This window comes from Mustelus asterias, chromosome 21 (genome assembly GCF_964213995.1).
Source record: "Mustelus asterias chromosome 21, sMusAst1.hap1.1, whole genome shotgun sequence".
In the NCBI taxonomy this organism is placed as follows: domain Eukaryota; kingdom Metazoa; phylum Chordata; class Chondrichthyes; order Carcharhiniformes; family Triakidae; genus Mustelus; species Mustelus asterias.
Window position 1 is genome coordinate 16125643 of NC_135821.1, and position 269924 is coordinate 16395566.

A 269924-nucleotide genomic window follows, 5' to 3' on the forward strand; every position below is an offset into this window, starting at 1 on the left:
AAAATGGATGAATGAGATGAAAAGAAAAAATGAAATAAAATGAATGGCAGTGGGGTGAAGGTGGAGGGGATAGTTCACGCTCTGAAGTTGTAGTAATTCATGCTACCGTTGCCGCAGTACCAGTAGTGATGATGTGGAGATGCCGGCGTTGGACTGGGGTAAACACAGCAAGAAATCTCACAACACCAGGTTAAAGTCCAACAGGTTTATTTGGTAGCAAACGCCACTAGCTTTCAGAGCGCTGCCCCTTCGTCAGATGAGTGAGAGAAAGCAGCGCTCCGAAAGTTAGTGGCGTTTGCTACCAAATAAACCTGTTGGACTTTAACCTGGTGTTCTGAGACTTCCTACTGTGTGTACCAGTAGTCATGATGTGGAGATGCCGGCGTTGGACTGGGGTAAACACAGTAAGAGTTTTAACAACACCAGGTTAAAGTCCAACAGGTACCAGTAGTGACCAGAGAGGGAGCACATACTGCAGTACTGATAGTGTCCAGAGAGGGAGCACCTACTGCAGTACCGATAGTGCAGTAAGAAGTCTCACAACACCAGGTTAAAGTCCAACAGGTTTATTTGGTAGCAAATACCATAAGCTTTCGGAGCAATGCTCCTTCGTCAGATGGAGTGGATATCTGTTCTCAAACAGGGCACAGACACAGAAATCAAATTACAGAATACTGTACCGATAGTGTCCAGAGAGGGAGCACCTACTGCAGTACCGATAGTGTCCAGAGAGGGAGCACCTACTGCAGTACCGATAGTGTCCAGAGAGGGAGCATCTACTGCAGTACCGAAGGACGGTCACCTCAGCACCTCACTGTACCGCAAGCCCACGGATAACCTCACGATGCTCCACTTCTCCAGCTTCCACCCTAACCACGTTAAAGAAGCCATCCCCTACGGACAAGCCCTCCGTATACACAGGATCTGCTCGGATGAGGAGGATCGCAACAGACACCTCCAGACGCTGAAAGATGCCCTCATAAGAACAGGATATGGCGCTAGACTCATCGATCGACAGTTCTGACACGCCACAGCGAAAAACCGCACCGACCTCCTCAGAAGACAAACACGGGACACAGTGGACAGAGTACCCTTCGTTGTCCAGTACTTCCCCGGAGCGGAGAAGCTACGGCATCTCCTCCGGAGCCTTCAACATGTCATTGATGAAGACGAACATCTCGCCAAGGCCATCCCCACACCCCCACTTCTTGCCTTCAAACAACCGCACAACCTCAAACAGACCATTGTCCGCAGCAAACTACCCAGCCTTCAGGAGAACAGTGACCATGACACCACACAACCCTGCCACAGCAACCTCTGCAAGACATGCCGGATCATCGACACAGATGCCATCATCTCACGTGAGAACACCATCCACCAGGTACACGGTACATACTCTTGCAATTCGGCCAACGTTGTCTACCTGATACACTGCAAGAAAGGATGTCCCGAGGCATGGTACATTGGGGAAACCATGCAGACGCTGCGACAACGGATGAATGAACACCGCTCGACAATCACCAGGCAAGACTGTTCTCTTCCTGTTGGGGAGCACTTCAGCGGTCACGGGCATTCGGCCTCTGATATTCGGGTAAGCGTTCTCCAAGGCGGCCTTCGCGACACACGACAGCGCAGAGTCGCTGAGCAGAAACTGATAGCCAAGTTCCGCACACACGAGGACGGCCTCAACCGGGATATTGGGTTCATGTCACACTATTTGTAACTCCCACAGTTGCGTGGACCTGCAGAGTTTCACTGGCTGTCTTGTCTGGAGACAATACACATCTTTTTAGCCTGTCTTGATGCTCTCTCCACTCACATTGTTTCGTTTCTTAAAGACTTGATTAGTTGTAAGTATTCGCATTCCAACCATTATTCATGTAAATTGAGTCTGTGTCTTTATAAGCTCTGTTTGTGAACAGAATTCCCACTCACCTGAAGAAGGGGCTTAGAGCTCCGAAAGCTTGTGTGGCTTTTGCTACCAAATAAACCTGTTGGACTTTAACCTGGTGTTGTTAAACTTCGTACCGATAGTGTCCAGAGAGGGAGCACCTACTGCAGTACCGGTAGTGTCCAGAGAGGGAGCACCTACTGCAGTACCGATAGTGTCCAGAGAGGGAGCACCTACTGCAGTAAAAAAATCGGAGAGACCAAGCGTAGACTGGGTGATCGCTTTGTTGAGCACCTTCGGTCTGTGTGCAATCAGGACCCTGATCTTCCCATTGTTTGCCATTTTAACCCACGATTCTGCTCCCATGCCCACATATCTGTCCTTGGCTTGCTGCAATGTAAGGAGACCAACGACACCAGGTTAAAGTCCAATAGGTTTATTTGGTAGCAAACGCCACTAGCTTTCGGAGCGGTGCTCCTTCGTCAGCTGAGTGGGAGATCTGCTCTCAAACAGCAAACAGGGCATATAAAGACACAAACTCAATTTACAGAATAATGAATAATAATTGGAATGCAAGTCTTTACAGCGAATCAAGTCTTAGAAACCCTACAGTGCAGAAGGAGGCCATTCGGCCCATCGAGTCTGCACCGACCACAATCCCACCCAGGCCCTACCCCCACATATTTTACTCGCTAATCCCTTTAACCTACGCATCCCAGGACTCTAAGGGGCAATTTTTAACCTGGCCAATCAACCTAACCCGCACATCTTTGGACTGTGGGAGGAAACCGGAGCACCCGGAGAAAACCCACGTAGACACGAGGAGAATGTGCAAACTCCACACAGACAGTGACCCGAGCCGGGAATCGAACCTGGGAACCTCAGTCTTAAAGGTACAGACAATGTGAGTGGAGAGAGCATTAAGCACAGGTTAAAGAGATGTGTATTGTCTCCAGACAGGACAGCCAGTGAGATTTTGCAAGTCCAGGCAAGTTGTGGAGGTTACAGATAGTGTGACATGAACCCAAGATCCCGGTTGAGGCCATCCTCATGTGTGTGGAACCTGGCTATCAGTCTCTGCTCAGCGACTCTGCACTGTCATGTGTCGTGATAGCTGTCCTGTCTTTAACCTGTGCTTAATGCTCTCTCCACTCACATTGTCTGTACCATTAAGACTTGATTAGCTGTAAAGACTCGCATTCCAATCATTATTCATTATTCTGTAAATTGAGTTTGTGTCTTTATATGCCCTGTTTGGGAACAGAACTCCCACTCACCTGACGAAGGAGCAGCGCTCCGAAAGCTAGTGGCGTTTGCTACCAAATAAACCTGTTGGACTTTAACCTGGTGTTGTGAGACTCCTTACTGTGTTTACCCCAGTCCAACGCCGGCATCTCCACATCATTGCTGCAATATTCCAGTGAAGCTCAACACAAACTGGAGGAACAGCATCTCATCTTCCGACACTTTACAACCTTCCGGTTTCAACATCGAATTCAACAACTTCAGATGATTAGCTCTACCCCATCTCCACCCCTTTGTTTTCATTTTATTTAATTTTTTACTGTTCTCTACCTTTTATTTCTTTATTGTCTTTCTTCATTTTTCTTCCCCCTACTTTATGCCCTCTTTCCTTACCTTTTCTCCCCTTTTTCCCCTTTCCCCCTTTTTTTCAATTTTTCCTCTCTCCCACCCATCTCTCCCCTCCCCCCACATCTTCATCTGTCACAGTTTACCCTCTGATTTCAGCTTCTCTGCCGTTTGGCCATTCACACCTTCTATTCTCTCGATGGGCTGCCATTAGCAGCTTTTCCCCTTGTTCTTGTGGCTATGACTCATCTTCCATTCCCTCACCCTGCAGTATAAATATCTCCCACTTTCTCTGCCTTTTAACTTTGACAAAGGGTCACCTGGACTCGAAACATCTGCTCTTTTCTCTCCTTTCAGATGCTGCCAGACCTGCTGAGATTTTCCAGCATTTTCTCTTTTGTTTCACCTACTGCAGTACCGGTAGTGACCAGAGAGGGAGACCCTACTGCAGTACCGGCGCTGGGCGCAGAGGGCGCTGTGGCTGCAATACCCGCATTGAGCGCAGAGGGCGCTGTCAATGCAATACCGGCATTAAATGCAAGGGGGCAGTGTTGTTGCAGTACCGGCACTGAGCGCAGGGAGCGCTGTGGGTGCACTACCGGCACTGAGCGCAGGGTGCGGTGTTACTGCAATACCGGCACTGATCACAGGGGATGCTGTGGGTGCAGTACCGGCACTGAGCGCAGGGAGCGGTGTCGCTGCAATACCGGCACTGAGCGCAGGGGGCGCTGTGGGTGCAGTACCGGCACTGAGCGCAGGGGGCGGTGTCGCTGCAATACCGGCACTGGGCGCAGGGGGCGCTGTGGGGGCAGTACCACGGGGCGGCCGGAGGGGGACGGTGCAGAGGGACAGGAAGTGGCGCCGGGACCGGAAGTGTCTGGACCGGAAGTGGCGGACAGAGCCGCTCCCATGGCGACCCGGGCGCTGCAGGAATGGGCCCGGCTCCGGGCGGCCGGGTACCCGGGGGTGGAGGTGAAGAACATGAGCTCCAGCTTCAGGGACGGACTGGCTTTCTGCGCCATCATCCACCGGCACCGACCCGACCTGATGTGAGTGTCCCAGAGACAGAGAGAGGGAGGGAGAGAGAGAGAGAGAGCGGGGAGGGGGAGAGAGAGCGGGGAGAGAGAGAGAGTGAGAGCGGGGAGGGGGAGAGAGAGCGGGGGGAGAGAGAGAGTGAGAGCGGGGAGGGGGAGAGAGAGCGGGGAGAGAGAGAGAGAGAGTGAGAGCGGGGAGGGGGAGTGAGAGCGGGGAGGGGGAGAGAGGGGGGAGGGGGAGAGAGAGTGAGAGCGGGGAGGGGGAGTGAGAGCGGGGAGGGGGAGTGAGAGCGGGGAGGGGGAGTGAGAGCGGGGAGGGGGAGTGAGAGCGGGGAGGGGGAGTGAGAGCGGGGAGGGGGAGTGAGAGCGGGGAGGGGAGTGAGAGCGGGGAGGGGGAGTGAGAGCGGGGAGGGGGAGTGAGAGCGGGGAGGGGGAGTGAGAGCGGGGGGAGGGAGAGAGGGGAGGGGGGGGAGGGGGGGAGAGAGAGGGAGGGGGGGAGAGAGAGAGAGCGGGGAGGGGAGAGAGAGAGAGAGCGGGGAGGGGGAGAGAGAGAGAGAGCGGGGAGGGGGAGAGAGAGAGAGCGCGGGGAGGGGGAGAGAGAGAGAGAGCGGGGAGGGGGAGAGAGAGAGAGAGCGGGGAGGGGGAGAGAGAGAGAGAGCGGGGAGGGGGAGAGAGAGAGAGAGCGGGGAGGGGGAGAGAGAGAGAGCGGGGAGGGGGAGAGAGAGAGAGAGCGGGGAGGGGGAGAGAGAGAGAGAGGCGGGGAGGGGGAGAGAGAGAGAGAGCGGGGAGGGGGAGAGAGAGAGAGAGCGGGGAGGGGGAGAGAGAGAGCGGGGAGGGGAGAGAGAGAGAGAGCGGGGAGGGGGAGAGAGAGAGAGAGCGGGGAGGGAGAGAGAGAGAGAGCGGGGAGGGAGAGAGAGAGAGCGGGGAGGGGGAGAGAGAGAGAGAGCGGGGAGGGGGAGAGAGAGAGAGAGCGGGGAGGGGGAGAGAGAGAGAGAGCGGGGAGGGGGAGAGAGAGAGAGAGCGGGGAGGGGGGAGAGAGAGAGAGAGCGGGGGAGGGGAGAGAGAGAGAGAGCGGGGAGGGGGAGAGAGAGAGAGAGCGGGGAGGGGGAGAGAGAGAGAGAGCGGGGAGGGGGAGAGAGAGAGAGAGCGGGGAGGGGGAAGAGAGAGAGAGAGCGGGGAGGGGGAGAGAGAGAGAGAGCGGGGAGGGGGAGAGAGAGAGAGAGCGGGGAGGGGGAGAGAGAGAGAGAGCGGGGAGGGGGAGAGAGAGAGAGAGCGGGAGGGGGAGAGAGAGAGAGAGCGGGGAGGGGGAGAGAGAGAGAGAGCGGGGAGGGGGAGAGAGAGAGAGAGCGGGGAGGGGGAGAGAGAGAGAGAGCGGGGAGGGGGAGAGAGAGAGAGAGCGGGGAGGGGGAGAGAGAGAGAGAGCGGGGAGGGGGAGAGAGAGAGAGAGCGGGGAGGGGGAGAGAGAGAGAGAGCGGGGAGGGGAGAGAGAGAGAGAGCGGGGAGGGGGAGAGAGAGAGAGAGCGGGGAGGGGGAGAGAGAGAGAGAGCGGGGAGGGGGAGAGAGAGAGAGAGAAGGGAGAGAGAGTGAGAGCGGGGAAGAGAGGAGTGAGAGCGGGGAGGGAGGGAGAATGAGAGCGGGGAGGGAGGGAGAGTGAGAGCAGGGAGGGAGAGAGAGAGAGAGCGGGGAGGGAGAGAGAGAGAGAGAGAGAGCGGGGAGAGAGAGAGAGCGAGGAGAGAGAGAGTGAGAGCGGGGAGGGAGGGAGAATGAGAGCGGGGAGGGAGGGAGAGTGAGAGCAGGGAGGGAGAGAGAGAGAGCGGGGAGGGAGAGAGAGAGAGAGAGAGAGCGGGGAGGGAGAGAGAGAGAGAGAGAGCGGGGAGGGAGAGAGAGAGAGAGAGAGAGAGAGAGCGGGGAGGGAGAGAGAGAGAGCGGGGAGGGAGAGAGAGAGAGCGGGGAGGGAGAGAGAGAGCGGGGAGGGGGAGGGAGAGAGAGAGCGGGGAGGGGGAGAGAGAGAGAGAGCGGGGAGGGGGAGAGAGAGAGAGAGCGGGGAGGGGGAGAGAGAGAGCGAGAAGGGAGAGAGAGTGAGAGCGGGGAGAGAGAGAGAGTGAGAGCGGGGAGGGAGGGAGAATGAGAGCGGGGAGGGAGGGAGAGTGAGAGCAGGGAGGGAGAGAGAGAGAGCGGGGAGGGAGAGAGAGAGAGAGAGAGAGCGGGGAGAGAGAGAGAGCGAGGAGAGAGAGAGTGAGAGCGGGGAGGGAGGGAGAATGAGAGCGGGGAGGGAGGGAGAGTGAGAGCAGGGAGGGAGAGAGAGAGAGAGAGAGCGGGGAGGGAGAGAGAGAGAGAGAGAGAGCGGGGAGGGAGAGAGAGAGAGAGAGAGCGGGGAGGGAGAGAGAGAGAGAGAGAGAGAGCGGGGAGGGAGAGAGAGAGAGCGGGGAGGGAGAGAGAGAGCGGGGAGGGAGAGAGAGCGGGGAGGGAGAGAGAGAGCGGGGAGGGAGTGAGAGAGCGGGGAGGGAGTGAGAGAGCGGGGAGGGAGTGAGAGAGCGGGGAGGGAGTGAGAGAGCGGGGAGGGAGAGAGAGAGCGGGGAGGGAGAGAGAGAGCGGGGAGGGAGAGAGAGAGCGGGGAGGGAGAGAGAGAGCGGGGAGGGAGAGAGAGAGCGGGGAGGGAGAGAGAGAGCGGGGAGGGAGAGAGAGCGGGGAGGGAGAGAGAGAGCGGGGAGGGAGAGAGAGAGCGGGGAGGGAGAGAGAGAGCGGGGAGGGAGAGAGAGAGCGGGGAGGGAGAGAGAGAGCGGGGAGGGAGAGAGAGAGCGGGGAGGGAGAGAGCGAGAGCGAGCGGGGAGGGAGAGAGCGAGAGCGAGCGGGGAGGGAGAGAGCGAGAGCGAGCGGGGAGGGAGAGAGCGGGGAGGGAGAGAGCGAGAGAGAGCGGGGAGGGAGAGAGCGAGAGAGAGCGGGGAGGGAGAGAGCGGGGAGGGAGAGAGCGAGAGAGAGCGGGGAGGGAGAGAGCGAGAGAGAGCGGGGAGGGAGAGAGCGAGAGAGAGCGGGGAGGGAGAGAGCGAGAGAGAGCGGGGAGGGAGAGAGCGAGAGAGAGCGGGGAGGGAGAGAGCGAGAGAGAGCGGGGAGGGAGAGAGCGAGAGAGAGCGAGAGAGAGCGGGGAGGGAGAGCGAGAGAGAGCGGGGAGGGAGAGAGCGAGAGAGAGCGGGGAGGGAGAGAGAGCGGGGAGGGAGAGAGCGAGAGAGAGCGGGGAGGGAGAGAGCGAGAGAGAGCGGGGAGGGAGAGAGCGAGAGAGAGCGGGGAGGGAGAGAGCGAGAGAGAGCGGGGAGGGAGAGAGCGAGAGAGAGCGGGGAGGGAGAGAGCGAGAGAGAGCGGGGAGGGAGAGAGCGAGAGAGAGCGGGGAGGGAGAGAGCGAGAGAGAGCGGGGAGGGAGAGAGAGGGAGAGAGCGAGAGAGAGCGGGGAGGGAGAGAGCGAGAGAGAGCGGGAGGGAGAGAGCGAGAGAGAGCGGGGAGGGAGAGCGAGAGAGCGGGGAGGGAGAGAGCGAGAGAGAGCGGGGAGGGAGAGAGCGAGAGAGAGCGGGGAGGGAGAGAGCGAGAGAGAGCGGGGAGGGAGAGAGCGAGAGAGAGCGGGGAGGGAGAGAGCGAGAGAGAGCGGGGAGGGAGAGAGCGAGAGAGAGCGGGGAGGGAGAGAGCGAGAGAGAGCGGGGAGGGAGAGAGCGGGGAGGGAGAGAGCGAGAGAGCGCGGGGAGGGAGAGAGAGAGCGGAGAGGGAGAGAGCGGGGAGGGAGAGGGAGAGAGCGGGGAGGGAGAGAGAGAGAAAGCGGGGAGGGAGAGAGAGAGAGAGGCGGGGAGGGAGAGAGAGAGAGCGGGGAGGGAGAGAGAGAGTGCGGGGAGGGAGAGAGAGAGAGAGCGGGGAGGGAGAGAGAGAGAGAGCGGGGAGGGAGAGAGAGAGAGAGCGGGGAGGGAGAGAGAGAGAGAGCGGGGAGGGAGAGAGAGAGAGAGCGGGGAGGGAGAGAGAGAGAGAGCGGGGAGGGAGAGAGAGAGCGGGGAGGGAGAGAGAGAGAGAGCGGGGAGGGAGAGAGAGAGAGAGCGGGGAGGGAGAGAGAGAGAGAGCGGGGAGGGAGAGAGAGAGAGAGCGGGGAGGGAGAGAGAGAGAGAGCGGGGAGGGAGAGAGAGAGAGAGCGGGGAGGCAGAGAGAGAGAGCGGGGAGGCAGAGAGAGAGAGCGGGGGAGGGAGAGAGAGAGAGAGCGGGGAGGGAGAGAGAGAGTGCGGGGAGGGAGAGAGCGAGAGAGAGCGGGGAGGGAGAGAGCGAGAGAGAGCGGGGAGGGAGAGAGAGCGCGGGGAGGGAGAGGGAGAGAGAGCGGGGAGGGAGAGGGAGAGAGAGCGGGGAGGGAGAGAGAGAGAGAGAGCGGGGAGGCAGAGAGAGAGAGAGAGCGGGGAGGGAGAGAGAGAGAGAGCGGGGAGGGAGAGAGAGAGTGCGGGGAGGGAGAGAGCGAGAGAGAGCGGGGAGGGAGAGAGCGAGAGAGAGCGGGGAGGGAGAGAGAGCGCGGGGAGGGAGAGAGAGAGCGGGGAGGGAGAGGAGAGAGAGCGGGGAGGGAGAGAGAGAGAGCGGGGAGAGAGAGAGAGAGCGGGGAGGGAGAGAGAGAGAGTGCGGGGAGGGAGAGAGAGAGAGAGCGGGGAGGGAGAGAGAGAGAGCGGGGAGGGAGAGAGAGAGAGCGGGGAGGGAGAGAGAGAGAGCGGGGAGGCAGAGAGAGAGAGAGCGGGGAGGGAGAGAGAGAGCGGGGAGGGAGAGAGAGAGAGAGCGGGGAGGGGAGAGAGAGAGAGAGCGGGGGGGAGAGAGAGAGAGAGCGGGGAGGGAGAGAGAGAGTGCGGGGAGGGAGAGAGAGAGAGAGCGGGGAGGGAGAGAGAGAGAGAGCGGGGAGGGAGAGAGAGAGAGCGGGGAGGCAGAGAGAGAGAGCGGGGAGGGAGAGAGAGAGAGAGCGGGGAGGGAGAGAGAGAGAGAGCGGGGAGGGAGAGAGAGAGAGCGGGGAGGGAGAGAGAGAGAGAGCGGGGAGGGAGAGAGAGAGCGGGGAGGGAGAGAGAGCGGGGAGGGAGAGAGAGCGGGGAGGGAGAGAGAGCGGGGAGGCAGAGAGAGAGAGAGCGGGGAGGGAGAGAGAGAGAGAGCGGGGAGGGAGAGAGAGAGAGAGAGAGCGGGGAGGGAGAGAGAGAGAGAGAGCGGGGAGGGAGAGAGAGCGGGGAGGGTGAGAGAGCGGGGAGGGAGAGAGAGAGCGGGGAGGGAGAGAGAGAGAGCGGGGAGGGAGAGAGAGAGAGAGCGGGGAGGGAGAGAGAGAGAGCGGGGAGGGAGAGAGAGAGAGAGCGGGGAGGGAGAGAGAGAGAGAGAGCGGGGAGGGAGAGAGAGAGAGCGGGGAGAGAGAGAGAGCGGGGAGGGAGAGAGAGAGAGAGCGGGGAGGGAGAGAGAGAGAGAGACGGGGAGGGAGAGAGAGAGAGAGAGCGGGGAGGGAGAGAGAGAGAGAGAGCGGGGAGGGAGAGAGAGAGAGAGAGAGCGGGGAGGGAGAGAGAGAGAGCGGGGAGGGAGAGAGAGAGCGGGGAGGGAGAGAGAGAGAGAGAGAGCGGGGAGGGAGAGAGAGAGAGCGGGGAGGGAGAGAGAGAGAGAGAGCGGGGAGGGAGAGAGAGAGAGAGCGGGGAGGGGGAGAGAGAGAGAGCGGGGAGGGAGAGAGAGAGCGGGGAGGGAGAGAGCGAGAGAGAGCGGGGAGGGAGGGAAAGAGAGAGAGAGAGCGGGGAGGGAGGGAGAGAGAGAGAGAGAGCAATGAGGGAGGGAGAGAGAGAGAGAGAGCAATGAGGGAGAGAGATAGAGAGCGGGGGGGGAGAGAGCGGGGAGGGAGAGCGAGCGGGGAGGGAGAGAGAGAGAGAGCAGGTTGGGGGGGAGTGAGAGAGCGGGGAGGGAGCGGAGTGGGAGGGAGCGAGGGAGCGGAGTGGGAGAGAGCGGGGAGGGAGAGAGCCAGAGAGAGCGAGAGAGAGCGGGGAGGGAGTGAGCGGTGAGGGAGAGAGCGAGAGAGAGCGGGGAGGGAGAGAGCGAGCGAGAGCGGGGAGGGAGAGAGCCAGAGAGAGCGGGGAGGGAGAGAGCCAGAGAGAGCGGGGAGGGAGAGAGCCAGAGAGAGCGGGGAGGGAGAGAGCCAGAGAGAGCCAGAGAGAGCGGGGAGGGAGAGAGCGAGAGAGAGCGGGGAGGGAGGGAACCAGAGAGAGCGGGGAGGGAGAGAGCCAGAGAGAGCGGGGAGGGGAGAGAGCCAGAGAGAGCGGGGAGGGAGAGAGCCAGAGAGAGCGGGGAGGGAGAGAGCCAGAGAGAGCGGGGAGGGAGAGAGCCAGAGAGAGCGGGGAGGGAGAGAGCCAGAGAGAGCGGGGAGGGAGAGAGCCAGAGAGAGCGGGGAGGGAGAGAGCCAGAGAGAGCGGGGAGGGAGAGAGCCAGAGAGAGCGGGGAGGGAGAGAGCCAGAGAGAGCGGGGAGGGAGAGAGCCAGAGAGAGCGGGGAGGGAGAGAGCCAGAGAGAGCGGGGAGGGAGAGAGCCAGAGAGAGCGGGGAGGGAGAGAGCCAGAGAGAGCGGGGAGGGGGAGAGCCAGAGAGAGCGGGGAGGGGGAGAGCCAGAGAGAGCGGGGAGGGTGAGAGAGAGAGAGAGAGAGCGGGGAGGGTGAGAGAGAGAGAGAGAGCGGGGAGGGAGAGAGAGAGAGCGGGGAGGGAACGAGAGAGAGCGGGGAGGGAGAGAGAGAGAGCGGGGAGGGAGAGAGAGAGGGAGAGCTGGGAGGGTGAGAGGGAGAGAGCGGGGAGGGAGAGAGCGGGGAGGGAGGGAGAGAGCGAGAGACAGCGGGGAGGGAGAGAGAGAGTGCGGGGAGGGTGAGAGCGAGAGAGAGAGAGAGAGCGGGGAGGGTGAGAGCGAGAGAGAGAGAGCGGGGAGGGTGAGAGAGGGAGAGCTTGGAGGGTGAGAGAGAGAGAGCGGGGAGGGAGAGAGCGCGGAGGGAGAGAGCGAGAGACTGCGGGGAGGGAGAGAGCGAGAGACTGCGGGGAGGGAGAGAGTGCGGGAAGGGAGGGAGAGAGAGAGAGCGGGAAGGGAGGGAGAGAGAGAGAGAGCGGGAAGGGAGGGAGAGAGAGAGAGAGCGGGGAGGGAGGGAGAGAGAGCGGGGAGGGAGGGAGAGAGAGAGGGGAGGGAGGGAGAGAGAGAGAGCGGGGAGGGAGAGAGAGAGAGAGCGGGGAGAGAGAGAGAGAGAGAGAGCGGGGAGGGAGAGAGAGAGAGAGCGGGGAGGGAGAGAGAGAGAGCGGGGAGGGAGAGAGAGAGCGGGGAGGGAGAGAGCGAGAGAGAGCGGGGAGGGAGAGAGCGAGAGAGAGCGGGGAGGGAGAGAGCGAGAGAGAGCGGGGAGGGAGAGAGCGAGAGAGAGCGGGGAGGGAGAGAGCGAGAGAGAGCGGGGAGGGAGAGAGCGAGAGAGAGCGGGGAGGGAGAGAGCGAGAGAGAGCGGGGAGGGAGAGAGCGAGAGAGAGCGGGGAGGGAGAGAGCGAGAGAGAGCGGGGAGGGAGAGAGCGAGAGAGAGCGGGGAGGGAGAGAGCGAGAGAGAGCGGGGAGGGAGAGAGCGAGAGAGAGCGGGGAGGGGGAGAGCGAGAGAGAGCGGGGAGGGGGAGAGCGAGAGAGAGCGGGGAGGGAGAGAGCGGGGAGGGAGAGAGCGAGAGAGAGCGGGGAGGGCGAGAGCGAGAGAGAGCGGGGAGGGAGAGAGCGAGAGAGAGCGGGGAGGGAGAGAGCAGGGAGGGGGGGAGGGAGAGCGGGGAGGGAGGGAGCGGAGTGGGAAGGAGCGAGAGAGCGGGGAGGGAGAGAGCGGTGAGGGAGAGAGCGGGGAGGGAGAGAGCGGGGAGGGAGAGAGCGAGAGCGCGGGGAGGGAGAAAGCGAGAGCGCGGGGAGGGAGAGAGAGAGAGAGCGGGGAGGGAGAGGGAGAGAGAGCGGGGAGGGATGGAGAGAGCGGGGAGGGAGAGAGAGAGAGCGGGGAGGGAGAGAGCGGGGAGGGAGAGAGCCAGAGAGAGCGGGGAGGGAGAGAGCGGGGAGGGAGAGAGCGAGAGAGAGCGGGGAGGGAGAGAGCCAGAGAGAGCGGGGAGGGAGAGAGCGAGAGAGAGCGGGGAGGGAGAGAGCCAGAGAGAGCGGGGAGGGAGAGAGCCAGAGAGAGCGGGGAGGGAGAGAGCCGGAGAGAGCGGGGAGGGAGAGAGCCAGAGAGAGCGGGGAGGGAGAGAGCCAGAGAGAGCGGGGAGGGAGAGAGCCAGAGAGAGCGGGGAGGGAGAGAGCCAGAGAGAGCGGGGAGGGAGAGAGCCGGAGAGAGCGAGAGCGCGGGGAGGGTGAGAGCGAGAGAGAGAGCGGGGATGGAGAGAGAGAGAGAGCGGGGATGGAGAGAGAGAGAGAGAGAGCGGGGAGGGTGAGAGAGGGAGAGCTGGGAGGGTGAGAGAGAGAGAGCGGGGAGGGAGAGAGCGAGAGAGAGCGGGGAGGGAGAGAGCGAGAGAGAGCGGGTAGGGAGAGAACGAGAGAGAGCGGGGAGGGAGAGAGCGAGAGAGAGCGGGGAGGGAGAGAGCGAGAGAGAGCGGGGAGGGAGAGAGCGAGAGAGAGCGGGAAGGGAGAGAGCGAGAGAGAGCGGGGAGGGAGAGAGCGAGAGAGAGCGGGGAGGGCGAGAGCGAGAGAGAGCGGGGAGGGAGAGAGCAGGGAGGGGGGGAGGGAGAGCAGGGAGGGAGCGGAGTGGGAAGGAGCGAGAGAGCGGGGAGGGAGAGAGCGAGAGAGAGCGGGGAGGGAGAGAGCGGGGAGGGAGAGAGCGGGGAGGGAGAGAGCGGGGAGGGAGGGAGAGAGCGAGAGAGCGGGGGAGGGAGAGAGAGAGAGAGAGCGGCGAGGGAGAGAGCCAGAGAGAGCGGGGAGGGAGAGAGCCAGAGAGAGCGGGGAGGGAGAGAGCGAGAGAGAGCGGGGAGGGAGAGAGCCAGAGAGAGCGGGGAGGGAGAGAGCCAGAGAGAGCGGGGAGGGAGAGAGCGGGGAGGGAGAGAGCGGGAGGGAGAGAGCCGGAGAGAGCGGGGAGGGAGGGAGCCAGAGAGAGCGGGGAGGGAGAGAGCCAGAGAGAGCGGGGAGGGAGAGAGCCAGAGAGAGCGGGGAGGGAGAGAGCCAGAGAGAGCGGGGAGGGAGAGAGCCAGAGAGAGCGGGGAGGGAGAGAGCCGGAGAGAGCGAGAGCGCGGGGAGGGTGAGAGCGAGAGAGAGAGCGGGGATGGAGAGAGAGAGAGAGAGAGCGCGGGATGGAGAGAGAGAGAGAGAGAGCGGGGAGGGTGAGAGAGGGAGAGCTGGGAGGGTGAGAGAGAGAGAGCGGGGAGGGAGAGAGCGAGAGACAGCGGGGAGGGAGAGCGCGAGAGACAGCGGGGAGGGAGAGCGCGAGAGAGAGCGGGGAGGGAGAGAGAGCGGGCAGGGTGAGAGGGGGAGAGCTGGGAGGGAGAGAGCGAGAGGGAGCGGGGAGGGAGAGAGCGAGACAGAGCGGGGAGGGAGAGAGCGAGAGAGAGCGGGGAGGGAAAGAGCGGGGAGGGATAGAGTGAGAGAGAGCGGGGAGGGAGAGAGCGGGAGAGAGCGGGGTGGGAGAGCCAGAGAGAGCGGGGAGGGAGAGTGCCAGAGAGAGCGGGGAGGGAGAGTGCCAGAGAGAGCGGGGAGGGAGAGAGCGAGAGAGACCGGGGAAGGAGGGAGAGAGAGAGAGAGAGAGCGGTGAGGGAGAGAGAGCGGTGAGGGAGAGAGAGCGGTGAGGGAGAGAGAGCGGTGAGGGAGAGAGAGCGGGCAGGGAGAGAGAGCGGGCAGGGAGAGAGAGAGCGGGGAGGGAGAGAGGGAGCGGGGAGGGAGAGAGAGAGAGGGAGCGGGGACGGAGAGAGAGAGAGAGAGCGGGGCGGGAGAGAGAGAGCGGGGTGGGAGAGAGAGAGAGAGCGGGGAGGGAGGGAGAGAGAGGGGAGGGTGAGAGAGAGCGGGGAGGGAGGGTGAGAGAGAGCGGGGAGGGAGGGTGAGAGAGAGCGGGGAGGAAGGGTGAGAGAGAGCGGGGAGGGAGGGTGAGAGAGAGCGGGGAGGGAGGGTGAGAGAGAGCGGGGAGGGAGGGTGAGAGAGAGCGGGGAGGGTGAGAGAGAGCGGGGAGGGAGAGAGAGAGCGGGGAGGGAGAGAGAGAGCGGGGAGGGAGAGAGAGAGCGGGGAGGGAGAGAGAGAGAGCGGGGAGAGTGCGAGAGAGAGCGGGGAGGGAGAGAGAGAGCGCCAGAGAGAGAGCGGGGAGGGAGAGAGAGAGAGAGCGGGGAGGGAGAGTGCGAGAGAGAGCGGAGAGGGAGAGTGCGAGAGAGAGCGGGGAGGGAGAGTGCGAGAGAGAGCGGGGAGAGAGAGAGCGGGGAGGGAGAGAGCGAGAGAGAGCGGGGAGGGAGAGAGCGAGAGAGAGCGGTGAGGGAGAGAGCGAGAGAGAGCGGTGAGGGAGAGAGCGAGAGAGAGCGGTGAGGGAGAGAGCGAGAGAGCGGGGAGGGAGAGAGCGAGAGCGCGGGGAGGGAGAGAGAGAGTGAGAGAGCGGGGAGGGAGAGAGAGAGAGCGGAGAGGGAGAGAGAGAGCGGGGAGGGAGAGAGCGGGGCGGGAGAGAGCCAGAGAGAGCGGGGAGGGAGAGAGCCAGAGAGAGCGGGGAGGGAGAGAGCCAGAGAGAGCGGGGAGGGAGAGAGCCAGAGAGAGCGGGGAGGGAGAGAGCCAGGGAGAGCGGGGAGGGAGAGAGCCAGAGAGAGCGGGGAGGGAGAGAGCCAGAGAGAGCGGGGAGGGAGAGAGCGAGAGAGAGCGGGGAGGGAGAGAGCGAGAGAGAGCGGGGAGGGAGAGAGCGAGAGAGAGCGGGGAGGGAGAGAGCGAGAGAGAGCGGGTAGGGTGAGAACGAGAGAGAGCGGGGAGGGAGAGAGCGAGAGAGAGCGGGGAGGGAGAGAGCGGGGAGGGAGAGAGCGAGAGAGAGCGGGGAGGGAGAGAGCGAGAGAGAGCGGGAAGGGAGAGAGCGAGAGAGAGCGGGGAGGGAGAGAGCGAGAGAGAGCGGGGAGGGCGAGAGCGAGAGAGAGCGGGGAGGGAGAGAGCGGGGAGGGAGGGAGCGGAGTGGGAAGGAGCGAGAGAGCGGGGAGGGAGAGAGCGAGAGAGAGCGGTGAGGGAGAGAGCGGGGAGGGAGAGAGCGAGAGCGGGGAGGGAGAGAGCGAGAGCGCGGGGAGGGAGAGAGAGCGAGAGCGGGGAGAGAGAGAGAGAGAGCGGAGAGGGAGAGAGAGCGGGAGGGAGGGAGAGGGAGAGAGAGCGGGAGGGAGGGAGAGGGAGAGAGAGCGGGGAGGGAGGGAGAGAGCGAGAGAGCGGGGAGGGAGAGAGAGAGAGAGAGCGGGGAGGGAGAGAGCCAGAGAGAGCGGGGAGGGAGAGAGCCAGAGAGAGTGGGGAGGGAGAGAGCGAGAGAGAGCGGGGAGGGAGAGAGCCAGAGAGAGCGGGGAGGGAGAGAGCGAGAGAGAGCGGGGAGGGAGAGAGCCAGAGAGAGCGGGGAGGGAGAGAGCCGGAGAGAGCGGGGAGGGAGGGAGCCAGAGAGAGCGGGGAGGGAGAGAGCCAGAGAGAGCGGGGAGGGAGAGAGCCAGAGAGAGCGGGGAGGGAGAGAGCCAGAGAGAGCGGGGAGGGAGAGAGCCAGAGAGAGCGGGGAGGGAGAGAGCCGGAGAGAGCGAGAGCGCGGGGAGGGTGAGAGCGAGAGAGAGAGCGGGGATGGAGAGAGAGAGAGAGAGCGGGGAGGGTGAGATAGAGAGAGCGGGGAGGGTGAGAGAGGGAGAGCTGGGAGGGTGAGAGAGAGAGAGCGGGGAGGGAGAGAGCGAGAGACAGCGGGGAGGGAGAGCGCGAGAGACAGCGGGGAGGGAGAGCGCGAGAGAGAGCGGGCAGGGTGAGAGGGGGAGAGCTGGGAGGGAGAGAGCGAGAGGGAGCGGGGAGGGAGAGAGCGAGACAGAGCGGGGAGGGAGAGAGCGAGAGAGCGGGGAGGGAGAGAGCGAGAGAGAGCGGGGAGGGATAGAGTGAGAGAGAGCGGGGAGGGAGACTAGCGGGAGAGAGCGGGGTGGGAGAGCCAGAGAGAGCGGGGAGGGAGAGAGCGGGGAGGGAGAGTGCCAGAGAGAGCGGGGAGGGAGAGAGCGAGAGAGACCGGGGAAGGAGGGAGAGAGAGAGAGAGAGCGGTGAGGGAGAGAGAGCGGTGAGGGAGAGAGAGCGGTGAGGGAGAGAGAGCGGGCAGGGAGAGAGAGCGGGCAGGGAGAGAGAGAGAGAGTGGGGAGGGAGAGAGAGAGAGAGAGTGGGGAGGGAGAGAGAGAGAGGGAGCGGGGAGGGAGAGAGAGAGGGAGCGGGGAGGGAGAGAGAGAGGGAGCGGGGAGGGAGAGAGAGAGGGAGCGGGGACGGAGAGAGAGAGAGAGAGCGGGAGGGAGAGAGAGAGAGAGCGGGGAGGGAGGGAGAGAGAGGGGAGGGTGAGAGAGAGCGGGGAGGGAGGGTGAGAGAGAGCGGGGAGGGAGGGTGAGAGAGAGCGGGGAGGGAGGGTGAGAGAGAGCGGGGAGGGAGGGTGAGAGAGAGCGGGGAGGGAGGGAGAGAGAGAGCGGGGAGGGAGAGAGAGAGCGGGGAGGGAGAGAGAGAGCGGGGAGGGAGAGAGAGAGCGGGAAGGGAGAGAGAGAGCGCCAGAGAGAGAGCGGGGAGGGAGAGAGAGAGAGCGGGGAGGGAGAGAGAGAGAGGGGGGAGGGAGAGAGAGAGAGAGAGAGAGCGGAGAGGGAGAGTGCGAGAGAGAGCGGGGAGGGAGAGAGAGAGCGCCAGAGAGAGAGCGGGGAGGGAGAGAGAGAGAGCGGGGAGGGAGAGAGAGAGAGAGCGGGGAGGGAGAGTGCGAGAGAGAGCGGGGAGGGAGAGTGCGAGAGAGAGCGGGGAGGGAGAGTGCGAGAGAGAGCGGGGAGGGAGAGTGCGAGAGAGAGCGGGGAGGGAGAGTGCGAGAGAGAGCGGGGAGGGAGAGTGCGAGAGAGAGCGGGGAGGGAGAGTGCGAGAGAGCGGGGAGGGAGAGAGCGAGAGAGAGCGGGGAGGGAGAGAGCGAGAGAGAGCGGGGAGGGAGAGAGAGAGAGCGGGGAGGGAGAGAGCGAGAGAGAGCGGGGAGGGAGAGAGCGAGAGAGAGCGGGGAGGGAGAGAGCGAGAGAGAGCGGGGAGGGAGAGAGCGAGAGAGAGCGGTGAGGGAGAGAGCGAGAGAGAGCGGGGTGGGAGAGAGCGAGAGGGAGCGGGGAGGGATAGAGCGAGAGGGAGCGGGGCGGGTGCGAGCGAGAGAGAGCGGGAAGGGAGGGAGAGAGAGAGAGCGGGGAGAGAGAGAGAGCGGGGAGAGAGAGAGAGCGGGGAGGGAGAGAGAGCGGGGAGGGAGAGAGAGCGGGGAGGGAGAGAGAGAGCGGGGAGGGAGAGAGAGAGCGGGGAGGGAGAGAGAGAGCGGGGAGGGAGAGAGAGAGCGGGGAGGGAGAGAGAGCGGGGAGGGAGAGAGAGCGGGGAGGGAGAGAGAGCGGGGAGGGAGAGAGAGCGGGGAGGGAGAGAGAGCGGGGAGGGAGAGAGAGCGGGGAGGGAGAGAGAGCGGGGAGGGAGAGAGAGCGGAGGGAGAGAGCGAGAGACAGCGGGGAGGGAGAGAGCGATAGAGAGCGGGGAGGGAGAGAGTGCGGAGGGAGAGAGCGAGAGACAGCGGGGAGGGAGAGCGCGAGAGAGAGCGGGGAGGGCGAGAGCGAGAGAGAAGGGGGAGGGAGAGAGAGAGAGAGCGGGGAGGGAGAGAGAGAGAGCGGGGAGGGAGAGAGCGAGAGAGAGCGGGGAGGGAGAGAGCGAGAGAGAGCGGGGAGGGAGAGAGCGAGAGAGAGCAGGGAGGGGGGGAGGGAGAGCGGGTAGGGAGGGAGCAGAGTGGGAGGGAGCGAGAGAGCGGGGAGGGAGAGAGCCAGAGAGAGCGGGGAGGGAGAGAGCCAGAGAGAGCGGGGACGGAGAGAGCGGGAGAGAGCGAGAGAGAGCGGTGAGGGAGAGAGCGAGAGAGAGCGGTGAGGGAGAGAGCGAGAGAGCGGGGAGGGAGAGAGCGAGAGCGCGGGGAGGGAGAGAGCGAGAGAGAGAGCGGGGAGGGAGAGAGAGAGAGAGAGAGCGGAGAGGGAGAGAGAGAGCGGGGCGGGAGAGAGCCAGAGAGAGCGGGGCGGGAGAGAGCCAGCGAGAGCGGGGAGGGAGAGAGCCAGAGAGAGCGGGGTGGGAGAGAGCCAGAGAGAGCGGGGAGGGAGGGAGCCAGAGAGAGCGGGGAGGGAGAGAGTCAGAGAGAGCGGGGAGGGAGAGAGCCAGAGAGAGCGGGGAGGGAGAGAGCCAGAGAGAGCGGGGAGGGAGAGAGCGGGGAGGGAGAGTGCCAGAGAGAGCGGGGAGGGAGAGAGCCAGAGAGAGCGGGGAGGGAGAGAGCCAGAGAGAGCGGGGAGGGAGAGAGCCAGAGAGAGCGGGGAGGGAGAGAGCCAGAGAGAGCGGGGAGGGAGAGAGCCAGAGAGAGCGGGGAGGGAGAGAGCCAGAGAGAGCGGGGAGGGAGAGAGCCAGAGAGAGCGGGGAGGGAGAGAGCCAGAGAGAGCGGGGAGGGAGAGAGCCAGAGAGAGGGGGGAGGGAGAGAGCCAGAGAGAGCGGGGAGGGAGAGAGCCAGAGAGAGCGGGGAGGGAGAGAGCCAGAGAGAGCGGGGAGGGAGAGAGCCAGAGAGAGCGGGGAGGGAGAGAGCCAGAGAGAGCGGGGAGGGAGAGAGCCAGAGAGAGCGGGGAGGGAGAGAGCCAGAGAGAGCGGGGAGGGAGAGAGCCAGAGAGAGCGGGGAGGGAGAGAGCCAGAGAGAGCGGGGAGGGAGAGAGCCAGAGAGAGCGGGGAGGGAGAGAGCCAGAGAGAGCGGGGAGGGAGAGAGCCAGAGAGAGCGGGGAGGGAGAGAGCCAGAGAGAGCGGGGAGGGAGAGAGCCAGAGAGAGCGGGGAGGGAGAGAGCCAGAGAGAGCGGGGAGGGAGAGAGCCAGAGAGAGCGGGGAGGGAGAGAGCCAGAGAGAGCGGGGAGGGAGAGAGCCAGAGAGAGCGGGGAGGGAGAGAGCCAGAGAGAGCCGGGAGGGAGAGAGCCAGAGAGAGCGGGGAGGGAGAGAGCCAGAGAGAGCGGGGAGGGAGAGAGCCAGAGAGAGCGGGGAGGGAGAGAGCCAGAGAGAGCGAGGAGGGAGAGAGCCAGAGAGAGCGGGGAGGGAGAGAGCCAGAGAGAGCGGGGAGGGAGAGAGCCAGAGAGAGCGGGGAGGGAGAGAGCCAGAGAGAGCGGGGAGGGAGAGAGCCAGAGAGAGCGGGGAGGGAGAGAGCCAGAGAGAGCGGGGAGGGGGAGAGCCAGAGAGAGCGGGGAGGGGGAGAGCCAGAGAGAGCGGGGAGGGAGAGAGCCAGAGAGAGCGGGGAGGGAGAGAGCCAGAGAGAGCGAGGAGGGAGAGAGCCAGAGAGAGCGGGGAGGGAGAGAGCCAGAGAGAGCGGGGAGGGGGAGAGCCAGAGAGAGCGGGGAGGGGGAGAGCCAGAGAGAGCGGGGAGGGGGAGAGCCAGAGAGAGCGGGGAGGGGGAGAGCGGGGAGGGAGAGAGCGAGGGAGAGAGCGAGAGAGAGCGGGGAGGGAGAGAGCGAGAGAGAGCGGGGAGGGATAGAGCGAGAGAGCGGGGAGGGAGAGTGCCAGAGAGAGCGGGGAGGGAGAGTGCCAGAGAGAGCGGGGAGGGAGAGTGCCAGAGAGAGCGGGGAGGGAGGGAGAGAGAGAGCAGGGAAGGAGGGAGCGAGAGAGAGAGAGCGGGGAGGGAGAGACCGAGAGAGAGCGGGGAGGGAGAGAGCGAGAGAGAGCGGGGAGGGAGAGAGCGAGAGAGAGCGGGGAGGGAGAGAGCGAGAGAGAGCGGGGAGGGAGAGAGCAAGAGAGAGCGGGGAGGGAGAGAGCGAGAGAGAGCGGGGAGAGAGAGAGCGGGGAGGGAGAGAGCGAGAGAGAGCGGGGCGGGAGAGAGAGAGCGGGGAGGGAGAGAGAGAGAGCGGGGAGGGAGGGAGAGAGAGCGGGGAGGGAGGGAGAGAGAGCGGGGAGGTTGAGGGAGAGAGCGGGGAGGTTGAGAGAGAGAGCGGGGAGGTTGAGAGAGAGAGCGGGGAGGGAGAGAGAGAGGGCGGGGAGGGAGAGGGAGAGAGCGGGGAGGGAGAGAGAGAGAGCGGGGAGGGAGAGAGAGAGAGCGGGGAGGGAGAGAGAGAGAGCGGGGAGGGAGAGAGAGAGAGCGGGGAGGGAGAGAGAGAGAGCGGGGAGGGAGAGAGAGAGAGCGGGGAGGGAGAGAGAGAGAGCGGGGAGGGAGAGAGAGAGAGCGGGGAGGGAGAGAGAGAGAGCGGGGAGGGAGAGAGAGAGAGCGGGGAGGGAGAGAGAGAGCGGGGAGGGAGAGAGAGAGAGCGGGGAGGGAGAGAGAGAGAGCGGGGAGGGAGAGAGAGAGAGCGGAGAGGGAGAGAGAGAGAGCGGGGAGGGAGAGAGAGAGAGCGGGGAGGGAGAGAGAGAGAGCGGGGAGGGAGAGAGAGAGAGCGGGGAGGGAGAGAGAGAGAGCGGGTAGGGAGAGAGAGAGAGCGGGTAGGAAGAGAGAGAGAGCGGGTAGGGAGAGAGAGAGAGCGGGTAGGGAGAGAGAGAGAGCGGGTCGGGAGAGAGAGAGCGGGTAGGGAGAGAGAGAGAGCGCGGGAGAGAGAGAGAGAGAGCGGGGAGGGAGAGAGAGAGAGCGGGGAGGGAAAGAGAGAGCGAGCGGGGAGGGGGAGAGCGAGAGAGAGCGTGGAGGGAGAGAGCGAGAGAGAGCGGTGAGGGCGAGAGCGGGAGAGAGCGAGCGAGAGCGGTGAGGGAGAGAGCGAGAGAGAGCGGGTAGGGAGAGAGAGAGAGCGGGTAGGGAGAGAGCAGGGAGGGAGAGAGCGAGGGCGAGGGAGAGCGGGGAGGGAGGGAGCGGAGTCGGAGAGAGCGAGAGAGCGGGGTGGGAGAGCCAGAGAGAGCGGGGAGGGAGAGAGAGTGAGAGAGCGGGAAGGGAGAGAGAGAGCGGGGAGGGAGGGGAGGGAGAGAGCGAGAGAGCGGGGAGGGAGAGAGCGGGGAGGGAGGGAGCGAGAGAGCGGGGAGGGAGAGAACGGGGAGTGAGAGAGCGAGAGAGCGGGGAGTGAGAGAGCGAGAGAGCAGGGAGGGAGAGAGCGGGGAAGGAGAGAGAGAGCGGGGGGGAGGGGGAGGGAGGGAGTGAGAGATAGCGGGGGGGAGAGAGCGAGAGAGAGCGGGGGGGGGAGAGAGAGAGAGAGCGGGGAGGGAGGGAGCGAGAGAGAGCGTGGGGGAGAGAGAGAGAGCGGGGAGGGAGGGAGCGAGAGATAGCGGGGAGGGAGAGAGAGCAAGGGGAAGCAGGGGAGGGAGGGAGAGAGAGCAGAATGGGAGGTGGGGAGGGAGTGTGAAGTGAGGGACCTGCGGTTCAGCTTTGACAGAGGGTCACCTGGACTTGAAACGTCAGCTCTTTTCTCTCCTCACAGGTGCTGCCAGACCTGCTGAGATTTTCCAGCGTTTTCTCTTTTGGTTTCAGATTCCAGCATCCACCGGAATTTGCTTTTATCTTTTGACGCTTTATCAAATCTGGCGTGATTGTTGATAGATGAGGGACAGTGGGAGGAAGAATTTGTCATCAGGTCTTGCTTCCCAGAACTGTCCTTGGGAAAGAATCGAGAGTGTTCTGGACCATCCAAGGCTTGGAGGCAGTTACAACATTTCAATTAGATTGTGCATCCGGAAGGAATCCTGAAAAACTGACCTTTGAAACCTGGGACAAATTCAGGCTCGTGATGGGGTGAGAGAGAGAGAGCGGGGAGGGAGGGGGAGATAGAGGGAGATGTGAGGCTCCGGGAGAATCACAGGCAGGTTAGTGTTGGGCAGGCCTGCCTCCCTCACATCTCAATTACAGCACCAGAGGGTTAACATTGAACCATTCCAATAATCTGCGATTGAAACTGTTAAAGAGAGGGAGATCAATGATTCCAATAGAGTTCCCTCAGCAGACTGGATAGAACGCTCTCTGCACACAACCAACTGTGGATCACTATAGAATCCTTATAGTGCAGAAGGAGGCCATTCGACCCATCGAATCTGCACTGACCACAATCCCACCCAGGCGCCATCCCTGTAGCCCCGCGTATTTACCCTAGCTAGTCTCCCTGGCACTCGAGGGCAATTTAGCACGGCCAATCCACCTAATCTGCTCATCTTTGAACTGTGGAAGGAAACCCACGCAGACGCGGGGAGAACGTGCAAACTCCACACAGTGACCCAAGCCGGGAATCGAACCCGGGTCCCTGGCCCTGTGAGGCAGCGATGCTAACCACTGTGCTGCCTGTACCGACGGGGGGTGGGGGTACGATAATTAGCTGTGGATGTGTCTGCTTTGCTGGTGTTTCCCTCCATTTTCTCTCGCTCTCAACCCCACCCACCCAACAGTTGCCACAACCCCTCACTCACTACCCTGACTCTCTCCCCTGCCCTCTCTTCCCAATTACAAGTTTATGTTCGGATTTGGCATTGCCAGCGTGTTGGCACTGATGCAGCGGAGCACGCTAATGGGTGGGTTAAATGGTGTGTAACCTTGCGCTGCTGTACAGCCTGCTTCACTTCAGTGCCCAGTGCCACGCTCCAGCTGCCCACTATCTCCTGGAACAATTTCAAGGACCGAGCTTCAATCAGTTAGGAGCTGTTTACAGAATTGATCTGCTCTGATTTCCAGGCATTTGTGTAAATGCTGGCTGTTTGTTTGAGCGTGTTCCCCCTGTGCTGTTCCAAACGGTTAGGCATTGTTTAAAGCTTTGCTGCAGCTTACTAAAATGGGAGCTGGACAATCCAGCCTCTAGAATACAAATCCAGCGGACAGGATGGAAATGGAGACAGTACCATGCCCTTCAGAACACTTTACCTTCCGCCTGCCTCCAGACCCTTCCCCAGGGCCAGGCCCCTCTGGCCCCACCACCCCCCAGGTCCTGTTCTTGCTCTGTAACCATCTGCAGGTATTGCTGCGTTGTCTCCCCTCAGTCAGACACACACCTGAAACTGTGTTGATTCACATTATGTGGAGATGCCGGCGTTGGACTGGGGTGAACACAGTAAGAAGTCTCACAACACCAGGTTAAAGTCCAACAGGTTTATTTGGTAGCAAATACCATAAGCTTTCGGAGCACTGCTCCTTCGTCAGATGGGTCCATCTGACGAAGGAGCAGTGCTCCGAAAGCTTATGGTATTTGCTACCAAATAAACCTGTTGGACTTTAACCTGGTGTTGTGAGACTTCTTGATTCACATTCCCAGCTCTATGTCCCAGGTGGACCCACTCCCCTGCATTATTACTCCCACCCTGTATCCTGGCCTGTGCTTGCCAGCTCTGACACCAGTGGAAAGTTGTCAGTCGTTAACCTGTGCACCTCATTAACCGAGATGGCGAACAGCAATGATTCGAACACAGCCACAGTGACGTGACACGATACAGAGTTCGAGTCTACTGTGTGTCTCTCAGTCCCTGCTGAACATGTTGGTGTGTGTGACAGTAATATGTCATGGAGCTGCATAACTCTTCATCTGTGATAGCGTGGTTACCTCATATTGCAATGTCCCCGTCTGGTCCCCCCTACTTCCCTCGGCGTCTGCCCCCCCCACCCCCGCCCACCCCAAACCTCCGTTGGCGTCTGGTCCACACCCCTGCCCCCTCCTCTTAGCACCCCCTCCCTTTCTCTCTCCTCCTCCCCTTACCTCCTTCACGCCTCCTCCCATCTGACTCCTTCACTTCCCATTCTCTCCTCCTCTCTGTCTCTATCTGAGCTCGCACTTTATCTTGCCCTTTCGTTAGAGAGAAGAAGGTTAAGAGGTGACTTAATAGAGGCATACAAGATGATCAGAGGAGTAGATAGGGTGGACAGCGAGAGCCTTTTTCCTCGGATGGTGATGGCTAGCACGAGGGGACATAGCTTTAAATTGAGGGGTGATAGATATAGGGTGGATGTCAGAGGTAGGTTCTTCACTCAGAGAGTAGTAAGGGCGTGGAATGCCCTGCCTGCAGCAGCAGTGGACTCGCCAACATTAAGGGCATTTAAAGGGTCATTGGATAAACATATAGATGATATTGGAATAGTGTAGGTTAGAGGGGCTTTAGATTGGTTTCACAGGTCGGCGCAACATCGAGGGCCGAAGGGCCTGTACTGCGCTGTAATGTTCTATGTTTTTGTTTTTATTGCCGGGTATTTTGTGTCTGACATTCTTGTCTCTTTTTCAGAGACTTCGATTCACTCTCCAAAGAAAATGTCTACGAGAACAATCGCCTTGTGAGTGTTACATTATTAATATAACCGAGCTTCCTGTTGACTTTATTCCAACCAAGCGTTTCCTGGTCTGGCCCTTGCTTTACATCGGAGCTGTCAGAAATAGTCACTTGCCCACACACTCTCATTTCTCTGTCCCCCGCCGCAAAGGAGATGGAACAATAAAGCAATTGGGTTTGTGGTTTAGCAGTTGTTTGAGTACAGAATGAATTGTTCTGTGTGCAGAATGTGCAGGAACAGAGTGTGTGATAAGGCCTGTGTGCGATGCGGTACGACTGAGAATTTGGTGTCAGTGTGAATTCAGTGCAGAGGGGGGACAACCTTCAGCCTCCAGATGCTGGTGCATGTTCAAGGGTCAAGGTGAGTAACTGGTGAGTTTTACCTTTATCTCTCTAAAAGGGCTTGTAGTTTAAATCGGTGCTGGGATATATAAACATTCCATTAACTTTACAGGTTAAGTGGTTAAACTACTTGATAAAACTGCAGAGAACAAGTTAAGTGACATTTCTAAACTATAAAATTAATAAAGTTTTAAAGTTTATTTATTAACGTCACAAGTAGGCTTACATTAACACTGCAATGAAGTTACTGTGAAAATCCCCTAGTCGCCACACTCCGGCACCTGTTCGGGGGGACACTGAGGGAGAATTTAGCACGGCCAATGCACCTAACCAGCACGTCTTTCGGAGTGTGGGAGGAAACCGGAGCACCCAGAAGAAAGCCACGCTGACACGGGGAGAACGTGCAGACTCCGCACAGACAGTGACCCAAGTCGGGAATGGAACCCGGGTCCCTGGCACTGCGAGGCAGCAGTGCTAATCGGTTAAATACAATGAAGATGGCAGGGCAGATGGTGTGTTGCAGCTCTCGCATGTGGGAGTTGGTGGACACCAGTGCAACCACATCTGCAAAGTTGGCTCTGAGTTGATGAGCTGCAGACTGAGCTTCAGGCACCGTGATGCATCAGCGAGGGGGAAACATTACCTGGACACTTTGTTCCAGGAGATTCCTCACACTGATTAGGCTGGATACTGGTGAATCATAGGGCTGTAGAGAGGGCTTTAAACTAAATGGAGGGAGGGAAAGGTTCACGTGAGTGGAGATTTGGAAAGTTAAAGAGAAAGGACATGGTGATAGTGCAGAGTAGCAATGTGGATAATGGTAACCAGAGTGTGACAGGAAGGGCAAGATGTCGTCAGCAGATAAGTTCAGAGTAGGCAAGGACAGTAAAAGTACAGAATTAAAGGCTCTTCATTTGAATGCTCCCAGCATTAATAACACGGTAGATGAGTTGATAGCATAAATAGAAATAATTGAGTATGATATAACCGTTACAGAGACATGGTTGCAGAGTGACTGTGGCTAAGACCCAAATATTCAATTCTTTTTGTCATTTCAGAAGGGCAGGAAAAGGAGGTGAGGGAGCTCAGTTAATGAAGGATGGGTTCAGTACAGAAGTGAGAAATGATCTTGGTTCAGAGGTTCAAAATGCAGCATTTAAGCACATACACTCCAAACTCACAGCTTACCATCCTGACTCCCTCTACGTCTGGGTTAGTATCATAAAATTATGGAAGGGTTGCCGCACAAAAGGGCTATTCAGCTATGCCAGTTCTCCAGGGAAAAACATCAGTGTGTTTCAGGAGGGGGCTCAAGACGTATCGGGAGCGGGCCCCCCTGGGAGTCTCTCTGCCTTGCATTGTGACACAGTCATTTTTTTTTCCCTCTTCAGTTGCTTATCCAATTACCTTTTGAAAGCCATGATTGAATCTGTTTCCACCACACTCTCAGACAGTACATTCCAGATCCTAACCACTCGCTGTGTGAATCTGTCTCCACCACACTCTCAGACAGTACATTCCAGATCCTAACCACTCACTGTGTGAATCTGTCTCCACCACTCTCAGACAGTACATTCCAGATCCTAACCACTCGCTGTGTGAATCTGTCTCCACCACACTCTCAGACAGTGCATTCCAGATCCTAACCACTCACTGTGTGAATCTGTCTCCACTACACTCTCAGACAGTGCATTCCAGATCCTAACCACTCGCTGTGTGAATTTGTCTCCACCACACTCTCAGACAGTGCGTTCCAAATCCTAATCATTCGCTGTGTGAATCTGTCTCCACCACACTCTCAGACAGTACATTCCAGATCCTAACCATCCACTGCATAATAAAGTTTTATCCTAATGTCTCGTTTGGTTATTTGCCATTCACCTTGAAACAGTGTCCTCTGTCTCTCAACCCCCTCCACCATGGGGCTAGTTTCTCCCTATCTCCTGTCTAGACTCCTCATGGATTGAATATCTCTATCAAATCTGCTCTCGGCCTTCTCTAAGGAGAACAGCCCCAGCTTCTCCAGTCTATCCACGTAACTGAAGTCTCTCATTCCTGGAAACGTTCTCTTAAATCTTTCAGATTCTTCCTAAGGTGCAGAGCCCCGAATGGAGCACGATACTTCCGTTGAGACTGAGCCAGTGTTTTCTAAAGATTCATCAGAGCTTCCTTGTTTTTGTACTCTGTGGCTCCATTTATAAAACCCGGAATCCCATATATCCTTGTAATCACTTTGTCAACCCTCCGACACTCTCAACCATTTATGTACATATACCTTTTACTGTATATTGCTTTTCCGTAACGGGTGACACAGTGGTTAGCACTGCTGTCCCACAGCACCAGGGACCCGGGTTCGATTCCTGGCTTGGGTCACTGTCTGTGTGGAGTTTGCACGTTCTCCCCGTGTCTGCGTGGGTTTCCTCCGGGTGCTCCGGTTTCCTCCCACAGTCCAAAATATGTGCTGGTTAGATGCATTCTAAATTCTCCCTCAATGTAGCCAAATAGGCGCCGGAGTGTGGCAACTAGGGGATTTTCACAGTAACTTCATTGCAGTGTTAATGTAAGCCTACTTGCGTCTAATAAATAAATATTCACGTTACTTCACACTTCTTTGCATCAAATTTCATCTCCCACATATCCACTGGCTCCACCAGCCTGCCTGTACCCTCTTTAAGTCTTATCATTATCCTCCTTGCAGTTCACACTGCTGTCAAATTTTGAAATATGCCTTGTCTACCCACGTCTAGGTCATTAATATATCAAGGAAAACTGAACCTGGTACGGTCTCCTGGAGAACCTCACTGTATACCTCCCACTTGAAACAACTATTCTCTACTGCTGTTTCCTGTCACTCAGCCAACTTTATATCCATGCTGTTTTTCTCCCTTCATTTCATGAACTCTGTTACCTCAGAAAACCCAAGCAAGTTCAACACGACTTGCCTTTAACAGCTCCATATTGGCTTTCTCTAATTAAAAGTCACATGGGAAAGTGTGGATTAATGTTATCCAGGCTTATAGTTTCTATCAGCTTTCCCGCTACTGAGGTTAAACTGACTCGCCTGCAGTTGCCAGATTTAGTATCTCAGCCATGCCCCTGCTTCCATGAACATATCCCCCTAGTTGGTCCGACCCCCATCTCTTCACACCTTTCTTACTATCTATATGCCGAGAGGAGACTTTCGGATTCCCTGTCATGTTAGCTCCTCTCATGCTCCTTCTTTGCCTCTTTTATTTCCGTTTTCCTTTGGCGAAGGCACAGTGGCACACTGCTGCCTCACAGTGCCAAGGACCCAGGTTCGATTCCTGGCTTGGGTCACTGTGCGTAGTCTGCACCTTCTCCCCGTGTCTGCGTGGGTTTCCTCCGGGTGCTCCGGTTTCCTTCCACAGTCTGAAAGACGTGCTGATTAGGGTGCATTGGCCGTGCTAAATTCTCCCTCAGTGTACCCGAACAGGCGCTGGAGTGTGGCGACTAGGGGATTTTCACAGTAACTTCATCGCAGTGTTAATGTAAGCCTACTTGTGACATTAATAAATAAACTTTAAATTTAATATTTCAGTATTCAGCCCGGTCCTCACTTGTATTATTAATCTGACATCTTACACATCCTTTTTCTATTGCAGGATAGTCCATTATTCCATCTTAACCTCGCCTCCTAGTCTTTGGCTCCAGTTTACCTGTGTCAGATTTGTTCTCTCCTCCCTGAAATTGCCCCCTCCCCTCCAATTAAGTATTTACACCCTAAATCGCGTGCGCTCAACATTGTTATCCTGTGATCACTGTCCCCTAAATGTTACCCTGCTGACACGACTCACCTCATTTCCCACAACTCTTTATAGTTACTCTTTCCTACAGTGCTGCCTGTCCCTCCCAGTCTTCTACTGGATTTGATGGATTCAGCGCTTGGGTGGCCCAGTTTGAGTGAGGAGGGGTGGTGGGGGGGGGGGGGGCGGGGGGGGGGGGGGGCGGGGGGCAGGATTGGCCTAGTGGTATTATCGCAAGACCATTAATCCAGAAATCCAACAGTGGACACTAACCTAGATATTAGTGAACAAAAAAAACACACCACTGTTTCTTTCACGATATAGGAAATACCCCTAATTCCCCTGGGGCGTGCCAGTACATTTAGTTCTATGACAAAAGGGGAGGCGATGGCCTCGTGGTACTATCACTGGACTATTAATCCAGAAACTCAGCTAATGTTCTGGGGACCCGGGTGCGAATCCCGCCACGGCAGATGGTGGAATTTGAATTCAATTTTAAAAATCTGGAATTAAGAATCTACTGATGACCACGAAACCATTGTCGGAAAAACCCATCTTCCTTTAGGGAAGCAAATCTGCCTTCCTTCCCTGGGTGTGGCCTACATGTGACCCCAGAGCCACAGCAATGTGGTTGACTCTCAACTGCCCTCGGGCAACTAGGGATGGGCAATAAATGCTGATGTGGAGATGCCGGCGTTGGACTGGGGTGAACACAGTAAGAGTTTTAACAACACCAGGTTAAAGTCCAACAGGTTTATTTGGTAGCAAATACCATTAGCTTTCGGAGCGCTGCTCCTTCATCAGATGGAGTGGATATCTGCTCTCAAACAGGGCATAGAGACACAAAATCAAGTTACAGAATACTGATTAGAATGCGAATCCCTACAGCCATTGTCTGTATCTTTAAGATCTGGCTGGCTTTAGGGATTCGCATTCTAATCAGTTTTCTGTAACTTGATTTTGTGTCTCTGTGCCCTGTTTGAGAGCACATTTCCACTCCATCTGACAAAGGAGCTGCGCTCCGAAAGCTAATGGTATTTGCTACCAAATAAACCTGTTGGACTTTAACCTGGTGTTAAAACTCTCACTAAATGCTGGCCAGCCAGAGATGTCCAAGTCCAATGAATTTGAAAGAAACTCACCTCACTACGGTTAAAACTACTGCACTTGTCAACTTGCGCGGGCGTTAACCTGCAACAGGTTGGCCAAGCAATACATTGACAGCGTGTTTTATACTGAGCGTGTTGAGCAACTTTGGCTAGCGTAGAGATTGGTGGTTGCGGTGTTAGTGACTGGGGAATTGAGGGATCAGATTGCTTCTGAACCCAAGTAGATTAACTGCGAAGTTAATTCAATTAATGAATTGGATTGTGTTGTGTAAGTTAATAAGGGAGCTTGATTGAATAATCAGCTGGAGTAAAGTACTCTTGTGCTGACGATAGAGCTGCGACACTGGCTGGCAGCATTTGCTGAGAGAAGGTGAGGGAGAGAGAGAGAGAGTTTGATTGAAGCACAAGTTGACACTTGTCTAGCAAGCAGGTTGGTGTGAAATGATTCTGCCCAATCCACCAAGCACAAACCATCTGAGATGCTTTCTGGGCCAAATAATCTTTTTAAATAGGCCGATGTCTTTAAATATCCCCAATAGGACATTCCAAACATTTAACATTGCAGAAACAGTGGTTCTGACAGGTTGAGAAGGGGTTATTGAGGAGTCTGACATGAGGTTCCAGAATCCATGGGGCCTTTGTGACCTGACGTCACCTTTCTGCCTCCAAGGGTTCAGAACCAGTCACAGATAAAGCTGTTTTCTGGTTGAGACGTGTATGGTTGCAATGATTTTTTGCTGAAGCGCAGTTAATTTTAGCTCTCCCTGTGTCAATCTCTGATCACTGTGCAAGGTCTTGAATTGAGAGTGTTGTTGGTCTCAGGCCTGTGTGCAACAGCCAGCTGTTTGCAGGAACTGCCGCCCTGCCTTTATTTGTAGCAGTGTGTGGTTTTACTGTGGGTTGAGGGGGTTGTGGATGAGCTCGGGGTCAGGGCATCGTTGGGGGAGCTTAGGGGCGAGAGGGTGGGGAGAGCTTAGGGGTGAGAGGGTGGGGAGAGCTTGGGGGGCGAGAGGTTGGGGAGAGCTTAGGGGCGAGAGGGTGGGGAGAGCTTGGGGGAGCTTAGGGGCGAGAGGTTGGGGGAGCTTAGGGGCGAGAGGTTGGGGAGAGCTTAGGGGCGAGAGGTTGGGGAGAGCTTAGGGGCGAGAGGTTGGGGGAGCTTAGGGGCGAGAGGTGGGGGGAGCTTAGGGGCGAGAGGTTGGGGGAGCTTAGGGGCGAGAGGTTGGGGGAGCTTAGGGGCGAGAGGTTGGGGAGAGCTTAGGGGCGAGAGGTTGGGGAGAGCTTAGGGGCGAGAGGTTGGGGAGAGCTTAGGGGCGAGAGGTTGGGGAGAGCTTAGGGGCGAGAGGTTGGGGAGAGCTTAGGGACGAGAGGTTGGGGAGAGCTTAGGGATGAGAGGTTGGGGAGAGCTTAGGGGCGAGAGGGTGGGGGAAATTTGTATGTGGCTTTGGGGGGAGCTCAGGGTGGGGGCATTGAGGGAAGTTCAGGGTGGGGGGAGAGGGAGGAGCTCGGTCGGGGTGTGGGGGAGAGTTGGGGTGGAGCTGGGATTCTGTGAACAGTCAGACACGTACTCGATTGTCTGAAATCGGGTCACGTTGACACAGCGACTGGTTGTGCAGCGAGTTTTCTTTTCCCTGAGTCTGGTTTTCCGAGGGCTGACAGGTCAGAACCGGTTCTGAATGGATTCCCACCGGCTGCCCAATGTTCACTGGCTGACTGGAGACTCACTCACTCGCTGCAGTTATTATTCAAGCTGATTAGGCGTCTGATTGGTGTGCTGTGTCTGTGTGCTGAGCTGTTCCAGGATATTGTTGTTGAAGTCAGTGTGTGTGTTTTCAGGCAGTGACTGTGCAGTGTGCTGCCCAGCCAGTCGTGCCAGTGAGCTCCAGCTTCTTACTGAACCCACCGCCCTGTGCCAGCTGTGTAACCCATGACATCAACAGTTTACTATGATCCAGATCTATTCATGAAAACAACAGGAATGCCAGTGTTGTTCACGATTCAGTTTCACAGGAGAAACGCTATCTGTTATTACCGATCTGTTTGTGTCCGTTCAGACGTACAGACCAGGGAGCTGAGGGCAGTGCTTGTCTTAAAGGGGGCTATTTAAACAATTGTTTCAGGTTTACCAGGTTGATTTCGGGGATGGCGGGACTGATGTATGAGGAGAGTTTAACTAGGTTAGGATTGTTTCTGCTGGAGTTCAGACAAATGAGGGGGATCTCGTAGAGATTTATAAAATTCTAACAGGTCTAGACAGGGTTGATGCAGGGAGGATGTTCCCGATGGTGGGGGAGTCCAGAACCAGGAGTCACAGTCTGAGGATTCGGGGTAGACCATTTAGGACGGAGGTGAGGAGACATTTCTTCACCCGGTGAGCCTGTGGAATTCATTACCACAGGAAGTAGTTGATGCCAAAACATTGAATGTATTCAAGAGGCGGCTGGATATAGCACTTGGGGCGAATGGGATCAAAGGTTATGGGGAGAAAGCAGGATTAGGCTATTGAGTTGGACAATCAGCCATGATAGTGATGAATGGCGGAGCAGGGCCGAATGGCCTCCTCCTGCTCCTATCTTCTATGTTTCATCTGCTGCAGTATCAAAGAAAATTACAGCACAGGAACAGGCCCTTCGGCCCTCCAAGCCTGCACCGACCATGCTGTCTGACTGAATGCTACTTGTCACAGCCCTCCATTCAGAAACACACCCTTCCACTGATAGCCTCTCTCTTCTATGACTACGACCGAGCCAGTTTTGTATCCACCTTGCCAGTTCACCTCTGATCCCATGCGATCCTTCTGCACCAGTCTGCCATGAGGGACCTTGTCAAAGGCCTTACTGAAGTCCATGTAGACGACATCCACTGCCCTACCCTCATCAATCATCTTCGTCACTTCCTCAAAAAACTCGATCAAGTTAGTGAGACATGACCTCCCCTTCACAAAACCATGTTGCCTCTCGCTACTACGTCCATTTATTTCCAAGTGGGAGTAGATCCTGTCTTGAAGAATCCTCTCCAATAATTTCCCTACCAGTGAGGTAAGGCTCACCGGCCTGTAATTACCTGGATTATTCTTGCTACCCTTCTTAAACAAAGGAACAACATTGGCTGTTCTCCAATCCTCTGGAGGATACAAAGATTTCTCTCAAGGCCCCAGCAATTTTCTCCCTTGCTTTTCTCAGTATTTTGGGGTATATCCCATCAGGCCCTGGGGACTTGTCTATCTCAATGTTTCTCAAGAACCCCAATACCACCACCTTTTTGATCTCATCATGACTCACTATCTACACTCCCTTTCCCAAATTCATCATCCTTCTCTTTGGTGAATACTGATGCAAAGTACTCATTTAATACCTCGCCCATTTCCTCTGGCTCCACGCATAGATTCCCTCCCCTGTCCTTGAGTGGGCCAACCCTCTCCCTGGCTACCCCCTTGCTCTTTATGTATGTGTAAAAAGCCTTGGGGTTTTCCTTAATCCTGCTGGCCAATGATTTTCGGGACCTGTTTTAGCCCTCCTTACTCCTTGCTTAAGTTTCTTTCTACTTTCCTTGTATTCCACACTTGCTTCGTGTGTTCCCAGCCTCCTGGCCTTGACAAATGCTTCCTTTTTCACTTTGACTAGGCTCACAATATCTCGCGTTATCCAAGGTTCCCAAAACTTGCCATACTTATCCTTCGTATCTTTGCTAGCGTCTGTGTGGCTGACGCTGTTAGTGTCTAAGACTCTGTGCCAGCCAGTCCTGGAACTGAGGTGATGGCCCAGTGATATTATCACTAGAACTATTAATCCAGAAGCTCAGCTAATGTTCTGGGGACCGGGGTTCGAATCCCGCAACGGCAGATGGTGGAATTTGAATTCAATAAAAATTATCTGGAATTAATCTACTGATGACCATGAAACCATTGTCGGAAAAACCCATCTGGTTGACTAATGTCCTTTAGGGAAGGAAATCTGCCGTCCTTACCCGGTCTGGCCTACATGTGACTCCAGAGCCACAGCAATGTGGTTGACTCTCAACTGCCCTCTGAACAAGGGTGACTAGGGATGGGCAATAAATGCTGTACGAAGTCTCACAACACCAGGTTAAAGTCCAACGGGTTTATTTGGTAGCACAAGCCACAAACTTTCGGAGCACTGCCCGTTCATCAGGTGAGTGGGAGTTGTGTTCACAAACAGGGCATATATAGACACACACTCAATTTGCAAGATTATGCTTACCCCAATCCAACGCCGGCATCTCCACATAAATGCTGGCCCAGCCAATGACGCCCATGTCCCACAAATGAATTTTTTTTAAAAACTGGCTTGCTTGTTTCCTGGAGGCACCATGCCTGGTCAGTGTTGGTGGCACCAGGCCAGTGCCACCCACTTACCATCCTTGTCCGTAGTCAGACGGTGTTTCCTGTCATTCTGAGGTTTGCTGTGTCTGCAGCATACTTGGAGGTTTATCGCAAACTTTATTCCTGTGTTCCACCAGTTACAATTCTGATCAATCCCCCTGACTTATGAAAAGTGTGGAATGTGTGGTTTGCACCCTGGTTCTATCAATAGGTTCCCTTCATCCAGACTGGATGGGAAACATTGCTGTTCAAAAATCTGAGCCAACTGTTTATCTTGCGCGGTTAATTTATTGGTTTCCTCGTTTTCAAATGATCCCTTATCTGATCAGAATGGAAAATCCAGAAGAAATGCCACCTTAGTCGCCTCTCTCTTCCCTTTGTTTCTAACCCCCAATCCCATTGCCTGCTGTCTTGATCCCTGTATTTGGGCATTCTCCACCCTTATTCCTGCTGCTTTTAGTGTCTGGCAGAATCTGCCAGTCCCAACACTAGCCTGTCTGTCTAACACCACACCTAATATTTCTGCTCAAGGTGCCGCCGCCTCTACATTGACCAAACCCATATTGGGTGACAGCTATGTGGAGCACCCTGATTAAGACTGCAATGCGTGACACCCAGTTTCCGACCAACGGGACAGCACAGTGGTTAGCTCTGCTGCCTCACAGGGACCTGGGTTCAATTCCCAGCTTAGGTCACTGTCCATGTAGAGTTTGCACGTTCTCCCCGTGTCTGCGTGGGTTACCTCCGGGTGCTCCGGTTTCCTCCCACAGTCTGAAAGACGTGCTGGTTAGGCGCATTGGCCATGCTAAATTCTCCCTCCGTGTACCCGGACAGGCGCTGAAGTGTGGCGACTAAGGGATTTTCACTGTAACTTCATTGCAGTGTTAATGTAAGCCTACCTATGACATTAGTAAATAAACTAAAATTGGTCATCTCGAGTTTCTGCCCCATTCCTGACCTCCCTGTCTTCATCCTCCTACGTCATTCCAGTGAAGCAGAGCATAAACCCAGGGAACAATGCCTCACCTTTTACAGTCTTCCGGGCTCAACACTGAGTTCAACAATTTCAGTCATAACATCTCCCTTGTTTTGGGGATGTGAACTGTTGGTGATGATTCCGCATTTAACCCTCCTCTAAAACCCACCATTATTTTTACTTGTTCCATTCCTTGTGCTTTGAACCATCATCCCTTTTGTCACTTAATCTCCTGCTTTCCACCCAATCGCAGACCTTCCCTTTTGTTCTTTCCACTTTCCCAGCTGGGATGGCACAGTCGGGATTAACACTGCTGCCTCACAGCGCTAGGGACCCGGGTTCTATTTCTGGTGACTGTCTGTGCGTTCTCCCCGTGTCTGCGTGGGTTTCCTCCCACAGTCCGAAAGACGTGCTGGTTAGATGCATTGGCCATGCTAAGTTCTTCCTCGGTGTACCCGAACAGGCGCCAGAGTGTGGCAACTAGGGGCTTTTCACAGTAACTTCATGTAAGCCTACTTGTGACACTAATAAATCAACTTTAAACTTTAACTCTACTTAAAACCTGCATCACCTGGAACTTTTTGCAGTTCCGATGAAAGGTTATGGATCTGAAATGTTAACAGGTTATCCCTCCACGGGCGCTGCCTGGTGTGCAGAGTGTTTCTAGTGTTTTGGATCGGCAGGCCAGGCCTGCCCGTTCTGCACAAGACCCATCAACAGGTCAGGGACATCTGCGACAGGCCACAGCTATCAGCGACAAAACGAGGAAGTGGGTGACATGGAGATGCTGTCAGCGACATGCCTCCACCTTACCGCCATGAGCTGGAGCTCACATAGCAGTCACTGTTAGCCAATCTGATGGTCTTAAAAACCGCCATAATAGAATTAGGAAAGGAGTGTTGCAGGGTGGTTTTCATATGTGATTAATTATATTTCTCGATAAAATCAGTGAGGATGCTGGAACATTGAATCAGGTAGTCACAGTTTATCATACAGAACATGCTGTAAAGCTTAGTAATAGGTGAGTACTTGAAAACTTGGCAGTTTTGAACTTGGGTTGATTGAACCGTTCTACAATTCGCCACTTGTATATTTTTCTTACTCCCTATACTTTTCTATATTATAGTTGCATGAAATACTAATTCCATTTACTTTATACATGAACGATAACTGTAGTTACCAAACTGATTCTCTTTTGGAAGAGCAAATGTTTCTAATGGGCTGAGATCTGTGTAATTCCCCGTTTCAACACCTTGTCAAAAAAAATACTTGCTGCATATAATTACTTTTCTACCAAGCAAAGCATTAATTACAAGTCTGTCTTTGATTCTGTCTCATTTGACACACACTGCCCCCCCACTGTTCTGTTTGATGCCCCCTCCATCGTTCTGTCTGACATCTGATACACACCCCCCATCATTCTGTCTGACACCCCCCCCAACTTAAAATCTCCATTCTGTGTGGGATGTGCACATTCTCCCCCGCGTCTGCGTGGGTTTCCTCGGTGCTCTGGTTTCCTCTCTCGCTCCAAAGATGCAGTAAGAAGTCTCACAACACCAGGTTAAGTTACAGCAGGTTTATTTGGTAGCACGAGCTTTCGGAGCGCCGCCCCTTCATCAGGTGATTCACCCCAGTCCAATGCCAGCATCTCCGCATCATGACTCCAATGATTAGATGGATTTGCCATGCTAAATCCGTTGGGGTTATGGTGATAGGGTGGGGTGGACAGGGGTGGGGGGCGCTGCAGGATAGGATGCTGTTCCGGGGAGTTAATGCAGACCAAGACCGGTTAGTCTTACTTCGGTGGTTGGTAAATTGATGGAAAAGGTCCTTAGGGATGGGATTTACAACCATTTAGAAAGATGCGGATTAATCCGGGATAGTCAGCACGGATTCGTGAAGGGCAAGTCGTGCCTCACAAATTTGATAGAATTTTTTGAGGAGGTAACTAAGTGTGTTGATGAAGGTAGGGCAGTTGATATCATATACATGGATTTTAGGAAGGCGTTTGATAAGGTCCCCCATGGTCGGCTTATGATGAAACTGAGGAGGTGTGGGATAGAGGGAAAGTTGGCCGATTGGATAGGTAACTGGCTGTCTGATAGAAATGATGTGGAGATGCCGGCGTTGGACTGGGGTAAACACAGTAAGAAGTTTAACAACACCAGGTTACAACAGGTTTATTTGGTAGCAAAAGCCACACAAGCTTTCGGAGCTCTAAGCCCCTTCTTTAGGTGAGTGGGAATTCTGTTCACAAACAGAGCTTATAAAGACACAGACTCAATTTACATGAATAATGGTTGGAATGCGAATACTTACAACTAATCAAGTCTTTAAGAAACAAAACAATGTGAATGGAGAGAGCATCATTGCTCTCTCCATTCACATTGTTTTGTTTCTTAAAGACTTGATTAGTTGTAAGTATTCGCATTCCAACCATTATTCATGTAAATTGAGTTTGTGTCTTTATAAGCTCTGTTTGTGAACAGAATTCCCACTCACCTAAAGAAGGGGCTTAGAGCTCCGAAAGCTTGTGTGGCTTTTGCTACCAAATAAACCTGTTGGACTTTAACCTGGTGTTGTTAAACTTCTTACTGTGTCTGATAGAAGACAGAGGGTGGTGGTGGATGGAAAATTTTCGGATTGGAGGCAGGTTGCTAGCGGAATGCCACAGGGATCAGTGCTTGGTCCTCTGCTCTTTGTGATTTTTATTAATGACTTAGAGGAGGGGGCTGAAGGGTGGATCAGTAAATTTGCTGATGACACCAAGATTGGTGGAGTAGTGGATGAGGTGGAGGGCTGTTGTAGGCTGCAAAGAGACATAGATAGGATGCAAAGCTGGGCTGAAAAATGGCAAATGGAGTTTAACCCTGATAAATGTGAGGTGATTCATTTTGGTAGGACTAATTTAAATGTGGATTACAGGGTCAAAGGTAGGGTTCTGAAGACTGTGGAGGAACAGAGAGATCTTGGGGTCCATATCCACAGATCTCTAAAGGTTGCCACTCAAGTGGATAGAGCTGTGAAGAAGGCCTATAGTGTGTTAGCTTTTATTAACAGGGGGTTGGAGCTTAAGACCCGTGGGGTTATGCTGCAACTGTACAGGACCTTGGTGAGACCACATTTGGAATATTGTGTGCAGTTCTGGTCACCACACTATAAGAAAGATGTGGAAGCGCTGGAAAGAGTGCAGAGGAGATTTACCAGGATGCTGCCTGGTTTGGAGGGTAGGTCTTATGAGGAAAGGTTGAGGGAGCTAGGGCTGTTCTCTCTGGAGCGGAGGAGGCTGAGGGGAGACTTAATAGAGGTTTATAAAATGATGAAGGGGATAGATAGAGTGAACGTTCAAAGACTATTTCCTCGGGTGGATGGAGCTATTACAAGGGGGTATAACTATAGGGTTCATGGTGGGAGATATAGGAAGGATATCAGAGGTAGGTTCTTTACGCAGAGAGTGGTTGGGGTGTGGAATGGACTGCCTGCAGTGATAGTGGAGTCAGACACTTTAGGAACATTTAAGCAGTTATTGGATAGGCACATGGAGTACATCAGGATGATAGGGAGTGGGATAGCTTGATCTTGGTTTCAGATAAAGCTCGGCATAACATCGTGGGCCGAAGGGCCTGTTCTGTGCTGTACTGTTCTATGTTCTAAGAACCTAAGATCCTGGAGTGCAGGTCCTCAGATCCCTGAAGATAGCAGGACAGGTTGAGAATGTGATTAGGAAGGCATATGGAATGCTTTCCTTTTTTAGGAGTGGAATATAAGAACAGGGAAGTTATGCTGGAGCTATTTAAATCACTAGCTTGGCCACAGTCTGAGTACTGCGTGCTGTTTTGATCATTACAAAAGAGATGTAATTTCATTGGCGAGGATACAGGGGAGATTTGCAAATGTTGTCAGCATTGGAAAACTGCAGCAATGAGGGTAGGCTGGAGTTCTCCTTGGACAGAGGAGGCTGAGGGGAGATGTACAAAATTGTGAGGGGCCTGGATAAAGTGGATGGACAGGACCTATTTAACAGCGAGATCAGTGACTCGGGGACATAGATTTAAAGTGACTGGGAGAAGGATTGGAGGAGAGCTGAGGGAAACCTTTTACACCCAGTGGGTGCTGGGGTCTGGCATCATTCATTACACCCAGGGGATGCTAGGGATCTGCCACCATTCGTTACCTGAAAGGGCAGTTGAGGCAGAAACTCTCAACTCATCTAAAAGGTAGCAGGAGATGCACCTGAAGTTTTGTCACTTCCAAGGCTATGGGCCGTGTGCTGGGATTAGGCCGGGTGTCTCGCTTTTCAGACTGCACAGGCACAATGGGGTGGAACCTTCTCCATATTTTTAAAATATTCTAAATATCTGACAATGAAGAATGTGCAGTGACGTCCAGGGAGGGGCAGTACATAGAATCATAGAATCCCTACAGTGCAGAAAGAGGCCATTCGGCCCATCAGGTCTGCACTGACAACAATCCCACCCAGGCTCTATCCCCATAACCCCATGTATTTACCCTGCTAGTCTCCCTGACACGGGGCAATTTATCACGGCCAATCAACCTAACCCTGCACATCTTTGGACTGTGGGAGGAAACCGGAGCACCCGGAGGAAACCCACGCAGAGACGGGGAGAACATGCAAACTCCAAACAGATAGTGGCCCAAGCTGGGAATCGAACCTGGCGCAATGAGGCAGCAGTGCTAACCACCGTGCCACCTCACTGTGCCGCCCCCGCGAGCACGAATTGCTCCTTAGGAGAACCATTATGGAAACAATGGGCTGAATGGCCACTATCTATGCTGTTATAATTCTAATGGAGCTGGATGCTTTCTAGATATTTTCTCAATGCGCTTCCACAGGCAAGTTCACATTGCTAACGTATACCTTAATGTAGCTACAGAGTAAATAATTCCTTTTGATGATGAGGGAAGGCAATGGCCTAGTATTATTATCGCTAGACTATTAATCCAGAAACTCAGCTAATGTTCTGGGGACCCGGGTTCGAATCCCGCCACAGCAGCTGGTGGAATTTGAATTCAATAAAAAATATCTGGAATTAAGAATCTACTGATGACCATGAAACCATTGTCGGAAAAACCCATCTGGTTCACTAATGTCCTTTCGGGAAGGAAATCTGCCATCCTTACCCGGTCTGGCCTACATGTGACTCCAGAGCCACAGCAATGCGGTTGACTCTCAATTGCCCTGGGGCAACTAGGGATGGGCAATAAATGCTGGCCAGCCAGTGACGCCCATGTCCCATGAATGACTGAAAAGCAATAATGGAAATACAAATGTGCTCCGTAGCCCCTTAATCTCTCCAGTTAATGGGTGTGCCATGTATCTCCTGAGCTACAAATTGAGTATAATCCAACAGAAACAAACGCAAAGATGGCAGATTTCACCAGATTTCATTACTTTGCTTCACTTGTCGTCCCTTCTATAAAATAATAAAATGCCCCAACATTCTGGCTTCTTGCTGCAAAGTGGAGTTTTTTTATACTTTGAACCAACCTTCCTGATGTGAAGTTTAGACAGAAGACAGAAAATGTTTGGGGCGGCATGGTGGCACAGTGGTTGGCACTGCTGCCCCTCAGCGCCATGGACCAGGGTTCGATTCCGGCCTTGGGTCGCTGTCTGTGCAGAGTCTGCACGTTCTCCCCGTGTCTGCGTGGGTTTCCTCCGGGTGCTCCGGTTTCCTCCCACAGTCCAAGGAGGTGCAGGTTAGATGGATTGGCCATGCTAAATTGCCCCTTAGGGGACTAGCTACGATAAATGCATGGGGTTATGGGGATAGGGTCTGGGTGGGATTGTGGTCAGTGCAGACTCGATGGGCCGAATGGCCTCCTACATTGTAGGATTCAATGATTCTTATCAGTTTTCCCTGGGCATATCCCACTAGCTCCGACTTGTTAGCTGGCTGATTTCCTTCCTTATAAAACAGCAAAATCGGGAAGTTAGTGTGAGCTACGCCACAAAATCCATAAGACAGGAGCAGAATTAGGCCACTCGGCCCATCAAGTCTAACCGATCACATTCCGGAACACTTAGGGTGAATTTAGCATGTCCACTCAATCTAACCCGCACATCTGCGGGACTGTGGGAGGAAACCGGAGCACCCGGAGGAAACCCACGCAGACACGGGGAGAATGTGCAGACTCCACACAGACAGTGACCCAAGCCGGGAATCGAATCCGGGTTCCTGGAGCTGTGAGGCAACAGTGCTAACCACCGTGCCGCCCAAAATTGGCCATGCTAAATTCTCCCGAACATGCGCCGGAGTGTGGCAACTAGGGGATTTTCACAGTAACTTCTTTGCAGTGTTAATGTAAGCCTACTTGTGACACTAATAAATAAACTTTAACTTTAGGTAACGTCCCAGAAGCAGCTATAAATCTGGAAGTGGAAGGGAAGGAAAATTGCAGTCAGATGGGAAGTGGTACTGGGTAAATTGTTGGAGCTACAGGTGGTAAGATCCCAAGTCCTGATGGACTTCGTCCTAGGGTATTAGAAGAACTGTCTAGTGAGATAGTTAATGTAAGCCAGCTTTTCAAAAAAGGAGATAGATTGGAAACAAGGAACTATAGACCAGTGAGCTTAACGTCGGTACTGGGGAAGTTATTAGAGTCCATTATCAAGGATTTCATAACTCGGCATTTGGAAGGCAGTGGTATAATCAGACAAAGTCGGCATGGATTCACAAAGGGGAAATCATCCTTGACAAAGCTGTTGGAATTCTTTGAGGGTGTAACGTTGACCAAGAAGAAGGGTGGATGTGGTTTATTTAGACTTTCAGAAGGCTTTCAACAAGGTCTCACTTTAACATACTATTATGTAAAGTTAAAGCACATGGGATTGCAGGTAGTGTCTTGAGATGGATAGAAAGCTGGTTAGCAGATAGGAAGCAAAGAGTTGCCATAAATGGATCTTTTTCTGATTGGTAGGCAGTGACTAGTGGGGTACCGCAGTGATCTGTGCTAGGACCCCAACTGTTCACATTATATATTAATGATTTGGAAGAAGGATCTAAATGTATTATCTGCAAATTTGCAGATGATACAAAGTTGAGTGGGAGGGTGAGCTGTGAGGAGGATGCAGAGATGCTTCATTGTGATTTGGACAGGCTGAGTGTGCGAGCATCTGCATGGCAGGTGCAGTATAATGTGGATAAATGCGAGGTTATCCACTTCGGTAGCAATAATAGGAAGGCAGATTATTATTTGAACGGGTGTTTATTGAGAGAAGTGGATATTCAGCAAGACCTTGGTGTCCTCGTGCACCAATTGCTGAAAGTAAGCGCGCAGGTACAGCAGGCAGTAAAGACGGCAAATGGTATGTTGGCCTTCATAGCGAGAGGACTTGAGGATAGGGATGTTTTATTGCAATTGTATAGGGTGTTGGTGAGGCAACACCTGGAGTATTGTGTGCAGTTTTGGTGTCCTTATCTGAGGAAGAATGTCCTTGCTATTAGAGAGAATACAGCAAAGATTTACCAGGCTGATTCCTGGGGTGGCAGGTCTGTCATATGAAGAGAGACTAAGTCGGTTAGGATTATATTCACTGGAGTTTAGAAGAATGAGAGGGGATCTCACAGAAACTTAGAAAATTCTAACAGGATTAGTCAGGGTAGATTCAGAAGGAATGTTCCCAATGGTGGGGGAGTCCAGAACTAGCGGTCATAGTTTGACGATAGGAGGTAAACATTTCAGGACTGAGGTGAGGAGAAATTTCTTCACCCAGAGGGTGGAGAATGTGTGGAATTCACTCCCACAGAAAGTAGTTGAGGCCAAAATGTTGTGTGATTGCAAGAAGAAATTAGATATAGTTCTTGGGGCTAAAGGGATATGGGGGGATCAGGATATTGAATTTGATGATTAGCTATGAATGGTGAAGCAGACTCGAATGGCCTACTCTTTCTATTGTGAAGCAGTGGTCCCCTTTTGTGATGGCCCAGTGTTAAAGCTGCACTGTTACTCAGGACTGAACTCGCCCAGAGTCCTGTGTTAAGGAGGTTCAGCAAGCAAGGGAGCTGCTAACCTGGGAAACTGTATGCAATTCCCAGTGAGGTCAGTCTGAACATGAATCTCTCAATCCACCCCAGCAGCCAACACTGCGAGTGGGCTCGCGCTTGCAAACAATTAACTCTTTCCTTCCTGCTTTCTTCACACGTCTTTTTTAAAACATATTTCTGGACAGAGTGTGTCTGAACAGTGTGTCCACTGTCCCTGAACACGATTTGATTGCTGCACTGGAGGTGGGCTCATTTCCGTAGGATGGGAATGGACTTGGCTCTGGAATCAAAAGTTGGCAGGCAAAGCTGGGAAGGAACAGTGGGCATCCTTTCAAGAAGAAGTAGTTTGGGGACAGTCCAGCTACGTTCCCACAAGAGCAAAAGATGGGCCAACCAAAGCTGAGCTTGCGATGGAGAGTAAGATGAAGCAAAAGGAAAGTGTATATGATAGATGCCAGCTTAATGCTACTGAGAACCAGGCTGAATATGGAAAGTTCAGAGAGGAAGAAGTGAGAGGCAGAGAGAACGTAGGAGAAGAAATTAGCAGTTAGCATAAAAGAGAATCCCAAAGTTTTCTACCGGCTTATAAATAATAAAAAGGGTCGTAAAAGATGGGATGGGGACAACAGCGGACCAAAAAGGCCCGCATAGCTGAGGTACAAAATGAGTACTTTGCATCTGTCTTTACCAAGGAAGGAGATGCAGCCAAGGTTATTAATGAAAGAGGAGACCGTCGCGATACTGAACATTGATAAGCTGATAATGGAAAGGTTTTTAAAGATTATTTATAACTCACAAGTAAGGCTTAGATTAACACTGCAATGAAGTTACTGTGAAATTCCCCTAATCGCCACACTCCAGGACCTGTTCGGGTCAATGCACCTAACCAGCACGTCTTTCACAGTGTGGGAAGGAACCGGAGCACCCGGAGGAAACCCTCGCAGACACAGGGAGAACGTGCAAACTCCACACAGACAGTGACCCAAGCCGGGAATCGAACCCGGGTCCCTGGCTCTGTGAGGCAGCAGTGCTAACCACTGTGCCACCCGTGCCATCCTGATTGGTTGCACTGATAAGTCACAAGAGCGGCACAGTGGTTAGCACTGCTGCCTCACAGCGCCAGGGACCCGGGATCGATTCCCGGCTTGGGTCACTGTCTGTGTGGAGTTTCCACGCTCCCCCTGAGTCTGCGTGGGTTTCCTCCGGGTGCTCCTGTTTCCTCCCACAGCTGGTTAGGTACATTGGCCGTGATAAATTCTCCCTCGGTGTACCCAAACTGATGCCGGAGTGTGGCGACTAGGGGATTTTCACAGCAACTTCATTGCAGTGTTAATGTAAGCCTACTAGTGACACTAATAAAAGATAAATAAAGAACTGATGGGACGTATCTGAGAATACAGCAGTCAATGAGAGTGGAAATTGAAACTGTGCTGGCCACAATCTTTCAATCCTCCTCTGATATGAGGAGGTGCAAGCTGACTGGAGAATTGTAAATGTTCGGACCCTTATTCAAAAGAGGGATCAGGGATAAACCCCGCAGTTACAGGCCAGTCAGTTTAACCTCAGTGGTAGGAAAATCTTTGGAAAGAATCCAGGACAGTCACTTGGACAAGCAGATTAATTTCCAGGAAAGTCAACACAGATTTGCTGAAGGGAATTCATGTGTAACTAACCAGATTTGAGTTGTTTCCATGAGGTAAAAGGGTTGATGAGGGTGTTGCAATTGTGTCTAGACTTTTATTTGATAAAGTACCACATTAATAGGCTTGTCAGCGCAGTTGGAGCCTGTGGAATAAAAGACACTGCCTGGCAGCATGGATACGAAGTTGGGTTGTGTGACAGAAGACTCGGCTGATGAACACTTGTTTTTCAGATTGTAGGAAGGTGTTTCCAGCTGTTGGCACGAAGACCACAGCTTTTCTTGACGTATGTTAATGACCTAGACTTGGGAGACAATTTCAAAATTTGCAGATGACAAAACTTGGAAATGTTGTGAAGTGTGAAGTGGATAGCGATAAACTTCAAGAGTGCACAGGCTGGTGGAGTGGGCAGCCACGTGGCTGATGAAACACAGCAAAGTGCGAAGCAACACATTTGGACAGAAAGAACAGGGAGGTTATGCAAAATGAATGATACGTTTCAGTTTAAGATTGAAGATTGTGGCCAGCACAGTCTCAATTTTCACTCACTGACTGCTGTATTCTCAGATACGTCCCATCCAGCTCTTTATTTATCTTTTATTAGTGTCACTAGTCGGCTTACATTAACACTGCAATGAAATTACTGTGAAAATCCCCTAGTCGCCACACTCTGTTCGGGTACACTGAGGGAGAATTTAGCACGGCCAATGCACCCTAACCAGCACGTCTTTGGGAGGAAACCGGAGCACCCGGAGGAAACCCACGCAGACACGGGGGAGAATGTGCAGACACCGCACAGACACAAGCTGGGAATTGAACCAGGGCCCTTGGCGCTGAGACAACAGAGCTAACCACTGTGCCACTGGTGGGCTGGCCATGCTAAATTGCCCCTTAACGTCAGGGGTATCAGTGATGTCTGTGCAGAGTAACCACTGTGTCACTGTATTAGTGATCACCGTGCCACCATGCCACCGGAAAGTGGCTGCAGGAATGGCGAGACCAGAATATATATGTGCATAGGTCACTGACAGAAAAGCTTTTCTGTGCGCTGCGTGGTGGGAATTTGGAGTGCACTTCCTGTATGTGTGGTGGAGATCAGGTGTGAGTGTGGCTTGAAAAGAGGAATTGAACTAACACCTGAAGAGGAATAATTCACTTGGCCAAAGGTAAATGGCAGGGGAATGAGATGAACCCCCAAACTGCTGCTGCAGAGATCGTGAATGGCCTGTTCCTGTACTATAACTATTCGACATACCCTGATTGGCCCCTTTCCCTTAACCGCACTAATTGCTAAATTATCTACTTTTCAGTAACTGAGTTGATTGCTAAATTGTTCTCCGTCTCTCCACTGAGTTAATTGTTAGACTGTCCCCTTCTCCTTTTACTGTGACTAAGTGTTCGATTTACACAGCCTGGCTTGTTCGTTGCAGACCTCCTTTACCTCCAGCATTCCTTTGGGCATTTCCAGGGCAAGAAAGCTTCCACCTACAGCTTGCACATATTTTGCTCATCGCAATTAGATGTCGAGGGAGGGAAAGGAGCTCTTGAGGCCACACTAATTGTACAGATAATGGGATTGTGTGTGGATAATGTGTGCATTCCATCTACGCAGGTGACTCCCATTCTCAACTAATCCACTCAAGGCGATCACAATGCAAACTAGACGTTAAGATGAAAGAATAATTTAAAACAAGACATCTTCATCTCCATGATGAAAGTTTAGTATTATAGAATAGATTCATTGAATCTCTACAGTGCAAAAGCAGGCCATCCGGCCCATCGCGTCTGCAACGACCACAATCCCACCCAGGCCCTATTTCTGTAACCCTTCATGTTTACCCTGCTAGTTCCCCTGACACTAAAGGGCAGTTTAGCATGGTCAATCAACCTATCCCACACATCTTTGGACTGTGGGAGGAAACCCACGCAGACACGGGGAGAACGTGCAAACTCCGCACAGACAGTGACCCAAGCCGGGAATCGAACCCGGGTCCCTGGCGCTGTGAGGCAGCAGTGCTAACCATTGTGCCACCGTGCCACCCCCACGGTTGCATTATAACATCATACTCACTAAAGCTCCCCTCGGGTAGATGTAAGGCACAGCTTGACCAATGTTTATCTCACGTCCTAAGACCAGTCAACTCACTGACACACAAGATGCACATTTGAAGGTTCTTCATGTCTAAAGCTTTGCAGGAAAGGAAAAGAGCATCTACTCCATCCAGGTGTGGTCTATCCCATACCTGATCACCTTCCCCCATCAAACAAAAACCTTACTTAGACACATCTAGATTTTGGAGAGGCGAGCCGCCTTGGGGCCAGTTATAAAACCATAAAATATAGGAGCAGAATTAGGCCATTCGGCCCATCGAGTCTGCTCCGCCATTCAATCATGGCGGAGCAGACTCGATGAAGGCAATCAAGCAAGCTCCAGGAGTCTGTGGTACTCATTACTCTCAGCTACCCTAAAGCTTCGCCTCTGTAACATCAAACAACCCCAGCTCTCATTGAAGTACTCCGGGCAAATCCATGCACCCTGTGCACTGCAATAATTGATTCCTGAGGGCACCAGCTCTCTATGACAGATAGTTTGAACTTCCTCAGCACCTTGTGTGTGTTTCTACACATTCCCTGACTTGCCCATTCGCTCCTTTCTCAACTAACCTGTGAACTGGGTAGTATCAGTACTTTGCATTCAAACATTTTTAACAATAGCTTCTACACACCTGTGTTACATATGTTTAAATGTTACGCAACTGTTTTAACTATTATAGACTCTGACAATGCAGAAGGAGGCTGTTCAGCCCATTATGTTAGTGCCGGCCCCCTGAAAAAGCTACCAATTCATTCCATTTCCCTGCTCTTTCTCCATTGCCCTAGGGACTATTTCAAAAAGTTTGTTTATTAGTTGAAAGTAGGCTTACATTAAACACTGCAATGAAGTTACTGTGAAAATCCCCTAGTCGCCACACTCCGGTGCCTGTTCGGGTACACCGAGGAAGAATTTAGCATGGCCGATGCACCCTAACCAACACGTCTTTCAGACTGTGGGAGGAAACCGGAGCACCCGGAGGAAACCCAGGCAGGGAACGTGCAAACTCCATGCAGACAGTGACCCAAGCCGGGAATCGAACCCGGGGTCCCTGGCACTTTGAGGCAGCAGTGCTAACCACTGTGCCACCACAATCGTGCTGCTCCAATTGGAAATCCAATTTGCTTTTGAAAATAATTCTTGAATTCCACCCCCCTTTCAAGCTGGTGCATTTCAGATCATCCTCGCTCAACCCGAATGAAAACAAATTATCCTCATCCTCCGCCACCCCCACCATTTTGTTTTGCCATTTTAAATTTGTATTCTCTGATCACTGACCTTCCTGAAGGTGGAAACAGTAGCGCTCAATCTAACCTAACAAAACCCCTCAAAATTTTGAATTCCTCTGTTAAGTGACCCCTCAACATTCTGTGCTCTTAAGAAAACCAATTCTGAGTATTCTAGTCAATCCATATGGCTGACTTGCTTCATCCTTCCTTCCCGAAATGACTTGCATTGTTAGAAGTAATACTCTCGCCATCTAATTTCTGACTTACAGTGAATCATAGAATCCCTACAGTGCAGAAGGAGACCATTCAGCCCATCGAGCCTGCACCGACAACAATCCCACCCCTATCCCTGCAACCACACGTATTCACCTTGCTAGTCCCCTTGACATTCAAGGCAATTTAGCATAGCCAATCAACCTAACCCGCACATCTTTGGAGTGTGGGAGGAAACCGGAGGACCCAGAGGAAACCCACGCAGACACGGGGAGAATGTGCAAACTCCGCACAGTGACCCAAGCTGGGAATCGAACCCGCGTTCCTCATGCTGTGACGCAGCAGTGCTGACCGCTGTTCCAGCGTGCCACCCAGCGACACTAATAAATAAACTTAACCTAAGCAGTCTACCTTTCTTCAACAAATTGGCAAAAGACCCACTGTAAAGGCATCCTATTGGATAGGCACATGGAGCACACCAGGATGATAGGGAGTGGGATAGCTTGATCTTGGTTTCAGATAAAGCTCGGCACAACATCGTGGGCCGAAGGGCCTGTTCTGTGCTGTACTGTTCTATGTTCTATGTAAAGGCCTTGACTCAGAAAAGTGTAACATAGACGTGGCTGTAATGGAAACACAACATGCTGGAAATTGCCAACAGCCTGGCAGTGTCTGTGGAAAGTGAGGCAGTTAATGTTTCAGGCCAGTGGCTTTACATCAGAACATGAAAAGATAAAGAGATCTAACAGGGGTTCTAAGCAAGTACGGAAACTGGGCGAAGGGGGAGGAGAGAACAAAAGGAGATAGGGTGGACGCCAGGAGAGATTAATGACAAAAGTGATGGTGCATGGGAGCGACAAAAGATGGATCTAGAACAGGGCTTCGCAGACTGGGGCTCACGACACGAGATTCTGGGGTCACAAGTTCCGCAGCAGCTCCCCACCCAGGGGCCAGGATAATTTTCAAGCCTCAAACTGGGGTCACGGCTGGAAAAGCTTTGGGGCGCGTTGGTCTACATGGAGAGAGCGGAATCATTACCCTCAGTTAACACTGGAAAAAATGGGGGCGGACATTACGATCTGAATTTGGTGCTGAGTTCAGAAGGCGAGCGAAGGCCTCTGTGAGGGATACGGTCGTGTTCGCCGAGCTTCTGTTGCTCTGCCTGGCACTGACAACTCATTCCCGACGCAGGTGAACATATGAATTAGGATAAGGAGTAGGCCATTTGGCCCCTCGAGCCTGCTGCACCATTTGACAACCCAGTGTTTGGAGGGTTTGTTCCCTCCAGTGAGGGGGGATATCATAGAGACTTATAAAATTCCAACAGGTCTAGACAGGGTAGACGGAGGGAGGATGTTCCCGATGGTGGGGGGAGTCCAGAACCAGGAGTCACAGTCTGAGGATTCAGGGTAGACCATTTAGGACGGAGGTGAGGAGACATTTCTTCACCCAAAGAGTGGTGAGCCTGTGGAATTCATTACCACAGGAAGTAGTTGACGCCAAAACATTGAATGTAGTCAAGAGGCGGCTAGATATTTGATTTGATTTGATTTATTATTGTCACATGTATTAGCATATAGTGAAATGTATTGTTTCTTGCACGCTATACAGACAAAACATACCGTTCATAGAGAAGGAAAGGAGAGAGTGCAGAATGTAGTGTTATAGTCATAGCTAGGGTGTAGAGAATAATCAACTTAATGCAAGGTAGGTCCATTCAAAAGTCCGACAGCAGCAGGGAAGAAGCTGTTCTTGAGTCGGTCGGTACGTGACCTCAGACTTTTGTATCTTTTCCCGAAGGAAGGAGGTGGAAGAGAGAATGTCCGGGGTGTGTGGGGTCCTTAATTATGCTGGCTGCTTTGCCGAGGCAGCGGGAAGTGTAGACAGTGTCAATGGATGGGAGGCTGGTTTGCGTGATGGATTGGGCTATAACACTTGGGGTGAATGGGATCAAAGGTTATGGGGAAAAAGCAAGATTAGGCTGTTGAGTTGGATGATCAGCCATGACCTTAATGAATGGCGGAGCAGGCTCGAAGGGCTGAATGGCCTCCTCCTGCAAATATCTTTTATGTTTAAAAAGCTTGGCATCTCTTTAATGTGTGTCTTTGTCTCCATAGGCATTTGAAGTGGCTGAACAGGAGCTGGGAATCCCGGCGCTCCTGGACCCGGAAGACATGGTCGCAATGCGTGTTCCAGACCGTCTCAGCATTCTGACATACGTATCTCAGCTCTATAACTACTTCACCAACCAGACTCACGGTACGGAGTTGGGCCAGCCGTGCAATGTCACTGGTGCCTGCTTTGGGACACTGATTCCATTTCTACTTCCCTTAATTGAAAACCCTAAATGGTACAGTTTGTTGTAGATGACAGTGAGTTCAGTCCAGAGTGAAATAATATTGACGCATATTGCAAAGAATCCTTCAAGTGCATTACACCCACTGGTTATTGCTTAAGGGCACCCACGGTGGCACAGTGGTTAGCACTGCTGCCTCACAGCGCCAGGATCGATTCCCGGCTTGGGTGAATGTGTGGCGTCTGCACTGCTGCCTCACAGCGCCAGGGACCTGGGTTCGATTCCCGGTTTGGGTCACTGTGTGGAGTTTGCACGTTCTCCCCGTGTCTGCATGGGTTTCCTCCGGGTGCTCCGGTTCCTCCTACTGTCCAAAAGACGTGCAGCTTTGAGAAAGGGTCACCTGGACTCGAAACGTCAGCTCTTTTCTCCCCTTACAGATGCTGCCAGACCTGCTGAGATTTTCCAGCATTTTCTCTTTTGTTTGCTGGTTAGGGTGCATTGGCCGTGCTAAATTTTCCCTCAGTGTACCCGAACAGGCGCTGGAGTGTGGCGACTTGGGGATTTTCACAGTAACTTCATTGCAGTGTTACTGTAAGCCTTGTGACACTAATAAATAAACTTAAAACAGACCAGTCAGGATTATCAATTGTCTATTGAAATTAAAAGGCTGATTCAGTTACACGGCTGACTTAGGATGCAATAAATCAAGTAGAGGGTCGCGATGGAATGGTTTTGGGAAATGAGAGGTTAGCAGCAATGAAACTGGAACCAAAACTGACTTGAATCACCTCGCAAGCTTTGAGCAGACACAAATAACACTTCCGTATTCTGTGAGCTCGTGCTGCTGTGAGATTGTTGTCACCCTGAACCGCGCTGGCATGTGTTCCTGCCTCCCGCTTTGTCTGCTGATGTTGGTAACACTCTTTCTGTCATCAGCTTGTCCATGAGGTTTTCCAGGCAGCTGCTGTTTCCTTTTTACAGATGTAATGCCATCAAAAGGATAGGGGAGTGAACACACGTTCGCTTGATCCAGTGGGCTAACAGTCTCAAAGTAGCAGTGACCAAGGAGTCCCCTGATTCTGCTGACAGAAAGGGGAAGCAGTTATTGTTATTCAGCATCAACTTTGGTCTCAATTTCATGGTGATCAATCTCTATTTAAAAGTAAAGTTAAAAAGTTTATTTATTAGTGTCACAAGTCGGCTTACATTAACACTGCAATGAAGTTACTGTGAAAATCCCCTAGTCGCCACACTCTGGCGCCTGTTCGGGCACATTGAGGGAGAATTTAGCACGGCCAGTGCACCCTAACCAGCACGTCTTTCAGACTGTGGGAGGGAACCAGAGAATCCGGAGGAAACCGACGCAGACACATAGAACATAGAACAGTACAGCACAGAACAGGCCCTTCGGCCCACGATGTTGTGCCGAGCTTTATCTGAAACCAAGATCAAGCTATCCCACTCCCTATCATCCTGGTGTGCTCCATGTGCCTATCCAATAACCGCTTAAATGTTCCTAAAGTGTCTGACTCCACTATCACTGCAGGCAGTCCATTCCACACCCCAACCACACTCTGCGTAAAGAACCTACCTCTGATATCCTTCCTGTATCTCCCACCATGAACCCTATAGTTATGCCCCCTTGTAATAGCTCCATCCACCCGAGGAAATAGTCTTTGAACGTTCACTCTATCTATCCCCTTCATCATTTTATAAACCTCTATTAAGTCTCCCCTCAGCCTCCTCCGCTCCAGAGAGAACACGGGGAGAACGTGCTAACGTCACACAGACAGTGACCCAAGCCGGGAATCAAACCCAGATCCCCGGCGCTATGAGGCAGCAGTGCTCACTACTGTGTCACCGTGCCGCCATTTATCAATTTCTTTGGAGAGATCAAAACAGGGGAAATGGAAGTATTTCTGAATGTTCCTTCATAAATGCTTTTCACATTCTTTCTTCATTTTGTTCGAGTCCAGATCAGAAACCCCAAGGTATATTATGAAGTTAGACTAGACCCCAACTATTGTTTGATTTTGGCATTAGTGGACGGATAAGGTGTTTCACCCCAGGTGTGATTCTATAGACAACACTAGGAAGTTTTTATCAAAACAAACTTTATTTAACAATACGGTTTAACTATAACAAATGAATTAGCTTAACTTTTATCAGTTGGAATACTTAAACATGACAGGATACAATTCTTAACCACTAACCTATCTCTATTAGTTCCAACTTAAGCAATATTCCTCATAGACCCCTAGTCCTAAAGCCTTTGGACACCCTCTGAAGAGAGAGAGAAACATCTGTCTTTTGACCACTCCAAAACAGCAGCCTCCAGTGAGGAAGGAAGACACCTCTTGCTACTTGCAGATCCAAGCAGAAACTGCCTGCTTTTCTCTGTAAGCTTAGCTCCTCCCCTTCACATAACCCTGCCTCTAATCAGCCTAATCAAATCCTACTCTGAAACCCCAGGGAAAAAAACAAAAATAAACAAAAAATGCAAAGCTCAGATTAAAACAAACACCCCATTACCTCAAAGCAATTACTCTCCTGCATTCTCAGCATGTGGGCTGCCTGGTGCAGACAAATCGGCACCGTATATGCAGAACTGACTTCTAAACATACCCTTCACAAGAAACATGACGTAAATATATTTCTCACAGGCACAGTATCGTCACCGCCTTATGAATCGACAAGACTTTAATACTGACCTTCACTGTCGATATTTCCTAATTTTCTCTGTTCTCAAAGACACCGAGTCCCGCCAGATCTGTAGGTGTTGCCTGCCTTCCAGTACTTTCACCCAAGTAGCCGGTGTGCCAAGTTCCTAGGAGCAATTCGATCACTAGTTATGTCACAGTGGCCACCACAGGAATCAATCTGCTGATGTGGGCTGTGTTTCTTTCTCAAAGCTGTCTGGCCTGTAGGTCACGCACACATAGGAATTAGGAACAGAAGTAGCCAATTTGAACCCACTCTGCCATTCAATCAGATCATGGCTGATCTCTCCCTGGTCTCAAATCCACCTCCCCACCTGTTCCCCATATCCCCTCTTCCCCTCTTTTTATTGGAAATATATCTATCTCCTTCTTGAAACCATTCAATGATTCAGACTCCACCGCGCTGTGGGGCAGCGAGTTCCACAAATTCACCACCCTCTGCGAGAAGTAGCTCCTCCTCATCTCAGTTTTAAATCTACCTCCTCTCAACCTATACCTGTGACCTCTTGCTCTAGATTGCCCCACAACGGGAAACGTTTGGTCTCCATTTACTTTATTGATCCCTTTTAGAAATCATAGAAACCCTACAGTACAGAAAGAGGCCATTCGGCCCATCGAGTCTGCACCGACCACAATCCCACCCAGGCCCTACCCCCATATCCTACCCGCTAATCCCTCTAATCGACGCATCCCAGGACACTAAAGGGGCAATTTTTAGCATGGCCAATCAACCTAACCCACGCATCTTTGGACTGTGGGAGGAAACCGGAGCACCCGGAGGAAACCCATGCAGACACGAGGAGAATGTGCAAACTCCACACAGACAGTGACCCAAGCCGGGAATCGAACCCGGGACCCTGGAGCTGTGAAGCAGCAGTGCTAACCACTGTGCTACCGTGCCGCTACAGCTGCATAAAGAAAATGAAAGGAACCACACACTTAAACTGCCTGCGCACTCCAAGAGAACTGAGGGGGTATGATGATGGACAGATGACCTTCTTGTCCGAGACTATTTGTGATCTTGCGTTGTGCGAGCCTAGGCAGTAAACACGTGCCTCTCAATTGTTCTAAATTAGCTTCCAACCCATGAGAGGAGAAGGAGACTTGTGCTTTTGATTTTCAAAGCTTGTATAGATTGCGTGCTGGTAATTCAATAAGCCCCACATACTCGGTATGCACATCTGACTGGATTAACTATCCAACCAACTTGCCGTCTTGACCTGCGTGTTGTTAATTGTTCTCTCTCTGTCCTTGAGTAGTAGTCCCCTCCCTTCAAATCTGTCATCGTGTGAAAGGTGCCTTCAGCTTTTTGAATATTTTATTGAGATTGAATGTTATTTTGTGGTGTTTGAAATTTATTTTAGTACGTAAGGCGGCACAGTAGGTTAGCACTGCTGCCTCACAGCGCCAAGGACCCGGGTTCGATCCCGGCCTTGGGTGACTGTCTGTGTGGAGTTTGCACCTGCTCCCCGTGTCTGCGTGGGTTTCCTCCCACACGCCAAGAATCATAGAATCCCTACAGTGCAGAAGGAGGCCATTTGGCCCATCGAGTCTGTACCGACCACATCCCACCCTGACCCTATACCATAATGTGGAGATGCCGGCGTTGGACTGGGGTAAACACAGTAAGAGTTTTAACAACACCAGGTTAAAGTCCAACAGGTTTATTTGGTAGCAAATGCCATTAGCTTTCGGAGCGCTAATGGCCTCTTTCTGCCCGAAAGCTAATGGCATTTGCTACCAAATAAACCTGTTGGACTTTAACCTGGTGTTGTTAAAACTCTTACCCTATTCCATAACCCCAGACATATACACTGCTAATCCCCCTGACACTAGGGTAAATTTAGCATGGCCAACCAAGCTAACCCGCACATCTTTGGACCGTGGGAGGAAACCGGAACGCCCGGAGGAAACCCACGCAGACACGGGGAGAAAGTGCAGGCTCCGCACAGACAGTCACCCAAGTCTGGAATTGGACCTGGTTCCCTGGCGTTGAGAGCCAGCAGTGCTAATCACTGTGCCACCGTGTGCGGGTTAGGTTGACTGGCCATGCTAAATTGCCCCTTAGTGTCAGGGGGATTAACAAGGTAAGTACATGGGGTTATGGGGAGAGGGCCTGGGTGGGATTGTTGTCAGTGCCTGCTCAGTGGGTCGAAAGGCCTCCTTCTGCACTGTCGGGATTCTATCCTATTCTGTAGCTTTTGGAGAGGTGTGAAAGTTTTACTAGAATGATTGTGGGGATGAGGGATTAAAGTTAGTCGATAGACTGGAGACATTGTTCACTGGTCAGTTTGGATTTTGAAGGCTCCTGGCTAACATTGCTTATTCCTCTGCAGCTGGTGTCACTCCCTCCATGAAGAGACCAGCTGAAATATCACCAGCAGAACCATCGATCAAGAAAGCAGTCACTCTGAGCAAGCAAGCCCTCTCACCAAATGTAAGTCTGTGTTAGCGATCGTCAACCACTCAGATAACCTGACTCCGGGAGCCTTATTAACTATCATTGAGGTTATCCTTGTAATCACGTTAATAATTTATATTTCTGTGGCACCTTCCATTCAAAGAAAAGTTTGAAAAAATGGATGCAGAGTCAAGGGAGAGATGCGAGCAAAAAAAAGGTGGATTTTAAGGGGGAAACATAGACATAGAAACAGAAGATAGGAGCAGGAGGAGGCAATTCAGCCCTTCGAGCCTGCTCCGCCATTCCTTACGATCACGGCTGATCGTTCAACTCAATAGCCTAATTTATAGAAACATAGGATCTTAAAGGAGGAAGAGAATGTGGAGGCAAAGAGTTCAGAGTAGAGAATTCCAAAGTTCTGGGCTTGGGTGGCTGAAGACACGATTATCTATGGTAGAGAACAACGGTGGCACAGTGGTTAGCACTGCTGCCTCACAGCGCCAGGGACCCAGGTTCAATTCCCAGCTTGGATCACCGTCTGCGCTGAGTCTGTACGTTCTCCCCGTGTCTGCGTGGGTTTCCTCCGGGTGCTCCAGTTTCCTCCCACAGTCTGAAAGACGTGCTGGTTAGGCGCATTGGCCGTGCTAAATTCTCCCTCAGTGTACCCGAGTAAGTGTGGCAACCAGGGGAATTTCACAGTAACTTTGTTGCAGTGTTAATGTCAGCCTACTTGGGACACTACTAAATAAATTCAAATTCAAATGCGGAAGGTGCCAGCCGAAGGAGCAGAGAGTCCTGAGAATGGTGGAAGTGGGCAGAGTTTGAGAACACAGAGGTAGGGAATGCTGAGGCCATGAAGGGATTTAAACTGGAGGATGAGAATTATAAATTTGAGCTGTTGGAGGATGCTGAGCCGATTATAGGTTAGGGTGAGTGGGATGAAGGGTGAGGGATAGGGTACAGCGGGAGAGCCCTGAGATTGGAGTTGTTACCACGGACCGTTGTTCTGATTAGGGCAAGACCAGTAACTTTTTTTTAACAAAAATCCCAAAACTCCAATTTACCAGAAGAATGAAGCTACAAAATCCCATAGTTTAAGCAAAAGAACTTGTACTATACAAGAGTCAAACAAAGCAAACACTTAATACAGGAAAACCTGTCATCCAGCATGCTCTGAAATGGGAGGCGCCGGTTAATCAATTATTTTTTATTCACCTGTGGGACACGGACATCGCTGGTTGGCCAGCAGTTATTGTCCTCCCTAGTCACCCTTGAACTGAGTGACTCGCTGGGCCATTGCTGTGGCTCTGGAGTCACATGTAGGCCAGACAGGGTAAGGACAGCAGATTTCCTTCCCTAAAGGACATTAGTGAACCAGATGGGTTTTTCCGACAATGGTTTCATGGTCAATACAGTAAGAAGTTTAACAACACCAGGTTAAAGTCCAACAGGTTTATTTGGTAGCAAAAGCCACACAAGCTTTCGGAGCCCCAAGCCCCTTCTTCAGGTGAGTGGGAATTCTGTTCACAAACAGGGCATAAAAAGACTCAATTTACATGAATAATGGTTGGAATGCGAATACTTACAGCTAATCAAGTCTTTAAGATATAAACAATGTGAGTGGAGAGAGCATCAAGACAGGCTAAAGAGATGTGTATTGTCTCCAGACAGTGAGACTCTGCAGATCCAGGCAAGCTGTGGGGATTACAAATAGTGTGACATGAACCCAATATCCCGGTTGAGGCCGTCCTCATGTGTGCGGAACTTGGCTGTCAGTTTCTGCTCAGCGACTCTGCGCCGTCATGTGTCATGAAGGCTTGTGTGGCTTTTGCTACCAAATAAACCTGTTGGACTTCAACCTGGTGTTGTTAAACTTCTTACTGTGTTTACCCCAGTCCAACGCCGGCATCTCCACTTCATGGTCAATGCCAGATTCTTAATTCCAGAATTTTTTATTATTGAATTCGAATTCCACCAAGTGCTGTGGGGATTCAAACCCGGGTCCCCAGTGAACTAAGGTGTGAGGTGAGTTTTCCGTTTTCGTGTAATCAGAAGGCTCCGGGGTGATTGTATGAGTATGGGGGTTTTGGAATAGGTGTTGGAGAATACAAATTGAGCGAGCGACACTGAGGGGGGGATGGTGCTACTGAACAGTGCGAGGCTGAGACTGGAGCGAGGACTGGCCGCAGATAGTAACCATTCTGTGGCTGGGTTTGACATTTCCAAACCCAGCGACAGAATTCCAGTTAATACAGTTTTCAGGTTGATGGAGTGCCGGATAACAGAAATATTGCTGTATGATCTTGGGTACTGTCCTATATTCTAAAGCCCTGAATTAACAAGCAAATTGCAGTTTTAAAAAATTCATTCACGGGAAGTGGGTGTCGTTGGCTGGGCCAGCATTTATTGCCCATGGGGCTGCTGCAGTGGTTAGCACTGCTGCCTCACAGCGCCAGGGACCCGGGTTCGATTCCCGGCCTTGGGTCACTGTCTGTGTGGAGTCTGCACATTCTCCCAGTGTCTGTGTGGGTTTCCTCCGGGTGCTCCTGTTTCCTCCCACACTCCAAAGATATGAGGGTTAGGTGGATTGGTCATGCTAAATTGCCCCTTGGTGTCAGGGGGATTAGCTAGGATAAATGCATGGGGTTATGGGGATGGGGCCTGGGTGGGATTGTGGTCGGTGCAGACTCGATGGGCCAAATGGCCTCCTTCTGCACTATAGGGATTCTATGATTGTATGATCCCTAATTGCCCTTCAACTGAGTGGTTTGCCAGGCCGCTTGAGAAGGCAGTTAAGAGTCAGCCACATTACTGTGGGTCTGGAGCCACGTGATTGAACCTGCACTTCCAGGCTGAACATTCCAGACCCCAACCACTCGCTGTGTGGAAAAGGTTTCTCTCGCATCGCATTTGCCCCTTTTGCAAATCACTTTAAATCTGTGGCCCTCTCGTTCTCGATCCTTTTACAAGGAGGAACAAGTGTCCCTATCTGCTCTCTCCAGCACCCTCACTACTGCAGAGATTACCTGTTGTGTTGTTTAGATTGGGTTATAAATGTGCAAAAAATAGCATGGAGGCTGAGATAATATTTTTTTAAGTACATTCATCTGTTGCAGGTCTCACATTAATTGTTCATGAAATTCTTGGCATGTTTCTCATCAGAATTCTTCAGCTGAGGCTATGGCTTGAACATGTGGTAGTGTTTGTCTTTAACAACCTGGGCAGTAATCTAGCATTAGGGGGTAAGAGCGCAGGGCGGGGTTTGTTGCAGGCCTGTTTTGAACTCATCTGATTTTCATTCCTCCTTCATGCATTGGGATGAAAGATGAGCTGGGTTCTACAAAAGGGAAGCAGTCTGCTCCGCTAGCTAGGTGCTCGGATGGTGGGGGAAAATGGTCAGTGAGGTCCCACTGCAATGTGGAGCGAAATGATTAGTTCAGGTGAGCTGAAGAATTGGCCTGAGGCTCAGCATACGAGTTCTCGACTCCCAAATCAAACGGCACGGTGGCACAGCGGTTAGCGCTGCTGCCTCACAACGCCAGGGATCCGGGTTCGATTCCCAGCTTGGGTCACTGTCTGTGCGGAGTCTGCACATTCTCCCCGTGTCTGTGTGGGTTTCCTCCGTGTGGTCCGGTTTCCTACGAACGATGTACATCGGCCGTGCTAAATTCTCCCTCCGTGTCCCCGAACAGGCGCCGGAGTGGGCCAACTCGGAGATTTTCACCGTAACTTCATTGCAGTGTTAATGCAAGCCTGCTTGTGACACTAATAAATAAACTTAAACTTTAAAAAACCCTCGGAAGCAATTTCACAGCTGCTTCTGTGAAACTTAACCGATAGGAATTCCCAAAATTATAAAATGCATTAAAATAAGCAAAATACTGCAGACGCTGGAATCTGAAACAAGTAAGAAGTTTAACAACACCAGGTTAAAGTCCAACAGGTTTATTTGGTAGCAAAAGCCACACAAGCTTTCGGAGCTCCAAGCCCCTTCTTCAGGTGAGTGGGAATTATGTGAATTCTTCACTCACCTGAAGAAGGGGCTTGGGGCTCCGAAAGCTTGTGTGGCTTTTGCTACTAATAAACCTGTTGGACTTTAACCTGGTGTTGTTAAACTTCTTACTGTGTTTACCCCAGTCCAACGCCGGCATCTCCACATCTGAAACAAGAACAGAGGACGCTGGAGAAACTCGGCAGGTCTGTTTCCAGTCTGTTTGACTCTCCATCAGAATTAGAGGGAAAATGTGTTGGATATTAAACTGTAGCTGAGAGAGGTTGCAACAAGATGTGGCAAACTTGAACAAAAGACAGATAGCCTGGGTTCGGGCAGAGGATGGGGGTTGTGTTGACTGCACTAAATGTATGGGATATTAACAAAAAAGGGGTTTAAGACGAAGGAGGAAGGTCACAGTCTAAAGTTGTTGAACTCAGTGTTGAGCCCTGAGGGTTGTAACGTGCCCAATCGGAAGATGAGTTGTTGCTCCTCCTGTTTGAGTTGGGCTTCACTAGAGCATTGCAGCAGGCCAAGGACGGGACATGTGGGCACGAGCACAAGGTGCTGAGTTAAAATGGCAGCGACCGGAAGGTTGAGGTCATGCTTGGAGGCTGAGCAAAGGTGTTCCACAAAGCGGTCAACCTTCTTGTTGCTGTACAGTTGATTCCCACTGTGCCACTTGCTCTGTATTATAAACAGGGTATCAACATCAGAACTGAGGGGTTATTATTATGGAATATTGATCAAGCCAGGGTTCTTTAGAAAAGAGAAGGCCAAGAGGGGTGAATGAGAGAGATATTTAATAAGATAAAAGAGCTTGAAGGGTGGATGTCAAGAGGTTATTATTTGGAAGGGAATAAATATTAGGTAGTCACCTAATCATGAAGGAGAAACTTAGTTATCCAGAGAATGATTAGAATGCCCACATGTCTGCCCTTGGCCTGCTGATGTGGAGATGCCGGCAAAAGCTTGTGGCATTTGCTACCAAATAAACCTGTTGGACTTTAACCTGGTGTTGTTAAACTTCTTACTGCTGCAGTGCCCCAGAGAAGACCAATGTAAACTGAAGGAGCAGCAACACAGCTGCCGATTAAGCACGTTACAGCCCTCGGGACACAACACTGAGTTCAATAACATTAGACCAGTATCTTTCTCCTCCACCTTCACCCCTTTTTTTTAATAAAGGGAGTGGTTGAGAAGAGTCACAGAGATGCAGCTGGATAAACACAGGAAAACACAGTAAGAGTTTTAACAACACCAGGTTAAAGTCCAAAAGGTTATTTGGTAGCAAATGCCATTAGCTTTCGGAGCACTGCTCCTTCGTCAGATCTGTATCTGCAGATATCCACTCCATCTGACGAAGGAGCAGCGCTCCGAAAGCTAATGGCATTTGCTACCGAATAAACCTGTTGGACTTTAACCTGGTGTTGCTAAAGCTCTTTCTGTGTTTACCCCAGTCCAACACCGGCATCTCCACATCATAAACACAGGAAAGGCATAGAAAAATATGTTGACAGGGCGAGATGAAGAGGGGTGGAGGGGGCTCACTTCAAGCATGTGGACCAGTTGGGCTGAATGGTCAGTTTCTGTGCTGTGCACTGATATAATTCACCTGATAAAGGGGCGGCTGTCACACTGTTTCACCCAGACTCTGAAGTGTTTAGTAGTGACGGTGTGTCATTCCTAACCTCCATGTCCTTTATCCACCAGAACGATTCTTCAGAGGAAACTGCAGAGAGGCCCTGCAGGAACACACTCAGCAGCAAATGTGCAATCTGCAGCAAGCACGTTCACTTGGTGCAGAGATACTTGGTGGATGGCAGACTTTATCATCGCAACTGCTTTAGGTAATGTGAAGGTTCCGACTCCATGCTGCTTCGCCACAGATCTCTATATTAATTTACAGAGCGCCTGACAGTAAGAGTCACTTACTTAGGCCTGTGTAATGCTTTCAAATCAAGGCCGGTTAGTGGCTTCCTGCATTGACACACCTGGTTCAGCAACCACACCAGTAATCGTAATGAAGAAAGTTAATAGGATATCAATCTCACTTGCACACTATGCGTTAGCCATATTTTGTAATTCTTTTTAATTAGTTCTGAGGATACAGTGCTACTGACACAACCACATTTTCTGCTAAGTCATAGTTACCCTATGAAGATGGATGTCTTCAACCACTGCAATCCATGTGATGATGTTTCATGATGTTTTTTCATTCATTCGTGGGACATGGGCGTCACTGGCTGGGCCAGCATTTACTGCCCATCCCTAGTTGCCCGAAGGCAGTTGAGAGTCAACCACATTGCTGTGGCTCTGGAGTCACATGTAGGCCAGACCGGGTAAGGACGACAGATTTCCTTCCCCAAAGGGCATTAGTGAACCAGATGGGTTTTTCTGACAGTGGTTTCATGGTCATCTGTCAATTCTTAATTCCAGATTTTTTAAATTGAATTTAAATTCCACCAGCTGCCGTGGCGGGATTCGAACCCGGGTCCCCAGAGCATTAGCTAAGTTTCTGGATTAATAATCTAGCAATAATATCACTAGGCCATCACCTCCCCGCATTAAGGAGGGAAATCCTTAATATCCTAGTCACCCAGCAATAATGAGAAATGGTTATATATATATGGCCAAATCAGGATGGTGTGTGACTTGGAGCTAATGGCTCTCGCCGTTGTTGCTCTTGCCTTGTCGATTGCGATGCTGTTGGTAACCTTTGTCTTGTAGATTGTACACACTGCTCTAGAGGTAGGGAGGAGAGAGATAGTAACAGGCACCAATTAAACGCTTCTGTTTAGGATGGTGTCAAGTTTCTTGAATATTGCACCAGTTCCACCCATAAGCAATAAGTGGACATTATTCAATCAGAGTCATGGCTTGAGCCTTGTGGAGAGACATGAGGTGAGCCACTCATTATGGAGGATCCTATTGCCCTACTCTTGCAGCCATGGTATTGGTATGGTTCGCTGTGTGAAGCTTCTGAACAGTGATGATCTGCTAGATGTTGATGGTATGTGGCTTGATGTTGAGGTGACTTTTTTTTAATATTCAGTCATGGGACATGGGCGTCGCTGGCTGGGCCAGCATTTATTGCCCATCCCTAGTCGCCCTTGAGAAGGTGGTGGTGAGCTGCCTTCTTGAATCGCTGCAGTCCATGTTCTGAGGGTTGACCCACAATGCCATTAGGGAGGGAATTCCAAGATTTTGACCCAGCGACTGCGAAGGAACAGCCGATGTTTTTCCAAGTCAGGATGGTGAGTGAGTTGGAGGGAAACTTGCAGGTGGTGTTGTTCCCCTGTATCTGCTGCCCTTGTCCTTCCAGATGGAAGTGGTTGTGGGTTTGGAAGGTGCTGTCGAAGGATCTTTGGTGAATTGACTGGGCTTTCTGTTCCCTCAACAGGCTATTATTTCACATAAATGTCAGCACAAGTCTGGGTATTAATTACATTTTGCTGTAGACTGGCATGGCTTGCTTCATTATCAGGGGAATTATAATTGGAGCTGAACACTAAAATTCTCAATTAACAACTCCACACCTGATCTGATGATGGAAGCAGCTGAAGGTGGCTGGACTTAAATATGTCCCTGAGGAACCCCTGCAGTGAGGTCCTGGAGCTGTGGTAACTGGCTCCGACAGCCACAGCCACCTTCCTTTAGTGTGATTCCCAGCAGTGGAGGATTTTCCCTTTAACCCCGCCTCGATGGCCTCACATCTGCTCAAACGTGAGGGATGTAGCTTCGGTCTAATAGGTCGAAACAACCTCTCTGCTCTTGGAGGGGTCCTGGAGGGAGTGAATTAAACCCAGGTCAGTCTGGCATCTGGTGTCAAACCAGGAACCTTGATCTCTAAGCAATGTGTTCTCACTAGAGTTGGTTTGACCTAATTTTGGCCACGGTTCCAAAACTTCTCAATCGCAATTAGGAATGGACAACAAACATTCGTCTTGCCAGTGATTCTCACATCCCATAGAACAAATGAAAAAAAAATTACATGAAAAACCTAAACATTCCTCTTTGATTGAAAAAATAAATCGATAAGCTTGGCAATAAAAGGAACAGGTAGCATGGCGGCCCAGTGGTTAGCACTGCTACCTCACAGCGCCAGGGACCCGGGTTCGATTCTGGCCTTGGGTCACTGTCTGTGCGGAATCTGCACGTTCTCCCCAAGTCTGTGTGGGTTTCCTCCGGGTGCTCCAGTTTCCTCCCACATTCCAAAAGATGTGCGGGTTAGGTAGATTGGCCACGCTAAATTGCCCCTTAGTGTCCAAAGATGTACAGGTTAGTTTTTTTAAAAAGTTTTTTTAAAGTTTAAAGTTTATTTTTAGTGTCACAAGAAGGGCTTACATTAACACAGCAAGGAAGTTACTGTGAAAATCCCCTAGTCGTCACATTCCAGCGCCTGTTCGGGTACACTGAGGGAGAATTTAGCATGGCCAGTGCACCCTAACCAGCACGTCTTTTGGACTATGGGAGGAAACCGGAGCACCCGGAGGGAACCCACGCAGACACGGGGAGAATGTGCAGACTCTGCGCAGACAGTGACCCAAGCTGGGAATTGAATCCGGGTCCCTGGTGCTGTGAGGCAGCAGAGCTAACCACTGTGCCACCGTGTCACCCCAGATTGGCCATGCTAAATTGCCCCTTAATTTCAGGGGTATTAGTGATTTGATCTAATTTATTATTGTCACAAGTACAGCGATACAGTGAAAAGCATTGTGTTGCGTGCTATCCAAACAAATCATACCATACAGAGCTTGCAAAGAGTCACCACACTCCGGTTCCATCCTGAAACGTGGGATGTGGTCGATTGACAATGAGATCAGTGCCACATCCCCATTCTCTCTCCACTCCGCGTTGGGTAAATACGTGGAGTTACGGGGGTGTAGGGCCTGGGTAGGATTGCTGTCGGTGCAGGCTTGATGGGCAGAATGGCCTCCTTCTATACACTGTAGGGACTGCATGATTCTATTCCATGAATTTACAGCCTCTACCAGTTTGAGAGTGGCGGTTTTAAAGAGATGTTATCTTTAGTGAGTTTAGGGTTGCGGGAGGGGCTTTCTACACTTATTTGCTTTAGAAGAATGAATTATACTTTATTCCAGACGTGTTGCGTCCTTTCTTGATCGCAGGCTGGTGGGTGATTTGCCCTGCTGGTTTAATCATACTCGTTTTCTCTCCCCGCTCAGATGTAAAGAGTGTTCCAGCACTCTGCTCCCCGGAGCCTACAAACCTGGCGCACATTTGGGCACCTTTGTCTGCACTCACCATCGAGGGCGAATGGCCAGCCAACTGCAGCGTCCTCTGTCCATTCCTTCCCCGCAGTCGCACCACGGCTCTGGCTTCTTTCCTTCACTACGCCGTTCCCTGGGACCCCCAGAAAGATCGGAAGATTCTAAAGGCAGCCCATCGTTAGAGACAGAGATCAATGAAGAGGAACGTGGCAAGCAGTCAAACGCCCAAGAGGGTCTTTCCCTCTCAGTCAAGCGGCTTTCTGCAGCCTTCTCGGTTCCCGTTGGAAACAGTCACTCCACCACTGGCACGACAGCAAGACAACCGGAGCTTCCGCACAGCTCTGACTCCGAGGATACATCAAAGCCAGTTGTGGATCCTCATCCAGCAGAGGAGACACTAAGATCAGCAGGTTCCTGTGATCCCAAAGAACAGTCGGAGCGTGGGAAGGGCGAGCAGTCATTGCCAGGGTCGCAGTCTGACCTGCAGGTTTCTCCGAGCCAGCAGCAGCAAGCAGCGCGCACGGAGATGGGCATCGCCACCGAGAATACAGCAAGCGGCAACACCTCGGGCAGTCCCGCCAGGGTCACTGGCGAAAGCCCAGACACAAACCTGACTTCGGGGAACAAAGAAATCCCCGACGAGAAGCTGAAGACTCCTCCGGTTCCTGTCCCAAGGAAGACGGTCGACTCTGCGACGACGCCACGCCCAGTACCTCGAACACGAATCAGCTTTGGTGGTGGGACCAGCGAAACATCAGCGCAGAAGCCGGAGAGCGGTGTGCTGTTAAATGGTATGTGATGCCTCTCCAGTAATTGCCAGTTTTATTGGTACGGTACCTCTAATGTAAGAAAATGTCCCAATGCATGTCAGAGTGAGCAAAAGAATGGATACCAAGCTAAAGAGTAAGCTCGTCACAGACTCGCGCCAAGCCTCGGTAAGAGAAATGGATCATAAGGAAGGTTTTAAAGGAAGAGGGGGATTTGGAAGGGTTTGAGGATGGGAATTTCTGAGTTTAGGGCCTGGTTACCAAAGGCCACGACAGCCAGCAGTGCAACAAAGAGAGAAGGTGCATTAGATGCTGCACAATTCAAGGTTGGAGTTGCAGGGCTGAAAGGAATCACATGGATGGGGCATGGCCCTGGAGAGCATTGAAGACCTTAGAAATCAGGAGGATTTGAACCTGAAAGGTCTGCACTCCATTTTCCCCTTGATTGCAGCGCTTCCCTCTTAATAAGAGCTTGTTTTGGCAGATAAGGCAAAGGAGAATCCAAAGAGCTTCTACAAATACATAAAGGGCAAAAGAGTAACAAGGGAGAGAGTAGGGCTTCTTAAGGATCAACAAGGTCATCTATGTGCAGATCCACAAGAGATGGGTGAGATCCGAAATGAATATTTCTCATCAGTATTTACTGTTGAGAAAAGCATGCCTGTTAGGGAACTTGGGGGAATAAATAGTGATGTCTTGAGGAGTACGTATTACAGAGAAGGAGGCGCTGGAAGTCTTAAAGCGCATCAAGGTAGATAAATCCCCGGGACCTGATGAAGTGTATCCCAGGACATTGTGGGAGGCCTAGGAAGGAAATTGCGGGTCCTCTTGCCGAGATATTTGAATCATCGATAGTCACGGGTGAGGTGCCTGAAGATTGGAGAGTGGCAAATGTTGTGCCTTTGTTTAAAAAAGGGCTGCAGGGAAAAGCCTGGGAACTACAGGCCAGTGAGCCTCACATCTGTGGTGGGTAAGTTGTTGGAAGGTATTTTGAGAGCCAGGATCTACAGGCATTTAGAGACGCAAGGATTGATTAGGGACAGTCAGAATGGCTTTGTGAGTGGAAAATCATGTCTCACAAATTTGATTGTGTTTTTTGAAGGGGTAACCAAGATGAGGGCAGTGCAGTTGATGCTGTCTACATGGACTTTAGCAAGGCCTTTGACAAGGTACCGCATGGCAGGTTGTTGCATAAGGTTAAATCTCACGGGATCCAGGGTGAGGTATCTAAATGGATACAAAATTGGCTTCTTGACAGGAGCCAGAGGGTGGTTGTAGAGAGTTGTTTTTCAAACTGGAGGCCTGTGACCAGTGGTGCGCCTCAGGGATCAGTGCTGGGTCCACTGTTATTTGTCATTTATATTAATGATTTGGGTGAGAATATAGGAGGCATGGTTAGTAAGTTTGCAGATGACACCAAGATTGGTGGCATAGTGGACAGTGAAGAAAGTTATTTCCAATTGCAACGGGATCTTGATCAATTGGGCCAGTGGGTTGATGAATGGCAGATGGAGTTTAGTTTAGACAAGTGCGGGGTGATGCATTTTGGTAGATTGAACCAGGGCAGGACTTACTCAGTTAATGGTAGGGCGTTGGGGAGAGTTACAGAACAAAGAGATCTAGGGGTCCATGTTCATAGCCCCTTGAAAGTGGAGTCACAGGTGGACAGAGTGGTGAAGAAGGCATTCAGCATGCTTGGTTTCATCGGTCAGAACATTGAATACAGGAGTTGGAATGTCTTGTTGAAGTTGTACAAGACATTGGTGAGGCCACACTTGGAATACTGTGTGCAATTCTGGTCACCCTATTATGGAAAGGATATTATTAAACTAGAAAGAGTGCAGAAAAGATTTACTAGGATGCTACCGGGACTTGATGGATTGAGTTATAAGGAGAGGCTGGATAGACTGGGACTTTTTTCTCTGGAGCGTATAAGGCTGAGGGGTGATCTTGTAGAGTTCTATAAAATAATGAGGGGCACAGATCAGCTAGATAGTCAATATCTTTTCCCAAAGGTAGGGGAGTTTAAAACTGGAGGGCATAGGTTTAAGGTGAGAGGGGAGAGATACAAAAGTGTCCAGAGGGGCAATTTTTTCACACACAGGGTGGTGAGTGTCTGGAACAAGCTGCCAGAGGTAGTAGTAGAGGCGGGTACAATTTTGTCTTTGAAAAAGCATTTAGATAGTTACGTGGGTACGATGGGCATAGGGGGATATGGGCCAAATGCGGGCAATTGGGATTAGCTTAGGGGTTTTAAAAAAAGTTGGGACAAGTTGGGCCGAAGGGCCTGTTTCCATGCTGTAAACTTCTATGACTCTATAATAAGTCTGTGTTGACACTTAGAAGCATAAAATGGAATTAGAGAATCCCTACAGTGCAGAAAGAGGCCCATCAAGTCTGCGCTGACAATCCCAGTAAGAAGTCTCACAACACCAGGTTAAAGTCCAACAGGTTTATTCGGTAGCAAATACCATAATGGTATTTGCTACCGAATAAACCTGTTGGACTTTAACCTGGTGTTGTGAGGCTTCTTGCTGTGTTCACCCCAGTCCAACGCCGGCATCTCCACATCCTGACAATCCCACCCAGACCCTATTCCCCGTAACCCCACGTATTTACCCTGCTAATCCCTTGACACTAATAGACAATTTAGCATAGACAATCAACCTAAGCCGTTAATCTTTGGCGTGTGGGAGGAAACTGGAGCACCCGGAGTAAACCCACGCAGACACGGGGAGAACGTGCAAACTCCGCACAGACAGTGATCCAAGCCGGGAATCGATCCCGGGTCCCTGGCGCTGAGAGGCAACAGTGCTAACCACCGTGCCGCCCTTTGTTGAATTCCTCCCAAAAGTCCAGAGATAGCGCATCTACTGCACTACTTTGATCAGCCTTCTCTTTCTGTTAACTCAAGGAATTCAAACAAGTTAGTCAGACATGATTTGCCTCTGACAGATCATTCTGGCTTTCCTTGACGAAACAATGCCTTCCCAAAATAAACTTTGTTTTGTTCCTGTTAACAACTTCCCTTCACAAAATGAGGTGGAAATGTAAGTTGCAAGCAAGACACAGAGAAATTCCAAAGAGATATAAACAGGAGTGAGTGGGCAGCTAGATGTCGGATAGAGTATGTTGTGGGGAAAATAAGGTTTATTCACTTTGGTCGTTAAGAGCAGTAGAGCAGAATATCTTTTAAAAGGCATGAATCTTGGAAATGTTGGGAAGTTTGGATGTGTTTGTACAAGGAATTCAACGTTATTGTGCAAGTGCAGTTGGGAAAGCAAATGGTATATTGGCCTTTATTACAAGGGGATTAGAGTACAGTCTTGCTGTAATAGTACAGGGCATTGATGAGATAAAGTTTATTTATTCGTGTCACAACTGCAATGAAGTTACTGTGAAAATCCCCTAGTCACCACACTCCGGCACCTGTTCGGGTACACTGAGGGAGAATTTAGCACGGCCAATGCACCCTAACCAGCACGTCTTTCGGACTGTGGGAGGAAACCAGAGCACCCGGAGGAAACCCACGCAGACACGGGGAGAACGTGCAGACTCCGCACAGACGGTGACCCAAACCGGGAATCGAACCCGGGTCCCTGGTGCTGTGAGGCAGCAGTGTTAACCCACTGTGCCACTATGTCGCCCTACCCCACCACCTTCTGTTTCCATTCCCAACCAAGTTGGGGACTAGTGCAGATAGTTATCAGCTTCAGTCGTGGAGTTCCCCTATTACTTTTGACGATCTTCCTGTAAACAGTCCTTTGCTGTCTCCCGTGTATATAACATTGTAAAATCTTGTTGATCCGGGTGCATTGTTTCAGCTTAGCCTGGTATGCAACAAGGTTACATCTAAGGAAATGTTAAAAATATTGCTTGTGGATGCATTTCCTGTCGACAAACACTCCTGTTGTCACAGCTTTTATGTGCGTGTTGAACATTGACACTGTCTATGGGAGTATTTGTCATAAGAACTTCCAGTGTTTGTTGATGCACCAACATTAAAAGATTTGCGATCTATGTTGAATGTTGTGGGGAAAACCAGGACATCCAAAAGCTATTTACAGCCAATTCAGTACTCTTGAAGGTTGGTCACTATTGTAGTGTAGGAAGCCAATGTGTACACAGCAAGATCCCACAATTAGCAATGTGATAACCAGATAATCTGCCTTTTTGTTGAACGAGAAATATTGGCCAATCACTGGGCGGCACAGTGATTAGCACTGCTGTCTCACAGCGCCAGGGACCTGGACTCAATTCCAGCCTCGGGTCACTGTCCGTGTGGAGTTTGCATGTTCTCCCCGTGTCTGCGAGGGTTTCCTCCCGGTGCTCCGGTTTCCCCTCTCAGTCCAAAGATGTGCGGGTTAGGTGGATTGGCCATGCTAAATTGCCCCTTAGTGTCAAGGGGACTAGCGAGGGTGAATGCATGGGGTGATGGGATGGGGCCTGGGTGGTCGGTGCAGACTCGAAGGGGCGAATGGCCTCCTTCTGCTCTGTAGGATTCTACGATTATATGATCATTCTTCTGTTCTCCAAATAGGTCCATGGGATATTTTATGCCTACCTGCGAGGACAGATAGGGTTTAGGTTGGACAGCTCATTCAAAGGACAGCACCTCTGACAGCGCAGCACTCACGCACGTACTGCGCTGTGAGCATAAGCCTGGGTTTTGTGCTCAGGGTCACTGGAGTCAGGATCCTCCTACTCAGAAGCAAGGGAGATGATACCAAGCCATGGTTGGAGTAAAGGCTGATAGGGATGAAGGAAATCTGAATCCCATTGTCCTTGGGTATCCCCTCCTCCCCAGGGTTGTGTGACTCTGCCTGCCCACTGCTGTCAGGTCCCAGTAACCTCCAAATCCTGCAGGTTATGATCCATCCCAAAGCTTGCACAGTGCAGCAGAACAATGGCACAGTGGTTAGCACTGCTGCCTCGCAGTGCCTGCGTTCAATTCTGGCCACTGTCTGTGTGGAGTCTGCACATTCTCCCCGTGTCTGCGTGGGTTTCCTCCCACAGTCCAAAGATGTGCAGGTTAGGTGGATTGGATATGCTAAATTGCCCCTTAGTGTCCCAGGATTAGGTTAGGTGGATTAGCTGTGGGAAATGTGTGGGGATACGGGGAGAAGGCCGGGGTAAGATATTCTGTCAGAGAGTCGGTGCAGACTCAATGGGCCAAATGGCGTCTTCTGCACTGTAGAGATTCTATGATTCTAATCTCATGACTGTCACCCCCTCCACCTACCAAACCCAGACTGCCTCCTCTATACTCGCTGGTTGTTAGACTGCATTCCCAATGCAAACACAAGAAACTACAAAAGATCGTGAATGTAGCCCAATCCATCACGCAAACCAGCCTCCCATCCATTGACTCTGTCTACACTTCCCGCTGCCTCGGCAAAGCAGCCAGCATAATTAAGGACCCTACGCACCCCAGACATTCTCTCTCCCACATTCTTCTGTCGGGAAAAAGATACAAAAGTCTGAGGTCACGTACCAACCGACTCAAGAACAGCCTCTTCCCTGCTGCTGTCAGACTTTTACAAAGAACAATACAGCACAGGAACAGGCTCTTTGGCCCTCCAAGCCTGCGCCGCTCATGTGCCCAACTAGACCATTCGTTTGTATCCCTCTATTCCCAGTCTGTTCATGTGGCTATCTAGATAAATCTTAAATGATCCCAGCGTGTCTGCCTCAATCACCTTGCTTGGCAGTGCATTCCAGGCCCCCACCACCCTCTGTGTAAAATATGTCCTCCTGACATCTGTGTTGAACCTTGCCCCCCTCACCTTGAACCTGTGACCCCTTGTGTTCGTCAACTCCAACCTGGGAAAAAGCTTCCCACTGTTCACCCTATCTATGCCCTTCATAATTTTATACACCTCTATTAGGTCGCCCCTCATCCTCCATCTTTCCAGGGAGAACAACCCCAGTTTACCCAATCTCTCCTCATAGCTAAGACCCTCCATACCAGGCAACATCCTGGTAAACCTTCTCTGTACTCTCTCCAAAGCCTCCACGTCCTTCTGGTAGTGTGGCGACCAGAACTGGACGCAGTATTCCAAATGTGGCCTAACCATCGTTCTATCCAGCTGCAACATCATATGCCAACTTTTATATTCTATGCCCCGTCCAATAAAGGCAAGCATGCCATATGCCTTCTTCACCACCCTCTCCACCTGTGCTGCCACCTTTAAGGATCTGTGGACTTGTACACCCAGGTCCCTCTGTGTGTCTATACTCCTGATGGTTCTGCCATTTATTGTATAGCTTCCCCCTTACATTAGATCTAGCGAAATGCATCACTTCGCATTTATCTGGATTAAATTCCATCTGCCATTTCTCTGCCCAATGTTCCAGCCTATCTATATCCTGCTGTATTCTCTGACAATGTTCATCACTATCCGCAACTCCAGCAATCTTCGTGTCGTCCGCAAACTTACTGATCACACCAGTTACATCTTCCTCCAAATCATTTATATATATAAAGATACAAAAGTCTGAGGTCACGTGCCAACTGACTCAAGAACAGCTTCTTCCCTGCTGCTGTCAGACTTTTGAATGGACCTACCTCGCATTAAGTTGATCTTTCTCTACACCCTAGCTATGACTGTAACACTACATTCTGCACTCTCTCCTTTCCTTCTCTATGAATGGTATGCTTTGTCTGTATAGTGCACAAGAAACAACACTTTTCACTGTATTGTCACGTGACAATAATAAATCAAATCAAATCAATGCTTCTGATTTCCAGCACGTTCCCAGATTATGAACCATCCTACTCCGATAATCCCAGATCGGTGAACCCCAGTTCCTCAGACTTTTGTTCTCGGACCACTCTACTATAGTGCTGTCAGTACCAAGTGATTCGTGGTGATTATCCCAGAGTCCGGGATGCGCCTTCCCTCCACCCACCCCCCCCCACTCCCTCTCTCACATGACTGCCGGAACCCAGGCTGGATCGGGAAACCTCTCTGAGGCACCTTATTATAAAACGTCTGACTCAGCATCAGATGTTCCAACTTAAATTAAACAAGAACCATGTGGGGCGTGACTGTTGAATGAGTCACTCCCTGAAGAATTGGAGCTGCTCTTTATAGAATCATAGAAACCCTACAGTGCAGAAGGAGGCCATTCGGCCCATCGAGTCTGCACCGACCACAATCCCACCCAGGCCCTACCCCCACATATTTACCCGCTAATCGCACTAACCTACGCATCTCGGGCAATTTTTAACCTGGCCAATCAACCTAACCCGCACATCTTTGGACTGCTGTTATAAGTTGTGATGTCCCATGCTTTGCTGAATTCTGAAGCAAACACCAGGCAAATTTGGCTGCTATGGGCTGAGCTAGTGCTCTACTGCTGCACATTGTGAGCACAAAGTGATGGTGACTGTGAGCAGAATGTCCGTCCTCTCTCTCTATTCCAGGACAGCGCCTTCTCACTTCCCTGTTTTAAATAGCTCTGAGTAACATTGTGAAACACACTCCCAGCTATGACAGGCCATTACCTCGAAAATAACTCGCAAAGTACTTTTGACACTTTTCCTCTTACAGCTGGTTAATTGAGTCAGCGAGAGAATGATACAAGAAGTGAGATGTTATGCCTATCAAGAATGACTGGAGATGGGGGGGGAATCTGTTCTCCACAAATAAAGCCCAAGAGATGGCCCAGTGGAGGCCTTTAAAATTTAAAAAGGAATCATGGGGTAGACACAAGCTTCCATTAAATAGGGAGACCAAAACTTAAGGGCCTGGTGTAGATTCCTAGATGACTACAGCGCAGAAGGAGGCCATTCAGCCCTTCGTGTCCAGGCCAGTCAACAAAGATCTGACCACGCTAACCCTATTTTGCAGAGCTTGGCCCATAGCCCTGGAGGTTACAGCAGCGAATATCTAAATAGAATCATAGAAACCCTACAGTGCAGAAAGAGGCCATTCGGCCCATCGAGTCTGCACCGACCACAATCCCACCCAGGCCCTACCCCCATATCCCTACATATTTACCCGCTAATCCCTTTAATCTAGGCAACTCAGGTAACTAAGGGGCAATTTTTAGAATGGCTAATCAACCTAACCCGCACATCTTTGGACTGTGGGAGGAAACCGGAGCACCCGGAGGAAACCCACGCAGACACGAGGAGAATGTGCAAACTCCACACAGACAGTGACCCAAGCCGGGAATCGAACCCAGGTCCCTGGAGCTGTGAAGCAGCAGTGCTAACCACCGTGCTACCGTGCCGCCCGTTTTCAATACTTCTGAAATGTTACCAGATTTGCTGACTCAGCCAGCAAGGGCGGCCCAGTGGTTAGCACTGCTGCCTCACAGCGCCAGGGACCCGGGTTCAATTCCTGGCTTGGGTCAATGTCTGTGCGGAGTCTGCACATTCTCCCCATGTCTGCGTGGGTTTCCTCCGGGTGCTCCAGTTTCCTCCCACAGTCTGAAAGACGTGCGGGTTAGGGTGCATTGGCCGTGCTAAATTCTCCCTCAGTGTTACCCGAACAGGCGCCAGAGTGTGGTGACTAGGGGAATTTCACAGTAACTTCATTGCAGTGTTAATGTAAGCTTACTTGTGACTAATAAATAAATAAACTTGAAACTTAAATCCCTTCAGGAGTGAGTTCCAGACTTCCACCATCCTCTGAGTGGAAAACGTCTGCCTAAGGTCAGGCCGTCTCCTCATCTCCCTGCGTCTCGCAGTCTTGCCCTTTCATCTCTGAAATGTACTCAGGAGCGCCTCCTCTTGACAGTTTTAATAAGGAATATAACTAGGGCAGTGAATAAGTGAGCTGGTTTCCGACTGCCTTCCTTACATGAAGCACAGGTCTGCTTCGAGAGAACCCCTCCCACTGATAAGCAGCCATTGTCACCATCCAAGATTCGCCAGTTCCACTGCTGCCCAAGGCTCATGAACCTGAGCATGGGAACTATTTATTCATTATTAGTCTCACAAGTAGGCTTACATTAACACTGCAATAAAGTTACTGTGAAAATCCCCTAGTCGCCACACTCCGGCGCCTGTTCGGGTACACTGAGGGAGAATTTAGCACGGCCAATGCACCCTAACCAACACGTCTTTCAGACTGTGGGAGGAAACCGGAGCACCCGGAGGAAACCCACCCAGACACGGGAAGAGCATGCAGACTCTGCACAGACAGTGACCCAAGCCCGGAATCGAACCCAGGTCCCTGGCGCTGTGAGGCAGCAGTGCTAACCACTGTGCCACCCAGGGATAGTCACTAATCCATCCAATGAAGAATTCAGGAGAAAGCTCTCTCCCGGGAGAGCGGAGCTCAGCACAGCTGAGGGAAATCGCACAGATGCGCGAATGGAAGATAAGCACCCGAGGGAGAAAGAATACTCGACCTCAATGCAGGTTGTAAACTCGTAGAATCCCTGCAGTGCAGATGGAGGCCATTCAGCCCATTGAGTCTGCACCACCTTCAATCCCACCCTATTCCCATAACCCCACATATTTACCCTGCTAATCCCTTGACACTAAGGTCAATGCACCTTGTGTATACTTTCTCTGAATTGCCAATTGTATTTCAGATCATTTGGGTTTTGGATAACCTTACATTACAATTGTCCGAGCCTAGACTGACTGCAGTATAAAGTAAATAAATAGGCGAGAATAGTCAGATGTATCACTCAATAGATACAGGTATCTGAAAAAGTTTAATAAGTTTAAAAAGTATCTGAAAAAGTTTTAAAAGTATCTGAAAAACACTGACAATCAAACTTCCCAGCGAAAGGTTGATGATGTTTTTAAAAAATGCAGTTTTTGGAGGTGTCCAAATTTTAGATTTACGGATAAAGGATTGTTTAGAAGAAACTCGCCACCACTTGGGCCACTTGGTTCTTGACTTTCTTCCTTGTATCTCCTCTGCCTTCGCTGAGTGCTGAGCTTTCCTCTTTGCCAGACGCGGATTTGCTTGGTGTGATCATTCTCGTCGAACCAGTCTTGGTTTTTCCTGGCCTCGTAGCTGATGGTTTCTTCACAGCTTGAGATGATGGCTGTCTTAGAGGGTCTTCAAGACCACAACATTCATGCCGACACCAAGATCCTCGCGTGCAAGGCAGGCGCCCTCCCAACTCTTTGTTACGGCTTAGGAACTTGGACTACGTACAGACGCCACCTCAAGGCACTGGAGGGGTACCATCGACGCTGTCTGAGTCAGATTCTCCGCATCAGCTGGGGGACAGGTGTACTAACATCAACGTCCTTGAAGGAGCCAAGAACGCCAGCATCCAGGCCATGGTCATCCGAAATCAACTCCGCTGGGCTGGCCATGTGCTGAGGATGTCAGAGCCCCGAAAGCCAAAGCAAATCATCTTCGCCCTGCTGAAGGAAGGCTCCCGAACAAGAGGAGGACAATGAAAACACTTCAAAGACACCCTGAAGCCTTACCTCAAGAAATGGAGAATAGACGTCAGCGCCTGGGAGACCCTTACTCAGAAAAACTACCTGGAGGAACCTCCTGGTTGAAGAGACACAATTCTTCGAGGACACCCAACGGCAAGAGGAGACCCAGAAAAGGAGCCTGAGAAAGGAACGCCAGCGATCTGGGGCCCCAGGACCAAACCCATCTCTCGGAAACAGAGTACGGTTCAAGATGTGTCTCTGGGATTGGACTCATCAGCCACACAGGGACCCACAGAACCCATGAGCAGAGTTCCTTCAGTGAGTGATCATGCTCATTAGCGAGCGATCGATGAAGAAATGAAATCATCATAGAAATCATCATAGAAACCCTACAGTACAGAAAGAGGCCATTCGGCCCATCGAGTCTGCACCGACCACAATCCCACCCAGGCCCTACACCCATATCCCGACAGATTTATCCACTAATCCCTCTAACCTACACATCTCAGGACACTAAGGGCAATTTTTTTTTTTAGCGTGGCCAATCAACCTAACCCGCACATCTTTGGACTGTGGGAGGAAACCGGAGCACCCGGAGGAAACCCACGCAGACACGAGGAGAATGTGCAAACTCCACACAGACAGTGACCCAAGCCGGGAATCGAACCCAGGTCTCTGGAGCTGTGAAGCAGCAGTGCTAACCACTGTGCTACCGTGCCGCCCCGTGGATCTCCCTCCGCCGCCGACGCACAGTGGCAGCAGTGTGTCCAATCTATAAGATGCACTGCAGGAACTCACCAAGCTTCCTTAGGCAACACCTTCCAAACCCAGGACCACTACCATCTGGAAGGACAAGGGCAGCAAATAACTGGGAACACCACCACCTGGAAGTTCCCCTACGAGCCACTCACCATCATGACTTGGAAATATCTCACCATTGGATCAAAATCCTGGAATTCTCTCTCTAACAGCACGGTGGGTGTACCTGCACCTGAGGGACCACAGCTGTTCCAGAAGGCAGCTCGCCACCACCTTCTGAAGGGCAATTAGAGGTGGGCAATAAACACTGGCCTAGCCAGCAACGCCCACATCCCGTAAATGAATTTTTAGAAATACTTTGTCGAAGGATATATTGAGAGTGGGGTGTGAGGAGTGTGTGCGGAACATAAATACCAATGTGGATTGCTGAACTGAATGAACTGTTCCCAACTGCGATATAATTCCTGGGTTTAAAGAACAGGCACAGGGGAGGTTTACTAGATTGATTCCAGGAATCAGTGGTTAGAGTTTTGAAGAAAGGTGTAAGAATGTTTAACTTTTTTTCACTGAAACAGCAGGGGAAGGAGAGTTCTGATAGAGGTTTTTGAAATATAAAAAAGAGTGAATAGTGAAAGGTAGTTCGCAGTAATTGGCAATTTGATAACCTGCAGAGACCAATGTTTGTTAGTCAGGGCAGGATTTCACAGCCTTGTTCTGGCGAGACCGGAAATTCCCGCCGAGGTCACTGGAGATTTCCGTTGTCGCACCCTCGCCCGCTCCGATTCCGTAGAGTTCCGACCTCAATGTATGAAGGGGAAAGTTAGAAGGAATGCTTTCAAATAGATGGCAATCCTCAGGTTAAATCACCACCAGTCAACTCTCCTTCAAAGGGGAAAGTGGCCTATGGTCATCTAAAACTATGGTGACTTTACCTTAGCTTATTAGAATTGGGAATACTTTACAAGGCATTATTGATTTGATTTATTGTCACATGTACTGGGATGCAGCGAAAGTATTGTTTCTTGCGCTATACGGGTAAAACATACTGTTTATCGAGGGGAGAAGGAAACGTGAAGGTGCAGAATTTAGTGTTGGAGCTACAGGAGAAAGATCAGCTTAATATATGGCAGGTCCATTCAAAAGTCTGATGACAGCAGGGAAGAAGCAGTTCTTGAGTCTGTTGGTACGTGTTTTCAGACTTTTATATCTTTTTCCCGATGGGAGAAGGTGGAAGACAGAGTGTCCAGGGTGCGTGGGGTCCTTAATTATAGAACATAGAACAGTACAGCACAGAACAGGCCCTTCAGCCCGCGATGTTGTGCCGAGCTTTGTCTGAAACCCAGATCAAGCTATTTCCTCCCTATCATCCGGAAGTGCTCCATGTGCCTATCCAATAGCTGCTTAAATGTTCCTAAAGTTTCTGACTCCACTATCCCTGCAGGCAGTCCATCCCACACCCCAACCACTCTCTGAGTAAAAAACCTACCTCTGATATCCTTCCTATATCTCCCACCATGAACCCTATAGTTATGCCCCCTAGTTACCGCTCCATTCACCCGAGGAAATAGTCTTTGAACGTTCACTCTATCTATCCCCTTCATCATCTTATAAACCTCTATCAAGTCTCCTTTCAACTTCCTCCGCTCCAAAGAGAAAAGCCCAAGTTCCCTCAGCCTTTCCTCATAAGACCTACCCTTCAAACCAGGCAGCATCCTGGTAAATCTCCTTTGCACTCTTTCCAGTGTCTCCACATCCTTGTGGTCAGTGCAGACTCGATGGGCCGAATGGCCTGTTTCTGCATTGTAGGGTTTCTATGATTTCTATTATTTCATATTTCCATGATCCTTCTTATAGTGAGGTGACCAGAACTGCATGCAATATTCCAAATGTGGTCTCACCAAGGTCCTATACAGTTGCAGCATAACCCCACGGCTCTTAAACTCAAACCCCCTATTAATGAACGCCAACACACAATAGGCCTTCTTCACGGCTCTATCCACTTGAGTGGCAACCTTCAGTTGGGGGAGAGGTAATTATGATGCGATTAGGCAGGAATTAGGAAGCATAGGATGGGAACAGAAATTGTCAGGGAAAGGCACTAATGATAAGTGGAACTTTTTCAGGGAACAAATACTGCGTGTCCTTGATAGGTATGTCCCTGTCAGGCAGGGAGGAAATGGCCGAGTGAGGGAACCATGGTTCACAAAGGAGGTTGAATGTCTTGTCAAGAAGAAGAAGGTTGAGAAAACAAGGTTCAGTTGGCTCGATGGAGGGTTATGCTGGCTGCTTTCCCGAAGCAGAGGGAAGTGTAGACGGAGTCAATGGATAGGAGGCTGGTTTTGCGTGATGGACTGGGCTTCATTCACAACCCTTTGTTGAGGCAATGACTAGGACATTTAGAATGGAATTGGGTAAGGATTTTAAAAAGGGAGAACACAAAATCTTGGATCTTCAGGTAAGCGTTCTCCAAGGCGGCCTTCACGACACACGACAGCGCAGAGTCGCTGAGCAGAAACTGATAGCCAAGTTCCGCACACATGAGGACGGCCTAAACCGGGATGTTGGATTTATGTCACATTATCAGTAACCCCCACAGCTTGCCCCCTGGACTTGCAGAATCTCACTAGCTGTTCTGTCTGGAGACAATACACATCTCTTTAACCTGTGTTTAATGCTCCCTCCACCCACATTGTCTGTACCTTTAAGACCTGGCTGGCTGTAGGGATTCACATTCTAATCAGTATTCTGTAACTTGATGTTGTGTCTCTGTGCACTGTTTGAGAGCACATTTCCACTCCATCTGACGAAGGAGCAGCGCTCCGAAAGCTTATGGTATTTGCTACCAAATAAACCTGTCGGACTTTAACCTGGTGTTGTGAGACTTCTTACTGTGAACACAAAAGGATACAGGAAATGAGTTTGCTGTCCACAGTTAAAGTTAGAGGGGCTAGGACGGACATTGATCTCTTTCTGTGCGATAATCTCTGATCCTGTGAGGCGTTTCAATGTGATGAGGCACTGTATAAATATAGGTCGTAGGAAGGACAGTGAGTCTCCAGATATGGTGAAACTGGTGTGTTTCGGATTCCTCTGGGATCATTGTGTAAACTTGTCTTTATTAAGCTGACAGCTGGTTTATGGAATACGGTTATAAACTGAAACAAGCATGTGGGCTGGGAACAAGGCCTTATATAGGGCAGAGCTGAGAAGGTACCTGACCTTTGTGTGGCATCAAGTGTTTCAAGGGGACACAGTCATTCTTTCCTCTGGATCACCCAAGCAATTTATCAATGTTCCCAAGCCTACAGTACAGAAAATTGAGCTCAGGCAGAGTCAAAGGAATTAGCAATCTGTAATCCGTACTCGGTTGCAGCAGCAAGGTCATTCTACAGGTTAGAGAATATTCTTCAATTGACCAAAGTCGGTGGCACAGTGGGTTAGCACTGCTGCCTCACAGCGCCAGGGACCCGGGTTCGATTCCCGGCTTGGGTCACTGTCTGTGCGCCGTCTGCACATCCTCCCCGTGTCTGCGTGGGTTTCCTCGGTTGCTCCGGTTTCCTCCGAAAGACGTGCTGGTTAGGTGCTAAATTCTCCCTCAGTGTACCCAAACAGTGTGGCGACTGGGGGATTTTCACAGTAACTTCATTGCAGTGTTAATGTAAGCCTACTAGTGACACTAATAAAAATAAATAAGTACAGGAATCTTTGTGGTACTGTCCTGGAAGTGTCTATTTTAAAATGGTTGGCAATGTTAGGCTTGCTTTTAAAGGAATTCTAATTACTTTTTAACGATACAACCTCATCAAAAACAATGGAAAGACTAGCATTTTAATCGTGTCTTTCATACCCACAGGGCATCGCAAAGTGCTTTACGGCCAATTAGATATTTTTGAAATGCAGTCACTCTTGGAAACATTGCAGCCAATTTGTGCGTGACTGAATCCCACAAACAATATAATGATGAGGAGGTCATCTGTTTTAACAGTGTTGGCCAATGGGTAAAGTTATTGGTCAGGTTACGGGGGGGGACCTTCTTTGTGCTTCTCCACTATAGTGCCAAAGACCTCTGACACCCACCTGAGTGGCGACACATGCAGTGTCACTTGCTTGTATGTGCAGGGCCAGATTCCCCTTTCTGAAAGAATGGGTAAGCCCCTGTGATAGTGTGTGTCTGTGTGATTACCATGCACGTAGCGGGAGATCATAGAATCATAGAAACCCTACAGTGCAGAAAGAGGCCATTTGGCCCATCGAGTCTGCACCGACCACAATCCCACCCGGGCCCTACCCCCATATCCCTACAAATTTTACCCGCTAATCCCTCTAACCTACGCATCTAAGAGGCAATTTTAGCATGGCCAATCAACCTAACCCGCACATCTTTGGACTGTGGGAGGAAACCGGAGCACCCGGAGGAAACCCACGCAGACACGGGGAGAATGTGCAAACTCCACACAGACAGTGACCCAAGCCGGGAATCGAACCCAGGTCCCTGGAGCTGTGAAGCAGCAGTGCTAACCACTGTGCTACCGTGCCGCCCCATGATGGCCTAGTGGTACTATCGTTAGACTATTAATCCAGAAACTCAGCTGATGTTCTGGGATCGGGGTTCGAATCCCGCCACGGCAGATGGTGGAATTTGAATTCAATTAAAAATATCTGGAATTAAGAATCTACTGATGACCATGAAACCATTGTCGGAAAAACCCATCTGGTTCACTGATGTCCTTTAGGGAAGGAAATCTGCCGTCCTTACCCGGTCTGGCCTACATGTGACTCCAGAGCAATGTGGTTAACTCTCAACTGCCCTCGGGCAACTAGGGATGGGCATGTCCCACGAATGAATTTTTAAAAAGTTCATATAGCAAGAGGATACACCCACTGCATTACTTGACCATTCTCATACGGGACAATAAAGGCAAATGCCTAATTTTAGAGGATGCGGGGTCCACTTACAGAAAAACCGAGTAATACTGAACCGGAGAGGTTCTGTACAGACCAGAAGTTTGTAATCAGCATGAGTTAAATTTTTACAACGGTGATTTAGATGCGGGGGGAGCTTGCAGGTTTTTGCAGTAACTGTCTCTGATACGCCTTGTCACTGTTTGTTAACTCTCTCCAGCAAATGCTTCAATCATTTTTTTTTTTTTGCCACTTATTTAGGAGGAGTGACTGAACAAACTGCGCCTGTGCCGAAGCCACGTGACCGCCCACAATCCCTTACGGAAAGGTGAGTGTCTGCGTGCAGATAGGTTAGTCAGAGCCTTTCCCTCGACAGGTATCATCCTTGTTAGAAAGAAACATGTATTGGAGCGGCATGGTGGCACACTGGTTAGCACTGCAGCCTCACAGCGCCAGGGACCCGGGTTCAATTCCCGGCTCGGGTCACTGTCTGTGCAGAGTTTGCACGTTCTCCCCGCGCCTGCATGGGTTTCCTCCGGGTGCTCCGGTTTCCTCCCACAGTCCAAAGACGTGCTGGTTAGGCGCATTGGTCGTGCTAAATTCTCCCTCAGTGTCCCCCCGAACAGGTGCCGGAGTGTGACGATTAGGGGATTTTCACAGTAACTTCATTGCAATATTTAATGTAAGCCTACTTGTGACACTAATAAAAATAAACTTAAAACTTAAACTCTGCTGGACTAGACCTTGTAGTTACGGGGAGCTGGGCATGTGCAAGAATATCTTAGAATCCCTCCAGTACCGAAGGAGGCTATTAGGGCCATCGAGTCTATACTGACCACAATCCCACCCAGGCCTTATCCCCACAACCCCACGCATTTACCCGACTAACGCCCCTGACACTAGGGCCAATTTCGCACGGCAATCAACCTAACCCGCACATCTTTGGAGTGTGGGAGGAAACCGGAGCACCCGGAGGAAACCCACACAGACACGGGGAGAACGTGCAGATTCCGCACAGACATGGACCCGAGGCTGGAATTGAACCCACGGTCCCTGGCACTGAGAGGCAGCAGTGCTAACCACTGTGCCACCCATGCAGGGAGCAAGGTGCTGTTGGCAGTTAACACGACACTGATAGCTGTGATTTTGTTTTTTCATCTGGTGGGTGACGGCTTGCTGTTTTCACTCACTGGATCAAAGCTTTGTGTAAGAGAAAGGAATCTGCTGCTTGCTCAGGCCAATTTCAGTCTCTCTCCAAACATAGGAATCCAATCAGCTTCTTTCTCAATGCCAGTAATTATGGTTTCCCTAAATGGATCTTTTGGCACAAGGTGCTTGTTTGTAGGGTCTAGACCGGTTGATGAAGCCAAAACACGCAGAGCCTTTCTTTATTGGGAGAGTTTATTGTTCAGTCTCACAGCTCTCCTCCCACACAGCCCAGTGTCCCAGCCATCCCCTATTCATACACTCTTCTTGAAAAATCAAGAAATGAAAGTAATAGAAGGGGTGACAGCCCCTGCTGGGGCACTATAACAAAAGCGAAACTTTCCAAAGAAACTTGTACAATTAAATAAAATGTCATTCCTGAACCTACGACATACTCCAGCCCCTGAGGTGCCCACTGGGCGGGAAGACCTCAAGCAGTGGGCACCTTGTGCTCTCTCTCTGGGGGCCAGAGCTGCAGGAGATCCCCTATATGTACTCTCAATAAAACGAATAATCAGAAAATAAACTAATAAGTCCTGGTGGAGCACTGCAACTGAAACAAAATTTCAAAGGAAAGCTGAAGGGGAATACCTCACCCAGTGTACAAAATTCTGAGGGATGTAGATCGGAAGGAACTTTTCCCCTTGGTAGAGGGGTCAATGATCAGGGGGCGCAGATTTAAGGTCAGGGGCAGGAGATTTCAAGGGGATTTGTGGTAAATCTTTTTCACCCAGAGGGTGGTGGGAATCTGGAACTTGCTGCCTGAAAGGTAGAGACAGGAACCCTCACAACATTTAAGAAGTATCTAGATGAGCACATGAAATGCCACAGCATACAAGGCCACGGACCAAGTGCTGGGAAATGGGACTAGATTAGATAAGTGTTTGATGGCCCCTTTCATAGAATCCCCACAGTGCCAAAAGAGGCCATTCAGCCCATCGAGTCTGCACCGACAACAATCCCACCCATGTCCTATCCCCTGACACTAAGGGTTAATTTAGCACGGCCAATCCACCTAACCCGCACATCTTTGGAGTGTGAGAGGAAACCGGAGCACCCGGAGGAAACCCACGCAGACACGAGGAGAATGTGCAAACTCCACACGGACAGTGACCCGAGGCCGGAATTGAACCCGGGTCCCTGGCGCTGTGAGGCAGCAGTGCTAACCACCGTGCCAACGTGCCACCCCATGTGCTGTAAAACTCTATGAAACGTAACTAACTAAACCAAAATATCATTCCTGGGGAAGATGATGCACCCCAGCGCCCCCAGTGTCCACCTGTCACTGAAGGCCTTTAATCTGCCATCATATCCCTCTTGATATGATATGCTTGCCCAGTTTCCTCTTATTTCCGTCTATAAGAACATAAGAACTAGGAGCAGGAGTAGGCCATTTGGCCCCTTGAGCCTGCTCCGTCATTCAATAAGATCATGGCTGATCCTTTTGTGGACTCAGCTCCACTTACCCGCCCGCTCACCATAACCCTTAATTCCTTTACTGTTCAAAAATTAATCTATCCTTGCCTTAAAAACATTCAATGAGGTAGCCTCAACTGCTTCACTGGGCAGGGAATTCCACAGATTCACAACCCTTTGTGTGAAGAAGTTCCTCCTCAACTCAGTCCTAAATCATCTCCCCCCTTATTTTGAGGCTATGCCTCCTAGTTCTGGTTTGACCTGCCCGTGGAAACAACCTCCCTGCTTCTTTTGAACTATTCCCTTCATAATTGTATATGTTTCTATAAGATCTCCCCTCATTCTTCTGAACTCCAATGAGTATGGACCCCAGTCTACTCAGTCTCTCCTCATAAGCCAACCCTCTCAACTCCGGAATCAACCTAGTGAATCTCCTCTGTACCCCCTCCAGTGCCAGTATATCCTTTCTCAAGTAAGGAGACCAAAACTGTACACAGTAGTCCAGGTGTGGCCTCACCAGCACCTTATACAGCTGCAACATAACCTCACTGTTTTTAAACTCCATCTCTCTAGCAATGAAGGACAAAATTCCATCTGCTTTCTTAGTCACTGGCTTTTTGTGATTCTTGCACAAGGACACCCAGGTCCCTCTGCACAGCAGCATGTTGCAATTTTTTACCATTTAAATAATAGTCCATTTTGCTGCTGTTCTACCAAAATTGATGACCTCACATTTACCAACATTGTACTCCATCTGTCAGACCCTTGCCCACTCACTTAATCTATGCTGTTCACTTCAACCACTCCCTGCGGTAGTGAGTTCCACGTTCTCACCACTCACTGGGTAAAGAACTTCTGAATATCCTGGTGGAATTTTTGATGATCTTATGTCGATGGTCTCTAGTTAAGCTCTTTCCATAAGAGGAAACCTAGTGGTTAGACTGCTGCCTCACAGCGCCAGGGACCCGGGTTCGATTCCAGCTTTGGTCACTGTCTGTGTGGGGTTTGCACATTTTCCCCGTGTCTGTGTGGGTTTCCTCCGGGTGCTCTGGTTTCCTTTGATTGAATTTATTATTGTCACATGCATTAACATACAGTGAAAAGTATTGTTTCTTGAGCGCTATACAGACAAAACATACCGTTCATAGAGAAGGAAAGGAGAGAGTGCAGAATGTAGTGTTACAGTCATAGCGAGGGTGTAGAGAAAGATCAACTTAATGCAAGGTCAACATTCAAAAGTCTGGCAGCAGCAGGGAAGAAGCTGTTCTTGAGTCGGTTAGTACGTGACCTCAGACTTGAGAGTGGAAGAGAGAATGTCTGGGGTGCATGGGCTCCTTAATTATGCTGGCTGCTTTGCTGAGGCAGCAGGAAGCGTAGACAGAGTCAACAGATAGGAGGCTGGTTTGCGTGATGGATTGGGCTACATTCACGGCCTTTTGTAGTTCCTTGCGGCCTTGGGCAGAGCAGGAGCCATACCAAGCTGTGATGCAACCAGAAAGAATACTTTCCTCCCACAGTCCAAAGATGTGCGGGTTAGGTTGATTGGCAATGCTAAAATTGACCCTAGTGTCAGGGGGATTAGCACGGTAAATGTGTGGGGTTATGGGAATAGGGCCTGGGTGGGATTGTGGTCGGTACAGACTTGATGGGGCCAAATGGCCTCCTTCTGCACTGTAGGATTCTAGGAAACATGCATGCAGTACTCTGTGTGGTCTAACCATGGTTCAATATAAGTTTCAATTCTATTCCTCTAGATATAAAGCCTAGTGCTTGCTTTGCTTTTTTTAATGGCCTTGCTAATCTGTCCTGCAACTTGTAGTGATTGATGTGTTTATTCCCCAAGATCCCACTGCTCATTTTCCTGCTAAAACCTAAACTTGCAACTCTGAGGTAATACGTGACTTCTATATTCTTCCTACCAAAATGTGCAGCCTCGCTTTCATCTGTGTTGAAATTCTTTTTGTAATTATTTGCCCATCCTTCAGGTTTATTGATGTCATCTTGTAACTTGTTGGAGCCCTCCTCAAGATTGACTATCTCCTTCCAATTTGGTGTTTTAGAAATTGATTGCAAAGTCCAGATCGTTAATTGTAAACAGCAGTGGTTCCAGCACTGATCCTTGTGGAACACCACTTTCCACCTTCTGAATAACAACCCCCACTCTCCGCTTTGTTACTTGAGAAAGGATATACTGGCACTGCGGGGAGGTACAGAGGAGATTCACTAGGTTGATTCCGGAGTTGAGAGGGTTGGCTTATGAGGGGAGACTGAGTAGACTGGAACTATACTCATTGGAATTCAGAAGAATGAGGGGAGATCTCATAGAAACATATAAGATTATGAAGGGAATAGATAAGATAGAAGCAGGGAGGTTGTTTCCACTGGCAGGTGAAACCAGAATGAGGGGGCATAGCCACAAAATAAGGGGGAGCAGATTTAGGACTGAGTTGAGGAGGAACTTCTTCACACAGAGGGTTGTGAATCTATGGAATTCCCTGCCCAGTGAAGCAGTTGAGGCTACCTCATTAACTGTTTTTAAGGCAAGGATAGATACATTTTTGAACAGTAAAGGAATTAAGGGTTATGGTGAGCAGGCGGATAAGTGGAGCTGAGTCCACGAGAAGGAAGATCAGCCATGATCTTATTGAATGGTGGAGCAGGCTCGAGGGGCCAGATGGCCTACTCCTGCTCCTAGTTCTTATGTCTTGAATCCAGCTGGAAACCCATTCAGCCCCTTGTCTCCTGGCTCCAGATTCTCTGACATTTATTAGTCTCTTATGGGGCTTTTGAAAAGGCCTTTTGAAAATCCAGATAAATTACATCTACTATGTTACCATTGTCTACCCTCTGTTACCTGCTCAATAAGGTTGGTCAAGCAAGCTTTCCCCGTTTGAAACTCATGCTGACTGGTCATTATATTTCTCATTTCTAACTATTCTAATCTTTCCTTTAGGAATTCTATTATATTCCCTATCACTGATGTTAAGCTGACTGTCTTATAATTCTCTGGAAATGATATGTCCTCCTCAAATATAAGAATTACATTAGCTATCCCCCAGTTCTATGGCACTACACTTTTTACTAACAAACTGTTAAACACAGTGAGCAATGTTTCTGCTACTTTTCCCTCCGCTCTTCTCCAGAGAAACTAAGAGCAATCTTCCCCAGCCCAGGTAAGAACAGTAGCACCACCAGCCTCAGGCTTGCTGCCAGTTTATGGTGAATCCTTATCCCAGTGGCCCTCAGCGAGTTGATGTGTTCCCCGAAGTTGGCCTCCTTTGACATTTCAGGATGTATCAATGTACTAAAAGTGCAGATAGGGGGAAAAAGACAGCTGCTTCCTTACAGTTGAGTTTCAATTAAACATAATGGTTCCCCCGAGGCCTCCGAACACATCGTCTCCTGGGAGAGGTAGAAGTAACAGGCCGACAGCATCCTGAGGCCAGTTCAAGGGAAAAAATAATTCTCTTGAAATCCCTTCTCCAACCTCCCTGAAGGTGACCAAAATGGATCCCAGGAGACCACAGGGAACATGAGTCACAGCAGCCAATACACCAGCTTCACTCTGTATAATCCGACATTAGCCTCAAACAGAAACGTACAGCTGACCTCAGTGCATCAGGAAGCAACCCTTCCAAAGGTTCAGAGACTGAATAAAGAAATCACCTGACAGCTTGAACGATATGTTTACATCACTTACAATCATTTTCATGGAAACCATGTTGCTGATGCTCCCTAACCTATCTAATATTTATTATTATTTATTACTGTCACAAGTAGGCTCACATTGACACTGCAATGAAGTTACTGTGAAATTCCCCTAGTCGCCACACTCCGGTGCCTGTTTGGGTACACTGAGGGAGAATTTAGCATGGTCAATGCACCTAACCAGCACATCTTTCGGACTGTGGGAAGAAACCGGAGCACCCGGAGGAAACCCACGCAGACACGGGGAGAATGTGCAAACTCCACACAGACAGTGACCCAAGCCGGGAATCGAACCCAGATCCTTGGCGTCGTGAGGCAGCAGTGCTAACTACTGTGCCACCGTGCCACCCTAAGGGTTAGGTTTTAAGGAGGGTCTTAAAGAAAAACAGCAAGGTAGTGAGGTTTAGGGAAGGAATTCCACAGCTTCGGGGTCTGGACAGCTAAAGGCAGACGAGAAATTTGGGAGCAATTAACATCAGGGATGCTCAAGAGGGCAGAATTAGATGAGTGCTGATATCGCTGAGGCTGATGAGGTTGGAGGATTTGCGATAGGGAGGGACGAAGCCTTGAGAAAATTGAAAATGAGGATAAGAATTTTAAAACTGGGGCAGCACGGTGGCACAGTGGTTAACGCTGCTACCTCTCAGCACCAGGAACCTGGGTTCAATTCTGGCCTCGGGTCACTGTCTGTGTGGAGTTTGCACATTCTCCCCGTGTCTGCGTGGGTTTCCTCCGGGTGCTGCGGTTCCCTCCCACAGTCAAAGGGTGTGCAGGTTAGGTTGATTGGCTATGCTAAACTGCCCCTAGTGTCAGGGGGATTTGTAGGGTAAATATGGGGGGTTACAGGGCCTGGGTGGGATTGTGGTCAGTACAGACTCGATGGGCTGAATGGCCTCCTTCCGCACTGTGGGGATTCTATGATTCTATTCTAAGAAAATCAAGACTTGCCTGATGAGGAGCCAATGTCGGTCAGTGAGCACAGCAGTGAGATATGAACAGCACTTGGTGCAAATTAAGAGACGGGATGTAGAATTTTGGACTTAGCCTCTATTTATTTTTGTAATATAGAGGCCAGAATTGTGCACCATACTCCATGTGGTCTAACCAAGGCTCTATACATTTAACATTACCTCTCTACTTTCCAAATCTGTCCTACTAGACATGAACCCCAATGCTTGGTTTGAATCTTACTAGCATACATTGCCGCTTTGTAATTTGAGAATCTGTACCTCTAGATCTCTCTCTGCTCCTCAACTCCATTTGGACTCCCAGTAGTATGAATTCTTCCTCCAATAACAAACCACCTCTCACTTACCTACATTAAATATCACTTACCCAATGCGACAAATCATTCATGTCGTTCTGCATTTTGGCGTAGTCCTCCAGTATTAACTAGAATGCCCAATTTAGCATCATGCAAATTGTACTTTGTTTCTGCAGTCCAATCTGTTAATGAGAATGGTGAACAGTGAACCAGCAGCAGTCACTGTTCGACACCACTCCCCAACTGAGTAACTACCTTCAAAGCCCTACTCGTTTTCCATTCTGTAGCCAGATTGCAAACCATTTTGCAACTTGCTGCCAGGCTCTGACCTTAGTCACCGAGACTTTACTGAAGGCCGTGGCTACAAGAGCAGGTCAAAGGCGAGGAATTCGACTGATTGAGGCTGTGTGGGAAACGGCCCCTCGGTTAACTGGGGCGAGGGTGGGCTTCCCCTCCGTGGCCCCGGCTTCATCAGTGTAAAATCACCAGCAGATCGAGGGCGGGTGGGACACCGGAGGGAATCCCCACCCCATCTCCCACCTCAGAACACGCCAGGGTTAGGGGGGCATCAAATTCTGACCTTAGAATTCAGAATGGTTGTGAAGTTGTAGGACTGATTAGGATTATATTCATCAGAGTTTAGAAGAGTGAGAGGGAATCTCATAGAAACTTATAAAATTCTAAAAGGATTAGACAGGGTAGATTCGGAAAGAATGTTCCCGATGATGGGGGAGTCCAGAACTAGGGGTCATAGTTTGAGGATAAGGGGTAAACCTTTTAGAACTGAGTGAGGAGAAATTTCTTCACCTGGAGAGTGGTGAATGTGTGGAATTCACTCCCACAGAAAGTAGTTGAGGCCAAAACGTTGTGTGATTTCAAGAAGAAATTAGATATAGCTCTTGGGGCTAAAGGGATATGGGGGGATCAGGATATTGAATTTGATGATCTGCCATTTTCAAAATGAATGGCAGAGCAGGCTCGAAGGGCCGAATGGCCTCCTCCTGCTTCTAGTTTCTATATTTCCGTATTAATATTATTCAGAGGCTGTCTGAAATGAAGCCAGTTAGCAAAGAGGATTTTAGGCTCCAGCACTCCCCCTCTCTTTGCTTGATGGCTAATGCAGTCCCAGTGGGATGTTTACTGGTGATCACACACGCCTGTTCTTTGGGCAATTACCTTTGGAAAGTTCCACATCTCAGCAATCATCTTAGCTTCTTGTTGAGTCAGGTTTATCATTTCAAAGTCTGCCGTAGCAGTACAGTCACAGACATGGCTTAAATGACTTGCATCTGGCAGGGAATGTAACCACTGTTGCAAATCTGTAATTACAGGACCCTTATATTCCATAAAATACCATTCCCTTAAGCCAAAGCATCAAGCAAGTGTTTGCATATCTTGACAGGAAAGGGATGCAACTTTTAAGGTTTGTATTAAGGATTTCTCCATTGTGTCTCAGAAGGTAATGCCACTACTTCCAACTGAAGCATTTGAACTTTATGAAGTGGCCATATTATAGAATCCCTACTGTGCGGAAGGAGGCCATTCAGCCCATCGAGTCCACATTGACACTCTAACCGAGGCCCCCTACCCCACCCCATCCCCTTAACCCACACATGGCTAATCCATCTAATCTACACTTCTATGGACACTAAGGGGCAATTTAGCATGGCCAATCCACCTAATCTGCACATCTTTGGACTGAGAGGAAACCGGAGCACCCGGAGGAAACCCACGCAGACACAGGGAGAACCAAACTCCACACCGACAGTGACCCGAGGCTGGAATTAAACCCAAGTCCCTGGCGCTGTGAGGCAGCAGTACTAGGCGCTGTGCCACCGTGCCGCCCCTTACTTTTAAGAGTTGGGTATTTTTTTAAGTTTATTTATTAGTGCCCCAAGTAGGCTCACATTGACACTGCAATGAAGTTACTGTGAAAATCCCCTAGTCGCCACACTCCGACGCCTGTTCGGGTACACTGAGGGAGAATTTAGCATGGTCAATGCACCCGAACCAGCACGTCTTTCTGTGGGAGGAAACCAGGGCACCCGGAGGAAACCCATGCAGACATGGGGAGAACGTGCAGATTCTGCACAGACAGTGACCCAAGCCGGGAATCGAACCCGGGTCCCTGGCGCTGCAAAGCAGCAGTGCTAGCCACCGTGCCACCCTGTATTTTGTGCCTTGAGCCCTGATTGTGTCATCGCCACCGCACTGCAATAATAATTGATAAAAGTTAAATTTAGCAAAGGAACATACAAACAGAAGAATGAGGAGCAGGGTAGGCCATTCAGCCCCTCAAGCCTGCTCTACCATTTGATATCATGACTGACCTGATTGTGGCCTCAAGTCCACATTCCTGCCTGCCAATACCCTTTAAATCTATTTAACTCCGATAGCAACTATATGCTTTCGGAATTATAGTGAGACCAGTTTGAAAGTGTGGTTGACACGTTTTCTGACCATTTATTTGTTCCCAGCAGGAAAGGAGGAGACATCAAACCTAAGGAACATCCTTGGATTGCCTTGGTGAATAGCGAATCGAAGCGAAGGCCCGCGCCTCCCCGGCCTGGAGCCCCGGCCAAGCCCAGCAGTGCTCAGCAGGAGAGCGCAGAATCCCTCCCCATAAACCCGTTCGACATGGATGATGAGGAGGAAGCTAACGACATGTCTGAGAATGTGCCGAGCGCGGCGTCGACGGAAACTGCTCCCAAATCTAACCACCCGTGGTACGGGATTCAGCTCACCAACAGCCCAATGAGCAGGAAGAGACCAGCACCTCGAGCACCGAACGCATCACCCTCAGGTGAGCCTGCCATTGAGTTACTGCTCTCTGCTCTGTTGGTGGGGGTTTCAAGTGGATGCTTGTAGTATATTTAAGGTAGGATTGTGTTCCTATCGCAATAGATAACCTTCAGTAGCAATCCTTCCCTGATTATTGAATGGCACCCCACGTCCAGAGCAACACTGGTACTCATTGATTGATGAGTGTCTGTCTAATATGGATTTGAACAAGGTCTCAGTCAGAAATCATTACTGTTTATAAAACGGACCACTCTTTTCCCCTTTAGGTATATAGCGTTGTATGCTCTGTATTTACTTACTATTGGGAAAGGGAGGCTGGTGCTGCAGTTTGTAGAAGAAACGGTGGTTAGCGTTGCTGCCTCACAGCACCAGGGACCCGGGTTCGATTCCAGCCTTGGGTGACCAACTGTGTGGAGTCTGCACATTCTCCCCATGTCTGCATGGGTTTCCTCCGGGTACTCCAGTTTCCTCCCACACTCCAAAGATGCGCAGGTTAGGTGCATCGGCCATGGTAATTTATCCCTTAGTGTCCCACGATGTGCAGGTTAGGTGGATTGGCCGTGCTAATATGCCCCATAATGTCCGAAGATGTGCAGGTTAGGGGGATTAGTGGGGTAAATGTCTGGGGTTACGAGGATAGGGAATGGGTCTGGGTAAGATGCTCTGTCAGAGAGTCGGTACAGACTCAATGGGCTGAATGGCCTCCTTCTGCACTGTAGGGATTCCATGATGGATTCTATGAAGTCAAAACATATACAAACGATTGGTCTAGTTGGACCAAGGAGCGGCACAGGCTTGGAGGGCCGAGGGGCCTGTTTCCTGTGCTGTACTGTTCTTTGTTCTTTGTATATCCATCTCTGTCCAAGTGCAGACTTTCTGCAGCTGAGCAGCAGGAGGAGAGGGGGTGGGTGGTGGTTTTTTAAGACATTCTGGCATTGGCAATGTCGACTGCCTCATATGGAATGTGAACCCCTGGCTCAGGACACTGCTTTTCCTTCTTCTGGGTCAGAGCACAACCCTGCCTCTCCCTACCTACATAAATATTGACAAAATGTCACCAGACGTGCCTCCCCATCAACTGCAGCTTCAAATCTGTCAGCCTTCATATTTGCCGAGCTGATGTTAAGGTATATGTGTGTGTCTCTATATATTAGGGGGAGGCGATGGCATAGGGGGAAGGTGATGGTCCACTGGGATTATCACTAGATTATTAATCCAGGAACTCAGCTAATGTTCTGGGGACCCGGGTTCGAATCCCGCCACGGCAGATGGTGGGACTTGAATTCAATTTTTAAAAATCTGGAATTAAGAACCTACTGATGACCATGAAACCATTGTCGATTGTTGGGAAAACCCATCATAGAAATCATAGAATCCTACAGTGCAGAAGGAGGCCATTCGGCCCATCGAGTCTGCACCGACCACAGTCCCACCCAGGCCCTACCCCCACATATTTACCCGCTAATCCCTCTAACCTACGCATCCCAGGACTCTAAGGGGCAATTTTTAACCTGGCCAATCAACCTAACCCGCACATCTTTGGACTGTGGGAGGAAACCGGAGCACCCGGAGGAAACCCACGCAGACACGAGGAAAATGTGCAAACTCCACACAGACAGTGACCCGAGCCGGGAATCGAACCCAGGACCCTGGAGCTGTGAAGCAGCAGTGCTAACCACTGTGCTACCGTGCCATCTAGTTCACTAATGTCCTTTAGGGAAGGAAATCCTTACCTGGTCTGGCCTATAATGTGACTTTAGAGCCACAGCAATGTGGTTGACTCTCAACTGCCCTCTGAAATGACCAAACCACTCTCCACCACCTTCTCAAGGGCAGCCAGGGATGGGCAATAAATGCTGGCCAGCCAGTGACGCCCACGTCCCATGAATGAATAAAGAAAATATATATTTGTATACCATTGACCTGGTCTCACCACTGGCCTGCACTGTGTCAATGAAACTTGTTTCTGGCTGCATTATCCCACTTTTACCCCTGTTGCGGCTTATCAAGAAATGTAATAAATCAGGGTTGGTAACTCAGGGCACGGTGAAACGCTGTTTTACGCAGTGTGTTGTGATCTGGAATGCATCAGCCTGAAAGGTTTGGTGGGGGCAGATTCACTGGCAACCTTCTCAAGAGAGTTGGATAAGTGCTCGAAGGGAAAAAGCTTAGCAGGGCTGTTCCAAAAGAGCAGGAGCGTGGGATTTATTGCATAGCTGTAGCCAAGAGACTGCCAAATGGCCCCCCTGTGCGGAACCCTTCTCTGGTTCCTGCTCTACGTCGCATCGTTCACCAATATTAAAGGGGCCCAGGACAGTTTCCTGTGGGGGAGGGGGGGGTCTCTCCCCAGGAAGATTTTTTTCCAATTTTTCAGTTGCTCTGTTGCGCATTTTGTTTATTTGTTCATGGGATGTGGGCGTCGCTGGCTGGGCCAGCACTCATTGCCCATCCCAAAGAGCAATTAAGAGTCAACCACATTGCTGTGGCTCTGGAGTCAACATGTAGGCCAGACCGGGTAAGGACGGCAGATTTCCTTCTCTAAAGGACATTAGTGAACCAGGTGGGTTTTTCCGACAATGGTTTCATGGTCACGATTAGAACTTTAATTCCAGATGTTTTATTGAATTCAAATTTCACTATCTGCCATGGGATTCGAACCCAGGTCCCCAGAGCATTCCCCTGGGTCTCCGGAGTACTAGTCCAGCAACAAAACCACTGTGCCACTGCTTCCCCTTTGCAGAATCAGTTCTGCAACAACTGGACAATTTGTCAATACTCCGGGAGCCTTAACTTTCCCTGGCACCCTTACAAAGAACTTGTTGAGAGCATTTTGTAAATCTAAAACTCCATTGGGCCACTTGCCATCTGCCACTGGCCTGGCTACCAGGAAGATTTGGCCAGTCTTATTTGTAAAGCTCCCAGTCATCCCAGTGCACGGTGACACAGTGGGTTAGCACTGCTGCCTCACAGCGCCAAGGACCCGGGTTCGATTCCAGCCTCGGGTGACAGTCTGTGTGGAGTTTGCACGTTCTCCCCATGTCTGCGTGGGTTTCCTCCGGGTGCTCCGGTTTCCTCCCACAGTCCAAAGATGTGCGGGTTAGGTTGATTGGTCATGCTAAGTTGACCCTTAGTGTCAGGGGGATTGGCAGGGTAAATATGTGGGGTTACGGGGATAGGGCCAGGGTGGGATTGTTGCCGGTTCAAGCTCAATGGGCTGAATGGCCTCCTTCTGCACTGTAGGGATTCTATGTACCAAGCCTGCCCTCACTATTGTTTGGTAAAGTGTTGCTGGTTGTGTGTGTACCTATACTGTTCAATAACTGATCATATGAACCAGACGGTGAAATAAGCTGTGATACACACAGGACTAGATTTGGGATAAGATCTATTCCAATTAGCTTCGCGATCTGTAAATATTGGAGCCAAATATACCAGGATTGAAAATACTGGAACTAACAATGACTGAATTTTGTAAATTGTTTTGGCATCATGGAGCTGTTTCCTCTGGTGCCCCCTACAGGAGGTAGTTGGAGTTAATTTCATTCCTTGCTATTGTAAGGAATGACTTATTATGAATGCAAGCCCTCCCACAGAGGCCTTCCTTATCTTAATACGAGCGATTGAATGTTAATTTCTCTGTTCTTTCCAGCTGAACTGCTTTTTAAAAGCTTTATCAGCAGTTGGTATTGGATTAGCACTGCTGCCTCACAGCACCAGGGATTCCTTGCTTGGATCACAGTCTGTGCAGAGTCTGCACGTTCTCCCCATGTCTGCATGGGTTTCCACCGGGTGCTCCGGTTTCCTCCCACAGTCCGAAAGACGTGTTGGTTAGGGTGCATTGGCCATGCTAAATTCTCCCTCAGTGTACCTGAACAGGAGTGTGGCGACTAGGGGATTTTCACAGTAACTTCATTGCAGTGTTAATGTAAGCTTGTTTGTGACACTCGTGAATAAATTTAAAAATAAACTTTATTGCAGTGACTTGAATGAAATGAACCTATATTTCCAATTTATATTCGTTCCTGAGCTTGAGAGGACTAGAGTTCAGAGTTATTCATCTTTTTCAGCCTCTCACTCGCTCCAGTTTCAGACCCACGATTATTTTGCCTCCGAAACCAGCCCATCCCCATCCCTCAGCATGGAGAGTATTCCCGGGAATTCTGCAAAGTCCACTCCGGAGCTGCACAGAAAGTTTGGAACCGAGACAGCTGACCAGAGTCCAGCGGCGTCGGCCAGTGGGAGTCCAGTGGCGTCGGCCAGTGGGAGTCCAGCGGCGTCGGCCCGTGGGAGTCCAGCGGCGTCGGCCCGTGGGAGTCCAGCGGCGTCGGCCCGTGGGAGTCCAGCGGCGTCGGCCCGTGGGAGTCCAGCGGCGTCGGCCCGTGGGAGTCCAGCGGCGTCGGCCCGTGGGAGTCCAGCGGCGTCGGCCCGTGGGAGTCCAGCGGCGTCGGCCCGTGGGAGTCCAGCGGCGTCGGCCAGTGGGAGTCCAGCGGCGTCGGCCAGTGGGAGTCCAGCAGCGTCAGCCAGTGGGAGTCCAGCGGCGTCGGCCAGTGGGAGTCCAGCGGCGTCGGCCAGTGGGAGTCCAGCGGCGTCGGCCAGTGGGAGTCCAGCGGCGTCGGCCAGTGGGAGTCCAGCGGCGGCGGCCAGTGGGAGTCCAACAGTGGCAGCCAGTGGGAGTCCAGCGGCGGCAGCCAGTGGGAGCCCAACAGTGGCAGCCAGTGGGAGTCCAGCGGCAGCGGCCAGTGGGAGTCCAGCGGCCAGCGAGAGTCCTGCAACCAGCGAGATTATGATTACCGAGAGTCCTACGCCATCCAATCATCACAGACCTCCACCAAAACCTCCAGTCAGCCGTAGTCCCAGGTTACCTGCTCATCCATCCCCGGAAACAAACAGACTGAAACACTCCATCACTGACCCTCAACCAAAGGTAGGTTATCACGGTGTCGGATAAATTGGATAGTATTCTGCATTTCCTTTTGTCAGGAATGTCGACGCATGTTCCACATCGGTTGCCTCCTGCAGTCGTGAAGAGTGAGATGGCTATGAGACACGGGTCATTTATTCACATTTAATGCACTGGGGATGCAGCACTGATCCGGGGATTGGTGGGTGCAATGTTCTTCAACCCAAGAATTCCCCTCATAATCCCGTGTGTCTGATGTTCCGATGGCGGGGGAGTCCAGAACTCGGGATCATAGTTTGAAGATAAGGGGTAAACCTTTTAGAACTGAGGTGAGGAGAAATTTCTTCATCTAGAGGGTGGTGAATGTGTGGAATTCACTCCCACAGAAAGATGACCCTTCAGCATTCCTCTAATTCTTTTGCCCAACCCTTTAAAACTATGTTCCGTTGTTATTGACCTCCGTAGGAATGGAATCTCATCCTTTCTGTCCTGTATATGCAGGCTGCTCATAATTTTATGGACCTCAGTTAAATCTTGCCTGTGTTCACAGCAGACTTTATTTATATAGCACCTTTAAGGTCATAAAAATCCCAGGGTGGTATCGCAAGAGCCTTATAAAACAAAATATGACATAGACACACAAAGGGATATTAGGTTAAATGACCAAAAGCTTGGTCAAAGTGGTAGATTTTAATGAATGTTTTAATAGTGGAAAGTGAAGTAGGGAAGAGAAGAAGTGTCGGGCGGGTATAGGGCGGTTCAGATCAAACATGCTCAAAAGGCCAGAATCACAGACGCAGAGATTACCCCAGAGGGGCTGGAGAAGATTACAGAGTGAGGACAGGGGTTCTGGAGTTCTGGACGACCTCAACTTAATCGCAGGTCGAATTTGGGAGACCAGCCATAGAGCATTGGAATAATCGAGCCTAGACGCATGAGTGAGGGTAGATAAGCTGAGATAGGACGATGTCGAAAATAGACGGTCTTTGTGAAGGCACAAATATGAGGTCAGAAGCTCATCCTGGGGTCAAATGTGACACCCAGATTGCAAACAGGCTGGCTTCCCTAATTTCCTTTTTAACTTCGCCCCTGCAGTTTATGTACTCCTCCTCCAGGCTTTCTGTGGAATTGAACTCTCTATCAGACATAAACTTGGGCGGCACGGTACCACAGTGGTGAGCACTGCTGCCTCACAGCGCCAGGGACCCAGGTTTGATTCCCAGCCTTGGGTCACTCACTGTGTGGAGTTTGCACATTCTCCTCATGTCTGTGGAGTTTCCTCCGGGTGCTCCGGTTTCCTCCCTCAGTCCAAAGGTGCATTGGCCATGTTGAATTCTCCCTCAGTGTACCCGAACAGGCGCCGGAGATTTTCACAGTAACTTCATTGCAGTGTTAATGTAAGACTACCTGTGACTAATAAATAAACTTTAACTTCTTTTCTTTTCGCCTCATCCTACTCTGTCTGCTCTTTAACACCCAGTGGGATCTAGTTTTGGGAGTTCCATCTTTGTTGCTTTGTGGAAATATATTGAATCTGAACTCTTACTATCTTCTCCCGAAAAATCTCCCACCATTCTGACACCGATTTACCTTTAAGCAGGTGTTTCCAGTTCAATTTTACTCAACCACATCTCAGCTTTGATAAATTGACCTGCCCCCAGTTAAAAACATCTACTCTGGCTCCCTCTTCATCGAACGTGCAGATCCGGAGCAGGAGTAGGCCATTCGGCCCCTCAAACCTGCTCCGCCATTCAATAAGATGATGGCAGATCTGATTCAAACATCAACCCCACATTCCCACCTCCGCCAATAACCTGTCACCCCCCTTGTTCATCAAGAATCTATCTCGCTCTGCTCTAAATGACTCTGCTTCCACTGCCTTTTGAGGAAGAGAGTTCTAAAGACACTAAGGGCCAATATAGTAATGCCAATCCACCTAACCCGCACATCTTTTGGAGTGTGGGAGGAAACTGGAGTACCCAGAGGAAACCCACGCAGACATGGGGAGAACGTGCAAACTTCACACAGTCACCCAAAGCCGGAATTGAACCCGGTTCCCTGGCACTGTGAGGCGGCAGTGCTAACCACTGTGCCGCCCAAAGATTTTAGTACCTTTGTGATCCTAATTTTTAAGTTTATCCCCAGATCCCTGAAACCTGCCTGCATGACCTCACCCTCTTTCTACCTATGTTGTTGGTACCGATATGGACCACGACCACTGGCTGTTCATCCACAACCCCCACCCTCTCAGTGTGCTGTGCAACAACCTAGTGACACCCTTGACCTTGGGAGGCAACATATCATCCTGCGGTCTCATCTGTGGCCGTAGGAATGGCTGTCATTGCCCTAACTATCGAACCCCCGATCACACTCTCACCTACCTGAACTCTCTGAACGGCTCCCAAATCGCGAGAACTTTGGAAGGTTCTAACTGGGGAAATCATCTTTGTTCAGGAAATGAATCACTTTCTTTTTTTTTGCAGTCTTCATGCAAAGAAAATCCATTTGATAGGAAATCCAGTCCAGCTGGGCAGACTGCCCCACCTCGCCCACCGAAAGGGCCAAAGCCAGCTCGCCCGCCAGCGCCCGGCCATGGATTCCCATTAATCAAACGCAAGGTAAGATCTTTCACTGAACCCACATTCCCAATACCAAGAACACTAACGTCTAATGCTGATAAGGAGCAATTGCTTGAGAACACTGGGCTCCCTCTGCTAGCATATGACACGAAGATGGCTGGACTTGCGGATAGCGAAGAGCATTGTCGAGCAATACAGCAGGATGTAGATCGGCTGGAAAATTGGGCGGAGAGGTGGCAGATGGAGTTTAATCCGGATAAATGCGAAGTGATGCATTTTGGAAGAAATAATGTAGGGAGGAGTTATACAATAAATGGCAGAGTCATCAGGAGTATAGAAACACAGAGGGACCTAGGTGTGCAAGTCCACAAATCCTTGAAGGTGGCAACACAGGTGGAGAAGGTGGTGAAGAAGGCATATGGTATGTTTGCCTTTATAGGACGGGGTATAGAGTATAAAAGCTGGAGTCTGATGATGCAGCTGTATAGAACGCTGGTTAGGCCACATTTGGAGTACTGCGTCCAGTTCTGGTCGCCGCACTACCAGAAGGACGTGGAGGCGTTAGAGAGAGTGCAGAGAAGGTTTACCAGGATGTTGCCTGGTATGGAGGGTCTTAGCTATGAGGAGAGATTGGGTAGACTGGGGTTGTTCTCCTTGGAAAGACAGAGAATGAGGGGAGATCTAATAGAGGTGTACAAGATTATGAAGGGTATAGATAGGGTGAACGGTGGGAAGCTTTTTCCCAGGTCGGAGGTGACGATCACGAGGGGTCACGGGCTCAAGCTGAGAGGGGCGAAGTATAACTCAGATATCAGAGGGACGTTTTTTACACAGAGGGTGGTGGGGGCCTGGAATGCACTGCCAAGTAGGGTGGTGGAGGCAGGCACGCTGACATAGTTTAAGACTTACCTGGATAGTCACATGAGCAGCCTGGGAATGGAGGGATACAAACGATTGGTCTAGTTGGACCAAGGAGCGGCACAGGCTTGGAGGGCCAAAGGGCCTGTTTCCTGTGCTGTACTGTTCTTTGTTCTTTGTTCATAGCTCCAGGGACCTGGGTTCGATTCCCGGCTTGGGTCACTGTCTGTGTAGAGTTTGCACATTCTCCTCGTGTCTGCGTGGGTTTCCTCCGGGTTCTCCGGTTTCCTCCCACAGTCCAAGGATGCGCGGGTTAGGTTGATTGGCCGTGCTAAAATTGCCCCTTAGTGTCCTGGGATGCGTAGATTAGAGGGATTAGCGGGTAAAATATGTAGGGATATGGGGGTAGGGCCTGGGTGGGATTGTGGTCGGTGCAGACTCAATGGGCCGAATGGCCTCTTTCTGTACTGTAGGGTTTCTATGATCGATATGCAAGCTTTCTCCCCGCCTCCCCATGCCCGCCTGTTGGCATCAGTGTTGTGTGTCCATCGGCTGGTGGTAGTACCGGTGGTGGGGTCGTGCCATTAGCCTGATCCCCGCCTCCCGCTCTCCGCTAGCTGATCCCCTCCTCCCACCCCTCATCTCACCACTTACTACTGAACACCCCAACTGGAAAGCTCCCATTCACTGTTTAAAGGCTTAAACGAGATGTACGAGGCAGGTTTTTTACAGAGGGTGGTGGGCCTGGAACTCGCGGGGGGGGGGGAGGGAGGTAGTGGAAGCGGATACGGATACGGTAGAGACTTTTAAGGGGCATCTGGACAAATGCATGAATAGGATGGGAATAGAGGGATACGGTCCCCGGAAGAGTAGGGGGTTTTAGTTCAGAGGGGCAGCACGGTCGGTGCAGGCTTGGAGGGCCGTAATTTTCTTTGTTCTACTATTCTTACAGCGTATTGACGTTGATAAGTGGCACAGAAACACACGGGCAGAAACAATTGCATTAGTTTCCCCCTCGTAGTTCCCTGTAGGCCAGGCAGCCCCTAAGATTCATTGAGGCAACTCGTGCACCGCTTCATGGCCTCTGTTCACTGGATATCGGCTGTGGCTCAGTGGTTGCTGCCAACCCTCTCAACCAGAAGGCCGGGGGCTTTGGAGCACAACATTCCACGCTGGCACTCCAGTACTGAGGGAGCGCTGCACTGCAGGATGAGACTTCACAAGTGCACAATAAATAACCCATTGGATAAAAGCAGGATACTGCGGGTGCTGGAAATCTGACCTAAAAACAGAAGTGAAGAATTATAATCGAGTCCCAAAGTTAACTCTGGTTCTGTCTCCACGGCGGGGTGGGGGGGGGATGCTCCCCCCAAAAATTGTAAGTGCTGAATTGGCGGGAAGAATTGTGTAAATCATGATTGTTTTTTCAGTGGGAGTTCAGACTCGAATCTCCCGCACTCTGTGCAATGCGGAGGCCACACTCGTGAATATCATTAAAAGCTCAGGGGCGGGGCCTATTCACGTCGGAGTCTGACAATTCCGGAACTCTCCGCGCATGTACAGTGGCCCCGCATTGTCAGCCTGCAGTTTGCTAGCCAGCCCAGGACTGTGTGTGTGTGTGTGTCTCTCTGTGTGTGTCTCAAAGAACAGTACAGCACAGGAAACAGGCCCTTCGGCCCTCCAAGCCTGTGCCGTTCATGGTCCAACTAGACCAATCGTTTGTATCCCTCCATTCCCAGGCTGCTCATGTGACTATCCAGGTAAGTCTTAAACTATGTCAGCGTGTCTGCCTCCACCACCCTACTTGGCAGCGCATTCCAGGCCCCCACCACCCTCTGTGTAAAAAACATCCCTCTAATATCTGAGTTATACTTCGCCCCTCTCACCTTGAGCCCGTGACCCCTCGTGATCGTCACCTCTGATCTGGGGAAAAAGCTTCCCACCGTTCACCCTATCTATCCCCTTCATAATCTTGTACACCTCTATTAGATCTCCCCTCATTCTCCGTCTTTCCAGGGAGAACAACCCCAGTTTACCCAATCTCTCCTCATAGCTAAGACCCTCCATACCAGGCAAAATCCTGGTAAACCTTCTCTGCACTCTCTCTAACGCCTCTACGTCCTTCTGGCAGTGCGGCGACCAGAACTGGACGCAGTACTCCAAATGTGGCCTAACCAGCGTTCTATACAGCTGCATCATCAGACTCCAGCTTTTATACTCTATACCCCGTCCTATAAAGGCAAGCATACCATATGCCTTCTTCACCACCTTCTCCACCTGTGTTGCCACCTTCAAGGATTTGTGGACTTGCACACCTAGGTCCCTCTGTGTTTCTATACTCTTGATGGATCTGCCATTTATTGTATAACTCCTCCCTACATTATTTCTTCCAAAATGCATCACTTCGCATTTACCTGGATTAAATTCCATCTGCCACCTCTTCACCCAATTTTCCAGCCTTTCTATATCCTGCTGTATTGCCCGACAATGCTCTTCGCTATCCGCAAGTCCAGCCATCTTCGTGTCATCCACAAACTTGCTGATAACACCAGTTACACCTTCTTCCAAATCATTTATATATATCACAAATAGCAGAGGTCCCAGTACAGAGCCCTGCGGAACTCCACTGGTCACAGACCTCTAGCCGGAAAAAGACCCTTCAACCGCTACCCTCTGTCTCCTATGGCCAAGCCAGTTCTCCACCCATCTAGCCACTTCTCCTTGTATCCCATGAGCCTTAACCTTTTTAACCAACCTACCATGTGGGACTTTGTCAAATGCCTTACTGAAATCCATATAGACGACATCCACGGCCCTTCCTTCATCAACCGTTTTTGTCACTTCCTCAAAAAACTCCACCAAATTTGTAAGGCACGACCTCCCTCTTACAAAACCATGCTGTCTGTCACTAATGAGATTGTTCCGTTCTAAATGCACATACATCCTGTCTCTAATAATCCTCTCCAACAACTTCCCTACCACGGACGTCAAGCTCGCCAGCCTATAATTTCCCGGGTTATCCCTGCTACCCTTCTTAAACAACTAGCTTTCTTAAACAACGGGACCACATTCGCTATCCTCCAATCCTCAGGGTCCTCACCTGTGTCCAAAGAAGCGACAAAGATTTCCGTCAGAGGCCCAGCAATTTCATCTCTCGTCTCCCTGAGCAGTCTAGGATAGTTGCCATCAGGCCCTGGGCTTTGTCAGTTTTAATGTTCCCTAAAAAACCTAACACTTCCTCCCTTGTAATGGAGATTTTCTCTAACGGGTCAACACCTCCCTCCGAGACACTCCTGGTTAACACGCCCCTCTCCTTTGTGAATACCAATGCAAAGCATTCATTTAGGATCTCCCCTATTCCCTTGGGTTCTAAGCATAATTCCCCTCCTTTGTCCCTGAGAGGTCCGATTTTCTCCCTGACAACTCTTTTGTTCCTAACGTATGAATAGAATGCCTTAGGATTCTCCGTAATCCTGCCTGCCAAGAACATCTCGTGACCTCTTTTTGCCCTTCTAACTCCCCGTTTGAGTTAGAAATAGAATAGAATAGAAACCCTACAGTGTAGAAAGAGGCCATTCGGCCCATCGAGTCTACACCGACCACAATCCCACCCAGGCCCTACCCCCATATCCCTATATATTTAGCCGCTAATCCCTCTAACCTACCCATCTCAAGACGCTAAGGGGCAATTTTAGCACGGCCAATCAACCTAACCCGCACATCTTTGGACTGTGGGAGGAAACCGGAGCACCCGGAGGAAACCCACGCAGACACGAGGAGAATGTGCAAACTCCACACAGACAGTGACCCAAGCCGGGAATCGAACCCAAGTCCCTGGAACTGTGAAGCAGCAGTGCTAACCACTGTGCTACCGTGCCGCCCTTTCCTACTCTCTCTGTATTCCTCCAGAGCTCCATCTGTTTTCAGTTGTCTGGACTTAACGTACACCTCCCTTTTCATTTTAATCAGATCATCAATTTCCCTGGTTATCCACGGCTCTCGAATCCTACCTTTCCTATCTTTCTTTTTTACAGGCACATGCCTGTCCTGCAGCCTTATCAATTGTTCCTTAAAAAACTCCCACATGCCAGACGTGGACTTGCCCTCGAACATCCTCTCCCAATCAACGTCCACCAATTCCTGCCTAATCCGGCTATAGTTAGCCTTCCCCCAATTTAGCACCCTACCCTTAGGACAACACTCATCCTTGTCCATTACTATCCTAAAGTTAACAGAGTTGTGGTCACTATTTTCCACATGTTCCCCGACTGAAACTTTGACGACCTGACCGGGCTCATTTCCCAGAAGTAGGTCCAGTATAGCCCCATCTCTAGTTGGGCTATCTACATACTGTTCCAAAGAACCTTCCAGTATGCATTTTACAAATTCCTCCCCGTCCGGAACCCAGCTCTAAGCACTTTCCAGTCTATACCAGGGAAATTAAAGTACCCCACTACAACAACCCTATTTTTTCTGCACATATCCAGAATCTCCTGACATATCCTTTCCTCCACTTCCCGTGGGCTGTTGGGTGGTCTGTAGTATACCCCCAGCATAGTGACTGCACCCTTCCTGTTTCTGAGTTCCACCCACAGTGACTCAGTACATGACCCCTCTAAGTTGTCTACCCTCTGCACCGCGGTAATATGCTCCCTAACTAATATCGCTATTCCCCCACCTTTTTTAGCCCCTCCTCTGTCTCGCCTAAAACACTTATACCCCGGAATATTCAGCTGCCAGTCCTGTCCTTTTAACCAAGTCTCCGTCACCGCAACCACATCCAAATTTCTGTGTGTCTGTCTCTGTGTCTGTCTCTGTGTCTGTCTCTGTGTCTGTGTCTGTCTCTGTGTCTGTCTCTGTGTCTGTGTCTGTCTCTGTGTCTGTCTCTGTGTCTGTCTCTGTGTCTGTCTCTGTGTCTGTCTCTGTGTCTGTCTCTGTGTGTGCTCACAAGCTGCTATCACATTCAGTGGCTGGAATTTTCCAGCCCTTTCGCTGACAGGATCTTCCAGTCCTGCCGATGTGAATGGAGATTTCAATGGCTCACTGGGAGAACCTGCGGCAGGGGGTGCTGGAAAATTCTGGCCAGTGTGAACCGTCAGCACATTCGATTGTGCCCTGTGCTGTTTCCACACTCGCTGACTGTGCCGTGTGTGTGTGTATGTGTATATATAACCGGTTCTCTCACTCAGATTGGTTTATCGAACATTAGAAGGTTATTTGGGCACGACTATTCACGGTGGATTATTGGCAGGATGATTGGCACAGTGTTAAATTTGCCTTCACTTCAAACGGGAAAAGTTTTGCCTGATGCTGTGCCAACCAATTGAAAAGATGGCCAAACTCTGCAACTGATCCAGAGCAAATGGCATTGAGTAGCGTGGACCTGTGCTCTTCAATCTGTACCTCAACTCTGCCCTTTGAGGATGATTCACGTTTCTCTTTCCTGGTGTATTCCGTTCATTTGTAAACGGTTCCTAGTTGATCAAAGTCGTGGAACTCTGCCTCTTGTGATTGTCCAGGTGCATGCGGATCAGTACATTCCAGAGGAGAATATTCAAGGAGAGTTGGAACGACTGGAGCAGAGTCTGGATGAACTGGAACACCACGGAGTTGCTCTGGAGGAGAAGCTACGCAGCTGTGAAAATGGTGAGTTCAGCACACGCTCAAGGTCAGAGTTAGCTGGATTAGCTAGAGTGCGAGGATTTGGGGGCGTAGATTTAAGGTTTTGGGCTAGAGATGTGGGGGAAATTGTGAGGAAGAACTTGCTTTATGTAGGGAGCGGCAATGACCTGGAACACATTGCCTACGAGGGTGTTAGAAGCGGATATGACAAATGATTTCAGAAGGAGATTCATAGCATCACAGAATCCCTACAGTGCAGAAGGAGGCCATTTGGCCCATCGAGTCTGCACCAACAACAATCCCACCCAGGCCCCATCCCCGTAACCCCCATGTGTTTACCCTGCTAATCCCCCAGACACTAGGTCAATTTAGCACGGCCAATCAAACCTAACCCACATATCTTTGGACTGTGGGAGGAAACTGGAGCACCCGGAGGAAACCCACGCAGACACGGGGGAGAACGTGCAGACTCCACACAGACAGTGACCCCAGGCCAGAATTGAACTCTGGTCCCTGGCGCTGTGAGGCAGCAGTGCTAACCACTGCGCCACCATGGGTTCGTAGTTGAGGGAAATAAACTTGTAGAGCTATGGGAGAGTGTAGTTGAAAGGGACTGACTGGGTTATTGTATGGAGAGCGTAGACGCAATGGATGAAATAGGCCTATGCCCTGATATGGTGACCCTAGGAGGCCATTCAGCCCCCAAAGCCTGTCCCGTTATTCAGTTTGATCATGGTTGATTTACATCTTAACTTGACCCAGCTTTTTCAGGGAGAGAGTTCCAGACTTCCACTAGTGTGAAGAAGTGCTTCCTGGTATCATCCTTTAATAACCAAGCACTAATTTTAAGGTGACTCTCCCTCGAGGGGAAATGGTTTCTCCCTATCCATCCTATCAACTCCTTTGATTATCTTAAACACCTCAATTAGATGACCCCCTTCCTAATCAGTGCAATCCGTCCCCATAACATAACCCTGATAACATTCTGGTGAATCCGCTCTGATGTATCCTTCCTGAGTGTGTTGCTCAGAGCTCTGACTGCATTACTCCAGATGGGGTCTAACCAGAGCTTTACACAACGGCCACATAACTTCCACCCCTTTATATTCCTGCCCCTCGGGTATAGACCAATATTTCAACAGCCGGGTTCAATTCCAGCCTCGGTCACTGTCTGTGTGGAGTTTGCACATTCTCCCGTGTCTGCGTGAGTTTCCTCCGGGTGCTCCGGTTTCCTCCCACGGTCCAAAGATGTGCGGGTTAGGTGGATTGGCCGTGCTAAAATGACCCTTGTGTCAGAATCATTGAAACCCTACAGTGCAGAAGGAGGCCATTCAGCCCATCGAGCCTGCACCGACAACAATCCCACCCAGGCCCTATCCCCGTAACCCCACATATTTACCCCGCTAATCCCTCTAACCGACACATCCCGGGACACTAAGGGGCAATTTAGCATGGTCAATGCACCTAACCTGCGCAGCTTTGGACTGTGGGAGGAAACCGGAGCACCCGCAGGAAACCCACGCAGACACGAGGAGAATGTGCAAACTCCACACAGACAGTGACCCAAAGCTGGGAATCGAACCCAGGTCCTTGGAGGTAAGAGACAGCAGCGCTTGCCACCCAGGGGGATTAGCAGGGTAACTGAGGGTTACGGGAATAGGGTCTGGGTGGGATTGTGCAGACTCGATGGGCCGAATGGCCTCTTCTACCATAACGATTCTATAATCAATGATCTATTCTACTGAAATACTATCTCTCTTAGTAAGGGCAGAAGATTTTTTTAGTTCAGTTAGGGCATCATGATCAGTACAGGCTTGGAGGGCCGAAGGGCCTGTTCCTGTATTGTGCTGTTCTTTGTTTATTCCAATGCTACAGAAGATGGTCTGTTGATCAGCTGGCAGGAGGAGAATTCATATCAGTTCAAATCAAAGGCAGAGAGAGATTTCCACTGCAGCTTGTACATGTCACTCAAATCTATTATGTATAATGGTTCAAGGACCTCGGGAGGGAAAAGCCACAGAGGGTTTTGAAAACGAGTATAAAACTGTGTGAGGGAATGAGGGAGCTGAGGGTGAGGCAGGTGGGGGAGTGGCAATGATTCTCGGAGGGGAAACGGGCCACGGCACATCTCCAATCAGCATTTATTGTCTTTTTGCTTCCCCCAGATGAGGATGAAGATGATCTCCTGGTCGACTGGTTCAAACTGATCCATGAGAAGCACATGCTGGTTCGCCGGGAGTCCGAGCTCGTTTACACGTGAGTACGGAGAGTCAGAAGCTTTTTCCCAGGGTGGAAGAGTCAATTACTAGAGGGCATCGGTTTAAGGTGCGAGGGGCAAGGTTTAAAGGAGATGTACGAGGCAAGTTCTTTTTACACAGAGGGACAGGGAGTAGTGGGTGCCTGGAACTCGTTGCCGGGGGAGGTAGTGGAAGCAGATACGATAGTGAGTTTTAAGGGACGTCTGGACAAATACATGAATAGGATGGGAATAGAGGGATATGGTCCCTGGAAGGGTAGAGGGTTTTAGTTCAGTCGGTGTATGGTCGGTGCAGGCTTGGAGGGCCGAAGGGCCTGTTCCTGTGCTGTAATTTTCTTTGTCCTTTGTACTTCCAAGGCCCAAACGTGGGGCTGTTTCATTCCAAGAAAGTCTGTTTCCTTTATTTTTGATGCCATGTCTCAGCTACCTGCAGCACAATAACCCTGCGCATGTTAGGGGTGTCCTGAGAGCAAAGGGCCCTGGCTTTGCCATACCCCTAATGAATGTACTCTTTGGGGACGATCAGGAATTGCCAAGCTGTCTTTGACCTGGAGGAATGTGTGTGAAGGAAAGTTTTAATGTTTAAGTTTATTTATTAGTGTCACAAGTAGGCTTACATTCACACTGCAATGAAGTTACAGTGAAAATCCCCGAGTCGCTACACTCTGGCGCCTGTTCGGGTAACACTGAGAGAGAATTTAGTATGGCCAGTGCACCTAACCAGCACGTCTTGCGGACTGTGGGAGGAAACCGGAGCACCCGGAGGAAACCCATGCAGACATGGGGAGAACGCGCAGACTCCGCACAGACAGTGACCCAAGCCAGGAATCGAACCCGGGTCCCTGGCGCTGAGAGTGTTAACCACTGGAGAGAGGAAAGGGATTGCTGTCTGTGGTCAGGTCATTGTATCACCTGTCAATGTGGGGCAACCTTGTTATTGAAATTAGGGGCAGTTAGGAGATGCAATGGCCTAGTGGTATTATCACTAGACTACTAATCCAGAAACTCAGCTAATGTTCTGGAGACCCGGGTTCGAATCCCGCCACGGCAGATGGTGGAATTTGAATTCAATAAAAAATATCTGGAATTAATCTACTGATGACCATGAAACCATTGTTAATTGTCGGAAAAACCCATCTGGTTCACAAATGTCCTTTAGGGAAGGAAATCTGCCGTCCTTACCCGGTCTGGCCTACATGTGACTCCAGAGCCACAGCAATGTGGTTGACCCTCAACTGCCCTCTGAACAAGGGCGACTAGGGATGGGCAATAAATACTGGCCAGCCAGCGACGCCCATGTCCCACGAATGAATTTTTAAAAAATTATTATCCTCTGCACTCCTGTGTAACCTTTGAGTTGTACAAAGCGGTCAGTATTTCCACCTTATACATGGCTGAGAGATATACTTTGGGTAATTTAATTTCCTCATCATCCAACAATGATCTTTAAATGAAGCAGAGCAATGGCGCTGTGTTCCCACTCTTACTCTTCTTCCCCTTTCCTCGTCTTCCTCCTTTCCCCCTCCTTTCCCCCTTCCCCTCCTCTCCCCCTCCCCCTCCTCTCCACTCTCTGCCCCTTACGCCTCTTCCACTCTCAGGAACAAGAATGGCTGAGTGCTTGTACAGCCCTGGTATGTCAGACAGGTCCCTCTGTTCTGGCCCAGGCCACTGTTTCCGTTTAGCGCTAGAAGACTAAACCAACAGGTTGTCCCAGCCCCTCATCAGTGATCCGACCAGTAGCAGTGAATCAGCAAGAGTGGGCAGATGGTGAGGGGATGGTGCTAAAGTCTGCTGGACCCAGATCACCCAGTCGCCTTGGCTGAGTGAAGGGATACTGAAAGGCCTGGATATAGTGGACGTGGGGAAGATGTTTCCATTAGTCGGAGAGACTAGCCCCAGAGTAAAGGAACGACCCTTTAGAACCGAGATGAGGAGGAATTTCTTCAGCCAGAGGGTGGTGAATCTGTGGAACTCATTGCCACAGAAGGCTGTGGCAACCAGGTCACTCAGTGTATTGCAGACAGAGATAAATGGGTTCTTGATTGGTCAGGGGATCAAAGGTTACGGAGAAAAGGCAGGAGAATGGGGTTGAGAAACTTATTGGCCATGACTGAATGGCGGAGCAGACTCGATGGGCCGAATGGCCTAATTCATAGAAATCATAGAAACCGTACAGTGCAGAAAGAGGCCATTCGGCCCATCGAGTCTGCACCGACCACAATCCCACCCAGACCCTATCCCCATATCCCCACATATTTACCCGCTAATCCCTCTAACCTACACATCCCGGGACACTAAGGGGCAATTTAGCATGGCCAGTTAACCTAACCCGCACATCTTTGGACAATTCTGCTCCTATATCTTATGGACTAATGGAATTGTAAATGGATGGTCTATAACGATTGCTATAACCGTCTATAACGATTGCTATAACCGTCTATAACGATTGCTATTTGCAGCTGTATTACCGAGGAGGCCCTCCTCAACCTCAAGCTTGTCTGAAGCCTGTTGTAGTGATGTGAACCCTGTTCTTATTTCCCAGTTTCAAGCAGCAGAATCTGGAGGAGCGACAGGCTGACGTGGAGTATGAATTACGCTGCCTACTCAACAAACCAGGTTAGTGACCGCCACAGAGCACACTCAAGGAATTACCTCCCGCACTCCCAGTTCCCTCCGGCTGATCACTGCTTCCGTTGTCCCTGCAGAGAAAGACTGGACAGATGAGGATCGAGCGCGAGAGACCGAGTTAATGCAGGAGCTGATTACAGTCATCGAGCAAAGAAACGCCATCATCAACAGCCTGGATGAGGACCGACAGCGGTAATGGAATCAGCTGCTGGGGGGTGAAAGGCTCAGGATATTGGAGGACTGGCCTCCTGTGGGGGGGATTAGCACTAGATATTGAGGTACGAGCTTCCAGCAGAGGTACTGGCTCAGGATATTGGAATGCAGAGACCCTGTAGGTGTAACTGGCACACCATATTGGGATACGAGGGTCCTGTAGGGGTAACTGACATACGATGTTGGGGTACAAAGTTCCTGTAGGGTAACTGGCACACAATATTGGGGAATCAGGCTTCTGTAGGGGTAACTGGCACAGGATATACAGGTACCAGTGTCTTGTAAGGGTAACTGGCACACAATATTGGGGTACAAAGTTTCAGTAGTGGTAACTAGCACAGGATATTGGGGTACCAGCGTTCTGTAGGGGTAACTGGCACAGGATGTAGGTGTAGCAGGGTCCTGTAGGGTTAACTAGCACACAATATTGGGGTACAAAGTCCCTGTAGGGGTAACTGGCACAGGATATTGGAGTACCAGGGTCCTGGCACAGGATATTGGGGTGCCAGGGTCCTGGCACAGGACATTGGGGTGCCAGGGTCCTGGCACAGGACATTGGGGTACCAGGGCCCTGGCACAGGATATTGGGGTGCAAGCTTCCTTTCTGAGAGTGACGAACACAGGGTAGCGGAGAATATCTTGATTCTCCCAAAGCTGTGTACGAGAGAGACCTGGGAGGTTAATTCTCACGTTATTATCTTACAGAGAGGAAGAGGAGGATAAGTTGCTGGCAGCAATGATTAAAAACAAAGGTGAGATACTTGCTGCGAGTCCAAATACTTTACCTTCCATGTTTAAATTCTCAAAGTACGGTACAAAAATGATGCCGTGAGGTGTGTGGGTCTATTCAGAAAATTTCTGGACAACTGGTGTTTCCGAGCAATAGATTTCCGGACTGGAGAGATTACAGAGTGTACAACATGAGGCAGTTTGCTCAGTCTTATTTAATGTGAGCTGATATGTGTCCCTTTCCATTGCTTTCTTTCCCCCATTGAGAACAGCAGCAGGGTTAGTTGGTCGAGGCAGCATAATAAGGGTGGAATTCTGCCGAGATTCCCAAATTCTTGCTTTTGGATGATATCCGTCTCCAGGGTCGTTCATGGATCTTCGGGCCTCTTGCCCCATCGCCACTTCCCCTCTCTTCCGGAACTCCAATGGAGGAAGTTAGTGGAAATTGTATCATATAAGCAGGGTCCCAGAGACTATCTCAGAGGAAGGTATCTCTCCGAGGAACGTTGCATGGTTGACTGGCCCTCATCTATGGGGTGGCAGCATTGTCAGCATGTCTAGTACCTGCCACACTGCACCGTGGCACAGTGGTTAGCACTGCTGCCTCACAGCGTCAGGGACCCGGGTTCAATTCTGGCCTCGGGTCACTGTCTGTGTGGAATTTGCACGTTCTCCCCGTGTCTGCATGGGTTTCCTCCGGGTGCTCCAGTTTCCTCCCACACTCCTGAAATGTGCGGGTTAGATTGATTGGCCATGTTAAATTGACCCTTAGTATCAGGGGGATTAGCAGGGTAAATATGTGGGGTTATGGGGATCGGGCCTGGGTGGGATTGTGGTCGGTGCAGACTCGATGGGCCGAATGGCCTCCTTTTGAACTGTCGGGATTCTATGATCCTATCAACTACCTGCACTCTACCTCTGTAGCTGATTTCCGACAATGTGACTTGGATATCCGACAATGTTGCCCTTAAAATTGCGGCCCACTCCCTCATGCGGGGCCCCGGGCTCAGTCCCTCGTGCAGGCCCCGAGCCCACTCCCTCGTGCAGGCCCCGGGCCCGCTCCCTCGTGCAGTCCCCCGGCCCGCTCCCTCGTGCAGGCCCCAGGCCCGCTCCCTTGTGCAGGGCCTAGGCCCGGGCCGGGCCCCTCGTGTGGGCCCCAAGCCCGGTCCCTTGTGCAGGGCCCGGTCCCAATCCCTCGTGCGGGACCCGGGTCTGCTCCCTTGTGCAGATCCCGGGCCCACTCCCTTGTGCAGATCCCGGGCCCACTCCCTCGTGCAGGACTCAGGGCCCAGGCCCTCGTGCAGGGCCCCGGGCCCGCTCTCTCATGCAGTGTCCCTGGGCCCGGTCCCTCGTGCAGGCCCCCAGGCCCGGTCTCTCGTGCAGGCCCTCAGGCCCGGTCCCTCGTGCAGGTCCTGGTCCCAATCCCTCATGCAGGCCCCAGGCCTGTTCCTTCGTGCAGGCCCCGGGCCCGCTCCCTCGTGCAGGTCCCGGGCCCGCTCCCTCGTGCAGGCCCCGGGCCCGCTCCCTCGTGCAGTGCCCCCAGGCCCGCTCCCTCGTGCAGGCCCCGGGCCCGCTCCCTCGTGCAGGCCCCGGGCCCGCTCCCTCGTGTAGTGCCCCCAGGCCCGCTCCCTCGTGCAAGCCCCGGGCCCGGTCCCTCTTGCAGGCCCCCGGCTGTGTCGACTCATTTGTATACATCAGAAACGTGATCATTTCTTTTTCATTATTTAAAAACAGATTTCCACAAAGATACCAACAGCGAAATAAAGAAAAAGTTGAAATTCAAACCGAGCAAGATGCTGAAGTTTCTTGGCAACAAGCCAGAGGGAAAGTCCAAAAATGCCAAAGAGAAGAATTTATGATTGGTGAAAGTGCTGAGGTGAATGGAAAGCTGCATTTGTGACATCAGCTCTTGGGCAAGACCAGACTTGTCGAGACTGGTTCAACTCAACAGTATCTGGTGATTGGTTCACAGGAAGAGTACCTGAACCTCCTACTGACATTAGCCACCTTTCTCGTGGTGCTGACATGGCGTTACTCACTATATATCTTTAGATTATGTGCAATAGAAGCCACTACAGTCCTGTAATATTTGTGCTTAGCGCATTTTAACATCACCGGTGAGAGAGACTCTCCATTCTCGGGGCTCAAGTCTGTCCTTTCCTTCTGCACAGTGTTGTTCAGGGTTTTGCAGCTGCAGAGTTGATTGCTAGTTCCTGGATGACTCTATACTTGTTCACTGCGGGCGAGTTCCTTGCCTGACCGTCACTGTGCTGTGGAGTAGGGTTTCTTTCTCTGTGTGTGAAGATCCTGTCCTGTTCCGGCCCCACACTGTCCTGCTGCTGCACAGCCCGATGTCTAAATACCTAGCGACGTACAACACAACTCTAAACTTCCATCTGTTTGCAAGTACTGGTTATTTTATATAGGCACATTGTCTGAAGGTCTGAAGCTTTTACCAGTTGTAACTGAAATCTTTGCAAGGACGCTGTACAAGTCTCCAAAAATTAGTAACTTACCAGTGACTCATCAGGGACAATATGTGAGTGTTGTGTACTAGCATACTGACACTTCATTGTACAGTGGGGTGAAGGGTACCGGGCACAGGGTGTCTTGCACTCTGGGTGTACTGGGCGCCATGCTCTCTGGGGGCCACTAGGAACTCTGGGGGCACCAAGCGCCGTGCATTCTGGGGGGGCTACCAGACGCTGTGCACTCTGGGCGTACCAAGCACCGTGCACTCTGGGGGCAGAGGGCGCCGCACATTCTGGGGGGTACTGGGCTCCGCGCATTCTGGGCGTACCCGGCGCCGTACACTCTGGGCATGCTTGGCACTCTGGAGGCCACAGGGGGCAGAGGGCACCGTGCACTCTGGACGTATCAGGTACCGTGCACACTGGGGGCACTGGATGCCGTGCATTCTGGGGGAGTACCAGACGCCATACATTCTGGGCGCATCAGGCACCATGCAGTCTGGGCGTACTGGGCACCATGCACTCGGGGGGGCCACTGGGAACTCTAGGGGCACTGGACGCCGTGCACTCGCCAGATTTGAACACAGGCCAATCAGTGGCAAGAGCAGTCTTTCCAAACTGAGATAATGAACAGGAACAGCGCTGGAACCAAGGAGATTGGAAAGGGGAAATTCAAAATGTTAACCTGTCTCTCCGGACTCTGGATTTGTGTGTCACGCTGACTCTTGCAGTTAGTCCCAGATTACTCTGATCATTGTTGAGACGTGATGCTGACCCTTTCCTGCACTGAGTATGAACAACCCAGAATCCTGAGCAGACTGTCGACTGCATCACCTCCCGTTCTATTGCATGTCTGTCAATATTGGAGCTGAAGGGAGCTTCTGCCAGCTTCTCTAACTAGGCTTTGTAACAAGTAATTCAGAGGCACTTTTCAGAATGAAGCAGGATAGGCTGTGTGTGTGGGTGTGTGTGTGTGTGTGTATACATGGTCTTCGTATTTAGAATCAGTGGTCCTCAGCCTCACTTATTGCCATCAGGTGAATCTTTGCCGAGTGACAAAGTTACAAACCTCCAGGCTGTGAAAGCGTCACCATTGAGACCCAGCTCAATCCGACCAGAATCCTCTTCATATTGTCATCTTCGTATCTCATTTCAGTGTTGGCTTTTTAGAAGTGAGGCATTCCACTCTGCACTAATTGTTAATGATTAGCAAGATTCTTGCAACATCAGGACAGACATTTGAAAGCCGTAGCAGGATAAATTCACTTGCAGGTCCATACCTTACACATACATATGGAATTGTGCACATTCAGCAGACACCCTGAGCAGACCAACGTCCTACAGGTGTACAAACTGCAGGCAAACAACGAAGCTGTTCCTGATGCTTTACTTGGTGTCCCACTGCCTCTGTTGTTGATCATCACCCTCCTGGTTTAAACCGGAAATTAGGCGGTCTCCACATCTCTATTTAATCTGCCTGTATTCTTGCTGCATCTCAGCCTCGATCAGTATGCGTTACAGTATGCTGTAGTATCGTGCGATGGAACTGAAGCTCAAAGCTGGTGCACGCCCTGTCCCTTAGACCTGCTCATAGCTCAGCGCACTGAAGGGGAGCCGACACCAATGTGACACAGGAAGGCTCTTGATACTTAATTCGGTTGGGGTCAGACTTCCCGTTCTGCCTCCTGATGGGGCATTTGCACACACACGCGTCAAATTAAAATCGGCTTACATTCTCACGTCAACAGTTCTGGACTCTCAACTGTGTATTTTGAAACTTAAACTCTGTGCTTCCATAGATTGAATGAGAAACATTCTGTGCGTCGGACTTGAGCCCTAGCAGACGCACTCTTACCCCGGTTAACGTCTTTGAGATTTTGTAGTTTCTTAGCATTAATTATATTTCTACCTAATATCCAGGAACAGCTGCCAAAAATAAGCCTTAATTCGATTTGATGTTTGTTGTGAAAGCCTTTTTTATATTTACTCTCGAGGGACTATCGGTGCCATTTCATCAGATGTTTTTGGTAGTTATCGGTTTGCTTTGCGAGGGAGAATTCAACGGTTTTGCTGATGCAGGATCTTTATTCTGTTAATCGTCCGTACCCATTTGTATATAATATTTATTGAAACCACAAGCACTGTTCCAAAGCTATATTATTCTGCTAACAAAATGGGTAAAATCGGGGCCAATAAAATGGAATATTGTCCAACTGTGTGCCTGCTTGATTGTGATTGAGAAGTTCATCAACATGCTTTCTTTTATTTGTTCTTGGGCTGTGGGTGTCGCTGGCTGGGCCAGCACTTATTGCCCCATCCCTGAGGGTATTTAAAAAGTCAACCACATTGCTGTGGCTCTGTAGGCCAGACTGGGTAAGGATGATAAATTTCCTTCCCTAAAGGACGTTAGTGAACCAGATGATTTTTTAACGACAATCGACAATGGTTTCATGAAGTAGACTTTTAATTCCAGATTTCTTATTCAAATTCCACCATCTGCCGTGGCGGGATTTGAACCCAGGTCCCCAGAGCATTACCCTGGGTCTCTGATTACTAGACCAGTAACAATACCACTACGCCATTGCCGTCCCATTACTTTGTCAGTTTTTTCCATGTAGCCTGGAAATAGTCATTGTGGAAGAGGGAAGCTTGCTTCTTTTGAGAGGTGTGTTACCTCACATCTGACGGTTGGTTTGTTAGAATAGGTCATGTGCTGGCCATTGTCATGTTTCTCAATCACCGTCACTATCTTTTCAAGTTTAAAGTTTATTTATTAGTGTCACAAGTAGGCTTACATTAATGCTGCATTAAAGTGACTGTGAAAATCCCCAAGTCGTCACACTCCAGCGCCTGTTCGGGTACACTGAGGGAGAATTTAGCACGGCCAATACACCTACCAGCACATCTTTCAGACTGTGGGAGGAAACCCATGCAAACACGGGGAGAATGTGCAGACTCCGCACAGACAGTGACCCAAGCCGGGGATCCAAGCCACGAATCGAACCCAGGTCCCTGGCACTGCAAGGCAGCACTGCTAACCACTGTGCCATCTGCAACTTCACCATCCACCTTTATAGAAACATAAAACAAAATATGATACCATGTCTGGTCAAAGAACAGTACAGCACAGGAAACAGGCCCTTCGGCCCTCCAAGCCTGTGCCGCTCCTTGGTCCAACGAGACCAATCGTTTGTATCCCTCCATTCCCAGGCTGCTCATGTGACTATCCAGGTAAGTCTTAAACGATGTCCGCGTGCCTGCCTCCACCACCCTACTTGGCAGCGCATTCCAGGCCCCCACCACCCTCTGTGTAAAAAGAGGTAGGTTACAGCGGCTGGCGCTGCTGCCTCACAGCGCCAGGAACTCGGGTTCGATTCCCGCCTTGGAGTGACTGTGCGAAGTTTGACCTCCCCGTGTCTGCGTGGGTTTTCTCCGGGTGCTCCGGTTTCCTCCCACAGTCCAAAGATGTGCAGGTTAGGTTGATTAGCCATGCTAAGTTGCCCCTTAGTGTCAGGGAGATTTAGAATCCTACAGTGCAGAAAGAGGCCATTCAGCCCATCGAGTCTGCACCAATCACAATCCTATCCACATATCCACCCACTAACGCCTCTAACCTATGCATCCCGGGAGACTAAGGGGCAATTTAGAATGGCCAATCAACCTAGCCCGCACATCTTTGGACTGTGGGAGGAAACCCACGCAGACACACGGAGAATGTGCAAACTCCACACAGACAGCGACCAGAGCCAGGATTCGAACCCAGGTCCCTGGAGCTGTGAAGCAGCAGTGTGAAGCAGCAGTGCTAACCACTGTGCTACCGTGCCGCCCAGGGTAAATACATGTGATTATGGGGATAGGGCCTGGGTGGGATTGTTGTCGGTGCAGGCTGGATGGGCTGAATGGCCTCCTGCACTGTAGAGATTCTATGACTTGAGGGGTATCTTAAAGGAGGAGAGCTAGGCAGAGGGGTTTAGGGGGGGAATTCCAGCATTTGGGGTATAGGCAGCTGAAGGCACAGCTGTCAATGGTGGAAGAACTACACAAACCTGGAGATGCTCAACAGTCCAGAATTGGAGAAGTGTAGATATCTTGGCCATGAGATTGGATGAGATTACAGCGATAGGAGCGAGGCCAGTGAGGATTTGAAAAAAAGAGAATGAAAATTTTAAGAATTGTGAACCATGGCAAGGTAGAGGAGTTAAGGGATGAAATTTGGTGTAAGGTAGGACATGGGCAGCAGAGTTTTGGAATGACCTCAAGATTCTGGGGGATAGAAAGTGGGAGATGGTTCAGTTAGAATAGCCAAGTTCAGATGCAATGAAACTGTCAATGAGGGTCAAACAGCAGCTTAGTTGAGGAAGGGCTGGAGTTTGGCAATGGATTAAAGTGAAAATGGGCGGTTTTAATGACAGGACAAAAATGTAGTTAAAAACTCATCTGGAACTGCCATTATCAACCCCATTGGATCCAGTGTGACTGCCAATGTCACTGCATCCAGTGATTACCCCAGACCAATGTCACTGCATCCAGTGATTACCCCCACCCCAGTGTCACTGCATCCACTGATTACCCCCACCCATGTCACTGCATCCACTGATTACCCCCACCCATGTCACTGCATCCACTGATTACCCCCACCCCAATGTCACCAGGTGACTGCACTGGATCCAGTGTGACCATTGCCCCCACTGCACTGGATCCAGTGATGCCCCCCCCCCCCTAGTCCACTGCACTGGATACAATGATGACCTCTATCCCACTGCACTGGATCCAGTGATTACCTCTATCCCACTGCACTGGATCCAGTGATGACCCCCTAGCCCACTGCACTGGATCCAGTGATGACCTCTATCTCTGCACTGGGTCCAGTGATGATCCCTATCCCACAGTTTGCAGCTGCTGGTGGTTATGTTTCCGGATGGCGCGGTGCATTCTGGGGGTTGTAGTCCGCGCGGTGGCTGCTGGGTTTAGGGGCGGGCCCTGCGTCGCCATAGCGACCGACGCCGCAACCCGGCCTGTGGCCACTGTCCCTCCCGCCTCTGGCCCTCCTCCCGGTCTCTGGCCCAAGTCCAGCCTCTGGTCAGTTTCTGACCTCTGGTCACAGTCTCCCTCCCGGCCTCTGGCCCCGCCCGGCCGCTGGTCAGTCAGTCTCTGGCCTCTGGTCAGTCTCTGGCCCCTGTCCGGCCTTTGGTCAGTCTCTGGCCCCTGGTCAGTCTCTGGCCCCTGTCCAGCCACTATCCAGTCTTTGGTCTCTGTCTGGCCACTGTCCAGTCTCTGGTCACTGTCCGGTCTCTGGTCAGTCGGTCTCTGGCCCCTGTGCAGCCTCTGGTCAGTCTCTCCAGACACTAGGTGGGTTCAGTCTGGGATCTTGCTGCTCTGTGTAACCAGCTGCTGCCCCAGTCTCTCCTCCAGCTCCCAGGCCAGGGAGTGGAGCAGGGACACTCTCTATAAAATGGCCAGCGACCAGGGAAAGGGTAATGGACAAACTGGCATTGGATTCTGGAATTGTGCCAGAGCTTCATACAGCAAAGAGACCCAGGAGCTGCTGAAAGGTGAGACAGAATATACAACAGAATAACACTGCACAGGTATCACAGCAGATTTCACACCCAGATATCATAGAGAGAGCAATGTCTGAGACTAGTAAAGGATGCTGAAACGGCCGTGGGTTTTCCTTGTATGGGAATCACAGAAAGTTAGCATGATGGATACAGCAAGCAATAGGGAAGGCAAATGGCATACTTTAAAGTTTACTTACGCACACCGGCACCTGTTCGGGTACACTGAGGGAGAATTTAGCACGGCCAATGCACCGAACCAGCACGTCTTTCGGACTGTGGGAGGAAACCGGAGCACCCGGAGGAAACCCACGCAGACACGGGGAGAATGTGCAAACTCCACACAGACAGTGACCCAAGCCGGGATTCGAACACAGGTCCCTTGCGCTGCGAGGCAGCAGTGCTAACCACTATGCCGCTATGCTCCCCTATGGGCAGGATTTTGTGGTGCATGTATAAATTGTCTGGGGGTTAGGTGTCAGCATGCTTGTAAAGCTGTGTACGGTTCTGGTCTCTGTACCTAAGAAAGAATGTACTTTCATCACAGTGGTTAGCACTGCTGCCTCACAGGCGCTTCGGTTTCTTCCCACAGTCTGAAAGACGTGCTGGTAAGGTGCATTGGCCGTGCTAAATTCTGCCTCAGTGTACCCAAACGGAGTGTGGCGACTAGGGGATTTTCACAGCAACTTCATTGCAGTGTGAATGTAGATCTACTTGTGACACTAATAAATAAACTTCAACTTTAAAACATTTTAAAAACTTGACAGGGAGGGCAACAAAGATTCGCGAGGTTAATTCCTGGAGTGAGAAAGTTGTCCGACAACAGGACATTGACTACAAAGGGTCTGTACTCCCTGAAGTTTAGGTTAATAAGGGGTGATCTCATTGCAAAGTAGAAAATCCTCAGAAAGCCTGGCTAAATGCTGACCGTTTGTTTCCCTTGGCTGGAGAATCTAGCGCCAGAGGGCGCTGTCTCATAAAGGAACGACCATTTGAGAAATATGTTAATAGGAGCAGGCGTGTAGACCATTCAGGCTGCCCCACCATTCAAACAGAGCATGGCTGATCATCTATGGGTGGTACAGTGGTTAGCACTGCTGCCTCACAACGCCAGGGACCCTGGTTTGACTCCCGGCTTGGGTCAGTGTTTGTGCCGAGTCTGCACATTCTCCCTGTGTCTGTGTGGGTTTCCTCTGGGTGAATCCATAGAATCCTACAATGCAGAAGGAGGCCATTCAGCCTGCTGAGTCTGCACTGGCCACTACCCCCATTACTCCAGGCATTTACCCTAGCTAGACCCCCTGCACATCTTTGGACATTAAGGGGCAATTTAGCATAGCCAATCAACCTAACCTACACATTTTTGGACACTAAGGGACAATTTAGAACATAGAACATAGAAAAACTACAGCACAAACAGGCCCTTCGGCCCACAAGTTGCGCCGGTCATGTCCCTACCTAGGCCTATATATAGGCTTACCTATAACAAATATATATTTAGCATGGCCAATCCACCTAACCACATCTAAATTGCCCCTTAGTGTCCCGGGATGCATAGGTTAGAGGGGTTAGTGGGTAATATGTAGGGATATGTGGATAGGGCCTGGGTGGGATTGTGGTTGGTGCAGACGCAATGGACCGAATGGCCTCTTTCTGCACTGTAGGATTCTATGATTCTATGATCTTTGGACACTAAAGGACAATTTAACACAGCCAATCCACTTTACCCGGACATCTTTGGACTGTGGGAGGAAACCGGAGCACCCGGAGGAAATCCACGCAGACACGGAGAGAATGTGCAAACTCCACACAGTCAGTGACCCAAGCCAGGAATCGAACCCGGGTCCCTGGCGCTGTGAGGCAGCAGTGCTAACCTACTGTGCCACGGTGCTGCCTATTTTTTTTTTCATGATGTGGAGATGCCAGCGTTGGATTGGGGTGAACACAGTAACAGTTTTAACAACACCAGGTTAAAGTCCAACAGGTTTATTTGGTAGCAAATACCATTAGCTTTCGGAGCGCTGCTCCTTTGTCAGATGGAGTGGAAATCTGCTCTCAAAACCTTTTTGAGAGCAGAGGTTTTGAGAGCAGATTTCCACTCCATCTGACGAAGGAGCAGCACTCCGAAAGCTAATGGTATTTGCTACCAAATAAACCTGTTGGACTTTAACCTGGTGTTGTTAAAACTCTTACTATTTTTTTTTCTGCAGAGGAGGAGGACAGGGGGCTCTGGTTTCCTCCCACAGTCCGAAAGACATGCTGGTTAGGTGCATTGGCCATGCTAAATTCTCCCTCAGTGTACCCGAACAGGCGCCGGAGTGTGGCGACTAGGGGATTTTCACAGTAGCTTCATTGCAGTGTTAATGTAATATGTCATTATTGTGACACTAATAAATAAGGTAAACTATCTCAATATCATTTTCCCCGCTATCCCCATATCCCTGAATATCATTCGTATCCAGAAATCTTATCGAACTCTGTCTTGAACATGCTCAATGATTGAGTTTTCACAGCCCCATGGATAGAGAATTCTAAAGATTCACCACCTTCTGAGATTCCCCCTCATCTCAGTCTTAAATAGCCAGCTCCTTATTCGCCCCTTATTCACGTCGAGGGATGTGAAGGTTCAGTCAGTGGATATTAAGACAGAGATAAATAGATTTTGGTTAGCACGAAGGCGAATCAAGCGATATGGGAGTAAGGTGGGACGTGGAGTTGATAGAACCATAGAACCATAGAACATTCCAGCACAGAAACAGGCCTTTTGGCCCTTCTTGTCAGTGCCGAACCATTTTTCTGCCTAGTCCCACTGACCTGCACCTGGACCATATCCCTCCACACCCCTCTCATCCATGTACCTGTCCAAGTTCTTCTTAAATGTTAAAAGTGAGCCCGCATTCACCACCTCATCTGGCAGCTCATTCCACACTCCCACCACTCTCTGTGTGAAGAAGCCCCCCCTAATATTCCCTTTAAACTTTTCCCCCTTCACCCTTAACCCATGTCCTCTAGTTTTTTTCTCCCCTAGCCTCAGTGGAAAAAGCCTGCTTGCATTCACTCTATCTATACCCATCATAATTTTATACACCTCTATCAAATCTCCCCTCATTCTTCTATGCTCCAGGAAATAACCTATTCAACCTTTCTCTGTAACTCAGTTTCTCAAGTCCCAGCAACATCCTTGTAAACTTTCTCTGCACTCTTTCAACCTTATTAATATCCTTCCTGTAATTAGGTGACCAAAACTGCACACAATACTCTAAATTCGACCTCACCAATGTCTTATACAACCTCACCATAACATTCCAACTCTTATACTCAATACTTTGATTTACAAAGGCCAATGTACCAAAAGCACTCTTTACGACCCTATCTACCTGTGACGCCACTTTTAGGGAATTATGTATCTGTATTCCCAGATCCCTCTGTTCTACTGCACTCTTCAGTGTCCTATCATTTACCTTGTATGTTCTACCTTGGTTTGTCCTTCCAAAGTGCAATACCTCACACTTGTCTGCATTAAACTCCATCTGCCATTTTTCAGCCCATTTTTCTAGCTGGTCCAAATCCCTCTGCAAGCTTTGAAAACCTTCCTCACTGTCCATTACACCTCCAATCTTTGTGTCATCAGCAAATTTGCTGATCCAATTTACCACATTATCATCCAGATCATTGAAATAGATGACAAACAACAATGGACCCAGCACTGATCCCTGTGGCACACCACTAGTCACAGGCCTCCACTCAGAGAGGCAATCCTCCACTACCACTCTCTGGCTTCTTCCATTGAAAGAGGTTTAACAACACCAGGTTAAAGTCCAACAGGTTTATTTGGTAGCAAAAGCCACACAAGCTTTCGGAGCTCCAAGCCCCTTCTTCCATTGAGCCAATGTCTAATCCAATTTACTACCTCTCCATGTATACCTAGCGACTGAACCTTCCTAACTAACCTCCCTTGCGGGACCTTGTCAAAGGCCTTACTGAAGTCCATGTTGACAGCATCCACTGCCTTCCCTTTATCCACTTTCCTGGTAACCTCCTCGAAAAACTCTAATAGATTGGTTAAACATGACCTGCCACGCACAAAGCCATGTTGACTCTCCCTAATAAGTCCCTGTCTATCCAAATATTTGTAGATCCTATCTCTTAGTACTCCTTCCACTAATTTACCTACTACTGACGTCAAACTTACCGGCCTATAATTTCCTGCATTACTTTTTGAGCCTTTTTTAAACAACGGAACAACATGAGCTGTCCTCCAATCATCCTGCACCTCACCCATTTTAAATATATCTGCCAGAGCCCCTGCAATTTTAACATTAGTCTCTTTCAAGGTCCAAGGGAAAACCCTGTCCGGTCCTGGGGATTTATCTTCTCTGATTTGCCTCAAGACAGCAAGCACTTCCTCCCCTTTTTACCCCTAATCCCAAACACTAGAATTTCATGTGGGACTATGGCCGAAGAGTTGGGCATTGAATCCCTTCCATTCGGCCTATCTAGTCTACACTGACTCTCCGACAGAGCATCTTACCCAGGCCTACCCCCCTGCCCCATCCCATAATCTCACACACTTAATTTGCTAATCCCCCTAATCTACACACCTTGGGACACTAAGGGGAGCAATTTAGCATGGCAAATCCACGCAACCTGCACCTGGACTGTGAGAGAAAACTGGAGCACCCGGGAGAAAACCACGCATAGAGAGAACATGCAAACTCCACACAGTCCCCTGAGGCCAGTATGGAACCTGGGTCCCTGGTGCTGCAAGGCAGCAGTGCTAACCACTGTGCCATCGTGCCGTCCCTCAAGTCCAAATAAATCACATCCACTGGTTCCCCCTCATCAATTCTACTAGTTACAGCCTGGGAGAATTCCTGTAGATTTGTCAAGCGGGATAAATCATTGCTCTCTCCGATTGTGCCAGTTTTTCAAGTGCTCTGCTGTAAAATCTTTGATAATAAGCTCTAGAAATTTCCCCACCATCAACATCTAGCTGACTGGTCCACAATTCCCTGTTTTCTCTCTACCTCTCTTTTTAGACATGCTGGTTAGGTGTATTGGCAGTGCTAAATTCTCCCTCAATGCACCCGAACAGGTGCCGGAGTGTGGTGACTGGGGGATTGTCACAGTAATTCCATTGCAGTGCTAATGTAAACTTGATGTCGAAAGTCAATGGTGAAGCAGGCTCAAGGTGCTATAGGCTTCCTCCTGCTCCTATTTCCGCTTCTTACAGAGAGAGGAGCAGTGTGGAACACACAAGCTAGAGCAGGTCATTGAGTTCCTTGAGCCAGTTTGCCCATTCCCTTTAATCATGACTGATCTCCATCTACCCACCTCTGTAACCCCAATACCCTCGCTAAACAAAAACCTACACATCTCAGCTTTGACCCTCAGCTTCCACAACCTTTCGGGAGCGAGAGTGAGTTCCAGATTCCCATGACCCTCCGTGTGAAGCGGTGCTTCCTGTGGGTCACCCCTGAGGCGTTGGTGTTGTTTCTCTTCCCACACCTCGTGCTGCACGAGGCAGACTTTCATCTGATTCCGTCGCGAGGTTTTACCCGAAACAGGTCACTGGGCTGTCAATGGAGGCTTATCGCTTGAGGGGCGCCACTCCACACCAAGCTTGGCTGACCAGGACTCTCTCCCACTCTTCCAGCCAGCCTTTGGCGTGTTCAGAAGGATTTACAGGTTGATAATCAACCTTTCCAGCCATGTAATGAACACACCTTCCTTGGCCACCATGTCCTGGAGTGCAACTCAAACCCAGAGCTTCTGGCATGAGGCAGGGATGCTACATTGCCCCTGAGTAGCTCACTCTAATTTTAAGGTTATGCCACCTCAATCTAGGCTTCATCACCATAGGAAATAGGTTAAATTAAAAGAAGCTGCCTTCTTCCTCCTCATTCAGGTTACTACACATCATAAAGGCACTGGTGACCATGGACTTCCATTGGATTTGCCCATGGTTATGCTTGGCAAAGTGTTGCAGTGGTTTGCCATTGCCTTCTGCAGTATGGCTGACCAGAAAACTCCTGCTCTTTAACGCCCACCATCAGGGAGATCAGGAGGATTTACAGGTTTATATGCAACCTGTTTGGCCGTGTTAGGAACGCACCTTCCTTGGCCATTGCGTCCTGAAGTTGGACTTGAAACTGGAGCTTCTGGCCCAGAATTGAAACGGACCCACTGCCTTATCTCCTATATTGAGGGCAATCCAAACTCAGCTGCTGCAACCTGAACTCATAGATTAACTCTGCACTTCCCACCCCTACATTCCCACCAACATCAGTATATCCTAACTAAACAGTTCAGATGGAGTGTGACTCGAGCTTTATATAACCGGAACCCAGTTTCCACCCCTTTGTATTCCAGCACCCTCAAGATTAAGATCAATGTTCCAGGAGCCTCGTAGAATAAAGTAGAATCTCTGCACTGCAGAAGGAGGCCGTTCGGCCCACTGAGTCTGCACCAACTCTCCAACAGAGCATCTGACACAAGCCCTATCCCTGTAAACCCATGTATTTACCCCACTAATCTCCCAAACCTACACACTAAGGGGCAAGTTAGCATGGCCAATCGCCTAAGCAACACATCTTTGGACACTAAGGGACAATTTAGCATGGCCAATCCACCTAACCTGCACATCTTTGGACACTAAGGGACAATTTAGCATGGCCAATCCACCTAATCTACACATCTTTGGACACTAAGGGTCAATTTATCATGGCTAATTCCCCTAACCTACACATCTTTGGACACTGAGAGACAATTTAGCATGGCCAATCCACCTAACCTACACATCTTTGGACACCAAGGGACAATCTAGCATGGCCAATCCACCTAATCTGCACATCTTTGGACACTGAGAGACAATTTAGCATAGCCAATCCACCTAACCTCCATATCTTTGGACTGTGGGAGGAAACCAGAGTACCCGAGGCCAGAATTGAACCCAGGTCCTTGGCCGTGTGAGGCAGCAGTGCTAACCACTTAATTACTTTTTGTACCAGTTCTCTAGCTTTTAGTGATTTCTGTACTTGGATCCCTAAATCTCCCTACTCTTCCTAGCTTCTTGCCAATTATAAGATACTTTGAGTTATCTTTCCTTGGTCCATGGTGGGTGACCTGGACTCTAACTCCACAATTCTCCCCACTCCCTTCATTTCATCCATCAATACCCCTTTGTAACTTGCTGACCCTACCTGTGCGGAGTGTGTTAAATAAATCAGGGTGACACAGTGGTTCTCCCCGTGTCTGCGTGGGTTTCCTCCGGGTGCTCTGGTTTCCTCCCACACTCCAAAGCTGTGCAGGTTTGGTGGATTGACCATGCTGAAATGCCCCTTAGTGTCCCAGGATGTGTGGGTTAGGGGGATTAGCGGCTGCCAAGGGAGGTAGTGGAAGCAGATACGATAGTGAGTTTTAAGGGGCGCCTGGACAAATGCATGAATAGGATGGGGGGTTTTAGTTCAGTCGGGCAGCATGGTCGGTGCAGGCTTGGAGGGCCGAAGAGCCTGTTCCTGTGCTGTAATTTTCTTTGTTCTTTGTTCTAAATGCGTGGGGTTACAGGAATAGGGCATGAGTGGGATGTCCCCTTAGTGTCAGGGGGATTACGTGGGATTATGGGGTAGGGCCTGGGTGGGATTGTTGTCAGTGTGGACTCGATGGGCTGAATGGCCTCCTTCTGCACTGTAGGGATTCTATGATTCAGAGTCATCCAGGCTCGAAACGTTGGCTCTATTCTCTCTCCACAGATGCTGTCAGACCTGCTGAGTTTCTTCAGCATTTTCTGGTTGCGGTTTATTAGCTGGCAGCTAGTGTAGTGGGAATAACACAGACAAACTAATTTGCAGAGAAAATACAGAGAAAATGCAAGAATTCTCAAGTTGTTATAACGAGGGACTTTAACTATCCGAATGTGGCAATCATGTTAAAAGGCTGAGAGGAGCAAGAAGTCTGTGTTCAAGAGAATTTTCTGCATCAGTCCAGTGAGGAAGAAGATATTGCGGGACCTGGTTTTTGGGAAGGTAACAGACATGGTGTCATGGCGGCACAGAGGTTACCACTGCTGCCTCACAGCGCCAGGGAGCCAGGTTCGATTCCCGGCTTAGGTCACTGTCTGTGCAGAGTCTGCACGTTCTTCCCGTGTCTGCGTGGGTTTCCTCTGGGTGCTCTGGTTTCCTCCCACAGTCCGAAAGACGTGCTGGTTAGGTGCATTGGCCATACTAAATTCTCCCTCAGTGTACCCGAACAGGCGCCAGAGTGTGGCGACTAGGGGATTTTCACAGTGACTCCATTGCCGTGTTAATGTAAGCTGACACTAATAAATAAACGTTAAACACTCTGTATCTCAGGCTGTGTACCCCCACATTGCTCTTGCTGTCTGAGCCTCACCTTGTTCCTTCTTGCAGTGATGATGCAGGAATCCAAACTGAACCAATTCCAACAGAGACAGCTCAACAGAAGAGTACAGGGTGAGTATATTTACATATGAGCCTCTCGCTCTGAGCTTTGCAATGAACAAAGCCTCATCTTGTACCTGCACCAGGAGTCAAAATCCGGGAACACCCTCCCTATCAGCACTGGGGGTGTACCTACACCACATGGACTGTAACAGTTCAAGAAGGCAGCTCACCACCGCCTTCTCAAGGGCAGTTAGAGATAAACAAATGCTGGCCTAGCCAGCAATGCCCACATTCCTTGAAAGAACTTAAAAAACCATTTAAGTACCGGCAATTTATCTATTTTACCCGTTCCTCCTTTATGGCTACATTTTGTCCCTTAGCCGTGTCTCTACTTCACAATGTGGATCTCCCCAAGTGGCCCAATGGCCAGCACTGCTGCCTCACAGCGCCAGGGATCCGGGTTCAATTCCAGCCTCGGGTCACTGTCTGTGTGGAGTTTGAACGTTGTCCCCGTGTCTGTGTGGGTTTCCTCCGGGTGCTCCGGTTTCCTCCCACACTCCAAAATTGTTTCCTTAGTGTCCAAAGATGTGCAGGTTAGGTGGATTGGCCATGCTAAATTGTCCCTTAGTGTCCAAAGATGTGCAGGTTAGGTGGATTGGCCATGCTAAATTGTCCCTTAGTGTCCAAAGATGTACAGGTTAGGTGGATTGGCCATGCTAAATTGTCCCTTAGTGTCCAAAGATGTGCAGGTTAGGTGGATTGGCCATGCTAAATTGTCCCTTAGTGTCCAAAGATGTACAGGTTAGGTGGATTGGCCATGCTAAATTGTCCCTTAGTGTCCAAAGATGTGCAGGTTAGGTGGATTGGCAATGCTAAATTGTCCCTTAGTGTCCAAAGATGTGCAGGTTAGGTGGATTGGCCATGCTAAATTGTCCCTTAGTGTCCAAAGATGTACAGGTTAGGTGGATTGGCCATGCTAAATTGTCCCTTAGTGTCCAAAGATGTACAGGTTAGGTGGATTGTTCATGCTAAATTGTCCCTTAGTGTCCAAAGATGTACAGGTTAGGTGGATTGGCCATACTAAATTGTCCCTTAGTGTCCAAAGATGTGCAGGTTAGGTGGATTGGCCATACTAAATTGTCCCTTAGTATCGAAAGATGTGCAGGTTAGGTGGATTGGCCATACTAAATTGTCCCTTAGTGTCCAAAGATGTGCAGGTTAGGTGGATTGGCCATACTAAATTGTCCCTTAGTGTCCAAAGATGTGCAGTTTAGGTGGATTGGCCATGCTAAATTGTCTCTTAATGTCAGGGGATTAGCAGCGTAAATACGTGATGTTACGGGGATAAGGCCAGGGTGGGGTTGTTGTCGGTGCAGGCTCGATGAGCTGATGCTTTCACAATTTATAAATGACTGCCCCTAATCTGCCCCTTTTAGAAAGGGGGGAGAGGTGGGTTGTAATAAACTGAACATGTGGCATGGGGAGGGCGGAGGGGTTCAGGAAACAGGTTACGTGGGAGAATTGAAAACAATTTCTGAGGATATCCCTTCCGACTGAAGAAAGATCAAAGGAAATACAACAGTCTGGTAAATATTAAATAAACCTTCCTGTAGCCGGGAAGAATCAGTGACTGATTCCGAGAGTTACTCTTGCTAGCTGCAGAAAAGCCTAGAACTAAATGGTCCAATTATAATGAGGGTGCAGGAACACAGGGTCTTGGGGGGTTGGAGTGTTACACACACAAACCTTTGAAGTGGCGTGCGAAGCTATGGCGGCTGTTTCCCTGTTAACTATATAGCAAGGCGTGGATTCCAAAAGTAAGCATGTTATGTTTAATCTTCCTGAATGAAGTCTCAGCTGGAGAAACTGGGTCAGATTCTGGTCACCGCAGTTCAAAAAGGATGTTGGGGCCTCCAAGAGGGTGTGGAGGAGATTTACTGGAATGGTTCCAGGGATGAGGGATGTCAGCTAATGAGAAGAGACTGGAGAAGCTTTTAATTGATTTAGTCATGGGATGTGGGGGCCACTGGCTAGGCAGCATTTTTAAAGGCTGTCCCTAATTGCCCTTGAGAACATAGAACATAGAAAGCCACAGCACAAACAGGCCCTTCGGCCCACAAGTTGCGCCGATCACATCCCCACCTCTAGGCCTATCTATAGCCCTCAATCCCATTAAATCCCATGTACTCATCCAGAAGTCTCTTAAAAGACCCCAACGAGTTTGCCTCCACCACCACCGACGTCAGCCGATTCCACTCACCCACCACCCTCTGAGTGAAAAACTTACCCCTGACATCTCCTCTGTACCTACCCCCCAGCACCTTAAACCTGTGTCCTCTCATAGCAACCATTTCAGCCCTTGGAAATAGCCTCTGAGAGTCTACCCTATCCAGACCTCTCAACATCTTGTAAACCTCTATCAGGTCACCTCTCATCCTTCGTCTCTCCAAGGAGAAGAGACCAAGCTCCCTCAACCTATCCTCATAAGGCATTCCCCCCCAGAAGGTGGTGGTGAGTTGCCTTCTTGAACCACCGCAGTCCCTGAGGTGTAGGAGCACCCACAGTGCTGTTAGAGAGGGAGTTGCAGGATTTTGGCCCAGCGACAATGAAGGAACGGCGGCATATGGCGGCACAGTGGGTTAGCACTGCTGTCTCACAGCGCCAGGAACCCGGATTCAATTCCCGGCTTGGGTCACCGTCTGTGCAGAGTTTGCACGTTCTCCCCGTGTCTGCGTGGATTTCCTCCGGGTGCTCTGGTTTCCTCCCACACTCCAAAGATGTGTGGGTTAGGTGGATTAGCCGTGCTAAATTTCCCCTTAGTATCAGGTGGATTAGCAGGGTTACAGGGAAAGGGGCTGGGTGGGATTGTTGTAGGTGCAGGCTTGATGGGCCGAATGGCCTCCTTCTGCACTGTAGGGATTCTATGATTATTCTCCTCAGGATGGGGAAGGTTGAGGGGGGATTTGATAAAATGATAAAGGATATTGATAAAGAGTTAATGAAGAGAAACAGTTTCCAGTAGCAGAATGGTCAGTAATCACAGAACGTTAGGGGCGTCATGGTGGCACAGCGGTTAACACTGCTACCTCACAGCACCAGGGAGCTGGGTTCGATTCCCGGCTCGGGTCACTGTCTGTGTGGAGTTTGTGCATTCTTCCCGTGTCTGCATGGGTTTCCTCCGGGTGCTCCGGTTTCCTCCCACAGTCCAAAGATGTGCGGGTTGGGTTGATTGGCCATGCTAAATTGACCCTAGTGTCAGGGGGATTAAGCAGTGTAAATACGTGGGGTTATGGGAAGAGGGCCTGGGTGGGATTGTGGTCAGTGCAGACTTGATGGGCCGAATGGCCTTGTTCTGCATTGTAAGGGATTCTATGATCTATGGCTTTACAATCATCGTAAGAAGTTTAACAACACCAGGTTAAAGTCCAACAGGTTTATTTGGTAGCAAAAGCCACACAAGCTTTCGGAGCTCCAAGCCCCTTCTTCAGGTGAGTGGGAATTCTGTTCACAAACAGGGCATATAAAGACACAAACTCAATTTACATGAATAATGGTTGGAATGCGAATACTTACAACTAATCAAGTCTTTAAGAAACAAAACAACGTGAGTGGAGAGAGCATCAAGACAGGCTAAAAAGATGTGTATTGTCTCCAGACAAGACAGCCAGTGAAACTCTGCAGGTCCAGGCAACTGTGGGGGTTACAAATAGTGTGACATGAATCCAATATCCCGGTTGAGGCCATCCTCGTGTGTGCGGAACTTGGCTATCAGTTTCTGCTCAGCGACTCTGCGCCGTCGTGTGTCTCCTGTTGGGGAGCACTTCAGCGGTCACGGGCATTCGGCCTCTGATATTCGGGTAAGCGTTCTCCAAGGCGGCCTTCACGACACACGACAGCGCAGAGTCGCTGAGCAGAAACTGATAGCCAAGTTCCGCACACACGAGGACGGCCTCAACTGGGATATTGGGTTCATGTCACACTATTTGTAACCCCCACAGTTGCGTGGACCTGCAGAGTTTCACTGGCTGTCTTGTCTGGAGACAATACACATCTTTTTAGCCTGTCTTGATGCTCTCTCCACTCGAGTTGTTTTGTTTCTTAAAGACTTGATTAGTTGTAAGTATTCGCATTCCAACCATTATTCATGTAAATTGAGTTTGTGTCTTTATATGCCCTGTTTGTGAACAGAATTCCCATTCACCTGAAGAAGGGGCTTGGAGCTCCGAAAGCTTGTGTGGCTTTTGCTACCAAATAAACCTGTTGGACTTTAACCTGGTGTTGCTAAACTTCTTACTGTGTTTACCCCAGTCCAACACCGGCATCTCCACATCATGTTTACAATCATCGGCAGGATAATGAAAGCAAGAAATAAACAGAATTCATTTAACACGTGAGTGGTTATGATCTGGTTCCCATGACCTGATAGGGCGCTGGAAGCAGACTGAGTAACTTTCAAAAAGGAATTGATAAAAACTCGAAGTGGAAAGGAATGACAGAACAAAGGGGAAATGAAGAGGAAATGTGAATAATTCAATGCCACTATGAGCGAGGTCAGGCATGATGGGCTGAATGGCCTCCTTCTCTATGACAATGCGCTCTCATATTTACAGGTTTCTCGTGGAGCTTGGAACAATCTTGTTGTTATAATATTGATTTTTCTTGTAGAGGGCGATGCTTTTCCAGCGAGCTGTAATCCCAACTCCAGCAAGGTCTCAGCTCCTCCGCCACTGCCACCCACCCCATCCCTCCGAGTCTATCCCTCCTCCAAACCACACCTGCGACCCGCAGAGAGCTGCCGTGCCGGAGACGCATACCAACGGGAAAGGTTCCATCCCCGGGCAACAAGTAGGTGTTTAAATATATCCACTGTAACAAACTTTGCGGCAGCTCCTAATCTGTCACATCTCAAACAATCAGCCCCATCACTGGATTATTTTGTGAGATAGACCCCACAAAGAAGGAACCGCAACAAGTGTGAGGTGGTGGCACAGTGGTACTGTCACTGGACGAGTAATTCAGGGTAAAGCTCTGGGGACCCGGGTTCAATCCCACCACGGCAGATGGTGGAATTTGAATTCAATAAAAATCTGGAATTAAGAATCTACTGATGACCATGAAACCATTGTCGGGAAAACCCATCTGGTTCACTGATATCCTTTAGGGAAGGAAATCTGCCGTCCTTACCCGGTCTGGCCCACAGGTGACTCCAGAGCCACGGCAATGTGGTTGACTCTCAACTGCCCTCAGGCAACAAGATATGGGCAATAAATGCTGGCCACGACTGCCACCATCTAGAAGGACAAGGGCAGCAGAGGCATGGGAACGTCATCACCCCCAAGTACCCCTCCGAGCCACTCGCCATTCTGACTTGGAAATACAGCGGCCGTTTCTTCATAGAAATCATAGAAACCCTACAGTGCAGAAGGAGGCCATTTGGCCCATCGAGTCTGCACCGACCACAATCCCACCCAGGCCCTATCTCCACATATTTTTTACCCGCTAATCCCTCTAACCTACACATCCCAGGACTCTAAGGGGCAATTTTTAACCTGGCCAATCAACCTAACCCGCACATCTTTTGGACTGTGGGAGGAAACCGGAGCACCCGGAGGAAACCCACGCAGACACGAGGAGAATGTACAAACTCCACACAGACAGTGACCCAAGCCAAGAATCGAACCCGGGACCCTGGAGCTGTGAAGCAGCAGTGCTAACCACTGTGCTACCGTGTCATCCGGTCACTGTCACTGGGTCAGGATCCTGGAACTCCCTCCCTAAACAGCACTGTGGGTGTACCTACGCCACAGGGACTGCAGCGGTTCCAGAGGCGGCTCACCCACCACAGTTCTCAAGGGGCAATCGGGGATGGGCAATGAATGCTGAGCCTAGCCAGAAACGCCCATGTCAAAAAGAAAAAAAAAACCTAAAAAGAGGACAGATTTTTTAAATGTACAATAATAACCCGCACGGCACGGTAGCACAGTGGTTAGCACTGCTGCTTCACAGCTCCAGGGTCCCGGGTTCGATTCCCGGCTCGGGTCACGGTCTGTGTGGAGTTTGCACATTCTCCTCGTGTCTGCGTGGGTTTACTCCGGGTGCTCCGGTTTCCTCCCACAGTCCAAAGATGTGCGGGTTAGGTTGATTGGCCAGGTTAAAAATTGCCCCTTAGAGTCCTGGGATGCGTAGGTTAGAGGGATTAGTGGGTAAATATGTGGGGGTAGGGCCTGGGTGGGATTGTGGTCGGTGCAGACTCGATGGGCCGAATGGCCTCCTTCTGCGCTGTAGGGTTTCTATGATTTCTATGAACTGGGTACTGTAACAAACGGACGCCTGTTTACAATTCAAGCATTTAATTTTTTTCATTTACTTTCGCATTGATTGAACGGCTGCAAAGAATATAAGAAATAGGAGCAGGAGCAGGCCGTTCGACTCATCGAGCCTGCTCCACCAGTCAGTAAATTTGTGGCGAATCAGATTGTGGCATCAATGCCACTCTCCTGCCTGTCCCCATAACCTCCCTCGTCAAAAATCTGTCTATCTCGGTCTTGAATACATTCCGTGACCCAGCCCCCAACTGCTCTCTGGGGAGGAGAATTTAACAATCCCTCCTCAGCTCCATCCTAAACCAGAAGCTTCTTATTTTTAAACCCCTCGTTCTAGATTCCCCCACGAGGGGAAACATCCTCTCAGTATCCACCCTGTCGAGCCCCGTCAGAATCTCCTAATGTTTCAATAAGATCACCTCTCATACTTCTAAACCCCAATGAGTATCGGCCCAACCTGCTCAACCTTTCCTCATTAGACAACATCTTCATCCTAGGATCAGCCCAGTGAACCTTCTCTGAACTGTCTCCAATGCAAATATACCCCTCCTTAAGAAAGCAGACCAACACTGCACTAGGTGCAGTCTCGCCATTGCCCTGTACACCTGTAGCAGCCTCATTTCCTGCTCCCGCCCCCCCTTGCAATAAAGACCAACTCCTAATTACTCGCTGTACCTGCATGCTAGCATTTTGTGATTCATGTACAAGGACCCCTGGATTCCCTCTGCATCGCAACTTTCTGTGGGGTCTCTCCATTCAAATTATATTCCTGCCAAACTGGGCAACCTCTCATTAAACTCCATCTACCAGATCTTTTCCCACTCTGTCACACACTCTGTCACATGCATTCTCTCACGCGCACTCTCTCGCGCGTGCACTCTCTTGCGCGTGCACTCTCGCGCGTGCACTCTCTTGCGCGTGCACTCTCGCGCGTGCACTCTCTTGCGCGTGCACTCTCGCGCGCGCACTCTCGCGCGCGCACTCTCGCGCGCGCACTCTCACGTGTGCACTCTCTCGCGCGTGCACTCTCGCGCGCACTCACTCGCACGCTCTCGCTCACGTGCTCTCTCTCTCGCTCGCTCTCTCTCTCTCTCTCTGTCGCACGCGCGCTCTCGCGCGCTCGCTCTCTCTCTCTCGCTCGCGCGCTCTCTCTCTTTCTCTCGCTCACGCGCTCTCTCTCTCTCTCTCGCTCGCGCACTCTCTCGCGCGCACACTCTCTCACGTGTGCACTCTCTAGCGCGTGCACTCTCTCGCGCGCACTCACTCGCACGCTCTCGCTCGCGTGCTCTCTCTCTCTCTCGCTCGCTCTCTCTCTCTCTCGCTCGCGCACTCTCTCTCTCTCGCTTGCGCGCTCTCTCTCTCTCGCTCACGCGCTCTCTCTCTCGCTCGCACGCTCTCGCGCTCGCGCGCTCTCTTTCTCTCTCTCGCTCGCTCTCTCTCTCTCTCTCTGTCGCTCGCGCGCTCTCTCTCTCTCGCTCGCGCGCTCGCTCTCTCTCTCTCGCTCGCGCGCTCTCTCTCTCTCTCTCACTCGCGCGCTCTCTCTCTCTCGCTCGCGCGCTCTCCCTCTCTCTCTTGCTCGCGCGCTCTCCCTCTCTCTCTCGCTCGCACGCCCTCTCTCGCTGTGACGATCATTCATTGTTTTACTTCAGGGAACTTGGAGAAGGAAAAGCAGCGTCTGCAGAATCTCATGGCCACTGGGAAAGCCGACCCTGAACCCAACCGCAAACCAATACCCAAGAAAGTGGAGGAGGAAGCTCCGGAAATCGATCGGTTCGAAGAATGTAAGTGTTTCTTTCCAGAGTCACTGCTCCCAAAGGTCAGTCCCTAGCGTGACGCTGCATCTGACACTACTGCTCCTGGGGTGAGTGTGAGGGTGTCAGTGAGGGTCTGTGTCAGTGAGGGTCTGTGTCAGTGAGGGTGAGTAAGGGTGGGTGTGGGTGAGGGTTTAAGGGAGGAAGTTGGGTGAGAGTGGGGGTTGTGAATGGGGTTGTTAATGAGGGAGGGGGCAGTCAGTGAGGGTGTTAGAACAAAGAAAATTACAGCACAGGAACAGGCCCTTCGGCCCTCCAAGCCTGCACCGACCATGCTGCCTGACTGAACTAAAACCCCCTCCCCTTCCAGAGACCATATCCCTCTATTCCCATCCTATTCACGTATTTGTCAAGACACCCCTTGAAAGTCACTATCGTATCCGCTTCCACTACCTCCCCTGGCAGCGAGTTCCAGGCACCCACCACCCTCTGTGTTAAAAATCTGCCTCGTATATCTCCTTTAAATCTTGCTCCTCACACCTTAAACCTGTGCCCCATAGTAATTGACTCTTCCACCCTGGGAAAAAGCTTCTGACTATCCACTCTGTCCATACTCCTCATAATCTTGCAGACTTCTATCAGGTCTCCCCTCAACCTCCGTCGTTCCAGTGAGAACAAACCAGGTTTCTCCAACCTCTCCTCATAACTAATGCCCTCCATACCAACTTCCAACTTCCTGGTAAATCTTTTCCATACCCTCTCCAAAGCCTCCACATTCTTCTGGTAGTGTGATGACCAGAATTGGACACAATATTCCAAGTGCGGCCTAACTAAGGTTACATAGAAAACATAGAAACATAGAAACCCTACAGTGCAGAAGGAGGCCATTCGGCCCATCGAGCCTGCACCGACCACAATCCCACCCAGGCCCACCCCCCACATATTTTACCCGCTAATCCCTCTAACCTACACATCCCAGGACTCTAAGGGGCAATTTTTAACCTGGCCAATCAACCTATCCCGCACATCTTTGGACTGTGGGAGGAAACCGGAGCACCCGGAGGAAACCCACGTTCTATAAAGCTGCAACATGACTTGCCAATTTTTAAACCCAATGCCCCAGCCGATGAAGGCAAGCATGCCATATGCCTTCTTGACTACCTTCTCCACCTGCGTTGCCACTTTCAGTGACCTGTGTACCTGTACACCCAGATCCCTCTGCCTATCAATACTCTTAAGGGTTCTGCCATTTACTGTATATTTCCTATCTGTATCAGACCTTCCAAAATGCATTACCTCACATTTGTCAGGATTAAACTCCATCTGCCACCTCTTCGCCCAAGTCTCCAACTGATCTATATCTTGCTGTATCCTCTGATGGTCCTCATCGCTATCCGCAAATCCACCAACCTTTGTGTTGTCCGCAAATTTACTAATCAAACCAGTTACATTTTCCTCCAAATCATTTATATATATAACATATGTAAGGAGAGGCGATGGCCTAGTGGTATTATCGCTAGACCATTAATCCAGAAACTCAGCTAATGTTCTGGGGACATGGGTTCGAATCCCGCCACGGCAGATGGTGGAATTTGAATTCAATAAAAAATTAAGAATTAAAAATGTACGGATGACCATGAAACCATTGTCGATTGTCGGAAAAACCCATCTGGTTCACTGATATCCTTCAGGGAAGGAAATCTGCCGTCCTTACCCGGTCTGGCCTACATGTGACTCCAGAGCCACAGCAATGTGGCTGACTCTCAACTGCCCTTGGACAACTAGGAATGGGCAATAAATGCTGGCCCAGCCAGTGACGCCCATGTCCCACAAATGAATAAAGAAAAACAAACAGCAAAGGTCCCAGCAAAGATCCCTGAGGAACGCCACTAGTCACAGCCCCCCATTCAGAAACATACCCTTCAACTGCTACCCTCTGTCTTCTATGACAGAGCCAGTTCTGTATCCACCTTGCCAGCTCACCTCTGATCCCGTGTGACTTCACCTTCTGCACCAGTCTGCCATGAGGGACCTTGTCAAAGGCCTTACTGAAGTCCATGTAATCATCCAATGCCCTACCCTCATCAATCATCTTCGTCACTTCCTCAAAAAACTCGATCAAGTTAATGAGACCCCGCCACAAAACCATGTTGCCTCTCGCTAATAAGTCTACTTATTTCCAACTGGGAGTAAATCCTGTCTCAAAGAATCTTCTGCAATAATTTCCCTACCACTGACATAAGGCTCACCAGCCTGTAATTACTGGATTATCCTTGATACCCTTCTTAAACAAAGGAACAACATTGGCTATTCTCCAATCCGAAGGGCCTGTACTGCGCTGTTATGTTCTATGTTCTATGTTAATCTTCTGGGACCTCCCCTGTAGCCAGTGAGGACACAAAGATTTCTCTCAAGGCCCCAGCAATTTCCTCCCTTGCCTCTCTCAATATTCTGGGTTATATCCCATCAGGCCCTGGGGACTTGTCTACCTTAATGTTTCTCAAGAACCCCAATACCTCCTCCTTTTTGATCTCAACATGACCCAAACTATCTACACACCCTTTCCCAGATTCATCATCCACCAAGTCCTTCTCTTTGGTGAATACTGACGCAAAGTACTCATTTAATACCTCACCCATTTCCTCTGGCTCCATGCATAGATTCTCTCCCCTGTCCCTGAGTGGCCAACCCTCTCCCTGGCTACCCTCTTGCTCTTTATATATGCATAAAAAGCCTTGGGATTTTCCTTAATCCTGCTGGCCAATGACATTTCGTGACTTCTTTTAGCCCTCCTCATTCCTTGCTTAAGTTAAATGAGGGAGGGGCAAGTCAGTGAGGGTATTAATGAGGGAGGTGGCTGTCAGTGAGGCTGTTAATCAGGGCGGGAGCAGTCAGTGAGGGGATGAGGGTGATAATGAGGGAGGGTGCTGTCAGTGAGGGGATGAGGGAGGGGCAGTTAGTAAGGGGATGAGGAAGGGGGCTGTCAGTGAGGGAGGGTGCAGGGGGGAGGATGTTAGTGTCTGTAACTAAACTCTTTTCCTCTTCCTATTCCAGTGTGTACTGAGATTGAGGAGAGACAAATGTTCCTGGAGGAAATGGAATCTCTCGGGAAGGGAAAGGATTTCCGAGCAATCATTCAAACTGAAATCTCCCAGGTAGCGGGGTGTTTACCGGCATGTGAGCGGGGTATTTACCGGCAGTGTGAGCGGGGTGTTTACCGGCAGTGTGAGCGGGGTGTTTACCGGCATGTGAGCGGGGTATTTACCGGCAGTGTGAGCGGGGTATTTACCGGCAGTGTGAGCGGGGTGTTTACCGACAGTGTGAGCGGGGTGTTTACCGGCATGTGAGCGGGGTATTCACCGGCAGTGTGAGCGGGTATTTACCGGCAGTGTGAGCGGGGTGTTTACCGGCAGTGTGAGCGGGGTATTTACCGGCAGTGTGAGCGGGGTGTTTACCGGCAGTGTGAGCGGGGTATTTACCGGCAGTGTGAGCGGGGTGTTTACCGGCAGTGTGAGCGGGTGTTTACCGGCAGTGTGAGCGGGTATTTACCGGCAGTGTGAGCGGGGTGTTTACCGGCAGTGTGAGCGGGGTATTTACTGGCAGTGTGAGTGGGTATTTACCGGCAGTGTGAGCGGGTATTTACCGGCAGTGTGAGCGGGGTGTTTACCGGCAGTGTGAGCGGGTATTTACCGGCAGTGTGAGCGGGGTGTTTACCGGCAGTGTGAGCGGGGTATTTACCGGCAGAGTGAGCGGGGTGTTTACCGGCAGTGTGAGCGGGGTATTTACCGGTAGAGTGAGCGGGGTATTTACCGGCAGTGTGAGCGGGGTATTTACCGGCAGTGTGAGCGGGGTGTTTACCGGCAGTGTGAGCGGGGTATTTACCGGCAGAGTGAGCGGGATATTTACCGGCACTGTGAGCGGGTATTTACCGGCAGTGTGAGCGGGGTATTTACCGGCAGTGTGAGCGGGGTATTTACCGGCAGTGTGAGCGGGGTGTTTACCGGCAGTGTGAGCGGGGTATTTGCCGGCAGTGTGAGCGGGGTATTTACCGGCAGAGTGAGCGGGGTATTTACCGGCAGTGTGAGCGGGTATTTACCGGCAGTGTGAGCGGGGTATTTACCGGCAGTGTGAGCGGGGTGTTTACCGGCAGTGTGAGCGGGTATTTACCGGCAGTGTGAGCGGGGTATTTACCGGCAGTGTGAGCGGGGTGTTTACCGGCAGTGTGAGAGGGGTATTTACCGGCAGTGTGAGCGGGGTATTTACCGGCAGTGTGAGCGGGTATTTACCGGCAGTGTGAGCGGGGTATTTACCGGCATGTGTGAGCGGGGTGTTTACCGGCAGTGTGAGCGGGTATTTACCGGCAGTGTGAGCGGGGTGTTAACCGGCAGTGTGAGCGGGTATTTACCGGCAGTGTGAGCGGGGTATTTACCGGCAGTGTGAGCGGGGTATTTACCGGCAGTGTGAGCGGGGTATTTACCGGCAGTGTGAGCGGGGTATTTACCGGCAGTGTGAGCAGGTGTTTACCGGCAGTGTGAGCGGGGTATTTACCGGCAGTGTGAGCGGGGTATTTACCGGCAGTGTGAGCGGGGTATTTACCGGCAGTGTGAGCGGGGTGTTTACCGGCAGTGTGAGCGGGGTGTTTACCGGCAGTGTGAGCGGGGTGTTTACCGGCAGTGTGAGCGGGTATTTACCGGCAGTGTGAGCGGGGTATTTACCGGCAGTGTGAGCGGGATTTTTACCGGCAGTGTGAGCGGGGTATTTACCGGCAGTGTGAGCGGGTATTTACCGGCAGTGTGAGCGGGGTATCTCCCGGCAGTGTGAGCAGGTATTTACTGGCAGTGTGAGCGGGGTATTTACCGGCAGTGTGAGCGGGGTGTTTACCGGCAGTGTGAGCGGGGTATTTACCGGCAGTGTGAGCGGGTATTTACCGGCAGTGTGAGTGGGTATTTACCGGCAGTGTGAGCGGGGTGTTTACCGGCAGTGTGAGCGGGTTGTTTACCGGCAGTGTGAGCGGGTATTTACCAGCAGTGTGAGCGGGGTGTTTACCGGCTGTGTGAGCGGGGTATTTACCGGCAGTGTGAGCGGGGTATTTACCGGCAGTGTGAGCGGGGTGTTTACCGGCAGTGTGAGCGGGGTGTTTACCGGCAGTGTGAGCGGGATATTTACCAGCAGTGTGAGCGGGGTATTTACCGGCAGTGTGAGCGGGGTATTTACTGGCAGTGTGAGCGGGGTGTTTACCGGCAGTGTGAGCGGGGTATTTACCGGCAGTGTGAGCGGGGTATTTACCGGCAGTGTGAGCGGGCTATTTACCGGCAGTGTGAGCGGGGTATTTACTGGCAGTGTGAGCGGGGTATTTACTAGCAGTGTGAGCGGGGTGTTTACCGGCAGTGTGAGCGGGGTATTTACCGGCAGTGTGAGCGGGGTAATTACCGGCAGTGTGAGCGGGGTATTTCCCGGCAGTGTGAGCGGGGTATTTACTGGCAGTGTGAGCGGGGTGTTTACCGGCAGTGTGAGTGGGGTATTTACTGGCAGTGTGAGCGGGGTATTTCCCGGCAGTGTGAGCGGGGTATTTACTGGCAGTGTGAGCGGGGTGTTTACCGGCAGTGTGAGCGGGGTGTTTACCGGCAGTGTGAGCGGGGTATTTACTGGCAGTGTGAGCGGGGTGTTTACCGGCAGTGTGAGCAGGGTGTTTACCGGCAGTGTGAGCGGGGTAATTACCGGCAGTGTGAGTGGGTATTTCCCGGCAGTGTGAGCGGGGTATTTACCGGCAGTGTGAGCGGGGTGTTTACCGGCAGTGTGAGCGTGGTGTTTACCGGCAGTGTGAGCGGGTATTTACCGGCAGTGTGAGCGGGGTGTTTACCGGCAGTGTGAGCGGGTATTTACCGGCAGTGTGAGCGGGGTATTTACCGGCAGTGTGAGCGGGGTGTTTACCGGCAATGTGAGCGGGTATTTACCGGCAGTGTGAGCGGGGTATTTACCGGCAGTGTGAGCGGGGTATTTACCGGCAGTGTGAGCGGGGTGTTTACAGGCAGTGTGAGCGGGTATTTACCGGCAGTGTGAGCGGGGTGTTTACCGGCAGTGTGAGCGGGTATTTACCGGCAGTGTGAGCGGGGTGTTTACCAGCAGTGTGAGCGGGGGATTTACCGGCAGTGTGAGCGGGTATTTACCGGCAGTGTGAGCGGGGTATTTACCGGCAGTGTGAGCGGGGTTTTTACCGGCAGTGTGAGCGGGTTATTTACCGGCAGTGTGAGCGGGTATTTACCGGCAGTGTGAGCGGGGTATTTCCCGGCAGTGTGAGCAGGTATTTACCGGCAGTGTGAGCGGGGTATTTACCGGCAGTGTGAGCGGGGTGTTTACCGGCAGTGTGAGCGGGGTATTTACCGGCAGTGTGAGCGGGTATTTACCGGCAGTGTGAGTGGGTATTTACCGGCAGTGTGAGCGGGGTGTTTACCGGCAGTGTGAGCGGGTTGTTTGCCGGCAGTGTGAGCGGGTATTTACCAGCAGTGTGAGCGGGGTGTTTACCGGCAGTGTGAGCGGGGTATTTACCGGCAGTGTGAGCGGGGTATTTACCGGCAGTGTGAGCGGGGTATTTACTGGCAGTGTGAGCGGGGTGTTTACCGGCAGTGTGAGCGGGGTATTTAGCGGCAGTGTGAGCGGGGTATTTACCGGCAGTGTGAGCGGGCTATTTACCGGCAGTGTGAGCGGGGTATTTACTGGCAGTGTGAGCGGGGTATTTACTAGCAGTGTGAGCGGGGTGTTTACCGGCACTGTGAGCGGGGTATTTACCGGCAGTGTGAGCGGGGTAATTACCGGCAGTGTGAGCGGGGTATTTCCCGGCAGTGTGAGCGGGGTATTTACTGGCAGTGTGAGCGGGGTATTTACTGGCAGTGTGAGCGGGGTGTTTACCGGCAGTGTGAGCAGGGTATTTACCGGCAGTGTGAGCGGGTAATTACCGGCAGTGTGAGTGGGTATTTCCCGGCAGTGTGAGCGGGGTATTTACCGGCAGTGTGAGCGGGGTGTTTACCGGCAGTGTGAGCGTGGTGTTTACCGGCAGTGTGAGCGGGTATTTACCGGCAGTGTGAGCGGGGTGTTTACCGGCAGTGAGCGGGTATTTACCGGCAGTGTGAGCGGGGTATTTACCGGCAGTGTGAGCGGGGTATTTACCGGCAGTGTGAGCGGGGTGTTTACCGGCAGTGTGAGCGGGGTGTTTACCGGCAGTGTGAGCGGGATATTTACCAGCAGTGTGAGCGGGGTATTTACCGGCAGTGTGAGCGGGGTATTTACTGGCAGTGTGAGCGGGGTGTTTACCGGCAGTGTGAGCGGGGTATTTACCGGCAGTGTGAGCGGGGTATTTACCGGCAGTGTGAGCGGGCTATTTACCGGCAGTGTGAGCGGGGTATTTACTGGCAGTGTGAGCGGGGTATTTACTAGCAGTGTGAGCGGGGTGTTTACCGGCAGTGTGAGCGGGGTATTTACCGGCAGTGTGAGCGGGGTAATTACCGGCAGTGTGAGCGGGGTATTTCCCGGCAGTGTGAGCGGGGTATTTACTGGCAGTGTGAGCGGGGTATTTACTGGCAGTGTGAGCGGGGTGTTTACCGGCAGTGTGAGCAGGGTATTTACCGGCAGTGTGAGCGGGGTAATTACCGGCAGTGTGAGTGGGTATTTCCCGGCAGTGTGAGCGGGGTATTTACCGGCAGTGTGAGCGGGGTGTTTACCAGCAGTGTGAGCGTGGTGTTTACCGGCAGTGTGAGCGGGTATTTACCGGCAGTGTGAGCGGGGTGTTTACCGGCAGTGTGAGCGGGTATTTACCGGCAGTGTGAGCGGGGTATTTGCCGGCAGTGTGAGCGGGGTGTTTACCGGCAGTGTGAGCGGGTATTTACCGGCAGTGTGAGCGGGGTATTTACCGGCAGTGTGAGCGGGGTATTTACCGGCAGTGTGAGCGGGGTGTTTACAGGCAGTGTGAGCGGGTATTTACCGGCAGTGTGAGCGGGGTGTTTACCGGCAGTGTGAGCGGGTATTTACCGGCAGTGTGAGCGGGGTGTTCACCAGCAGTGTGAGCGGGGGATTTACCGGCAGTGTGAGCGGGTATTTACCGGCAGTGTGAGCGGGGTATTTACCGGCAGTGTGAGCGGGGTTTTTACCGGCAGTGTGAGCGGGTTATTTACCGGCAGTGTGAGCGGGTATTTACCGGCAGTGTGAGCGGGGTATTTCCCGGCAGTGTGAGCAGGTATTTACCGGCAGTGTGAGCGGGGTATTTACCGGCAGTGTGAGCGGGGTGTTTACCGGCAGTGTGAGCGGGGTATTTACCGGCAGTGTGAGCGGGTATTTACCGGCAGTGTGAGTGGGTATTTACCGGCAGTGTGAGCGGGGTGTTTACCGGCAGTGTGAGCGGGTTGTTTGCCGGCAGTGTGAGCGGGTATTTACCAGCAGTGTGAGCGGGGTGTTTACCGGCAGTGTGAGCGGGGTATTTACCGGCAGTGTGAGCGGGGTATTTACCGGCAGTGTGAGCGGGGTATTTACTGGCAGTGTGAGCGGGGTGTTTACCGGCAGTGTGAGCGGGGTATTTAGCGGCAGTGTGAGCGGGGTATTTACCGGCAGTGTGAGCGGGCTATTTACCGGCAGTGTGAGCGGGGTATTTACTGGCAGTGTGAGCGGGGTATTTACTAGCAGTGTGAGCGGGGTGTTTACCGGCACTGTGAGCAGGGTATTTACCGGCAGTGTGAGCGGGGTAATTACCGGCAGTGTGAGCGGGGTATTTCCCGGCAGTGTGAGCGGGGTATTTACTGGCAGTGTGAGCGGGGTATTTACTGGCAGTGTGAGCGGGGTGTTTACCGGCAGTGTGAGCAGGGTATTTACCGGCAGTGTGAGCGGGTAATTACCGGCAGTGTGAGTGGGTATTTCCCGGCAGTGTGAGCGGGGTATTTACCGGCAGTGTGAGCGGGGTGTTTACCGGCAGTGTGAGCGTGGTGTTTACCGGCAGTGTGAGCGGGTATTTACCGGCAGTGTGAGCGGGGTGTTTACCGGCAGTGTGAGCGGGTATTTACCGGCAGTGTGAGCGGGGTATTTACCGGCAGTGTGAGCGGGGTGTTTACCGGCAGTGTGAGCGGGTATTTACCGGCAGTGTGAGCGGGGTATTTACCGGCAGTGTGAGCGGGGTATTTACCGGCAGTGTGAGCGGGGTGTTTACAGGCAGTGTGAGCGGGTATTTACCGGCAGTGTGAGCGGGGTGTTTACCGGAAGTGTGAGCGGGTATTTACCGGCAGTGTGAGCGGGGTGTTTACCAGCAGTGTGAGCGTGGTATTTACCGGCAGTGTGAGCGGGGTATTTACCGGCAGTGTGAGCGGGGTGTTTACCGGCAGTGTGAGCGGGGTGTTTACTGGCAGTGTGAGCGGGGAGTTTACCGGCAGTGTGAGCGGGGTACTTACCGGCAGTGTGAGCGGGGTATTTACCGGCAGTGTGAGCGGGGTATTTACCGGCAGTGTGAGCGGGGTATTTACCGGCAGTGTGAGCGGGGTATTTACCGGCAGTATGAGCGGGGTGTTTACCGGCAGTGTGAGCGGGGTGTTTACCGGCAGTGTGAGCGGGGTATTTACTGGCAGTGTGAGCGGGGTATTTACCGGCAGTGTGAGCGGGGTGTTTACCGGCAGTGTGAGTGGGTATTTCCCGGCAGTGTGAGCGGGTTGTTTACCGGCAGTGTGAGCGGGGTATTTACCGGTAGTGTGAGTGGGTATTTCCCGGCAGTGTGAGCGAGGTGTTAACCGGCAGTGTGAGTGGGGTATTTACTGGCAGTGTGAGCGGGGTATTTACCGGCAGTGTGGGCGGGGTATTTACCGGCAGTGTGAGCGGGGTATTTACCGGCAGTGTGAGCGGGGTGTTTACCGGCAGTGTGAGCGGGGTGTTTACCGGCAGTGTGAGCGGGTGTTTACCGGCAGTGTGAGCGGGGTATTTAGCGGCAGTGTGAGCGGGTGTTTACCGGCAGTGTGAGCGGGGTGTTTACCGGCAGTGTGAGCGGGGTACTTACCGGCAGTGTGAGCGGGGTGTTTACCGGCAGTGTGAACGGGGTGTTTACCGGCAGTGTGAGCGGGTGTTTAGCGGCAGTGTGAGCGCGTGTTTAGCGGCAGTGTGAGCGGGGTATTTACCGGCAGTGTGAGCGGGGTATTTACCGGCAGTGTGAGCGGGGTATTTACCGGTAGTGTGAGCGGGGTATTTACCGGCAGTGTGAGCGGGGTATTTACCGGCAGTGTGAGCGGGTGTTTAGCGGCAGTGTGAGCGGGTGTTTAGTGGCACTGTGAGCGTGGTATTTACCGGCAGTGTGAGCGGGGTATTTACCGGCAGTGTGAGCGGGGTATATACCGGCAGTGTGAGCGGGGTGTTTACCGGCAGTGTGAGCGGGTGTTTACCGGCAGTGTGAGCGGGGTGTTTACCAGCAGTGTGAGCGGCGTATTTACCGGCAGCGTGAGCGGCGTATTTACCGGCAGTGTGAGCGGGTATTTACCGGCAGTGTGAGCGGGTGTTTAGCGGCAGTGTGAGCGGGTGTTTAGCGGCAGTGTGAGCGTGGTATTTACCGGCAGTGTGAGCGGGGTGTTTACCGGCAGTGTGAGCGGGGTGTTTACCGGCAGAGTGAGCGGGTATTTACCGGCAGGGTGAGCAGGTATTTACCGGCAGTGTGAGCGGGGTATTTACCGGCAGTGTGAGCGGGTATTTACCGGCAGTGTGAGCGGGGTATTTACCGGCAGTGTGAGCGGGTATTTACCGGCAGTGTGAGCGGGGTATATACCGGCAGCGTGAGCGGGTACTTACCGGCAGTATGAGCGGGGTATTTACCGGCAGTGTGAGCGGGGAGTTTACCGGCAGTGTGAGTGGGTATTTACCGGCAGTGTGAGCGGGGTATTTACCGGCAGTGTGAGCGGGGAGTTTACCGGCAGTGTGAGCGGGCTATTTACTGGCAGTGTGAGCGGGGAGTTTACTGGCAGTGTGAGCGGGTATTTACCGGCAGTGTGAGCGGGGTGTTTACCGGCAGTGTCAGCGGGTGTTTACCGGCAGTGTGAGCGAGGTGTTTACCGGCAGTGTGAGCGGGGTATTTACCGGAAGTGTGAGCGGGGTATTTACCGGCAGTGTGAGCCGGATATTTACCGGCAGTGTGAGCGGGTATTTACCGGCAGTGTGAGCGGGGTATTTACCGGCAGTGTGAGCGGGTGTTTACCGGCAGTGTGAGCGGGGTGTTTACCGGCAGTGTGAGCCGGATATTTACCGGCAGTGTGAGCCGGATATTTACCGGCAGTGTGAGCGGGTATTTACCGGCAGTGTGCGCGGGGTATTTACCGGCAGTGTGAGCGGGGTATTTACCGGCAGTGTGAGCGGGGTGTTTACCGGCAGTGTGAGCGAGGTGTTTACCGGCAGTGTGAGCGGGGTATTTACCGGCAGTGTGAGCGGGTGTTTACCGGCAGTGTGAGCGGGGTATTTACCGGCAGTGTGAGAGGGTATTTACCGGCAGTGTGAGCGGGGTGTTTACCGGCAGTGTGAGCGGGGTATTTACCGGCAGTGTGAGCGGGGTATTTACCGGCAGTGTGAGCGGGGTATTACCGGCAGTGTGAGTGGGTATTTACCGGCAGTGTGAGCGGGGTATTACCGGCAGTGTGAGCGGGTATTTACCGGCAGTGTGAGCGGGTATTTACCGGCAGTGTGAGCGGATATTTACCGGCAGTGTGAGCGGGGAGTTTAGCGGCAGTGTGAGCGGGCTATTTACTGGCAGTGTGAGCGGGGAGTTTACTGGCAGTGTGAGCGGGTATTTACCGGCAGTGTGAGCGGGTATTTACCGGCAGTGTGAGCGGGGTATTTACCGGCAGTGTGAGCGGGTGTTTACCGGCAGTGTGAGCGGGGTGTTTACCGGCAGTGTGAGCGGGGTATTTACCGGCAGTGTGAGCCGGATATTTACCGGCAGTGTGAGCGGGTATTTACCGGCAGTGTGAGCGGGGTATTTACCGGCAGTGTGAGCGGGTGTTTACCGGCAGTGTGAGCGGGGTGTTTACCGGCAGTGTGAGCGGGGTATTTACCGGCAGTGTGAGCCGGATATTTACCGGCAGTGTGAGCGGGTATTTACCGGCAGTGTGCGCGGGGTATTTACCGGCAGTGTGAGCGGGGTATTTACCGGCAGTGTGAGCGGGGTGTTTACCGGCAGTGTGAGCGAGGTGTTTACCGGCAGTGTGAGCGGGGTATTTACCGGCAGTGTGAGCGGGTGTTTACCGGCAGTGTGAGCGGGGTATTTACCGGCAGTGTGAGAGGGTATTTACCGGCAGTGTGAGCGGGGTGTTTACCGGCAGTGTGAGCGGGGTATTTACCGGCAGTGTGAGCGGGGTATTTACCGGCAGTGTGAGCGGGGTATTACCGGCAGTGTGAGTGGGTATTTACCGGCAGTGTGAGCGGGGTATTACCGGCAGTGTGAGCGGGTATTTACCGGCAGTGTGAGCGGGTATTTACCGGCAGTGTGAGCGGATATTTACCGGCAGTGTGAGCAGGATATTGGGGGCAGTGTGAGCGGGGTATTTACCGGCAGTGTGAGCGGGTATTTACCGGCAGTGTGAGCAGGATATTGGGGGCAGTGTGAGCGGGGTATTTACCGGCAGTGTGAGCGGGTATTTACCGGCAGTGTGAGCAGGATATTGGGGGCAGTGTGAGCGGGGTATTTACCGGCAGTGTGAGCGGGTATTTACCGGCAGTGTGAGCAGGATATTGGGGGCAGTGTGAGCGGGGTATTTACCGGCAGTGTGAGCGGGTATTTACCGGCAGTGTGAGCAGGATATTGGGGGCAGTGTGAGCGGGTATTTACCGGCAGTGTGAGCGGGTATTTACCGGCAGTGTGAGCGGGGTATTTACCGGCAGTGTGAGCGGGGTATTTACCGGCAGTGTGAGCGGGCTGTTTACCGGCAGTGTGAGTGGGTATTTACCGGCAGTGTGAGCGGGGTATTTACCGGCTGTGTGAGCGGGTATTTACCGGCAGTGTGAGCGGGTATTTACCGGCAGTGTGAGCGGGTATTTACCGGCAGTGTGAGCGGGTGTATACCGGCAGTGTGAGCAGGACATTGGGGGCAGTGTGAGCGGGGTATTTACCGGCAGTGTGAGCGGGTATTTACCGGCAGTGTGAGCGGGGTATTTACCGGCAGTGTGAGCGGAGTGTTTACCGGCAGTGTGAGCGGGGTGTTTACCGGCAGTGTGAGCGGGGTGTTTACCGGCAGTGTGAGCGGGGTATTTACCGGCCGTGTGAGCAGGGTGTTTACCGGCAGTGTGAGCGGGGTGTTTACCGGCAGTGTGAGCGGTGTGTTTACCGGCAGTGTGAGCGGGGTATTTACCGGCAGTGTGAGCGGGGTATTTACCGGCAGTGTGAGCGGGGTGTTTACCGGCAGTGTGAACGGGGTATTTACCGGCAATGTGAGCGGGTATTTACCGGCAGTGTGAGCGGGGTGTTTACCAGCAGTGTGAGCGGGGTATTTACCGGCAGTGTGAGCGAGGTATTTACCGGCAGTGTGAGCGGGGTATTTACCGGCAGTGTGAGCGGGGTATTTACCGGCAGTGTGAGCGGGGTGTTTACCGGCAGTGTGAGCGGGGTGTTTACCGGCAGTGTGAGCGGGGTGTTTACCGGCAGTGTGAGCGGGGTGTTTACCGGCAGTGTGAGCGGGGTATTTACTGGCAGTGTGAGCGGGGTATTTACCGGCAGTGTGAGCGGGGTGTTTACCGGCAGTGTGAGTGGGTATTTCCCGGCTGTGTGAGCGGGGTGTTTACCGGCAGTGTGAGCGGGGTATTTACCGGCAGTGTGAGTGGGTATTTCCCGGCAGTGTGAGCGGGGTGTTTACCGGCAGTGTGAGCGGGGTATTTACCAGCAGTGTGAGCGAGGTATTTACCGGCAGTGTGAGCGGGGTATTTACCGGCAGTGTGAGCGGGGTATTTACCGGCAGTGTGAGCGGGGTATTTACCGGCAGTGTGAGCGGGGTATTTACCGGCAGTGTGAGCGGGGTATTTACTGGCAGTGTGAGCGGGGTGTTTACCGGCAGTGTGAGCGGGGTGTTTACCGGCAGTGTGAGCGGGGTATTTACCGGCAGTGTGAGCGGGGTATTTACCGGCAGTGTGAGCGGGGTGTTTACCGGCAGTGTGAGTGGGTATTTCCCAGCAGTGTGAGCGGGGTGTTTACCGGCAGTGTGAGCGGGGTATTTACCGGCAGTGTGAGTGGGTATTTCCCGGCAGTGTGAGCGAGGTGTTAACCGGCAGTGTGAGCGGGGTATTTACTGGCAGTGTGAGTGGGGTATTTACCGGCAGTGTGAGCGGGGTGTTTACCGGCAGTGTGAGCGGGGTGTTTACCGGCAGTGTGAGCGGGTGTTTAGCGGCAGTGTGAGCGGGTGTTTAGCGGCAGTGTGAGCGGGGTATTTACCGGCAGTGTGAGCGGGGTATTTACCGGCAGTGTGAGCGGGTATTTACCGGCAGTGTGAGCGGGGTATTTACCGGCAGTGTGAGCGGGGTGTTTACCGGCAGTGTGAGCGGGGTGTTTACCGGCAGTGTGAGCGGGTGTTTAGCGGCAGTGTGAGCGGGGTATTTACCGGCAGTGTGAGCGGGTGTTTAGCGGCAGTGTGAGCGGGTGTTTAGTGGCAGTGTGAGCGTGGTATTTACCGGCAGTGTGAGCGGGGTATTTACCGGCAGTGTGAGCGGGGTATTTACCGGCAGTGTGAGCGGGGTGTTTACCGGCAGTGTGAGCGGGTGTTTACCGGCAGTGTGAGCGGGGTGTTTACCAGCAGTGTGAGCGGCGTATTTACCGGCAGTGTGAGCGGCGTATTTACCGGCAGTGTGAGCGGGTATTTACCGGCAATGTGAGCGGGTGTTTAGCGGCAGGGTGAGCGGGTGTTTAGCGGCAGTGTGAGCGTGGTATTTACCGGCAGTGTGAGCGGGGTGTTTACCGGCAGTGTGAGCGGGGTGTTTTCCGGCAGTGTGAGTGGGGTATTTAACGGCAGTGTGAGCGGGGTATTTACCGGCAGTGTGAGCCGGATATTTACCGGCAGTGTGAGCGGGTATTTACCGGCAGTGTGAGCGGGGTATTTACCGGCAGTGTGAGCGGGTGTTTACCGGCAGTGTGAGCGGGGTGTTTACCGGCAGTGTGAGCGGGGTATTTACCGGCAGTGTGAGCCGGATATTTACCGGCAGTGTGAGCGGGTAGTTACCGGCAGTGTGCGCGGGGTATTTACCGGCAGTGTGAGCGGGGTATTTACCGGCAGTGTGAGCGGGGTGTTTACCGGCAGTGTGAGCGAGGTGTTTCCCGGCAGTGTGAGCGGGGTATTTACCGGCAGTGTGAGCGGGTGTTTACCGGCAGTGTGAGCGGGGTATTTACCGGCAGTGTGAGAGGGTATTTACCGGCAGTGTGAGCGGGGTGTTTACCGGCAGTGTGAGCGGGGTATTTACCGGCAGTGTGAGCGGGGTATTTACCGGCAGTGTGAGCGGGGTATTACCGGCAGTGTGAGTGGGTATTTACCGGCAGTGTGAGCGGGGTATTACCGGCAGTGTGAGCGGGGTATTTACCGGCAATGTGAGCGGGTATTTACCGGCAGTGTGAGCGGGGTGTTTACCGGCAGTGTGAGCGGGGTATTTACCGGCAGTGTGAGCGAGGTATTTACCGGCAGTGTGAGCGGGGTATTTACCGGCAGTGTGAGCGGGGTATTTACCGGCAGTGTGAGCGGGGTGTTTACCGGCAGTGTGAACGGGGTGTTTACCGGCAGTGTGAGCGGGTGTTTAGCGGCAGTGTGAGCGCGTGTTTAGCGGCAGTGTGAGCGGGGTATTTACCGGCAGTGTGAGCGGGGTATTTACCGGCAGTGTGAGCGGGGTATTTACCGGTAGTGTGAGCGGGGTATTTACCGGCAGTGTGAGCGGGGTATTTACCGGCAGTGTGAGCGGGTGTTTAGCGGCAGTGTGAGCGGGTGTTTAGTGGCACTGTGAGCGTGGTATTTACCGGCAGTGTGAGCGGGGTATTTACCGGCAGTGTGAGCGGGGTATATACCGGCAGTGTGAGCGGGGTGTTTACCGGCAGTGTGAGCGGGTGTTTACCGGCAGTGTGAGCGGGGTGTTTACCAGCAGTGTGAGCGGCGTATTTACCGGCAGCGTGAGCGGCGTATTTACCGGCAGTGTGAGCGGGTATTTACCGGCAGTGTGAGCGGGTGTTTAGCGGCAGTGTGAGCGGGTGTTTAGCGGCAGTGTGAGCGTGGTATTTACCGGCAGTGTGAGCGGGGTGTTTACTGGCAGTGTGAGCGGGGTGTTTACCGGCAGTGTGAGCGGGGTACTTACCGGCAGTGTGAGCGGGGTATTTACCGGCAGTGTGAGCGGGGTATTTACCGGCAGTGTGAGCGGGGTATTTACCGGCAGTGTGAGCGGGGTATTTACCGGCAGTATGAGCGGGGTGTTTACCGGCAGTGTGAGCGGGGTGTTTACCGGCAGTGTGAGCGGGGTATTTACTGGCAGTGTGAGCGGGGTATTTACCGGCAGTGTGAGCGGGGTGTTTACCGGCAGTGTGAGTGGGTATTTCCCGGCAGTGTGAGCGGGTTGTTTACCGGCAGTGTGAGCGGGGTATTTACCGGTAGTGTGAGTGGGTATTTCCCGGCAGTGTGAGCGAGGTGTTAACCGGCAGTGTGAGTGGGGTATTTACTGGCAGTGTGAGCGGGGTATTTACCGGCAGTGTGGGCGGGGTATTTACCGGCAGTGTGAGCGGGGTATTTACCGGCAGTGTGAGCGGGGTGTTTACCGGCAGTGTGAGCGGGGTGTTTACCGGCAGTGTGAGCGGGTGTTTACCGGCAGTGTGAGCGGGGTATTTAGCGGCAGTGTGAGCGGGTGTTTACCGGCAGTGTGAGCGGGGTGTTTACCGGCAGTGTGAGCGGGGTACTTACCGGCAGTGTGAGCGGGGTGTTTACCGGCAGTGTGAACGGGGTGTTTACCGGCAGTGTGAGCGGGTGTTTAGCGGCAGTGTGAGCGCGTGTTTAGCGGCAGTGTGAGCGGGGTATTTACCGGCAGTGTGAGCGGGGTATTTACCGGCAGTGTGAGCGGGGTATTTACCGGTAGTGTGAGCGGGGTATTTACCGGCAGTGTGAGCGGGGTATTTACCGGCAGTGTGAGCGGGTGTTTAGCGGCAGTGTGAGCGGGTGTTTAGTGGCACTGTGAGCGTGGTATTTACCGGCAGTGTGAGCGGGGTATTTACCGGCAGTGTGAGCGGGGTATATACCGGCAGTGTGAGCGGGGTGTTTACCGGCAGTGTGAGCGGGTGTTTACCGGCAGTGTGAGCGGGGTGTTTACCAGCAGTGTGAGCGGCGTATTTACCGGCAGCGTGAGCGGCGTATTTACCGGCAGTGTGAGCGGGTATTTACCGGCAGTGTGAGCGGGTGTTTAGCGGCAGTGTGAGCGGGTGTTTAGCGGCAGTGTGAGCGTGGTATTTACCGGCAGTGTGAGCGGGGTGTTTACCGGCAGTGTGAGCGGGGTGTTTACCGGCAGTGTGAGCGGGGTGTTTACCGGCAGTGTGAGTGGGGTGTTTACCGGCAGAGTGAGCGGGTATTTACCGGCAGGGTGAGCAGGTATTTACCGGCAGTGTGAGCGGGGTATTTACTGGCAGTGTGAGCGGGTATTTACCGGCAGTGTGAGCGGGGTATTTACCGGCAGTGTGAGCGGGTATTTACCGGCAGTGTGAGCGGGGTATATACCGGCAGCGTGAGCGGGTACTTACCGGCAGTATGAGCGGGGTATTTACCGGCAGTGTGAGCGGGGTGTTTACCGGCAGTGTGAGTGGGTATTTACCGGCAGTGTGAGCGGGGTATTTACCGGCAGTGTGAGCGGGGAGTTTACCGGCAGTGTGAGCGGGCTATTTACTGGCAGTGTGAGCGGGGAGTTTACTGGCAGTGTGAGCGGGTATTTACCGGCAGTGTGAGCGGGGTGTTTACCGGCAGTGTCAGCGGGTGTTTACCGGCAGTGTGAGCGAGGTGTTTACCGGCAGTGTGAGCGGGGTATTTACCGGAAGTGTGAGCGGGGTATTTACCGGCAGTGTGAGCCGGATATTTACCGGCAGTGTGAGCGGGTATTTACCGGCAGTGTGAGCGGGGTATTTACCGGCAGTGTGAGCGGGTGTTTACCGGCAGTGTGAGCGGGGTGTTTACCGGCAGTGTGAGCGGGGTATTTACCGGCAGTGTGAGCCGGATATTTACCGGCAGTGTGAGCGGGTATTTACCGGCAGTGTGCGCGGGGTATTTACCGGCAGTGTGAGCGGGGTATTTACCGGCAGTGTGAGCGGCGTGTTTACCGGCAGTGTGAGCGAGGTGTTTACCGGCAGTGTGAGCGGGGTATTTACCGGCAGTGTGAGCGGGTGTTTACCGGCAGTGTGAGCGGGGTATTTACCGGCAGTGTGAGAGGGTATTTACCGGCAGTGTGAGCGGGGTGTTTACCGGCAGTGTGAGCGGGGTATTTACCGGCAGTGTGAGCGGGGTATTTACCGGCAGTGTGAGCGGGGTATTACCGGCAGTGTGAGTGGGTATTTACCGGCAGTGTGAGCGGGGTATTACCGGCAGTGTGAGCGGGTATTTACCGGCAGTGTGAGCGGGTATTTACCGGCAGTGTGAGCGGATATTTACCGGCAGTGTGAGCAGGATATTGGGGGCAGTGTGAGCGGGGTATTTACCGGCAGTGTGAGCGGGTATTTACCGGCAGTGTGAGCAGGATATTGGGGGCAGTGTGAGCGGGGTATTTACCGGCAGTGTGAGCGGGTATTTACCGGCAGTGTGAGCAGGATATTGGGGGCAGTGTGAGCGGGGTATTTACCGGCAGTGTGAGCGGGTATTTACCGGCAGTGTGAGCAGGATATTGGGGGCAGTGTGAGCGGGGTATTTACCGGCAGTGTGAGCGGGTATTTACCGGCAGTGTGAGCAGGATATTGGGGGCAGTGTGAGCGGGTATTTACCGGCAGTGTGAGCGGGTATTTACCGGCAGTGTGAGCGGGGTATTTACCGGCAGTGTGAGCGGGGTATTTACCGGCAGTGTGAGCGGGCTGTTTACCGGCAGTGTGAGTGGGTATTTACCGGCAGTGTGAGCGGGGTATTTACCGGCAGTGTGAGCGGGTATTTACCGGCAGTGTGAGCGGGTATTTACCGGCAGTGTGAGCGGGTATTTACCGGCAGTGTGAGCGGGTGTTTACCGGCAGTGTGAGCAGGACATTGGGGGCAGTGTGAGCGGGGTATTTACCGGCAGTGTGAGCGGGTATTTAACGGCAGTGTGAGCGGGGTATTTACCGGCAGTGTGAGCGGAGTGTTTACCGGCAGTGTGAGCGGGGTGTTTACCGGCAGTGTGAGCGGGGTGTTTACCGGCAGTGTGAGCGGGGTATTTACCGGCCGTCTGAGCAGGGTGTTTACCGGCAGTGTGAGCGGGGTGTTTACCGGCAGTGTGAGCGGGGTGTTTACCGGCAGTGTGAGCGGGGTATTTACCGGCAGTGTGAGCGGGGTATTTACCGGCAGTGTGAGCGGGGTGTTTACCGGCAGTGTGAACGGGGTATTTACCGGCAATGTGAGCGGGTATTTACCGGCAGTGTGAGCGGGGTGTTTACCAGCAGTGTGAGCGGGGTATTTACCGGCAGTGTGAGCGAGGTATTTACCGGCAGTGTGAGCGGGGTATTTACCGGCAGTGTGAGCGGGGTATTTACCGGCAGTGTGAGCGGGGTGTTTACCGGCAGTGTGAGCGGGGTGTTTACCGGCAGTGTGAGCGGGGTGTTTACCGGCAGTGTGAGCGGGGTATTTACTGGCAGTGTGAGCGGGGTATTTACCGGCAGTGTGAGCGGGGTGTTTACCGGCAGTGTGAGTGGGTATTTCCCGGCTGTGTGAGCGGGGTGTTTACCGGCAGTGTGAGCGGGGTATTTACCGGCAGTGTGAGTGGGTATTTCCCGGCAGTGTGAGCGGGGTGTTTACCGGCAGTGTGAGCGGGGTATTTACCAGCAGTGTGAGCGAGGTATTTACCGGCAGTGTGAGCGGGGTATTTACCGGCAGTGTGAGCGGGGTATTTACCGGCAGTGTGAGCGGGGTATTTACCGGCAGTGTGAGCGGGGTATTTACCGGCAGTGTGAGCGGGGTATTTACTGGCAGTGTGAGCGGGGTGTTTACCGGCAGTGTGAGCGGGGTGTTTACCGGCAGTGTGAGCGGGGTATTTACCGGCAGTGTGAGCGGGGTATTTACCGGCAGTGTGAGCGGGGTGTTTACCGGCAGTGTGAGTGGGTATTTCCCAGCAGTGTGAGCGGGGTGTTTACCGGCAGTGTGAGCGGGGTATTTACCGGCAGTGTGAGTGGGTATTTCCCGGCAGTGTGAGCGAGGTGTTAACCGGCAGTGTGAGCGGGGTATTTACTGGCAATGTGAGTGGGGTATTTACCGGCAGTGTGAGCGGGGTGTTTACCGGCAGTGTGAGCGGGGTGTTTACCGGCAGTGTGAGCGGGTGTTTAGCGGCAGTGTGAGCGGGTGTTTAGCGGCAGTGTGAGCGGGGTATTTACCGGCAGTGTGAGCGGGGTATTTACCGGCAGTGTGAGCGGGTATTTACCGGCAGTGTGAGCGGGGTATTTACCGGCAGTGTGAGCGGGGTGTTTACCGGCAGTGTGAGCGGGGTGTTTACCGGCAGTGTGAGCGGGTGTTTAGCGGCAGTGTGAGCGCGTGTTTAGCGGCAGTGTGAGCGGGGTATTTACCGGCAGTGTGAGCGGGGTATTTACCGGCAGTGTGAGCGGGGTATTTACCGGTAGTGTGAGCGGGGTATTTACCGGCAGTGTGAGCGGGGTATTTACCGGCAGTGTGAGCGGGTGTTTAGCGGCAGTGTGAGCGGGTGTTTAGTGGAACTGTGAGCGTGGTATTTACCGGCAGTGTGAGCGGGGTATTTACCGGCAGTGTGAGCGGGGTATATACCGGCAGTGTGAGCGGGGTGTTTACCGGCAGTGTGAGTGGGTGTTTACCGGCAGTGTGAGCGGGGTGTTTACCAGCAGTGTGAGCGGCGTATTTACCGGCAGCGTGAGCGGCGTATTTACCGGCAGTGTGAGCGGGTATTTACCGGCAGTGTGAGCGGGTGTTTAGCGGCAGTGTGAGCGGGTGTTTAGCGGCAGTGTGAGCGTGGTATTTACCGGCAGTGTGAGCGGGGTGTTTACTGGCAGTGTGAGCGGGGTGTTTACCGGCAGTGTGAGCGGGGTACTTACCGGCAGTGTGAGCGGGGTATTTACCGGCAGTGTGAGCGGGGTATTTACCGGCAGTGTGAGCGGGGTATTTACCGGCAGTGTGAGCGGGGTATTTACCGGCAGTATGAGCGGGGTGTTTACCGGCAGTGTGAGCGGGGTGTTTACCGGCAGTGTGAGCGGGGTATTTACTGGCAGTGTGAGCGGGGTATTTACCGGCAGTGTGAGCGGGGTGTTTACCGGCAGTGTGAGTGGGTATTTCCCGGCAGTGTGAGCGGGTTGTTTACCGGCAGTGTGAGCGGGGTATTTACCGGTAGTGTGAGTGGGTATTTCCCGGCAGTGTGAGCGAGGTGTTAACCGGCAGTGTGAGTGGGGTATTTACTGGCAGTGTGAGCGGGGTATTTACCGGCAGTGTGGGCGGGGTATTTACCGGCAGTGTGAGCGGGGTATTTACCGGCAGTGTGAGCGGGGTGTTTACCGGCAGTGTGAGCGGGGTGTTTACCGGCAGTGTGAGCGGGTGTTTACCGGCAGTGTGAGCGGGGTATTTAGCGGAAGTGTGAGCGGGTGTTTACCGGCAGTGTGAGCGGGGTGTTTACCGGCAGTGTGAGCGGGGTACTTACCGGCAGTGTGAGCGGGGTGTTTACCGGCAGTGTGAACGGGGTGTTTACCGGCAGTGTGAGCGGGTGTTTAGCGGCAGTGTGAGCGCGTGTTTAGCGGCAGTGTGAGCGGGGTATTTACCGGCAGTGTGAGCGGGGTATTTACCGGCAGTGTGAGCGGGGTATTTACCGGTAGTGTGAGCGGGGTATTTACCGGCAGTGTGAGCGGGGTATTTACCGGCAGTGTGAGCGGGTGTTTAGCGGCAGTGTGAGCGGGTGTTTAGTGGCACTGTGAGCGTGGTATTTACCGGCAGTGTGAGCGGGGTATTTACCGGCAGTGTGAGCGGGGTATATACCGGCAGTGTGAGCGGGGTGTTTACCGGCAGTGTGAGCGGGTGTTTACCGGCAGTGTGAGCGGGGTGTTTACCAGCAGTGTGAGCGGCGTATTTACCGGCAGCGTGAGCGGCGTATTTACCGGCAGTGTGAGCGGGTATTTACCGGCAGTGTGAGCGGGTGTTTAGCGGCAGTGTGAGCGGGTGTTTAGCGGCAGTGTGAGCGTGGTATTTACCGGCAGTGTGAGCGGGGTGTTTACCGGCAGTGTGAGCGGGGTGTTTACCGGCAGTGTGAGCGGGGTGTTTACCGGCAGTGTGAGTGGGGTGTTTACCGGCAGAGTGAGCGGGTATTTACCGGCAGGGTGAGCAGGTATTTACCGGCAGTGTGAGCGGGGTATTTACTGGCAGTGTGAGCGGGTATTTACCGGCAGTGTGAGCGGGGTATTTACCGGCAGTGTGAGCGGGTATTTACCGGCAGTGTGAGCGGGGTATATACCGGCAGCGTGAGCGGGTACTTACCGGCAGTATGAGCGGGGTATTTACCGGCAGTGTGAGCGGGGTGTTTACCGGCAGTGTGAGTGGGTATTTACCGGCAGTGTGAGCGGGGTATTTACCGGCAGTGTGAGCGGGGAGTTTACCGGCAGTGTGAGCGGGCTATTTACTGGCAGTGTGAGCGGGGAGTTTACTGGCAGTGTGAGCGGGTATTTACCGGCAGTGTGAGCGGGGTGTTTACCGGCAGTGTCAGCGGGTGTTTACCGGCAGTGTGAGCGAGGTGTTTACCGGCAGTGTGAGCGGGGTATTTACCGGAAGTGTGAGCGGGGTATTTACCGGCAGTGTGAGCCGGATATTTACCGGCAGTGTGAGCGGGTATTTACCGGCAGTGTGAGCGGGGTATTTACCGGCAGTGTGAGCGGGTGTTTACCGGCAGTGTGAGCGGGGTGTTTACCGGCAGTGTGAGCGGGGTATTTACCGGCAGTGTGAGCCGGATATTTACCGGCAGTGTGAGCGGGTATTTACCGGCAGTGTGCGCGGGGTATTTACCGGCAGTGTGAGCGGGGTATTTACCGGCAGTGTGAGCGGGGTGTTTACCGGCAGTGTGAGCGAGGTGTTTACCGGCAGTGTGAGCGGGGTATTTACCGGCAGTGTGAGCGGGTGTTTACCGGCAGTGTGAGCGGGGTATTTACCGGCAGTGTGAGAGGGTATTTACCGGCAGTGTGAGCGGGGTGTTTACCGGCAGTGTGAGCGGGGTATTTACCGGCAGTGTGAGCGGGGTATTTACCGGCAGTGTGAGCGGGGTATTACCGGCAGTGTGAGTGGGTATTTACCGGCAGTGTGAGCGGGGTATTACCGGCAGTGTGAGCGGGTATTTACCGGCAGTGTGAGCGGGTATTTACCGGCAGTGTGAGCGGATATTTACCGGCAGTGTGAGCAGGATATTGGGGGCAGTGTGAGCGGGGTATTTACCGGCAGTGTGAGCGGGTATTTACCGGCAGTGTGAGCAGGATATTGGGGGCAGTGTGAGCGGGGTATTTACCGGCAGTGTGAGTGGGTATTTCCCGGCAGTGTGAGCGAGGTGTTAACCGGCAGTGTGAGCGGGGTATTTACTGGCAATGTGAGTGGGGTATTTACCGGCAGTGTGAGCGGGGTGTTTACCGGCAGTGTGAGCGGGGTGTTTACCGGCAGTGTGAGCGGGTGTTTAGCGGCAGTGTGAGCGGGTGTTTAGCGGCAGTGTGAGCGGGGTATTTACCGGCAGTGTGAGCGGGGTATTTACCGGCAGTGTGAGCGGGTATTTACCGGCAGTGTGAGCGGGGTATTTACCGGCAGTGTGAGCGGGGTGTTTACCGGCAGTGTGAGCGGGGTGTTTACCGGCAGTGTGAGCGGGTGTTTAGCGGCAGTGTGAGCGCGTGTTTAGCGGCAGTGTGAGCGGGGTATTTACCGGCAGTGTGAGCGGGGTATTTACCGGCAGTGTGAGCGGGGTATTTACCGGTAGTGTGAGCGGGGTATTTACCGGCAGTGTGAGCGGGGTATTTACCGGCAGTGTGAGCGGGTGTTTAGCGGCAGTGTGAGCGGGTGTTTAGTGGCACTGTGAGCGTGGTATTTACCGGCAGTGTGAGCGGGGTATTTACCGGCAGTGTGAGCGGGGTATATACCGGCAGTGTGAGCGGGGTGTTTACCGGCAGTGTGAGCGGGTGTTTACCGGCAGTGTGAGCGGGGTGTTTACCAGCAGTGTGAGCGGGTGTTTACCGGCAGTGTGAGCGGGGTGTTTACCAGCAGTGTGAGCGGCGTATTTACCGGCAGCGTGAGCGGCGTATTTACCGGCAGTGTGAGCGGGTATTTACCGGCAGTGTGAGCGGGTGTTTAGCGGCAGTGTGAGCGGGTGTTTAGCGGCAGTGTGAGCGTGGTATTTACCGGCAGTGTGAGCGGGGTGTTTACCGGCAGTGTGAGCGGGGTGTTTACCGGCAGTGTGAGCGGGGTGTTTACCGGCAGTGTGAGTGGGGTGTTTACCGGCAGAGTGAGCGGGTATTTACCGGCAGGGTGAGCAGGTATTTACCGGCAGTGTGAGCGGGGTATTTACTGGCAGTGTGAGCGGGTATTTACCGGCAGTGTGAGCGGGGTATTTACCGGCAGTGTGAGCGGGTATTTACCGGCAGTGTGAGCGGGGTATATACCGGCAGCGTGAGCGGGTACTTACCGGCAGTATGAGCGGGGTATTTACCGGCAGTGTGAGCGGGGTGTTTACCGGCAGTGTGAGTGGGTATTTACCGGCAGTGTGAGCGGGGTATTTACCGGCAGTGTGAGCGGGGAGTTTACCGGCAGTGTGAGCGGGCTATTTACTGGCAGTGTGAGCGGGGAGTTTACTGGCAGTGTGAGCGGGTATTTACCGGCAGTGTGAGCGGGGTGTTTACCGGCAGTGTCAGCGGGTGTTTACCGGCAGTGTGAGCGAGGTGTTTACCGGCAGTGTGAGCGGGGTATTTACCGGAAGTGTGAGCGGGGTATTTACCGGCAGTGTGAGCCGGATATTTACCGGCAGTGTGAGCGGGTATTTACCGGCAGTGTGAGCGGGGTATTTACCGGCAGTGTGAGCGGGTGTTTACCGGCAGTGTGAGCGGGGTGTTTACCGGCAGTGTGAGCGGGGTATTTACCGGCAGTGTGAGCCGGATATTTACCGGCAGTGTGAGCGGGTATTTACCGGCAGTGTGCGCGGGGTATTTACCGGCAGTGTGAGCGGGGTATTTACCGGCAGTGTGAGCGGGGTGTTTACCGGCAGTGTGAGCGAGGTGTTTACCGGCAGTGTGAGCGGGGTATTTACCGGCAGTGTGAGCGGGTGTTTACCGGCAGTGTGAGCGGGGTATTTACCGGCAGTGTGAGAGGGTATTTACCGGCAGTGTGAGCGGGGTGTTTACCGGCAGTGTGAGCGGGGTATTTACCGGCAGTGTGAGCGGGGTATTTACCGGCAGTGTGAGCGGGGTATTACCGGCAGTGTGAGTGGGTATTTACCGGCAGTGTGAGCGGGGTATTACCGGCAGTGTGAGCGGGTATTTACCGGCAGTGTGAGCGGGTATTTACCGGCAGTGTGAGCGGATATTTACCGGCAGTGTGAGCAGGATATTGGGGGCAGTGTGAGCGGGGTATTTACCGGCAGTGTGAGCGGGTATTTACCGGCAGTGTGAGCAGGATATTGGGGGCAGTGTGAGCGGGGTATTTACCGGCAGTGTGAGTGGGTATTTCCCGGCAGTGTGAGCGAGGTGTTAACCGGCAGTGTGAGCGGGGTATTTACTGGCAATGTGAGTGGGGTATTTACCGGCAGTGTGAGCGGGGTGTTTACCGGCAGTGTGAGCGGGGTGTTTACCGGCAGTGTGAGCGGGTGTTTAGCGGCAGTGTGAGCGGGTGTTTAGCGGCAGTGTGAGCGGGGTATTTACCGGCAGTGTGAGCGGGGTATTTACCGGCAGTGTGAGCGGGTATTTACCGGCAGTGTGAGCGGGGTATTTACCGGCAGTGTGAGCGGGGTGTTTACCGGCAGTGTGAGCGGGGTGTTTACCGGCAGTGTGAGCGGGTGTTTAGCGGCAGTGTGAGCGCGTGTTTAGCGGCAGTGTGAGCGGGGTATTTACCGGCAGTGTGAGCGGGGTATTTACCGGCAGTGTGAGCGGGGTATTTACCGGTAGTGTGAGCGGGGTATTTACCGGCAGTGTGAGCGGGGTATTTACCGGCAGTGTGAGCGGGTGTTTAGCGGCAGTGTGAGCGGGTGTTTAGTGGCACTGTGAGCGTGGTATTTACCGGCAGTGTGAGCGGGGTATTTACCGGCAGTGTGAGCGGGGTATATACCGGCAGTGTGAGCGGGGTGTTTACCGGCAGTGTGAGCGGGTGTTTACCGGCAGTGTGAGCGGGGTGTTTACCAGCAGTGTGAGCGGCGTATTTACCGGCAGCGTGAGCGGCGTATTTACCGGCAGTGTGAGCGGGTATTTACCGGCAGTGTGAGCGGGTGTTTAGCGGCAGTGTGAGCGGGTGTTTAGCGGCAGTGTGAGCGTGGTATTTACCGGCAGTGTGAGCGGGGTGTTTACTGGCAGTGTGAGCGGGGTGTTTACCGGCAGTGTGAGCGGGGTACTTACCGGCAGTGTGAGCGGGGTATTTACCGGCAGTGTGAGCGGGGTATTTACCGGCAGTGTGAGCGGGGTATTTACCGGCAGTGTGAGCGGGGTATTTACCGGCAGTATGAGCGGGGTGTTTACCGGCAGTGTGAGCGGGGTGTTTACCGGCAGTGTGAGCGGGGTATTTACTGGCAGTGTGAGCGGGGTATTTACCGGCAGTGTGAGCGGGGTGTTTACCGGCAGTGTGAGTGGGTATTTCCCGGCAGTGTGAGCGGGTTGTTTACCGGCAGTGTGAGCGGGGTATTTACCGGTAGTGTGAGTGGGTATTTCCCGGCAGTGTGAGCGAGGTGTTAACCGGCAGTGTGAGTGGGGTATTTACTGGCAGTGTGAGCGGGGTATTTACCGGCAGTGTGGGCGGGGTATTTACCGGCAGTGTGAGCGGGGTATTTACCGGCAGTGTGAGCGGGGTGTTTACCGGCAGTGTGAGCGGGGTGTTTACCGGCAGTGTGAGCGGGTGTTTACCGGCAGTGTGAGCGGGGTATTTAGCGGCAGTGTGAGCGGGTGTTTACCGGCAGTGTGAGCGGGGTGTTTACCGGCAGTGTGAGCGGGGTACTTACCGGCAGTGTGAGCGGGGTGTTTACCGGCAGTGTGAACGGGGTGTTTACCGGCAGTGTGAGCGGGTGTTTAGCGGCAGTGTGAGCGCGTGTTTAGCGGCAGTGTGAGCGGGGTATTTACCGGCAGTGTGAGCGGGGTATTTACCGGCAGTGTGAGCGGGGTATTTACCGGTAGTGTGAGCGGGGTATTTACCGGCAGTGTGAGCGGGGTATTTACCGGCAGTGTGAGCGGGTGTTTAGCGGCAGTGTGAGCGGGTGTTTAGTGGCACTGTGAGCGTGGTATTTACCGGCAGTGTGAGCGGGGTATTTACCGGCAGTGTGAGCGGGGTATATACCGGCAGTGTGAGCGGGGTGTTTACCGGCAGTGTGACCGGGTGTTTACCGGCAGTGTGAGCGGGGTGTTTACCAGCAGTGTGAGCGGCGTATTTACCGGCAGCGTGAGCGGCGTATTTACCGGCAGTGTGAGCGGGTATTTACCGGCAGTGTGAGCGGGTGTTTAGCGGCAGTGTGAGCGGGTGTTTAGCGGCAGTGTGAGCGTGGTATTTACCGGCAGTGTGAGCGGGGTGTTTACCGGCAGTGTGAGCGGGGTGTTTACCGGCAGTGTGAGCGGGGTGTTTACCGGCAGTGTGAGTGGGGTGTTTACCGGCAGAGTGAGCGGGTATTTACCGGCAGGGTGAGCAGGTATTTACCGGCAGTGTGAGCGGGGTATTTACTGGCAGTGTGAGCGGGTATTTACCGGCAGTGTGAGCGGGGTATTTACCGGCAGTGTGAGCGGGTATTTACCGGCAGTGTGAGCGGGGTATATACCGGCAGCGTGAGCGGGTACTTACCGGCAGTATGAGCGGGGTATTTACCGGCAGTGTGAGCGGGGTGTTTACCGGCAGTGTGAGTGGGTATTTACCGGCAGTGTGAGCGGGGTATTTACCGGCAGTGTGAGCGGGGAGTTTACCGGCAGTGTGAGCGGGCTATTTACTGGCAGTGTGAGCGGGGAGTTTACTGGCAGTGTGAGCGGGTATTTACCGGCAGTGTGAGCGGGGTGTTTACCGGCAGTGTCAGCGGGTGTTTACCGGCAGTGTGAGCGAGGTGTTTACCGGCAGTGTGAGCGGGGTATTTACCGGAAGTGTGAGCGGGGTATTTACCGGCAGTGTGAGCCGGATATTTACCGGCAGTGTGAGCGGGTATTTACCGGCAGTGTGAGCGGGGTATTTACCGGCAGTGTGAGCGGGTGTTTACCGGCAGTGTGAGCGGGGTGTTTACCGGCAGTGTGAGCGGGGTATTTACCGGCAGTGTGAGCCGGATATTTACCGGCAGTGTGAGCGGGTATTTACCGGCAGTGTGCGCGGGGTATTTACCGGCAGTGTGAGCGGGGTATTTACCGGCAGTGTGAGCGGGGTGTTTACCGGCAGTGTGAGCGAGGTGTTTACCGGCAGTGTGAGCGGGGTATTTACCGGCAGTGTGAGCGGGTGTTTACCGGCAGTGTGAGCGGGGTATTTACCGGCAGTGTGAGAGGGTATTTACCGGCAGTGTGAGCGGGGTGTTTACCGGCAGTGTGAGCGGGGTATTTACCGGCAGTGTGAGCGGGGTATTTACCGGCAGTGTGAGCGGGGTATTACCGGCAGTGTGAGTGGGTATTTACCGGCAGTGTGAGCGGGGTATTACCGGCAGTGTGAGCGGGTATTTACCGGCAGTGTGAGCGGGTATTTACCGGCAGTGTGAGCGGATATTTACCGGCAGTGTGAGCAGGATATTGGGGGCAGTGTGAGCGGGGTATTTACCGGCAGTGTGAGCGGGTATTTACCGGCAGTGTGAGCAGGATATTGGGGGCAGTGTGAGCGGGGTATTTACCGGCAGTGTGAGCGGGTATTTACCGGCAGTGTGAGCAGGATATTGGGGGCAGTGTGAGCGGGGTATTTACCGGCAGTGTGAGCGGGTATTTACCGGCAGTGTGAGCAGGATATTGGGGGCAGTGTGAGCGGGGTATTTACCGGCAGTGTGAGCGGGTATTTACCGGCAGTGTGAGCAGGATATTGGGGGCAGTGTGAGCGGGTATTTACCGGCAGTGTGAGCGGGTATTTACCGGCAGTGTGAGCGGGGTATTTACCGGCAGTGTGAGCGGGGTATTTACCGGCAGTGTGAGCGGGCTGTTTACCGGCAGTGTGAGTGGGTATTTACCGGCAGTGTGAGCGGGGTATTTACCGGCAGTGTGAGCGGGTATTTACCGGCAGTGTGAGCGGGTATTTACCGGCAGTGTGAGCGGGTATTTACCGGCAGTGTGAGCGGGTGTTTACCGGCAGTGTGAGCAGGACATTGGGGGCAGTGTGAGCGGGGTATTTACCGGCAGTGTGAGCGGGTATTTACCGGCAGTGTGAGCGGGGTATTTACCGGCAGTGTGAGCGGAGTGTTTACCGGCAGTGTGAGCGGGGTGTTTACCGGCAGTGTGAGCGGGGTGTTTACCGGCAGTGTGAGCGGGGTATTTACCGGCCGTGTGAGCAGGGTGTTTACCGGCAGTGTGAGCGGGGTGTTTACCGGCAGTGTGAGCGGGGTGTTTACCGGCAGTGTGAGCGGGGTATTTACCGGCAGTGTGAGCGGGGTATTTACCGGCAGTGTGAGCGGGGTGTTTACCGGCAGTGTGAACGGGGTATTTACCGGCAATGTGAGCGGGTATTTACCGGCAGTGTGAGCGGGGTGTTTACCAGCAGTGTGAGCGGGGTATTTACCGGCAGTGTGAGCGAGGTATTTACCGGCAGTGTGAGCGGGGTATTTACCGGCAGTGTGAGCGGGGTATTTACCGGCAGTGTGAGCGGGGTGTTTACCGGCAGTGTGAGCGGGGTGTTTACCGGCAGTGTGAGCGGGGTGTTTACCGGCAGTGTGAGCGGGGTATTTACTGGCAGTGTGAGCGGGGTATTTACCGGCAGTGTGAGCGGGGTGTTTACCGGCAGTGTGAGTGGGTATTTCCCGGCTGTGTGAGCGGGGTGTTTACCGGCAGTGTGAGCGGGGTATTTACCGGCAGTGTGAGTGGGTATTTCCCGGCAGTGTGAGCGGGGTGTTTACCGGCAGTGTGAGCGGGGTATTTACCAGCAGTGTGAGCGAGGTATTTACCGGCAGTGTGAGCGGGGTATTTACCGGCAGTGTGAGCGGGGTATTTACCGGCAGTGTGAGCGGGGTATTTACCGGCAGTGTGAGCGGGGTATTTACCGGCAGTGTGAGCGGGGTATTTACTGGCAGTGTGAGCGGGGTGTTTACCGGCAGTGTGAGCGGGGTGTTTACCGGCAGTGTGAGCGGGGTATTTACCGGCAGTGTGAGCGGGGTATTTACCGGCAGTGTGAGCGGGGTGTTTACCGGCAGTGTGAGTGGGTATTTCCCAGCAGTGTGAGCGGGGTGTTTACCGGCAGTGTGAGCGGGGTATTTACCGGCAGTGTGAGTGGGTATTTCCCGGCAGTGTGAGCGAGGTGTTAACCGGCAGTGTGAGCGGGGTATTTACTGGCAATGTGAGTGGGGTATTTACCGGCAGTGTGAGCGGGGTGTTTACCGGCAGTGTGAGCGGGGTGTTTACCGGCAGTGTGAGCGGGTGTTTAGCGGCAGTGTGAGCGGGTGTTTAGCGGCAGTGTGAGCGGGGTATTTACCGGCAGTGTGAGCGGGGTATTTACCGGCAGTGTGAGCGGGTATTTACCGGCAGTGTGAGCGGGGTATTTACCGGCAGTGTGAGCGGGGTGTTTACCGGCAGTGTGAGCGGGGTGTTTACCGGCAGTGTGAGCGGGTGTTTAGCGGCAGTGTGAGCGGGGTATTTACCGGCAGTGTGAGCGGGTGTTTAGCGGCAGTGTGAGCGGGTGTTTAGTGGCAGTGTGAGCGTGGTATTTACCGGCAGTGTGAGCGGGGTATTTACCGGCAGTGTGAGCGGGGTATTTACCGGCAGTGTGAGCGGGGTGTTTACCGGCAGTGTGAGCGGGTGTTTACCGGCAGTGTGAGCGGGGTGTTTACCAGCAGTGTGAGCGGCGTATTTACCGGCAGTGTGAGCGGCGTATTTACCGGCAGTGTGAGCGGGTATTTACCGGCAATGTGAGCGGGTGTTTAGCGGCAGGGTGAGCGGGTGTTTAGCGGCAGTGTGAGCGTGGTATTTACCGGCAGTGTGAGCGGGGTGTTTACCGGCAGTGTGAGCGGGGTGTTTTCCGGCAGTGTGAGCGGGGTATTTAACGGCAGTGTGAGCGGGGTATTTACCGGCAGTGTGAGCCGGATATTTACCGGCAGTGTGAGCGGGTATTTACCGGCAGTGTGAGCGGGGTATTTACCGGCAGTGTGAGCGGGTGTTTACCGGCAGTGTGAGCGGGGTGTTTACCGGCAGTGTGAGCGGGGTATTTACCGGCAGTGTGAGCCGGATATTTACCGGCAGTGTGAGCGGGTAGTTACCGGCAGTGTGCGCGGGGTATTTACCGGCAGTGTGAGCGGGGTATTTACCGGCAGTGTGAGCGGGGTGTTTACCGGCAGTGTGAGCGAGGTGTTTACCGGCAGTGTGAGCGGGGTATTTACCGGCAGTGTGAGCGGGTGTTTACCGGCAGTGTGAGCGGGGTATTTACCGGCAGTGTGAGAGGGTATTTACCGGCAGTGTGAGCGGGGTGTTTACCGGCAGTGTGAGCGGGGTATTTACCGGCAGTGTGAGCGGGGTATTTACCGGCAGTGTGAGCGGGGTATTACCGGCAGTGTGAGTGGGTATTTACCGGCAGTGTGAGCGGGGTATTACCGGCAGTGTGAGCGGGGTATTTACCGGCAATGTGAGCGGGTATTTACCGGCAGTGTGAGCGGGGTGTTTACCGGCAGTGTGAGCGGGGTATTTACCGGCAGTGTGAGCGAGGTATTTACCGGCAGTGTGAGCGGGGTATTTACCGGCAGTGTGAGCGGGGTATTTACCGGCAGTGTGAGCGGGGTATTTACCGGCAGTGTGAGCGGGGTGTTTACCGGCAGTGTGAGCGGGGTGTTTACCGGCAGTGTGAGCGGGGTGTTTACCGGCAGTGTGAGCGGGGTATTTACTGGCAGTGGGAGCGGGGTATTTACCGGCAGTGTGAGCGGGGTGTTTACCGGCAGTGTGAGTGGGTATTTCCCGGCTGTGTGAGCGGGGTGTTTACCGGCAGTGTGAGCGGGGTATTTACCGGCAGTGTGAGTGGGTACTTCCCGGCAGTGTGAGCGGGGTGTTTACCGGCAGTGTGAGCGGGGTATTTACCGGCAGTGTGAGCGAGGTATTTACCGGCAGTGTGAGCGGGGTGTTTACCGGCAGTGTGAGCGGGGTATTTACTGGCAGTGTGAGCGGGGTATTTACTGGCAGTGTGAGCGGGGTGTTTACCGGCAGTGTGAGCGGGGTATTTACCAGCAGTGTGAGCGGTTTATTTACTGGCAGTGTGAGCGGGGTATTTACTGGCAGTGTGAGCGGGGTGTTTACCGGCAGTGTGAGCGGGGTATTTACCGGCAGTGTGAGCGGGTTATTTACCGGCAGTGTGAGCGGGGTGTTTACCAGCAGTGTGAGCGGGTATTTACCGGCAGTGTGAGCGGGGTATTTACCGGCAGTGTGAGCGGGTATTTACCGGCAGTGTGAGCGGGTGTTTACCGGCAGTGTGAGCGGGGTATTTACCGGCAGTGTGAGCGGGGTATTTACCGGCAGTGTGAGCGGGGTGTTTACCGGCAGTGTGAGCGGGGTGTTTACCGGCAGTGTGAGCGGGTGTTTAGCGGCAGTGTGAGCGGGTGTTTAGCGGCAATGTGAGCGGGGTATTTACCGGCAGTGTGAGCGGGTGTTTAGCGGCAGTGTGAGCGGGTGTTTAGTGGCAGTGTGAGCGTGGTATTTACCGGCAGTGTGAGCGGGGTGTTTACCGGCAGTGTGAGCGGGGTGTTTACCGGCAGTGTGAGCGGGTGTTTACCGGCAGTGTGAGCGGGGTATTTAGCGGCAGTGTGAGCGGGTGTTTACCGGCAGTGTGAGCGGGGTGTTTACCGGCAGTGTGAGCGGGGTACTTACCGGCAGTGTGAGCGGGGTGTTTACCGGCAGTGTGAACGGGGTGTTTACCGGCAGTGTGAGCGGGTGTTTAGCGGCAGTGTGAGCGCGTGTTTAGCGGCAGTGTGAGCGGGGTATTTACCGGCAGTGTGAGCGGGGTATTTACCGGCAGTGTGAGCGGGGTATTTACCGGTAGTGTGAGCGGGGTATTTACCGGCAGTGTGAGCGGGGTATTTACCGGCAGTGTGAGCGGGTGTTTAGCGGCAGTGTGAGCGGGTGTTTAGTGGCACTGTGAGCGTGGTATTTACCGGCAGTGTGAGCGGGGTATTTACCGGCAGTGTGAGCGGGGTATATACCGGCAGTGTGAGCGGGGTGTTTACCGGCAGTGTGAGCGGGTGTTTACCGGCAGTGTGAGCGGGGTGTTTACCAGCAGTGTGAGCGGCGTATTTACCGGCAGTGTGAGCGGCGTATTTACCGGCAGTGTGAGCAGGTATTTACCGGCAGTGTGAGCGGGTGTTTAGCGGCAGTGTGAGCGGGTGTTTAGCGGCAGTGTGAGCGTGGTATTTACCGGCAGTGTGAGCGGGGTGTTTACCGGCAGTGTGAGCGGGGTGTTTACCGGCAGTGTGAGCGGTGTGTTTACCGGCAGTGTGAGTGGGGTGTTTACCGGCAGAGTGAGCGGGTATTTACCGGCAGGGTGAGCAGGTATTTACCGGCAGTGTGAGCGGGGTATTTACCGGCAGTGTGAGCGGGTATTTACCGGCAGTGTGAGCGGGGTATTTACCGGCAGTGTGAGCAGGTATTTACCGGCAGTGTGAGCGGGGTATTTACCGGCAGCGTGAGCGGGTACTTACCGGCAGTATGAGCGGGGTATTTACCGGCAGTGTTAGCGGGGTGTTTACCGGCAGTGTGAGTGGGTATTTACCGGCAGTGTGAGCGGGGTGTTTACCGGCAGTGTGAGCGGGGAGTTTACCGGCAGTGTGAGCGGGCTATTTACTGGCAGTGTGAGCGGGGAGTTTACTGGCAGTGTGAGCGGGTATTTACCGGCAGTGTGAGCGGGGTGTTTACCGGCAGTGTCAGCGGGTGTTTACCGGCAGTGTGAGCAAGGTGTTTACCGGCAGTGTGAGCGGGGTATTTACCGGAAGTGTGAGCGGGGTATTTACCGGCAGTGTGAGCCGGATATTTACCGGCAGTGTGAGCGGGTATTTACCGGCAGTGTGAGCGGGGTATTTACCGGCAGTGTGAGCGGGTGTTTACCGGCAGTGTGAGCGGGGTGTTTACCGGCAGTGTGAGCGGGGTATTTACCGGCAGTGTGAGCCGGATATTTACCGGCAGTGTGAGCGGGGTGTTTACCGGCAGTGTGAGTGGGGTGTTTACCGGCAGAGTGAGCGGGTATTTACCGGCAGGGTGAGCAGGTATTTACCGGCAGTGTGAGCGGGGTATTTACCGGCAGTGTGAGCGGGTATTTACCGGCAGTGTGAGCGGGGTATTTACCGGCAGTGTGAGCGGGTATTTACCGGCAGTGTGAGCGGGGTATTTACCGGCAGCGTGAGCGGGTACTTACCGGCAGTATGAGCGGGGTATTTACCGGCAGTGTTAGCGGGGTGTTTACCGGCAGTGTGAGTGGGTATTTACCGGCAGTGTGAGCGGGGTATTTACCGGCAGTGTGAGCGGGGAGTTTACCGGCAGTGTGAGCGGGCTATTTACTGGCAGTGTGAGCGGGGAGTTTACTGGCAGTGTGAGCGGGTATTTACCGGCAGTGTGAGCGGGGTGTTTACCGGCAGTGTCAGCGGGTGTTTACCGGCAGTGTGAGCGAGGTGTTTACCGGCATTGTGAGCGGGGTATTTACCGGCAGTGTGAGCGGGGTATTTACCGGCAGTGTGAGCGGGTATTTACCGGCAGTGTGAGCGGGTATTTACCGGCAGTGTGAGCGGGGTATTTACCGGCAGTGTGAGCGGGGTATTTACCGGCAGTGTGAGCGGGCTGTTTACCGGCAGTGTGAGTGGGTATTTACCGGCAGTGTGAGCGGGGTATTTACCGGCAGTGTGAGCGGGTATTTACCGGCAGTGTGAGCGGGTATTTACCGGCAGTGTGAGCGGGTATTTACCGGCAGTGTGAGCGGGTGTTTACCGGCAGTGTGAGCAGGACATTGGGGGCAGTGTGAGCGGGGTATTTACCGGCAGTGTGAGCGGGTATTTACCGGCAGTGTGAGCGGGGTATTTACCGGCAGTGTGAGCGGAGTGTTTACCGGCAGTGTGAGCGGGGTGTTTACCGGCAGTGTGAGCGGGGTGTTTACCGGCAGTGTGAGCGGGGTATTTACCGGCCGTGTGAGCAGGGTGTTTACCGGCAGTGTGAGCGGGGTGTTTACCGGCAGTGTGAGCGGGGTGTTTACCGGCAGTGTGAGCGGGGTATTTACCGGCAGTGTGAGCGGGGTATTTACCGGCAGTGTGAGCGGGGTGTTTACCGGCAGTGTGAACGGGGTATTTACCGGCAATGTGAGCGGGTATTTACCGGCAGTGTGAGCGGGGTGTTTACCAGCAGTGTGAGCGGGGTATTTACCGGCAGTGTGAGCGAGGTATTTACCGGCAGTGTGAGCGGGGTATTTACCGGCAGTGTGAGCGGGGTATTTACCGGCAGTGTGAGCGGGGTGTTTACCGGCAGTGTGAGCGGGGTGTTTACCGGCAGTGTGAGCGGGGTGTTTACCGGCAGTGTGAGCGGGGTATTTACTGGCAGTGTGAGCGGGGTATTTACCGGCAGTGTGAGCGGGGTGTTTACCGGCAGTGTGAGTGGGTATTTCCCGGCTGTGTGAGCGGGGTGTTTACCGGCAGTGTGAGCGGGGTATTTACCGGCAGTGTGAGTGGGTATTTCCCGGCAGTGTGAGCGGGGTGTTTACCGGCAGTGTGAGCGGGGTATTTACCAGCAGTGTGAGCGAGGTATTTACCGGCAGTGTGAGCGGGGTATTTACCGGCAGTGTGAGCGGGGTATTTACCGGCAGTGTGAGCGGGGTATTTACCGGCAGTGTGAGCGGGGTATTTACCGGCAGTGTGAGCGGGGTATTTACTGGCAGTGTGAGCGGGGTGTTTACCGGCAGTGTGAGCGGGGTGTTTACCGGCAGTGTGAGCGGGGTATTTACCGGCAGTGTGAGCGGGGTATTTACCGGCAGTGTGAGCGGGGTGTTTACCGGCAGTGTGAGTGGGTATTTCCCAGCAGTGTGAGCGGGGTGTTTACCGGCAGTGTGAGCGGGGTATTTACCGGCAGTGTGAGTGGGTATTTCCCGGCAGTGTGAGCGAGGTGTTAACCGGCAGTGTGAGCGGGGTATTTACTGGCAATGTGAGTGGGGTATTTACCGGCAGTGTGAGCGGGGTGTTTACCGGCAGTGTGAGCGGGGTGTTTACCGGCAGTGTGAGCGGGTGTTTAGCGGCAGTGTGAGCGGGTGTTTAGCGGCAGTGTGAGCGGGGTATTTACCGGCAGTGTGAGCGGGGTATTTACCGGCAGTGTGAGCGGGTATTTACCGGCAGTGTGAGCGGGGTATTTACCGGCAGTGTGAGCGGGGTGTTTACCGGCAGTGTGAGCGGGGTGTTTACCGGCAGTGTGAGCGGGTGTTTAGCGGCAGTGTGAGCGGGGTATTTACCGGCAGTGTGAGCGGGTGTTTAGCGGCAGTGTGAGCGGGTGTTTAGTGGCAGTGTGAGCGTGGTATTTACCGGCAGTGTGAGCGGGGTATTTACCGGCAGTGTGAGCGGGGTATTTACCGGCAGTGTGAGCGGGGTGTTTACCGGCAGTGTGAGCGGGTGTTTACCGGCAGTGTGAGCGGGGTGTTTACCAGCAGTGTGAGCGGCGTATTTACCGGCAGTGTGAGCGGCGTATTTACCGGCAGTGTGAGCGGGTATTTACCGGCAATGTGAGCGGGTGTTTAGCGGCAGGGTGAGCGGGTGTTTAGCGGCAGTGTGAGCGTGGTATTTACCGGCAGTGTGAGCGGGGTGTTTACCGGCAGTGTGAGCGGGGTGTTTTCCGGCAGTGTGAGCGGGGTATTTAACGGCAGTGTGAGCGGGGTATTTACCGGCAGTGTGAGCCGGATATTTACCGGCAGTGTGAGCGGGTATTTACCGGCAGTGTGAGCGGGGTATTTACCGGCAGTGTGAGCGGGTGTTTACCGGCAGTGTGTGCGGGGTGTTTACCGGCAGTGTGAGCGGGGTATTTACCGGCAGTGTGAGCCGGATATTTACCGGCAGTGTGAGCGGGTAGTTACCGGCAGTGTGCGCGGGGTATTTACCGGCAGTGTGAGCGGGGTATTTACCGGCAGTGTGAGCGGGGTGTTTACCGGCAGTGTGAGCGAGGTGTTTACCGGCAGTGTGAGCGGGGTATTTACCGGCAGTGTGAGCGGGTGTTTACCGGCAGTGTGAGCGGGGTATTTACCGGCAGTGTGAGAGGGTATTTACCGGCAGTGTGAGCGGGGTGTTTACCGGCAGTGTGAGCGGGGTATTTACCGGCAGTGTGAGCGGGGTATTTACCGGCAGTGTGAGCGGGGTATTACCGGCAGTGTGAGTGGGTATTTACCGGCAGTGTGAGCGGGGTATTACCGGCAGTGTGAGCGGGGTATTTACCGGCAATGTGAGCGGGTATTTACCGGCAGTGTGAGCGGGGTGTTTACCGGCAGTGTGAGCGGGGTATTTACCGGCAGTGTGAGCGAGGTATTTACCGGCAGTGTGAGCGGGGTATTTACCGGCAGTGTGAGCGGGGTATTTACCGGCAGTGTGAGCGGGGTATTTACCGGCAGTGTGAGCGGGGTGTTTACCGGCAGTGTGAGCGGGGTGTTTACCGGCAGTGTGAGCGGGGTGTTTACCGGCAGTGTGAGCGGGGTATTTACTGGCAGTGGGAGCGGGGTATTTACCGGCAGTGTGAGCGGGGTGTTTACCGGCAGTGTGAGTGGGTATTTCCCGGCTGTGTGAGCGGGGTGTTTACCGGCAGTGTGAGCGGGGTATTTACCGGCAGTGTGAGTGGGTACTTCCCGGCAGTGTGAGCGGGGTGTTTACCGGCAGTGTGAGCGGGGTATTTACCGGCAGTGTGAGCGAGGTATTTACCGGCAGTGTGAGCGGGGTGTTTACCGGCAGTGTGAGCGGGGTATTTACTGGCAGTGTGAGCGGGGTATTTACTGGCAGTGTGAGCGGGGTGTTTACCGGCAGTGTGAGCGGGGTATTTACCAGCAGTGTGAGCGGTTTATTTACTGGCAGTGTGAGCGGGGTATTTACTGGCAGTGTGAGCGGGGTGTTTACCGGCAGTGTGAGCGGGGTATTTACCGGCAGTGTGAGCGGTTTATTTACCGGCAGTGTGAGTGGGGTGTTTACCAGCAGTGTGAGCGGGTATTTACCGGCAGTGTGAGCGGGGTATTTACCGGCAGTGTGAGCGGGTATTTACCGGCAGTGTGAGCGGGTGTTTACCGGCAGTGTGAGCGGGGTATTTACCGGCAGTGTGAGCGGGGTATTTACCGGCAGTGTGAGCGGGGTGTTTACCGGCAGTGTGAGCGGGGTGTTTACCGGCAGTGTGAGCGGGTGTTTAGCGGCAGTGTGAGCGGGTGTTTAGCGGCAATGTGAGCGGGGTATTTACCGGCAGTGTGAGCGGGTGTTTAGCGGCAGTGTGAGCGGGTGTTTAGTGGCAGTGTGAGCGTGGTATTTACCGGCAGTGTGAGCGGGGTGTTTACCGGCAGTGTGAGCGGGGTGTTTACCGGCAGTGTGAGCGGGTGTTTACCGGCAGTGTGAGCGGGGTATTTAGCGGCAGTGTGAGCGGGTGTTTACCGGCAGTGTGAGCGGGGTGTTTACCGGCAGTGTGAGCGGGGTACTTACCGGCAGTGTGAGCGGGGTGTTTACCGGCAGTGTGAACGGGGTGTTTACCGGCAGTGTGAGCGGGTGTTTAGCGGCAGTGTGAGCGCGTGTTTAGCGGCAGTGTGAGCGGGGTATTTACCGGCAGTGTGAGCGGGGTATTTACCGGCAGTGTGAGCGGGGTATTTACCGGTAGTGTGAGCGGGGTATTTACCGGCAGTGTGAGCGGGGTATTTACCGGCAGTGTGAGCGGGTGTTTAGCGGCAGTGTGAGCGGGTGTTTAGTGGCACTGTGAGCGTGGTATTTACCGGCAGTGTGAGCGGGGTATTTACCGGCAGTGTGAGCGGGGTATATACCGGCAGTGTGAGCGGGGTGTTTACCGGCAGTGTGAGCGGGTGTTTACCGGCAGTGTGAGCGGGGTGTTTACCAGCAGTGTGAGCGGCGTATTTACCGGCAGTGTGAGCGGCGTATTTACCGGCAGTGTGAGCAGGTATTTACCGGCAGTGTGAGCGGGTGTTTAGCGGCAGTGTGAGCGGGGTATTTACCGGCAGTGTGAGTGGGTATTTCCCGGCAGTGTGAGCGGGGTGTTTACCGGCAGTGTGAGCGGGGTATTTACCAGCAGTGTGAGCGAGGTATTTACCGGCAGTGTGAGCGGGGTATTTACCGGCAGTGTGAGCGGGGTATTTACCGGCAGTGTGAGCGGGGTATTTACCGGCAGTGTGAGCGGGGTATTTACCGGCAGTGTGAGCGGGGTATTTACTGGCAGTGTGAGCGGGGTGTTTACCGGCAGTGTGAGCGGGGTGTTTACCGGCAGTGTGAGCGGGGTATTTACCGGCAGTGTGAGCGGGGTATTTACCGGCAGTGTGAGCGGGGTGTTTACCGGCAGTGTGAGTGGGTATTTCCCAGCAGTGTGAGCGGGGTGTTTACCGGCAGTGTGAGCGGGGTATTTACCGGCAGTGTGAGTGGGTATTTCCCGGCAGTGTGAGCGAGGTGTTAACCGGCAGTGTGAGCGGGGTATTTACTGGCAATGTGAGTGGGGTATTTACCGGCAGTGTGAGCGGGGTGTTTACCGGCAGTGTGAGCGGGGTGTTTACCGGCAGTGTGAGCGGGTGTTTAGCGGCAGTGTGAGCGGGTGTTTAGCGGCAGTGTGAGCGGGGTATTTACCGGCAGTGTGAGCGGGGTATTTACCGGCAGTGTGAGCGGGTATTTACCGGCAGTGTGAGCGGGGTATTTACCGGCAGTGTGAGCGGGGTGTTTACCGGCAGTGTGAGCGGGGTGTTTACCGGCAGTGTGAGCGGGTGTTTAGCGGCAGTGTGAGCGGGGTATTTACCGGCAGTGTGAGCGGGTGTTTAGCGGCAGTGTGAGCGGGTGTTTAGTGGCAGTGTGAGCGTGGTATTTACCGGCAGTGTGAGCGGGGTATTTACCGGCAGTGTGAGCGGGGTATTTACCGGCAGTGTGAGCGGGGTGTTTACCGGCAGTGTGAGCGGGTGTTTACCGGCAGTGTGAGCGGGGTGTTTACCAGCAGTGTGAGCGGCGTATTTACCGGCAGTGTGAGCGGCGTATTTACCGGCAGTGTGAGCGGGTATTTACCGGCAATGTGAGCGGGTGTTTAGCGGCAGGGTGAGCGGGTGTTTAGCGGCAGTGTGAGCGTGGTATTTACCGGCAGTGTGAGCGGGGTGTTTACCGGCAGTGTGAGCGGGGTGTTTTCCGGCAGTGTGAGCGGGGTATTTAACGGCAGTGTGAGCGGGGTATTTACCGGCAGTGTGAGCCGGATATTTACCGGCAGTGTGAGCGGGTATTTACCGGCAGTGTGAGCGGGGTATTTACCGGCAGTGTGAGCGGGTGTTTACCGGCAGTGTGAGCGGGGTGTTTACCGGCAGTGTGAGCGGGGTATTTACCGGCAGTGTGAGCCGGATATTTACCGGCAGTGTGAGCGGGTAGTTACCGGCAGTGTGCGCGGGGTATTTACCGGCAGTGTGAGCGGGGTATTTACCGGCAGTGTGAGCGGGGTGTTTACCGGCAGTGTGAGCGAGGTGTTTACCGGCAGTGTGAGCGGGGTATTTACCGGCAGTGTGAGCGGGTGTTTACCGGCAGTGTGAGCGGGGTATTTACCGGCAGTGTGAGAGGGTATTTACCGGCAGTGTGAGCGGGGTGTTTACCGGCAGTGTGAGCGGGGTATTTACCGGCAGTGTGAGCGGGGTATTTACCGGCAGTGTGAGCGGGGTATTACCGGCAGTGTGAGTGGGTATTTACCGGCAGTGTGAGCGGGGTATTACCGGCAGTGTGAGCGGGGTATTTACCGGCAATGTGAGCGGGTATTTACCGGCAGTGTGAGCGGGGTGTTTACCGGCAGTGTGAGCGGGGTATTTACCGGCAGTGTGAGCGAGGTATTTACCGGCAGTGTGAGCGGGGTATTTACCGGCAGTGTGAGCGGGGTATTTACCGGCAGTGTGAGCGGGGTATTTACCGGCAGTGTGAGCGGGGTGTTTACCGGCAGTGTGAGCGGGGTGTTTACCGGCAGTGTGAGCGGGGTGTTTACCGGCAGTGTGAGCGGGGTATTTACTGGCAGTGGGAGCGGGGTATTTACCGGCAGTGTGAGCGGGGTGTTTACCGGCAGTGTGAGTGGGTATTTCCCGGCTGTGTGAGCGGGGTGTTTACCGGCAGTGTGAGCGGGGTATTTACCGGCAGTGTGAGTGGGTACTTCCCGGCAGTGTGAGCGGGGTGTTTACCGGCAGTGTGAGCGGGGTATTTACCGGCAGTGTGAGCGAGGTATTTTCCGGCAGTGTGAGCGGGGTGTTTACCGGCAGTGTGAGCGGGGTATTTACTGGCAGTGTGAGCGGGGTATTTACTGGCAGTGTGAGCGGGGTGTTTACCGGCAGTGTGAGCGGGGTATTTACCAGCAGTGTGAGCGGTTTATTTACTGGCAGTGTGAGCGGGGTATTTACTGGCAGTGTGAGCGGGGTGTTTACCGGCAGTGTGAGCGGGGTATTTACCGGCAGTGTGAGCGGGTTATTTACCGGCAGTGTGAGCGGGGTGTTTACCAGCAGTGTGAGCGGGTATTTACCGGCAGTGTGAGCGGGGTATTTACCGGCAGTGTGAGCGGGTATTTACCGGCAGTGTGAGCGGGTGTTTACCGGCAGTGTGAGCGGGGTATTTACCGGCAGTGTGAGCGGGGTATTTACCGGCAGTGTGAGCGGGGTGTTTACCGGCAGTGTGAGCGGGGTGTTTACCGGCAGTGTGAGCGGGTGTTTAGCGGCAGTGTGAGCGGGTGTTTAGCGGCAATGTGAGCGGGGTATTTACCGGCAGTGTGAGCGGGTGTTTAGCGGCAGTGTGAGCGGGTGTTTAGTGGCAGTGTGAGCGTGGTATTTACCGGCAGTGTGAGCGGGGTGTTTACCGGCAGTGTGAGCGGGGTGTTTACCGGCAGTGTGAGCGGGTGTTTACCGGCAGTGTGAGCGGGGTATTTAGCGGCAGTGTGAGCGGGTGTTTACCGGCAGTGTGAGCGGGGTGTTTACCGGCAGTGTGAGCGGGGTACTTACCGGCAGTGTGAGCGGGGTGTTTACCGGCAGTGTGAACGGGGTGTTTACCGGCAGTGTGAGCGGGTGTTTAGCGGCAGTGTGAGCGCGTGTTTAGCGGCAGTGTGAGCGGGGTATTTACCGGCAGTGTGAGCGGGGTATTTACCGGCAGTGTGAGCGGGGTATTTACCGGTAGTGTGAGCGGGGTATTTACCGGCAGTGTGAGCGGGGTATTTACCGGCAGTGTGAGCGGGTGTTTAGCGGCAGTGTGAGCGGGTGTTTAGTGGCACTGTGAGCGTGGTATTTACCGGCAGTGTGAGCGGGGTATTTACCGGCAGTGTGAGCGGGGTATATACCGGCAGTGTGAGCGGGGTGTTTACCGGCAGTGTGAGCGGGTGTTTACCGGCAGTGTGAGCGGGGTGTTTACCAGCAGTGTGAGCGGCGTATTTACCGGCAGTGTGAGCGGCGTATTTACCGGCAGTGTGAGCAGGTATTTACCGGCAGTGTGAGCGGGTGTTTAGCGGCAGTGTGAGCGGGTGTTTAGCGGCAGTGTGAGCGTGGTATTTACCGGCAGTGTGAGCGGGGTGTTTACCGGCAGTGTGAGCGGGGTGTTTACCGGCAGTGTGAGCGGTGTGTTTACCGGCAGTGTGAGTGGGGTGTTTACCGGCAGAGTGAGCGGGTATTTACCGGCAGGGTGAGCAGGTATTTACCGGCAGTGTGAGCGGGGTATTTACCGGCAGTGTGAGCGGGTATTTACCGGCAGTGTGAGCGGGGTATTTACCGGCAGTGTGAGCGGGTATTTACCGGCAGTGTGAGCGGGGTATTTACCGGCAGCGTGAGCGGGTACTTACCGGCAGTATGAGCGGGGTATTTACCGGCAGTGTTAGCGGGGTGTTTACCGGCAGTGTGAGTGGGTATTTACCGGCAGTGTGAGCGGGGTGTTTACCGGCAGTGTGAGCGGGGAGTTTACCGGCAGTGTGAGCGGGCTATTTACTGGCAGTGTGAGCGGGGAGTTTACTGGCAGTGTGAGCGGGTATTTACCGGCAGTGTGAGCGGGGTGTTTACCGGCAGTGTCAGCGGGTGTTTACCGGCAGTGTGAGCAAGGTGTTTACCGGCAGTGTGAGCGGGGTATTTACCGGAAGTGTGAGCGGGGTATTTACCGGCAGTGTGAGCCGGATATTTACCGGCAGTGTGAGCGGGTATTTACCGGCAGTGTGAGCGGGGTATTTACCGGCAGTGTGAGCGGGTGTTTACCGGCAGTGTGAGCGGGGTGTTTACCGGCAGTGTGAGCGGGGTATTTACCGGCAGTGTGAGCCGGATATTTACCGGCAGTGTGAGCGGGGTGTTTACCGGCAGTGTGAGTGGGGTGTTTACCGGCAGAGTGAGCGGGTATTTACCGGCAGGGTGAGCAGGTATTTACCGGCAGTGTGAGCGGGGTATTTACCGGCAGTGTGAGCGGGTATTTACCGGCAGTGTGAGCGGGGTATTTACCGGCAGTGTGAGCGGGTATTTACCGGCAGTGTGAGCGGGGTATTTACCGGCAGCGTGAGCGGGTACTTACCGGCAGTATGAGCGGGGTATTTACCGGCAGTGTTAGCGGGGTGTTTACCGGCAGTGTGAGTGGGTATTTACCGGCAGTGTGAGCGGGGTATTTACCGGCAGTGTGAGCGGGGAGTTTACCGGCAGTGTGAGCGGGCTATTTACTGGCAGTGTGAGCGGGGAGTTTACTGGCAGTGTGAGCGGGTATTTACCGGCAGTGTGAGCGGGGTGTTTACCGGCAGTGTCAGCGGGTGTTTACCGGCAGTGTGAGCGAGGTGTTTACCGGCATTGTGAGCGGGGTATTTACCGGAAGTGTGAGCGGGGTATTTACCGGCAGTGTGAGCCGGATATTTACCGGCAGTGTGAGCGGGTATTTACCGGCAGTGTGAGCGGGGTATTTACCGGCAGTGTGAGCGGGTGTTTACCGGCAGTGTGAGCGGGGTGTTTACCGGCAGTGTGAGCGGGGTATTTACCGGCAGTGTGAGCCGGATATTTACCGGCAGTGTGAGCGGGTATTTACCGGCAGTGTGCGCGGGGTATTTACCAGCAGTGTGAGCGGGGTATTTACCGGCAGTGTGAGCGGGGTGTTTACCGGCAGTGTGAGCGAGGTGTTTACCGGCAGTGTGAGCGGGGTATTTACCGGCAGTGTGAGCGGGTGTTTACCGGCAGTGTGAGTGGGGTATTTACCGGCAGTGTGAGAGGGTATTTACCGGCAGTGTGAGCGGGGTGTTTACCGGCAGTGTGAGCGGGGTATTTACCGGCAGTGTGAGCGGGGTATTTACCGGCAGTGTGAGCGGGGTATTACCGGCAGTGTGAGTGGGTATTTACCGGCAGTGTGAGCGGGGTATTACCGGCAGTGTGAGCGGGTATTTACCGGCAGTGTGAGCGGGTATTTACCGGCAGTGTGAGCGGATATTTACCGGCAGTGTGAGCAGGATATTGGGGGCAGTGTGAGCGGGGTATTTACCGGCAGTGTGAGCGGGTATTTACCGGCAGTGTGAGCAGGATATTGGGGGCAGTGTGAGCGGGGTATTTACCGGCAGTGTGAGCGGGTATTTACCGGCAGTGTGAGCAGGATATTGGGGGCAGTGTGAGCGGGGTATTTACCGGCAGTGTGAGCGGGTATTTACCGGCAGTGTGAGCAGGATATTGGGGGCAGTGTGAGCGGGGTATTTACCGGCAGTGTGAGCGGGTATTTACCGGCAGTGTGAGCAGGATATTGGGGGCAGTGTGAGCGGGTATTTACCGGCAGTGTGAGCGGGTATTTACCGACAGTGTGAGCGGGGTATTTACCGGCAGTGTGAGCGGGGTATTTACCGGCAGTGTGAGCGGGCTGTTTACCGGCAGTGTGAGTGGGTATTTACCGGCAGTGTGAGCGGGGTATTTACCGGCAGTGTGAGCGGGTATTTACCGGCAGTGTGAGCGGGTATTTACCGGCAGTGTGAGCGGGTATTTACCGGCAGTGTGAGCGGGTGTTTACCGGCAGTGTGAGCAGGACATTGGGGGCAGTGTGAGCGGGGTATTTACCGGCAGTGTGAGCGGGTATTTACCGGCAGTGTGAGCGGGGTATTTACCGGCAGTGTGAGCGGAGTGTTTACCGGCAGTGTGAGCGGGGTGTTTACCGGCAGTGTGAGCGGGGTGTTTACCGGCAGTGTGAGCGGGGTATTTACCGGCCGTGTGAGCAGGGTGTTTACCGGCAGTGTGAGCGGGGTGTTTACCGGCAGTGTGAGCGGGGTGTTTACCGGCAGTGTGAGCGGGGTATTTACCGGCAGTGTGAGCGGGGTATTTACCGGCAGTGTGAGCGGGGTGTTTACCGGCAGTGTGAACGGGGTATTTACCGGCAATGTGAGCGGGTATTTACCGGCAGTGTGAGCGGGGTGTTTACCAGCAGTGTGAGCGGGGTATTTACCGGCAGTGTGAGCGAGGTATTTACCGGCAGTGTGAGCGGGGTATTTACCGGCAGTGTGAGCGGGGTATTTACCGGCAGTGTGAGCGGGGTATTTACCGGCAGTGTGAGCGGGGTGTTTACCGGCAGTGTGAGCGGGGTGTTTACCGGCAGTGTGAGCGGGCTGTTTACCGGCAGTGTGAGCGGGGTATTTACTGGCAGTGTGAGCGGGGAGTTTACTGGCAGTGTGAGCGGGTATTTACCGGCAGTGTGAGCGGGGTGTTTACCGGCAGTGTCAGCGGGTGTTTACCGGCAGTGTGAGCGAGGTGTTTACCGGCAGTGTGAGCGGGGTATTTACCGGAAGTGTGAGCGGGGTATTTACCGGCAGTGTGAGCCGGATATTTACCGGCAGTGTGAGCGGGTATTTACTGGCAGTGTGAGCGGGGTATTTACCGGCAGTGTGAGCGGGTGTTTACCGGCAGTGTGAGCGGGGTGTTTACCGGCAGTGTGAGCGGGGTATTTACCGGCAGTGTGAGCCGGATATTTACCGGCAGTGTGAGCCGGTATTTACCGGCAGTGTGCGCGGGGTATTTACCGGCAGTGTGAGCGGGGTATTTACCGGCAGTGTGAGCGGGGTGTTTACCGGCAGTGTGAGCGAGGTGTTTACCGGCAGTGTGAGCGGGGTATTTACCGGCAGTGTGAGCGGGTGTTTACCGGCAGTGTGAGCGGGGTATTTACCGGCAGTGTGAGAGGGTATTTACCGGCAGTGTGAGCGGGGTGTTTACCGGCAGTGTGAGCGGGGTATTTACCGGCAGTGTGAGCGGGGTATTTACCGGCAGTGTGAGCGGGGTATTACCGGCAGTGTGAGTGGGTATTTACCGGCAGTGTGAGCGGGGTATTACCGGCAGTGTGAGCGGGTATTTACCGGCAGTGTGAGCGGGTATTTACCGGCAGTGTGAGCGGATATTTACCGGCAGTGTGAGCAGGATATTGGGGGCAGTGTGAGCGGGGTATTTACCGGCAGTGTGAGCGGGTATTTACCGGCAGTGTGAGCAGGATATTGGGGGCAGTGTGAGCGGGGTATTTACCGGCAGTGTGAGCGGGTATTTACCGGCAGTGTGAGCAGGATATTGGGGGCAGTGTGAGCGGGGTATTTACCGGCAGTGTGAGCGGGTATTTACCGGCAGTGTGAGCAGGATATTGGGGGCAGTGTGAGCGGGGTATTTACCGGCAGTGTGAGCGGGTATTTACCGGCAGTGTGAGCAGGATATTGGGGGCAGTGTGAGCGGGTATTTACCGGCAGTGTGAGCGGGTATTTACCGGCAGTGTGAGCGGGGTATTTACCGGCAGTGTGAGCGGGGTATTTACCGGCAGTGTGAGCGGGCTGTTTACCGGCAGTGTGAGTGGGTATTTACCGGCAGTGTGAGCGGGGTATTTACCGGCTGTGTGAGCGGGTATTTACCGGCAGTGTGAGCGGGTATTTACCGGCAGTGTGAGCGGGTATTTACCGGCAGTGTGAGCGGGTGTATACCGGCAGTGTGAGCAGGACATTGGGGGCAGTGTGAGCGGGGTATTTACCGGCAGTGTGAGCGGGTATTTACCGGCAGTGTGAGCGGGGTATTTACCGGCAGTGTGAGCGGAGTGTTTACCGGCAGTGTGAGCGGGGTGTTTACCGGCAGTGTGAGCGGGGTGTTTACCGGCAGTGTGAGCGGGGTATTTACCGGCCGTGTGAGCAGGGTGTTTACCGGCAGTGTGAGCGGGGTGTTTACCGGCAGTGTGAGCGGTGTGTTTACCGGCAGTGTGAGCGGGGTATTTACCGGCAGTGTGAGCGGGGTATTTACCGGCAGTGTGAGCGGGGTGTTTACCGGCAGTGTGAACGGGTTATTTACCGGCAATGTGAGCGGGTATTTACCGGCAGTGTGAGCGGGGTGTTTACCAGCAGTGTGAGCGGGGTATTTACCGGCAGTGTGAGCGAGGTATTTACCGGCAGTGTGAGCGGGGTATTTACCGGCAGTGTGAGCGGGGTATTTACCGGCAGTGTGAGCGGGGTGTTTACCGGCAGTGTGAGCGGGGTGTTTACCGGCAGTGTGAGCGGGGTGTTTACCGGCAGTGTGAGCGGGGTATTTACTGGCAGTGTGAGCGGGGTATTTACCGGCAGTGTGAGCGGGGTGTTTACCGGCAGTGTGAGTGGGTATTTCCCGGCTGTGTGAGCGGGGTGTTTACCGGCAGTGTGAGCGGGGTATTTACCGGCAGTGTGAGTGGGTATTTCCCGGCAGTGTGAGCGGGGTGTTTACCGGCAGTGTGAGCGGGGTATTTACCAGCAGTGTGAGCGAGGTATTTACCGGCAGTGTGAGCGGGGTATTTACCGGCAGTGTGAGCGGGGTATTTACCGGCAGTGTGAGCGGGGTATTTACCGGCAGTGTGAGCGGGGTATTTACCGGCAGTGTGAGCGGGGTATTTACTGGCAGTGTGAGCGGGGTGTTTACCGGCAGTGTGAGCGGGGTGTTTACCGGCAGTGTGAGCGGGGTATTTACCGGCAGTGTGAGCGGGGTATTTACCGGCAGTGTGAGCGGGGTGTTTACCGGCAGTGTGAGTGGGTATTTCCCAGCAGTGTGAGCGGGGTGTTTACCGGCAGTGTGAGCGGGGTATTTACCGGCAGTGTGAGTGGGTATTTCCCGGCAGTGTGAGCGAGGTGTTAACCGGCAGTGTGAGCGGGGTATTTACTGGCAGTGTGAGTGGGGTATTTACCGGCAGTGTGAGCGGGGTGTTTACCGGCAGTGTGAGCGGGGTGTTTACCGGCAGTGTGAGCGGGTGTTTAGCGGCAGTGTGAGCGGGTGTTTAGCGGCAGTGTGAGCGGGGTATTTACCGGCAGTGTGAGCGGGGTATTTACCGGCAGTGTGAGCGGGTATTTACCGGCAGTGTGAGCGGGGTATTTACCGGCAGTGTGAGCGGGGTGTTTACCGGCAGTGTGAGCGGGGTGTTTACCGGCAGTGTGAGCGGGTGTTTAGCGGCAGTGTGAGCGGGGTATTTACCGGCAGTGTGAGCGGGTGTTTAGCGGCAGTGTGAGCGGGTGTTTAGTGGCAGTGTGAGCGTGGTATTTACCGGCAGTGTGAGCGGGGTATTTACCGGCAGTGTGAGCGGGGTATTTACCGGCAGTGTGAGCGGGGTGTTTACCGGCAGTGTGAGCGGGTGTTTACCGGCAGTGTGAGCGGGGTGTTTACCAGCAGTGTGAGCGGCGTATTTACCGGCAGTGTGAGCGGCGTATTTACCGGCAGTGTGAGCGGGTATTTACCGGCAATGTGAGCGGGTGTTTAGCGGCAGGGTGAGCGGGTGTTTAGCGGCAGTGTGAGCGTGGTATTTACCGGCAGTGTGAGCGGGGTGTTTACCGGCAGTGTGAGCGGGGTGTTTTCCGGCAGTGTGAGCGGGGTATTTAACGGCAGTGTGAGCGGGGTATTTACCGGCAGTGTGAGCCGGATATTTACCGGCAGTGTGAGCGGGTATTTACCGGCAGTGTGAGCGGGGTATTTACCGGCAGTGTGAGCGGGTGTTTACCGGCAGTGTGAGCGGGGTGTTTACCGGCAGTGTGAGCGGGGTATTTACCGGCAGTGTGAGCCGGATATTTACCGGCAGTGTGAGCGGGTAGTTACCGGCAGTGTGCGCGGGGTATTTACCGGCAGTGTGAGCGGGGTATTTACCGGCAGTGTGAGCGGGGTGTTTACCGGCAGTGTGAGCGAGGTGTTTACCGGCAGTGTGAGCGGGGTATTTACCGGCAGTGTGAGAGGGTATTTACCGGCAGTGTGAGCGGGGTGTTTACCGGCAGTGTGAGCGGGGTATTTACCGGCAGTGTGAGCGGGGTATTTACCGGCAGTGTGAGCGGGGTATTACCGGCAGTGTGAGTGGGTATTTACCGGCAGTGTGAGCGGGGTATTACCGGCAGTGTGAGCGGGGTATTTACCGGCAATGTGAGCGGGTATTTACCGGCAGTGTGAGCGGGGTGTTTACCGGCAGTGTGAGCGGGGTATTTACCGGCAGTGTGAGCGAGGTATTTACCGGCAGTGTGAGCGGGGTATTTACCGGCAGTGTGAGCGGTGTATTTACCGGCAGTGTGAGCGGGGTGTTTACCGGCAGTGTGAACGGGGTGTTTACCGGCAGTGTGAGCGGGTGTTTAGCGGCAGTGTGAGCGCGTGTTTAGCGGCAGTGTGAGCGGGGTATTTACCGGCAGTGTGAGCGGGGTATTTACCGGCAGTGTGAGCGGGGTATTTACCGGTAGTGTGAGCGGGGTATTTACCGGCAGTGTGAGCGGGGTATTTACCGGCAGTGTGAGCGGGTGTTTAGCGGCAGTGTGAGCGGGTGTTTAGTGGCACTGTGAGCGTGGTATTTACCGGCAGTGTGAGCGGGGTATTTACCGGCAGTGTGAGCGGGGTATATACCGGCAGTGTGAGCGGGGTGTTTACCGGCAGTGTGAGCGGGTGTTTACCGGCAGTGTGAGCGGGGTGTTTACCAGCAGTGTGAGCGGCGTATTTACCGGCAGCGTGAGCGGCGTATTTACCGGCAGTGTGAGCGGGTATTTACCGGCAGTGTGAGCGGGTGTTTAGCGGCAGTGTGAGCGGGTGTTTAGCGGCAGTGTGAGCGTGGTATTTACCGGCAGTGTGAGCGGGGTGTTTACTGGCAGTGTGAGCGGGGTGTTTACCGGCAGTGTGAGCGGGGTACTTACCGGCAGTGTGAGCGGGGTATTTACCGGCAGTGTGAGCGGGGTATTTACCGGCAGTGTGAGCGGGGTATTTACCGGCAGTGTGAGCGGGGTATTTACCGGCAGTATGAGCGGGGTGTTTACCGGCAGTGTGAGCGGGGTGTTTACCGGCAGTGTGAGCGGGGTATTTACTGGCAGTGTGAGCGGGGTATTTACCGGCAGTGTGAGCGGGGTGTTTACCGGCAGTGTGAGTGGGTATTTCCCGGCAGTGTGAGCGGGTTGTTTACCGGCAGTGTGAGCGGGGTATTTACCGGTAGTGTGAGTGGGTATTTCCCGGCAGTGTGAGCGAGGTGTTAACCGGCAGTGTGAGTGGGGTATTTACTGGCAGTGTGAGCGGGGTATTTACCGGCAGTGTGGGCGGGGTATTTACCGGCAGTGTGAGCGGGGTATTTACCGGCAGTGTGAGCGGGGTGTTTACCAGCAGTGTGAGCGGCGTATTTACCGGCAGCGTGAGCGGCGTATTTACCGGCAGTGTGAGCGGGTATTTACCGGCAGTGTGAGCGGGTGTTTAGCGGCAGTGTGAGCGGGTGTTTTGCGGCAGTGTGAGCGTGGTATTTACCGGCAGTGTGAGCGGGGTGTTTACTGGCAGTGTGAGCGGGGTGTTTACCGGCAGTGTGAGCGAGGTGTTTACCGGCAGTGTGAGCGGGGTATTTACCGGCAGTGTGAGCGGGTGTTTACCGGCAGTGTGAGCGGGGTATTTACCGGCAGTGTGAGAGGGTATTTACCGGCAGTGTGAGCGGGGTGTTTACCGGCTGTGTGAGCGGGGTATTTACCGGCAGTGTGAGCGGGGTATTTACCGGCAGTGTGAGCGGGGTATTACCGGCAGTGTGAGTGGGTATTTACCGGCAGTGTGAGCGGGGTATTACCGGCAGTGTGAGCGGGGTATTTACCGGCAATGTGAGCGGGTATTTACCGGCAGTGTGAGCGGGGTGTTTACCGGCAGTGTGAGCGGGGTATTTACCGGCAGTGTGAGCGAGGTATTTACCGGCAGTGTGAGCGGGGTATTTACCGGCAGTGTGAGCGGGGTATTTACCGGCAGTGTGAGCGGGGTATTTACCGGCAGTGTGAGCGGGGTGTTTACCGGCAGTGTGAGCGGGGTGTTTACCGGCAGTGTGAGCGGGGTGTTTACCGGCAGTGTGAGCGGGGTATTTACTGGCAGTGGGAGCGGGGTATTTACCGGCAGTGTGAGCGGGGTGTTTACCGGCAGTGTGAGTGGGTATTTCCCGGCTGTGTGAGCGGGGTGTTTACCGGCAGTGTGAGCGGGGTATTTACCGGCAGTGTGAGTGGGTACTTCCCGGCAGTGTGAGCGGGGTGTTTACCGGCAGTGTGAGCGGGGTATTTACCGGCAGTGTGAGCGAGGTATTTACCGGCAGTGTGAGCGGGGTGTTTACCGGCAGTGTGAGCGGGGTATTTACTGGCAGTGTGAGCGGGGTATTTACTGGCAGTGTGAGCGGGGTGTTTACCGGCAGTGTGAGCGGGGTATTTACCAGCAGTGTGAGCGGTTTATTTACTGGCAGTGTGAGCGGGGTATTTACTGGCAGTGTGAGCGGGGTGTTTACCGGCAGTGTGAGCGGGGTATTTACCGGCAGTGTGAGCGGGTTATTTACCGGCAGTGTGAGCGGGGTGTTTACCAGCAGTGTGAGCGGGTATTTACCGGCAGTGTGAGCGGGGTATTTACCGGCAGTGTGAGCGGGTATTTACCGGCAGTGTGAGCGGGTGTTTACCGGCAGTGTGAGCGGGGTATTTACCGGCAGTGTGAGCGGGGTATTTACCGGCAGTGTGAGCGGGGTGTTTACCGGCAGTGTGAGCGGGGTGTTTACCGGCAGTGTGAGCGGGTGTTTAGCGGCAGTGTGAGCGGGTGTTTAGCGGCAATGTGAGCGGGGTATTTACCGGCAGTGTGAGCGGGTGTTTAGCGGCAGTGTGAGCGGGTGTTTAGTGGCAGTGTGAGCGTGGTATTTACCGGCAGTGTGAGCGGGGTGTTTACCGGCAGTGTGAGCGGGGTGTTTACCGGCAGTGTGAGCGGGTGTTTACCGGCAGTGTGAGCGGGGTATTTAGCGGCAGTGTGAGCGGGTGTTTACCGGCAGTGTGAGCGGGGTGTTTACCGGCAGTGTGAGCGGGGTACTTACCGGCAGTGTGAGCGGGGTGTTTACCGGCAGTGTGAACGGGGTGTTTACCGGCAGTGTGAGCGGGTGTTTAGCGGCAGTGTGAGCGCGTGTTTAGCGGCAGTGTGAGCGGGGTATTTACCGGCAGTGTGAGCGGGGTATTTACCGGCAGTGTGAGCGGGGTATTTACCGGTAGTGTGAGCGGGGTATTTACCGGCAGTGTGAGCGGGGTATTTACCGGCAGTGTGAGCGGGTGTTTAGCGGCAGTGTGAGCGGGTGTTTAGTGGCAGTGTGAGCGTGGTATTTACCGGCAGTGTGAGCGGGGTATTTACCGGCAGTGTGAGCGGGGTATATACCGGCAGTGTGAGCGGGGTGTTTACCGGCAGTGTGAGCGGGTGTTTACCGGCAGTGTGAGCGGGGTGTTTACCAGCAGTGTGAGCGGCGTATTTACCGGCAGTGTGAGCGGCGTATTTACCGGCAGTGTGAGCAGGTATTTACCGGCAGTGTGAGCGGGTGTTTAGCGGCAGTGTGAGCGGGTGTTTAGCGGCAGTGTGAGCGTGGTATTTACCGGCAGTGTGAGCGGGGTGTTTACCGGCAGTGTGAGCGGGGTGTTTACCGGCAGTGTGAGCGGTGTGTTTACCGGCAGTGTGAGTGGGGTGTTTACCGGCAGAGTGAGCGGGTATTTACCGGCAGGGTGAGCAGGTATTTACCGGCAGTGTGAGCGGGGTATTTACCGGCAGTGTGAGCGGGTATTTACCGGCAGTGTGAGCGGGGTATTTACCGGCAGTGTGAGCGGGTATTTACCGGCAGTGTGAGCGGGGTATTTACCGGCAGCGTGAGCGGGTACTTACCGGCAGTATGAGCGGGGTATTTACCGGCAGTGTTAGCGGGGTGTTTACCGGCAGTGTGAGTGGGTATTTACCGGCAGTGTGAGCGGGGTATTTACCGGCAGTGTGAGCGGGGAGTTTACCGGCAGTGTGAGCGGGCTATTTACTGGCAGTGTGAGCGGGGAGTTTACTGGCAGTGTGAGCGGGTATTTACCGGCAGTGTGAGCGGGGTGTTTACCGGCAGTGTCAGCGGGTGTTTACCGGCAGTGTGAGCAAGGTGTTTACCGGCAGTGTGAGCGGGGTATTTACCGGAAGTGTGAGCGGGGTATTTACCAGCAGTGTGAGCCGGATATTTACCGGCAGTGTGAGCGGGTATTTACCGGCAGTGTGAGCGGGGTATTTACCGGCAGTGTGAGCGGGTGTTTACCGGCAGTGTGAGCGGGGTGTTTACCGGCAGTGTGAGCGGGGTATTTACCGGCAGTGTGAGCCGGATATTTACCGGCAGTGTGAGCGGGGTGTTTACCGGCAGTGTGAGTGGGGTGTTTACCGGCAGAGTGAGCGGGTATTTACCGGCAGGGTGAGCAGGTATTTACCGGCAGTGTGAGCGGGGTATTTACCGGCAGTGTGAGCGGGTATTTACCGGCAGTGTGAGCGGGGTATTTACCGGCAGTGTGAGCGGGTATTTACCGGCAGTGTGAGCGGGGTATTTACCGGCAGCGTGAGCGGGTACTTACCGGCAGTATGAGCGGGGTATTTACCGGCAGTGTTAGCGGGGTGTTTACCGGCAGTGTGAGTGGGTATTTACCGGCAGTGTGAGCGGGGTATTTACCGGCAGTGTGAGCGGGGAGTTTACCGGCAGTGTGAGCGGGCTATTTACTGGCAGTGTGAGCGGGGAGTTTACTGGCAGTGTGAGCGGGTATTTACCGGCAGTGTGAGCGGGGTGTTTACCGGCAGTGTCAGCGGGTGTTTACCGGCAGTGTGAGCGAGGTGTTTACCGGCATTGTGAGCGGGGTATTTACCGGAAGTGTGAGCGGGGTATTTACCGGCAGTGTGAGCCGGATATTTACCGGCAGTGTGAGCGGGTATTTACCGGCAGTGTGAGCGGAGTATTTACCGGCAGTGTGAGCGGGTGTTTACCGGCAGTGTGAGCGGGGTGTTTACCGGCAGTGTGAGCGGGGTATTTACCGGCAGTGTGAGCCGGATATTTACCGGCAGTGTGAGCGGGTATTTACCGGCAGTGTGCGCGGGGTATTTACCAGCAGTGTGAGCGGGGTATTTACCGGCAGTGTGAGCGGGGTGTTTACCGGCAGTGTGAGCGAGGTGTTTACCGGCAGTGTGAGCGGGGTATTTACCGGCAGTGTGAGCGGGTGTTTACCGGCAGTGTGAGCGGGGTATTTACCGGCAGTGTGAGAGGGTATTTACCGGCAGTGTGAGCGGGGTGTTTACCGGCAGTGTGAGCGGGGTATTTACCGGCAGTGTGAGCGGGGTATTTACCGGCAGTGTGAGCGGGGTATTACCGGCAGTGTGAGTGGGTATTTACCGGCAGTGTGAGCGGGGTATTACCGGCAGTGTGAGCGGGTATTTACCGGCAGTGTGAGCGGGTATTTACCGGCAGTGTGAGCGGATATTTACCGGCAGTGTGAGCAGGATATTGGGGGCAGTGTGAGCGGGGTATTTACCGGCAGTGTGAGCGGGTATTTACCGGCAGTGTGAGCAGGATATTGGGGGCAGTGTGAGCGGGGTATTTACCGGCAGTGTGAGCGGGTATTTACCGGCAGTGTGAGCAGGATATTGGGGGCAGTGTGAGCGGGGTATTTACCGGCAGTGTGAGCGGGTATTTACCGGCAGTGTGAGCAGGATATTGGGGGCAGTGTGAGCGGGGTATTTACCGGCAGTGTGAGCGGGTATTTACCGGCAGTGTGAGCAGGATATTGGGGGCAGTGTGAGCGGGTATTTACCGGCAGTGTGAGCGGGTATTTACCGACAGTGTGAGCGGGGTATTTACCGGCAGTGTGAGCGGGGTATTTACCGGCAGTGTGAGCGGGCTGTTTACCGGCAGTGTGAGTGGGTATTTACCGGCAGTGTGAGCGGGGTATTTACCGGCAGTGTGAGCGGGTATTTACCGGCAGTGTGAGCGGGTATTTACCGGCAGTGTGAGCGGGTATTTACCGGCAGTGTGAGCGGGTGTTTACCGGCAGTGTGAGCAGGACATTGGGGGCAGTGTGAGCGGGGTATTTACCGGCAGTGTGAGCGGGTATTTACCGGCAGTGTGAGCGGGGTATTTACCGGCAGTGTGAGCGGAGTGTTTACCGGCAGTGTGAGCGGGGTGTTTACCGGCAGTGTGAGCGGGGTGTTTACCGGCAGTGTGAGCGGGGTATTTACCGGCCGTGTGAGCAGGGTGTTTACCGGCAGTGTGAGCGGGGTGTTTACCGGCAGTGTGAGCGGGGTGTTTACCGGCAGTGTGAGCGGGGTATTTACCGGCAGTGTGAGCGGGGTATTTACCGGCAGTGTGAGCGGGGTGTTTACCGGCAGTGTGAGCGGGGTGTTTACCGGCAGTGTGAGCGGGCTGTTTACCGGCAGTGTGAGCGGGGTATTTACTGGCAGTGTGAGCGGGGAGTTTACTGGCAGTGTGAGCGGGTATTTACCGGCAGTGTGAGCGGGGTGTTTACCGGCAGTGTCAGCGGGTGTTTACCGGCAGTGTGAGCGAGGTGTTTACCGGCAGTGTGAGCGGGGTATTTACCGGAAGTGTGAGCGGGGTATTTACCGGCAGTGTGAGCCGGATATTTACCGGCAGTGTGAGCGGGTATTTACCGGCAGTGTGAGCGGGGTATTTACCGGCAGTGTGAGCGGGTGTTTACCGGCAGTGTGAGCGGGGTGTTTACCGGCAGTGTGAGCGGGGTATTTACCGGCAGTGTGAGCGAGGTATTTACCGGCAGTGTGAGCGGGGTATTTACCGGCAGTGTGAGCGGGGTATTTACCGGCAGTGTGAGCGGGGTATTTACCGGCAGTGTGAGCGGGGTGTTTACCGGCAGTGTGAGCGGGGTGTTTACCGGCAGTGTGAGCGGGCTGTTTACCGGCAGTGTGAGCGGGGTATTTACTGGCAGTGTGAGCGGGGTGTTTACTGGCAGTGTGAGCGGGTATTTACCGGCAGTGTGAGCGGGGTGTTTACCGGCAGTGTCAGCGGGTGTTTACCGGCAGTGTGAGCGAGGTGTTTACCGGCAGTGTGAGCGGGGTATTTACCGGAAGTGTGAGCGGGGTATTTACCGGCAGTGTGAGCCGGATATTTACCGGCAGTGTGAGCGGGTATTTACCGGCAGTGTGAGCGGGGTATTTACCGGCAGTGTGAGCGGGTGTTTACCGGCAGTGTGAGCGGGGTGTTTACCGGCAGTGTGAGCGGGGTATTTACCGGCAGTGTGAGCCGGATATTTACCGGCAGTGTGAGCGGGTATTTACCGGCAGTGTGCGCGGGGTATTTACCGGCAGTGTGAGCGGGGTATTTACCGGCAGTGTGAGCGGGGTGTTTACCGGCAGTGTGAGCGAGGTGTTTACCGGCAGTGTGAGCGGGGTATTTACCGGCAGTGTGAGCGGGTGTTTACCGGCAGTGTGAGCGGGGTATTTACCGGCAGTGTGAGAGGGTATTTACCGGCAGTGTGAGCGGGGTGTTTACCGGCAGTGTGAGCGGGGTATTTACCGGCAGTGTGAGCAGGGTATTTACCGGCAGTGTGAGCGGGGTATTACCGGCAGTGTGAGTGGGTATTTACCGGCAGTGTGAGCGGGGTATTACCGGCAGTGTGAGCGGGTATTTACCGGCAGTGTGAGCGGGTATTTACCGGCAGTGTGAGCGGATATTTACCGGCAGTGTGAGCAGGATATTGGGGGCAGTGTGAGCGGGGTATTTACCGGCAGTGTGAGCGGGTATTTACCGGCAGTGTGAGCAGGATATTGGGGCCAGTGTGAGCGGGGTATTTACCGGCAGTGTGAGCGGGTATTTACCGGCAGTGTGAGCAGGATATTGGGGGCAGTGTGAGCGGGGTATTTACCGGCAGTGTGAGCGGGTATTTACCGGCAGTGTGAGCAGGATATTGGGGGCAGTGTGAGCGGGGTATTTACCGGCAGTGTGAGCGGGTATTTACCGGCAGTGTGAGCAGGATATTGGGGGCAGTGTGAGCGGGTATTTACCGGCAGTGTGAGCGGGTATTTACCGGCAGTGTGAGCGGGGTATTTACCGGCAGTGTGAGCGGGGTATTTACCGGCAGTGTGAGCGGGCTCTTTACCGGCAGTGTGAGTGGGTATTTACCGGCAGTGTGAGCGGGGTATTTACCGGCTGTGTGAGCGGGTATTTACCGGCAGTGTGAGCGGGTATTTACCGGCAGTGTGAGCGGGTATTTACCGGCAGTGTGAGCGGGTGTATACCGGCAGTGTGAGCAGGACATTGGGGGCAGTGTGAGCGGGGTATTTACCGGCAGTGTGAGCGGGTATTTACCGGCAGTGTGAGCGGGGTATTTACCGGCAGTGTGAGCGGAGTGTTTACCGGCAGTGTGAGCGGGGTGTTTACCGGCAGTGTGAGCGGGGTGTTTACCGGCAGTGTGAGCGGGGTATTTACCGGCCGTGTGAGCAGGGTGTTTACCGGCAGTGTGAGCGGGGTGTTTACCGGCAGTGTGAGCGGTGTGTTTACCGGCAGTGTGAGCGGGGTATTTACCGGCAGTGTGAGCGGGGTATTTACCGGCAGTGTGAGCGGGGTGTTTACCGGCAGTGTGAACGGGGTATTTACCGGCAATGTGAGCGGGTATTTACCGGCAGTGTGAGCGGGGTGTTTACCAGCAGTGTGAGCGGGGTATTTACCGGCAGTGTGAGCGAGGTATTTACCGGCAGTGTGAGCGGGGTATTTACCGGCAGTGTGAGCGGGGTATTTACCGGCAGTGTGAGCGGGGTGTTTACCGGCAGTGTGAGCGGGGTGTTTACCGGCAGTGTGAGCGGGGTGTTTACCGGCAGTGTGAGCGGGGTATTTACTGGCAGTGTGAGCGGGGTATTTACCGGCAGTGTGAGCGGGGTGTTTACCGGCAGTGTGAGTGGGTATTTTCCGGCTGTGTGAGCGGGGTGTTTACCGGCAGTGTGAGCGGGGTATTTACCGGCAGTGTGAGTGGGTATTTCCCGGCAGTGTGAGCGGGGTGTTTACCGGCAGTGTGAGCGGGGTATTTACCAGCAGTGTGAGCGAGGTATTTACCGGCAGTGTGAGCGGGGTATTTACCGGCAGTGTGAGCGGGGTATTTACCGGCAGTGTGAGCGGGGTATTTACCGGCAGTGTGAGCGGGGTATTTACCGGCAGTGTGAGCGGGGTATTTACTGGCAGTGTGAGCGGGGTGTTTACCGGCAGTGTGAGCGGGGTGTTTACCGGCAGTGTGAGCGGGGTATTTACCGGCAGTGTGAGCGGGGTATTTACCGGCAGCGTGAGCGGGGTGTTTACCGGCAGTGTGAGTGGGTATTTCCCAGCAGTGTGAGCGGGGTGTTTACCGGCAGTGTGAGCGGGGTATTTACCGGCAGTGTGAGTGGGTATTTCCCGGCAGTGTGAGCGAGGTGTTAACCGGCAGTGTGAGCGGGGTATTTACTGGCAGTGTGAGTGGGGTATTTACCGGCAGTGTGAGCGGGGTGTTTACCGGCAGTGTGAGCGGGGTGTTTACCGGCAGTGTGAGCGGGTGTTTAGCGGCAGTGTGAGCGGGTGTTTAGCGGCAGTGTGAGCGGGGTATTTACCGGCAGTGTGAGCGGGGTATTTACCGGCAGTGTGAGCGGGTATTTACCGGCAGTGTGAGCGGGGTATTTACCGGCAGTGTGAGCGGGGTGTTTACCGGCAGTGTGAGCGGGGTGTTTACCGGCAGTGTGAGCGGGTGTTTAGCGGCAGTGTGAGCGGGGTATTTACCGGCAGTGTGAGCGGGTGTTTAGCGGCAGTGTGAGCGGGTGTTTAGTGGCAGTGTGAGCGTGGTATTTACCGGCAGTGTGAGCGGGGTATTTACCGGCAGTGTGAGCGGGGTATTTACCGGCAGTGTGAGCAGGGTGTTTACCGGCAGTGTGAGCGGGTGTTTACCGGCAGAGTGAGCGGGTGTTTAGCGGCAGGGTGAGCGGGTGTTTAGCGGCAGTGTGAGCGTGGTATTTACCGGCAGTGTGAGCGGGGTGTTTACCGGCAGTGTGAGCGGGGTGTTTTCCGGCAGTGTGAGCGGGGTATTTAACGGCAGTGTGAGCGGGGTATTTACCGGCAGTGTGAGCCGGATATTTACCGGCAGTGTGAGCGGGTATTTACCGGCAGTGTGAGCGGGGTATTTACCGGCAGTGTGAGCGGGTGTTTACCGGCAGTGTGAGCGGGGTGTTTACCGGCAGTGTGAGCGGGGTATTTACCGGCAGTGTGAGCCGGATATTTACCGGCAGTGTGAGCGGGTAGTTACCGGCAGTGTGCGCGGGGTATTTACCGGCAGTGTGAGCGGGGTATTTACCGGCAGTGTGAGCGGGGTGTTTACCGGCAGTGTGAGCGAGGTGTTTACCGGCAGTGTGAGCGGGGTATTTACCGGCAGTGTGAGCGGGTGTTTACCGGCAGTGTGAGCGGGGTATTTACCGGCAGTGTGAGAGATTATTTACCGGCAGTGTGAGCGGGGTGTTTACCGGCAGTGTGAGCGGGGTATTTACCGGCAGTGTGAGCGGGGTATTTACCGGCAGTGTGAGCGGGGTATTACCGGCAGTGTGAGTGGGTATTTACCGGCAGTGTGAGCGGGGTATTACCGGCAGTGTGAGCGGGGTATTTACCGGCAATGTGAGCGGGTATTTACCGGCAGTGTGAGCGGGGTGTTTACCGGCAGTGTGAGCGGGGTATTTACCGGCAGTGTGAGCGAGGTATTTACCGGCAGTGTGAGCGGGGTATTTACCGGCAGTGTGAGCGGGGTATTTACCGGCAGTGTGAGCGGGGTGTTTACCGGCAGTGTGAACGGGGTGTTTACCGGCAGTGTGAGCGGGTGTTTAGCGGCAGTGTGAGCGCGTGTTTAGCGGCAGTGTGAGCGGGGTATTTACCGGCAGTGTGAGCGGGGTATTTACCGGCAGTGTGAGCGGGGTATTTACCGGTAGTGTGAGCGGGGTATTTACCGGCAGTGTGAGCGGGGTATTTACCGGCAGTGTGAGCGGGTGTTTAGCGGCAGTGTGAGCGGGTGTTTAGTGGCACTGTGAGCGTGGTATTTACCGGCAGTGTGAGCGGGGTATTTACCGGCAGTGTGAGCGGGGTATATACCGGCAGTGTGAGCGGGGTGTTTACCGGCAGTGTGACCGGGTGTTTACCGGCAGTGTGAGCGGGGTGTTTACCAGCAGTGTGAGCGGCGTATTTACCGGCAGCGTGAGCGGCGTATTTACCGGCAGTGTGAGCGGGTATTTACCGGCAGTGTGAGCGGGTGTTTAGCGGCAGTGTGAGCGGGTGTTTAGCGGCAGTGTGAGCGTGGTATTTACCGGCAGTGTGAGCGGGGTGTTTACTGGCAGTGTGAGCGGGGTGTTTACCGGCAGTGTGAGCGGGGTACTTATCGGCAGTGTGAGCGGGGTATTTACCGGCAGTGTGAGCGGGGTATTTACCGGCAGTGTGAGCGGGGTATTTACCGGCAGTGTGAGCGGGGTATTTACCGGCAGTATGAGCGGGGTGTTTACCGGCAGTGTGAGCGGGGTGTTTACCGGCAGTGTGAGCGGGGTATTTACTGGCAGTGTGAGCGGGGTATTTACCGGCAGTGTGAGCGGGGTGTTTACCGGCAGTGTGAGTGGGTATTTCCCGGCAGTGTGAGCGGGTTGTTTACCGGCAGTGTGAGCGGGGTATTTACCGGTAGTGTGAGTGGGTATTTCCCGGCAGTGTGAGCGAGGTGTTAACCGGCAGTGTGAGTGGGGTATTTACTGGCAGTGTGAGCGGGGTATTTACCGGCAGTGTGGGCGGGGTATTTACCGGCAGTGTGAGCGGGGTATTTACCGGCAGTGTGAGCGGGGTGTTTACCGGCAGTGTGAGCGGGGTGTTTACCGGCAGTGTGAGCGGGTGTTTACCGGCAGTGTGAGCGGGGTATTTAGCGGCAGTGTGAGCGGGTGTTTACCGGCAGTGTGAGCGGGGTGTTTACCGGCAGTGTGAGCGGGGTACTTACCGGCAGTGTGAGCGGGGTGTTTACCGGCAGTGTGAACGGGGTGTTTACCGGCAGTGTGAGCGGGTGTTTAGCGGCAGTGTGAGCGCGTGTTTAGCGGCAGTGTGAGCGGGGTATTTACCGGCAGTGTGAGCGGGGTATTTACCGGCAGTGTGAGCAAGGTATTTACCGGTAGTGTGAGCGGGGTATTTACCGGCAGTGTGAGCGGGGTATTTACCGGCAGTGTGAGCGGGTGTTTAGCGGCAGTGTGAGCGGGTGTTTAGTGGCACTGTGAGTGTGGTATTTACCGGCAGTGTGAGCGGGGTATTTACCGGCAGTGTGAGCGGGGTATATACCGGCAGTGTGAGCGGGGTGTTTACCGGCAGTGTGAGCGGGTGTTTACCGGCAGTGTGAGCGGGGTGTTTACCAGCAGTGTGAGCGGCGTATTTACCGGCAGCGTGAGCGGCGTATTTACCGGCAGTGTGAGCGGGTATTTACCGGCAGTGTGAGCGGGTGTTTAGCGGCAGTGTGAGCGGGTGTTTAGCGGCAGTGTGAGCGTGGTATTTACCGGCAGTGTGAGCGGGGTGTTTACCGGCAGTGTGAGCGGGGTGTTTACCGGCAGTGTGAGCGGGGTGTTTACCGGCAGTGTGAGTGGGGTGTTTACCGGCAGAGTGAGCGGGTATTTACCGGCAGGGTGAGCAGGTATTTACCGGCAGTGTGAGCGGGGTATTTACCGGCAGTGTGAGCGGGTATTTACCGGCAGTGTGAGCGGGGTATTTACCGGCAGTGTGAGCGGGTATTTACCGGCAGTGTGAGCGGGGTATATACCGGCAGCATGAGCGGGTACTTACCGGCAGTATGAGCGGGGTATTTACCGGCAGTGTGAGCGGGGTGTTTACCGGCAGTGTGAGTGGGTATTTACCGGCAGTGTGAGCGGGGTATTTACCGGCAGTGTGAGCGGGGAGTTTACCGGCAGTGTGAGCGGGCTATTTACTGGCAGTGTGAGCGGGGAGTTTACTGGCAGTGTGAGCGGGTATTTACCGGCAGTGTGAGCGGGGTGTTTACCGGCAGTGTCAGCGGGTGTTTACCGGCAGTGTGAGCGAGGTGTTTACCGGCAGTGTGAGCGGGGTATTTACCGGAAGTGTGAGCGGGGTATTTACCGGCAGTGTGAGCCGGATATTTACCGGCAGTGTGAGCGGGTATTTACCGGCAGTGTGAGCGGGGTATTTACCGGCAGTGTGAGCGGGTGTTTACCGGCAGTGTGAGCGGGGTGTTTACCGGCAGTGTGAGCGGGGTATTTACCGGCAGTGTGAGCCGGATATTTACCGGCAGTGTGAGCGGGTATTTACCGGCAGTGTGCGCGGGGTATTTACCGGCAGTGTGAGCGGGGTATTTACCGGCAGTGTGAGCGGGGTGTTTACCGGCAGTGTGAGCGAGGTGTTTACCGGCAGTGTGAGCGGGGTATTTACCGGCAGTGTGAGCGGGTGTTTACCGGCAGTGTGAGCGGGGTATTTACCGGCAGTGTGAGAGGGTATTTACCGGCAGTGTGAGCGGGGTGTTTACCGGCAGTGTGAGCGGGGTATTTACCGGCAGTGTGAGCGGGGTATTTACCGGCAGTGTGAGCGGGGTATTACCGGCAGTGTGAGTGGGTATTTACCGGCAGTGTGAGCGGGGTATTACCGGCAGTGTGAGCGGGTATTTACCGGCAGTGTGAGCGGGTATTTACCGGCAGTGTGAGCGGATATTTACCGGCAGTGTGAGCAGGATATTGGGGGCAGTGTGAGCGGGGTATTTACCGGCAGTGTGAGCGGGTATTTACCGGCAGTGTGAGCAGGATATTGGGGGCAGTGTGAGCGGGGTATTTACCGGCAGTGTGAGCGGGTATTTACCGGCAGTGTGAGCAGGATATTGGGGGCAGTGTGAGCGGGGTATTTACCGGCAGTGTGAGCGGGTATTTACCGGCAGTGTGAGCAGGATATTGGGGGCAGTGTGAGCGGGGTATTTACCGGCAGTGTGAGCGGGTATTTACCGGCAGTGTGAGCAGGATATTGGGGGCAGTGTGAGCGGGTATTTACCGGCAGTGTGAGCGGGTATTTACCGGCAGTGTGAGCGGGGTATTTACCGGCAGTGTGAGCGGGGTATTTACCGGCAGTGTGAGCGGGCTGTTTACCGGCAGTGTGAGTGGGTATTTACCGGCAGTGTGAGCGGGGTATTTACCGGCAGTGTGAGCGGGTATTTACCGGCAGTGTGAGCGGGTATTTACCGGCAGTGTGAGCGGGTATTTACCGGCAGTGTGAGCGGGTGTTTACCGGCAGTGTGAGCAGGACATTGGGGGCAGTGTGAGCGGGGTATTTACCGGCAGTGTGAGCGGGTATTTACCGGCAGTGTGAGCGGGGTATTTACCGGCAGTGTGAGCGGAGTGTTTACCGGCAGTGTGAGCGGGGTGTTTACCGGCAGTGTGAGCGGGGTGTTTACCGGCAGTGTGAGCGGGGTATTTACCGGCCGTGTGAGCAGGGTGTTTACCGGCAGTGTGAGCGGGGTGTTTACCGGCAGTGTGAGCGGGGTGTTTACCGGCAGTGTGAGCGGGGTATTTACCGGCAGTGTGAGCGGGGTATTTACCGGCAGTGTGAGCGGGGTGTTTACCGGCAGTGTGAACGGGGTATTTACCGGCAATGTGAGCGGGTATTTACCGGCAGTGTGAGCGGGGTGTTTACCAGCAGTGTGAGCGGGGTATTTACCGGCAGTGTGAGCGAGGTATTTACCGGCAGTGTGAGCGGGGTATTTACCGGCAGTGTGAGCGGGGTATTTACCGGCAGTGTGAGCGGGGTGTTTACCGGCAGTGTGAGCGGGGTGTTTACCGGCAGTGTGAGCGGGGTGTTTACCGGCAGTGTGAGCGGGGTATTTACTGGCAGTGTGAGCGGGGTATTTACCGGCAGTGTGAGCGGGGTGTTTACCGGCAGTGTGAGTGGGTATTTCCCGGCTGTGTGAGCGGGGTGTTTACCGGCAGTGTGAGCGGGGTATTTACCGGCAGTGTGAGTGGGTATTTCCCGGCAGTGTGAGCGGGGTGTTTACCGGCAGTGTGAGCGGGGTATTTACCAGCAGTGTGAGCGAGGTATTTACCGGCAGTGTGAGCGGGGTATTTACCGGCAGTGTGAGCGGGGTATTTACCGGCAGTGTGAGCGGGGTATTTACCGGCAGTGTGAGCGGGGTATTTACCGGCAGTGTGAGCGGGGTATTTACTGGCAGTGTGAGCGGGGTGTTTACCGGCAGTGTGAGCGGGGTGTTTACCGGCAGTGTGAGCGGGGTATTTACCGGCAGTGTGAGCGGGGTATTTACCGGCAGTGTGAGCGGGGTGTTTACCGGCAGTGTGAGTGGGTATTTCCCAGCAGTGTGAGCGGGGTGTTTACCGGCAGTGTGAGCGGGGTATTTACCGGCAGTGTGAGTGGGTATTTCCCGGCAGTGTGAGCGAGGTGTTAACCGGCAGTGTGAGCGGGGTATTTACTGGCAATGTGAGTGGGGTATTTACCGGCAGTGTGAGCGGGGTGTTTACCGGCAGTGTGAGCGGGGTGTTTACCGGCAGTGTGAGCGGGTGTTTAGCGGCAGTGTGAGCGGGTGTTTAGCGGCAGTGTGAGCGGGGTATTTACCGGCAGTGTGAGCGGGGTATTTACCGGCAGTGTGAGCGGGTATTTACCGGCAGTGTGAGCGGGGTATTTACCGGCAGTGTGAGCGGGGTGTTTACCGGCAGTGTGAGCGGGGTGTTTACCGGCAGTGTGAGCGGGTGTTTAGCGGCAGTGTGAGCGGGGTATTTACCGGCAGTGTGAGCGGGTGTTTAGCGGCAGTGTGAGCGGGTGTTTAGTGGCAGTGTGAGCGTGGTATTTACCGGCAGTGTGAGCGGGGTATTTACCGGCAGTGTGAGCGGGGTATTTACCGGCAGTGTGAGCGGGGTGTTTACCGGCAGTGTGAGCGGGTGTTTACCGGCAGTGTGAGCGGGGTGTTTACCAGCAGTGTGAGCGGCGTATTTACCGGCAGTGTGAGCGGCGTATTTACCGGCAGTGTGAGCGGGTATTTACCGGCAATGTGAGCGGGTGTTTAGCGGCAGGGTGAGCGGGTGTTTAGCGGCAGTGTGAGCGTGGTATTTACCGGCAGTGTGAGCGGGGTGTTTACCGGCAGTGTGAGCGGGGTGTTTTCCGGCAGTGTGAGCGGGGTATTTAACGGCAGTGTGAGCGGGGTATTTACCGGCAGTGTGAGCCGGATATTTACCGGCAGTGTGAGCGGGTATTTACCGGCAGTGTGAGCGGGGTATTTACCGGCAGTGTGAGCGGGTGTTTACCGGCAGTGTGAGCGGGGTGTTTACCGGCAGTGTGAGCGGGGTATTTACCGGCAGTGTGAGCCGGATATTTACCGGCAGTGTGAGCGGGTAGTTACCGGCAGTGTGCGCGGGGTATTTACCGGCAGTGTGAGCGGGGTATTTACCGGCAGTGTGAGCGGGGTGTTTACCGGCAGTGTGAGCGAGGTGTTTACCGGCAGTGTGAGCGGGGTATTTACCGGCAGTGTGAGCGGGTGTTTACCGGCAGTGTGAGCGGGGTATTTACCGGCAGTGTGAGAGGGTATTTACCGGCAGTGTGAGCGGGGTGTTTACCGGCAGTGTGAGCGGGGTATTTACCGGCAGTGTGAGCGGGGTATTTACCGGCAGTGTGAGCGGGGTATTACCGGCAGTGTGAGTGGGTATTTACCGGCAGTGTGAGCGGGGTATTACCGGCAGTGTGAGCGGGGTATTTACCGGCAATGTGAGCGGGTATTTACCGGCAGTGTGAGCGGGGTGTTTACCGGCAGTGTGAGCGGGGTATTTACCGGCAGTGTGAGCGAGGTATTTACCGGCAGTGTGAGCGGGGTATTTACCGGCAGTGTGAGCGGGGTATTTACCGGCAGTGTGAGCGGGGTATTTACCGGCAGTGTGAGCGGGGTGTTTACCGGCAGTGTGAGCGGGGTGTTTACCGGCAGTGTGAGCGGGGTGTTTACCGGCAGTGTGAGCGGGGTATTTACTGGCAGTGGGAGCGGGGTATTTACCGGCAGTGTGAGCGGGGTGTTTACCGGCAGTGTGAGTGGGTATTTCCCGGCTGTGTGAGCGGGGTGTTTACCGGCAGTGTGAGCGGGGTATTTACCGGCAGTGTGAGTGGGTACTTCCCGGCAGTGTGAGCGGGGTGTTTACCGGCAGTGTGAGCGGGGTATTTACCGGCAGTGTGAGCGAGGTATTTACCGGCAGTGTGAGCGGGGTGTTTACCGGCAGTGTGAGCGGGGTATTTACTGGCAGTGTGAGCGGGGTATTTACTGGCAGTGTGAGCGGGGTGTTTACCGGCAGTGTGAGCGGGGTATTTACCAGCAGTGTGAGCGGTTTATTTACTGGCAGTGTGAGCGGGGTATTTACTGGCAGTGTGAGCGGGGTGTTTACCGGCAGTGTGAGCGGGGTATTTACCGGCAGTGTGAGCGGGTTATTTACCGGCAGTGTGAGCGGGGTGTTTACCAGCAGTGTGAGCGGGTATTTACCGGCAGTGTGAGCGGGGTATTTACCGGCAGTGTGAGCGGGTATTTACCGGCAGTGTGAGCGGGTGTTTACCGGCAGTGTGAGCGGGGTATTTACCGGCAGTGTGAGCGGGGTATTTACCGGCAGTGTGAGCGGGGTGTTTACCGGCAGTGTGAGCGGGGTGTTTACCGGCAGTGTGAGCGGGTGTTTAGCGGCAGTGTGAGCGGGTGTTTAGCGGCAATGTGAGCGGGGTATTTACCGGCAGTGTGAGCGGGTGTTTAGCGGCAGTGTGAGCGGGTGTTTAGTGGCAGTGTGAGCGTGGTATTTACCGGCAGTGTGAGCGGGGTGTTTACCGGCAGTGTGAGCGGGGTGTTTACCGGCAGTGTGAGCGGGTGTTTACCGGCAGTGTGAGCGGGGTATTTAGCGGCAGTGTGAGCGGGTGTTTACCGGCAGTGTGAGCGGGGTGTTTACCGGCAGTGTGAGCGGGGTACTTACCGGCAGTGTGAGCGGGGTGTTTACCGGCAGTGTGAACGGGGTGTTTACCGGCAGTGTGAGCGGGTGTTTAGCGGCAGTGTGAGCGCGTGTTTAGCGGCAGTGTGAGCGGGGTATTTACCGGCAGTGTGAGCGGGGTATTTACCGGCAGTGTGAGCGGGGTATTTACCGGTAGTGTGAGCGGGGTATTTACCGGCAGTGTGAGCGGGGTATTTACCGGCAGTGTGAGCGGGTGTTTAGCGGCAGTGTGAGCGGGTGTTTAGTGGCAGTGTGAGCGTGGTATTTACCGGCAGTGTGAGCGGGGTATTTACCGGCAGTGTGAGCGGGGTATATACCGGCAGTGTGAGCGGGGTGTTTACCGGCAGTGTGAGCGGGTGTTTACCGGCAGTGTGAGCGGGGTGTTTACCAGCAGTGTGAGCGGCGTATTTACCGGCAGTGTGAGCGGCGTATTTACCGGCAGTGTGAGCAGGTATTTACCGGCAGTGTGAGCGGGTGTTTAGCGGCAGTGTGAGCGGGTGTTTAGCGGCAGTGTGAGCGTGGTATTTACCGGCAGTGTGAGCGGGGTGTTTACCGGCAGTGTGAGCGGGGTGTTTACCGGCAGTGTGAGCGGTGTGTTTACCGGCAGTGTGAGTGGGGTGTTTACCGGCAGAGTGAGCGGGTATTTACCGGCAGGGTGAGCAGGTATTTACCGGCAGTGTGAGCGGGGTATTTACCGGCAGTGTGAGCGGGTATTTACCGGCAGTGTGAGCGGGGTATTTACCGGCAGTGTGAGCGGGTATTTACCGGCAGTGTGAGCGGGGTATTTACCGGCAGCGTGAGCGGGTACTTACCGGCAGTATGAGCGGGGTATTTACCGGCAGTGTTAGCGGGGTGTTTACCGGCAGTGTGAGTGGGTATTTACCGGCAGTGTGAGCGGGGTATTTACCAGCAGTGTGAGCGGGGAGTTTACCGGCAGTGTGAGCGGGCTATTTACTGGCAGTGTGAGCGGGGAGTTTACTGGCAGTGTGAGCGGGTATTTACCGGCAGTGTGAGCGGGGTGTTTACCGGCAGTGTCAGCGGGTGTTTACCGGCAGTGTGAGCAAGGTGTTTACCGGCAGTGTGAGCGGGGTATTTACCGGAAGTGTGAGCGGGGTATTTACCGGCAGTGTGAGCCGGATATTTACCGGCAGTGTGAGCGGGTATTTACCGGCAGTGTGAGCGGGGTATTTACCGGCAGTGTGAGCGGGTGTTTACCGGCAGTGTGAGCGGGGTGTTTACCGGCAGTGTGAGCGGGGTATTTACCGGCAGTGTGAGCCGGATATTTACCGGCAGTGTGAGCGGGGTGTTTACCGGCAGTGTGAGTGGGGTGTTTACCGGCAGAGTGAGCGGGTATTTACCGGCAGGGTGAGCAGGTATTTACCGGCAGTGTGAGCGGGGTATTTACCGGCAGTGTGAGCGGGTATTTACCGGCAGTGTGAGCGGGGTATTTACCGGCAGTGTGAGCGGGTATTTACCGGCAGTGTGAGCGGGGTATTTACCGGCAGCGTGAGCGGGTACTTACCGGCAGTATGAGCGGGGTATTTACCGGCAGTGTTAGCGGGGTGTTTACCGGCAGTGTGAGTGGGTATTTACCGGCAGTGTGAGCGGGGTATTTACCGGCAGTGTGAGCGGGGAGTTTACCGGCAGTGTGAGCGGGCTATTTACTGGCAGTGTGAGCGGGGAGTTTACTGGCAGTGTGAGCGGGTATTTACCGGCAGTGTGAGCGGGGTGTTTACCGGCAGTGTCAGCGGGTGTTTACCGGCAGTGTGAGCGAGGTGTTTACCGGCATTGTGAGCGGGGTATTTACCGGAAGTGTGAGCGGGGTATTTACCGGCAGTGTGACCCGGATATTTACCGGCAGTGTGAGCGGGTATTTACCGGCAGTGTGAGCGGGGTATTTACCGGCAGTGTGAGCGGGTGTTTACCGGCAGTGTGAGCGGGGTGTTTACCGGCAGTGTGAGCGGGGTATTTACCGGCAGTGTGAGCCGGATATTTACCGGCAGTGTGAGCGGGTATTTACCGGCAGTGTGCGCGGGGTATTTACCAGCAGTGTGAGCGGGGTATTTACCGGCAGTGTGAGCGGGGTGTTTACCGGCAGTGTGAGCGAGGTGTTTACCGGCAGTGTGAGCGGGGTATTTACCGGCAGTGTGAGCGGGTGTTTACCGGCAGTGTGAGCGGGGTATTTACCGGCAGTGTGAGAGGGTATTTACCGGCAGTGTGAGCGGGGTGTTTACCGGCAGTGTGAGCGGGGTATTTACCGGCAGTGTGAGCGGGGTATTTACCGGCAGTGTGAGCGGGGTATTACCGGCAGTGTGAGTGGGTATTTACCGGCAGTGTGAGCGGGGTATTACCGGCAGTGTGAGCGGGTATTTACCGGCAGTGTGAGCGGGTATTTACCGGCAGTGTGAGCGGATATTTACCGGCAGTGTGAGCAGGATATTGGGGGCAGTGTGAGCGGGGTATTTACCGGCAGTGTGAGCGGGTATTTACCGGCAGTGTGAGCAGGATATTGGGGGCAGTGTGAGCGGGGTATTTACCGGCAGTGTGAGCGGGTATTTACCGGCAGTGTGAGCAGGATATTGGGGGCAGTGTGAGCGGGGTATTTACCGGCAGTGTGAGCGGGTATTTACCGGCAGTGTGAGCAGGATATTGGGGGCAGTGTGAGCGGGGTATTTACCGGCAGTGTGAGCGGGTATTTACCGGCAGTGTGAGCAGGATATTGGGGGCAGTGTGAGCGGGTATTTACCGACAGTGTGAGCGGGGTATTTACCGGCAGTGTGAGCGGGGTATTTACCGGCAGTGTGAGCGGGCTGTTTACCGGCAGTGTGAGTGGGTATTTACCGGCAGTGTGAGCGGGGTATTTACCGGCAGTGTGAGCGGGTATTTACCGGCAGTGTGAGCGGGTATTTACCGGCAGTGTGAGCGGGTATTTACCGGCAGTGTGAGCGGGTGTTTACCGGCAGTGTGAGCAGGACATTGGGGGCAGTGTGAGCGGGGTATTTACCGGCAGTGTGAGCGGGTATTTACCGGCAGTGTGAGCGGGGTATTTACCGGCAGTGTGAGCGGAGTGTTTACCGGCAGTGTGAGCGGGGTGTTTACCGGCAGTGTGAGCGGGGTGTTTACCGGCAGTGTGAGCGGGGTATTTACCGGCCGTGTGAGCAGGGTGTTTACCGGCAGTGTGAGCGGGGTGTTTACCGGCAGTGTGAGCGGGGTGTTTACCGGCAGTGTGAGCGGGGTATTTACCGGCAGTGTGAGCGGGGTATTTACCGGCAGTGTGAGCGGGGTGTTTACCGGCAGTGTGAACGGGGTATTTACCGGCAATGTGAGCGGGTATTTACCGGCAGTGTGAGCGGGGTGTTTACCAGCAGTGTGAGCGGGGTATTTACCGGCAGTGTGAGCGAGGTATTTACCGGCAGTGTGAGCGGGGTATTTACCGGCAGTGTGAGCGGGGTATTTACCGGCAGTGTGAGCGGGGTATTTACCGGCAGTGTGAGCGGGGTGTTTACCGGCAGTGTGAGCGGGGTGTTTACCGGCAGTGTGAGCGGGCTGTTTACCGGCAGTGTGAGCGGGGTATTTACTGGCAGTGTGAGCGGGGTATTTACCGGCAGTGTGAGCGGGGTGTTTACCGGCAGTGTGAGTGGGGTATTTACTGGCAGTGTGAGCGGGGTATTTACCGGCAGTGTGAGCGGGGTGTTTACCGGCAGTGTGAGCGGGGTATTTACCGGCAGTGTGAGTGGGTATTTCCCGGCAGTGTGAGCGAGGTGTTAACCGGCAGTGTGAGCGGGGTATTTACTGGCAGTGTGAGTGGGGTATTTACCGGCAGTGTGAGCGGGGTGTTTACCGGCAGTGTGAGCGGGGTGTTTACCGGCAGTGTGAGCGGGTGTTTAGCGGCAGTGTGAGCGGGTGTTTAGCGGCAGTGTGAGCGGGGTATTTACCGGCAGTGTGAGCGGGGTATTTACCGGCAGTGTGAGCGGGTATTTACCGGCAGTGTGAGCGGGGTATTTACCGGCAGTGTGAGCGGGGTGTTTACCGGCAGTGTGAGCGGGGTGTTTACCGGCAGTGTGAGCGGGTGTTTAGCGGCAGTGTGAGCGGGGTATTTACCGGCAGTGTGAGCGGGTGTTTAGCGGCAGTGTGAGCGGGTGTTTAGTGGCAGTGTGAGCGTGGTATTTACCGGCAGTGTGAGCGGGGTATTTACCGGCAGTGTGAGCGGGGTATTTACCGGCAGTGTGAGCGGGGTGTTTACCGGCAGTGTGAGCGGGTGTTTACCGGCAGTGTGAGCGGGGTGTTTACCAGCAGTGTGAGCGGCGTATTTACCGGCAGTGTGAGCGGGTATTTACCGGCAATGTGAGCGGGTGTTTAGCGGCAGGGTGAGCGGGTGTTTAGCGGCAGTGTGAGCGTGGTATTTACCGGCAGTGTGAGCGGGGTGTTTACCGGCAGTGTGAGCGGGGTGTTTTCCGGCAGTGTGAGCGGGGTATTTAACGGCAGTGTGAGCGGGGTATTTACCGGCAGTGTGAGCCGGATATTTACCGGCAGTGTGAGCGGGTATTTACCGGCAGTGTGAGCGGGGTATTTACCGGCAGTGTGAGCGGGTGTTTACCGGCAGTGTGAGCGGGGTGTTTACCGGCAGTGTGAGCGGGGTATTTACCGGCAGTGTGAGCCGGATATTTACCGGCAGTGTGAGCGGGTATTTACCGGCAGTGTGCGCGGGGTATTTACCGGCAGTGTGAGCGGGGTATTTACCGGCAGTGTGAGCGATGTGTTTACCGGCAGTGTGAGCGAGGTGTTTACCGGCAGTGTGAGCGGTGTATTTACCGGCAGTGTGAGCGGGTGTTTACCGGCAGTGTGAGCGGGGTATTTACCGGCAGTGTGAGCGGGGTATTTACCGGCAGTGTGAGCGGGGTATTTACCGGCAGTGTGAGAGGGTATTTACCGGCAGTGTGAGCGGGGTGTTTACCGGCAGTGTGAGCGGGGTATTTACCGGCAGTGTGAGCGGGGTATTTACCGGCAGTGTGAGCGGGGTATTACCGGCAGTGTGAGTGGGTATTTACCGGCAGTGTGAGCGGGGTATTACCGGCAGTGTGAGCGGGGTATTTACCGGCAATGTGAGCGGGTATTTACCGGCAGTGTGAGCGGGGTGTTTACCGGCAGTGTGAGCGGGGTATTTACCGGCAGTGTGAGCGAGGTATTTACCGGCAGTGTGAGCGGGGTATTTACCGGCAGTGTGAGCGGGGTATTTACCGGCAGTGTGAGCGGGGTATTTACCGGCAGTGTGAGCGGGGTGTTTACCGGCAGTGTGAGCGGGGTGTTTACCGGCAGTGTGAGCGGGGTGTTTACCGGCAGTGTGAGCGGGGTATTTACTGGCAGTGTGAGCGGGGTATTTACCGGCAGTGTGAGCGGGGTGTTTACCGGCAGTGTGAGTGGGTATTTCCCGGCTGTGTGAGCGGGGTGTTTACCGGCAGTGTGAGCGGGGTATTTACCGGCAGTGTGAGTGGGTATTTCCCGGCAGTGTGAGCGGGGTGTTTACCGGCAGTGTGAGCGGGGTATTTACCGGCAGTGTGAGCGAGGTATTTACCGGCAGTGTGAGCGGGGTGTTTACCGGCAGTGTGAGCGGGGTATTTACTGGCAGTGTGAGCGGGGTATTTACTGGCAGTGTGAGCGGGGTGTTTACCGGCAGTGTGAGCGGGGTATTTACCAGCAGTGTGAGCGGTTTATTTACTGGCAGTGTGAGCGGGGTATTTACTGGCAGTGTGAGCGGGGTGTTTACCGGCAGTGTGAGCGGGGTATTTACCGGCAGTGTGAGCGGGTTATTTACCGGCAGTGTGAGCGGGGTGTTTACCAGCAGTGTGAGCGGGTATTTACCGGCAGTGTGAGCGGGGTATTTACCGGCAGTGTGAGCGGGTATTTACCGGCAGTGTGAGCGGGTGTTTACCGGCAGTGTGAGCGGGGTATTTACCGGCAGTGTGAGCGGGGTATTTACCGGCAGTGTGAGCGGGGTGTTTACCGGCAGTGTGAGCGGGGTGTTTACCGGCAGTGTGAGCGGGTGTTTAGCGGCAGTGTGAGCGGGTGTTTAGCGGCAGTGTGAGCGGGGTATTTACCGGCAGTGTGAGCGGGTGTTTAGCGGCAGTGTGAGCGGGTGTTTAGTGGCAGTGTGAGCGTGGTATTTACCGGCAGTGTGAGCGGGGTATTTACCGGCAGTGTGAGCGGGGTATTTACCGGCAGTGTGAGCGGGGTGTTTACCGGCAGTGTGAGCGGGTGTTTACCGGCAGTGTGAGCGGGGTGTTTACCAGCAGTGTGAGCGGCGTATTTACCGGCAGTGTGAGCGGCGTATTTACCGGCAGTGTGAGCGGGTATTTACCGGCAGTGTGAGCGGGCGTTTAGCGGCAGTGTGAGCGGGTGTTTAGCGGCAGTGTGAGCGGGGTGTTTACCGGCAGTGTGAGCGGGGTATTTACTGGCAGTGTGAGCGGGGTATTTACCGGCAGTGTGAGCGGGGTGTTTACCGGCAGTGTGAGTGGGTATTTCCCCCCAGTGTGAGCGGGGTGTTTACCGGCAGTGTGAGCGGGGTGTTTACCGGCAGTGTGAGCGGGGTGTTTACCGGCAGTGTGAGCGGGTGTTTAGCGGCAGTGTGAGCGGGTGTTTAGCGGCAGTGTGAGCGGGGTATTTACCGGCAGTGTGAGCGGGTGTTTAGCGGCAGTGTGAGCGGGTGTTTAGTGGCAGTGTGAGCGTGGTATTTACCGGCAGTGTGAGCGGGGTATTTACCGGCAGTGTGAGCGGGGTATTTACCGGCAGTTTGAGCGGGGTGTTTACCGGCAGTATGAGCGGGGTGTTTACCGGCAGTGTGAGCGGGGTGTTTACCGGCTGTGTGAGCGGGGTGTTTACCGGCAGTGTGAGCGGGGTATTTACTGGCAGTGTGAGCGGGGTATTTACCGGCAGTGTGAGCGGGGTGTTTACCGGCAGTGTGAGTGGGTATTTCCCGGCAGTGTGAGCGGGGTGTTTACCGGCAGTGTGAGCGGGGTATTTACCGGCAGTGTGAGTGGGTATTTCCCGGCAGTGTGAGCGAGGTGTTAACCGGCAGTGTGAGCGGGGTATTTACTGGCAGTGTGAGCGGGGTATTTACCGGCAGTGTAAGCGGGGTATTTACCGGCAGTGTGAGCGGGGTGTTTACGGGCAGTGTGAGCGGGTGTTTACCGGCAGTGTGAGCGGGTGTTTACCGGCAGTGTGAGCGGGGTATTTAGCGGCAGTGTGAGCGGGTGTTTACCGGCAGTGTGAGCGGGGTGTTTACCGGCAGTGTGAGCGGGGTATTTACCGGCAGTGTGAGCGGGGTGTTTACCGGCAGTGTGAGCGGGGTGTTTACCGGCAGTGTGAGCGGGTGTCTAGCGGCAGTGTGAGCGGGTGTTTAGCGGCAGTGTGAGCGGGGTATTTACCGGTAGTGTGAGCGGGGTATTTACCGGCAGTGTGAGCCGGTATTTACCGGCATTGTGAGTGGGTATTTCCCGGCAGTGTGAGCGGGGTGTTTACCGGCAGTGTGAGCGGGGTATTTACCGGCAGTGTGAGCGAGGTATTTACCGGCAGTGTGAGCGGGGTGTTTACCGGCAGTGTGAGCGGGGTATTTACTGGCAGTGTGAGCGGGGTATTTACTGGCAGTGTGAGCGGGGTGTTTACCGGCAGTGTGAGCGGGGTATTTACCAGCAGTGTGAGCGTTTTATTTACTGGCAGTGTGAGCGGGGTATTTACTGGCAGTGTGAGCGGGGTGTTTACCGGCAGTGTGAGCGGGGTATTTACCGGCAGTGTGAGCGGGTTATTTACCGGCAGTGTGAGCGGGGTGTTTACCAGCAGTGTGAGCGGGTATTTACCGGCAGTGTGAGCGGGGTATTTACCGGCAGTGTGAGCGGGTATTTACCGGCAGTGTGAGCGGGTGTTTACCGGCAGTGTGAGCGGGGTATTTACCGGCAGTGTGAGCGGGGTATTTACCGGCAGTGTGAGCGGGGTGTTTACCGGCAGTGTGAGCGGGGTGTTTACCGGCAGTGTGAGCGGGTGTTTAGCGGCAGTGTGAGCGGGTGTTTAGCGGCAGTGTGAGCGGGGTATTTACCGGCAGTGTGAGCGGGTGTTTAGCGGCAGTGTGAGCGGGTGTTTAGTGGCAGTGTGAGCGTGGTATTTACCGGCAGTGTGAGCGGGGTATTTACCGGCAGTGTGAGCGGGGTATTTACCGGCAGTGTGAGCGGGGTGTTTACCGGCAGTGTGAGCGGGTGTTTACCGGCAGTGTGAGCGGGGTGTTTACCAGCAGTGTGAGCGGCGTATTTACCGGCAGTGTGAGCGGCGTATTTACCGGCAGTGTGAGCGGGTATTTACCGGCAGTGTGAGCGGGCGTTTAGCGGCAGTGTGAGCGGGTGTTTAGCGGCAGTGTGAGCGGGGTGTTTACCGGCAGTGTGAGCGGGGTATTTACTGGCAGTGTGAGCGGGGTATTTACCGGCAGTGTGAGCGGGGTGTTTACCGGCAGTGTGAGTGGGTATTTCCCCCCAGTGTGAGCGGGGTGTTTACCGGCAGTGTGAGCGGGGTGTTTACCGGCAGTGTGAGCGGGGTGTTTACCGGCAGTGTGAGCGGGTGTTTAGCGGCAGTGTGAGCGGGTGTTTAGCGGCAGTGTGAGCGGGGTATTTACCGGCAGTGTGAGCGGGTGTTTAGCGGCAGTGTGAGCGGGTGTTTAGTGGCAGTGTGAGCGTGGTATTTACCGGCAGTGTGAGCGGGGTATTTACCGGCAGTGTGAGCGGGGTATTTACCGGCAGTTTGAGCGGGGTGTTTACCGGCAGTGTGAGCGGGGTGTTTACCGGCAGTGTGAGCGGGGTGTTTACCGGCTGTGTGAGCGGGGTGTTTACCGGCAGTGTGAGCGGGGTATTTACTGGCAGTGTGAGCGGGGTATTTACCGGCAGTGTGAGCGGGGTGTTTACCGGCAGTGTGAGTGGGTATTTCCCGGCAGTGTGAGCGGGGTGTTTACCGGCAGTGTGAGCGGGGTATTTACCGGCAGTGTGAGTGGGTATTTCCCGGCAGTGTGAGCGAGGTGTTAACCGGCAGTGTGAGCGGGGTATTTACTGGCAGTGTGAGCGGGGTATTTACCGGCAGTGTAAGCGGGGTATTTACCGGCAGTGTGAGCGGGGTGTTTACGGGCAGTGTGAGCGGGTGTTTACCGGCAGTGTGAGCGGGTGTTTACCGGCAGTGTGAGCGGGGTATTTAGCGGCAGTGTGAGCGGGTGTTTACCGGCAGTGTGAGCGGGGTGTTTACCGGCAGTGTGAGCGGGGTATTTACCGGCAGTGTGAGCGGGGTGTTTACCGGCAGTGTGAGCGGGGTGTTTACCGGCAGTGTGAGCGGGTGTCTAGCGGCAGTGTGAGCGGGTGTTTAGCGGCAGTGTGAGCGGGGTATTTACCGGTAGTGTGAGCGGGGTATTTACCGGCAGTGTGAGCCGGTATTTACCGGCAGTGTGAGCGGGGTATTTACCGGCAGTGTGAGCGGGGTATTTACCGGCAGTGTGAGCGGGGTATTTACCGGCAGTGTGAGCGAGGTATTACCGGCAGTGTGAGTGGGTATTTACCGGCAGTGTGAGCGGGGTATTACCGGCAGTGTGAGCGGGTATTTACCGGCAGTGTGAGCGGGTATTTACCGGCAGTGTGAGCGGATATTTACCGGCAGTGTGAGCAGGATATTGGGGGCAGTGTGAGCGGGGTATTTACCGGCAGTGTGAGCGGGTATTTACCAGCAGTGTGAGCAGGATATTGGGGGCAGTGTGAGCGGGGTATTTACCGGCAGTGTGAGCGGTGTAGTTACCGGCAGTGTGAGCGGGGTGTTTACCGGCAGTGTGAGTGGGTATTTACCGGCAGTGTGAGCGGTGTATTTACCGGCAGTGTGAGCGGGTATTTACCGGCAGTGTGAGCGGGTATTTCCTGGCAGTGTGAGCGGGTATTTACCGGCAGTGTGAGCGGGTGTTTACCGGCAGTGTGAGCGGGTATTTACCGGCAGTGTGAGCGGGTGTTTACCGGCAGTGTGAGCAGGATATTGGGGGCAGTGTGAGCGGGGTATTTACCGGCAGTGTGAGCGGGTATTTACCGGCAGTGTGAGCGGGGTATTTACCGGCAGTGTGAGCGGGGTGTTTACCGGCAGTGTGAGCGGGGTGTTTACCGGCAGTGTGAGCGGGGTATTTACCGGCAGTGTGAGCGAGGTGTTCACCGGCCGTGTGAGCGGGGTGTTTACCGCCAGTGTGAGGGGGGTATTTACCGGCAGTGTGAGCGGGGTATTTACCGGCAGTGTGAGCGGGGTGTTTACCGCCAGTGTGAGGGGGGTATTTGCCGGCAGCGTGAGCGGGGTGTTTACCGGCAGTGTGAGCGGGTATTTACCGGCAGTGTGAGCGGGGTGTTTACCGGCAGTGTGAGCGGGGTATTTACCGGCAGTGTGAGCGGCTATTTACCGGCAGTGTGAGCGGGGTATTTACCGGCAGTGTGAGCGGGTGTTTACCGGCACTGTGACCGGGGTATTTACCGGCAGTGTGAGCGGCTATTTACCGGCAGTGTGAGCGGGGTATTTACCAGCAGTGTGAGCGGGGTATTTACCGGCAGTGTGAGCGGGGTATTTACCGGCAGTGTGAGCGGGGTATTTACCGGCAGTGTGAGCGGGTGTTTACCGGCAGTGTGAGCGGGCTATTTACCGGCAGTGTGAGCGGCTATTTGCCAGCAGTGTGAGCGGGGTGTTTACCGGCAGTGTGAGCGGGTATTTACCGGCAGTGTGAGCGGGGTGTTTATCGGCAGTGTGAGCGGGGTATTTACCGGCAGTGTGAGCGGGTTTTTACCGGCAGTTTGAGCGGGGTATTGGGGACAGTGTGGGCGGGATATTGGGAGCGGTATCCCGCCCCCACAGCCCCCGGCTTCCCCCCCACCCCCCTTCGTCTGACAGGGTGAGGAGGGGCGTCCAGTGGCTCAAGATGGAACTGCAGCAGGCCATGGATGGTGGGGTACACCAGATACCTGGCTGCACAGATTGTGTTGGTGTCTGCAGTGAGGGGTTTATGTTCTCCTCAGAGTTTTTTATCCATTCGTGGGGCATGAGTGTCACTGGCTGGCCAGCATTTATTGCCCATCCCTAGTTGCCCTTGGAGGGCAGTTGAGAGTCAACCACATTGCTGTGGCTCTGGAGTCACATGTAGCCATGATGTGGAGATGCTGGCGTTGGACTGGGGTAAGCACAGTAAACCAAGTAAACACAGTAACGCCAAATATACCTGTTGGACTTTAACCTGGTGTTGTGAGACTTCTTACTGTCACATGTAGGCCAGACCGGGTAAGGACGGCAGATTTCCTTCCCTAAAGGACATCAGTGAACCAGATGGGTTTTTCCAACAATGGTTTCATGGTCATCAGTAGATTCTTAATTCCAGATATTTTTTATTGAATTCAAATTCCACAATCTGCCGTGGCGGGATTCGAACCCGGGCCCCCAGAACATTATCTGAATTTCTGGATTAATAGTCTCGCGATAATACCACTAGGCCATCGCCTCCCCCTGTTCTTTCAAGACCCAGCACCCCGGCACGAGCTTACCTTTCTGAGGGCAAACACTGTGCAGAAGCAAGGCTTGAGATAAAAGCAGCACATCTGCCTCCCCTCAGCTGGTCTCTCTATAGCCTTGTAAGTTTGGAGATGGGTTTTGTAGGAATAATGGTGTTGAAGGCTGAGCTGGAGTCAATAACTAGGAGTCTGATTATTAACCAGTGTTACTATTCCATTAATTGAGAGAGCAGTACTGCCCCACCCCCTCGACCTCCCCCTCATTAACCCCTCCCCTGTCTCTTACAGAAAATCCGTGAGATGGAAGAGATCGACCAGAGGAGGAACAATGACCTGGAGATGGCCAAGAGCGAGGGAGGATCCACTTGTTCATAGTTCCATGTTGAATATCCGAAAGTCTAAAGTCTTACAAATTCCCTGGGCAACTGTATTTAAAATAATAAAAACACTTGTTTCTGGAGCTGATTTGATTTGATTTGATTTATTATTGTCACATGTATTAACATACAGTGAAAAGTATTGTTTCTTGCGCGCTATACAGACAAAGCATACCGTTCATAGAGAAGGAAAGGAGAGAGTGCAGAATGTAGTGTTACAGTCATAGCTATAGTGTAGAGAAAGATCAACTTAATGCAAGGTAGGTCCATTCAGAAGTTTGATGGCAGCAGGGAAGGAGCTGTTCTTGAGTCGGTTGATACGTGTCCTCAGACTTTTGTATCTTTTTCCCAATAGAAGAAAGTGGAAGGGAGAATGTCCGGGGTGCGTGAGGCCCTTAATTATGCTGGCTGCTTTTCCGAGGCAGCGGGAAGTGTAGACAGAGTCAATGGATGGGAGGCTGGTTTGCGTGATGGATTGGGTTACGTTCATGACTTTTGTAGTTCCTTGCAGCCTTGGGCAGAGCAGGAGCCACACCAAGCTGTGATAGAACCAGAAAGAATGCTTTCTATGGTGCATCTGTAAAAGTTGGTGAGAGTTGTAGCTGACATGCCAAATTTCCTTAGTCTTCTGAGAAAGTAGAGGCGTTGGTGGGCTTTCTTAACTATAGTGTCGGCATGGGGGGTCCAGGACAGGTTGTTGGTGATCTGGACACCTAAAAACCTGAAGTTCTCGACCCTTTCTACTTCACCCCATTGATGTAGACAGGGGCATGTTCTCCTTGTCGATGACAATCTCCTTCGTTTTACTGACATTGAGGGAGAGATTATTGTTGCCGCACCAGTTCACCAGATTCTCTATCTCATTCCTGTACTCTGTCTCGTCATTGTTTGAGATCCGACCCACTACGGTGATGTCGTCAGCAAACTTGAAAATCGAATTGGAGGGGAATTTGGCCGCACAGTCATAGGTGTATAAGGAGTATAGTAGGGGGCCAAGAACACAGCCTTGTGGGGCACTGGTGTTGAGGATGATCGTGGAGGAGGTGTTGTTGCCTATCCTTACTGATTGTGGTCTGTGAGTTAGGAAGTTCAGGATCCAGTCACAGAGGAAGGTGCCGAGGCCCAGGCCATGGAGTTTGGAGATGAGTTTCGTGGGAATAATAGTGTTGAAGGCTGAGCTGTAGTCAATAAATAGGAGTCTGACATAGGTGTCCTTGTTATCTAGGTGTTCCAGGGTTGAGTGCAGGGCCAGGGAGATGGCGTCTACTGTGGACCTGTTGCAGCAGTAGGCAAACTGTAGTGGATCCAGGGTAGTCCGGGAGACTGGAATTGATTCGTGCCATGACTAATCTTTCGAAGCATTTCATAATGATGGATGTCAGAGGAGGCTGGAACCTTCTCTCCAGCCACCATCTCATCTTCAATCCTAACCACTGCCCTCAGTTTGTTCCACAGAAGCTTCTTCCACTCTACACAAGCTTGTCTCTGCACACACACCTTTCTTTTCGTTGCTTGCCCCATCACTGTCCCTCTTTTGCCTTTCATCGCCTGTCTTTCACAGACAATATTATCCTCATACCTCTGTTCCCCTCCGTCTTCATCTCTTTATTCTCTTCCATCTCCAACTCTCTCCAGTTCTCCTGGAAGCTCCTCAGCACCTCATGTTCCTGCCCCCAGAGAGAGGCTGCAGACACACTGAGTATTTCCAGCAAATTCTGTTCATATTGATTAATCAGATCGCGGCCAGATTACTGAGATCACAGTACAGGGTCACTGAGATCACAGCGCCGGATTACTGAGATCACAGGGCCGGATTGCTGAGATCACAGGGCCGGATTGCTGAGATCACAGGGCCGGATCACTGAGATCACAGGGCCAGATTACTGAGATCACAGGGCCGGATTACTGAGATCACAGAACAGGGTTACTGAGATCACAGGGCCAGATTGCTGAGATCACAGGGCCGGATTGCTGAGATCACAGGGCCGGATTGCTGAGATCACAGGGCCGGATTACTGAGATCACACAACAGTGTCACTGAGATCACAGGGCCGGATTACTGAGATCACAGGGCCGGATTGCTGAGATCACAGGGCCGGATTGCTGAGATCACAGGGCCAGATTACTGAGATCACAGGGCCGGATTACTGAGACCACAGAACAGGGTCACTGAGATCACAGGGCCGGATTACTGAGATCACAGGGCCGGATTGCTGAGATCACAGGGCCGGATTACTGAGGTCACAGGGCCAGATTACTGAGATCACAGTACAGGGTCACTGAGATCACGGGGCCAGATTACTGAGATCACAGGGCCGGATTACTGAGATCACAGAGTCGAATTACTAAAATCACTGAACTGGATCACTGAGATCACAGGGCCGGATTGCTGAGATCACAGGGCCAGATTACTGAGATCACAGAACAGGGTCACTGAGATCACAGGGCCAGATTACTGAGATCACAGGGCCGGATTACTGAGATCACAGAACCAGATTACTGAGATTACTGAACTGGATCACTGAGATCACAGAGCCCGATTACTGAGATCACAGGGCCGGATTACTGAGATCACAGGGCCAGATTACTGAGATCACAGAACAGGGTCACTGAGATCACAGGGCCAGATTACTGAGATCACAGGGCCAGATTACCGAGATCACAGGGCCAGATTACTGAGATCACAGAACAGGGTCACTGAGATCACAGGGCCAGATTACTGAGATCACAGGGCCGGATTACTGAGATCACAGGGCCGGATTACTGAGATCACAGGACCGGATTGCTGAGATCACAGAACCAGATTACTGAGATTACTGAACTGGATCACTGAGATCACAGAGCCCGATTACTGACATCACAGAGTCGAATTACTGAGATCACAGAGTCGAATTACTGAGATCACAGAACCAGATTACTGAGATCTCAGAACCAGATTACTGAGATCTCAGAACCAGATTACTGAGATCTCAGAACCAGATTACTGAGATCACAGAGTCGAATTACTAAAATCACTGAACTGGATCACTGAGATCACAGGGCCGGATTACTGAGATCACTGAACTGGATCACTGAGATCACAGAGCACGATTACTGAGATCATGGCCAGATTACTGAGACCACAGAACAAGTTTACTGAGATCACTGAACTGGATTACTGGGATTACAGGGCCTGATTACTGAGATCACTGAACCAGATTACTGAGAATAGGGGGCCAGATTATTGAGATCACAGAACTGGATTACTGAGATCTCACAAAGAACAAAGAAAATTACAGCACAGGAACAGGCCCTTCGGCCCTCCAAGCCTGCACCGACCATGCTGCCCGACTGAACTAAAACCCCCTACCCTTCCGGGGACCGTATCCCTCCATTCCCATCTCATTCATGTATTTGTCCAGACACCCCTTAAAAGTCACTACCGTATCCGCTTCCACTACCTCCCCCGGCAGCGAGTTCCAAGCACCCACCACCCTCTGTGTAAAACAATTTGCTTCGTACATCTCCTTTAAACCTTGTCCCTCGCACCTTAAACCAGTGCCCCCTAGTAATTGACTCTTCCACCCTGGGAAAAAGCTTCTGACTATCCACTCTGTCTATGCCCCTCATAATCTTGTAGACTTCTATCAGGTCTCCCCTCAACCTCTGTCGTTCCAGTGAGAACAAACCAAGTTTCTCCAACCTCTCCTCATAGCTAATGCCCTCCATACCAGGCAACATCCTGGTAAATCTTTTCTGTACCCTCTCCAAAGCCTCCACATCCTTCTGGTAGTGTGGTGACCAGAATTGAACACTATATTCCAAGTGCGGCCTAACTAAAGTTCTATAAAGCTGCAACATGACTTGCCAATTTTTAAACTCTATGCCCGATTGAGATCTTGTGGAGATACAGCTAGATTACTGAGATCAGAGAGTCAGTTTGGATAAAGAGCTATTTGCATTGGAAACACAGCAGCCGATTTGCCAAATATTCTCTAATTGTCGACCAGGATGCGAGGGTGAAACCACCACTCAGCAAAATAGAGATTTTCGGTCCATACTTGAGATGTCTCATCCAGATGGTATTATTTCCAACAATGCAGCACACCCCAGAACTTTTTAAAATTTATTTATTAGTGTCACAAGTAGGCTTACTGCAATGAAGTTACTGTGAAAGTCCGCTAGTCGCCACACTCCGACCCCTGTTCAGGGAGACTGAGGGAGAATTTAGCATGGTCAATGCATCTAACCAACACGTCTTTCGGACTGTGGGAGGAAACCGGAGCACCCGGAGGAAACCCACGCAGACACGGGGAGAACGTGCAGACTCCACACATACAGTGACCCAAGCCGGGAATCGAACCAGGTCCCTGGCGCTGTGAGACAGCAGTGCCAACCACTGTGCTGTCTCGGGATTAGTGAGGTAAATATGTGGGTTTACAGGGAGAGGGCGGGGGAGAGGGACTGGGTAAGATTCTCTGTCAGAGAGTCAGTGCAGATTCGATGGGCTGAATGGGCTGTAGTTATTCTATAAAACAGGCAGCAGTGCTACCCACTGTGCTACCATGTCGCCCCCTCCCCCCCTCCAACAATGCAGCACTCCCCAGTACTGCCCCTCCAACAATGCAGCACTCCCCAGTACTGCCCTTCCAACAATGCAGCACTCCCCAGTACTGCCCCTCCAACAATGCAGCACTCCCCAGTACTGCTCCTGCAACAATGCAGCACTCTGCAGTACTGTCTTTCCAACAATGCAGCACTCCCAAGTATTGCCCCTGCAACAATGCAGCACTCTGCAGTACTGTCTCTCCAACAATGCAGCATTCCCCAGTACTGCCCCTGCAACAATGCAGCACTCTCCAGTACTGCTCCTGCAACAATGCAGAACTCTGAAGTACTGCCCCTGCAACAATGCAGCATTCCCCAGTACTGCCCCTGCAACAATGCAGCACTCTGCAGTACTGTCCATCCAACAATGCAGCACTCTCCAGTACTGCCCCTGCAACAATGCAGCACTCCCCAGTACTGTCCCTCCAACAATGCAACATTCCCCAGTACTGCCCCTACAACAATGCAGCACTCCCCAGTATTGCCCCTGCAACAATGCAGCACTCTGCAGTACTGTGTCTCCAACAATGCAGCACTCCCCAGTATTGCCCCTGCAACAGTGCAGCACTCCCCAGTCCTGCCCCGGCAACAATGCAGCACTCACCAATACTGCCCCTGCAACAATGCAGCACTCCCCAGTACTGCTCCTGCAACATTGCAACACTCTGCAGTACTGTCTCTCCAACAATGAAGCACTTCCCAGTATTGCCCCTCCAACAATGCAGCACTCTGCAGTACTGTGTCTCCAACAATGCAGCACTCCCCAGTACTGTCCCTCCAACAATGCAACATTCCCCAGTACTGCCCCTACAACAATGCAGCATTCCCCAGTACTGCCCCTGCAACAATGCAGCACTCTGCAGTACTGTCTCTCCAACAATGCAGCACTCCCCAGTATTGCCCCTGCAACAATGCAGCACTGTCCAGTACTGCCCCTGCAACAATGCAGCACTGTCCAGTACTGCTCCTGCAACAATGCAACACTCTAAGGTACCGACCCTCCAACAATGCAGCACTCCCCAGTACTGTCCCTCCAACAATGCGACACTCCCCGGTACTGCCCCTCCAACAATGCAGCACTCCCCAGTACTGCCCCTGCAACAATGCAACACTCCCCAGTACTGCCCCTCCAACAATGCAGCACTCCCCAGTACTGTCCCTCCAACAATGCAGCACTCCCCAGTATTGTCCCTCCAACAATGCAGCACTTCCCAGTACTGTCCCTCCAACAATGCAGCACTCTCTCCATATTGCACTGGGCCATCAGAATAAATTTTGTGCTCATATCTCTGAGATGCAATCTGCATCACCAATGTTCTGAGGGGAAAGCATCTCTGACTGAGCCACTGTGCAATCTGACAAGGGAAGCTACCGTGTGAGGGAGCCTCAGTCGCGTGTGGGCTTTGGCCTTTTTGTAAAGTCACTTTACACCCAATCCCAGTGTGGGTCGCTGGAAAATTCTCCTCATTGACATAGAATTAGGAGAGTTGGGGTTATTCCCGCCAACACTAAGGGAGGAGCTGGACTAACAGCGTCGGAGCCCTGTAGAGTCAGTAAATGCGGAAGGGCGCTGGGTCCCCAATAAACTAAATCAAATGGATAGAAATATTTGCTCTTTACAGAAAATGCTGGAAAAGCTGATCAGGTCTGGCAGCATCTGTGGAGAAAGCGAAGCAGAACTAACGTTTTGAGTCCGCGTGAGTTCTTCAACTCAACATCAGCAGACCTGAACCAAAGCCCGACACAGATCAACACTGAGAGTGAAGACCACTGACTTCCGTTGCTCAGGAATGAATGAAGGAACATGGTCTTCAGCTGATGCATGGTGGCACAGTGGTTAGCACTGCTGCCTCTCAGGGCCAGGGACTCGGTTTCAATTATGGCCTGTGTGGAGTTTGCACGTTCTCCCCGTGTCTGCGTGGTTTTCCTCCGGGTGCTCTGGTTTCCTCCCACAGTCCAAAGACGTGCAGGTTAGGTGGATCGGCTGTGCTAAATTGCCCCTTAGTGTCCAAAGATGTGTAGGTTAGGTGGATTGGCCATGATAAAATGCCCCATAGTGTCCAAAGATGTGCAGGTTAGGGGCATTGGCCATGCTAAATTGCCCCATAGTGTCCAAAGATGTGCAGGTTAGGGGCATTGGCCATGCTAAATTGCCCCATAGTGTCCAAAGATGTGCAGGTTAGGGGCATTGGCCATGTCCAGTCAAGGATAGTAGTGGGAAGTTGTGCGTGGAGTCCGAAGAGATAGGAGAGGCGCTAAATGAATATTTTTCGTCAGTATTCACACAGGAAAAAGACAATGTTGTCGAAGAGAATACTGAGATACAGGCTATTAGACTAGACGGGATTAAGGTTCATAAGGAGGAGGTGTTAGCAATTCTGGAAAGTGTGAAAATAGATAAGTCCGCTGGGCCGGATGGGATTTATCCTAGGATTCTCTGGGAAGCTAGAGAGGAGATTGCAGAACCTTTGGCTTTGATCTTTATGCCGTCATTGTCTACAGGAATAGTGCCAGAAGACTGGAGGATCGCAAATGTTGTCCCCTTGTTCAAGAAGGGGAGTAGAGACAACCCTGGTAATTATAGACCAGTGAGCCTTACTTCTGTTGTGGGCAAAGTTTTGGAAGGGATTATAAGAGATAGGATTTATAATCATCTCGAAAGGAACAATTTGATTAGGGATAGTCAGCACGGTTTTGTGAAGGGTAGGTCGTGCCTCACAAACCTTATTGAGTTCTTTGAGAAGGTGACCAAAGAGGTGGATGAGGGTAAAGCAGTTGATGTGGTGTAAATGGATTTCAGTAAAGCGTTTGATAAGGTTCCTCATGGTAAGCTATTGCAGAAAATACGGAGGCATGGGATTGAGGGTGATTTAGCAGTTTGGATCAGGAATTGGCTTGCTGTAAGAAGACAGAGAGTGGTGGTTGATGGGAAATGTTCATCCTGGAGTTCAGTTACTAGTGGTGTACCGCAAGGATCTGTTTTGGGGCCACTGCTATTTGTCATTTTTATAAATGACCTGGATGAGGGCATAGAAGGATGGATTAGTAAATTTGCGGATGACACTAAAGTCGGTGGAGTTGTGGACAGTGCGGAAGGATGTTGCAGGTTACAGAGGGACATAGATAAGCTTCAGTGCTGGGCTGAGAGGTGGCAAATGGAGTTTAATGCGGAAAAGTGTGAGGTGATTCACTTTGGAAGGAGTAACAAGAATACAGAGTACTGGGCTATTGCTAAGATACTTGGTAGTGTGGATGAGCAGAGAGATCTCGGTGTCCATGTGCATAGATCCCTGAAAGTTGGCACCCAGGTTGATAGGGTTGTTAAGAAGGCGTACGGTGTGTTAGCTTTTATTGGTAGAGGGATTGAGTTTCGGAGCCATGATGTCATGTTGCAGCTGTACAAAACTCTGGTGCGGCCGCACTTGGAGTATTGCGTACAGTTCTGGTCACTGCATTATAGAAAGGATGTGGAAGCATTGGAAAGGGTGCAGAGGAGATTTACCAGGATGTTGCCTGGTATGGTGGGAAGGTCTTATGAGGAAAGGCTGAGTGACTTGAGGCTGTTTTCGTTAGAGAGAAGAAGGTTGAGAGGTGACTTAATAGAGGCATACAAGATGATCAGTGGATTAAATAGGGTGGACAGTGAGAGCCTTTTTCCTCGGATGGTGATGGCTAGCACGAGGGGACATAGCTTTAAATTGAGGGGTGATAGATATAGGACAGATGTCAGAGGTAGGTTCTTTACTCAGAGAGTAGTAAGGGTGTGGAATGCCCTGCCTGTAGTGGACTCGCCAACATTAAGGGCATTTAAAGGGTCATTGGATAAACATATGGATGATATTGGAATAGTGTAGGTTAGATGGGCTTTAGATTGATTTCACAGGTCGGCGCAACATTGAGGGCCGAAGGGCCTGTACTGCGCTGTTATGTTCCATGTTCTATGCTAAATTGCCCCTTAGTGTCAGAGGATTAGCAGGGCAAATATGTGGTGTTACGGGGATAGGGCCTGGGCGGGATTGTGGTCGGTGCAGACTCAATGGACCGAATGGCCTCCTTCTGCACTGTAGGGATTCTTTGATTCTAAGAGTCATCTGGACTGGAAACATTAATTCTGTTTCTCTCTCCACAGACGCTGCCGGGCCTGCTGAGTTTATCCAGCGTTTTGTGTCGTTGTTGGAGTTTGACAGGACTGAATCTGGGTGGACAGAGATCCACGTCTGTTCCTGTCCACCAGCGTTTTACATGTTCCGGACAATACTTGCATTGTGAGCAGAGCCGTTCTGCTTATCGCCGAATATTAGCGCGCTTAAACCCGCAATACTTCCGTCTGCTTGTAATCTGCTGTAGCCACACCCATCAAAAGGTTCTGAATGAATAGTGTGGGGTGGGGGAAAGCGGCATTAGAAGACAAGAGGTTGGAGGGTTTTCAATTCCCTGGATTTGGCAGCTTTAATAATTAGTGAGCATCAGACGCGATTTAAGCGCCTTGATGAAATGGTTCTGTTCTGTAACATTAAGGATCATGCAGGGCACATTACAGCAGGATTAAGGTGACTTTAACTCATTGCGTTCAAAACTCAGAGCACGCGGGGGACATTCATTAGAGAAGGAATTCCAGACTCAGCTCAGAAATTTCTTGAGACAAGTTTCTTTGTTTAATGGTGCTGGTTTATTTGAGGTAAACGCATATTAATGTTTGGGGTGATGCAACCTCTGTTTCATAGAATAACTACAGCCCGTTCAGCCCATCGAGTCTGCACTGACTCACTGACAGAGAATCTTACCCAGTCCCTCTCCCCCGCCTTATCCCCGTAACCCCACGTATCTACCTCGCTAATCCCCTGAGGATGGCACAGTGGTTGGCACTGCTGCCTCGCAGCGCCAGGGACCTGGGTTCGATTCCAGACTTGGGTGAGTGTCTGCGCGTTCTCCCCGCGTCTGCGTGGGTTTCCTCCGAGTGCTCCGGTTTCCTCCCACAGTCCTAAAGACGTGCTGGTTAGGGTGCATTGGCCGTGCTAAATTCTCCCTCAGTGTACCCGAACAGGCGCCGGAGTGTGGCAACTAGGGGATTTTCAAAGTAACTTCATTGCAGTGTTAATGTAAGCCTACTTGTGACTAATAAATAAAATTTAATCTGCACATCTTTGGACACTAAGAGGCAATTTAGCATGGCCAATCCACCTAATCTGCTCATCTTTGGAGTGTGGGAGGGAACCGGGGCACCCGGAGGAAACCCACGCAGACACGGGGAGAATGTGCAAACTCCACACAGACAGTGACCCAAGTCCGGAATCGAACCCGGGTCCCTGGCGCTGTGAGGCAGCAGTGCTAACCACTGTGCCACCGTGCTGCACTTATCATTCTTTTGGTATTTTAATCATCATTACCACAATTCTTTTCCCTGTTGTTCTCCCCCCTTCCTCATTTTTTAAACCCCTCTTTCCAGTCATGTGGACTGTGTGGTGTTTTTAGACTCCATCTTTCCTTAGTCCCAGTGTCAGTAATCCACGTCCCACCTTTCGTCCCCTCTAATCCAAGACCCCCCTCGCTGCTCAGTGTCTTGGCCAGAAATGGGGACACCGCAGGTTTGTAGGAGAGAGTTGTTTGATGCGCGATTAAATCACTCGGGAGGCTGGATCGTACCCGGGAAATAAAGGCTTTTATTAGTAACAAGAATGGAGCATACTATATAACAATACAATCCCAGACTAAAGGGTCACCCGGCAGTGCAGTGACCTTTATACTCCTACAGGTAGGCGGAGCCAACCGGAGTGTACCACAGAACAATATCAACAGGTGGAACACCCCAACCCTAACCCCAACAGTGACAACAGTAACATATGTACAAGTACCCATAGTGCTGACCATCTATGGTTCAGTACCCATAGTGGTAACCATCTATGGTTCACCACATTGTTACAATGTGCACTCACCACCGGAATAGTTGCTGGAGGCGCAACCTCCTCTGGTTCCCCTTTAGTTCAACCCAGAGTGTTTATGTGCCCCTTTCGTAGTCCCTTTTTTTGCAAACACTAACTCTGACCAACTGACACTGGGGAGATTTTGCGATTATGGGTTTCCTGTGTTCCTAAGTTCATAAGAGCAGAATTAGGCCATTGGGCCCATCGAGTCTGCTCCGATCATGGCTGATATGCTCCTCATTCCCATTTTCCCACCTTCTCCCCGCAATCCTTCAACCCGTTCCCAATTAAAAATCTGTCTAACTCCTCCTGTGCAGTCAAAGAAAATTCACAGCGACCATCTCAGACATTTCAGTCAAACCCACTGTTTTTTAAAAATTTATTTGTGGGACATGGGCGTCGCTGGCTAACCAGCATTTATTGCCCATCCCTAGTTGCCCAAGGGCATTTTAGAGTCAACCACATTGCTGTGGCTCTGGAGTCACATGTAGGCCAGACCAGGTAAGGACAACAGATTTCCTTCCCTCAGGGTCATCAGTGAACCAGATGGGTTTTTACGACAATTGGTAATGGTTTCATGGTCATCAGTAGATTCTTAATTCCAGATATTTTTTATTGAATTCAAATTTCACCATCTGCTGTGGTGGGATTCAAACCCGGGTCCTCAGGACATTAGCTGAGTTTCTGGATTAATAGTCTAGCAATAATACCACTAGGCCATCGCCTCGCCTATGTCTGAGTTACTGGTTTAAGTGGGGCCTGCTTGCCGTGGTTTGACTTCCCACTTCCCAGACATTGCCTGTTGCCATAGCGAAGTCTTTTTCCGGAACAGGTCGCTAGCCTGTCGCCAGGGGGCTTATATCTTGAGGGGCGCCACTCCATATCAAGCATGGCTGACCAAGATCTCTCACATTCTTACCACCAGCCATTGGCATGTTTGGAAGGATTTTGCAGGTTGGCACCCAACCTGTTTGGCCGCGTTATGAACGCACCTTCCCTGGCCATCAAGTCCTGGGATGGGACTCGAACCTGGAGCTTCTGGCTCAGAGGCAGGGACACTAACTCACTGCGCCACAAGACCTCGAGTGAGGTCTGGAACGCTCCAAAAATAACAGCCACCCAAATTTAAGACATCGTACTGCTAAAGAGATACATCCCTATGGGGTGAGGGAGAGATTTTTCCTGGCCTTGTCTCACACCCACGTAGCCTGGAATCACCTCATTCCTGTTGGTCTCCATTCGGATAGACATAGAATCATACAATCCCTACAGTTCAGAAAGAGACCATTCGGCCCATCGAGGCTTAGTTTATTTATTATTGCTACAAGTCAGCTCACATTAACACTGTAATGAAGTTACTGTGAAAATCCCCTAGTCGCCACACTCCAGCGCCTGTCCGGGTACACTGAGGGAGAATTTAGCACGGCCAATGCACCTAACCAGCACGTCTTTCGGGCTGTGGGAGGAAACCGGAGCACCCGGAGGAAACCCACGCAGACACGAGGAGAACGTGCAGGCTCCGCACAGGCAGTGACCCAAGCCGGGAATCGAACTGTGAGGCAGCAGTGCTAACCACTGTGCCACCAAGATAACATTTATTCGCTGATTGTGCATCCTGAGACTGAATTAATGTCCTCCTGTCATTTTTTGCAGCCCAACTCGATATTGACTATCCCTATTGATTACTGAATAATTCTTGATGATGGCATCTTGCCATGGTTGAAACTTTCTCATGCTCCCTTTTCTATCATCAAAGGAATTCATCGGTTAAAAGTTGGGAGGTTTTGGAACTGTGCCTGACCTCAGGATTTTCACTAATGGAATTTCTATGCATTTGACTGCAAATCTATTTGATTGGACTCATAAAGGATCATCAAATGTCTTGATATCTTATGCATGAAATCTGCTGGTAAAGAGATAGTCACTGGGCAGGACAGAATTTGCTGGGAAAAATGTAAATGCTGAAAAGTCTCGCACAGATTCGCATGAATACCAAATTTCAAAGGGAACAACAGCCTGAGGAGAGGGTGCTGATTGGTTGGCAAGTTGACTCTGATTGGTAGAGGCATTGCCATGGAGAACGCTCGAGCAGGGAATAGGGAACAGTTAACCGCCAAGCTTTTGTTTGAGTTCAAACCAGGCAGATTGCCTCTGATTGGTGAAGGCATTTCCCTGGCTGTCCCCCTCAAGTTTTTATTTAGTTGAAGGAAGACACAATGGGTCCGATTTTACGTTTCGCCCATTTTCAGGCGCACAAACTTGGTAAGGTTGAGCGTGAGGCAAGTAGTGTGATGCGCGACCACCTCCGGGGCCCAAAATGGCCACCGTTGGCACCACACCCGAAACAGGCTGACATCAATTTAAATGCATTTGCATGCATTTAAATTGACTTAATGGGCTGCACAGCCAAACTTACCGGCTCTTCCCCCTTTACCACCACGTTCGCCCGTCCAGATTCGGCGCAAAACAGACATGGTTCGCAAAGATCCGATTCGGATGCTCCGGCTTCTGAGGAGCTAAGTTCAGAGCTTCAGGCAGCTCTCTGATTCAGGTCGGTGTGGGGGGGGGATTGCAGGGGTGGGGGGGGTCCGCTGCCACTCTGTGTGCGATCGGTGGGGGTGGAAGGGGGGGCCCGCTGCCACTCTGTGTGCGATCGGTGGGGGGGAAGAGGGGCAGGGGCCACGATCGGTCTGGGTAGCAGGGAGGTGGGGAGATAAGGGGGTAAGTTATGTTGTGGGGGCGGGGCAATGTCTGTGGGGGCCAGGGGGAGGCATTATCTGGCCCGGGAGTGATGTGGCAGGGGAGCATTTTTCTATTTTGTTTTACTGCGCATGCGCAGTTGGAGGCGCCGATTGGAGCTGCAGCGTTTCGGGAGCAATAAGCTCCGTCCACAGGCTTGTGCAGCACGATTCGGAATCGCTGAATCTTTTCAGGCAGAGTGCGTATGGGGGCGCCTGAGAACGGGTCTAAAAGTCGGATCTGAAACACTCCCAGATTCAAGTCCGCCCAGCACTTTGAATCAAAATAGTAAAATAGGGCCTAATGCCTGGACATGTTGTATTTATTTGCAGAGGATAAGGCCCTGTGTGTGTGAATATATGTGGCAAATATGATAAAATCACACTGCAAACATGACTGATAATCTTAAATCGGTTGTGAGTGCTATTTTCAGTACAATTGGGATTGTTTGGTAAGTGTTGTCCAATCATGGGATTACATCTAATGTTGGCCACAGTGTTTTGGGTTTTGCAAGCACAGACTGAGTGTTGTCAATACTTTTCCTGTTGCAAACAGCTGCAGGGATGTACTGTTTGATACAATCCACTAGTCGTTGGGACGTTCAGCCTTTGGGCAGCACGGTAGCACAGTGGTTAGCACTGCTGCTTCACAGCTCCAGGGACCCGGGTTCGATTCCCGGCTTTGGGTCACTGTCTGTGTGGAGTTTGCACATTCTCCTCGTGTCTGCGTGGGGGTGCTCCGGTTTCCTCCCACCGTCCAAAGATGTGTGGGTTAGGTTGATTGGCCATGCTAAATTTGCCCCTTAGTGTCCTGAGATGTGTAGGTTAGAGGGATTAGTGGGTAAAATATGTAGGGCCTGGGTGGGATTGCGGTCGGTGCAGACTCAATGGGCCGAATGGCCTCTTTCTGTACTGTAGAGTTTCTATGATTCTATACCTGGTATCACACGGGCACTGAAATTCATATCACACGGGCACTGAAATTCATATCCCACTGCCCCTGACTACATCAACGGGGACGAAGTAGAAAGGGTCGAGAGCTTCAGGTTTTTAGGTGTCCAGATCACCAAAAGCCTGTCCTGGTCCCCCCGTGCCGACATTATAGTTAAGAAAGCCCACCAACGCCTCTACTTTCTCAGAAGATTAAGAAAATTTGGCATGTCAGCTACGACTTTCACCAACTTTTACAGATGCACCATAGAAAGCATTCTTTCTGATTGTATCACAGCTTGGTATGGCTCCTGCTCTGCCCAAGACCGCAGGAAACTACAAAAGGTTGTGAATGTAGCCCAATCCATCACGCAAACCAGCCTCCCATCCATTGACTCTGTCTACACTTCCCGCTGCCTCGGCAAAGCAGCCAGCATAATTAAGGACCCCACACATCCCGGACACTCTCTCTTCCACCTTCTTCCGTCGGGAAAAAGATACAAAAGCCTGAGGTCACGTACCGACCGACTCAAGAACAGCTTCTCCGCTGCTGGCATCAGACTTTTGAATGGACTTACCTCGCATTAAGTTGATCTTTCTCTACACCCTAGCTATGACTGTAAGACTACATTCTGCACTCTCTCGTTTCCTTCTCTCTGAACAGTATGCTTTGTCTGTATAGTGCGCAAGAAACAATACTTTTCACTGTATACTAATACCATGTGACAATAATAAATCAAATCAAATCACATTGTGGTTGGCAGGATGTCCTTTTGACTTGTTGGCAGCATCCTGTTTAGTGGCGGATATTACTAGTGCATAGTAGCAGCGTGGAGCAGATAAGTTCAACTGTTGCTCAGATTTTGGAGATACCTTACCCTCCCAGGGTAAACTGAGGTAAACTGGACAGTGAGGGATAATCAGGGTAGCCATTATCCCACAGGGAGGCTTTGCTCTGACCCGGCACAGTGGCACAGTGGTTGGCACTGGTGCCTCACAGCGCCAGGGACCTGGGTTCGATTCCCGGCTTGGGTCACTGTCTGTGTGGAGTCTGCACGTTCTCCCCGTGTCTGCATGGGTTTCCTCCGGGTGCTCCGGTTTCCTCCCACAGTCCAAAGATGTGCAGGTTAAGTTGATTGGCCATGCTAAATTGTCCCTTAATGTAAGGTGGCACGGTAGCACAGTGGTTAGCACTACTGCTTCACAGCTCCAGGGACCTGAGTTCGATTCCCAGCTTGGGTCATTGTCTGCGTGGAGTTTGCACATTCTCCTCGTGTCTGCGTGGGTTTCCTCCGGGTGCTCCGGTTTCCTCCCACAGTCCAAAGATGTGCGGGTTAGGTTGATTGGCCATGCTAAAATTGCCCCTTAGTGTCCTGGGATGCGTAGATTAGAGGGATTAGCGGGTAAAATATGTAGGGATATGGGGGTAGGGCCTGGGTGGGATTGTGGTCGGTGCAGACTCGATGGGCCGAATGGCCTCTTTCTGTACTGTAGGGATTCTATGAAGGTGGACTAGCAGGGTAAATATGTGGAGTTATGAGGATAGGGCATGGTGGGCAGTGCATACTCAGTGGGCTGAATGGCCTTCTTCTGCAATGTAGATATTCTATGATTCTATGACCCTATTTCAACATCAAGCTGGCCTAACGAGTGAATGGCTTGGGCCCTACAGGCGAATGATGCCAACCTTACAGCACATGGAACACTAATAATCTCAATGTGCATGGGATTTGGGTATCGCTGGCTGTGCCAGCATTTATTGCCCATCCCTAATTGCCCTTGAACTGAATGGTTTTGCGAGGCCATTTCTGGGGGCAGTTAAGAATCATCCACATTGTTAAAGTTAAAGTTTGATTATCAGTGGCACAAGTAGGCTTACATTAACACCGCAATGAAGTTACTGTGAAAATTCCCCAGTCGCCACACTCTGGCGCTGTTCGGGTACACTGAGGGAGAATTCAGCATGGCCAAAGTACCTAACCAGCACGTCTTTCAGACTGTGGGAGGAAACCGGAGCACCCGGAGGAAACCCACGCAAACACGGGGAGAATGTGCAGACTCCACACAGACAGTGACCCAAGCCGGGAATTGAACCCGGGTCCCTGCTGAGTCGCATGTAGGCCAGACCGGGTAAGGATGGCAGATTTCCTTCCCTGAAGGACATTAGTGAACCAGATGGGTTTTTCCGACAATCGACAATGGTTTTATGGTCGATAGATTCTTAATTCCAGATATTTTGTCGAATTCAAATTTCACCATCTGCTGCGGCGGGATTCGAACCCGGGTCCCCAGGCTTTACTCTGTCTCTGGATTACACATCCTGTGAAAGTACCACTACGTCACTGCCTTCGTGTTGACCAATGAAGGTGGGCTTGTGATGGACAGTCATAGGGAACCCACTGGCAGACTACACAACTAGCACAGAGAGGAAAGGGAGTTAGTTGGACTGCCTCATGTTAATTGGAGTGCAGGGTGGAATCCATAAGGAAACTCTTACACGCAGCTGTAGGTAAAAATATAGCAAACGCATCATCTACTTATCGGAAATATTCAAGGGGTGGGAGGCGAGGTGTCGTTTCAGCGAAGGCGCGTTTCTTTTGGAAGGTGTTGGCAAGATCCGGGCCTGAAGGGGTTCCTATGGCAATGCCCTCTATTTGGGCAAATATGGTTTTGTTAAAACTGAACTCAACTGCGTGAGTTACCGAGTTCATAAGTTCAGTGATTTCTGATTCAGACAATGGCACCATGTCTGGATGGCCAGTGAGTGACATGGTGCAAATGTCTACTTGCTTCTTTAAGTGGTACATTAGTGAATAGGTTAGCAATGTCAAACAAGCCAATGTTTGACAACCACATACAAGTCCCGTACACTCTTCTCCAAGGGTTTGATTTGATTTATTATTGTCACATGTATTAACATACAGTGAAAAGCATTGTTTCTTGTGCGCTATACAGACAAAACATCCCGTTCATGGAGAAGGAAAGGAGAGAGTGCAGAATGTAGTGTTACAGTCATAGCTAGGGTGTAGCGAAAGATCAAGTTAATACGAGGTAGGTCCATTCAAAGGTCTGATGGCAGCAGGGAAAAAGCTGTTCTTGAGTCGGTTATTACGTGACCTCAGACTTTTGCATCTTTTTCCCAACGGAAGAAGGTGGAAGAGAGAATGTCCGGGGGGGGTCCTTAATTATGCTGGCTGCTTTTCCGAGGCAGCGGGAAGTGTAGACAGAGTCAATGGATGGGAGGCTGGTTTGCGTGATGGATTGGGCTACACTCACGACCTTTTGTAGTTCCTTGCGGTCTTGGGCAGAGCAGGAGCCCATACCAAGCTGTGATACAACTAGAAAGCATAGTGAAAGAATTCTTCACCCTAACTGTGGAAAACCTGCTCAGAACTTGCTGAACCATTTGCTGTGCAGAACCAGTCATTGGGAAGATAGGGGCAATAGTGAATATAGCACGCAAGAAACAATGCTTTTAATACATGTGACAATAATAAATCAAATCAAATCAAATCAAACACCTTTATTGTGTGCCTTGGACAGCTCATGTATATGTGGACTCAGTGAACCATGAGGATGGATCCTATGATATACACCTCCAGGCAGCTCGTTATACTAATCCAACAAGTGTTTCCGCAATTTGCCTTAGGGCAAGACTGCCCGGTCCATGCTTAGCGACAAGTCCAATGGATTTGGGTCCATCATTAAGAATGATGCAATTGTCTTTGTTGGGCTTACAGATTGTGGTCTAGATTGGCTCTGAGGCCTTGCAACACGGCCAGATATCCATGAATTGGCCAATTCATCGGGAATCTGGAAATGTGTGGGCTCTCGGGCTGGAGAACTTATCGTTCCCTCTGGGAACATTGCAAACCTGTCACAGGCAGAGTGAGACAATGGGCTCCTGAGGAAATCCAAAGCAAAACTCTGAGATTCACTTTGAACGGGTTTGCTCTGAAGTTTATGACCAGGTTCAGAGGGCACCTGCACTGATCAGAGTCATAGAATTGTTCCAGCACAGAAGGAGGCCATTCAGCCCATCATGTCCATACTGTCTCTCCCAACGAGCATCATGACTTAGTGCCATTCCTCTCCTATCCCCGTACGCCCTGCTGCCTGGTTCGATTTCAAGTCAACTCTCTCGTGACTCTCAAATCACTTTGGAGAAGGAATTCCTGTGGCAAGGAGTTCTGTTCCCCTGTTCGGGAAAATAATCAACAGTGGCACGTGGTTAGCACTGCTGCCTCACAGCGCCAGGGACCCGGGTTCAATTCCTGGCCTTGGGTCACTGTCTGTGCGGGGTCTGCCCGTTCTCCCCGTGTCTGCATGGGTTTCCTCCGGGTGCTCCGGTTTCCTCCCACACTCCAAAGATGTGGAGTTAGGTGGATTGGCCATGCTAAATTGCCCCTTAGTGTCTCAAGATGTGTAAGTTCGATGGATTGACCATGCTAAATTGCCCCTTAGTGTCCAAAGATGTGTAGGTTAGGTGGATTGGCCATGCTAAATTGCCCCTTAGTGTCCAAAGATGTGCAGGTTAGGTGGATTGGCCATGCTAAATTGCCCCTTAGTGTCTCAAGATGTGTTAGGGCGATTTAGGCCAGCAAAAACACACACACATGAGCAGATTAGTCTTCCATCTGTTTGGGGAACATTCCTGATGCAGAATGATTATTAAGATGTGTTGAGTGAATTTTAAGTTAGGTGTAAGGTAGATATTACTGTATTGTGTGTTCGAGGTAAGATAGATTGCAGGGTATGGAATAAGGAGTTGTGTTGGTAAATTTGATGATTTTGATGATGATGCTTTTACACGGAGGTGGATTCAGGGTGAGGGGGGATTCGGGGTGAGGGGGGATTCGGGGTGAGGGGGATTCAGGGTGAGGGGGGATTCAGGGTGAGGGGGGATTCAGGGTGAGGGGGGATTCAGGGTGAGGGGGGATTCAGGGTGAGGGGGGATTCAGGGTGAGGGGGGATTCGGGGTGAGGGGGGATTCAGGGTGAGGGGGGATTCAGGGTGAGGGGGGATTCAGGGTGAGGGGGGATTCAGGGTGAGGGGGGATTCGGGGTGAGGGGGGATTCGGGGTGAGGGGAGATTCAGGGTGAGGGGGGATTCGGGGTGAGGGGGGATTCAGGGTTGAAGAGGTAAGTTGATCTCCCCCTCCCCCAGCAGGATGTGAAATCTCTCTCAGCCAAAAACTCTGGGATTTTCTGATAAGTCGGTTTATTCTGTGCCAGAAGGAGCGTTAACAACGTGAGGTGACAGCCAGTAACCTAGTGGTTCAGGGAGACGTGACCAAGCACAGAGCGAGCTGCAACTCGAGGGCAATTGACAAGGAGACCTTGCAGAAGTTGGGGAGCAGAAAGCGAGACCCCACTCTCAGCAGAAGGGAGCGTCCGGCAGGGGTGAGTCAAAGCTAAGACCTTCACTCTGGAGTAAGTACTTGGAGGGAGAGTTCAGACGCTTCTCCTCAAACCCATTAACCATTTCGCTGCCAGAGATTTAGAATCGAAGATTATCAGGTGAGGATGAGAGGGAAATGGAGACAGGAGCAGAGTGATGACTCTGGGTGGTGGGTGATTGGATTTGAGTTAATTTGATTTAATTTGATTTGATTTGATTTATTATTGTCACATATATTGTATACAGTGAAAAGTATTGTTTCTTGCGCGCTATACAGACAAAGCATACCGTTCATAGAGAAGGAAAGGAGAGGGTGCAGAATGTAGTGTTACAGTCATAGCTGGGGTGTAGAGAAAGATCAACTTCATGCGAGGTAAGTCCATTCAAAAGTCTGATGGCAGCAGGGAAGAAGCTGTTCTTGAGTTGGTTGGCATGTGACCTCAGGCTTTTGTATCTTTTTCCCGACGGAAGAAGGTGGAAGAGAGAATGTCCAGGTGTGTGGGGTCCTTGATAATGCTTGTCTGCTTTGCCGAGGCAGCGGGAAGTGTAGGCAGTCAATGAATGGGAGGCTGGTTTGCGTGATGGATTGGGCTACATTCATGACCCTTTGTAGTTTCTTGCGGTCTTGGGCAGAGCAGGAGCCATACCAAGCTGTGATACAACCAGAAAGAATGCTTTCTATGGTACATCTGTAAAAGTTGGTGAAAGTCGTAGCGGACATGCCAAATTTTCTTAGTCTTCTGAGAAAGTTGGTGGGCTTTCTTAACTATAGTGTCGGCGTGTGGGGACCAGGACAGATTGTTGATGATCTGGACACCTGGAAACTTGAAGCTCTCGACCCTTTCTACTTCATCCCCGTTGATGTAGACAGGGGCATGTTCTCCTCTACACTTCCTGAAGTCGATGACAATCTGCTTTGTTTTGTTGACATTGAGAGAGAGATTATTCTCGTTGCACCAGCTCATCAGATTCTCTATCTCATTCCTGTACTTTAGTCTTTTGTCGTTGTTTGGAAGAGTCGGATCTATCTGGTCCTCCCTCCCTGATTCTCTCACTCGGTTCCCAGAGCTCAGGACTAACTCCCGGGATGTGTTCAGCATTCCCCATTTTAATGAGCCATTGACACTGTGGGTCTGCCTGACCACTTCTGGAAACTTTCTGAGGACATTCCGAAACCGTTTCCGATGTCTTCCCGGGAGTGCGCTGCCCTGATCCGGTTCTGAGTAAAGCAGTTTTTCTGGGGTCAGACACACGGACAATGATATCCCGCTCGGCGGAGCAGATTATCAGTAATTAGCACCTCCATGCTGGGCATGAGGCTTTATAAGGCTCTGGTCAGTTCGCATTTCGAATGTTGTGAGCAAATTTGGACCCCGTATCTAAGGAAGGATGTCCTGGCCCTGGAAAGGGTCCAGAGGAGGTTCACGAGAATGATCCTGGGAATCAAAAGCTTGACGTATGAGGAGCATTTGAGGATTCTGAGTCTGTACTCGATGGAGTTTGGAAGGATGAGGAGGGGATCTCATTGAAACTTAGAATACTGAAAGGCCCGGATAGAGTGAGTGTGGGGAAGATGTTTCCATTAGTCGGAGAGACTAGAATACGAGGGCACAGCCTCAGAGTAAAGGGCCCTTTAGAACCGAGATGAGGAGGAATTTCTTCAGCCAGAGGGTGGTGAATCTGTGGAATTCATTGCCACAGAAGGCTGTGGAGGCCAGGTCATTGAGTGTATTTAAGACAGAGGTTCTTGATTGGTAAGGGGATCAAAGGTTATGGGAAAAAAGTGGGAGAATGGGGTTGAGAGACATATCAGCCATGATTGAATGGTGGAGCAGACTCGATGGGCCGAATGGCCTAATTCTGCTCCTATATTTTGTGGTCTTATGTTGCCTCGGGAGAGAGGACCCAGTTGTTTGTTGGCGACAACCTTTCCTACTCCTGGATTTGGAGGATTGTGGAAAGGTCCCTCTGGTGGTGCTGCACTCAGCCTGTCTGCTGTAAGCTGTCACCAAGCAACCTGGGAGCACCAGGGTCACTGCCATGGTCAGTAAACCATGACCCTTGTCCCAGGCTTGTGACCCTGGCCCCCGCACACTGAGTCCCTCAGTCGGCTGAATGTTGAGATGGCACCTCGGAGGCGATGATGGATTTTGTCGACTAAATCAGCCTTTGTCAAGAGGGGACTTTTGAGATACGGAGAATGATCCACGTTTCCCTGGATCTTACCCTGGGTTTAATAAACAGGTGAGAGTGCGGTGTGGTGGGAGCCGGCTGGAGGAGGAGCTCCGGTTCCGAGTGTTTTAGCCAAAGGCCCATTTTCTCAGTTGCTGTGGAGAAGAAAAAAAGTCAACAGGGACCTGGGGCCAAGAGTCTGGACTGGTCTGGGTCACCTTGACTTTGATCAAGTTTATCTGGGCTGGACTGGGTTAGGGTGGGTTGGCCTGGTTCGGGTTGGATTGGACTGGATTGGGCTGAGCTGGATTGGTCAGGCTGGGTTGGACTGGGTTAGGGTGGGTTGGCCAGGGCTGGGCTGGGCTGGGCTTGGTCAGGTTGGGTTGGACTGGTTTAGGCCAAGCTGGGTCAGTTTGGGCTGGACTGTGTCAGGATAGGTTGGACTAGGTCAGTGTGGATTCGAATGGGTTAGGGTGGGTTGGGCAGGGCTGGGCTGAACTAGACTGAATCAGGCTGGGTTGGACTGGGTTAGGGTGGATTGGACTGGGCTGGGCTGGGCTGGACTAGGTCCGGGTGGCTTGGTCTAGGTCTTACTGGGTTGGACTGGGTTGAGCTGGGTTGGGTTGGGTCAGGGTGGATTGGACTGGGTTAGGTTGGGTTGGACTGGGTTAGGGTGGATTGGACTAGACTGGACTGGGCTGGGCTGGGTTGGGCTGGGTTGGACTAGGTCAGTGTGGCTTGGTCTAGGTCTTGCTGGATTGGACTGGGTTGAGCTGGAATGGGTTGGGTCAGGGTGGATTGGACTGGGTTAGGTTGGGTTGGACTGGTTTGGGCTGAGCTGGGTCAAGAGGGGTTGGATTGTGTCAGGTTAGGTTGGACTGGGTCAGGGTGGCTTGGTCTAGGTTTTGCTGGGCTGAACTGGGTCAGGCTGGTTTGGACTGGGTCAGGCTGGTTTGGACTGGGTCAGGCTGGTTTGGGTTAGATTGGACTGGGCTCTCAGGCTGGGTAGTGTTAGGTTGTGTAAGGTCACACTGCGCTCTCTCTCTCTCTATTCCCGCTGTCTCTATTCACTCACTAATCTGCAGGTTCCAACTGAAAACCTTTCAAAATTAATTGAAGATGATGGTGGGTTAATTGGGATATATCTGGTCTGGTCACGTTCTCACAACTCTCATACTCCTTATCTTGGAGACTCTCTCTCTCTCTCTCTCTCTCGCTACTCCTTTGTCAATGAAGCTTTCTCAGTCTCTTTCAACAGCTATTCAAACTTTCCATTTATGGCTCCAAGTTTAGAATAATTCTGTTTTGGGACAACAAATGTGATTTCATTCTCTCCCTAGCCATTATCGAACCGCGGTGTCTAATTAGACCCTGAGCTGAATTCCTGACCCATTATCCTTTATATCCCCAAGATTACAAACATCCATCTCGGTGACAAAGTCTGGTTTTGCTCAGCCGAGAATCTCACCAAACCGTTATTATTTCTGGACTATAGCAGCACTCTCCTGGTAAGATTCAAACGTGCTCCATCTGTTAACTTAAACTCATGCAACACCCTGTAGCTGTATCCTAATCACAGCAAGCGTTGTTCACCCATCACTACTCTGCTCGCTGACCTACCCTTTCTCCGGGTCCTGCGGAGGCACGGTGGCACAGTGCTTAGCACTGCTGCCTCACAGTGCCAGGGACCTGGGTTCGATTCCTGGGTCACTGTCGGTGTGGAGTCTGCACGTTCTCCCCGTGTCTGTGTGGGTTTCCTCCAGGTTCTCCGGTTTCCTCCCACAGTCCAAATGGCATGCTGGTTAGATGCATTGGCCGTGTCAAATTCTCCCTCAGTGTATCCGAACAGGTGCCGGAGTGTGGCGAATGGGGGATTTTCACAGTAAATGTAAATCTACTTGTAACTAATAAATTAACTTTGCAATCCATCAATTTTTGACTTGTTTTCGAATCCCACCATGGCCTCACTCTTCCCCATGCCTGTAATCTCCTCCAATCCCACAACTCTCCAAGATCTCTGCACTCATCCAATTCTGGCCTCTTGAGCATTCCCCGATTCCCATCGTTCCACCTTTGGCGGCCGTGCCTTCAGCTGCCTGGGTGACAAGGTGGCACAGTGGTTAGCACTGCTGCCTCACAGTGCCAGGGACCTGTGTTCAATTCTGGCCTTGGGTCACTGTCTGTGCGGAGTCTGCACGTTCTCCCCGTATCTGCGTGGGTTTCCTTCGGGTGCTCCGGTTTCCTCCCACAGTCCGAAAGACGTGCTGGTTAGGGTGCATTGGCCGTGCTAAATTCTCCATCAGTGTGCCTGACCAGGCGCCGGAGTGTGGCGACGAGGGGATTTTCACAATAACTTCATTGCAGTGTTAATGTAAGCCTACTTGTGATATTAATAAAGAAAAAACTGGGCGCCTAAGCTTTGCAATTCCCTCTTTAATCCTCTCTGCCTCTCTCTCTCTCCTGCTTTAAAACAGTCCTTAAAACCTACCTCCTCCACCAAGTTTATATTCCCCTATTCTAAGGTCTCCTTACAATTGAAATGTGTTTGCTGGCACTGTTATAAAGTGGCTTGTGATATTTAATTATGTTAAAGACGCGATACAAATTGCAAGTTGGTGTTCTTGCTAGGATCGTAGAATCCCTTCAGTGCAGAAAGAGGCCATTCGGCCCATCGAGTCTGCACCGACTCTCCCAACAGACCATCTTACCCAGGCCCACCCTCAACCCCCTGACCTCACATATTCACCCCTCCAACATTCCCCCAACCCACACATCTTGGGACTGAGGGCAATTTAGCATGGCCAATGCACCTAACCTGTGCATCTTTGGACTGTGGGAGGAAACTGGAGCACCCAAATTGAACCCACGTCCCTAGCACTGTGAGGCAGTATCCACTGCGCCACCATGCCGCCGCTGTATTGCTGTTGATGTGCTGAGTTTTGTTTTTATGAATAAATCTGATTGGATTTTTGTGTTTACAGTACGTATTTGGGGGCGGCACGGTGGCACAGTGGTTAGCACCAGGGACCCGGGGTCAATTCCAGCCTTGGGTGACTGCCTGTGTGGAGTCTGCACGTTCTCCCCGTGTCTGTGTGGGTTTCCTCCAGGTGCTCCGGTTTCCCCCCACCGGGTTAGGTGGATTGGCCGTGCTAAATTGCCCCTTAACGTCAGGGGGATTAGGAGGGTAAATATGTGGGGTTATGGGGATAGGACAGGGCCTGGGTGGGATTGTGGTCGGTGCAGGCTCAATGGGCCAAATGGACTCCTTCTGCTCTGTAGATTCTATGTATTGGATTGACTTTAAATTACATAGAATGTACACCAGGGAATCTAGCCATTTCCTCCATTTTTGTGTATATCCCCCTCCCACTTTATCTAACCCTGTGACCACACACGTATTTTCTCACTATTTACTTATCTAGCTGTCCTTTGCTATTCACCTCACAATTCTCTGGGTAAAGCTTGAATGCCTTATTGGAATTACCGGTGACTACCTTCAGTGTGGAAGTCCTGTGGCGCAGTGAGTTAGCGTCCCTGCATCTGAGCCAGAAGCTCCGGGTTCAAGTCCCACCCCAGGACTTGATGGCCAGGGAAGGTGTGTTCATAACGCGGCCAAACAGGTTGAGAATCAACCTGCAAAATTCTTCCAAACACGCCAATGGCTGGCGGTAAGAGTGGGAGAGACTCCTGGTCAGCCATGCTTGATGTAGAGTGGTGCCCCTCAAGCTATAAGACTCCTGGCCACAGACTAGTGACCTGTTCTGGAAATTACTAGCTAAGGAAAGGGGCAAAAGTCTGCCTTAGTGTGCTGCTAGGTGCAGGAAGAGAATTGGAGAACTTCAATGGATGGTCCCTAGTTTTGGCCACCCCACCTGCACAAGTGGGAACATCTTTTCTGAGCCCCAATCTGTTCAATATTTCCTGGTAAGTGCAGTACCTCAGTTCGAGAATCATTCTCTGCATTTTTTTTTGCAATCTTCTCCAGTCCATTGTAATATATGGAGACCTGCCCCTCTTGTCTGAGTAAGATGCGATACGAGTTTAATGTAAACCTCTCTGCTTTTCCTTTTTAAATTAATGATCACTCCTGACTGATTCCCCAACCAGGGGAATATCTTCCCTCATTCCCGATCCAAACCCTTCATAATCGGAAAAGAGTCCACTCCAGTGATACGGTGGCACAGTGGTTAGCACTGCTGCTTCAACGTGCCAGTGACCCGGGTTCAAATCTGGCCTCGGGTCACTGTCTGTGTGCAGTTTGCACGTTCTCCCCGTGTCTGCATGGGTTTCCTCTGGGAGCTCCGGTTCCCTCCCACACTCCAAAGATGTACAGGTTAGGTGAATTGGCCATGCTAAATTGCCCCTTAGTGTCCAAAGATGTGCACATTAGGTGGATTGGCCATGCTAAATAGGCCCTTAGTGTCCAAAGATGTGCAGATTAGGTGGATTGGTGAAGTTAATTAGGCCCTTAGTGTCCAAAGATGTGCAGGTTAGGGGGATTGGCCATGCTGAATTGCCCTTTAGTGTTCAAAGATGTGCAGGTTAGGTAGGTTGACCATGCTAAATTGCCCTTTAGAGTTCAAAGATGCGCAGATTGGGTGGACTGGCCATGCTAAATTGTCCCTTAGTGTCCAAAGATGTGCAGGTTAGGCATAGATTAGATTATAGATTAGATGGGAATACAGGGATAGGGCAGGGTAGGGGGCCTGGGTAAAACACTCTATCAGAGAGTCGGTGTAGAGTTGATGGGCCGAATGGCCTCTTCTGCACTGTAGGGATTCTGGCCCAGTAGAATCAATCTCAGTCTCTCCAGCCTCTCAGACAGAGGTGCCTATCCCCTTCTGAAGGGACTCATTTTGCTCGATATCTTTATTCCAACGTTGGTTCCAGAAGTTGTGGAAAATGCAGTGAGTGAGAGGTTAGTATAATTGGATGTGTGAGGCCCAGTAACTCTCTCCAGACACTCATGTTTTGTCCCTTGTCCAAGAAGTCAGATTTAGATTTTGAGACTGCACAATCGATCATTGAGTCCCAAAGACTAGTTTCATTTGCCATTTATTTGTCTAATTCTCTAATACCGCTTTGTTTCTTCATTAGAGCTAATGCTGTGGGGCCAGGTTGAGATTAAACTAACACTTCTCACTCTTTACTCTGAACACCCTGCTTCATTGCAAAACTGCTGACTCCCCTGCTGTGCGAGGAATTAGAGGCAGGAATTCCAACCTGAACTCAGGACCGTGTGCTGAACAAATTAATGGCCGAAAAGGTGCAGTCCCATCACCCCCAATCAATCTCTCGCTCTCAAATATCCTGAGCTCGTTAACTCTCGCTCCATCAAACACAAACTCAGTGACCTGTGTTCATCACTGAGGCTCGGCCGATGGCAATCCAAGAGGGAGAATATTATGGGGTCCCAGCAGTTCCAGAGCAAAAGAAAATGGATGAAAGAAAATCTGCTGTCCTTACCTGGTCTGGCCTACATGTGATTCCAGAGCCACAGTAATGTGGCTCAGGAATCCACTGTCCTCTGAATTGGCCTAGCAAGCCACTCAGTTCAAGTGTGTGTGTGAGTTCAACTAGGGACGGGCAACAAATGCTGGCCAGCCAGTGATGCCCATGTCCCACGAATGAATTAAAAGAAATTCTTCTAAATTCCAGTGGATACAGGCTAGTTAGCTTCATAGGTCAATGATCAGAGCACTGGTCTTCTAAACAAGGGGTCGCAAGTTCAATCCTCAGTTAAACTTTGTTAATGGCACTAAGTTAGGTAGAATGGTAAACTGTGGAGAGGACACAGAGAATCATAGAATCCTTACAGCGCCGAAGAAGGCCATTCAGCCCATCGATACTGCACCAACCACAGTCCCACCCAGGCCCTATCCCGACAACACCATGCATTTACCCGAGCTAGTCCCCCTGACACTAAGGGGCAATTTAGCATGGCCAATCCAGCTCACCCGCATATCTTTCAGACTGTGGGAGGAAACCAGAGCATCCGGAGGAAACCCACGCAGACACGGGAAGAACGTGCAGACTCCGCACAGACAGTGACCCAAGCCGGGAATCGAACCCGGGTCCCTGGCGCTGTGAGACAGCAGTGCTAACCACTGTGCCACTGTGCTGCTGGAAAGTGATATAGAGATGGATCATTCTGATCGAAAGTCTCTATGGGATATGGCGGGGGGAAGGAGGGGTCAGGATATTGAATTTTGATGATCCGCCATGATCAAAATGAGTGCCTGAGCAGGTTCAAAGGGCCAAATGGCCTCCTCCTGTTTCTAGTTTCCAAGTTCCATGTCTGACTGGGAGAGTGAAATCGCATTCAAATCTGGAAAATGTTTAATGAAGAGTTCACCCTCCAAACACACGTGTACCCCCTCTGCTCCCAATGCCCCATGTATCACCGTATACCCTCCTCAACTCCTCCCCCATCCACCCCCCTGAAACCTCTGTGTATCACCATATATTCCTCTGTATCCCAATACCCACGTCTCACCATGTACCCTTCTACACCCTCTCGGATAATGCCTCCCCCCCCCCCCCCATTTCACCATGTGAATACCCTTAATCCACCCCATCCTAGTACACCATCGGCACCCCATGTCCTCTCCTGTGTACCCCACCTGTGTCCCGATGTATCCCCTGTACTTTTTACCATTTTCACTCCATATTCCCAGGGTACACTGTGTATCCCGTTCTGTGCGGTTCCTTTCTGTGTCTCGTGTAAATCCTGGTTCCCCATTTAACTGCTCTATTCCCACCTATTCCATCAGTATTGGCATGTGTGCCCTGTACGCACCGTGCCCCCCCTCATAGGACTGAATCCAGATGGACTGGCATTTAACTGGGCAACAAAAATGACATTGGCCCTCGCCAAGCCCTCCTTACTAACCTCTGGAGACTTGTACCAACATTGGGAGAGCTGGTTCACAGAGTATCATAGAATCATAGAATCCCAACAATGCAGAGGAAGCCATTCGCCCCATCAAATCTGCACCAACTCTCTGACAGAATATCTTACCCAGGCCCTCTCCCCCACCCTATCCCTGTAGCCCCACACATTTACCATGACAAATCCATCTAACCTATGTGTACATTTTTGGACATTAAGGGGCAATTTAGCATGACCAATCCATCTAACCCGCCCATCTTTGGATTGTGGGAGGAAACCGGAGCACCCGGAGGAAACCCACGCAGACACGGGGAGAACATGAAAATTCCACACAGACTGCGACCCAAGCCAGGGATTGAACCCGGGTCCCTGGCGCTGTGAGGTGGCAATGCTAACCACTGTGCCACCATGCCGCCCCAAATAGTCAAGCAACAACCTGACCTCACCATCACCATCCCTGGTCTTATCGACAGGAGGGACCCAGCTGAGGTGGCGGCATAATGGGATTATTATTAGGATGGTGTGACCCTGGGAGTCTTCAGCATTGACTTCGGACCCCATGAAGGGCTGATGGTCCATGGCGCCTCATGCCCAGTTTTGAGTTGCTTAGATCTGTTCTGAATCTATCTATTTTAGGGTAAGAAGCAAGAGGTTCAGAGGGGCTTTGAGAAGATTTTGAGAATTTATTTTCACCCAGAGGCTGGTGGGAATCGGGAATGCACTGTCTGGAAAGGTGCTACCAAGCCACAACTGGTGATGGACATTGAAGTCCCCCACCCAGAGTACACTCTGTGCCTTTGCCACCCTCAGTGCTTCCTCCAAGGCTGGCACGGTGGCCTCACAGCTATGAGGCACTGCTGCTTCATAGCTCCAGGGACCCGGGTTCAATTCCAGCCTTGGGTCACTGTCTGTGTGGAGTCTGCACATTCTCCCTGTATCTGCATGGGTTTCCTCCGGGTACTCCAGTTTCCTCCCATAGTCCAAACATGTGCAGGTCAGGTGGATTGGCCATGCTAAATTGCCCCTTAGTGCCCCTACATGTGTGCGTTAGGGGGATTAGTCATGGTGAATATGAGGGGTTGTGAAGATGGTGCTGGGGAGAGAATCTGGTAAGACACTTTGTCAGCGAGCTGGTGTAACTCAATGGACCGAATGGCCTCCTTCCTACTGTAGGGATTCTACGATAGTGGTTATTTACAACTAAGTGGATTGGTAGGCCAATCCAGAGCCAAGTCTCCAAACACATTGCTGTGGTCTGGAGTCACGTGTGGGCCAGAAAGCAGATGTCCTTCCCTAAAGAACAATGGGGAACCAAATGGGCCCGTACCTCAAAACATAGCCACCAACACTGAAACTAACTTTATTATTCCAGATTTGTTTAGGTAATTGAATGAAAGTTCTCCAGTTGTGATGACTGGGCTTGATTTTAACATGATGTGGAGATGCCGGCGTTGGACTGGGGTAAACACAGTAAGACGTTTAACAACACCAGGTTAAAGTCCAACAGGTTTATTTGGTAGCAAAAGCCACACAAGCTTTCGAAGCTCTAAGCCCCTTCTTCAGGTGAGTGGGGCTTAGAGCTTCGAAAGCTTGTGTGGCTTTTGCTACCAAATAAACCTGTTGGACTTTAACCTGGTGTTGTTAAACTTCTTACATTGATTTTAACATCCAGGCCTATGGATTACTTGCCTCGTAATGTAACCACAGTATCCAAAGTTGAAGGGCTGGTGGAGGTGAGACTTGTAGATAGGATTAGTTATGGATGGGTTTGGGTTGGTTATGGATGGGTTTGGGTTGGTTATGAATGGGTTTGGGTTGGTTGTGGATGGGTTTGGGATGGTTATGGATGGGTTTGGGTTGGTTATGGATGGGGTTGGGTTGGTTATGGATGGGGTTGGGTTGGTTATGGATGGGTTTGGGTTGGTTATGGATGGGTATGGGATGGTTATGGATGGGTTTGGGCTGGTTATGGATGGGTTTGGGTTGGTTATGGATGGGTTTGGGTTGGTTATGGATGGGTTTGGGTTGGTTATGGATGGGTATGGGATGGTTATGGATAGGTTTGGGTTGGTTATGGATGGGTTTGGGCTGGTTATGGATGAGTTTGGACTGGTTATGGATCGGTTTGGGCTGGTTATGGATGGGTTTGGGTTGGTTATGGATGGGTTTGGACTGGTTATGGCTGGGTTTGGGCTGGTCATGGATGAGTTTGGGCTAGTTATGGATGGGTTTGGGCTGGTTATGGTTGGGTTTGTGTTGGTTATGGATGGGTTTGTGTTGGTTATGGATGGGTTTGGGCTGGTTATGGATGGGTTTGGGCTGGTTATGGGTGGGTTTGGGATGGTTATGGATGGGTTTGGGCTGGTTATGGATGGGTTTATGCTGGTTATGGATGGGTTTGGGTTGGTTATGGATGGGTTTGGGTTGGTTATGGATGGGTTTATGTTGATTATGGATGGGTTTGGGTTGGTTATGGATGGGTTTGGGCTGGTTATGGATGGGTTTGGGCTGGTTATGGATGGGTTTGGGCTGGTTATGGATGGGTTTATGCTGGTTATGGATGGGTTTGGGTTGGTTATGGATGGGTTTGGGCTGGTTATGGATGGGTTTGGGCTGGTTATAGATGGGTTTGGGCTGGTTATGGATGAGTCCTTCACTAGCTATTAGTAGTAATTTGTTTACTGAAGGTGCTTCTTGTTTTTCAGACTCTGGTGTTCGAGATGGGTAACCCTGGGCCAGGAGCCTCGCAGACGGTCAAGCCCCCTGATGGCGGTTGGGGATGGATGATCCTTATTGGCTGCTTTGTGATTACAGGATTCTCCTACGCATTTCCAAAAGCCGTCAGTGTGTATTTCAAGGAGCTAATGCATGATTTCCACATTGGTTACAGTGACACTGCCTGGATCTCCTCCATCATACTCGCCATGCTGTATGGTACAGGTGAGTTCGCAGAGGTCAGACTGTGGTTCAGTTCCAAGGGAGAATGCCTGTCTGGTAACTGTATTCCCATGCATTTATTCTGGTGCCTTGCACCATATCTCAAAGTGCTTTGCAGCCAATGAAATTCTTTGTCACTGTTGTCATATAGGAAATGTGGCAGCCAATTTATGCACAGCAAGATCCCACAAACAGTAATTTGATAATAAGCAGATTATCTTTTTTTTCTGTTATCTATTGAGGGATGAATATTGGGAGAACTTCCCTGTTCCTCAAAATCGTCCCATGGGATCTTATGCATCCACCCAAGCAGGCAGGTGGGGCTTCAGTTCATCGGAGAGATGGCACTTCCGACAGTGCAGCACTCCTTCAGTACTGTACGGGAGCATTGGCCTGAAATGCTGAAATCCTGGACTGGGACATGAATACAGACCCTTGTGATTCAGAGACTGATGGGGTGTTGGGGGTGGGGCGGGGGTGGGGGGGGTGGGTGGGGGGGGGCGGAGACAAAGGCAAGGGAGTGAGTAAAGGATCAGGGTCAACGGTCATCTTTGTAAGTTGGCAGTTTCTGCTCCAGCTGATGAACTGTCGAAGCCTTTTACTTGTTCACTGCCCAAATTTCCTAATCCCTTCTGTGCTTTTTGTTTCAACACTGAGGGGCGGCACAGTGGTTAGCGCAGCTGCCTCACAGCGCCAGGGACCCGGGTTCGATTCTGGCCTTGGGTGACTGTCTGTGTGGAGTTTGCACATTCTCCCCGTGTCTGCGTGGGTGTCCTCCGCCAATTTCCTCCCACAGTCCAAAAAATGAGCAGATTAGGTGGATTGGCCATGCTAAATTGTCCCTTAATCTCCAAAAAGATGTGTAGGTTAGGGGAATAGGCCACACCAAATTGCCTCTTAGTGTCCAAAGATGTGCGGGTGAGGTGGATTGGCCATGCTAAATTGCCCCTTAGTGTCCAAAGATAATTTATTTATTAGTGTCACAAGTAAACTTACATTCACACTGTAATGAAGTTACTATGAAAATCCCCTAGTCGCCACACTCCGGCGCCTGTTCAGGTGCACTGAGGGAGAATTTAGCACGGCCAGTGCACATAACCGGAAGTCAGGCCAGGAGTGGCCAGGGGAAGTTTTTGGAGGGTTTAAAAAGGGCTTACCTTGGAGGTTCAGCTTCATTGTTCCCAGGAGCAGGCTGAGGGTAAGAGAGTGAGTTTGCTGACTAATTAATTATTTATTTTTTCAGTTAATTTTGGGTTTAAAATCGGAGGTTTTTTTCAAAACCGGAAGTCAGGCCAGGAGTGGCCAGGGGAAGTTTTTGGAGGGTTTAAAAGTGCACCAAAGTATACAGCGGGCAGCATAGTAGCGGGCAGCAGAGTGAGTGGGAAGTTGAGTGAGCTGTCAGGGCTTTGGCTCACAGGGCTTGGACGAGCAGGGGTGAGTTTTTGTTTCCTTACACTCTTATTAACTTTTCACTGTCTTACTTGACATAAAGTGTCCAGTATGAGTGTGAAACCAATGTGTTGTTCCCAGTGTAGGATGTGGGAGGTCCTGGAGGCATCTGGCCTCCCGGACATCCACATCTGTGAGGGGTGTGTCGAGCTGCGGTTCCTGAGAGACCGTGTTAGGGAGCTGGAACTACAACTCGAGGATCTTAGGCTGATGAGGGAGAATGAGGAGGTGATAGACAAGAGCTATCATCAGGTGGTCACACCAGGGCTACGGGAAGAGGCCAAGTGGGTGACGGCCAGGAAGGGTAAGGCTAGGGTGGTTGAGAGCACCCCGGTGGATTTGCCCCTGCACAACAAGTACTCCTGCTTGAGTACTGCTGGGGGGGACAGCCCGCCTGGGGGAAGCAGCAGTGGCCGTGTCTCCGCAGTGGAGTCCAGCCCTGTAACTCAGAGGGCTAAGGAAAAGAGGAGGAAGGCGGTATTAATCGGGGACTCGATGGTGAAGGGGACAGACAGGCGTTTCTGCGGAGGTAGGCGGGATTCTCGCATGGTGGTCTGCCTCCCTGGGGCCGGGATCCAGGATGTCGCTAGTCGCGTCCCGGATATCCTGAGGTGGGAGGGAGAGGAGCCTGAGGTAGCGGTACATATTGGTACCGCTGATGTGGGTAGGAAGGGAGAAGGGGTCATGAAAAGGGAGTACAGGGAATTAGGGAGACAGCTGAGAAAGAGGAAAGCAAAGGTAGTAATCTCAGGATTACTGCCTGTGCCACGGGAAGGTGAGGGCAGGAATGGAGTGAGGTGGAGGATGAATGTGTGGCTGAGGGACTGGTGCAGGGGGCAGGGATTCAGGTTCCTGGACCATTGGGACCTCTTTAGGGGCAGGGGTGATCTGTATACAAAAAACGGGTGGAACTTGAATCACACGGGGACCAATATCCTGGCCGGTAGGTTGGCTAAGGCTACTGGGGAGAATTTAAACTAGATAGGTTGGGGGGAGGGGAGCTAGAAGAGTTGACTAGGATCAAGGAACTAATTGATGGGGGGGAGGATGCAGGGGTAAGGGGAATTACAAAATTAATGGTAGAGGAGAGGGTGCAAGTGAATGAAGGCGGTAATTTAGATAAGGGAGTAGAGGGAGACGGTGTTCGCGACTCATCAAAGCGGGTCCAGATAAAAGCTGGAATAAGGACACTTTGCCTGAATGCACGAAGCATTCGGAACAAGGTGAATGAGTTGATGGTGCAAATCAGCACAAGTGGGTACGATCTAGTGGCCATTACAGAAATGTGGCTGAAAGGTGACCAGGACTGGGAGATGAATATCCAGGGGTATCAGGCGTTTAGGAAGAATAGACAGGAAGGAAAAGGTGGTGGGGTCGCGCTATTAATAAGAGATAATATCAGGGTAGTACTGAGGGATGACATAGGCTCTGAGGAACAAAACGTGGAATCATTATGGGTAGAGATGAGGAATAGTAGAGGGAGAAAGACACTAGTAGGTGTGGTATATAGGCCCCCAAATAATAATGTTGAGGTAGGGAGGGCTGTAAACAAGCAGATAAGGGATGCGTGTAAAAACGGAATGGCAATAATCATGGGGGACTTCAACATGCACATTGACTGGCAGACTCAAGTCGGTAAGGGTGGAATGGAGGAAGAGTTCTTAGAATGCTGTCGGGATAGTTTCCTTGAACAGCATGTTACGGAACCGACGAGGGAACGAGCTATTTTGGATCTGGTATTGTGTAACGAGGTAGGTAGAATTAAGGATCTTATTGTGAAGGACCCTCTTGGGTCTAGTGACCACAATATGGTCGAATTTCTGATTCAGATGGAAGAGGAGAAAGTTTGGTCTCAAACCAGTGTCCTCTGTTTGAACAGAGGGAAATATGATAGGATGAGGGATGAATTGGCTAAGGTAGACTGGGAGAGCAGGCTGGCAGGTAGGATAGCTGAGGAACAGTGGAGGATTTTTAAGGAGATCCTTTTCAGTTCTCAGCAAAAATATATTCCAGCAAAAAACAAGGATTGTAAGAAAAGGGAGAACCAGCCGTGGATAACGAAGGAAATAAAGGAGAGTATTAAAATAAAAACAGCTGCGTACAGAGTGGCCAAAAATAGTGGAGAAACAAGTGATTGGGAAAAATTTAAGAAACAACAAAGAGAGACTAAGAAAGCGATAAAGAAAGGAAGGATAGACTATGAAGCTAGGCTAGCAATTAATATAAAAAATGATAGTAAAAGTTTTTATAAATATATAAAAAGGAATAGAGTGGCTAGAGTGAATGTTGGACCCTTGGAGGACGAGAGGGGGGAGTTAATAGTGGGAAATGAGGATATGGCTGAGTCTTTAAATACGTTTTTTGTGTCGGTCTTCACGGTGGAGGACACAAATAGTTTGCCAAATATTAACGATAGAGGGTTGGCAGCAGGAGAAATACTTAATACGATTAATGTTACCAGAGAGGCAGTGCTGGGTAGACTAATGGGACTGAAGGTGGACAAGTCCCCGGGTCCGGATGGAATGCATCCCAGGGTATTGAAAGAAATGTCAGAGGTAATAGTGGATGCGTTAGTGATTATTTATCAAAACTCGTTGCATTCTGGGGTAGTGCCGGTTGATTGGAAAACGGCTAATGTTACGCCGCTGTTTAAAAAAGGAAGGAGACAAAAGGCGGGTAACTATAGGCCGGTCAGCTTAACGTCTGTAGTAGGGAAAATGCTGGAATCCATTATTAAAGAGGAGATAGCAGGGCATCTGGATAGAAATGGTTCGATCAATCAGACGCAGCATGGATTCATGAGGGGAAAGTCGTGCTTGACGAACATGTTGGATTTTTATGAAGATGTGACGAGGGCGGTTGATGGAGGAGAACCGGTGGATGCGGTGTTTTTGGATTTCCAAAAGGCGTTTGATAAGGTGCCCCATAAAAGGCTGCTGAAGAAGATTAGGGCACACGGAGTTGGGGGTAGTGTGTTAAAGTGGATTGGGGACTGGCTATCCGACAGGAAGCAAAGAGTCGGAATAAATGGGTGTTTTTCCGGTTGGAGGAAGGTAACTAGTGGCGTGCCGCAGGGATCGGTACTCGGGCCGCAACTGTTTACCATTTATATAGATGATCTGGAGGAGGGGACGGAGTGTAGGGTAACGAAGTTTGCAGACGACACAAAGATAAGTGGAAAAGTGAATCGTGTGGAGGACGGAGAAGATCTGCAGAGAGATTTGGACAGGCTGAGTGAGTGGGCGAGGATATGGCAAATGGAGTATAACGTTGATAAATGCGAGGTTATACACTTTGGAGGAAATAATAACAAATGGGATTACTATCTCAATGGAAACAAATTAAAACATGCTACCGTGCAAAGGGACCTGGGGGTCCTTGTGCATGAGACGCAAAAGCCCAGTCTGCAGGTACAACAGGTGATCAAGAAGGCAAATGGGATGTTGGCCTATATTGCGAGGGGGATAGAATATAAAAGCAGGGATGTCTTGATGCACCTGTACAGGGCATTGGTGAGGCCGCAGCTGGAATACTGTGTGCAGTATTGGTCCCCTTATATGAGGAAGGATATATTGGCATTGGAGGGAGTGCAGAGAAGGTTCACCTGGTTGATACCGGAGATGAGGGGTTTGGATTATGAGGAGAGGCTGAGGAGATTGGGTTTGTACTCGTTGGAGTTTAGAAGGATGAGGGGGGATCTTATGGAGACTTATAAGATAATGCGGGGGCTGGATAGGGTGGAGGCGGAGAGATTCTTTCCACTTAGTAAGGAAGTTAAAACTAGAGGACACAGCCTCAAAATAAAGGGGGGTCGGTTTAAGACAGAGTTGAGGAGGAACTTCTTCTCCCAGAGGGTGGTGAATCTCTGGAATTCTCTGCCCACTGAGGTGGTGGAGGCTACCTCGCTGAATATGTTTAAAGCGCGGATGGATGGATTCCTGAACGGTAAGGGAATTAAGGGTTATGGGGATCAGGCGGGTAAGTGGTACTGATCCACGTCAGATCAGCCATGATCTTATTGAATGGCGGGGCAGGCTCGAGGGGCTAGATGGCCTACTCCTGCTCCTATTTCTTATGTTCTTATGTTCTTATAACCTGTACATCTTTGGACTATGGGAGGAAACTGGAGCACCCGGAGGAAATCCACGCAGACACAGGGAGAACATGCAGACTCCGCACAGACAGTGACCCAAGCCGGGAATCGAACCCAGATCTCTGGCGTTGTGAGGCAGCAATGCTAACCACTGTGCCACCCATGGATTTGATGATATGATGTGCAGGTTCTAGGATTGGCCATGCTAAATTGCCCCTTAGTGTCCAAAGATATGCAGGTTAGGGGGATTAGCGGGGTAAATACATGAGGTTACGGGGATAGAGGCTGTGTGGGATGCTTTGTCAGAGAGTCGGCGCAGACTCGATGGGCCGAATGACCTCCTCTTGCACTGTGGGGATTCTACGATATGATCACTAATATGATTATCAACAAATTCAGAGAGAAAAGGGGAGGATGGGAACCGCTAAAGAGACAGAAATCTTTCAAAATGGTTCAGCCCCAGCTGGAGAATTGTGGCTCCACAATGTTTGGAAGGAATGCAGAGAAGATTTACCGGGACGGTAGCAGGAATGAGAAACTTCAATCATGTGGAAAGATGGGGGAAGCCAGGGTTCTGCTCGAACAGAGAAGAATCATAAAATTCCTACAGTGCAGAAGGAGACCATTCGGCCTATCAAATCTTCACTGACCACAATCCCACCCAGGCCCTATCCAACGTATTTACCCCCTGATACTAAGGGGCAATTTAGCATGGCTAATCAACCTAACCCACACATCTTTGGGCACTCAGGGGCAATTTAGCAAGGCCAATCTACCTAACCTGCACATCTTTGGAGTGTGGGAGGAAACCAGAGCTCCTGGAGGAAACCCGCGCAGACACGGGGACAACGTGCAGACTCCACACAGACACCCGAGGTTGGAATTGAAACTGGGTCCCTGGCACTGTGCGGCAGCAGTGCTAACCACTGTGCCACCGCGCCGTAGGTTGAGGGAATTTTAACAAAGCCTGTTCAAAATCATAAACGAGTTTGACGGAGTAAGTGAGGGGAAGCTGTTTCCAGAGGCAGGAGGGTCAGTAACCAGAAGAGACAGATTGAAGGGAGTTGGCAATAAGCAGGCCCCAACCTCCATCTTTAAGAACCATCTCAATCCCCAGTTCTTAGATCAAGTCTTGTCACAGTGTCAGTGTCCACTCTGGATGGGTTTGCTGTTAAAGGCATTGGCGGTGTAGAACTCACTGAACACTTGTGATAATCAATCATAGAATCCCTACAGTGCAGAGGGAGGCTATTCGGCCCATCGAGTCTACACTGACAACAATCCCACCCAGGCCCTATTCCCGAAACCCCACGTATTTACCCCACTAATCCCTCTAACATACACATCCCGGGACACTAAGGGGCAATTTAGCACGGCCAATCAACCTAACCCACACATCTTTGGACTGCCGGCGGGATTGGGCGGGATTTTCCAGCCTCGCTCACCCCAAAACCGGAAAATCTCACCCGAGGGCAACGGACCTTTCCCACTGCCCGCCCCTCGCCCGCTCCCATTCCCATGGCGGGCGGGATGGTAAAGTTCACCACCGTTGAGTCAGATCCCAGTCTTGCTGAGTACTCTGGTGGCTGCTCACGGATTACGGTTGAGTCGCTGTGGGCGGTCCCAGGCTTCACCGGCTCTGCTTTCTTGTCACAGGCCCCGTCTGCAGTATTGTGGTGAATCGCTTTGGCTGCCGGCCTGTCATGTTGGTTGGTGGTTTACTGGCCTCTACTGGGATGATCCTGGCATCGTTCTCCACAAACATCACCCAGCTCTACCTAACCGCGGGAGTGGTTACAGGTACGTTGCCAGCGGGAAACCAAGAATGGCTCAATGTTTAAAAGATTATCCGGCACACTCAATTTTTTTCCTGTTTTTCTCGATCAATCCAAGTGACAGACAAAGTCGCAAATGACAGAATCATAGAGATTTACAGAACGGAAACAGGCCCTTCGGCCCAACTCGTCCATGCCGACCAGGTTCCCTAAACTGAACTAGTTCCATTTGCCTGCGTTTGGTCCGTATCCCTCTGAACCTTTCCCATCCACGTACCTGTCCAAATGTCTTTTAAATGTTATAATTATACCCACCTCTACCACCTCCTCTGGCAGCTCATTCCATACACGCACCACCCTCTGTGTGAAAAAGTTACCCCTCAGGTCCCTCTTAAATCTCTCCCCTCTCACCTGTAACCTCTGCCCTCTAGTTTTGGATTCCCCTACCCTGGGGAAAAGACCTTGGCTATTCACCTTATCTTTGCCCCTCATGATTTTATAAGCCTCAATAAGGTCACCCCCTCATCCTCCTACGCTCCAGGGAAAAAAGTCCCAGCTTATCCAGCCTCTCCTTATAATTCAAACCTTCCAGTCTCAGTAACATCCTAGTAAATCTTTTCTGCACTCTTTCTGGTATAATAATATCCTTTCTATATTCGGGTGACCAGAATTGTACACAGTACTCCAAATGTGGCCTTACCAATGTCATACTGTCATAGAATCATAGAGGTTTACAGCATGGAAACAGGTCCTTCGGCCCAACTTGTCCATGCCACCCCTTTTTTTTACCACTAAGCTAGTCCCAACTGCCCACGTTTGACCCATATCCTTCTATATCCATCTTACCCATGTAACTGTCTAAATGCATTTTAAAAGACAAAATTGTACCCGCCTCTAATACTGCGTCTGGCAGCTCGTTCCAGACACTCACCACCCTCTGAGTGAAAAAACTGCCCCTCTGGATCCTTTTGTATCTCTCCCCTCTCACCTTAAACCTATGCCCTCCAGTTTTAGACTCCCCTACCTTTGGGAAAAGATGTTGACTATCTACCTTATCTATGCCCATCATTATTTTATAGACCTCTATAAGATCAACCCTAAGCCCCCTACGCTCCAGGGAAAAAAGTCCCACTCTATCCAGCCTGTCCTTATAACTCAAACCATCAAGTCCCGGGGGCATCCTAGTTTAATGATATCCTTTCTATAATAGGGTGACCAGAACTGTACACAGTATTCCAAGTGTGGCCTTACCAATGTCTTGTACAACTTCAACAAGACGTCCCAACTCCTGTACTCAATGTTCTGACCAATGAAACCAAGGATGCCAAATGCCTTCTTCACCACCCCAGTCTATCTTGACGTCACTTTCAACGAACTATGTACCTGCACCCCTAGGTCTCTCCATTGGACAACACTCCCCAGGGCCCTACCAATTAACCATTAAGTCCTGCCCTGTTCCCTGTGTGACTGTGACGATGGTAACCTTTCCTTCCTCAGCCTTTGCAACCTATCTGCAGCCTTTGACACGGTTAATCAATTATTCTTCTCTAATACCCGGTTCCATTCTTACCCAGCTAACCATCGTCATCGAACCATTTGCAATGGTTTTTCATCCTCTGAACTGTTAACTCTGGAGATCTCCCAAGGATTCATCCTTGACCCTCCCCCTAATTCTCATCCATACACTCTGGGCCGGTTTATTACATTAAAGGTGCTATATAAATGCAGATTTCTGTTTTAGTCAAGATCACTCCTCCTAATTTTTTCTCCCACATCCTGTTCTGTCATCTCTCTCCTCTTCCTTCTTCAGTCTCTCCTCGAGTTTCTCTCTTTCTCCATCTGCCTTTATCAATCCCTGACTTCTGAACACACAAGCAATGATGGGCAAGGGAGGCAGTGGCGTAGTGGTATTGTCACTGACCAGACATTCCAGGGTAATGCTCTGGGGAACGGGGTTTGAATCCCACCAGATGCTGAAATTTTGAATTCAATAAAAATCTGGGAGTAAAAGTCCATGAAACCATTGTCAATTACCATCTGGCTCATTAATGTCCTTTAGAGAAGGAAATCTGCCGTCCTTATCTGGTCTGACCTACTTGCAATTCCAGACCCACAGCAATGTGGTTGACTCTTAAAACATGCCCCCAGAGGGTGACATGGTGACACAGTGGTTAGCACTGCTGCCTCAGCCTGGGACCTGGGTTCGATTCCCAGCTTGGGTCACTATCTGTGTGGAGTCTGCACGTTCTCCCTGTGTCTGCGTGGGTTTCCTCCGGTGCACCGGTTTCCTCCCACAGTCTGAAAGACGTGCTGGTTAGGGTGCATTGACCGTGCTAAATTCTCCCTCAGTGTACCCGAACAGGCGCCGGAGTGTGGTGACTACGGGATTTTCACAGTAATTTCATTACTGTGTTAATGTAAGCCTACTTGTGACACGAATAAATAAACTGAAGTAGCCTAGCGAGCCACTCAGTTGAAAGGCAGTTAGGAATGGGGAATAATTGCTGGGCCCAGCCAGTGATGCCCACATCCGATCACTGAATAAAAATCAATCCACCTGGACTGATCTGCACAACTGCAATATCTTGAGTTTCACAACATACACACTCTCCTCACCACCTGGAATCATGTGACCTTGGAGATGCTAACAGCCCAGAAAAAGTTGGGAAATTCCTCTCTGACCCATCAGGATCATAGAACTATAGAATCCCTACAGGAGGCCATTCGGCCCATCGAGCCTGCACTGACACTCCAAAAGAGCATCTTATCCAAATTCAACCCCTACACTTTCCCCGTAGCCCCATGCATTTAGCATGGCCAATCCACCTAACCCACACATCTTTGGACACTAAGGAGCAATTTAGCATGGCTAATCCACCCAACCTACACATCATTGGACACTAATGAGCAATTTAGCATGGCCAATCCACCTAACCTGCACATCTTTCGACATTAATGACCAATTTAGCGTGGCCAATCCAATTAACCTGCCCATCTTTGGACACTAAGCGCGGGATTTTCTGGCCACGCTCATCCCAAGAATGGAAAATTCTGCCCAAGATCAATGGACCTTTGCGTGGTCCTGTCCCACCCACTACAATTCCTGTGGCAGGCGGGACGGGATAATTCCACCCTCAGGGGCAATTTAGCATGACCAATCCACCTAACCTGCACATCTTTGGAGTGTGGGAGGAAACCAGGGCACCCGGAGGAAACCCACGCAGACACGGTGAGACTCCACACAGACAGTGACCTGAGGCCAGAATCGAACCGGGTCCCTGGCGCCGTGAGGCAGCAGTGCCAACCACTGTTGCGTCCTCGGTCGACAATCGAAACGAGTTTAGAGGCTGGTTAATAATGAACAGAAACAGGAAGATTCAGCAGGTCCTAATTCACATCATTACACTCTTATTTATTGCATTAAAGGTGCTATATAAATGCAGCATCAGTCCTCATTAAAGATGATGTATCATCTCTGTCTCCTCCAGGTCTGGGATTGGCTCTGAATTTCCAGCCCTCTCTCATCATGCTGGGCAGATACTTTGAGAAGAGGAGGCCGCTGGCTAACGGATTAGCTGCCGCCGGGAGCCCAGTGTTCCTCAGCGCCCTCTCCCCACTTGGACAGGTCCTGCTGGATTACTACGGCTGGAGGGGGGGCTTCCTCATCATGGGCGGCTTGTTACTCAACTGCTGCACGTGCGGCGCAGTCATGAGGCCCCTCGAGAGTCGGACGGGGAGCAGCAAAGACAAGTCTGAGGCCAAGGAGATGCTTCCGGCCACCAAGGCCGACTGCACCAGCTTGGAGATGGAGAACTGCGAACAGGGCGGGACCAGCAACAGCACCAAGGAGGGTGGGCGGAAGAAAGGAGCGAGCAGGAAGAGGAAGAAACTGCTGGATTTTAGTGTCTTCCGCAATCGAGGCTTTGTCATCTACAGCATCTCCAAGTTCATCCTGGTTCTGGGCCTCTTTGTACCTCCCATCATGATTGTTAACTATGCCAAAGACACCGGCGTCCCCGACAGAGAGGCCGCCTTCCTGCTGTCCATCATCGGTTTCATTGACATTTTTGCTCGCCCGCTGAGCGGGGTGGTGGCGGGTCTCGATGCTGTCCGCCCTCGCGTGGCCTATTTCTTCAGCTTCTCCATGCTGTGCAATGGACTGACCGACGTGCTGAGTGCCAAAGCAGCCACTTACACCGGAATGATCGCCTTCTGTGTTTTCTTCGGGGTGACCTACGGCATGGTGGGGGCTCTGCAGTTTGAGGTTCTCATGGACATTGTCGGCTCCCAGAAGTTCCCCAGCGCCATCGGACTGTTGCTGCTCATCGAGGCTTTCGCTGTGCTCATCGGACCCCCGTCAGCAGGTCAGTGCGCAGTCAGCAAAGGGTCAGATAACCTTACCCTCAATAACCCACTCTCCAATACCCGCTCGCTCGATACCCACATGCCCACTCTCCAATACCCGCTCGCCATCCCCTAATACTCCCCACTCTCCCAGACCCCTACACCTGATACCCTACTCTTCAATATCCCACACCCTACAATATACCCCTCACCCCTAACACCCCCACTCTCCAATGCCCTCGCCCCTACACCTCCGCTCTCCAATATCCCACTCTCTAATACCCGCTCACCTAATACTCCTACTCCCAGACCCCTACACCTGATACCCCCTACTCCAAGACCCCTGCGCCTGATACCCTACTCTCCAATATTCCCACACCCCCACCCTACAGTATACCCCTATCCCCACTCTCCAATAGCCTCACCCCTAATACCCTCACTCTCCAATACCCGCATGCTCAATACCCCTACTCCCACACCCCTACACCTGATACCCTAGTCTCCAATATCCCACACCCCCACCCTATAGTATACCCCTCACCCCCTAATACCCCCACTCTCCAAAACCCCCACTCTGCAAACCCTTTACCCCCACACCCTCACTCTCCAATACCCCCCACTCTCTAATACCCCCATACCTGATTGCCCACTAATTCCAACCCAAACTGCCAATGCCCCTGTATCCCCCATAACCCACGCAATACTCCCCACTCTTCAATACTCACACACCCGACACCTACACACCCATTCTCCAATACCTCCACCCCCCGGTACCCTACTCTCCAATATTCCCACATCTCCACCCTACAGTATACCTCTATCCCCACTCTCCAATAGCCTCACCCCTAATATCCCCACTCTCCAATATCCGCGCACGTGATACCCCTACTCCCACAACCCTACGCCTGATACTCTACTTTCCAATATCCCACACCCCCAAATACCCCTACTCTGCAAAACCCTTTATCCCCATACCTCCACTCTCCAATATCCCCCACTCTCTAATACCCCCATACCTGATTGCCCACTAATACCCCCAACCCAAATTGCCAATGCCCCAGCATCCCCCATAATCCACCCCAATACTCTCCACTTGCCAATACCCCAACCCCCCTAGCCCCACTCCCTATTCTCTCTGTTAACCCCACATCCCAATGCCTCCAGCTCCAAATACCCCCAGTCTCCGGTGCTAGTTAAAGGTGAGATTATTCAATAATTTGTTGTATAATTCTGCTCTTCACATTGACAAAGGTCTCTGTAATTGCGACTTTCTCGACTGCATTGTTCTGGTGTAAATGGCATCAGTTTCCTGGCTCCAGGGAGAGGGGGTAGGCAGGAAAATTCTCTGGTGTGGGGCAGGGATTTGGATTGGCTCCTACTACAAGGCTGCAGGCAACTAATCTGTCGATTTAAGACCCCAATTATTATTTTTTTATTCATTCATGGGACATGGGCATCGCTGGCTGGCCAGCATTTATTGCCCATCCCTAGTTGCCCTTGAACTGAGTGGCTTGCCCGGCCATTTCAGAGGGCAGTTGAGAATCAACCACATTGCTGTGGCTCTGGAGTCACATATAGGCCAGACCGGGTAAGGATGGCAGATTCCCTTCCCATTAGTGAACGAGATGGGTTTTTCCAACAATGGTTTCATGGTCATCAGTAGATTCTTAATTCCAGATACTTTCTATTGAATTCAAATTCCACCATCTGCCGTGGCGGGATTCGAACCCGGGTCCCCAGAACATTAACTGAGTTTCTGGATTAATAATCTAGTGATAATACCACTAGGCCATCACCTCCCCTACCTAGTGGGGTTCCTGAGCCCCGCACTTGCCGGGGGACAAGGAAGAGCTATTTTCCTGGAGGAAGCCTCCTACTAGGCTGTTTCCAAATTCACCATCCATGGCGGGTGGGCTCCTGGGCCAATCACAGGGCAGCCTCACTGAGAGAGGTGGGCGCTGGTAGGTAAAATATGAGGGTACCTCAAAATGGAGGCCCATTAGTGGGGATACATTTTTTTTAGGGTGGCTCCTTTAATTAATGGGGGAATCCCCTCTTGCAATAGTGTTTGGAGCCTCTGTGTAGCCTTTCCCGATAGGCTCCATTTCCACCCCCTCTCATTTTGGGAGACTGTGAAACTTGCCCCCCCAAAGTTTGTTCTGACGTTGTGGTGGGTGGCTGAGTGGTCAGTTGTTTCTCGGTAGAGTTTGGGCTGAAGATGCAATGCCAGGGTTGAATCTCTGACTCTCTTCACAGGCCGCCTGGTCGACACTTACAAGAACTACGAGCTCATCTTCTACATGGCGGGATCCGAGCTGATTCTCTCGTCCATCTTCCTCTCAGCAGCCTTCTTCCTCTGCCTCAAACGTGGCCAGCGCAAGAACCAGAAAGAAAGTGGGGAGGTGGAAGAGGCAGGGTGCGAAACAGCAGGAGAGGAGGATGCGGGTATGGAGCAAGACTACACCAGAGGCCAGATGGATGAAGGATCCCTAGATCAGAGGTCAAGTGGATTAGAGAGGGACCAAAGGGATTGCAGCGGTTTGAGAGGTGCAGATAGTGAGGGCACAGCACAAGCACAGTGCTCCGAGCAACACTAAAAATGTGCAAAGAAGTCAATGCCAGGTAGACTAGACAATCACACTCACTGCCAGGGATAATCTCTGTACTGGGTACAAACTGGTGAAAAAAAATTGAGTGTAAAAATAATGGAGATGCGAGGGTAGCCCTCTCTCTCCACCTACCTCCTTCCTACAACCTCATTTCTTTCTCCTTTGCCCCTCGCTCAATCCCACCCTCTCTCCTTCCCCTTTTTATCCCCTCCCTCAGCTCTCCCCTTTTCTTCTCTCTGTTCTGTTTACTTGGCTTATGAGTAAATGCCCTCCTGGCCAGTGATCGTCCCGCTCTCTATTCAATATCCTGCCGACTTTTAAATACTCTGCTACCTGTGAATACCCTCCTATCTCCTCTTACTGCCTCTGATTCTGTGCTGTCTGTACAATTCCCTCTGCGTGTCACCTGTCGTTCAACCCTCTCCCGCCCCTTGCCTTCCCACTTTCACTCCTCCTTCCTCTCTCTCGTCTCTTCCCCTTTCCATTCTCTCTCTCCTTTTTGCCTCATGCCCCTCACTCTGTAGTTTCCCCACCTCCCTCTTGTTCTTTTTTTCCCTCAGTCCTCCATTGTTAATCTTTTCTTTGCCTCAGACCTCTCCCCATCTCTCATTTCTCCCCTGCTCCTCCCTCTCTCGTTCCCCCTCTCTCTCCACCCCCCCACTCTCTTTCTTCTCCGCCTATCTCCCTTTCATCCTTTCTTTCCTATCCACCCCTTCCTCTCTCTCTCTTGATCCCCTCTCCCTCCCCTGAGCATTTTTCCTGGGTCCCTTTTCCTCCACATCTTACCCTCTCATCGGAATTAGGAGCAGAAGTCGGCAAATTCAACCCTTCGAGCCTGCTCCGCCATTCAATCAGATCATGGCTGATCTCTCCCTGGTCTCAAATCCACCTCCCCACCTGTTCCCCATGGCTGGAACTCTACTACCTCGCTGGCCCCGGAATCAGAGCAGGTGAGGGGCGAACAACGGAAATCTCTGTTGACCTCAGGCGGGAAGTTCCGGTCTTGCCCAGGCGGCACGGTAGCACAGTGGTTAGCACTGCTGCTTCACAGCTCCAGGGACCTGGGTTCGATTCCCGGCTTCGGTCACTGTCTGTGTGGAGTTTGCACATTCTTCTCGTGTCTGCGTGGGTTTCTTCCGGGTGCTCCGGTTTCCTCCCACAGTCCAAAGATGTGCAGGTTAGGTTGATTGGCCATGCTAAAAAATTGCCCCTTAGTGTCTTGAGATGCGCAGGTTAGAGGGATTAGTGGGTAAATATGTAGGGATATGGGGGTAGGGCCTGGGTGGGATTGTGGTCGGTGCAGACTCGATGGGCCGAATGGCCTCTTTCTGTACTGTAGGGTTTCTATGATTTCAGATCGTAAAATCCCGCCCTTTATCCCCTTTTTTAATCAGAAATACATCCATCTCCTTCTTGAAACTATTCAATGATTCAGACTCCACCGCGCTATGGGGCAGCGAGTTCCACAAATTCACCACCCTCTGCGAGAAGTAGTTCCTCCTCATCTCAATGTTAAATCTACCGCCTATACCTATGACCTCTTGTTCCAGATTGCCCCATAAGAGGAAACATTTGGTCTACATTTACTTTATCCCTTTTAAAATTTTATGTACCTCGATCAGATCCCCTCTCATCCTAAACTCCAGCGAGTACAAACCCAAACTGTTTAATCTCTTTACAGTAAAACAAAATGGTGAAATGATGCTTAAATAAGAGTAAGAGAAAGAGCACTGGGTAAATCTCAGTCATTCACGGAGTCAAACCAATCAAATAATGGGTTCAGACTGTGTAAGTAGTGCAATTATTATGATTATTAGTGACCCATGCAACTTTTATAGTGAGACTAGTGAGTGAGTGTGTATCTATCTGTAAGTGTGGGAGAGTGAGAACCAGTATATTAGAGTCAGTGTGACAATGTGAATGAGGGGAAAGTGAGAGCGAGCATGCACGTGAGTGACAGTGACATTAAGTATTTGGTGAATCATCTACGACCTTGATAGTCTTGCCATTGACTTTCTGCTAGAAAGGATTGAATTACAATAAATTTGCTCCTGTCCTATGATTGACCTCCATCTCAATAAAAACTTGATTTTCATTGCAAATATTCATTTTGATGTGAAACCCTCTACAGCAGAGTCTCCCACCCTGACAGGTTCCAGTGCCTTTGTCAAAGCCCAGTTCCAGGTCTTTGACAAAGGGCGTCTGGACTCGAAACATCAGCTCTTTTCTCTCCTTACAGATGCTGCCAGACCTGCTGAGATTTTCCAGCATTTTTTCTTTTGGTTCCAGTCCCTAACCGTCAACACCAGGGCCCAGACATACAGACGGGAATCTACAACATGGGAGTATAATCTCCCTAAATATCTGAATGGTGTTTTATGGGGCAAGGAGGCCAGATAATCTATTGGTTGTGAGTTGTGGGGGGAACCAAATAATCAGGAATTAGGAAGTAACACAGTCACAAGCCAGTTATTCTAGTGGAGGGAGGAATGTAGTCATGTTCTCCAGGGTTCAGTAACAGACCACTGCCATTTTTGACATACATTCATGGCTTAAACCTCATGGGGAAACACAGAAATATAGAAACTAGAAGCAGGAGGAGGCCATTCAGCCCTTCAAGCCTGCTCCACCATTCATTTTGATCATGGCTGATCATTGAATTCAATATCCTGATCCCCCCTTCCTCCCATATCATCAGATCATATAATCCCTACAGTGCAAAAGGAGACCTTTTGGCCCATCAAACCTACACCGACAACAATCCCACCCAGATCCTATCCCTGTAACCCTATGCATTGATACTAAGGGGCAATTTAGCATGGCCAATCAACCTAACTTGCACATCTTTGGACTGTTGAGAGGAAGCCGGAGCAACTGGAGGAAACCCACGCAGACACGGGGAAAACTTGTAAACTCCAAGCAGACAGTTACCCGAGGCCGGAACTGAACCCGGGTCACTGGGACTGTGAGACAGCAATGCTAACTACTGTGCTACTATAGAATCCGACAGTGCAGAAGGAGGCCATTTGGTCTATCAAGTCTGAACCAACCATAATCCCACCCAGGCCCTATCCCCTTGCAATTACCCTAGCTAGTCCTCCTTATACTAAGGGACAATTTAATATGGCCAATCCACCTAACTCGCACATCTTTCAGACTGTGGGAGGAAACCAGAGCACCCGGAGCAAACCCACGCAGACACGGGGAGAACGTGCAAACTCCACACAGACAGTGACCCAAGCTGGGAGTCGAACCCAGGTCCCTGGCCCCAGGTCCCTGGCGCTGTGAGGCAGCAGTGCTAACCCACTGTGCTACCGTGCCACCCTAATCCCTTGATCCACTTAGCCCCAAGAGCTATACTTAATTTCTTCTTGAAATCAGACAACGTTTTTGGCCTCAACTACTTTCTGTGGTAGTGAATTCCACAGATTCACCACTGTCTGGGTGAAGAATGTTCTCCTCATCTCAATCCTAAAAGGTTTACCCCTTATCCTCAAACTATGACCCCTAGTTCTGGATTCCTTCACCATCGGGAACATTCTTTTTGAATCTACCCTGTCTAACCCTGTTAGAATTTTATAAGTTTCTGTGAGATCCCCTCTCACTCTTCTAAACTCCAATATAATCCTAACTGACTTAGTCTCTCCTCATGACAGACCAAACAAGACATAATTTTGAAATTTACAAGTGAAAGAAAAGGTGGAAATGTATTTAATAGCGAGGAAACTAATGGTAAGACACCAAGAGGACAGAGACAGGCGGGTGGCATGGCAGATTCAATTTAACACAGAAAAGTGTGAGGTGATACATTCAGGGAGCAATGGCACAACGGGTGCAAGAAGAGGGAGATTTGGGGTTGACTACACACAAATCTTTCAAGGTAGCAGGACAGGTTAACAAAGCTATTCAAAAGGTCTATGGGATCTGAGACAGAGAGGTCAGAAAGGTTAGCGAAACACACCTCAACCCTCCCCTTTTCAGCCCAGAATTAAATTCTGGGCAGCACATTGGAGGGTGGACCTGAAGGCTTTATAGAAGGTACATAAGAGATGTATTAAAGCAGTCGCCTGGTAGTTCAGAACTTTGCTGAAAAGAGAGATGCCGCCGAAGCTTTTCGTCCTGCACTCATCAGGGAAAACACAATAGGGCACTTGTTGAACAATCCTGAATGTGCTGATAGCTACACTAACGACCAATTTAAGACATTCAGCTGCGCTCGTAACACGGCTCATTTACACTTGCTCAAGGCAACATGCTGTCATACACAGAGACCCATTCTCTGTGCAAACAAGAGGAATATGTTCAAGACTTGCACCTTTTATTGAATTTTCCAGGAGCCCCACTGCTTTCTCTATGGCAATGCCTCAGCCAATCAGGGTTGACTTGCCAACCACTGATGTTATAATGTAACCAATGCCGTGAGGGTCGGTCAACCCAGTAGACAATGTAACCAATGGCAAAGTGACGTGGTGGTCAGCTAGCCGGGTACAAACAGAAAGCAGATGGGGATTATGGGAAGCATTTGTGGCCCAGGGTGTGGACCAAGTGGTGGTGCCGTGAACATTATTTATTAAACCTTTTATTTGATTTCCTTTGTGAAGTTAGTTCTTTTACTGCTTGCAACTGGAATATCCTTACAGCTGGATAAACCGCTTAGGCTCCCTCCCTCCTATACTATACGTTGATGTGATTGTCGGAAATCTGGCACCCTTCTTGGTGAGTGCAAGACGGAAAGCTTTAGCAACAATCCTCCCTTTTCAGCTCGATGTATTAAAATGTTTCCAGGGACAAGGGATTACATTCAAGTAGCTGGACTGGAGAAATCGGATTGTTCTCTTTCAGGCTGAGAGGGCCAAGAGGAAATTTGATGGAGGTATTTAAAACATTAAGAGGGGTCAGAAAGGGGAAATCAAGAGAAATTGTTTTAAATGGTAAACAGAGGCCACAGATTTAAGGTGATTGGCAAAAGAACCAGAAGGAGAATGAGGAAAAGCTTTTTTTTTTATATACCAGCCGGTTAGAGGAGCTGATGGCTTAGTGGTATTGCCGCTAGATTATTAATCCAGAAACTCAGCTAATGTTCTGGGGACCCGGGTTCGAATCCCGCTACGGCAGATGGTGGAATGTGAATTCAATCAAAAATATCTGGAATTAGGAATCTGCTGATGACCACGAAACCATTGTTGATTGTCAGGAAAAACTCATCTGGTTCACTAATGTCCCTTTAGGGAAAGAAATCTGCCGTCCTTACCCGGTCTGGCCTACATGTGACTCCAGAGCCACAGCAATGTGGTTGACTCTCAACTGCCCTCGTCAACTAGGGAGAGGTAAATTGCAGGAAAATTCCAGAAGGTTCTCCAAAGGAAGAGGAAGGGTAATGTGATTGTTGTAGGGGAATTCAATAATTGCCATCTCAAAGATTAAGCCTTGCATGTCGAAGAATACACAGCCGGTGCAGTGAAAATGCAAATAGCTCATTAAATCAGTTATCGTTCCTTTGATTGCAAAAGAAACAGCCGCGGAGGTTTAAAGAGACAACATAAAAGTAGAAAATAAAGCTTAAAAGAATAGCACAAAGAACAGCAGAGGGTGACAAATCAGATATTAAGAGTCAATATTTCTAGCTGTTGCGCGTTGCTTCTTTTCTGTGCACTGTCATCCATTGTTTTATTTATCACATGTACAAGGTGTGTATCACATATGGGGCGGGACAGTGGCACAGTGGTTAGCACTGCTGCCTCATAGCGTCAGGGACCAGGGTTCAATTCCCGGTTTGGGTCACTGTCTGTTTGCACGTTCTCCCCGTGTCTGCGTGGGTTTCCTCCGGGTGCTCCGGTTTCCTCCCACAGTCCGAAAGACGTGCTGGTTAGGTGCATTGTCCGTGCTAAATTCTCCCTCGGTGTACCCGAACAGGCGGCAGAGTGTGGCGACTAGGGGATTTTCACAGTAACTTCATTGCGGTGTTAATGGAAGCCTACTTGTGACACAGATAAATAAACTTTAAAGACACACAAGGTACCCTTCAGGCTACTTTGCAGTTGCACACCCACACAGCTTAGGGGGACACTGGTAAGAACTGCAAAAAAAATAACGAAAAGAAACTCGCAAGGGTTATTGAAGTCAATCCAAAAAAACATTTGCAGTTGTCGTGAGGGAAAAAGGGTCCGGAACAACGTAGGCTCTTCAAAAACTCATCGTGGTAATATTATCAATGAGAATCTATGATTTCTATGATGATGAAAATGAATAAATGGTGGAGGTGATAAATAAATAGTTTTATCTTCTTAATTTATGCAACTAAGGAAAAGGTCACCCTCCCAACCAAATTTTGTATCATGTGCAAATTTGGACTCAACGTAATTATCATAAGCAATGATTTGGAAGAGGGAACTAAATGGTGTGCGGTTGCACAGTGGTTAACACTGCTGCCTCACAGTGCTAGTGACCCGGGTTCAATTCCGGACTGTCTGTGCAGAGTCTGCACGTTCTCCCCGTGTCTGCGTGGGTTTCCTCCGGGTGCTCCGGTTTCCTCCCACAGTCCAAAGATGTGTAGGTTAGGTTGATTGGCCATGCTAAAATTGCCCCTTAGTGTCAGGGGGACTAGCTAGGGTAAAGATAAGGGGTTACGGGATTCGGGCCTGGGTGGGATTGTGGTCAGTGCAGACTCGATGGGCCAAACGGTCTCCTTCTGCACTGTAGGGATTCTGTGGTCTCCAAATTTGCAGATGATACAACGTTCAGTTGGGAGGGTGAGCTGTGAGGAGGATACAGAGAAGCTTCAGCGTGATTTGGACAGGCTGAGTGAGTGGGCACGCGCATAGCAGGTGTAGTATAATGTGGATAAATGTGAGGTTATCCACTTTGGTAGCAATGACAGGAAGGCAGCTTGTTATTTGAATGATAATACTGCAGATGCTGGAAGCTGAAACAAGAACAGAAAATGCTGGAAAAAAACTCAGTTGGTCTGGCAGCAACTGTGGAGAGAGAATAGAGCCAACATTTCGAGTCTGGACGACCCTTTGTCAGAGCTTATTTGAATGGGTGTAAATTGACAGAGGTGGATACTCAGCGAGACCTTGGTGTCCTTGTGCATCAGATGCTGAAAGTAAGCGCAGGTACAGCAGGCAGTAAAGGCGAATGATACGTTGTCCTTCATGTCCAGGTTTGCCAGGCGGGTAAATGGAACTGATTCACTTCAGATCAGCCATGATCTTATTGAATGGCGGGGCAGGCTCGAGGGGCTAGATGGCCTACTCCTGCTCCTATTTCTTATGTTCTTATGTTCATAGTGAGAGGATTTGAGTATAGGAGTAAGGATATTTTACTGCAATTGAATAGGGCATTAGTGGGGCCACACCTGGAGTATTGTGGGCAGTTTTGGTGTCCTTGTCTGAGGAAGGATGTCCTTGCTATATAGGGAGTACAGCGAAGGTTTGCCAGGCTGATTCCTGGGATGGCAGGTCTGTCATATGAGGAGACACTAAATAGGTTAGGATTATATTCTACTGGAGTTTAGAAGGAAGAGGGGATCTCATAGAAACTTATAAAATTCTAACAGGGTTAGACAGGGTAGATTCAGAAAGGATGTTCCCAATGATGAAGGAGGTCAGAACT

At 52.5% G+C, this 269924-nt stretch overlaps 3 protein-coding genes across 5 annotated transcripts; all 3 read left to right on the forward strand.

The window, feature by feature from the left end:
- The first annotated feature begins 4344 nt into the window (after positions 1-4344).
- Positions 4345-116868, forward strand: micall1a (MICAL-like 1a). Of its 3 annotated transcripts, XR_013500401.1 has the most exons (17): positions 4367-4530; positions 24801-24849; positions 50673-50814; positions 55908-56008; positions 61677-61813; positions 65153-65988; positions 82253-82319; positions 92063-92388; positions 96455-97311; positions 99771-99905; positions 106244-106370; positions 108512-108602; positions 111146-111219; positions 111309-111423; positions 112150-112196; positions 113908-115054; positions 115132-116868. XR_013500401.1 is itself a non-coding variant. In XM_078237550.1 (16 exons), the coding sequence occupies exons 1-16, from the start codon at positions 4391-4393 to the stop codon at positions 114030-114032; spliced, it is 3366 nt and encodes a 1121-aa protein (XP_078093676.1). In that variant the 5' UTR covers positions 4345-4390; the 3' UTR covers positions 114033-116868. The 3 variants fall into 3 exon arrangements, 2 of the variants coding, with proteins under 2 accessions (XP_078093676.1, XP_078093675.1); XM_078237550.1 differs by having other exon boundaries at positions 4345-4530; positions 92066-92388; positions 113908-116868; XM_078237549.1 differs by having other exon boundaries at positions 113908-116868.
- Positions 116869-119640: 2772 nt separating this feature from the next.
- c21h22orf23 (chromosome 21 C22orf23 homolog) lies at positions 119641-216545 on the forward strand. Its single transcript, XM_078237146.1, has 6 exons — positions 119641-120196; positions 128611-128673; positions 133270-133449; positions 136577-136708; positions 139733-139833; positions 216375-216545. The coding sequence occupies exons 1-6, from the start codon at positions 120097-120099 to the stop codon at positions 216459-216461; spliced, it is 663 nt and encodes a 220-aa protein (XP_078093272.1). The 5' UTR covers positions 119641-120096; the 3' UTR covers positions 216462-216545.
- Positions 216546-247823: 31278 nt separating this feature from the next.
- On the forward strand, positions 247824-264661 carry slc16a8 (solute carrier family 16 member 8). The gene is made up of 5 exons (XM_078238382.1): positions 247824-248043; positions 255239-255382; positions 258846-259721; positions 261958-262146; positions 264600-264661. The coding sequence occupies exons 1-5, from the start codon at positions 247824-247826 to the stop codon at positions 264659-264661; spliced, it is 1491 nt and encodes a 496-aa protein (XP_078094508.1).
- Positions 264662-269924: the final 5263 nt, after the last annotated feature.

What these genes read in the sequence shown, in the direction of transcription:
- micall1a (XM_078237549.1), top strand. Translation starts at nt 4,391, where the DNA reads ATGGCGACCCGGGCGCTGCAGGAATGGGCCCGGCTCCGGGCGGCCGGG. An exon ending in CTTCACCAACCAGACTCACG is followed by an intron (nt 50,815 to 55,907) that starts GTACGGAGTTGG and finishes ATTCCTCTGCAG; the next exon opens with CTGGTGTCACTCCCTCCATG. An exon ending in TCACTGACCCTCAACCAAAG is followed by an intron (nt 97,312 to 99,770) that starts GTAGGTTATCAC and finishes TTTTTTTTGCAG; the next exon opens with TCTTCATGCAAAGAAAATCC.
- c21h22orf23 (XM_078237146.1), top strand. Translation starts at nt 120,097, where the DNA reads ATGGCCAGCGACCAGGGAAAGGGTAATGGACAAACTGGCATTGGATTC. An exon ending in GCTCAACAGAAGAGTACAGG is followed by an intron (nt 128,674 to 133,269) that starts GTGAGTATATTT and finishes TTTTTCTTGTAG; the next exon opens with AGGGCGATGCTTTTCCAGCG. An exon ending in GTTCCATCCCCGGGCAACAA is followed by an intron (nt 133,450 to 136,576) that starts GTAGGTGTTTAA and finishes GTTTTACTTCAG; the next exon opens with GGAACTTGGAGAAGGAAAAG.
- slc16a8 (XM_078238382.1), top strand. Translation starts at nt 247,824, where the DNA reads ATGGGTAACCCTGGGCCAGGAGCCTCGCAGACGGTCAAGCCCCCTGAT. An exon ending in CGCCATGCTGTATGGTACAG is followed by an intron (nt 248,044 to 255,238) that starts GTGAGTTCGCAG and finishes TTCTTGTCACAG; the next exon opens with GCCCCGTCTGCAGTATTGTG. An exon ending in AGCAGGAGAGGAGGATGCGG is followed by an intron (nt 262,147 to 264,599) that starts GTATGGAGCAAG and finishes TTTTGGTTCCAG; the next exon opens with TCCCTAACCGTCAACACCAG.